This window comes from Bubalus kerabau, chromosome 17, assembly GCF_029407905.1.
Source record: "Bubalus kerabau isolate K-KA32 ecotype Philippines breed swamp buffalo chromosome 17, PCC_UOA_SB_1v2, whole genome shotgun sequence".
Taxonomy (NCBI): domain Eukaryota; kingdom Metazoa; phylum Chordata; class Mammalia; order Artiodactyla; family Bovidae; genus Bubalus; species Bubalus kerabau.
In genome coordinates, this window is record NC_073640.1 from 16272176 (window position 1) to 16480319 (window position 208144).

A 208144-nucleotide genomic window follows, 5' to 3' on the forward strand; every position below is an offset into this window, starting at 1 on the left:
GGAGCCGTTCGCACCAGCCGCTCTTGCTCCTGCCCCCTCCCTCCCCCTCCCCTCCCCTCCCCCGCCCTCCTCCCCTCCGGTCCTGTCTCCAGCGGGAGCGCGAGACGCTGGTCAGGCTCCGCGGCGCAGCTCGAAAATGAATAATCGCCCCCAATTGACTTGAATTCCTCCGAAGCCGACGCCGCGGCCGTCCGCCGCCCGGGATCTGTTCGCTGTGTTTTTTGCTTTCTCCATTCTTCCTTAAAAAAAAAAAAAAAAGCAAAACAAAACCAGCCAGCCAGCCAACCAAGACTCCGGTTTGTTGATCGCCTTTTTTTTTTTTTCACCGTTTGCGGGATTTGCAAACCGAGTTACATGCATGTCCAGTGGGGGCAGGTTTAATTTTGACGATGGAGGGTCCTACTGTGGAGGCTGGGAGGACGGCAAGGCGCACGGCCATGGCGTCTGCACCGGCCCCAAGGGCCAAGGCGAATACACCGGCTCGTGGAGCCACGGCTTCGAGGTACTGGGCGTCTACACCTGGCCCAGCGGCAACACGTACCAGGGCACTTGGGCGCAGGGCAAGCGCCACGGCATCGGCCTGGAGAGCAAGGGGAAGTGGGTGTACAAGGGCGAGTGGACGCACGGATTTAAGGGGCGCTACGGGGTGCGGGAGTGCACGGGCAACGGGGCCAAGTACGAAGGGACCTGGAGCAACGGGCTGCAGGACGGCTACGGCACGGAGACCTACTCCGATGGAGGTAGGTGCGCCCGGCGCGCGGGGGCTGGCGGAGGAGGGACCTTTTTCTCTCGCTTCTTCTGTTTTATCTCTGGGGAAGTCGAGCTTCTCCCTCCAGAGGGCCGTGGGCACCTGGGGCATTTCCTGGGGCTCCCTGGAGGCCACAGCGGCCTTGGCTACAGGTTGCCTCACTGCCTGGTGGGGGACAGCGCCCCTGTGCCAGCGGAAGGGTGTTGGGGGCTTTCTGGGAGCAGTGCCAGGCCCGGGAGCCTCGGAGCTGAGCCGGGTGTTAGTGCATCGTCCAAGAGCAGGCCGGAAAGGCCAGGCTGGGCCCGCGGCCTCCTCTGGGACCCAGCAAGGGCGCAGGGGGGCTGGGAGAGCCCCCCCCCCCACCTCTTGCTGGCCCAGCTCCCTGGGTGTCGGCCTCTGGGAGTCAGGCCCCTGCTCTGCTGCTTGTTTTTCCTGCGGTGCCTCCGGGCCTCTCTTAGTCCTGATCAGCCCAAGCCAATGGAGAGAGAGCGGCTGGGAGAGCTAGAGGCGGGGGACGCGCACCCAAACCGTCACAACAAGGCAATAAACTTCTAGGTGGTTGGACGCGGGGCTAGCGCTGTTGGAGCAGGCTGCTGGCGGGAGGGAGGCAGGGAGGCCCATCTGTTTAGCGTGAGCCCAGGAGTCTCGCCTTCAGCGGCTGAATCATTTTCACCGGTAGTTTAGGGATGCTCCGTGCCTTCATTCCAAGATGCCGCCACATTCCCGGCTGAGCCGGCGCCGGAAGCCAGCGTGCTGCCCGCCCTCCGCGGCTCTAAGATGGTTTCTGTTCAGGGAGCCCTGGCTGTCCCAGACACTCCAGTGTCCACTCTTCGGGGCATCTGAGAGGTGTGGGGCACTTCTGTTTCTGGAAGCCAGACCCCAAGCAAGCCTGCTCCCCAGAGGCCCCCTCCCCCATCTGGGAGCTTATCCTGATGAGTGGCTCCCTCTTGGCGGCTGGCTAATTTTTCAGGCTCAGATGCCTGGGAAAGGAGTGGGGACTGGAGGGGACTTGTGTGCTTCTGCTGGGCACAAGAGTCACAAACATATGTACGGTCCCCTGCTCGCTCTCTGAAGCTCCTGAAGCTTGTGCTAAACACCTGCTCCCCGGCCACATCCAGGAGTGTCAGAGGGCTGGAGAGTAATTATTATTTTGGCTTATGCAACTGAGAGGCAGGGTTCGTTATTCCTGCGAGGGGAGGAGGCGTGGGGGGCAGTTAATTATATAACGCTCCTGCCTGTCAGAGCCATGGCGCTCCGTCCCAGGCGGCCTCTTCTGCGCTGTTGTTGTTTTCCTGGAGTGGGTTGGAGAGTTTCCTTGACCCTGGGGTGCCCGGGCCAGGCCGAACAGACAGCCCTCCTTGGGTTCTAGGCCGTGGGCGTGTGTGTGTGTGTGTGTGTGTGTGTGTGTGTGCAGGCACGGCAAGGCCCAGGCAGCAGATGTGGGTGGCTGAGGTGGGCGGCCAAACAGCCTGGCGCTCCCAGCTGGGCACTTTGAGAGCCCAGGGCAGCCGTCACCCGCGGCTCTGGTCTGGCTGCTCTGCAGATCCGTCCCTCTGGAGGTTCTGCCAGCTGTGTCTGTGCTTGGAGACTGGAGCCTGGGAGGAGAGGGGCTGGGCCGGTCCCCCGTGGGACTCGGCAGGGTGTCTGCGAGGGAGGTCCAGCACCCTGGTCGGCCCCCCTTCCCCAGAGATCTTCAGTGGCCCATGGAATTCTAGCCTCTGTTCATCAGACACCTCCCGAGTGCCTACTATGAGCAGGTGCTCGGGACCCTGCTGGATGGAAATCTGTGCCCTCACGGAGCTTCCATTTTAGAGGGAAGGGTGGTGGTTTCCCAGGAGGAGAGGATCCGATTCTGTGGGGGCCACAGGTGTAGGATGGGCTGTGTTGTTGTGAGAAGCCCTGCTGTCATTGGGTGGACATCCTTGGGTCTCCGTCGGCTACCAACCAGCTCCACTGTGTCCACCCCCTAAAACACTTTCCTCCACATCATCTTGCTTGAGTCTCACAGGTTGCAGGGGAGGGAGTCATGTCCACCACCTACCGAGCCAGGGAGGCCCTGGAGCCCATGGGACAGGACCGAGCCCCCAACCTTTGGTGGCAGAGGCGAGGGTTTGAATCCCCAGTCTGTCCAGGGTGGGACCCCCCTTTCCTCACTCACATCCCATCACCTGTGTGCCAGCCGAGGCAGGCACAAGGATGCAGGGTGCCAGGCCAACTTGCTGCCTTTTGGTTGGCGACAAGGCAGCACAGAAAGTCGAACTGACCTTTGTGGCCTGGAATAATCAGGCCAGACATCTGGGGCTACTGGAACCCGGTCCCCACCCCTCACTAGGAAGGGGGTGGCTGTTGAGAATGTTTGCCCTCAAGCAGTGTGCGGGGCGAGCAGAGTTGACATGATGTTTCGTAATCCACCAGAACTGAGTGGTGGTCTCCACGCCTGCTCGCAAGTCAACTGGTGGGCAGCGTGGGTCATACTTGGAGAGGGCCAGCAGAGCCTTAACGAGCTCATGGTCCTGCCTCCAACCCTGCTTTCCTCTGCACTCGGGATGGGGATGTGGGGCAGGCAGCCGCCCAGCTCCCAGTGCTGACTTGGGGAAACGGCGATTTTCATGAATAATGCACCAACGGCAAATGTATTCTACATTTAGCTAGAATTGGTATGGAATCCATTTCAACTGGGGACACTTCTGCCAACTCCTCCTCCTCCAGGTTCATCCTCCCCCAGGCACAAGGCCGGCATTGCTCACTCAACCAAGCTGAGTGGCTTCCACTGTCTGTCGGGTGACCCTGAAGAGACGGTGAGGCCTGAGGGCACAAGGGTGTCAGGGGCACACACTGTAGGGTCGACACCCATTGAGCTTGAATCCCGGTTGTGCCTTTGCTCTTCTCTGTGACCTTGGGGTGAGTTACTTAATGTCTCTGAGCTTCTGTTTCTGAAGCCATACAAAGGGCCGATAGCAACGACTGTTAAATCGGTGGGGCTTAATTGAGGTGGTATACATGGCAGTGCCAGGAATAGAGTAAGCATTCATTATTATTTAGCACCGTTTTATTATTAGAGTTCACATGCAATGAATGTCACTTACAATGATCGTTATTAGAACCAAAAGCCAGATATGACGATAATGATCATGAAAATGTTAATAAACGGCCATGCTCAACACTTACTGTGTGCCGGACATGTGGCGAGTGTCTGCATGACCACAGCACTCAGTCCCTGTTCGTTTCCAGGCTTGGTTTTCTCCTTCTTCCCATTTCCCACTTTGGGAAGCAGAGGCTCAGAGGAGCCAGGTGACTTGACTGCTGCGCACTGGGCGGCACCTGGAATCACACTCAGGGTGGCGGTTCCCAAGCTCTTGCTTCTGTGTGGAACACCTCTCTCTGAACTCCCTTGTGCAAAGCCCCATGCTGGTTCTTCCTCTCCCTCCACACCCTCCTTCTCCTCTGGGTGCAGCAGAGTAGTTGCAGGCAGGTGCACATGGCCAGACACCCAACCCGGGCCCTCTTCTCCGCTTGATAGACCCCTGCTTTGCTGCACAGGTAAATATTTCCTGTCGGGTGCCATGTGCACAGGATCCCTCGGACCAAAAGTTACCCCCCGCAAATAAAACCCTCCCACAGCCCGAAAGATGTGAGTCATTGCACACACCCGGCCGCTCCCCCTCACATACAGATTTCGTTCACTGGCCCAGATCCCTCGGCCCACACGAATCACACACGCCCACAGTCAAAATTCAGACCCCCTGCGCCTGCGTGCGCGCACACAGTACACCTGTCACTGGAGACGGTTTCCACCCTGTCCCCCAAAACACAGCCACGTGCGCCCTCCAGCTCTGTTCGCTTGCCAGGTACTCCAGGTCCCCCCACCTCCGCTCCTCCCAAGAAGCGGCACTCCCTGTAAAGAGAGGGTGCCAGCCACAGAGCAGGGCTTGGGTACATATATGGGTCTGCGGCTTTGTTTCCACTTTAAATACACATTTAGGCAGTCAGTACCACCCCCCCCTCCTTTAAGTGGGGGAAACCCTCTATCAAAATAAATGACTGTTGGTGCTTGGAATATGTGAAAAGTGAACTTTTTTTTTTTAATCCAAATGCTTAATTTAGGAGGAAGCAGGTCCATGGACAGGAATATTGAGCCAGTAGGAAATCATTTCAGAAACAAAAGGCAATTGGAGATGAAAGTGCGTCTTCAGAGAGTCTTTCAGCCCCTTTGGGGAGGGAGAAGTCTCCTTGAGGTGAAAGGAGAAGGGAAAGCAAATAACTAGTTCTTTGTTGCCACTAATAGCTGAGAGAGGAGTGTTACTGAAAAGTCCCCTCACCCAGCACAGCCCTAGAGCAATTTGACGGGCTTTATATTAGGAAGCCTAACTGAGCTGGTGAAGATCAGCACCCTCCGAAAATAGCCATCCACTGGGTAGCTAGTGAGTGGCCCTCGCTGACGCTAACAGTTCATGCAACGAACCCGAGGACAGGGGACTGTGGGTCCATCTTCTGAGGATGCCTGTGGAGAGAGGAAGCCCCCGGGAAAAGGTGGTGATGGTGGCAAGAGGGCAGGGCCAGGAGTGTCTGCCATTTTTCCTCTTCTTCATCTTCCGCCAGGTCTCCACAACTCTAAAGACAGCTAGCTATCAACCCTGAGCTGATAAGTCTGTATAAAACACTCCTCAGGTCCTTCAATGTCAGTACGATATTAGATTTGTGAGCCCTGGAAGGACGGGTGATGTTTGAATTTTCTGCAGTGATTCGTCTCCTCTTGAATCAACTGCTCCCCAGATTGTAGTTTCCTGGCTTGGGAAAGGGCACGTGGTTGATGAAAGTGGTGTTATGTGGGGTCCTGGCTTTGCCAAACAGGCTGTGTGGACTAGCGCTAGGGGCCGGCTCGCCCGTTGTTCCGGAGACGGGAGCGGCCCATTCAGCACCATGGAGAGCGCTCCCCTGTTCTGCCTGAGCTGCTGGGAGACTGCCTTGCTCCGATTCCTTCCGGGCACTTCGTTCACTAAGACCTTGTCTACTGGCCAGTTGAATGCCTTCTCGGTGTCTCCTTGTGAGCCAAGGGGGCATTTCCCAGCTAGGGTGGGCAGGGTTGGAATGGGGTTCTTTAGTAGAACTCAGACACGACTGAGCGACTTCACTTTCACTTTTCGCTTTCATGCATTGGAGAAGGAAATGGCAACCCACTCCAGTGTTCTTGCCTGGAGAATCCCAGGGACGGGGAAGCCTGGAGGGCTGCTGTCTATGGGGTCGCACAGAGTCGGACACGACTGAAGCGACTTAGCAGCAGCAGCAGCAGCAGTAGAACTCATGCAAATCAAACCTGAGGTTTACTTCTGCCTTGGGGTGTGTGTGTTCAGTTCCCATTGGGTGTACAAGGATTACAAGTGCACACCAGGGGCTTCCCTGGCCATCCAGTGGCTAAGACTCTGACCTTCCACTGCAGAGAGTGTGGGTTCAATCCCTGGTCGGGGAACTAAGACCCTACATGCCACGTGGCACGGCCAAATAAAGAGAAAACGTGCACACACGGCAGCAAAGGAAGGATTTTGTCTGTTGCAGACAATGAAAGATGGTCTTGCCTCCGTTCTGTTTAAGTCAGCATCAATGGATTAGTCATCTGAAGCAATTCTGCCCAATCTGCATGTGGCCATTTGAATTTAAATTTGAATTAATTGCAATTAAATGAAATTTAGAAACTCAGTGCCTCTGCCATGCTAGCTGCATTCCACACACTTAAATGCTGCTTGTGACTTGAGGCCACCACCTTGGACAGTTCGGAGACAGAACATTTCTGTCATCACAGAAAGTCGTCTCATACAGCACCAGTGTGGAGCGTATGAGTCGTGCAGGAAGGGCTGTGTGTCCCATCACTAAAGTAGTGCCCACATACAGTGGTCACTCAGTAAATATGTGTGGGATGAATCCATTGGGCAAATGAAGCAGTATTTGGTAATTTCATTCCCTGTCATCATTTCAAACATCCATCCTGTTGCAAGAACTTAGAACTGGATGTAGACAGTTAAAGGGAAATTTAAAAACCCTCTAAAGCATCACTGTTAAAATTCCCTGAATGGTTTTGTTTTGTTATCAGCTCTGCTGTTGCTCATAGACCTGCCAGCATTTTACATGAGTAAGATGGATGGTGTTGAATACAGTGAATAATAGAGAAGATGTTCTAATGCTGTGAGGCAGTCATGGCCAGGAGACATTGTTGGAATACTGTCTAATGAACAGCATTCATTGTAAAGTGCTAGGCAAGGGACTTTGCTGGTGGTCCAGGAAAGCCTGGACCCTGGTTGGAGAAATAAGATCCCATGTGCCATGGGGCAAAGAAGCCCATGTGCTGCAACTACTGAGCTCATGCACTCTGGAGCCCATGTGCCACAACCAAAGAAGCCTGCATGGCACAACAGAGAGCCTGTGTGCTGCAACTGAGACCCAATGCAGCCAAATAAATAAATATTTTTTAAGTGCTAGGAAACACAAACAGAAAAATAAGTACCCTTTCATCTGTCCACTTTCTAATGGTCCCTTTTCCTCAGCTTGATTCGTTCAATAATTAAGCATTTACCAAGTTCCTACTATGCTCACAGCATAAAGACTGAAACCTCATTTTCAGTGGGTCCACCTGGCAGTATCTGCTGCGCCTGACTCTGTGTCTTTGTCCCTTTGGGCTGCTGCATCAGAAAACCATAGACCGGGTGGGGGGGATGGGGAGGTTATAAACAACAGCATTCATTTCTCATGCTTCTGGAGGCCGAGAAGTCCCAGATCAGGGCGCTGGCAGTTTCAGTGTTTGGTGAGGACCTTCTGGGTTGCAGACCACCGGCTTCTCTGTGTCCTCACATGGGGGGAGGACAGAAGAGTTCTGTGGGGTCTCCTTCATAAGGGCACCAATCCCATCATGGTGGGCCCCATCCTCTTGACCCCATCACCTCCCAAAGCCCGTACGGTTCTGGGGGGACACAAGCATAGTCCATAGCACTGTGTATACAGTACGTAGTTTTAAGTAATGTAGGCTGTTGGGAAAAAAATAAGCAAATAAAATCTAAAACACAAGAAACAGCATGACATGACTTTTACAGAAAAATATGTAGTCTGGGTACAAAACTATAATATGTAAAATAATTAGGAGTTTCTCATGCCAGACTTCAGGCATCTCAAAAGGAGATGCCACAGGTGAGGGTTCTGTGAAGGGAAGGGAGAGCCATGTCCGTCCTTAAGTGAGCCCCAGAGGCATCCTCGGAGGGGCACCTGGCCGAGTCTGAATGGCGGGGGGTAGTGTGGTCATTACACCAGGACTGAAGTTGCTGGCCTTGAAGGAGGCTTGTCCTCAGCATCGGTTTTCTCATCTCCATGACGAAAGTGTTTGTCACTTCAGTCTTGTCCGACTCTTTGTGATCCCATGGCCTGTAGCCTGCCAGGCTCCTCTGTCCTTGGGATTCTGTAGGCAAAAATACTGGAGTGGGCAGCCATTCCCTTCTCCAGGGGATCTTTCCGACCCAGAGATCAAACTCGGGTCTCCTGCATTGCAGGCAGATTCTCTGCCATTTGAGCTACCATAGCAATTTTTTCCATATGTGTCATCTCACAAATTCCCAGGAATGTCAAAGTTATTGATTCAGACACAGGGAGGGCTCCCTGGTGCTTTTGGAGACCTCCAGTTGGATCAAGGGTCAGTCCTGCTGTTGGTGCTGGCCTGTCAGTGTCTCTTACCCCAGGCCAGGGTGTCCTCCACCTGATTGTGTGTGAGTCACCCGGGAGGTGTGTTAAAATAGATTGCTGACCCCCTGTTAAAATAGGTTGCTGACCTCCTGGGTCTGAGAGGTACCCCCAGGAATTTACATTTCTTACAAGTTTCAGTTGATGCTAACGCTACTGGTCTGAGGACCCCACCTCTAGAACCACGGTGCTAGGCAGCCCTTCTCATCCCCAGCCACACAGTAGCTCCACCAAGGATGGTGTCCAGGGAGACTGTTAGAAATGCAGGCCTCCCATAGACCTGCAGGATCGGAATCCTCGTGCTTGCAAGATGCCCAGGAGGTTCACATGTGGGCAGCTCCATTCAAGTTCCTACCTTGGCTGCATGCAGAGTCATCTGGGCACTATGAAAATACGTGGTGCCTGGCCCCACCCAGAGATGCTGACGGGGTAATCTGGGTGTGGCCTGGGTATCTGAGTCCTTTTTCAAGCTGCCCAGATGATTCTTATGTGTGGTTTGGTCAATGGCCTTGCGTCCGGAGCAGCCTCAGCCACACGTTGGGATCACTAGGATGGTTTGAGGGAGGGACGTGTCTGGGCTCCATGCAGCACCTCTCCAGCCAGAATCTCGGACAGTGGCATCTGGCTTGGGTGTGTGACAAAGGAGGCAGGGCTGAGAGTCATTGCTCTGGACAGAGTGTTTTAAACTCCGGGTCACATGGCTCACGACAATGAAATAGACTAGCATTCCCCAGTACCACATCCATGAGGGTAAGTGATGTTTCACTTCTGCCCCGTCGCCAGCGGCCTCCTTCTCTGTGTCTCCCCTTTGTTTCTTGAAAGGATGCCTCTCATTAGATTTAGGGCTCAGCCAAAGTCCAGGATGATCTCATCTCAAGGACTTTATGTTCGCTGCATCTGCAGAGACCCTTTTTCTAAATAAGAGCACACAGGGGATGTCCCTGACGGTCCAGTGGCTAAGCCTCCATGCTTCCACTGCAGAGGGCATGGATTTGTGCCCTAGTTGGGGAACTGATATTCCACATGCCACCTGGCCCAGCCAAAAATAAATTAAGATGTTTAAATAAGGGCACATTCCCAGGTATCAGGGTTTAGGACTTGGACATCTCTTTTGGGGGACATTTTTCAACCCACTGCAACGTCATACCAGTTTTGGTTTTGAAAGAGCTCCAAGGCGAATACGTGCTAACTGGAATCCTGAAGCCAGGAGATTCCTTTGGAAGAAGGGTACTCACTGTCTTCACATCCACTTTGTTCCAGGGGCTGAGCTGTGCACTTACACAGGTGTTATTTCTTTTAGTCCTTTGCTGTTGTTCAGTTGCTAGCTCACGTCCGACTCTTTGCAGCCCCATGGACTGCAGCACGCCAGGCTTCCCTGTCCTTCACTGTCTCCCAGAGTTGCTCAAACTCATGTCGATTGAGTTGGTGATGCCATCCAATCATCTCATCCTCTGTCACCCCCTTGCCCTCCTTCTCTCAGTCTTTCCCAGCATCAGGGTCTTTTCCAGTGAGTTGGCTCTTCACATCAGGTGGCCAAATATTGGAGCTTCAGCTTCAGCATCATTCCTTCCAATGAATATTTGGGGTTGGTTTCCTTTAGGATTGACTTATTTGATCTCCTTGCGGTCCAAGGGACTCTCAACAGTCTTCTCTAGCACCACAGTTTGCAAGCATCAATTGTAGTCCTTAAATCAGTGGTTTCAGGTAAGGTGTGCATGCTCAGTTGCTTCAGTCACACCCGATTTTTTTCAACCCCATGAACTGTAGCCCGCCAGGCTCCTCTATCCATGGGATTCCCTCAGGCAGGGAATCCCAGATCTTCCTAACCCAAGGATCAAACCTGCGTCTCCTGTACTGAAGGTGGATTCTTTACCATTGAGCCACCAGGGAAGCCCTTGAGGTAAGGCATGGGGTCTCATTTAGGGGATGAGAAGGTGAAGTGTGCAGTTTCCGTGGCTTTAGAAGGTTGCGTGACTGTTGGGTGTTGGGCCCAGCTGGCCCAGAGCCGCCCACAGTCCCAAGCGATGGCATTCCCCAGTGGAGCCATCATGTCATCTCCTCTTCCTACAGCTGAGGAAGCTGGGGCCAGAGGAGCCCGCGTCTCACCGTGAAGCAGAGGCCAGAGAGGGTGACACCATCTTTTGAGCCTGGGCCTCCAGTGGGCCTTCGTCCACATTTGTAAACACGTGGGTTCTCCCAGGCCCCGAGAACTCTCGCCCTCTCCCAGGGGCAGGCAAGTCCTGTGACATTTTGTGGGCACCTCTGGGGGTTGCAGACTCCCTGAGGCTTCTCCGTAGACCCCAGATGAGAACCCCGCCATTCTCCATGGGTGTCCGTAGATTTCACAGCCAGTGGGAAGTGGACAGAGGACCTGCAGACTCCTACAGGTCTGAGTCCGAGGCATAGGGCAGGAATGGGCAGTGGGCTTCCCCTGCCACTCTGTCCCTCCTCCCTTCTCAGGATGCTCCACTCCAGAGGCCCACAGCCCGAGGCTTCTCCTGGAGGACTCCAGGGCCCACGCTTGCAGCCAGCCTCTGACACCCTGACCTTACTCCCACCCTGCTCCCCGCAGCTGCCTTCTGTCAGCTACCCTCACTCCCATGCCTGGTGAGTGTCTGGCCTTTTGAGCTGGGGGTGAGCCGGACTCCTTCTTCCTTTTTATAAAAATTTTGGCTGTGCTGGGTCTTCCCTGCCGCGTGTGGGCTCTTCATCGCAGTGCGGGCTCAGTAGTTGAGGCGCGCAGGCTTAGTTGCCCCTTAGCATGTAGGATCTTAGTTCCCCGACCAGGGATTGAACCCCGCATTGGAAGTGCGGATTCTGAACCACTGAGCCACCAGGGAAGTCCCTGCCCAGGCTTCTTCCCTGCGGTCCCCTTGTGAGATAAGCGTGACCCCTCCGTTTTACAGATGGGGGGTGGGCCAGAGGCTCAGGGAGGTAGGGGAGATGGGAAATGCTGAAACAGGGACTGAACTGCTTGTGGTCTGACCGGGGCCGCCTGGACAGGCTCCCAGAGGAGAGCGCAGGGGCCTGCAGTGGGGCTGCCTGATGCGGGTGGTCATGAGAACCGTGCTGAGAAGACCTGATCCCCACCCCAGCAGGTCTTGCATCCGGGCTGAGGACGGCTAATGGGGACAGGAGGCGTCTCTATGTGGGCTGGGCGGCACCTGCACTGTGGGAAGTCCTGGAGGGGTTTTCAGTGGGAGGGTTTCAGGGACTAAGGGGGCTTGGGGGGCCCTGCCAGGAGTGCCAGGTGAGACCCTACGTGGCCGGCCACTGTCACAAGCCACGCAGGCTTTCTCGGAGACTGGTTGTAGGAGGAAAGCCAGGGGGCATGAGCTGGGGCCCCACTGCCTACCTGGGGGTGTGCAGCCAATGCGTGTGCGTTTCAGGGCCCTGCCCCCAACCATTGGGTTGTTACTGGTGAGTTTGGAGACCTGGCTGCTCGTGGGTCACTCTGAGATAAAAAGCAGCAGTTGAAATGCACTTTGGTGAGGACAGTGAGGGTGGGCTGTGGCTTTGCAGGGGTGGCGCCCCCTCCCCCCCGCTGGCCCCTCGGTGCCCCCGGGCCCTCCCTGTGTACCCGTGCTTGTGCACTGGCTCCTGTGGCATCTTCTCTTCTTGCACTGGAAGCTCCAGAAGGGCAGAGGCCCATCTGTCGAGTTCCTGACTGTGACCCCCAGTCCAGCCACAGCGCCTGCAGCAGGGGGACCTCAGGGGACCATGGTTGGATGGTGAATGAATGACCCCTTAGCAGGGAGCTGGCAATGTGAGAGGGCAGCCCTGTGGAGAGCGAGAGAAGGTGCTGGTGGGGAGGACAGCATGTGCAAAGGCCGGAGGCAGGGCTTGGTCTGCAGCAGAGGGGGCAGAGGGGAACAGTGTCCGGGCTCAGCTTCCGGGCTGCGGGAAGGATGCTGGATTTTGTCCAGAGGCCAGGGAAGGGCTCTGAACGATTTAAGCAGGGCAGCATGCGATCTGGTGTTTGTGCTTTCATAATTAAATGTTTGTTTCCAGATAATTGTAGATTCACACGCACTTGTGAGAATGATACAGAGACATCCCCTGAACCCTCCACCACATGCCCCCAGCGGTAACATTTTGCAAAACTCTAGTACAGCGTTACAGTCCGAATGCCAGCCTGGGTACTGTCTCAGACAGAGTATCTCGTCACCACCCGGACCCTCTGTCCTCCTTTAGGGCCACATCCGTCCCTCCTCCCCGCCTCCCCCCGCACGGGTCTCCTCGGCCTCTGGGACCATAGACCTGCTCTCCATTTCTGTCATTTCTCATTTCAAGAATATTCTACAGATGGAGCCTTTGGGAGCTGCCTTTGTGCTCGCTGTGGTTCCCTGGAGACCATCCAGGCCATTGTTCGCACCAACAGCTGGTTCCTTTCGCTGCCCACCGTGCTCCTCCGTGAATGGAGAGGCGCCCTGTCCCTGTTGAGGGGCGTCTGGGGTGTTCCCACGGGGGGCTGCTATGAATAACACCGCTGCACTCGTCCACACAGAGGCTTTGTGCAAACCTAAGCCTCCATTTCTCTGGGATAAATGCCCAGGTGTGCGCTTGCTGGGCCGTGCAGCAGCTGTCTGGCTGTGTTTGGATGATCACTCTGGCTGCTGGGTGGGGAAGGAAAAGGGGGTCTAGAGAGGAAGCTGGGGGCTCCCAGGAGGGGTGCAGATGTCCAGGAGGGAGGGGATGATGGCCTGGGTCTAGGCGGGTACAGTGCATAGGGGAGAACCAGAGGCCTGAGAATTTGGAAGTGGGCAGAGCAGGGTGGTGGAGTGCAGACAGTGCCCAGGAACTGGGGGCTGAGGGGACCCCGGGGAGGAGTGGATGTGGGGTCGGAGGAGGACAGGGTGTGGTGAGGGTTGTGAGTCTGGGTCCCAGGGGACATGGTCCTGTGGGAGGTGATGCTGAAAGTCAGGGGAGGCATCTTCCCAGAGGGGCCCTAGGACTCAGAATTGGAGGAGGAGGAGGAGGAGGAGGAGGAGGAGGGTGGGGGGTGAAGACAGACCGAGGGGGCAGCAGGACAGAGGCGGGCCAGGGACTCGGTCCTCGCTTGTCCCGTCCACATGGCCAGCACTTTCCTCCATTAGGTCATCTGATCACTCCCACATAGTGTGCCCATTTACAGACCAGGAAAGCAGGGACAGGATAGAGTGACCTGCCCAAGTCATGAGGGAGAGCTGGATTCCAGAAGCCATGGAATCACAGAGCACAGGGCTGAGTTCAGACCACAGGCCACCGGTTACAAGCCTGCGCGGGCCTTCCTGAAGGTCCATGAGCTCAGGCGACGATTACCAAGCTCGCACCTGGTACCCACGGATGGTCCATGAATAAGCTGCCATTACTGCTGTTGTGGACCCTTCACAAACCCCAAGGGTGGATGGTAGCCCCCAGTCTGTGCTTCACACCCTCCCCTCTTATCCTATTATATCCCATAGGTGGTCCCAGGTCACGCCTGCGCCCTGAGAGAAGACAAGTCGTATTGTGTTTATTGAGATATAATTTACATAAAATCCACTTTTTTAAAGTGCATAATTCGGTGCTCTTTAGAGCGTTCACAAGGTTGTGAAGCTGTCACCACTCTGTCACTACCACCTAATTCTAGAACATTTTTATCACCCACAAAAGAAACCCTGTTCTGCATTAAGCAGTGACTCCCCACTGCCCCCCGCCCCCCAGCCCTTGACAAGCCCTGTTCTGCTGTCTGTGGACCTGCCTGTTCCGGACATCTCATGTGGATAGAATCCTACACTCTGCATGTGGTCTTCTGGGTTTGGCTTTTTTCACTCAGCACCCAGGTCCATCCACATGCCATGTATCAGAATTTCATTCCTTTTTTTTGGTTTAAAATTTTTTTTTTAATTTTATTTTTGGCTGTGCTGGGTCTTCATTGCTACGTGGGCTTTCCTCTAGTTGTGGTGAGCAGCGGCTACTCTCTAGTTGGGCTCCACGGGTTTCTCATTGGGATGGCTTCTCTCGTTGCAGAGCACGGGCTCTAGGCATGCGGGCTTCATTAGTCGCAGCCCATGGGCTCTAAAGCACGGGCTCAGCTGCACAGCGTGTGGGGTCAGGGATTAAACTCGCATCTCCTCCATTGGCAAGTGGATTCTTTACCACTGAGCCACCAGGGAAGCCGCTTCTTTCCTTTTTAAGACTGAATAGCAGTCTATATGGATAGATCTCGGTTTGTTTATCCATCCATCCGTCGATGGACGTTTGTATTGGTTCCACCCTTGGACTGCTGTGAATATTGCCACTGTGAACATTTGTGGACACAGTGTCATGTGGAAATGTTTTCCATTCTCTTGGGTAAATACCCACGAGTGGAACTGCGAGGTCTGATGGTAGCCGTGTTTCACCTTTTGAGGAGCTGGGGGACTCTTCCAAAGCAGCTGTGCGGTTTTGCAGTCCCATCCACAGGGGTCTGAGGGTTCCAATCCCTCCACATCCTCTCGAACACCTGTTACATCTGTCTTTTTGATTATGGCCATCCTGGTGGGTGTGAAGTGCTGTCTCACTGTGGTTTTGATTTGTGTTTCCCTAATAACCAGTGATGGTGAACATCTTTTCACGTGCTTCTTGGCCATTTGTGAGACTTCAGACAAATGAGGTCCAGATCCTTGCCCACTGTAAGATGGGGTTATTTATCTTTTTATTGTTCAGTTCTAAAGCTTTTTTTAATGTATTGTAGATACCACAGTGACTTAAACTGAAGCACCTGACTCTTAGCCACCCCCAGGGTGCCCACTGGCATGCTGCCGGCCCCTTGGGTGACAGATTCCTTGAAATACATTGTGGGTGCCTTTCTCTTGGCCCGAATACCTAGCACAGTGCCAGGCACACAGCAGGGGCTCAGTAAACATTGGGACCTCAGCGCACCAGCTAAGGGGCCAGGCAGTCCTGTCTACATCAGTGAGGTGGCTGTGATGGGTTGCATTTAGGCTCCGTGTTACCAGCCAACAGAGAATGGCAGTGGTGTCTGTGGGGAAGCGGGGACCCACTATTTGCTGAGCACTGACTATCCTGGGCAGTGAGCTAGGCCTGGGGGAGAGAGGGGTCCAAGAGCCCCAGGGCAGGGTGTGCGTTTGCACAGGCTGGGGACCTGTGTCAGCGAGTCCTGGACAGGACCGGCAGATGTCTGGGCATCTGGGAACACCTTCTAGGGCAGCGCTTTTCCAGAGACCTGAGAGTTTCAGGAGAGAGGCAGGTGTCGGAGGTGCACAAGGAGAAGATGTTTAATCACCCCCAGAGGCAGAGAGAACAAGGCAGCCCCGGGAAGTACGGGTGAGGGCTGGGGGACCAGTGTGGCTATGTCTGGCTGGGCACAACGGGCCGGCCTGGGGGCCAGACCCCCCGCCCGGTGCGTGGGGACCATGGCCTGATCCTTCTGTCTGCACAGAATCAACTCGATGGTCAGGAGAAACAAGCCAGGAGGTAACCCGCTGGGGCCCAAGGTCCTAGTCCACAGCCAGGCCGGATTCTCCCAGCATCCTGCACTGCCCAGACAGACTGGGGACCCGCGCATCCTGCGTGGGGGCCTGAGAGGCTGTGTCCATGGGCCCGGGCCCAAACGTGGAGGAAATGAATTGAGTCCCCGAGAGAATGCGGCAGAAATACAGCAGAAGTCAGGGTTTTCTCGGGGCTGGAGGCTGCCGTGTTAGTGACTGTATTAGTGGAGAGACAGGAGAGAGGAAGGGAGGAGAGCAGGGGAGAGAGACAGAAGGAAGCAGAGACAGAAAGGGCAGAGAGAGATGGAGGGCAGAGAGGCAGGGCTCGGGGGGGAAGAGCCAGGGAGTTGGGGGCGGGCTGTGGGGGCGGCGAGGGAGAATGAGCCCTTCCACCCCTCCAAGGGCACACATGTTATTTCTCAGTACCCCCTTGTTCAGAAGCCCAGCGCCCAGCCCCTCCCACGCACCTTCCCGTAAAGCCCCAGCAGCTGTCCCCTGAGGCCGGCTGTCTTGAAGCCCAGAGCAGCCTGAGCAGGGCCGGGGGTGATTGGGGGTGGGTGGTCTGTCCCACTGCCGGCGGCCAGGCTGCTCCCTTGTCCCAGGCAGGCACCTCTGCCTCAGTGTTCAGCCCTGCGCCCCCTTCTCTGGACAGTGAGGGGCCCTCGGTAGAACTGGGTCCCCATCCCCCAAGCAGCCCACGGCCTGGTCCCACTTGAGTTGCTGTCAGTTTGGTCCAAAGTCCTGGGGTGAAAACTCAGGGCCGCCTCACCCCCCTGTGGAGCAGAACCCCCCGACCTGGGGACACCCCCTCCTTCTGCCCGGAGCCGCTCCCTGGGCCATCCTGTAGGAGAACCCCAGGCCTGGACCCCTGCCCAGCAAGCTGCCTGAGGGTCATCGGGGGTGATTCTGAGCCTGGGCCAGTCAGGCTGCAGGGGGCAGCGCTGGGGGCTCCTGAGTCCTCCCAGCGCCCTTGCCTCTCGGGAAGGTCCCCAGACCCCTTGGGCGTTGAGTTGGAGGGGCGGTGGAGGTGGGGGGTCTACTGGCCCGTGGACACAGTGTGGGCCTCTCCTGCCCCTCCCTCTGCCCTTGGGGTCCACGGGGCAGGTTCAGGGTGGTGGTGCCATGTGTCCCGGGCCCAGGCCCAGCGTCCGGCAAGGTGGGCGTGTGAGCCTAGTCTTCAGCTCTCCGGCCGGCGGGCCTGGGTGTAACACTCTTCTAGGGTGTTTGCAGCCACCCACACTGGACGTGCCGTTTCCGGGGGTGACAGAGTCCCGGGTTTGGCGACCACCACCACAGTTTGCTGCTGTTGAAATAAGGATACAGTTTCTTCCCCCACAATCCCCAATTCCTCCCTCCCTTTGGGAGCCCACCGATCCTGGGGTGGGGGTTCCTGCCCCAGCAACCCCCACCTCGGGAGCAGATGTATGGCCTGAAATCAGAGAGCCCACCTCCGTGTCCTGTGGGAAGTCCTGACCGGAGCCTTCTCCACCCCGCTTGCTGCCAGGGCCTCTGGGTTTGGGGGTGTTCTGTGGGAGTTCAGGGCACAGCTTGGAAATACTCCTCAGCTGTGGGCCCCCCTGGGCTGCAGAGCAGGCTTTCTGGGAGTCTTCATCTGTGGGGGCCCCCATGGAACCCAGTAATCAGAGGGTTTTTTCCTGGCCTTGACAGGAAGTAGTCATGTCCCCACTGGGGTGGTCAGGGTAGCTGTGATGCCTGTCGGTGGTGATGGGGGGATGTGCAGACACCCCCAGGGCCCTCCCCAAGGCAGAGGAAGGGCAGGGCCAGCTCCCCCCCGGGGCCCACCCTGCTCAGACTGCAGAGGCTCTGTGGACCGAGGCTCTGTTTTTTATAGTTTGAGCTACAGTTCATACAACATACAGTTCCCCCACTTAAGGCGTGTGATCGCGTGACCTCTAGTATATTCGGAGTTGTGTAGCCATCGCCAGGCAATTTTAGAGCATTTTCATCACCTCAAAAAGAAGCCCTGTGCGCAGCAGACATCACCCCCGCTCATCCCCTAGCCCCCAGCAACCAGGAGTCTGCTCTCTGTCTCTGCAGATCTGTCCACCGTGGACACTTCATGGAGCTGGAACCCTGTGGTGTCTGGCTTCTTTCTCTCCCTGTACCCTTTGCGAGGTCCATCCATGTCAGAGCTTGACTACAGGCCACGTGGGTATTAAGACTGGGTAATATTCCAGCGTATGGAAGGACCACATTCAGTTTATCCAGTCGTCCAGTGAGGGAGCTCTGGGTTGTCTCACACAGTACTGCTGTGCGAACGTTCTTGTACAGGTTTGTGTGTCGACGTGTGTTTTATTCATTTCATCCTTGGGTATCAAGCCAGGAATGAAACTGCTGGGTCAGGCTGGACCTCTCCACTTAAGAGAAACTGCCAGACTGTTTTCCAGAGCGTCTGAACCCTTTTACATTTCAGCTTCTTTTTAAAAGAGTTTCCTGGAAGCTGAGACATCTTTACGAAGCCCCCCACCCCTCACCCAAACTTGGAAATCTGTTCCTGGACATGGTGAAGTCTGTGTTTGGAGAAAATCATTTCTTGAGCACACGGTCTGTGCCAAGCGTGGAGACCGCTCAGTGTCGCCCCCTGCAGGTGGCTGCACCCACGTTCCTCCCCGCCACCCCCCACCCCCGCTGCCCTGCTCTAGCTTTCTTCAGGGTGCAGTTCACCTAGTGTCTCTAAATCTGTCCCCCTAAATCTCAGGTCCATGAAGTTCTTTGTTGTCTATACCCTCAGCCCCTGGCACTCTGAAGATGTCTGGTGGTTATGGGTTGGGATAACCTGTCGTTTAGAGGAGGGGCTGTCCCCAAGCCACAGGAAGCCGGGGAGGGGACAGGGAGGGACCCTGGGGAGGCTCTCACACTGAGCGTGACCAGCAAGCCTGTTCTCCACGTTTGAGGGCTTTGGAAAAAGCCCTGCACACTAGGGCCCCAGCTGGCGGGGGTGTGGGAGCCCCTGCTTTTGGTGGTGGGCTTGGCTGTTCTCCTGTGATAATGGCTCAGAACTCAAGTCACATCTCAGAGGGATCTGACCTGCCTGAGCCCCAATCCTCCGTCCTTCCCCGGGTGCTCGGCCTGCAGCCTGGGCCCAGGCCGTGGTCCTGGGGTGTCTGGTGTGTGTGTGCAGCACTTGTCCCTGAGAAGAGCCGGCAGGGCTCCCCAGAAAGTGTGAAACAGAGGCTGCGGCCTGGGGTGAAGCTGGGAGCTTGACCCCTGGCAGCTCTTCAGCAAAATCTTGGTCCTCAAAACACGTAACAAAGAAAACAGTTATTGGTCCTGAAATAAGAATCACACGCCAGCTTTTTTGTTTGTTTGTTTTAATGGTTATTTATTTATTTGGCGGCTCTGAGTCTCAGTCATAGCACCATCTTTATTGCGGCATGTGGGATCTAGTTCCCTGACCAGGGATCGAACCCAGGCCCCTTGCATTGGGAACGTGGAGTTTTAGCCACTGGACCTCTAGGGAAGTCCCCCTTGAGTTTTTTAAAACCCACCTCCGCTCAGGCCTTGCCTCTGATCGCTGAATCAGCGTCTCTGGGTGGATGGGGCATCGGTCATTAGTTTAAGGTCCCGCAGGGGTTCTAACAGGACAACCCGGGTTCTTGACCTCAAGTGCTGAGAAACCCAGAGGGTGTTATAGCCCCGGTGGTCTGCCCACCCCCAGAGTTTCTGCTTTGAGGGGCCCAGGGGAGCCCGAGAATATGCATTTCATCAAGGTTGTGGATGCTGTTGGAGACCCCAGCCCAGAGCAGCCACGGCCACCACTGTCCTTCACAGCCCCCAAGTCCTCTGCCTGGTCACGTGCTAGACAGTCGTGGCTTCTGATGTGATGTACTTAATGCAGAACCTGCCACGCGCCATCGTGAGGCGCTTTGCAAGTGCAAACCCACTTTCTCCCCTTGGTGTCCCGCGAGGCGGACACTGTTGCTGTCACCGTCCACAGAAGGGGACACAGAGTCACAGCCGCGTCAGGCGTCTCAGGGCAGCTCTGGAGGTATTGAGTGTCGGTCTGGCTCCAGCTCCTCTCTCCTCCCCCCTTTTTTTAGCCTGAGGGGAAATAATTTTACCCCCATTTTGCAGATAGAGGCCCAGGTTGGGTCATCCTTGCAGGATCTGTGCTCAGACCTGCCTGACTTCTAGCCACTCTGGTGAAGGGCCCTCCCCGAGGAGGGGGCTCCCTTGCTTCCTCCTCCCACTCCTGCCCAATGGCCCCCGCTGCCACACCTCACAATTGCTTCCGTGAACCCCTCACTTCTAAGAGGCCAGCCCTGCCAGCCTCTGCAATTGAATCACGATATCCCCTGGGTGACCAGAGAGGGAGACATGGGCCCAGAAGGAGGCTTCCTGGGTGGCGGGATTAGGAGCCCTGCCTTCTATTCCTGTCTCCCCTGTACAGGCCCAGGGGGAGGGGCAGGAGAGGTGGGCAGGGGTGGTCCCTGCTCACTGAGGCCCGAGAGGAGGTGGGGCTACGGGAGGGATGCCCAGCTCTCCCCAGGCTGTGCCTTGAAACCGTTGCCCCTAGAGAGGAGGCTGACTTGACATGACTGGGTCAGAAGCAGCAGCTGCCACTGCTGAGCGAAGCCCGGGGCCCTCCCGCCACCCGGGGCCAGCCCCTTAGTGCCAGGCACAGAGCTGCATCCTACAGGGACCTCCTATGGGGTGAGTCGTCCTGCCACCCTGAATGAGGACCGCTGGGCCAGGGGGCCTGGTGTGGGGGGAGCTGGAGGCTGTGTACTTCGATGCAGACCGCTCTCAGAGTTTCCCGGTGGGCAGTGGAGAAAGGTCGCAGGCCTGAGAACCCGGCACATGTGGCAGGGGTCCTAAGCTGAGCTGCTTCCATCAGGACTCTGGGCAAGAGCCTTAACCTCATCACGCCTCAGTTTTTCTGTCTGTAAAATGGGCAGTGGCTCCCTGGGGCCCGCTGTGAGCACTCTGCAGGGAGGTCAGAAGCCCCGCCCTCCCCGGGAGGTCAGGGTGACTGACAGGCGAGCAGAGGGGCTCTCCCCAGGGAGTGCAGCCCAGAGGGAAGCAAGCTCAGGGAAGGGACCGCTGACTGGGGTCTACTGACCAGCCGCTCCTTAGACTCGCCCCAGAGGTGCACGCGTCAGCTGGCGGTGCCGGGGGTAGGCCGGCCCCTCTTCCCCACAGCCCCTTCCAGCTCTGGGGACAGCAGAGGAGGGAGGTTCAGATCTTCACCCCTGCCTGCTGAGCGGCCTCAGACAAGTCACCCCACCGCCCTGAGCTCCCTGATGTGATGGCAGGTCCTGGCCCTCCGTAGATGGTGAGAGCTCAGCAGATGTCAGCGGATGGTGTCCCTGGACGCTATGGCTGTGGTTCCCGACCTGAGTGCCCTGGAGGGTTTTCTTGGTGCCTCCAACTGAGAAGGCAGCCAGTGCAGGGAAGTTCAATAGAACCTTGACTTGACAGTGCTCAGCTGTAAAGAATCCCCCTGCGATGTAGGAGACCTGGGTTCGATCCCTGGGGTGGGAAGATCCCCTGGAGAAGGGAAGGCTACCCACTCCCATATTCTGGCCTGGAGAATTCCATGGACTGTATGGTCCATGGGGTCGCAAAGAGTCGGACACAACTGAGCCGACTTTCACTTCACTTAACAGTGTTCGTTTATCTGAAGTTAGACCCATCTCTTGTTTTTCTGATGTGGAAAAGACCTTCCATTTATTCGTAATCACCAAAACTTAAGCAACAAAGGTACTCTTGAGTTGGAGTGGAGGACACAATATGGTTCAGGCCCACAAAAGGCGCGGAGGTCTGAAGTATGTGTTGCAACGTGAAAGAAGCCAGTCTGAAAAGGCTTCATACTGAGTCCAACCCCATGACTTTCTGGAAAGGCAGAACTGTGGAGACAGTAAGAACTGAGCGGTGGCCAGGCGCTGGGGGAGGGAGGGTGAGCAGGCTGAGTGCAGAGGGCTTTTAGGGCAAGGAGACATCCTGCGTGTCTCGGTAACGGCGGATACATGTTGCATTTATCCAGAATCAGGGGATGGGCCACACCAGGGGTGAGGAGATGTGTCAGTACTGGCTCACTGGCTGTAATACATGCGCCACACTCGTGTGGGTCTCTACTTGCACTCGCTTTTCTGTAGACTTTATAGTTCAGTTCCGTTGCTCAGTTGCGTCTGACTTTTTGCGACCCCCTGCACTGCAGCACACCAGGCCTCCCTGTCCATCACCAACCCCCGGAGCTTGCTCAAACTCAGGTCCATCAAGTCAGTGATGCCATCCATCCTCTGCCATCCCCTCTTGACATTTAATCTTTTTTTAAGCTTTTTCTATTTTAATCCGTAAGAAATATCTTTATTCATCTTAAAAAAAAAAAAAACACTAAACCTTCCCAGGATGAGTGGATAAGGAGACCGTAAAAGATGAGTGGTGCGGAAGAAGCAATGCTGGTGTGAAGTCGGTCGAGTGGGCACGACCTAGAATGCCGGCTGAGGCTGGCTCTGAGCCTGGCCCTCCCCCAGCCTTTGAGGACCCTGCCCCCCACCGTGGAGGTGGGCCTCCCTGGGTGGCTCCCTGGTCCAAGGGCAGCCGCGCCTGAATCCCCTCCCCTCTGGGCAGCACGAGGGCCCATAATCGCTGGTCTCCACAGGCTCTGCTTTTGCTCTCAGCCCCTCGCAGCCTTGGGGTGGCTTCCTGGCTGGTGTCCTGTCCTCAGCGTGGGAATGGCCGTCACTGCACCCGATGCTCATGGCCTCTGAGGTCACTGACCTTTCCTGCCTCTCATCCGACATATCTGATGCCTTCTCAGGGAGTTTTGTCCCCTGCATCCCTCCAAGACCTCCGCTGACCTGCCGCCTGGGCTTCCTCTGTGACTTCCTCTACCCACCTGCTAAATACTGGGCTGCGCATCCTCCCGGTCAGCGTCCTCTGTGAGGAGCAGGGCTTAGCTCGACATCCAGGTTCACCTTTGGCCCCCACGAGACACAAATCCCGAGGCTTAGTTTCTGCAGCTGGGAAACAGGCATAAGGCCACTGTTGTGAGAATTTTCTCATCAAAGTCTCATCCCCCTTGAAACATTTAATCTTTGTCACGATGATGTGCCCAGAGTTTAAGATGTCAGTGGGCCCTACAAACAGTAGCACTTGGAACAAAATCAGCAGTATCCCGACCCCTACTGCTCCCCAGAGCTACAGCTTTAAACTCCTGTAGCCGTGTCTTCAGAGACCCACCTCCGAGTTTCTACATCTCTGCGCTGACTGCTTCCTTGGCTCATCGTCTCTTTTAGCTGTTAGGTATTGACTTCCTAAGGGGCTACAGTCCATTAGGTCGCAAAGAAATCAGACACAACTGAGCGACTGAACACGCACACACGGACTTCCTCAGAATCAGCATGGGACTCTTAGGTGAAGATTCTTAGTCTTGGGACTTGCCTGGTGGTCCAGTGGTTAAGAATCCACCTGCCAATGCTGGGGACATAGGTTCTATCCCTGATCCGGGAACTAAGATTCTACGTGCCTAGGGGCAGCTAGGTCCACGACCACAACTACTGAGCCCATGTGCCGCAACTACTGAAGCCTGCTTGCCCTAGAGCCCGTGCTGTGCAACAAGAGAAGCCCCCACGATCAGAAGCCACACCCCACAACTAGGGAAAGTCTATGTGCAGCAACAAAGAACCAGCATGGCCTATGTATATTTATGTGTATACTTGAGTCGGACTTAAATAAAAGCTTCTCAGTCTTTTAGAACCACGTTCCTCTTCCCTTTAACTGTTTCAGCGTGGTTACAATTCTGTTAAATTCGTTGTGAGTTGTCATTATTACAAGACTATTAAGCATTACTTATTCCTGGGACAAGCAATGCACTGATTCTGTATACACTCAAGTACTTCTCCTGTGCAGCATAAGTTAGTAACTGCCTCATTTTTCAAATGTGTGAAGTGAAAGTCGCTCAGTTGTGTCCAATTCTTTGCAACCCCATCGACTGTAGCCCACCAGGCTCCTCTGTCCTTGGAATTCTCCAGGCAAGAATATTGGAGTGGGTAGCCATTCCCTTCTCCAGCAGATCTTCCCAACCCAGGGATTGAACCCAGGTCTCCCACACTGCAGGTAGATTCTTTACCATCTAAGCCACCAGGGAAACTCAAGAATACTGGAATGGGTAGCCTATCCCTTTTCCAAGGGATCTTCCTGACCCAGGAGTCAAACCGGGGTCTGCTGCGTTACAGATGGATTCTTTACCAGCTGAGCTACTAGGGAAGCCCTGATTCCCCTGTCAGGGAATCAAACCCCTGTCTCCCACATGACAGGCGGGAATACTCACCACTATGCTGCTCATTTCTTTCCCCACCTTCCAAATGCTCAATAAAATACTACTCCATACAGCTTTTTGCCTGAACAAATCCACCAAATTCTTTACATATATACAGGATACACGCATTTCATATCTGTATATTTTCTTTCATTGCTTGCTATCAGTTACGTACAATTGACCCTTGGACAGTGTCAGGATGAGCAGTTCCGACCCTCCACGAATTTGAAAATCTGTGTATAATTGATAGTCAACCACAGTATCTGCAGTTCTGCATCTGGGGATTCAACCGCTGTAGCCTTTACCATTGGGAAAAAATCAATATAACTGGACCCTCCAACCCATGGTATTGTTGTGCGCATATATAAAATCGCTTCCCCTCATGTTTGTTGGGTCCCCCGTGCCCTCCCTCTTCTGTGGTTTGCTTCCTCGTTTTGGTGGAGTACATCCTGCAGTAGCTTCCTGAGAAAGGATGCATGGAAGATAGTTGTTGTGGTTTGATTACTTGATCGATTGGTTGTATATGTAGTTTTAGATTGAAAGTCATTTTTGTTCCGAGTTTGAGTGGGAGAAATTCCCCACCAACGTCTTGGTCTCGGTGTTGCTACAGAAAGGTCTCATGCCGTGCTCTCAGCCCTTTGTGTGAAGTCTCTTTTTCTTCTCTGGAAGCGCTTGGGGTCTTCCTTTGCTCACCGAGGTTCTGAAGTTTCACTGGGCTTGGCCTGTGTCTCTCTCCTTGGTCGTGCAGGGTGTCTTGAGCCCTTTCAGCCTGGACTCTCACATCCTTCAATTCTGGGACACTTTCCCATTTTACATATTTGGTAATTTTCCTTCCTTGCTTTCTGGAACTCCTAGTATATAGATTTGAAGCCATCTACATGACTCATGGATGGCTCTAAATTTCTTCTATCTCTCACTACTTTGCCTACTTCTTTTTGTTCTAGTTTCTGAAAGATTTCCTTGACTTTATCATCCAACTCACATCAAAATTTTTATTTTGGCCATTACACTTTTAATTTCCAGGAACTCTTTTTCTCTGATTTCCTTTTCCTTTTTTAAAAAATTGCATTTGATTCTCATTTTGAAGGTGCAGCATCTTATCTCTATGAGGATTTACTATTTGGTGTCCACACCCTGCATTCCCCATGATTCCCTCCAGTTTACCCCTAGGTGGGGCTCTTTCCTGCCCCCTCACCGTCAGGTGCCATAGGTGAGCATCCTTCCAGGATGGGGCCCTGGCCTGAGCACCCCCACCGCCCCCCATCTGCTGTGGGCTCCATGCCCTTCCCAGGAAGAACAGTCCCCGTCCCGCCCAGGGCTTGCTCTTGGAGGACACAGCATCTGGCTGGACTGACCTGTCTTGTCCCCAGACTGGTCCCTGAAACTATCACAACATTGACAGTTGAACACGTTGTGTCTGTGATGAACGTGTTGGAAGAACTTCAGTGGATGAGGCTGGGGAGGGGTAAGGAAATAAAAGTGTGTGAGAGGCGCGAGGGCTCTGGGAAGACCTGAATAAGTCAGCAAGAGCAGACTGTGCACAGTACCCAAGAGGCTGGCAAGCGGGGGTGAGGCCTGGATCTCCGCTGGCTGAGGGCCGTGGGGCAGAGCCAGCTTTTGAATTTGGACCCAGTGGTGTCCAGAACCAGACGGCGCCAGTGTCCATGGTGTGCCCAGAGCGACGGTCACAGTGGCGCTTGAGTGGGTCCCTGGGTACAGTGTTGGCCTTCCGGAAGGCTCGTCAGGAATGCAGGGGCTGTGGCCAGGAGCTCGGGGGATGTTGGACAGCCCCGCAAGCCTGAGACCTGCTGGTGTTCACACCCCATTGGCTTTTCTCTGCAGGCCTGGGTCACTCCAGTTGGCATCTCACAGGCCGCGTTTGGGAGGTTTGTTTCCTTACCTGAGGTCCACTGAGATCTGGTTCTGAGTTCTGGGTGGCGGGGGTCATCCCTCATCTTCATTGCAATGTGCAGAGTCCCTGAGTGGGTCACCTGTGTGCCACCCTACCCGCCCTGAGGTTACCGGCCCCCCCACCCCCAGATGCCCCCTGGATGATTCATCTTCATCTGGGTGTCTCCCTGTGAGGGGCAGACACAGGGCTTGCAGGGCCCCGGGTCGGGGTACAGAGTGCAAACAGAAAGTTGCCCCTGCCCTGGGGTCTGCGCCACCCAGACTGACCCTGCAGCATCGCAAGGGTGCCCATGCAGGGCCACAAGCGGTCTTCTCTCTGCACTGGGCTGGCTTCTGTCTCTCCACATGCAGGCTGCTTGGCATATAAAACAAAACGGTGGACTTAGTCTTTTTCAAGAACCGACCAGATTCAATGAAACAGCCATGGGGAACCAGGGGTTTGATTTCAACCCGTCCTCTACTGGCCCCAAACAAGAAAGGGAGATGGGAGGAGAAGAAAGGACCTGGCCCTGCGGGGGGCCAGCCCAGAGCCCCAGCTTTGGGAGAAGCTGGGTCCTGGCTGAAGGCCTGTCTTCTTTCTCCTGATCTGAACCAGCCTCGAAACTGGGCCCAGCTATCCCAGCAGGTCACAGCAGAGCTGATCAAGAGCGTAACATTGAAATTCATTTTTCTTACTGACGTCAGCTGTAAATTAAGAAATGTGTTCCGACTGGGAACAAAAGTGCAAATACAATAAAGCTGCACGCCCTGAGCAAGGAAGGCTCAGCTGCCCGCATCACACCGTGTGCAGGAGGCCACACCCGCGGCTCCATGTGTCTAGAGGATGGTTATGGTCGTCAACCCCATGTCACAGATGAATTAGGAGATCTGAGAGGTGGAGTGAGGTCCCCAGGTCTGGGGTAAGTGGAAAGCCCCGGCTCTGAACTCGGGGCTCCTGACTCCCGGTGCCCACACCCCAGGCTCCAGCACAGCTGGGCAGGCTGGCCCAGTAGGGCCCCAGCAACCACAGGCATTTGTTTCAAAGCCCCGACGCCCTCATTCTGCTTAAATCACCTAGAATATGACCAGTTCATCTTCTGTCTTGATATGTTTCTCACTGTGCATGCAAAGTTGCTTCAGTCGTGTCTAACTCTTTGCGACCCCGTGGACGGTAGCCCACTGGGCTCCTCTGTCCATGGTATTCTCTAGGCCAGAATACTGGAGTGGGTTGCCATGCCCTCCTCCAGGGGATCTTCCCAACCCAGGGATTGAACCAGCGTCTCTTATGTCTCCTGCATTGGCAGGAGGGGTTTTTACCCCTGGCACAACCTGGGAAGCCCATTTCTCACTGCTTCTGTTCATTTTTCTGCTACCAGTTATTACCATCTAATTCCAGACCGTCTTCATCACCCCAAAAGGAAACCCTGACCCCGATAGCCATCACTCTCGTCCTCCCTCCCCCAGCCCCTGGTGACCACCAACCTGCTATCTCCCTGGACAGTCCGTTGAGGCTGTGTATTTTAAAGCAGAGGTTGGCTGTGCGGAGCCTTCTCTTCAGCATTCGCTCCTGTCTGGGCACACCCTCTGCATACATCTCTGACCCTCTCCAGCCTCAGCTCACCTGTCCAGGGACCCCTGGAATCATGGAATTCAGGCATAGTATGCCGAGCAGCTTTTTTGCTGATGTGAAAACAGACTCACCTCTGCGGAGCTGCGTGGCTTGTGGAAAGCCAGGGCAGCAGGACCCGGGAGCTCAGAGTGGGAGGGAGGCTCGAATCCCCACCTGGGACCCTTGCTTTGCCTGCGCCGATGCTCAGAGCAAGCTGCATCTTGCCTTTGCCTCCGTGTATGCGATGGACTCCGCGTCCATGCCTGGAAGGTGGAACCATGCCCTCCAGCCTGTGGGGACGTCGTTCAGACTCCAAGATAGGCATAGGGAGGCTCGCTTCCCGACGCCTCCCTGTTATTACCCTTTTATCTGAGGGAGGGAGTGTGGGCAATCATTTTCTCAGGGATGGAAGTGGCCCGCACCTCACAGGATGCCAGGTGTGGCTTCCAGCCTGGTGCCCTCTGGACGAGGGTAGGCAGGACCTCACTGCATGCAGAGCCCTGGCAGGGGGAGGATGCGAACCCTGGGGTTGAATCCTGTCCCTCTTTGAGCCTCAGTTTCCTCACCTGCCAGGTAAAGTGCTGTTTATCCCTAAGGTTTTCTTCCTTAACCAACTTTTCTTTCATTTTGTAAACTTTTTGTTTTATATTGGAGTCTAGTTGATTTACATAGTCTGTGACAGTTTCAAGTGTACAGCAAAGGGATTCAGCTTTATGTATCCCTAAAGTTTTAATGACAGTGATGAACAATAGTTGCTGATTACTGAACGTTAACAACCTTTCCACACTTTACGTGGATTACTGCATTTAATCACACAGCCACCTTCCCTGTTTTACAGGTGAGGAAACTGAGGCATGGGAACTTAAAGCAGACATTCCCAAGGTCACAGATGCAGAAAGAATGGAGCTGGGAACTCGATCCCATGTCTGCCCCCCTCCTAACTCCTCCCTCTACCCCCATACCCACCTCCTCCACAAGGCTGGGTGTGCAGCCCCCATGTGTTCTCAGCTATATGCTCAGCCTGCCCTGAGGGGGTGCAGGGGTGCTGGTGGGGAGGTGGGCTGAGTCTCTTCATGCAAGGGCATCCTCAGCTTTGTGGAGGGCTGCCAGAGAAACCTGGGGTGACATCTTGGGAGACCCCAGCGGGGGCGGCTGGATTCAGCAAATAAACACATGGGACATTTAGTTAACCCTGAATTTCAGATCATCAGTCTGATCATTTCTAGCCTAAGTATGTCCCATGTAACATTCTCTAAAAATTACTTGTCCCTGTGGAATTCAGATTTAACTCGGGGCCCTGTGTTTTATCTGTCCCCAACCCACAAGTGGAAGTGGCAGGAAGCTGGGAGCCAGAGATCCCTGCAACAGCTGCTGGCTCCCAGCTTGAACTGGCCACAAGAAAGCCGCTGTCTGGCGGAAGGGTCTGGCCTTAAAGGGCCAGCTTCCCATAGCCACCCACCCAGGAGGGGAGGAGCCATCCAGGACCTAGAGGCTAGTCCAGCGTCCCTCTCACAACCCAGGATGCAAGTCCTGGCTCTCTGCCCCAGCATGGGCAGCTGTGGCCCGAGGCAGGAAAAGCTGTTAGTATTGGGGGGCTGGGAGGACGGAAGAAGGTGGGGAGCCCTGCCCTGCTGTGTGTGGAGTGTCATTTAATTCGCATAACTACCTAATGCAGGAGAAATGGAGACGCGTCCTGTTAAGAGTCACAAGGCCAATAAGCAGAGCAAGAATATGCGCCCAGTGCTGTGATGTTTTAGCTTGATTGTGGTAAGATATATAGATAACATAAAGCTTGCCACTTGAACCGTTTCTAAGTGCACAGCTCCGTGGCGTCAGTCACTCTTACAGTGTCGCACAGCCATCGCTTCTGTCTGTTTTCAGGACTACCGTCCCCCCCAAACAGTAACTCTGTACCCAATAAGCAGTAATTGCCCGTTCCCTGCCCCAGCCCCGGCCCCACCATCTACTTTCAGGCTGTCTGGTTTGACTCCTGGATATCTCCTGTGAGAGGAATCACATAGCGAGTATCCCTTGTGACATGTTTATTTCACCAAACATGGTATCCTCAGGGTTCATCCATGTTGTAGCAAATGGCAGGATGGCCTTCCTCTTGAAGGCTGCATGAACAATGTTTCATTGTTGAATGGACCACATCTTCTCTGGCTTTAGTGAGTAATGCTGCTGGGCTCGTGCAGGTATGAGTGTCTGAGTCTCCACTTTGGATTCTTTTGGAGACATCAGGTCTGCCAATTCTCATGCCTTCAGGTGTGGTGGTCTTCCCAACTCTTCTTGGATGCCTCCAGCAACGGAGAACTCACTACCTTACAGTCTCGTCAGTACCCAGTCTGTAGCATGGCTCTGTGTCCTTATATCTGTCACTCATGGGCCCCACGAGGCCAGTGTGGAGCCGCTCACCTGGGGTGTGCTTCTTCATCTCTCCCACACCCTTATGCCCATGTGCTTGAGGAGCTCTGTGGTTCACTCCTGACTGCATCAGACTCTTACCCCTCTCTCCCCCTCCCCGAGCCCTAAGAGAGCAGAATTCAGCTTCGAGAAACAGGAGGGAAGGGTCTTTAAAAATGACCACCTGTGAGTAACATGGAAACTTACTTTACATATGTAAAATAGATAGCCAAAGGAGAAATTGCTCTAAGGCTCAGGAAATTCAAAGGGGGCTCTGTATCAACCTAGAGGGGTAGGATGGGGAGGGAGATGAGAGGGAGGTTCAAAAGAAAGGGGATATATGTACACCTATGGGTGATTCATGTTGAGTTTTGACAGAAAACAGCAAAATTATGTAAAGCAATTCAGTTCAGTTCAGTTCAGTCGCTCAATCGTGTCCAACTCTTTTTGACCTCATGAATCGCAGCACACCAGGCCTCCCTGTCCATCACCATCTCCCAGAGTTCACTCAAACTCACGTCCATCGAGTCGGTGATGCCATCCAGCCACCTCATCCTCTCTCGTCCCCTTTTCCTCCTGCCCCCAATCCCTCCCAGCATCAGAGTCTTTTCTAATGAGTCAACTCTTCACATGAGGTGACCAAAGTACTGGAGTTTCAGCCTTAGCATCAGTCCTTCCAAAGAAATCCCAGGGCTGTCTCCTTTAGAATGGATTGGTTGGATCTCCTTGCAGTCCAAGGGACTCTCAAGAGTCTTCTCCAACACCACAGTTCAAAAGCATCAATTCTTAGGTGCTCAGCTTTCTTCACAGTCCAACTCTCACATCCATAGCAATTATCCTTTAATAAAAAGTAAACACATTTAAAAAAAAAAAAAAAGAATGGTATACTTTAGACAGCACACAAAAAAATGACCACCTGTGATAGAAATGGTCAAACGACCTGGGGGCTGACAGTCTGACTGCCTCAATGTAAACCTGGCCGAGTTGCCCCAGGACGGGGTGAACCGTGGCGGCCGCGTCACACCTCCCGCCGGCGAGCCTCACCCTCTCGTTTGTCTCCGCAGGGACCTACCAGGGCCAGTGGGTCGGCGGCATGCGCCAGGGCTACGGCGTGCGGCAGAGTGTCCCCTACGGCATGGCGGCGGTTATCCGCTCGCCCCTGAGGACCTCCATCAACTCCCTGCGCAGCGAGCACACCAATGGCGCAGCGCTCCACCCCGACGCCTCCCCCGCCGTGGCCGGCAGCCCCGCCGTGTCCCGCGGGGGCTTCGTGCTGGTGGCGCACAGCGACTCCGAGATCCTCAAGAGCAAGAAGAAGGGGCTGTTCCGGCGCTCGCTGCTGAGCGGGCTGAAGCTGCGCAAGTCGGAGTCCAAGAGCAGCCTGGCCAGCCAGCGCAGCAAGCAGAGCTCCTTCCGCAGCGAGGCCGGCATGAGCTCGGTCAGCTCCACGGCCAGCGACATCCACTCCACCATCAGCCTGGGCGAGGGCGAGGCCGAGCTGTCGGCCATCGAGGACGACATCGACGCCACCACCACCGAGACCTACGTGGGCGAGTGGAAGAGCGATAAGCGCTCGGGCTTCGGTGTGAGCCAGCGCTCAGACGGGCTCAAGTATGAGGGCGAGTGGGCGGGCAACCGGCGGCATGGCTATGGCTGCATGACCTTTCCCGACGGCACGAAGGAGGAGGGCAAGTACAAGCAGAACATCCTCGTGAGCGGCAAGCGCAAGAACCTCATCCCGCTGCGCGCCAGCAAGATCCGCGAGAAGGTGGACCGGGCGGTGGAGGCGGCCGAGCGGGCGGCCACCATCGCCAAGCAAAAGGCGGAGATCGCGGCCTCCAGGTAGGAGGGTGGGGGCTGCGTGATGGGGGGTGGGGCGCGGGGCGGTTCTGGGTCGCCGGACCTGGTCTGGTTGGTTGGGCTGCCTGGTTCGATGCCTACGTGTGTGTTTCTCAAACTATGCCCTGTGGAACCCTGGGGTTCCTCAGAGGTGGTGCAAGGAGATGGTTGGTCTGAGGAGGCTCCAGGTCTTACAACCTGCCCTCAAATGGAGCAAACCTCCCTTCCCCTCTCTTTCTTGTTTTATATGCTGGTGTTTGATGGAGAACGATGTTGCCCATTCTCTTAGGATGCATAGCACAGCTGCTGGCTGAGAGGAATGTGTGTGTCCCCACAGCCTCATTCCCAGGTGGGCATGGAGTGCCCGGTGCTGCAGGGATGTGGGAGGCAGGGGGTAGCTGTCCCGACCACCCCAGCCCGAAGCAGATTCTCCACAGGCCCTGGAGATGGCACCAAGTGAATGGGCGCTGGCCCAGGAGTCACTCGCAACTTGGTGCTGTTGGCCATCAGCTATTCTCAGTGGGACACGGGGCTCACTGTGTGGGTTCAGCAGGGTCCAGACTTGACTGTAGGTGGGCACTGTGTTGGCTATTGAGGTGGCTTTGTATTGGTGCAGGGGTGGGAACTTCAGAACTGGTAGAAGGGGTCCCTGGGTCCCCCCAGGAAGCACAGATGAAAGTGTGTGAGCCTGGATCTGCCTCACACTGCTGTGGGAGGCTGTGGACAGCAGAAACTGCCAGTCCCAGGTTGAAGGAAGCCACCCAGTTGAAAACCAGGGCCCCCGGGTGGCCACGCTCCTGGGTTCTCAGGAAACCATTCCTGACTTGAGTGTGTCAAGAGCTTCCTGCCATCTGTGTACTTTCCTGGGTCAGGGTAGGGCCCTGGGGTCAGCCCCGAGGGTCATGGGGCCTGGGACAGAGTCTGGGGCACTTTAGATGCCTCAGGCTGCCCAGACAGAAGGTGTCCAGGAGGTCAGACACTGAGTCTTTCTGGATGATTCTGAATTCCCGGCCAGGGCAGGCCTGGGATTATTCCAGGGAGACACCCAGCTCAGTTATGGCTCAGGCCTTCCCAACCTCATTGCTAATAAAACTTTAGCCCATTTGGTTCTGGTTTTCAGCGACCTTCCATCCATATTGGAAGAACAAAAAAAGGTGGCTGTGGTTTGTTGGCAGGATATCTGCCACTCACATCCAAGGTCTTAGAGGGGAACGAAACCCATTCCAAGAAGCCAAGGGGAAAAAGGAATTACTGCCTGAATGTCGGGGTCCAGCCCTGCTCTGTTCACCCCTCCAGTTCCCCCAGAAGTGTTCAACGATAAATAGGAGCAGCGTTTATCACTGCTCCTCTGGTATTTTACAATCAAATTTGGTTCCCTACTTATTTTTTCCTTTATGAATATATAACCCTTGCTCTACATAGAAAAACTGGATGATGGAACATGAAGGCAGGGAGCAGCCTAAGGCGGGTCTCATGCGTCACCCAGAGACCCTGCTGGTGTTGGGCATTTTTCTTTCCTTCCAATAGTTCATCTGTTTTTTACCTTTTGTGTTTGTTTGTCTTGTTGACCTTAGTGGATACAAAGCACTTTACAGGGCAGGGGGTCAGTGTCAGAGATTTAGGGGCTTGTGAGGCAGAAGCACAAAGGTTTCATGGACAGCATTCCCTGGAATTGGCTATCTTATTTTTGCTAATATTTATTTATCCGGCTGCTCCGGGTCTTGGTTGTAGTAACGGGATCTTCAGTCTTTGTTGCGGCTGCAGGATCTTTAGTTGTGGTGCGCGAACTCTTAGTTTTGGCATATGTAGGATCTAGTTCCCTGACCAGGGATTGAACCCGGGCCCCCTGCATTGGAAGTGTGGCGTCTTAGCCTCTGGACCACCAGGGAAGTTCTGATTTTATTTGAAAGTCTGTCACTTAGGTGAACCTCTTGGGACGGGGGACATGGGATGCAGGGCAGTTTTCTGACACACCCCCAGAACCTGGGGGTGCTGGTCTCTAAGAAGGAGTACATGGAGGTGGTGGTGTGGGCGGAGCTCAGAGCCAGCTCCCCGAGGACCCCTACCTGGACCCCCGTGCAGCTGCCTGCCTGCTGCAAAGGCCTGAGGGTGGCTCCGTGTATTGTATGCTGGCTCGCTGAACGTCCAGCCTGGCCCACCACTGCTGAGCAGCCTGGGGAGGGCGCTCACCCTCTCTGAGCCGGGTCCTTGTGGACAGATGGCATGGAGCAGCATGCAGTGCCCTCAGCGAGTGTGGGGCTTGGTTACCCTCCCAGGTGACCCCTGAACCAGGTCGGCCCCTCTCCTCGCGCCCCGGCCTTGCAGGGAGGTGGGTGTGAATGCACACCCTGAGACGTGGTCTCAGCCTGGCGGCCTCGTAGTGCCCTGGGCCACCATCAGGGGTGGGAAGGGACAGTGTCCTCGGTCCCCAGACACGGTGAGGATGAGCCTCCATTCCAGGCTGCAGCAGGAGCTGCACTTGCCTGCGTTTTCTCAATGGGCTTAGATTCAAAAAAAAAAGAGAGAAGCCAGAGGCTGCCGTCCTGGAGAGCGAAGCCAGTGGACGCCCTGGAGCCCTGAGGCCTGCCCTCCACCGGAGCGTGAAGGCAGCCGCGGCAGCCGCGTGGGGCCGCGGAGTGGCTGGCCCCGGGCGGGCTGTGGTCACCGTCACAGCCAGCAGCCGGCCTGGCGTCAGCGAGCCGCGTCCTCGGGCCTAGGACGGCGCAGTCGCTGAGCCGAGCCAGCCAGAAACGGTTGTGTGTGTGTGTCCTCTCTCCCAGTGCGGGGACCTCCCAGAGGGCGGCTGCCGTGAGGACGGGCATGGGCCTTCCTGGGGAGGGGGACGGCACGGAGCTTTGGGCCCCAGACGGGGTCCTGCTCCCTCTGTTTCAGGGTGAACCACACCCACCCTGGCTTCTAGGGCCAGGGCCGGGCCACATGGCTGAGATGGGGAGCTCGGGTTCCTCCTGAGCGCCGGGTCTGCAGGCTGGTCCCCATCATCGCTACCCGTCATGCAGGCTGGCATCACCAGGGACACACAGGCAGCCCGCCCAGAGATGCCAAGCTCCTCGATGGGGGTACCACCTGGGCTCCAGAGCCCTGCCCCAGCCCCCTCAGGATGTGTGTAAAATGCAGATGCCCCCCACCCCCCAGAGCTTCTGCCTCAGCAGATCCGGGTGGGGCTTGAGAACCTGCATTCCTGGGGAGCCCCTGGGATGCTGGTGCTGGCTGGGCCCCCAGAGGGGGAGCAGACATGCCTGCGGCTGAGGTGGGAGGTGGAGGAGCTTCCTGCCCAGTCAGGTAACGTGGAGCCGGGGCTGAGGGAAAGGTGTGCCAGGCCAGTCGGTCTGCAGAGATAGGCAGGCTCAGAGGCCCCGCTGGCCTACCCTGGGGACTTCTTCTCAGCAGTGTCTTGTCTGCACAGAAGCTGGTTCTGAAAGAATGAATGAAGATGCTCAGCCCCGCCCCTCCTCATTGTCAGGGACCTGGCCACCTCCTTCAGTTCTGAGACCTGGAATCAAGGCCGTGGCCACCGTGGGGCTAGGCCAGGTTCCCCAGGAGCCACAGCCACATCGTTCATCCCAGGAGGATCACGGGTCCCCTCTTGCTCCTGGGTGCCCGCAGACTCTCCAGGGCGAGAGGCGGACCCGCCGTGGTCCAGCAGGGCAGCATCCTCGGCAAAGCCCACAGGATAGAACTGCAAGTTCCCACAGGCTTGGTCTGTCTCTGGCCCGACCTCCCGGAGACGTGGTCAGTCCTGTGGGGCCTGGTGGGTCAGCTGGCTCCACTGGGGGAGGAGAGGTAAATTTCCCCCAAGGTCCTGGATTGTAGGGGTTACACCAGAGCCTGAATCTGATGAATGTGACAGCTCGCTGTCCTCACCCCGAGACCCTGCAGGGACCAGAGAGGGAGGGGCTGGGGGGTGGAACAGTCACTCCTGTCCCCGCCGCCTCTTCTTGGCCAGGCTGCCCTCTGGCGCTAAACCCGCAGCCTGGAGCGTGGGGCCAGCTCTGCTTCCTGGGAGTGACCGCTGTGCTCGGGGGTGAGAGGGGAGGAGGTGTGGGCGGGGCGGCCTCATGGTTTCAGGCTGCAGGGTCCCCACGGGGCAGGGGTGTGGGGGCAGGAGGTGCGCCAAGGCTGCTGGTGGTCGTGGTGGTCGGCAGGGCTATGGCCACAGGCCCGCGTGCTGCCCATCAGCTGATACCTCTGTCTCTTGATGCTTTGCTGAGTGAGCAGTCGTGGGTAGGTGGAGCTAGGAGGGACCTTGACCTGACGTTTAGGTGGGAGATGACAAGTTCCTGGCAGGGGGCAGCCATTCCTCCCTCCTGCACCCATGGGGGGCTGCATGCCACATCCTCGCGCCAGGCCGGCCGGCCCTTCTGAAGGACGGGGGTGGTCCCCGCCAGGGAGGTGGGAAAGCGGGCTCCAAGGGCAGCCTGGCTGAGAGTCAGGCCTCCGTGCCGGCAGGGCGGAGCCAGTCTCAGAGCCAGGCGGTGGGCCAGACAGTACTAGAACTCACATCTCGGCGCTGCCTGCTGCCCTGCGCCTGCTCTCAGCCCCTTCAGACCTGGACCCAGACTGGGGGCTCTGTGAATAGAGGGATGCTGGCTGCCTTCCGTGAAGTGCTCTCGAAATCCAGCCCTGCCCCTGGACAGGAGGGCTTCATGCGTGAAACCTCGGTGAGGTCTGCTCAGGGACAGGCGTCTACGTCCCCAGTCACCTTTTTATGTCGATCCTGGGCTGGCGTCTGTCTGGGCCCCGGGGAGACCTGTTTGCTTTAAGCTTTCTGCTGCGGCTTCTCTCTCTCTCTCTCTTTTTTTATTGCTGTGCGGGCTTCTCTCTAGTTGCCGCGAGCCGGGGCTGCTCTCTAGTTGCAGTGTGCAGGCTTCTCATTGCGGTGGCTTCTCTTGTTGCAGAGCACAGGTTCTAGGACGTACGGGCTTCAGAAGTTGTGGCTCCCGGGCTCTAGATCGCGGGCTCAATAGTTGTGGCTCACAGGCTTAGTTGCTCCACGACATGTATGATCTTCCCGGACCAGGGATCGAACCCATGTCTCCTGCTTCTGCAGGTAGATTCTTTACCACTGAGCCACCAGGGAAGCCCTGCTGTGGCTTCTCTGCTCCTGTCAGTTACGTGTCTTCAGCAGGTCATGCCCAAAGCCCTGGGGGCAGGGGGACAGTGCCTGAGCCCCATGTGGGTCAAGACAGGGAGGGCGCATTATCTGCAGGGGAGACTGCCTGGGGCTGTCTCACTGGGGCATCTTTCCATCCTAAAGAAAACAAAATATTTAAGGACCTGAAATCAGGGTGTAGGTTGTGGTTGATTATGGGTTTAAAATACGTTCATATCATTCCTTGTTAAAATGTTGTAAAAATACTAAAGCAATAAGGGAGATGGCTTCGCAGGTGGCGCTAGTGGTAAAGAATCTGCCTGCCAATGCAAGGGATGAGGGTTCAATCCCAGGGTCAGGAAGATCCCCTGGAGAAGGAAATGGCAGCCCACTCCAGTGTTCTTGCTGGGAGAATCCCAGGGATGGAGGAGCCTGGCGGGCTACAGTCCCTGGGGTTGTAAAGAGCTGGACACAGCTGAGTAATGGAGCACTCACACGATAAGGCAGACAGTATCGAGCAGCCATGTCCCACGTGGGCTGTCCGTCTCCTTAGAGGAAATCACAGTTTTTTCAACATGTGCACAGATAACTATATCACACCCACAGGATCCTGGGTCACGGTGAAGGAATTGTACTGTCGACTTGTTCTGTAGCTTGGTTCCCTTTTCCCATCACTTATGTCAGAGCCCTCTTTCCTTGTCAGGTTTTTGCCCTGGCATCTGCGTCATATTCTGTGTTATGGGTGCACCACCTCTGTCCAGCTGCTACATGTGTGCTAAGTCTCTTCAGTCGTGTCTGATTCTTTGCCACCCCAGGGACTGTAGCCCACCAGACTCCTCTGTCCATGGGAATCTCCAGGCAAGAATACTGGAGTGGGTTGCCACGCCCTCCCCCAGGGGATCTTCCCAACCCAGGGATCGGCCCCTCATCTCTTATGTCTCCTGCATTGGCAGGCAGTTCTTTACCATTAGCGCCGCCTGGGAAGCCTGGTCCAAGTCTGCATCCCATCCTGCAGTCTTACAAGGCAGCTAAGACTGTTCTTGTCTGCCTGGCTCCGCGGCTGGCACAGGTCTTTCCCACCACGACCCCCTAGAGCAAGTGTGCGTGGCTGAGTGACGTGTGCAAGGTGCTGCCTCATTGCCTGGCGCCAGGCTCCATCACCTTACCTTGGCTGGGAGGGAGGGCTGCAAGAGGAGGCGGTGGGGCGGCCTTGAGTGACTGCTCTGTCGTTGAGGCGTTTCTCCCTGCAGTTAGTCAGTAACAGCCCCCTGCCCCCCACCAAGAAGTCTACACCCTAACAATCCCTGGAACCTGCAGATGTGTGACCTTCCTAGGGAAAAGGGACTTGGCGGATGTGATTACATTCGGCGCTACTCAGGATTGCCTGGGTGGGTGCCCGGTGTCATCACAAGGGTCTTGGTTGGAGGGAGGCGAGAGGGCAGAGTAAGTGATGTTGCAAGTGGAGGTCAGGATGACGTGGCCACAAGCCAGGGGGTGCTGGTGCCTCCAGACGCTGGAAGAGGGGAGGAAATGGATCTCCCTGGAGCCTCCATTGGGAACCAGCCCCAGTTCAGCCTGTAAGACAGATTCGTTCTGGACTTCTGACTTCTGGAACCATAGGATAATAAATGTGTGCTGTTCTGGGTTGCTGCAAATCCGTAGGGAGCCCATGCGCCCCCAGCTCTGGCACTGGGTGGGCTGTGTCACCTGGTGTCCCCCTTCTAGAGGGGGCAGGCCCGGCCCCTTCCCGCCCCCGGCAGGAGACCTGCTCTGCAGCCATGCTTCCAGGCCCTGCGGAGATGGACTCTCGGTGAGGAGTACGTGCGGCTTCCTGCCTCCGGGGGAGGGCCGGCCACACGCCAGGAGAGGCCTTCTGGTGGGCGACAGCCATCTGTTCCGGCTCTGGCCTCCCAACATTAAAAAAAAAAAAAGAAGGAGCAGAAGAGGCTGGGGAGTGGGGTGCCAGGTCCTGGAAATGCCCGGGTCAGGGGCCAGCCTGAGGGCCCCCGGGGGTGCAAGGCCACAGAGCCCCCAGACCTGGCTCCACCCCAGAGACCCAGGAGCACTTGGCCTTGGGCCTGCGTGTCGCGTCTGTGAGCCACTTCCCGGGGCTGGAGGGTGTCGGCTTGGGGTGCCAGCCTGTGCCCACTCCTCTGTCACCTCCGGTCCTCGCGCGTGGGGTCGGGGATTCAGGCTGTCAGATGGGATTAGGATCGCTGCCCACTTTGCTCTGGGCCACTTGTCAGACAGACGCGCGGAGCTCTGACTCACCCACGGGCAGCTTTCCCACCTGGCATCAGAAGGTGCCTGGCGTGACCTGGGCCTGTGTTGGCCATGTCCAGGAGAGCCCTGGCCCAGGGTTCTGGGCTGGGGGGCTGTTGAACTCGCCCCTTCACAGAGAAGCCGTGGCCTTTTCCATGGCCCTGGAGGACGGGCCTCCCACGTGGCCTTGGTGACCTGTCCCCAGACTTGGTGGTGCAGGGATTTTTCATCCTAATCTAAACCCAAGCCCTTCTGTTACCGCCCGAGCCTGTTTCTTTCCCGTCGTTGAGGGAAATAGTAAACTGATCTGCTGTTAGTAGGTCTGTGGCCTCAGGCAAGGGACAGAAACTCCCTGGGTCTCCCATTTCAACCCTGTGAAATGGGTTGAAGAGGTGATGTGCCCAGTGGGGTTGTTGTGAAGAGTGACATGTCACCGGGAAAGATAGGACCGCAGCTGTCTTCCCTGTGATGTGTTAGAGCAGGCAAGAGGGGTGAGGGGGTGTAGAGGAGACTCCCCTGCCCTTGACCCCTTTACCCCTGGGCAGCCACGGAACCTCAGTCTCCCCACCCGAGTGCCTGCCTCCCTAGATGTGGAAACGACCATATCCACACTCGTCAGATCCGAGTTTAATTTGAGTTTAAACTGAGGAGTTTCATCAAACCAAAGTTCGCTTCAGTGCAGCCTGGAACAGGCAGGCATGTGTGTAGGTTACATGTTTGTTCCTCACCCCCGTGCCCTTGGCCCTGTGACTGTGGTCTGCCCCCTGGAGGCCTGGCCATGGGCTTTGCCTGGTCCACGGGACGGGCCTGGAGTGATGGAGGGCCCCGTCCCAGGCTGAGGCCCTGGGAAGCTCGCTGTGTTTCTGCTCACTCTCCTTGTACTTCTGCCATCGCCATGACAACACACCCTGGGAGCCCCCATCCCTGGGGGTGAGGGAGAGGGACACTTGGGGACACCTGGATGCATAAGCAAGAATAATGATTATTTTAAATGACCTCCTTTTGGGGATGGGGGATTGTTGAAAAGCGTTGTTTGGCATCGCTGACTGCTACGGCCCTCGTGGGTGGTCCTAGATAAAAGGATCACTGTGCTTATCTGCACACGGTGTGGGTGCGGCCACGCTAGACCATTAGTCCTCTGGGGGAACATTCCTGATCCTTTGTGTGAGTGTCCTGGGGCTGCCATATCAAAGTGCCACGAATGAGGTGGGCTTAAACAACGGGAATGTTCTCTCACAGTCCTGGAGCCAGAAGCCCACCGTCAGGCTGTGGGCAGCGTTACCGTCTCTCTGGATTCTCTGGGGGTGGGGGGGGGGGCGGTCCTTCCTGTCTCTGCCAGCTCCTGGGTGTCCAGGCATCCTTGTGGGGTGGCCACATCCCTCCAACCTCTGCTGGTGTCTGTCCTTCCTTCTTATGAGGACATGTCATTGGACTTAGGGCCGCCACCATCCAGTGTCACCTTATTACATCTGCAAAGACCCTGTTCCAAAGAAGGCCCCACGCTGAGATCCGCAGTGGATGTGAGCTTGGGGTCTGCACTCTGCATGGCTGTCCCACGGCCACGGCTCCTGCGGATATGAATGCCTTCTTCCACTGCCTCACTTTAACTTCTGTGATCACAGCTCCTGCCTCGGAGTCAGGCTGGCCTCCGGAGGGCTTGGAACAAAACTTACTACTCTCCTGGGGAGCTCTCTGCTTCCCTACAAAGTGTCTTTGGGTCTCAGGGTCTTATGTGCTCTGGGTCTTCGTGTCCCAAGCTCTGAGGGGCCACTTTAGCTTTCCCGTGCTTTTTCTAACCTTGAATGTCTTCCATGAGAATCTGCCTTATCCTCATTTAAGGGGTGTGTGTTTGAGCGGTGCAACTTGCAGATGGCTTGGGGAGATAGAAGAGGTTTCCTCGGTTACTGCTTGCTGACCACCCTGTTCTCACAATGCCCAGCCTCTGCTCTAATATGAGCTTCAGGCTTTGTCTGCCAACAGCACCCCCACCTACCCCTGCTGCCACCCCAGACTCTGCCCCAGGCTCCCCTCTGCCTCTCGAAAGATCCACTTATGGGCTCTGCCAGTGCGGAGGGGTCATCTTCTCCCAGCCTGTCTGGTATCCGGAGGAGTCATAAACCGTGTGAGCACTGAAGTTACAGATTTGGAAATTCCCTGGTGGTCCAGTGGTTAAGACCTCATGCTTCCACTGCAAGGAGACCCAGGTTTGATCCCTGCTTGGGGAACTAAGATCCCACATGCTGCATGACACAGGCCAAACAAGTTATGGATTCAGCCTTACCAGCAACAAGGCAGGAAGGAGAAACAGAAGCTGGGGAGAACAGAACATCCAGTGTGTAAGCACCTCTGAACTTACTGGTGTCTGCTGTTTAAAGACCTATATATTCTGCGCAGTAGAGCCGCTCAGTGTATATACTTTGGGGGATCTTGAAGAGTCATTGTGACCACTTGAAGTTTTCTCTAAACCTAAAGCCTTGTAGAATGTGACTCGGTTCCATTAATCAGGACTCTGTTGCAAGCAGTAGCATCATCATTCAAAGTAGCTCAAGCAGAGAGGCCCTGTGTTGGCTCCCAGTTGCTAGGTTGGCTTCAGGCACAGCTGGATCCAGGGATTCAGATAATGTCAGGGCTCTGTCATTCTCTCCCTTTCTTGGTTCTGCTTTCCTCTGTGTGTTGATTCCACTCTCTAGCAGGTTCTCTGTATGTGGTAGGAAAGGCCACCAGGTCTGCATTCACATACTCCTTAGAGTTCTCGGTCCTGGCGTGGAGGCGAGATGGTTTTCTCCCAGGGCCCATATAGTGATGGTCTGGAAAGGCTCAGCTTGGCTCTGCGGGAGTCACCCGCCTGCTAATTGCCCTTGACGATGGAATTCGCTGATTGGCCAGGCTGGGTCATGTGCCCACCTGAGATGTGAGGGGTGTGGTCAGAGGATGGACATCCTGACACCCCATCAGGAGTGCAGTGGAGGAGGGAAGGTCCCTGATGGGGGGCACTGGGCAAGCAAACCTCTGTCCAGCTCCGGAAGGGAGCACTCTCAGGTCATGTCCTCCCGTCCATGTGGAAGGTTAGAGGTGCCTCAGCCGCGCTTCTTCCCATGAAGACACATTCACATACCATCAGGTCACTCTTTAAAGTGCACGACTCAATGGTCTCTAGAGTGTTCAGAGTGGTGCAGCTGTCCTTGCTGCTTTCATAACATTTCCACCACCCCAAAAGAAACCTGTACCCCTTAGCAGCCTCCCCCAGCCCCTGGCAGCCACAGATCTAAATTCTTTCTGTTTGCCTGTTCAGGACAATACGTGGTGTGGCTTGTCTGGCTTCTTCATTCAGTGCAGTGTCATGCTGTCAACGTTCAGCCCCGCTGCAGCCTGTGTCTGAGCTTCATCCCTCTCCACCCGAGTGACAGCCCGCCGTGCGCATGGGTCTTGTGTTGTCGATCCCCTCCCCAGCTGATGAGCAGTTGGGTGGTCTCTGCTTCTGTCTGTTATGAATAGTGCCACTGTGAATGTTCGTGTAGGAATCTTCGGGTGGGTGTCCATTTTCCGTTCTCCTGGGTGGGTATCTGGGAGAGAAATTGCTGGGCCGAATGGCGATTCCGGGTTTAACGTTCAGAGGTGCTGCCCCGCTGTTTCCCACGGTCTGCTCCTCTGACTTCCCCATCAGCACTGGATCCCGTGTCTCGGCATCCTCCCTGACTTGTTCCCGTGCGTCTCTGATTCTAGCCACCCCCGTGGGTATGGAGTGGATTTCCTTGCATGGTAGTTTTTTTTTTTTAATATTTATTTTATTTGACTCTGCCAGACCTTAGTTGTGGCATGCAGGATCTTCAGTTGCAGCACATGGGATCTAGTTCCCTGACCAGGGATCGAAACCCCGGCCCCTTGCAATTGGAAGCATGGAGTCTTAGCCACTGGACCACCAGGGAAGTCCCTCCTTGTGGTTTCAGTTGACATTTCGAGCATCTTTCCCTGTGCTTGTTGGCCATCTGGGCATCTTCTTGGGAGATCTGTCGGCAGCTTGGGTTTTAGTGAATGTTCGTGTCTCTCCCCTGTGGGCTCTGTGTGTTGGTTGGAGGCACCCGCCCCGGGAGGCAGAGCTGCCCCGTGCTCTAGGGTGGGCCTCCCCGGGGTGGTGCCCGGGAGAGCTCTGGGCTGGGTTTGGCGGGCACCAAGGGAGGGACCTCCTCCCCAGCAGGGCTGTGCAGCTGTCTGCACTGACCCGCCTGACTCGGAGCCCTCGGCCACAGTGCTGTCCTGGGGGAGCAGGAGGGCCCTGCTGGGGACAGAACTGACTCGACTCTAGCTGTCACCAGGGAGACCCGGTCCCTCCAGCCCCGAGGCCCCGGTGAGCTCATCTTCCAGAGGGGTTACTGCAGAGCCCTCCCCGGATGGGGTCCCTCGGGGAAGAGACTGAAGCTGCCCAGGACCCTGACCCCTCCCCGAACCTCAGCTGCCACTGGGCTTCCAGGACCTTGCCGTGTCAGGAGTGCTGGCCACTCTCCCATCCCACCTTGGCTTCTCTGGCTTCTCTCCCTCGAGCTCCTAGCCCTGGCCTGGGCTTCTGGGCTTGGGGGGGGCGGCGGTGTAGGCAGTGGAGTTCCAGCTGTGAGCCTCAGGCCTCACTGCTGCCACCCACCGGTGAGGGGCTGCTGAGAGAGCGCGTACATCTGGGCAGTGGACAGACGGGCGCATCTGCAGCCGTAGGCTCAGCAGTCTGCTGTTCTCTGTCCCAGTGCTTCCAGGCCTCAGGATAAAGTCCACATCCCCGGCTGGACGGCTGCCCTTGTGTTCTGGCCCTCTGTCCCACACACCCACCCTGCCACCCTCTGGGCAGCCTCTTCTTTGCACATGTTGTTCCCTGTGCTCAGAATGCCTCAGCTCCACCAGCCAACTCCTGTGCACCCCTCAAGACCCAGTTCAGATATACCTTTCCGAACTCATCCCTGATTGAGGCAGGGATCAGCTGCTCCCTTTCTGTGATCCCAAAGCACTTTCTCTTCCCCTCTGCGTTGGTGTCTGTCTGGCGGTGCAGTTTTTGTCTGTTTGTTGGGTTGTGAGTTCCCTGAAGTTAGGACTGTTTCCTTCTCAGCACCCAGTAGGTACAGGAGTGAGAAAGGGAAGGAGGGGGCCTCTCTAATAAAGAGAAACATGTCTGAGTAGTAAGGGTTGGGGGCTGTAGGGTCAGGCCAGCCATGGTGGACTCTCGCGTGAGCCTTCACTGAGCCTTGGTTTCCCTGTCAGTATGTCAGGTGTGATGATAGACCCACTCTTTGGGGCAGTTGGGATGGACCAGGAGGACACTTGTAGAATGCTCAGCATGTCCCTGCCTCCAGGAAGCCCTCAGGAATTATATTTCCACCTTGGGATCTTCAGGGTGGTGGGAACTCACAAGAGGCTACCTAAACACTAACTCAGAAATCAGAAGGATTCTCCTGCCAGACTCTGGTCCTCTCGCTGCCCACAGACACTGTCCTTCAGGTTCTGGTCACCAGTCCACCGTCGTCTTGTGGAAGGGTGACCACACACATGGACTGGTCACCTGGCACCTCCCAACAAGGACTCAGAATAAATCCCTGCCCTGGTTTGGCTCCAGGAAAACATTGTCACTGCAGACAAGCTGCTGTTTGTTGCCAAGCACCCAAAGGGCGTGGCTACGCGGGCTCCCGTGGTCCACCGTGGACAAGGGTTGTGTGCCGCCATTTCCCTCGGGGGTCAGGGGTGGCACTCTGGGGCTAGAAGGAGCTGTGGCTCATGTCTCCAGCCTCGTCATGGCCCTGGTCTTCCTGCTTCAAAGTCTTGCTGGTGTGTATTCGGCAAGAGGTGGGGACCTCCATCAACAACAGCCCTGCCCGCCAACCCCCGTGAGCACAGAATCCCGCACACGAGGTGCAGAGCTGGCCTCAGGCCAGTGGCCACCTTGGCAATGTTGCCTCTCCTTGCTGAGCTGGTTTCTCTGTCTGTAGGACAGGATCATTTTCTGTTTTGGTTTTGATTTTCATTTCCTCTTTCCCCTCAACAATCATGACTATTCCCAGGAGTGGCAGTCAGAATACTTACTGCCGATCAGCACAGCATCAGCCGGCGTCCCTACCAGTACGTGGAGAACCGAGCACCTGTCTCCATCCGTGCCTCTGCCCGGCCCGCCTCCTGGGGAGTCGGGGTTAAATGAGGCGGGAGGCAAGTGCGCACAGCACAGGGCCCGAGCACACCTGGAATCTCGGCTGCTCCACTGCCGTCACGGCCCCGCCACTGCCCGGCCACCCTCTGCAAGCTGACCTGAGTGGGGCCGCCAAAGGCGGGGCCATGACAGTGGGGCTTGGATGAGTAGGTCTCTCCAGGGTTGCCAGCAACCCCCAGAGTTAACTCGTCAGTGCCCCGACCGTGAACTGGCCTCCCCGAGCTGGTCAGATGAGCGGGATGCCACTGGTCACGCTGAGGCCTCCGTGTCCCATCTTCACTGGCCCTCAGGGCAGCACAGGAGCCCATGTGCCTGCTTCACAACTGAGGAAACACAGCACCTTCCTCACCCTAACCCACTCCTGGCATCCTTGTCCCGCTCTTTCCCTGGTGTCTTAGACGTGTGACAAAATCTCGCAGACACAGGCCTTACACGAGTCGTGGTCTCTCCCAGGTCTGGAGTCTGCAGAGTTTGAGGTCAGGGTGCCCGTGGGGTCGGCTCTGGCCTCTCTCCCTGGGGGCAGGCAGCACCATCTCTGTGTCCTCACGTGGCATGTCCTCTGTGTATACGGAGAGCTCTCTTCCCCTTCTTATAAGGACACCAGTCCTGCTGGATGGGGACCCCACTTTTATGACCTCATTTATCCATAAGGACCTCCTATAAGTGCTCTCACCAAGTATAGTCACATTGCAGTGGTAGGGCTTCACATAAAAATTTCAGGGGGCACAAAACTCAGTCCACAGCACCTGGTGTATTAGGAAGGAGGCAGATTGACAAGACCTAAAATAACATCGGATTTAAGGTCTAATACAGGCTGTAACGTGGATGAACCCCGGGGATGTGGTGCTGAGTGACAGAAGCCAGACACAAAAGGACAAGTCCTGTCTGAGTCCATTCAAGTGAAATACCTAGAAAAGGAGAAAGGAGAGCAGAGGTTCCCAGGGCTGTGCAGGGGAGGGCAGAGAGTCCCTGGTACTGGTACTGGGATTCTGTTTGGGGCACTGGAAATGGGTTTGAAATAGATTGTGCTGATGGTCACACGACACTGTGGATGTCACCGCTGCTGCTGAATTGCACGCTCCAGAGGGTTAACTCCATATCGTTTGCCACAATAAGAAGCTCACAGCGGTGCAAAGGAGGTGCTTATGTCTTGCATGGAACATCCACACTGTCCCCTCCAAGGTGCACAGGACACTGAGCTCACACCCCATTGGCCAGAACGGAGTCACATGGCCACCCAGCTTCAAGGGAGGCTGGGAAATGTAGTCCTTATTCTGGGCAGCCATGCGCTGCTATGCAGGAGTGGGGCCAGGGTTCCTGGGTGGGCAGCAGCTGTTCCAGGCACACCTGGTCACAGGGCAGTCATTCTTGAGGACCTAGCTTCCACTCTTCTGTGCAGCCTCCCCTGAGCCCCAGGATTCGGGCACTGTGTTGCCCACATTAGGGAGGTGGAACCTGGCTTCCTCCACCCCACCTGCCCCAGACTCTTGCTCTTTGGGTGCAGGGCGCGCCTGTTTGTTGACTGACATCTCCAGGGCCAGGTGAGAACCTGGCACTGAGGAGATACTCAGCAAATACTTCACGAATAAGCAAGAGTGGGTGAAAGTCCCCTCCTGGGGGTCACAGCTATTCAACAGCGGGGCCATGATTTGAACCCCAAACGTGACATCTGGCTGGAGCGTTCTGTGTTTGCCGTTTGCCTTTTTCCCAAAAGCACTGGGACAGGGGTTCCATCTCTGTCTCCTTCTGCCCCTGTCTCTCCACTGTGGGTTCTGACACAGACCCTGGGCACAGGGAGGACAGTGAGAAGGGGAACTTGCCCTTGACCCCAAATGGTGGGCGCTGGTGGCAGTGAGGTGGGGTGCTGCAGGGCTGTGCTCCCTGTTTCCGCTGTGGGGAAGCTGGACAAGCTGCTGGGCGGCTTCTGGCAGAGTCTATGGGAGACTGAACCCCAACCTGGTGGGCGGGCAGCTGGGAGCCCTGCTGGCTGCCGGCCTGGAGTGCGGCGTCTGCCCCCCCGCAGCCCGGCTCCTGCCCTTTCTGACTGAACGTGCCCTTGTTAGCTGTCTGCCCGGCAGGAGACTTGACAGGCCCAGTAATTGCGTGAAGTAGCTGAACAAGGGCGCAATCACAGTCAGGGTGCCACCGTGGCCGTGACCTCGGTCATCACTGGCTCTGGAGGAGGCATCTGGCCAGCCAGGGGGCCCAGCCAAGGCCTGAGATGGCCTGCCCTGCGTCTGGGGCCTGGCGCTGGGCTGCATGAGGTGTGAGGCTCTGGGGTGAGCACCACCCCCTACCTTGTCTGATGGGCAGAAGCCACCTTGGGCTCTGGGTTGAGAAGGATTCTGAGGCCAAGTCTGGGCTCAATGGAAGGGCCTTGTTAGTAATCCAGACCTTCTGTCATGGGTTTGGGCAGGGGCTGGGAGGAACACCAGGAGGGGCTGTGGGAGCAGACCGGGGCTCCCACTTGTGGACATGAACCTCTCCAGAGTGAGCTTCTCACCCTCTCTGGCCCTTGGTGCCTGCAGCACTTTTTTTTTTTAATGTAACAAATTTTTGTAAAACATACATAACATGCTGTGCTTAGGTCACTTAGTCGTGTCCGACTCTCTGTGGCCCATGGACTGTAGTCTGCCGGGCTCCTCTGTCCATGGGATTTCCCAGGCAAGAACAATGGAGTGGGTTGCCATCTCCTACTCTAGGCGATCTTCCCGACCCAGGGATCGAACCCGCGTCTCTTGCATCTCCTGCGTTGGCAGACAGATTCTTGACCAGTAGCACCACCATATGTATGGGCTTCCCCGGTAGTGATAGTGGTAAAGAATCCACCTGCCAATGCAGGAGACGAAAGAGTTGGATCCCCAGTCCTTCCCCAGCCCCTTCCCAATCCCCTCTCCAGCCCCAGCCCCCTCCCCAGCTCCCAGCCACAGCCCTTCTACTCTCTGTGTGAGCCTGGTGGTTCTCGGAACCTCACGAAAGTGGAGTTGTACAGTTGCATCCAGCTTATTTTACTGAGCCTAAGGTCAGGGTACATCCACGTGGTGATGTGTGTCAGAATCCTCCTTTCTGACGCTGAATGATACTCCGCTGTGTGGATGGACCACGTTTTGTTTATCCACGAGTCTATTGATGGACATGTGGGTCACTTCACGTTTTGGCTGTTGTGAATAATCCTGGAGTGAATATGGGTGTGCAGATATCCTTTTGAGACCCTGTTTTCAGTTCTTTTGGGTCTATACCCACAAGGGGCAGGTGCCGACAGGCATTGTCTTCAGTGGGAGGTAAGGGGCTCACTGCGAGTGGTCAGACTAGACCCTTCTTTCCCAGGGAGTTCTCAGGGAACCCCACCCTGGACCGTGGGCCTGCCTGGAACCTCCTGTCTCACCTCAGGGGCTGGTCCAAGAAGCCAGGTCAGGGCTGGCAAAGGCTGTGGTCTCTCCCACCTGCTGGTCAGGGTAGAGACCCCTTCCTCCCTGGGCCTTGAGCTTGGGCCTTGCTGTGAGGTTGTGTCCATGATAATGACCGTAGGCTGATCCCTGACCGCTGTGGGAATGGTCTCCTGTGAGCCCCTGATGCTAAGCGCTCACCACGCCTTCCCCTGTGGCTCCAAGCTGGGGGCAGAGGGGACAGGACACAGGCTGGTCCACTCACCAGCCTCTGAAACTGTCCTCTACCTGCACCTGCCTGCCCGAGTCCTGTTTCCGCCGCGTCCCGCCCGGCCCAGCTCACCCCCGCGACCACATCCACACTCCTCCATTTCCTGAGGCTGTTCAGACAAAGCACTTTGTCTCTTGTCCAGAGTGTTCCGTCCCCAGTTGGCAGGTGGGTCATCGTGGCTCCGTCTTCGGCTTTGAGGTTAGATCTAACGGTCGGCCCTGAGCCCAGGCAGCCCGTGAACCACTACCCCCACACCTGCATGGAGAACCCAGTCCTGGCCCTGGGTGGTGACAGCTGGCTCCTGAGCCAGGCACCTCCATCTCAGGGCCTCGGAGCTAGAGTGGTGTGAGTCCTTGGCCTGCGAAGCTCCCCTCCATCAGTGTCAACATGCTTTTCTGTAAAGGATGAGACAGTAAATATTTTAGGCTTTGGTGGCCCTGAGCTCCCTGTCATAGAATCATCTCTTTTTTTTATTTCTTTTTAAAAATATTTATTTATTTTTATCTTATGTATTTGGCTGCACTGGGTTTGGGTTTCGGCACGTGGAATCTAGTTTCCTGACCAGGGATGGAACCCAGGCCTCCTCCGTCGGGAGCTTGGAGTGTTAGCACTGGACCTCCGTTTGTGGCTGTTCGGTTGCTCAGTCGTGTCTGACTCTTTCTGACCGCATGGACTGCAGTGTGCCAGGCTTCCCTGTCTTTCACCATCTTCCAGAGTTTGTTCAAACTCATGTCCATTGAGGCAGTGATTCCATCCAACCAGCTCATCCTCTGATGTCCCCTTCTCCCACCTTCAATCTTTCCCAGCATCAGGGTCTTTTCTAACGAGTCAGCTCTTCGCATCAGGTGGACAAAGTATTGGAGATTCAGCTTCAGCATCAGTCCTTCCAATGAATATTCAGGACTGATTTCCTTTAGGATGGACTGGTTGGATCCTCATGCAGTCCAAGGGAGTCTTAAGAGTCTTCTTCAACACCACAGTTCAAAAGCATCATTTTTTTTGGTGTTCAGCCTTCTTTATGATCCAACTCTCACATCCATACATGACTACTGGAAAAACCATAGCTTTGACTGTATGGATCTTTGTCGACAAAGTAACATCTCTGCTTTTTAATACACTGTCTAGGTTTGTCATAGCTTTTCTTCCAAGGAGCAAGCGAGGAAGTCATTTTTCCTAAAATCATGGAAAATGCAAAACCCACTCTCAGCTCCAGGCATCAGCTGGATTCAGCTGGTGGGCTGTGAGTGGCAGTGCCCTGCCCTAAGAGGGGCCTCTGACTCTGTCCACAAGTGCCACACCACCTTCTCACTCCACAGGCACTGGCCCACGAGGGGACTGTTCAGGCTCTGCCCGTCCTGCGTTGGGTGTTTCTTTTCTTTGGCTGTGCATCGGTGAGCGGAGCATGCTGGCCCCCATTTCCTCCAATGTTTGTTCCTTGTCCTCCCTCTGACTGCTCCAGGTCCTCTGCCTGCAGTGGCACTTCCTCCAGGAAGTCCTCCTGGTCTCCACCCAGACTCCCCACATTTGCTGCCTGAACGCCTGAGAGCTGGGCCTTGGCCGGGGCTGACCTGGCACTTGGGGGCAGCCTTGCTCTAGCACCATGCTGCATTCTCTGATGTGGACACCAGGATTTGGGGTCCCATTGAGCCCCACCCCTCCTACAGGTGTTTGGAGGTGAGGTGCCTGCTCATACCCTTTCTGGTCCATCTCAAATCCAGGCCCCACTGGTGGGACTTGGGTGGGGAGCTGGTGAGCACAGCTGAGCCTTCATCCTGCTTAATTTCATAGAGGAGGTGATAACTTCTCCCTTTCTGTTGTGTGAGGGCCGGGGGGTTTCATTTCACGAACAGTGACCTGTCAGGCTGGCCCTGCCCAGTATCCAGGGAGAGTCGGAAGAGCTGATGGAGGGGGCAAGGTCTTGTCCTTCCCTCCCTGGCAGTGACTGGGGCTCAATCTCTAAAGAGATCTTTCGTGGCCAGTGCTGAGCCCCTTGTGCCCTCAGATTACCGACTTAACAGCTAGACGCCAGTGCCATCTCCTCCCCTTCTTCCCCTGGGACCAGGCCTCCGAGCCCCCACCCCCTCGGGCCACCTCGCTGGGCGGGGTTCCTCCTGCCTGCTTCCAGCACTCGCGGGGGATCTGGCCTCCGGGGAGCTCCAGACTTTTTACAAACATCTCATTAATCCTCTGTGAGGTCCCGCGAGCTTAAGCCCGCGCAGCTCTGCCTTCGGAGAACTGATGATTAGTTATGAAATCTCCCCCAGCTTCTCCAGCTGGACGCAGAGCCTTGAGGTGCTGCTGGCGTCTACCGCCTCATGTCCCATAGGACGAGGGATGTCTGCAGTCCAGGGGGGGTCCACCCTGGGTCCTCCCGGGTGGAGTTGGCTGAAAGCCCCTGGTCCCCCCTGTACACCTGCAGGAAATGTCAGGTCAGTGAGTGGATTCCTGATCCAGGATGCTCACCTGCAGGGTGGGACTCCAAGCCCAGACCAGGTGTCTTGTTCCACCCACACCTGACTTGGGAGATGCTGAAAAAAAAAAAGGAGAGACTGGTTACTGTTAGACAGAAGCCTGTGCCCAGACTGGAGCTTCATCAGAGTGGGAGGAGCGGGCACCTGAGCTCAGCAGGCAGGATCTTACCCCCTGCCCCGTCTGTCACCCGAGGCAGCTTATCAACCTCCCCTGGACCACAGCGTCCTCCTCTGTAAAGCGGGGTGATCCTCACACCAGCCACTGGGATGGATGCCACATGGAAAGTGCAGGGCGTTGGGTTGCTGGGACCGGTAGGCCGGATGCCTGAGAGCTGCCAGCCCAGGGGAGGGGGGCAGGCTGGATGGCGCAGAGGGAGGAGGATTAATGACGTTCGTGGCAAGGCCAGCAGCTGATCCAGGGCACGACCCTGTGCCCGGCCCTGCAGGGGCCTTCGTGTGCTCACTCTGGCTGAGGAGCTTATGTTTAGGGGCTCTGGGGCTCAGAGAAGCTGGTGGAGACCTGGAGGACTTCCTGGAGGAAGTGCCACTGCAGGCAGAGGACCTGGAGCAGTTGGAGGGAGGACAAGGAACAAACATCGGAGGAAATGGGGGGCCAGCATCACACAGCAAGAATCCAGCTACATGTGGAGCCCAGCCCCGTGTCCAGGAGGCTGTGGGAGTTGTTCCTTTAGCTCTGCCTCCAGCACGGCTCCCTGGTGGCTCAGACGGTTAAGAATCCGCCTGCAATGCAGGAGACCTGGGTTTGATCCCTGGATGAGGAAGATCCCTTGGAGAAGAGAATGGCTACCAACTCCAGCATTCTTGCCTGGAGAATTCCGTGGACAGAGGAGCTTGGCGGGTTACAGTCCGTGGGGTCATAAAGATTTGGACACGACTGAGCGACTGACTTTTTCACCAGCATAGCTCAGCCCTTCCCGGACTGTGGGGACTTCCTACAGCAAGTCAGGGACTGAACGAGGCCCATCTCACCACTGGCAGCCAGTTCCTACAAGCCTGAGGCCCTGATCGAGCTCGCTGTCACCCTGCAGGAGCAAAAGCAGTGATGGGGTCGCCAGTGGCGGTTCCGAATGGGCACGGGTGGGTGATTGCTGCACCCACGGGGGCCCAGGTACAGGGACCTGGCAGAAAGTTGGCGCCACCTCTGAGCGGCCTTTGTCTCCACTCCTCATGGAACTGAGGCCTGGAGGAGGGACCCCACAGGTTCCACCCACAAGATCTCAGTGCAGGGCCGGCCCGCAGGCCTGGGCACACATGGCCCACCTGGCCTGGTTTTTGTTTATCAACCAGCCAGCAGCGCCCGTGGGTTCTGCTGTGTGAATGGCCAGGTGCTGGATCCGTGGGTGGACCCTGGACGAAGGCCCACCCCTCACCCACGGCGCCATCCCCCGACTGGCCATGCCATTCCACCCTCTGTTCCATCCGCTCATTCATCAGGAGAGTGTCTCCTGAGATACCTCTGTGCCCCAGACAGACGCCAGAGATGGGCACAGCCATTCTCAAGGGACTGGGATGGGGCAGGGTTGGGGAGCCAGTGTTCCTGGAGAATCACTCACCTGTACCATCCGTCCACCATCTGTCCAGTCCCCGGATGCCTGGTGGGGCCGGTCTGCCCCCCTGCCACTGTCCTTGGTACTTGGCAGGAAAAAGGAAGATGCTGCTCACGGAGCATCCGCGCTGAGGCAGGAACAGGATCTGGTCCCTGAGTGCCAAGGGGAAAGGGTGGGGGGGGGGGTGCAGGAAGGACTTCCCCACAGAAGTGACCTTGGTCAAGAGATCCCAGGGCCAGTGGGATCGGGTCCTGGCCCTCCTGGAGTCAGGACGCAGTCTTGCCATCACAGAGGGGGCTGTGGGGGTAAGCAGGGCACTGGGTGGGCTGTACGTAGAGTGGTCATCCGTGTCCCCGACCCAAAGGGCCCTGATGCTCAGCGTCACCATCTTGACATGCCTGATCCTTGGCATCTGTGTTAACTCTGTGCAGTTCGATGGGACAGCGCGTAGGTCTTGTCCTTTATCCCAGGGGCAAGTTTGCAGCTGCTTGCCCCCTGACCTCTCCGGGTTCTGCCTGCCCTTCCAGTCCCACAGTGTGGCCGGTGTTGTTGGCGAGGGGCCCATGTCCCGCCACTGCTTGCTGCTCCGTGGGGCCAGGGATGTCGGGCTGGGCACACAGGCCACGCTGAGCTGAGCCAGGTCACAGAAATTTGGCGGGCGACGGGGTGGGCCGCCTCAGCGTTCTTGGAGAGCCTTGGGGGCCAGAGTCCTGGGCCCAGTCCAGATGTGGACAGTCTGGTGCCTTGTGAAACTGAACACAGCTGAGTTATTTCAAGTTTCAAGCAGGAAGTAGGCAAACCAAAGAGGGCAGGGACCTGCTTCCTTTTAAACTGGTTTTTAAAAAAAAATTTTTTTTTTAAACTGTGTTTTAAGTGACTGTGGATTCCATGGGGCCTTACCCCGGTCCCCTTCCCTCTGTCCCACCCCTGCCCAGCCCCCTCCCTGGCCCCCACCCTGTCTGGGCACACAGACAACCCCTGGCAGATGCGGCCTGCCCGCTGGAAGGTAGTGCTGGCATCAGCCGTCTCCCCCTCGCTGGGTGGGAATATAGGCTACTCATGGGGCGGCAGCTCGCCTGCTATTCCTGGTGTGCGGGGGCTTGGGGTGCGGGGTGCGGGAGGAGAAGGGGGGTGCTCGCTCTAAACATAGACTGCAGCCTGGAGGGAGGTGGCGGGAAGGAGGGAGAGATGATGGTGGAAAAATCAACTCTTCAAGAGACGCGTTTCTAATGAGCCGCAGAGCCTGTGGGTTGCCATGGCAACTAGGGTGTGCCTCTCCCCACCTCCAGCCCCACCCCCACCCCCTTGATCATGGCCCTTCTCTCTGGGCTTGCCTAGCTCAGACCACAGGTGGGCTTGTCAATGCACCAGCAGCACCAGCAGGGCCCTACCTGCAGAGGCCTTGGTGTTCTCACCTGTGAAATGGGGAGAGGGGATGGTGCTGGCAGCCTTGACGTATCTTTACGAGCAGTCCCAAAATGAACAACAAACCCACCCTCACTGTTAATAACCAAAGTGCAGATTCAAACTTCAAGGGTATAATATTGTTTTACCTGTCAGCTTGGGAAGGAAAAAAAAGTGTCCCACTGAAATTGGAGATGCGGGAAATGGGCAGCCATGCTTCTGGAAATGGTTCCTGAAGGTGGATTGGTGTGTCAGTACCAACGGCACAAGGATGTCACTGGCCCTTGATTTGTAAAAAAAAAAAAAACAACCGAGAGTAGAGAGCAGCCTACCCATCTGTCCGTGGGGCAGGCCCCGTGTGTTTGGCTCAAAAACCACGAAAGAGAACGAGAAAGGCCTGCGTTTGCTGGTGTGGAACAATGTCCAAGACACAGTGGAAGGCGGACAACAGAAGAGGCGAGAGGCAGAACCAGGTCGGGGGCGGGGCTGGTGCCGGTGTCCAGACTTCCTAGCGTGGGAGCCTGTACAGGCTTCAGAAACAGTGTGGAAAACCATGGGGAACTCATTCGTCGAAATGTGTGTGACATGCGACAGGCAAAAGCAAGTCTCAGGAAATAGTACGTGGAGTGTGACCCCGGTTGTATTCAAACGAGCGTGCCTGTACATGTGGGTTTCCCCCGCTATCCAAAAGCAGAGCACATGTATGAACTCTCTCCCGAGCTGGAATGGTGTGAAGCAAAGAAGTAGGACTTCAGTCCGTGGGGTCACAAAGAGGTGGACACGACTGAGCGACTGAACTACAAGGACCTCGGGGCACATCTGGCTCTCAGATGCACAAGAAAGTCCAGGCAAAGCACAGGGGCTTCCCGGGCAGCTCAGTGGTAGAGAATCTGCCCACTGGTACAGGAGACACAGGATCGATCCCTGCTCCAGTAAGATCCCATGCGCCACGGAGCAACTAAGCCCGTGAGCCACAACTACTGAAGCCGACGTGCCTAGACCTGTGCTCCACCGCAGGAGAAGCCGTGGCGGTGAGAAGCCCTCCCACCCCAGCTCGAGAGTGGCCCCTGCTCGAGAGTGGCCCCTGCTCGCCGCAACTAGAGAAAAGCCCATGCAGCAAAGACCCAGCACAGCCAAAATAAATAAATAAATCCAATTATATTTTTTAAGAAAACCCCACAGATTCCGATGGAGGTCACGGTGCCGGCGGCTGATGCTGAGACCCTGGCTGTGGCTCCCTGGGAAGGGGCTTGGCCCCTCTCGCCGCACAGCCAGCCCTGAACTCTGTTTTCAGTTTTCCTCTCTTCTCATATGAATGATGGAAAACAGGGGTGAAGGTAGGTTTTTCCTAAAAACAAAGTGGCATAAAGTGAACTTTGGAGAAGCAAGGGGTCCCTTGATGTAGAAAGAGAGCTGGAAGGGCGTCGGCCAGAGTTAGCAGTAGTAACTATGGGGTGGGGCTGGGGGCGTCCCTGGTGGCTCAGGCACTAAGGAATCTATCTGCCTGTAGCGCAGGAGACTCGAGTTCCATCCCTGGGTCGGGAAGATCCCCTGGAGAAGGGAATGGCTACCCACTCCGGTATTCTTGCCTGAAGAATCTCATGGACAGAGGAGTCTGGTGGGCTACAGTCCATGGGGTCGCAAAGAGTCAGACACAACAGAGCCGCTGTCTACTCAGCACTGTGGAGCTGAGTAGATGGGGAGGGTGGAAGGGGAATTTACACTCATTCTCCACAGTTTTTATTTAAACCTTTTTAAAAAAAAAGAACTCACATTTCTATATATACACACATATGTGTGTGTGTGTGTGTGTGTGTGTATATATGTATATATTGTTTTTTTTTTTTTAAAGAGAGAGCATCCAGCCACAATAGCCGGGCACTGGAAGATTTTTAAACCTACATCTTCTGGGCTGGTCCCACTGCCCCACTATGAGGCAGACACCCACATCAGCCTCCCCAGCTTCTCCAGCACACGGCCTGCTCCCCTGCTCCGGGCCTTGGACCCCGCTGCCACTTCATCCCAGGACTGTTTGCCTGGCCAGCTCCTTCCTCTCAGGCTTTGGGGAGACCCGTGTCCACTCCAGAATACGGCCAGCGCACACTGCTCCGTGGTCGTGTCCAAACCAGCCTCCCCATCAGGCCACCCACTCCCTCAGGGCGGGTCCTCCCCCTGTGCTCGGAGTCCCTGGTGCCCCAACGTGTCCAGCGCGTGGCTGTCAGCCCACCTGGAGCGAGGGGACGAGCGAGCCCTGCTCTCCCAACAGGTGTCTGGCGGTGACGGGGCCCTGCCGTGGGAGGGCGTGTCTGTGTCTGGATTGAGTTTTATACCCTCCTCTCTGCCGTTTCCTCTTTCGATCCAGGAGGGTGGTTTTCTACAGTTTGGTGTATTTTTTTTTTATTTATTTATTTTTAATTGGAGGATAATTGCTTTACAGTATTGCATTGGTTTCTGCCATCCACAGAGTTTGCTGTATTTTCTAACTCAGAAAGGAACTGTCCAAAACAAAGGAAGTTCAGAAGTGGCCAGGCACCATGGAGAGCAGGAAGGGGGCTGCAGCGAGGCCCTGCCCCCGGTCTCCCACCCCCTCCGCTGCACCCAGTCAAACGCAGCCGCCCTTCCCCTGCCAGCGCCGGCCCTTCATTCCTCCCCAGAGAAATACTTCCATCAAACAACGGCTGCTGTGAGCCCGGGAACGGCCGTGAGCGCTAATGGCGTGAGATTTCTTAGTGGTGCTGAAAATGTAAGATCCGGTTTTGGTGGCACTTGCAGGAGTCTAAGCCTGAATATCATCGACTGCACCGTTAAATAGGAGAAGTCATTATGTCATAATTAGGATATGTAAATTACCCACAGTGCAAACCTCGTCTATGAAATACCCACTAAAAAGGAAAACTGAGCTGTGTGCCATCTACGCCCTGTCTCAGGAACCTTTACCGAGACCCCACAGGATCCTTGTTGCTGTACCTTTTTCAGTTGAGACCCAGAGAGGCATAATGTGCCCCAGATGGAGAAGGAGGTGGATGGAGCCTGGATGCCAACACTCACCCCCATCGCACCTTCTTGGGAGTTGATGAGGGTCCTGGGAAACCTGGGTTGCTCTCAGAGGGGCAAGTTGCGGGGGGTTCACTTTCTGGGAGTTATTTTGGCCTAAGATCAAAGGTTCCAGAGAAGTGGAGAATTAACACCCTATAGTGACTATAGGGCTATACTCATCTGTAGCATGGTGACTGCAGGCACAAAGTTAAAAGACGCTCCGTGGAAGAAAAGCTTTGAAAAACCTAGATAGCATATTAAAAAGCAGAGCCATTACTTTGCTGACAAAGGTCTGTATAGTCAGAGCTATGGTTTCTCCAGTAGTCATGTATGGATGTGAGAGTTGGACTATAAAGAAGGCTGAGTGTCATATAATTGATGCTTTCAAATTGTGGTGTCAGAGAAGATTCTTGAGAATCTCTTGGACAGCAAGGCAATCCAACTAGTCAATCCTAAAGGAAATCAATCCTGAATATTCATTGGAAGGACTGATGCTGAAGCTGAAGTTGCAATACTTCGGCCACGTGATGGGAAGAGCCAACTCATTGGAGAAGACCCTAATGCTGGGAAAGACTGAAGACAGGAGGAGAAGGAGGTGACAGAGGATGCGATGGTTGGATGGCATCACCAACTGGATGGACATGAGTTTGAACAAACTCCGGGAGATAGTGACGGACAGGGAAGCCTGGCGTGCTGCAGCCCATGGTGTCACAGAGGGTCGGACATGACTGAACAGTGGCAGCAGTACCTCGCAGTAGGTTCGATGGTGGACCCCAGAAGACTGATCCAGCTGGAGCCTTGGACCATGCCCTTATTGGGAAGAAGGGTTTTTGTAGATGTAATTAAAGATCTTGACATGGGATCATTCTGGCTTAGGGTGGCCCGAATCCAATGATGTCTTTATAAGAGGCAGACAAGGAGAGACACAGACACGGGAAGAGGCCACAGGAAGATGGAGGCAGAGACCAGTGCAGCCCCACGACAAGGACTGCCGGGGACCACCAGCCCTGCAGAACCGGGAGGGAGGCCTGGAACAGCTCTCCCAGGGCTTCGGGGTGTGGACTTCCGGCCTCTGGAACTGGGAGAGAATAGGTTTCTCTTTTAAGCCCCCAGTTGGTGGTCACTTGTTACTGCAGCCCCAGGATCTCCTACAGACCCCAAGGCTGCTCGCCGGGTGGGGTCTCAGCGTCAGACCCGTGACCTCAGGGCCTCCCCCGCCCCCTCTTGTCTCAGCGCTGGGGCCGGACATCCCTCTGTGCGGCATCTTGACCCCCGTCTGCTCTGTGCTTTGTGAGTCAGCCTCGCTGGACCTGCTGGTGCAGTGGACAGCAGTTCCTTCATCACTTTGAGTTCTCTTTTCTCTTCCTTTGAAGGTTTTTTTAATAGAAAAAAAAGAGGTGGAGGGGGAAGTGGGGAAATATGACAGGAGGAAGAGAGGCCAGCTGTCGCAGTTTGATCCAGAATGTCCCCTGGTTTTCTGGGCTGCTCATCTTAGACGCTCTAACTGGGTCTGACCAGATGAAAGACCCTTTTCAGGGCCTGAGGTGGGATTCAGGCAGTACAGACCCTTACCAATTTCCTGGCTTCAGTAGAAAATGCCATTAAAATAGCTGCAATAAGGGACTTGTTTTATTCTGGCTTGTTTTTTGTTTGTTTGCTTTTTTGGCTGCACTGAGTCGTAAATGTGCAGCATCTTCAGTTGCGGCATGTGGGACCTGGTTCCCCAGCCAGGAATTGAACCCAGGCCCCTCATACTGGGAGCGTAGAGTCTTAACCACTGCACCAGCAAGGAAGTCCCAGCTACTGTCCTTTTTTGACTTGAATCATCTTTGAAGATCCTGCCGGTCCCCTGCCTTACTTGTGTGGATGGACTGAGGCAGTGGACGGGGGCTCAAATGGCAGGTTTATTCCTTCCCAGTCCTGGAGGCCAGACGTCTGGCATCGAGGTCTGGGCAGGCTGGTTTGGGGGCGTCTCTCCCTGGCGTGTAGACCCTCCCCCCTCCCTGCGTCCTCACGTGGCCTTCCCTCTTTGTGTGTGTGCTGGTCTCTCTTCTTAAACCGGTCATCAGGGTTTAAGGGTTTAAACTGGATCAGGGCCACCCAAGTGACCTCATTTTAACTCGATGACCTCAGTAAAGACTCGAGGGTACCCGGGTTAGGGCTTCAGCGTGTGTATTTGGGGGAACACAAATCAGCACACACGTGTTCTCAATGTCTACAACATACGAGTATTCTCTGTAACACACCTGGCCGTGGGGGCTGAGAGCCACGCTTGCCCTAAGGGTGATGCTGGGTCTCCTTTGTCTCGGTTCTCTCCCCTGTGAACTGGGTCATGTGGGGATTTGATGTCCCCCCAACGGTGCTCACCACAGCCTGGCTCCTGGCTGGCACCGTCGGAGTCCCCATCGGGCAGCAGGCTCTGGTCGGCGCCTCTCCTAGTGAAAAAGCCTCCATTCTCCATTTTCTGCCCCATCTCTGCTGTCCTCTGTGGCCCGAAGGTGTGGACAGGGAGAGATGACATGAGGGCAGTCCTGAATGGGGAGCCAGCAAGCAGCTGATGGGGCCACATGAGGCCCTGGATGCGGCTTCTGTTCTGAGGGGTCAGGAGTCTGGTCCTCCCCTGGCCTATCCCACGCACCCTGGGCTCTGCACCACCCCTGCGGACCCCAAGCAAGCCTCTCCACCCCTGGGGCCCCAAGTCGTCTTGTCTGTGAGATGGGGGCTTTGCCGACCTCAGGGGTCCATGGGGCTGAAGGGAGGGTGGCCACAGCTTGCAGCGGCTTGAAGTGGGATCTGAGTTCCCTGACGGGGAATTGAACCCGAGCCCCGGAGGTGAGCGCACCGAATCCTAGCCACTAGACCACCAGAGACTGGCGGCTAGATGTGGGTCTCCAGGTCTTCTCTTCTTTGAAGAAAATGTTCAGCAAAGAGAAGGAAAATTTGTGAAACAGGTAGAATGTTTATTATAAGTAAAACATGAAGAAGGATATGTGGGCAGGCTCAGGGAGTCTTGCACTTTGGGAGATGGTTTAAATGCTCACACGGCGGGCAGTTTCCAGGTGTTCTCTGGCCAGTCATCTCGCATTGTCTGGCTTCGTGTCCATATTCGATCTGACCCAGGGCCCTCCCAGATACGTGCATCTTTTACCCAAGATGGATCTTGGGTAAAACCCAAGCGCGAGGGTTTTGGGAGGTTAGCGGGGCATATTATGGTCTGACACCCCTCCCTCCTCTGATCTCAGCACATGTGTAGTCTGGGAGATCTCCTTGACCTTGGGAATGAGAAATATGTGGCCTCCTTACCTTTACTCAAACAGGGCCCAGCTCCTCCCTTCCACCTTACCATTACCTTGAAGTGTCAGAAGGAGATGAAGCCCAGCTGCTCAGGGGCCTGACTGCCCCACCCTGTCTCCTGGCAGCACAGTGCGGGGGCCCCTCCGCTGTGTCTGCCCACTTGGGGCTCAGGGCTCAGCCACCTGCCTTTAGCCCAGTCGTCCTGGGGGAGCGTCCATGCCTGGGACTGCAGTCTCACCGGCGTACACACAGCCTTGCACATTTCCATCTATAGGGATGCACTGCTCCTTGGCTGGAAGCCCCTAGCAAGGACCTAACGATGAGAAGGCAAAGGGTTACTGCACTGTCCCTGCCTATGAAAGGAAGGCTTGTGCGCCTCCGTCTCCCCTCCTTTCTCCCCTCGACTCTGGCTTGCCTACCAGCCTCTCTTCAAGGGAACGAAGCCCTGGATTCTGCCCTTAGAGATGCCCACACTCCTCAGGCTGCGTGCAGGTGGGGACAGATACAGGTCTGGCTCTGCCCTCCTCCAGGCAGGGGGCGGCCTTGCTCACAACAGTTAGAAAGAAGAGATCCTGTGGCCGGGGTGGGGGCTGGCGGGGCTGGGGCTGGAGGGACAGTGGAGCACCTGCCCTTCCTCCGCCCCCTGTCCCCAGCCTGGCATCCCACCCACCAGGGTGGGCTGAGTGGTACCCCTGAGAAGTCACCTCCACCTGCAGACACCCTGGAGACCCAGCGCAGCCCTCTTTGGGGAACAGATCAACCAGAGTGAGGGTCTGGAGACGTAGTCATCCTAGATAGGGGTAGTCTGAGTCCAAGGACAGCGCCCTTACAGAGGTTGGGGGAGGGGATGCCGTACATGGAGAAGACAGCCCGTGAAGGCAGTCATGAAGGAACATGGATCGACCTCAGTTAAACCGTTATAAAACCAGAGGGACGAGGTGGTGGTGACGAGGTCAGGTGCCGTCTGCAGGGAGACCTGCTGGGAAGACAGTGTAAGGCCAGAGGGCAGGGGCTGTGGGGATGAGAGATGGACGTGGAGCTTGGTCATGACCTTGGGCAGTGAGGGCAGGGCCCCGGGTTGTCAGGTGAGCAGGGCCACGATCCTTCTTCCTTGGGCCCAAGAACACCTCTGGACCCATGGAGGAGCCCTTGGCACTGAGGACCTCGTGCTCAGCTTGGCCATCCCGGCTGGAATCACGTGTGGGTGGGCTCCAGAGGCTCCTGGGGGCCCTCAAGAAGGCCGTCAGGAGGAGGAGTGGGGTGGGTGGGAGCCCTAACACCTGGCTTCCGTTTGGCGCCTTCCCCCTGAAGGTGCTCAAGGCACATCTCCACCTCTGAAAGACGGTCCTTCACTGGCTGGAGAAGCGTGTGTACCTGTCCCGCCCTGAGCCCCAGAGCGCACCAGATCCCAGTGCCTCAGTCTCCTGACTGGTCAGTGAGGAGTGACCCACACACCGACCTCAGGGTCATCACAGGTGTGGAAGGAAACCAGCCAGCTTCCAGAGTCAACAGGGCCCACGACAGTGTGTAGAGGACCCCTGAACCCTGGGCATCCCCACATGCACACAGCAGGTGCTCAACAAGTGCTGAATTGAATCCGGGCATGAGAAGGTCAAGCCTGGACTTGGGGAGGGGGGCTGGCGGCCACGAGTGGGACCACACACCTCCTCCTGAGCAGACAGTGAGCTGGGCGGCCAGGGGCAGCCCTGGGGGTGGGCACGCCTCAGTCTGGGGTGTGGGAACGTTGAACCGGTTCACTGCGGTGTCAGCTGGGGGCAGAGGGTGGCTGCAGACAAGTTCAGGTTCCCAGGCCCGCCCAGACCTGCTGAGTCAGACACTTGGAGGGGCTTGGCCATTTGGGGTTTTATCACACACACCCCACCCTCAAATAAGGTGACATTTCCAGTTCCCAGATGGACAGAGCTTGAGGGGACCCAGGCAGGTCACTGCACACCCCACCCATCTATCCATCCGTCTGAAGCACCTATGGCCTTGTCTTGTGCAGCCCTGTGTCTGGGAGGTGGTGTCCCCCTGGTTGGTGGGAACACCCGGCCCTCCTCTCTGGGAGCTGGGGTGCAGGGGGCAGAGGTGCAGGGCACCAGGTGGAGCTGCCAGGGGATGGGGACCCAGCACTCCCCAGCCGGCTCACAGTGCCGGCCCGACCCCTGCTCAGCATCCCCAGCATGCAGGTCCCCATGGGGGCCGTCACCTCACTGCCAGCCGAGAGCCCTGCATGTCTCACTTCCGGGGAACCTTCGCGATGCATTGGGAGGTTTCTTCTCTATTAAATGCAGTTGCTTGATTTAATTTTACTTTAGGGTTGCTGCAGCGTGTTCTTTTTATATATGTGTGAACGTATATGTGTAAATATACGTATGATGTTGGGGGATTAATGTCCGTGTGTTTTTACTAAGCAAAGCTGCAGGAACCAGACCGCGGCCCCTCTGGGATGTCTCTCATCCCTCCCTCTCGGTGGGTGTGTGTGTGTGTGTGTGTGTGTTCCCGAGCAGGCGGGAACAGCGGGACCTCCTCCGGTCGAGGGGGTGTTCACCAAATAGACCATGAAGGGGGCTGGATATGGGGGTCGGGGCTCAGCCACACCCACCACGCTGGCTTTGAGGCCAGGCCAAGGTGGCCGTCTGAGGATGGGGACCCAGCTCCCGCCGTCCAGCCGGGCCTCCCAGGAGGGTGGGCAGGAGGTGCTTATTCTTAGTTCCATGGGCTCAGAATAAACAGGGAAACAGCCCATCATGCTGGGCCTGATGAAAGCTGGGCCTCCATCAGCCTCTTGGATGAGCGCGTCCCCAGAGCTGCTGTCGTGTCTGAGCCACGTCTCCCTTGGGACAGGGGATGGCACACGTGTGTTTACACAGGATGTGTGTGCAGAGATGCACTAGGTGACGCCTGTTGGCCTGACCGCTGAGGGGATTTGCACTGAGTTCTTCGAAGTGGGCGCTGATACAGCAAGGTTCACGCCATTCCTCTAATGACGGACCAGCAGCCCCACTAGTTCACAGCGCACAAACCCTCCTCGATGCCACATCCCCCATGGCCCGCAGTCTGGCCCTGCCTCTGCCCCAGGGACCTGCCCTGCCTGTGCTCCCCCGCGGTCCTGTTCCTGCCGCCCCATCCCTGGGCTCCAGCATCGGCATTTGTCACAGTGAGTGTGGGGACCTGCCGTTAGCGGGCGTCAGGGGTGCTCCCTGGAGGGGGGGGAGGGGTGTCGACGCGGAGTCACCAAACCTACTCGGACGCGCACTGTCCCCTCCGGGCCCACAGTGCTGGTCCCTGGGTCATTCCAGCCTTCCACTCTTAGTGCTGGACTCAGCCTGTGTGGCTCCCCATCCTGCATTGAGGAAGCCTGGAAGCCAAGACGCTTCCTCCAGGCCCAGAGCCCAGGCTGGCCACCTCTCTCCTGAGCCGAGGCTTTGATTCTGTCCGGCAAACCCCCTGAATGGGATCGATGCTGTTTCAAGCCTGCCTTGGGCCCTGGGGAGCTTAGAGTCCTTCCCCGGCCCTGGCCCTCCAGCACCCTCTCTGTGCTCAGCCCGCGTCCTTCCTTCTTCCTGACCCTAGAATACCCCACTGTCTGTTCATGCATCAGCCTGCTCAGCATGGAAAGAAGTTAGCAAGAGGCAAAGTCATAGATAGGGCTTCCCAGGGGGCACTAGTGGTAAAGAACCCACCTGACAATGTAGGAGACATAAGAGATTCGGGTTCCATCCCTGGATCAAGAAGATCCCCTGGAGGAGGGCCTGGTAACCCACTCTAGCGTTCTTGCCTGGAGAATCCCCATGGACAGAGGAGCCTGGTGGGCTACGGTCCATGGGGTTGCAAAGGGCCAGACATGACTGAAGCAACTTAGCACACGCGCACGAGCACACAATGCCATAGATAAGAAGCGGCTTATTAGAACAGGAAGCTTGTGAGGCTTACAGGTGGGTGGGCGAGAAGGTGGGCTACAGCTCTATAATCAAAGGAAAACTGGGGAGGAGAAAAAGACCACCTTCTTCCTCATTCTTGAGTAGGCGTCAGGCTTCCATCCTCAGCTTCTCCTCCAGGTTGGGCAGGGGAGTCTTCTTGTCCCTGCTTGGTCAATCCAGGACTGTTGTGAGGCATTGGAAATGAGCGAAAAGGTGGTAACATATGCTAAAAATGGGACATCATCCCAGGCTTCAGTATCATGTCGCCTTTTCCTTATAGCTTTAATGAACACGTCCTAGGAATCAGTAACTGCCTGAGTCCCCTGGGCAGGGAGCGGGTCTCATGCCACCACCGTTCTGCTGTTTTAAGGTATGTCTCCTGCTCCTATTGCATGGTGTTGGGGCTAAGCAAACCTGCTTTCTGGAGTGACGTGAACGTACAGGGTCTCCCACACTTTTTTCTTTGCTTCCAACCCCCAGTGGGAGTAACGATTTAATCACCTACCTTGTCCCTGGAACTCTTAGGGCTTCGAGGCACCCGCTCCGATGACAGGCACACCTGGAGACACACGAGCCCTGTCCCCACCCTCAGCCTCCTGGCCCTCCTGTTCTTGCAGCCTCCTCGCTTGAGGCGCTTCCACTGCTCGGCTCACAACCCGGACACGTTTACTTCTCAGGGTTCCATTGTCTGTGACAGGAGCACACTCACCCTGGGGGCCAGGCCCGTCCCGGCGTCACGTCTGAGGGCCTTCAGGAGGCTCAGCGTGGACGTCACCGGCTTGGGGGACACTCGTTAGCCAGGTGACGACCCCGGGTCCCCGGGAGTAGGGACAGCACAGGGTGGCGGCGGCGCTCCACTCAGACCCCAGGAGCAGCCCCGGGACTCACCCCACCGCTCCCCCCAGGAGGGGGTCACCGTGGAGACCCCAGGAGCAGCCCCGGGACTCGCCCGCCGCTCCCCCCGGGAGGGGGTCACCGTGGAGACCCCAGGAGCAGGCCCGGGACTCGCCCGCCGCTCCCCCTGGGAGGGGGTCACCGTCTCCACGCAGCGATGGGAGGGGCTGAACTGAGGCTCAGACCCCTGGTGCTGGGCTGGGGGTGCAGGTGGGAGTGACTACCCTGGGGAGGCGGCTGTTTGGGGCTGGTGCAAAGGTCCCGGCACTGAACAGGGGTGGTGGCTGCGTGGCCTGTGGACGTGCCGGACGCCCCTGCCCCACGACCTCCCAGGTGGCGCCCTTGTGACGTGCGTCTCCCTCGGTCAACTCAAACATGCATGAAACGCCCACAGCGGGCAACCCTGCTGACCACCAAGGGCTGGTGGGGAGGCTCTGGGGGAGATGGGGGTGACTGATAGAGGGAGCGGGGTCTTTGGGGGTGGGTAGAAGACCCTAAGATTGACTGCAGTGGCTGTAGTACAGCTCCACGAATGGACTAAAACCACGGAATTGTACTCCCCAGATGGCGAGTTATATAGTCACTATTCTATATATGAAAGTCAAAGTGAAGTCGCTCAGGCGTGTCCGACTCTCTGAGACCCCATGGACGGTAACCTACCAGGCTCTGCGGTCCATGGGATTTTCCAGGCAAGAAAACTGGAGTGGGCTGCCACTTCCTTCTCCAGGGGATCTTCCACACACACTATTACGTATATATTATATACAACACACTGTAACACTGTTACATAGATACACAGTATTTTATATATAATAGTGTGTGTATATATAATAGTTGTGTGTATATAATATATATACTATATATCCATGTATATATACACACACGTATATACACACACTAATGTATATATACACTATTTTCTTAATTTATTTTTTAATTGAAGGATAATTGGTTTACAGAATTTTATGGTTTTCTGTCAAACCTCAGCATCAATCAGCCATAGGTATACATATACCCCCAGCCTCTTGAACCTCCCTCCCATCTTCCTCCCCATCCCACCCCTCTGGGTTGATACAGAGCCCCTGTTTTAGTTTCCTGAGCCATACAGCAAATTCCCATTGGCTATCTATTTTAGATATGGTATACACGCTATTATATAGATACAAACACTATTATATGGATACACTATTATATATACTGACATTATTATATAGATACAATTTTATAGACACACACTATTATATAGACACAGTATTATAGACATGCACACTATTATAAACATATATACACAAACTATTATAGATACACACTATTATATACAATTATATATGCACCCTATTTTATATATACACATTTTTATATATACACCATTGTGTGTGTGTGTGTGTGTGTGTGTATGTATGGGATTCACTGGTGGCTCAGATGGTAAAGAGTCTGCCTGCAGTGCAGGAGACCCAGGTTCAATCCCTGGGTGGGGAAGATGCCCTGGAGGAGGAAATGGCAACCCACTCCAGTATTCTTGCCTGAAAAATCCCATGGCCGGAGGAGCCAGGTGGGCTACAGTCCATGGGGTCATACAGAGTCGCACATGACTGAGCAGCTTCACTTTCTTCACTTTCACTTAACTATATATATGTATACAGACACTATTATATATCCAAACTCACATAGACACACTATGATATAGACACACACTATTATAGATACACAGTATTATATACACACACACACTGTTACAGATACATACATATATATACACACATATATACACATGTACATATATTATACAGACACACACTGTTATATACATATTGTTGTTGTTTAGTCACTAAGTCATGTCCAACTCGTTTGTGACCCCAAGAATTGTAGCCAGCCAGGCTCCTCTAAGCATGGGATTTTCCAGGCAAGAATACTGGAGTAGGTTGCATTTCCTCCTCAAGGGGCTATTACCACCCAAGAGACTGAACCCACGTCTCCTGCATTGGCAGGCGGATCCTTTACCACTGAGCCACCAGGGAAGCCCTTTTATATATATACATATACTATTATATTTATACATACACACACACTATTATAGATGTACACACAATTATACATATTCGCACACTGTTATAGATACCCTATTACAGATACACATGCGATTTTATATATACACACTACAGTATATACATGCACACTATTATATACACACAATTATATATATACACACACACTATTAAATAATACACTAACATACAATATACACACACTAATGTGTATACACAGACACTGTTATATAGACACACACACTATATATAGACACATTATTATATACATGTGTGTGTGGATGTGTGCTCAGTCGTGTCCGACTCTTTTGTGACCCCATAGACTGTAGCCCACCAGGCTCCTCTGTCCATGGGATTCTCCAGCCAAGAATACTGCAGTGGGTTGCATTTCCTCCTCCAGGGGATCTTCTCAACCCAGGGATTGAACCTCATCTCTTGCGTCTCCTGCATTGGCAGGCAGATTCTTTACCACTGCTGCTGCTAAGTCACGTCAGTCATGTCCAACCCTGTGCGGCCCCATAGACGGAAGCCCACCAGGCTCCCCCCTATCCCTGGGATTCTCCAGGCAAGAACACTGGAGTGGGTTGCCATTTCCTTCTCCAATGCATGAAAGTGAAAAGTGAAAGTGAAGTCACTCAATCGTGTCCGACTCTTAGCGGCCCCATGGACTATAGCCTACTAGGCTCCTCCGTCCATGGGATTTTCCAGGCGAGAGTACTGGAGTGGGGTGCCATTGCCTTCTCCACTTTACCACTGCACTACTTATTATATATATACATACACACTATTACACACACACACATGCTATTATATATGAATACACAGAATTATATATACACACACCGATATATATATTCACACACTGTTCTATGTATATACACACTATTACATATATATTATATATATAATATATATATATATACACACACACACTCTGAGTTATATCTCAATAAAGTATTACTACAAAAGCCAGCCCCTGGCATATTCTGGAGAAGCTGCAGCATCAGCTGAGGCGAGCCCCGGCCCACGGGCAGGTTCCAAGGGAGCTGGCGTCCTGCCCCGACCACAGCCCTCTCAGCTATGGAAGCTTCCTGCCTTACAGGAACCAGGTCACACCGTCAGTCCAAGATGGTGTGAGTCTTGGACCGTCGGTCCAGTCCAGCGTGTGTGGGGCTGTGGGGCCTCATGGGGTCAGACAAAAACTGTGGGCCCCTGCTGAGGGGAAGGAGGAAGCAGGTGGAGCACTTCGAGTACGATTTCAGGGTGTCCTGGTCTCCAGGTCGGGGTTTCCATGAAGGGGTCGCTCACCGGGTCCCATGCGGCAGACAGACAGAGAAGGAGGGGGAGACGTGGAGGGGAGCTGGCTCACCCGATGGGACCCCCGCAGCCGGAAACCCTGCCTTGGTTCTTGCCCCTCTGTCCCCAGGGCTCTGGCCCCAAGATGGGCCTGGGTGGCCGGGGCCTCACAGTGGCCCTCGCCGGGTCTGACGTGACCCTGCCAGTTCTCAAAGTGAACACGGGCCTCGGCCAGCCGTGCCCTCATCAGGGCGGACGGGACAGCCCCTGAGGGCCACAGACATGCCCTGTGCCTTCAGGGGTGCAGGTGGGGGACACCCCGCGGGAGCCCGTGGGCTGCAGCCATGGCTCATCAACTGATGACAACCGATGAGCTCCGTGTTCGAAATTGGTCCCGCGTTACTGGCTCTGCCGCCCCCCAAGCTTCCTGCCCCTCGTCTGTCATGATGACAACCACGGGTTCCCCTAGGGATCGTCCACGGGGCGCTGCTTCTCCACTTCCACTCCGAGGGGCCCGGGCGGCAGCCACACTGAGGGACTCGGTCTTTCCCCGTTCGGAAACTGTGTGAAGGGAAGAATTTCCCCAACACTGCACTTTTACGGTTAATTCTGTCTTAGCGGCCGGCTTCCAGGTGAGACGGCGGGCTGGGGGGCAGGGGGAGCCTGGAGGCGGCTGCTCTGGGTCCTGCACTCCTGCTCACGTGATGACGTGCACACTCTCTGTGTATGTCACACCCTGTTTTTTTCTTGTAAACTCGTCCTGGTTAGCACAGGGGCATTCTGAAAAAAACAGAACCCTGTGGCTTACAAGGAGTGAGGGGTCTCCAGGTGGAACCCATGGAGCGGGTCCCATGGGCACTGAGGGGTGTGTGGCCAGGCTGCTCAGAGCACTCCGGGGGAGGGAGGAGGCCCCTTGGCGGGGCAGGCTGCAATCGTCTCAGGGGACTGGTGGTTGGGAAGCAGGCCCCTGAAGCCAGGACAGGAGGCAGGAACAAGTGGAACCCAGAGGCAGGTGAGACCCTCCATCTGGGTGACCCAGCCCTGCCCCCAGCGTGTCTCATGCGGACTCAGCTGGGGAGGGACAGGTCCGAGCGTTGGGCCGAAGGCTGTCCTTCTGGAAGTTTCTGGGCCGTACATCAAGCTCATTTGGAGTTGTGGCTCCCGCATCCACCCTGGGGTGTGAGGTCCCCACGCTGGGCCTGTGCCCCCACATGAGGGCAATGCCATCACCAAATCCGAGCGACTGCGGAGAACCATCACCCTGAGTGCTAAGGGAAGTCGGGCCTCACCTTCTCTCAGCGCCTGGAGACCATGGCTTCCACCCACGTTGGGAGGTTTTCTCAGACCCCCTAGGTGTGTCTCCTCCACGTCCACAGGGTTGGCAGCACCAGCCTGCGGAGGCACTGTGGTGGCCGGGACAGGGTCTGGGGGGAAGAAATGCTGGGCTGGGGGCCAGGGGCCAGCAAACCCATCCTGTCCTGTGACCTGGGAACAGGAGCTGCGCAGCTCTTGGCTCAGCACCCCTTCACACAGGGTGGGACAGAGGCTAAGCAGTCGCCTGGGGCAGGTCAGAGCTGGTGTGCAGGCAGGCCACACTCCTTGGGCCCTGGCACCCTCTCTATGCCAGGCTGGCGGGTCCTGCCCCTTCCTACTCCAGGCCGGCCACCTGGAGCATGGCCCACTCTGAGCGCTGGTGGCGGTGGCATCAGTTCAGTTCAGTTCAGTCGCTCAGTCATGTCTGGCTCTTTGCGACCCCGTGGACTGCAGCATGCCAGGCTGCCCTGTCCATCAGGGAATAGCCACCCCCAGAATCCCCGTCTCTGGTCAGGGCCACACTGAGCACCAGCCCACCCCTGGAGGCTGAGACGAGTCAGCCAGGGGTCTAGTCTGTGGCCAGGACCCGGGGAGGAGGAACACTCCTCAGGCAGGACTGGGCTCGTCCCAGGCCAGGTTCCACTCTCGAGTGTGGCCTGCCCTGTGCCCGCAGCGGCTGGAGGGCACCGAGGCCCTGGTGGGACTGTGTGGGTGAGTGAGGTGTCAGGCACCCTGTCCTGGCCCATCCTGGGCCCTCATTGCCCTCCCGTCTCCCCCACCCAGGACTTCCCACTCCCGGGCCAAGGCGGAGGCAGCCCTCACCGCGGCCCAGAAGGCCCAGGAGGAGGCGCGCATCGCCCGGATCACTGCCAAAGAGTTCTCCCCTTCCTTCCAGCACCGGGAAAATGGTGAGTCCGCGTGGCCAGGGTCCCTGGATGTCTCCCACGGGCTGTGCCCCAGAGCCCCCTGCCAGCCCACTGCATTCCTCCTGCCTGCCTGTCCCCCAAGACTCCGGTGTGCTCTGCACCCCCCAGGGCTGTTCTAAAACTCTGTCCCTGATCTGCCCGACCAGGTGGCTGCCCGCCACACAGAAACTGTGACCACTGAAGCCCCTAGCCTGCTCTTCAGTCCACATTTAAACATCAGCAGCCACACATGACCGAGCTGGTGGCCGAGCTGGTCAGTGAAGCTCGGAGACACTCAGGGGGTGTCCACCTGTGCTCTTGGAGCGGGGAGTGGATGAAAGGAGTTAGAAGCCCCTCAAGTCAGCCAGACCGGGGACCCTCCTCCCTCCTCGGGAGCAGGGGGGTGACTGGTCCAAGGGTCTGCCCAGGCCGAGGTCCTGGCAGCCCACCCGCCACCCTCCTCACGCAGCTCAGGATCACTCCTCTAGATGCACGTCTCCCAGAGCGACTGGACGGCTCTTGAGGTGCTGGGGTCGGATCTGTCCTGGGACTACCCTCTGGAGCTCTGCTCTCAGTCCTGCCTTCACAGCGGCCTGGAGAACCCCAGGACCCAAGATGGGGCAGGGGCAGTGGGACTGTCACTTAAACTCCACGTCCTGCCTTGCAGAGGGTCACCCAGCACAAGACGTTCTGTCCTCGGCAGGAATGCATGGGGGTGCAGCCTGGGGATGCAGTCTCGGGCCTCGGGTCACCTCTGCAGCTGGGGGCCACCCCATCATCCTGATCCGGTCACCCTCAAAAGTGTCCACAGATGGGGATGGGGGTCTCCTCGGGACTTTGAGAACACTGTCCTCCCACTTTCTCTGCCCACCCCCCCCCACCTGCTGGCAGGCAGTGAGTGCTGCCTGGCCCAATCCTGGTCCCCTCTGGGCCTGAGCACAGAACCCCCGAGTAACCTGCCCGCCGGCACCTGTCTCCTCCCTGCCACAGGGCTCGAGTACCAGCGGCCGAAGCATCAGCTTTCCAGCGACGACATCGAGGTGACCTCCACGGGGACGCCCCCGCAGCAGGAGAGCCCCGAGCTGTACCGCAAGGGCACCACCCCCTCGGACCTGACCCCCGACGACAGCCCCCTGCAGAGCTTCCCCGCCAGCCCCACGGCCACCCCACCCCCGGCCCCCGCCGCGAGGAACAAGATGGCCCACTTCTCCCGGCAGGTCTCGGTGGACGAGGAGCGGGGCGGGGACATCCAGATGCTGCTGGAGGGTAGGGGAGGGGACTACACCCGCAACAGCTGGGCCGAGGAGAAGGCCGGGGGCTCCCGCGGCGTCCGCAGCGGCGTCCTCCGCAGCGGCCAGCCGGCCGATGACTTCCGCACCCGGGGCGCGGGCCACAAGCAGTCCGGCAACCCCAAGCCCCGGGAGCGGCGGACGGAGTCCCCCACCACGTTCTCCTGGACTTCCCACCACCGGGCCGGCAACCCCGGCCCCGGGGGCCCCAAGCTGCTGGAGCTGGACGAGGAGAAGCTGAGCAACTACGAGATGGAGATGAAGCCCCTGCTGAGGATGGACTCGTACGCACAGGACGTGCACCCCCCGAAAAGACGCTACAGCAAGGGGGCCGCCGGTCGGGGCCCCGGGGAGGACCACCGCCCCGAGGACCGGGCCTTCGGGGCCCAGAGACTGCGGTCCAAGTCCCAGAACAAGGAGCACGCCAGGCCGGCCCCCTGCGCGGAGCCCGCAGTGCAGAGGCTGGAGAGCCTGAGGCTGGGGGACAGGGCGGAGCCGCGGCTGCTGCGCTGGGACTTGACCTTCTCCCCGCCCCAGAGGTCCTCGCCCGTAGCGCTGGAGTCTGACGATGAGAACGGGGACGAGCTCAAGGCCAGCACAGTGAGTGGGCACCAGCTGTCCGGAGCGGGGTCGGGGATGGGGGGTGGACGGCGAGAGCCCGACCCCGCCCATCCAGCTCTCAGGCCCCTCCCCCGCAGGAAGCCCACCTACGGGGATTCCCCATCTGCCTCTGACAGTTCCATGAGAGGGTTACTCCCCCGGGCCATCTTTCCAGCAAAAGCGCCTGGGTGGTTCTGAAAGCTCCCCCAAAAGAAATGGGCATCCTGGAACGCCCACCCCCAGACCTTACTCCAGCTTTCTCGGACCTCTCCCCCTGCTGTCCTCACCTTTAAGAAAAGTTCTGTGTCTTGGACGGAAACCCAGAGGCCAGACAGAGCAGGTGGGACACAGGCGTGTCCGCTCCTACGTGGGTGAGATGGATACAGTGCCTCAGGCCCCTGGGATCAGATACCCAGGGCGGGGCTGTGACCCAGTTTCCTCGGGCCTGTTGGGGGTGGGGCGCCTCCTGCTCAGCTGTGAAGTCCACGTGGTCTCCTGCATGCCCCCCGCGGAGGGCAGGCAGTTTGGAGGAGAGGACAGAGACCTGGGCCAGACTGAGCGCTGGGGCTCTTGCACCCCGGAGGGACCCCCCCCCCAGGTCCCTTGCTCCCCCCACCCCTGGCTCCCACCTGGAAGTAGACACTCCCTGCCTCCTCGACCTCATGGCGGCAGGCAGGACCCATGAAACTTCCAACCACGGCCCAGCGGCTGACAGATGCCCGGTGTGACCAGCCCTTAGGGCCCCTCGCAGAGTGCCCAGTCCCCAGCAGCCAGTGTGAGCCTGTGTCCGAGTGGAGGGCTGTCCTGAGACACGCCCGCCCTCTCTGAACCCAGGTGGTCCTCACGGACCAAGCGCCCAGCTCTCCTTCAGAAACGTGTGTGGTGTGTGTGCACACGCACGCGGTTAGTTTAGGAAGCCGAGCAATGGGCAGGGTGGGAGATGCAGGAAGGGCTTTATACTTAGCCCCCTGAACCGTGCTCCTGCTTTAAAACCTCTTAAAGCGCGTCTTGGGTGCTTTAAGACAAAGCTACTTACGGGAGCACCACCACTGCGGAACCCTTCCATGGAAGGGCTTCCCACGGAGACCTGGGGTGGCCAGGGCAGCCACTCTGTTTTTTCCTGTATAGCCCTGGGGCCTGCAGAGGGTTGAGGTCCAGGGAGGGAAGGGCTGGGGTCCGCGTGCCCTGGTGGGCTTCGTGTCCCAGGATTGCACAGGGGGCTCCCGGCGGCTGCACACCACAAGCCTGTGGAGAGGACTGGGAGAGCTCCGCCCTCCCTGGGTTGGGGCCACGCTTGGGTGGAGGGGCCGCTTCTGAAGCCTGGTTGTGCAGAGCTGGAGGCAGCGACACCGTAGGCCAGGGAGCGACTGTGTTCAGAGACCCGGGGCAGGAGAGGTGCGGGCCTGAAGGGCTTCAGAGTCCCGACTTGGACGCTCGTGGGAGCCTCTGACTGGTTCCTCAGCGATCCATGTCCGTCCCCCCCAGCCCCCTGGGAACCCCTAATTTGGCTCAGGAGGAGGGGAGCGGCCTCAGGCTCACCTCACCTTTTCTCCTTCTGTTCCAGGGCTCTGCGCCGATCCTGGTTGCCATGGTGATCTTGCTAAACATCGGAGTCGCCATTTTGTTTATTAACTTTTTCATCTGAGATTGTCACGTTCGCAAAAAACAGTTGGGGTACAAACGGGAGACGTTTCAAAGCGAAACAACAAAAGGGAAGGCTCGTCACTTGGACACCCAATGACAACTTCCGAGTCTTTTCACAGAACCACACGATTGGGTATTACTCACAGTTTGCCTTTTTTTCTGGGTAATGTTTTTTGGATTTTAGCCACAGTTCCTTGCTTGTATAACACTATGCTGTGTGGCATGGCAGAAGGAGGCCAGCACGCCGACCCTCCAGCTTGACGTGGAAAGAAAAGGGATCCCGGCAAGTCCACGGCAAAAAAAAAAAAAAAAAAAAAATCGTCGTCGTCATCACACTCCATCTGGGACGTGGAGGGGGCAGCCTGGGCAGAGGATGTGGTGGTCCAGCCGTGGGGGGCTGGGACGGGGTGGGGCGGGGGCCATCAGCTGGGGATGGGCCGCACACAGGGAGTCCAGTAACCCTGCGTTCCTGTTCTGGACGAGTGGGTGATAGGCGTGGGCATCCCCCTGGGCCTTGTTCCGTCTCAGACCTCTGCTGCACACGAGGAGCGGAGGCAGGCATCTGCCCTCTCTCCTGCCCGTGAAGCCATCACACCCCGGTCCCTGGCACTGCCCCACGGCCCTCCTCGCGAGGCCGCCTCCCCACACCGAGTCTTACAGCCAAGTCCTTATTTTTCTCACTGTCTCTCCCTCTCCCACCGACCCAGGCTCCCAGGGCTGCTGCGCAGTGGACTGGCACTGGACGCAGGAGAGGGGGAGCACTGTGGTTGGGGACGAGGGAGAGGCCTCGCGGGGACAGCCTGCCGTTGGGCCTGGGCCCCAGCACGTGGCATTTGTGCACTGCGGGCGCAAGATGACTGTCCAGGCTCCTGCCGAGGTCCACAGTCCTGGCTCCTGCCGAGGTCCACAGCCCGGTCGGCCCCCACGCCACGTGGTCCTCTCTGGCTGTCTCTGAGCCCGCAGTCTCCACATTCTCATCCTGTGCCTGCCTCCACTGCCCCGGCAGACACGCGTTTTCTTCCTAGATGCCTCACGCGCACTTGGAGGCTGGTCGGGTCCCAGGACAGGAATGTGGTCGCAACCCAGGGGGGCTTGACAGCTCCTGAGCAGTCATGACATATCCACCTCCAGAATATGCAACGTACTTGTTTCAGCCCCGCAAGACCAGGTTCTGGTGTGTCTGCCGCCAGCGCTGTCCACCGTCCAAACTAAACACCAAGGTCCCAGACCGTCTGGGTGCCCGCCTGGCGGGCCACGTGCGCGGATGCGTGTGTGGGGCCCGCACTCAGCCTGGGAAGGCCCAGGGCTTGTCGCCCGTGGGCTCTGCTTGCTCTGCTTCTGTTCAGCTGTCTCTCTGCTGCGTTTCGAGCAGATTTCTTTACTACACTGCACTGGATTGCTATATTTTTAACCAGAAATAAACTAAAGATTAGAGCATGTTCCAGTTAAATTCAGTTCTTTTTTTTTTTTTTTTTTCTGTTACAGACTCACCCCCTGTTCCTTTTCCCAGTTGGGTTGAGTTTGGGGGTCTTCTTCGGGGGAGTGGGGGACACAGGAGAGGGAGGGAGGATCTGCAGAAGATACATTTCTGATGCTGTTACATTCTAAAGGGATGTTCCATGTTTTTGTACATCTTTGGTTCTATTTTTTTTTTTTACTACCGCGTGGTTGCCGCAGCCCTGGAGAGAACCAAATAAACATGCCTGCTCCTCGCAGCTCCGCGCGTCGTCTGTGCTGGGTGTGTGTCCTGTGATTCCGTCCGCGACACTTGGTAAAGGTCAGAGACCTCTGGTACATTCCGGGCACTGCAGGACACAGATGGTACCCGTGCAGGCAGGTACCCGCACAGGTTTTCATTCACATGCAAACACCCTGAGCCGCGTGCAAAACAGGGGCAGCACAAACGCCCATCATTCGAGGCAGGGGTCTCACCGCAGGCAGGCTGGCATCCCATCCCGCGTCCGGCTGCCGGCAGCACCCCTGAAAAGCGGAGCAGCGCCCGCTTGAATGGCTGCCATTTCCCTGCACCCAGGGAATCCCAGGTGGGTTCCGCCAAGACCATCACACCCTGGGGCTGACGGGCTCCGCAAGCTAGTTTTTAACCAGTTTCCAGACTGTGGTCAAAGACCGGACTGCCCCGCAGGCCGGCCGGTCAACCTGTTGGCACCCCGGGTTTCCCAACAAGCACATCCACGGGCTCCCTCCGGGCCAGGCCGGCTGACCCGCCACTGCCGGACACGTCCCTGGTGGACACGCGGGACAGGGAAGAACAGGAGTGGTGGCAGCCCCAGTGGTGTGGAGCGCTGGCAGGCTTTAATTAACCCCAGAGCAGCCTCGCGAGAGGCATCTTGTCCCCTGACAGCTGCTTCTGAGCTCAAGTTGTGAAAACCAGGGCAGAGAAACCGAGAGACCTGGGCTGCTCGGCTGGGCTGTGGAGAACGGGGCGGGGCCGCCCCCACGCTGGGAGCTGGAGCTGCATCCAGACAACCGACAGGGAATATGGGGTCCGTGCAGAAGAGCTCGGTGTGGCTGCAGGAATGCAACTGTGGGCCCGCTTCCCTGCTGGACGCCCTCCGTGGGGGCTCTGTGGGAGCATAAGGGCACTCTCCACTTTCCCACCTTCAGGAAGCCCACGACTCCCTCGGGAAGTGTGCAGAGCGCAGGGCGGGTGCCCAGACTCCTGGACGGCCCGGTGAAAGTCCCCCAGTGTGCTGGCCTGTTCATCAAACGGCTCCCTTTTATTTCTAGAGTTCCACTTTGGACAGTAAGTCATATGGCCACCCCACTTAAAAACCCAAGAGAACATTCCCGAGAGCCCCAGGGAAAGGTCCAGGTAACAAGCCTGGGACATGACGGACTTGTTGAAGCCGACGAATGTTGGGGAGAGTGAAACGAGCTGCCTCTGTCTTTCGCCCTTTCTTAGTTTGGGTTTTCCTGACCCAGCAGCAGGACCGGGCCTGCGGGTCCCCCCAGGCCCCTGGGCGGACGCCATCTCCTCTGGGTGAAGCTCAGCTCACCCAAGGGCTCGCCTCCAGCTCTTCCTGCTTTTGTCTCGGAAACTTGACGTACAGTGCCTGCCACACATCATAACCCCTGTGCCCACGGCCACACGTGGCCAGCTCACGACACCCAGCTTATACTGTCCTGGTGTCATGAGTCTCATGGGGGACACGGGTTTTCTACCAGGCAGTTTGGTAAGAGGAGGACCCCATACAAGGGCGGAGTGACGGGCAGCCAGGCTGAGGCTGGCCGGTCTTGCTCTGCCCAGAGCTGCCCACATCAGGAACCCGGCAGGAAGCAAGACCAAGAAACCACAGGCCCCAGTTACCAACCATGTCTCTGACTCAGCCTGAAAGGAAGCAAGCGCAGCTGCCTTTGTCTCTGTAAAACCAGAGACAAAGCCGTGCTTGCACCGCGTGTCCATGAGCCCAGGAACACTACCTCTGGGACACAGACTGTGCCCCCACACTGGGGATGTGAAGGCGTGGGCACAGACTCACTGCGGTACTGGCCACCCAAGGGAGCAGCAGGACAGAGACAGCAAGGCCAGGCAGGGGAGACCAGAACAGGAGGACCCCATGAGGGCAAAGGAAGGAGGACACTGCACTGAACCTGCCCCATGAAGGGAAGCCCCTGTTCTGTACAGGAGAGCCCCAGCTCAATCCAGGCAAATCCCCTCTCCTTCTAGGAGAAACCCCTCTCCTTCAGGGGAAGCCCCTCTCCTTCAGGAGAAGCCCTTCTCCTCCAGGAGGACCATCACCTTCCAGGAGAATCCCCTCTCCTTCCAGGGGAAGCCCCTCTCCTCCAGGGGAAGCCCCTCTCGTCCAGGAGAACCCTCACCTTCCAGGAGAATCCCCTCTCCTTCCAGGGGAAGCCCTTCTCCTCCAGGAAAACCCTCACCTTCCAGGAGAACCACTCTCTTTCCAGGAGAAGACCCTCTCCTCCAGAACTCTCACCTTCCAGGAGAATCCCCTCTTCTTCCATGGGAAGCCCCTCTTTTGCCAGGGGAAGACCCTCACTTCCAGAGGAAGCCCCTCTTCTGGAGGAGAACTGTCACATTCCAGGAGAATCCCTTCTTCCAGGGGAATCACCTCTCCTACCAAGGGAAGCCCCTCTCCTCCAGGAGAATCCCCTCTGCTTCCAGGGGAAGGCCCATTCCTCCAGTAGAACCCTCACCTTCCAGGAGAATCCCCTCTCCTTCCAGGGCAAGCCCCTCTCCACCAGGGGAAGCCCCTCACCTGCAGGAAAACCCGCACCTTCCAAGAGAATCCCCTCTCCTTCCAAGGGAAGCCCCTCTCCGCCAGGAGAATACCCTCTCCTTCCAGGGGAAGCCCCTTTGCTGCCAGGAGAATCCCCTCACCTTCCAGGGGAAGCCCCTCCTCCAGGAGAATCCCCTCTCCTTCTAGGGGAAGCCCCTCTCCTTCCAGGAGAATCCCCTCACCTTCCAGGGGAAGCCCCTCTCCTTCCAGGGGAAGCCCCTCTCCTCCAGGAGAATCCCCTCTCCTTCCAGGGGAAGCCCTTCTTCTACAGGAGATCCCCTCTCCTTCCAGGGGAAGCCCCTCTGTTTCCAGAGGAAGCTCCTCTCCTCCAGGGGAAGCCCCTCTCCTCCAGGAGAATCCCCTCGGCTTCAAGGGGAAGCCCCTCTCCTACAGTAGAACCCCCACTATTCAGGAGAATCCCTTCTCCTACCAGGGGAAGTCCCTCACCTTCCAGGGGAAGCCCCTCTCCTCCAGGAGAATCCCCTCGGCTTCCAGGGGAAGCCCCTCTCCTCCAGGAGAATCCCCTCAGCTTCCAGGGGAAGCCCCTCTCCTACAGTAGAACCCCCATTTTCCAGGAGAATCCCTTCTCCTACCAGGGGAAGTTCCTCACCTTCCAGGGGAAGCCCGTCTCCTCCAGGAGAATCCCCTCTCCTTCCAGGGAAAGCCCCTCTCCTCCAGGAGAATCCCCTCTACTGCCAGGGGAAGACCCTTTCCTTGAGGAGAATCACCTCTCATTCCAGGGGAAGCCCCTCTCCTCCAGGAGAATCCCCTCTCCTTCCAGAGGAAGCCCCTCTCCTCCAGGAGAATCCCCTCTACTGCCAGGGGAAGACCCTTTCCTTGAGGAGAATCACCTCTCATTCCAGGGGAAGCCCCTCTCCTCCAGGAGAATCCCCTCTCCTTCCAGAGGAAGCCCCTCTCCTCCAGGAGAACCCTCACCTTCCAGGGAAGCCCCTCTGTTTCCAGAGGAAGCTTCCCTCCTCCAGGGGAATCCCATCTGCTTCCAGGGGAAGCCTCTCGCCTCCAGGCGAATCCCCTCTTTCCACGGGAAGCTCCTCTCCTCCAGGAGAATCCCATCTCTTTCCACGGGAATCCCTTCTCCTCCAGGAGAATCCCTTCTCCTCCAGGAGAATCCCCTCTGCTTCCAGGGGAAGCCCCTCTCCTCCCAGGGGAAGCCCCTCACCTCCCAGGGGAAGCCCATCTGCTTCCAGGAGAATCCCCTCTCCTTCCAGGAGAAGCCTCTCTCCTCCAGGAAAAGGCCCTCTCCTCTACGACAATCACCTCTGCTTCCAGGGGAAACCCCTCTCCTCCAGGAGACTCCCCTATCCTTGCACAGGAAGCCCCTCTCCTCCAGGAGAATCCCACATGCTTCCAGGGGAAGTGCCTCTCCTCCAGGAAAATCCCCTCTGCTTCCAGGGGAAGCCCCTCTGCTCCAGGGGAAGCCGCTCTCCTCCAGTAGAACCCTCACCTTCCAGGAGGATCCACTCTCCTACCAATAAAGCCCCTCACCTTCCAGGGGAAGCCCCTCTCCTCCAGGAGAATCCCCTCTGCTTCCAGGGGAAGCCCCTCTCCTCCAGGAGAATCCCCTATCCTTCCAGGGGAAGGCCTTATCCTCCAGGAAAATCCCCTCTGCTTCCAGGGGAAGCCCCTCTCCTCCAGGAGAATCCCCTATCCTTCCAGGGGAAGGCCTTATCCTCCAGGAAAATCCCCTCTGCTTCCAGCGGAAGCCCCTCTCCTCCAGGGGAAGTCCATCTCCTTCAAAGAGAATCCCCCCTCTCCTTCCAGGGGAAGTCCCTCTCCTTCCAGGGGAAGCCCCTCTCCTCCAGGAGAATCCCCTCTCCTTCCAGGGGAAGCCCCTCTCCTCCAGGAGAATTCCCTCTCCTCCAGGAAAATCCCCTCTGCTTCCAGCGGAAGCCCCTCTCCTCCAGGGGAAGTCCCTCTCCTTCAAAGAGAATCCCCCCTCTCCTTCCAGGGGAAGTCCCTCTCCTTCCAGGGGAAGCCCCTCTCCTCCAGGAGAATCCCCTCTCCTTCCAGGGGAAGCCCCTCTCCTCCAGGAGAATTCCCTCTCCTTCCAGGGGAAGCCCCTCTTTTTCCAGGAGAATCCCCTCACCTTCCAAGGGAAGCCCCTCACCTTCCAGGGGAAGCCCCTCTCCTTCCAGGGGAAGCCCCTCTCCTCCAGGAGAATTCCCTCTCCTTCCAGGGGAAGCCCCTCTCCTCCAGGAGAATCCCCTCTGCTTCCAGGGGAAGCCCCTCTCCTCCAGGAGAATCCCCTATCCTTCCAGGGGAAGGCCTTATCCTCCAGGAAAATCCCCTCTGCTTCCAGCGGAAGCCCCTCTCCTCCAGGGGAAGTCCCTCTCCTTCAAAGAGAATCCCCCTCTCCTTCCAGGGGAAGCCCCTCTCCTCCAGGAGAATCCCCTCTCCTTCCAGGGGAAGCCCCTCTCCTCCAGGAGAATCCCCTCTCCTTCCAGGGGAAGCCCCTCTCCTCCAGGAGAATTCCCTCACCTTCCAGGGGAAGCCCCTCTCCTTCCAGGGGAATCCCCTCTCCTCCACGAGAAGCCCCTCTCCTTCCAGGGGAAGCCCCTCTCCTTCCAGGGGAAGCCCGTCTGCTTCCAGTAGAATCCCCTCTCCTTCCAGGGGAATCCCCTCTCCTCCAGGAGAATCCCCTCTCCTCCATGGGAAGCCCCTCTCCTTCCAGGGGAAGACCCTCTCCTTCCAGGGGAAGCCCCTCTCCTCCAGGAAAATTCCCTCTCCTTCCAGGGGAAGCCCCTCTTTTTCCAGAATACCCTCACCTTCCAAGGGAAGCCCCTCACCTTCCAAGGGAAGCCCCTCTCCTTCCAGGAGAATCCCCTCTCCTTCCAGGGGAAGCCCCTCTCCTCCAGGGGAAGCCCCTCTCCTCCAGGAGAATCACCTCTCCTTCCAGGGGAAGCCCCTCTCCGTCCAGGAGAATCCCCTCTCCTTCCAGGGGAAGACCCTCTCCTTCCAGGGGAAGCCCCTCTCCTCCAGGAGAATTCCCTCTCCTTCCAGGGGAAGCCCCTCTCCTCCAGGAGAATCCCCTCTGCTTCCAGGGGAAGCCCCTCTCCTCCAGGAGAATCCCCTATCCTTCCAGGGGAAGGCCTTATCCTCCAGGAAAATCCCCTCTGCTTCTAGCGGAAGCCCCTCTCCTCCAGGGGAAGTCCCTCTCCTTCAAAGAGAATCCCCCTCTCCTTCCAGGGGAAGCCCCTCTCCTCCAGGAGAATCCCCTCTCCTTCCAGGGGAAGCCCCTCTCCTCCAGGAGAATCCCCTCTCCTCCAGGACAATCCCTCTCCTTCCAGGAGAATCCCCTCTCCTCCAGGACAATCCCTCCCCTTCCAGGGGAAGCCCCGCCCCTTCCAGGGGAATCCCCTCTCCTTCCAGGGGAATCCCCTCTCCTCCAGGACAATCCCCTCTCCTTCCAGGAGACTCCCCTCTCCTTCCAGGGGAAGCCCCTCTCCTTCCAGGAGAAGCCCCTCTCCTTCCAGGGGAATCCCCTCTCCTCCAGGAGAATCCCCTCTCCTCCAGGACAATCCCCTCTCCTTCCAGGGGAATCCCCTCTCCTCCAGGAGAATCCCCTCTCCTTCCAGGGGAAGCCCCTCCCCTTCCAGGGGAAGCCCCTCTCCTTCCAGGGGAATCCCCTCTCCTTCCAGGGGAATCCCCTCTCCTCCAGGACAATCCCCTCTCCTTCCAGGAGACTCCCCTCTCCTTCCAGGGGAAGCCCCTCTCCTTCCAGGAGAAGCCCCTCTCCTTCCAGGGGAATCCCCTCTCCTCCAGGAGAATCCCCTCTCCTCCAGGACAATCCCCTCTCCTTCCAGGGGAAGCCCCTCTCCTTCCAGGACAATCCCCTCTCCTTCCAGGACAATCCCCTCTCCTCCAGGACAATCCCCTCTCCTTCCAGGGGAATCCCCTCTCCTCCAGGAGAATCCCCTCTCCTCCAGGACAATCCCCTCTCCTTCCAGGGGAATTCCCTCTCCTTCCACGGGAAGCCCCTCTCCTCCAGGAGAATCCCCTCTGCTTCAAGAGAAGCTCCTCTCCTCCAGGAGAATCCCCCCTCTTTCCAGGGAAGCCCCTCTCCTTCCAGGAGAATCCCCTCTCCTTCCAGGAGAATCCCCTCCCCTTCCAGGGGAAGCCCCTCTCCTTCCAGGAGAATCCCCTCACCTTCCAGGGGAAGCCCCTCTCCATCCCAAGAACTACTCCATCCTGGGTAATTCTGTCTGTCCAGGAGAGCCTTCAATCTGTCTAGGGTGTCCCCCTTCATCCTAGGTTACCCACTCTGTCCAAGGGAGCCTCCTGTCACTCCAGCGGAGCCCCTTTTCTGTCCCAGGTACCCCCTCTCAGTCTAGGGGAGCCCCCACCCTATCCAAGGGAGCCCCATCTTTTCAGGGGAGACCCACCTCCATCCAGGGGAGTCCCGAGTCCCCTCTCCGTCCAGGGGCCCTGCACCCGTTCCAGGGAGCCCCTTCACGGGAGGACCGCTTCTCCATCCAGGGGCCCCTCTCCACCCAGGGAGTCCCCCCTGTCTAAGGGAGTCCCCTCACTGTCCAGGGCAGTTCCCCCTCAATCCAAGGGGAGATTCCTCTGTCCAGGGGCACCACCTCCCCACCCGGGGGCCCTGCTCCATCCAGGGGATCCCCTCTCCACCCTGGAGTGCCCCCACTCCGTCCAGGGGAGCCCTGTCTCCACCCTGGGGCATCCCCTCTCCACCCTGGGAAACACCACTCCATCCAGGGGAGCTCCCTCTTCACACAGGGGAGCCCCTCTCCACCCTGGGGAGGCCCCTCCCTGTCCTGGGTTGCTCCCTCTCCACCCAGAAGGGCCCCCCTCCGTCCTGGGGAGCCCCCACTCCATCCAGGGGAGATCCTCTCCATCCAGGAGGCCCCCACTCCGTCCTGGGGAGCCCCCCCTCCACCCTCTGAAGCCCCCTCTCCATCCTGAGGAGCCCCCCTCCATCCTGGGGAGCCCCCACTCCATCCAGGGCAGATCATCTCCATCCAGGGGGCCCCCACTCCATCCAGGGGAGCCCCCCTCCACCCAGGGAAGCCCCGACTCCACCCAGGCGAGTCCCCTCTCCACGCAGGGGAGCCCCGTCTCAGTCCTGGGGAGCCAGTGAGAGAAAGGGGTGGAGCCCATCCAAAGGTGGGGAGGGGAGGTGGGCTCACCAGCCAGCCAGCACAGCACGGAGCAGGCAGGAGGCCCATGGAGGGCCCAGGCAATGCTGACACGGCAGACACACCAGGAGACCCCAGGCCAGGCCCGACGGCACAGCAATCAGACCACCCACCGGCAGGCACTTTATTTTCCAAAGAACTAAGAAAATTGTACAGCAAGCGGTAGGGGGCTACCGGCACCTTTTAGACACGAATGAGACAGCTGACCGTGCAGTCAGGCAGAGCTGGACTCCTGCTCCTGCCAAGGGAAGCCCCGTGAGCCCCGCGTCCCACCCAGCACTGCACCGTGGACGCAGCTCACCCTCACCCTCACTCCGGCCCCGACCTGCCAGAGGCCCAGCCAGATGTGCAGCACAGAAGAGGGGCAGTGCCTCGGGCCAGGTCAGTTTATTTTAAGCCGCAGGGAACCGCGCCTCCCTCAGTCCATCTTCCAGCAGAGCCGTCGTAGAAGGCCTGGGCCAGGACCTGTGCGGCCCTCAGCACCCTCCCCTCCGGGGCGCCGGGCCCGACGCTGTCCCGCGCACACCTCAGCCAGTGCTGCTCCGTCCTGGGCAGGTAGTCTGCGAACAGCTCGCCAGGTGCCACTGAGGGGTGCTCCTCTGGTGGGGAAGGAGAGAGAAATATGTTCAGTGAGGAAGGGGCCCACGTCCTGCGGAGCGAGCGTGTGAGCACCCCACTTCCATGGAGGACTGCACGAGGAAAGAGCACAGGCCCCGCTCACAGCAAGTGCTCACACGCCCTCCGCACAGTGAGAAACACGCACGCCGGCTGCCTGCCTCGGGGGCACATCTACACAGCAAAGTGAAAGAAGTGAAACAAAGTGTTAGTGGCTCGGTCGTGTCCAGCTCTGTGTGACCCCGTGGTCTGTAGCCAACCAGGCTTCTCTGTCCAGGGGAGTCTCCAGGCAAGAATACTGGGGAGGGTTGCCATTTACTTCTCCAGGGAATCTTCCCGACCCAGCGATCGGACCCGGGTCCCCTGCATTGCAGGCAGATTCTTTACCATCTAAGCTACACAGCAAAGTAAGCTTTAACAAAAACTTAGTTAACTTTAAAATCTTGTTACCAAAAAAAGGAGGGGAGCTGTGAGTTCGAGGCAGCGGGCCCCTCCCCTGGCCCCAGGCTCCTCCCCTCCCCCTCCCCCCAGTGTCCCAGCACTCACCCCCGCCCTCCTCGCCGCTCTCCTCCTCCTCCTCCTCCTCGTCCTCCCCGCCACCTTCGGCACCCTCGGCCTCCTCGCTGTCCTCATCCGAGTCGGTCTCCTCCAGCCACTCCTGAGATTCTTGAGGCAAAGGGGAGAACCAGTGTCAGCGCGGCTGCCCCGAGGACGCCACCCTCTGCCTAAACACCGGGACGTGAGCGCGGGGCCCACCCGGCATGTCTGGGGCTCAAGGCCAACACCTCATCCCTGCCTCTCACAGCAGGGCTGGGCGGGGAGGCTGTGCTCCGAGACAGGAGGGTCTCTCAGCCACTCCAAGCCTCTCCCCAGACTGAAGATCTGAAGGTACTTCAGCCTCAGCTCAGGACTGAGCAGTGGCTTGCCTGTGGTATGACAGGGCGGTGGGGAGGAGGGTCCACTCCAGGCACACAGGGCCCCTTGGGGAGAACAGGCGTCCAGGCCACACTGCCTGGGGCGGGTCCGGGGCTCACGAGTGGTGTTGGGGTGAGCCCATGCCCTCCCCGGGCCTGCAGGCACTCTCTGTGGGCGCAGGGTGGACGGCGCTCCCCCTCACCTGGGTCTGTCTCTACCAAGATCGTCCACTCCTCCATCTTATGGAGGTCCAGGCAGTAGAGGTCACTGAGGGTCACCTGGCGGTCGCCGGCCTCAAACATGCCACCGTAGAGGTAGAGGCGCCCGTGCTTCACGGCCAGCATGGCATTGGAGCGGGGGCTGGGCTCCACCAGGGCGATACCTGCTTCCTCGGAGCCGTCGTCGTCATCCGACTCCAGCTGTCCCGCTGCTCCTGGGGCAGCGAGCACCTGTTTGATGGTGACCACGGTCCCGTCCTCTGAGACCACCTCCCTGACCACTTCCAGGGGCTCCTGGGCACTGGGCCCCTTCGCCACCTGCTTGTCGGCGCCCCCGGGCTCCGCCTTTCTGCCCCGCCTGCGCCTCCTCTTCTCCGCCTTGGGCCCCTGCGGATGGAGAGCGTGCAGCACAATGCGGGGAGCGCTCAGGTGTCAGAGGACCCCCGCGCCCGCCCTCGTCCCGGGCCACACCCCGCCAGGGTGACCTCTCGGAGAACCGAGCCACAGCACAGCACTCACGCCGTCCGACCCCCATCAGAGGCGCCAGGGCACTTTGTCCGGAGCCAGTCTTCCCCACGGGGTGGACCGCCCTCCTTTTTGGCCCTAGGGCTCTGTTTCTGAGGCCCCCGACCTGATGCAGCCCCAGGACAGCAGCCCGAGCCGCACTCCCAGCCTGTGCTGGCAGCAAGGGCAGGGGCGACCTGGTCCCCGCCTTCAGTGATGGTGAAGACGGTGACGATGGCACTACAGAGCTCCACAGACCCAGGGACAGGGGAGGTGTTGCAGGCCGGGGGCCCACGCTACCTTCAGCTGCCCTGCGAACCAGCGGTTCCTGACGGGGTCGTAGAAGTGCAGGTCGTTGAGGAAGTCCCCCTCCAGGCTTTCCTCCTCCTCCTCGTCACACACCCCTCCGAAGAGCAGCGTCTGGTGGTTTGGGGCCACAGCCACCGAGAATCCGGACCTCGGCGTGGGCTTGGCTCCAGAAGGGCTAATCCGTGTCCACGACCACTTGCCTGCCAAGGAGAGGAGGTAGGGACCCATGGACCTGCAGGAGGGCGCAGCCATGGTCTGTGCCTCCTGGGCCAGCCACCCCAGAGGTCGTGCGTCCTCGAGGGCCAGTCTACACAGAGGTCGCCCGTCCACACAGCCTCCGACATTCGCCTGGCGTACTGAGCAGGTGCTGTGAAGGCAGGGGTGAAGAGGAGGCCCGCCTACTGGCTCTGGGACCCCGCACACCACGCCCTGGGGCAGGCCAGCACTGCAGTCCTGCCCTCTGGGTGGGCACTGGGTTTGCCAATAATCCTCAAGAGGGGGTTGGGCGTGGTACGTGAGGGAGTCTCCCCAGCACATTTAGAGAAGGACAGGGATGTCTTTCTGTAATGAAGCGACCCACAGCAAGCATCCCCTGGAGGCGCGACCCCAGTTGCATGCACCAGCAGACCATAAGATCACTCATGATAACCAGCGTCTCAGTGTTTAAATAAGAGAAGACTGTCAGCGTGCCTCACATGAGGTCGGGGGGGGGGGGGGTGTGCTCCCCCAACTATGGAAGGGCTAGGGTTCCACTGCCTAGAACACAGTCCCCTTTCAAGTGCAGGCTCGCTGACGGGTGGAAGGGGCGCTACACTTTGGCTCCACGTCCCCATCACCTCTGCACCCGAGAAACACCTTGTACTGAAAGAACGTCACAGCAGGGAGGACGACAGGCCCCTGCCCAGCAGGCCTCTGGCCCCACAGAGACGCGCCTCCCAGGGCAGGGAGCGGCCCAGGGCCACACAGGCCCCGTGCCCTTAGGTCTCTCTTCCACCATTGGCACCACGCAAGCTAACCGCCTCCCCCGCAACCCCCACTTCTTTTTTTGAGAAAAGCCAGTATAAAGCACTGTTATAGCAATTAAAAAACCTAAACTGGTATGTAGTGCAGGGGATGGCTGTAGGGTGGGGAGGAGGCAGTGGTTTCTCTCACCAAATCACTAGTTTTTGAGCTTTAAAAAATGAACAGTGGGAAGACACCTAAGTGACTACCGAGAGAAGAAACGGATGAAACAAGATGCAATACATATACACAGTGGAATATGACTCAGTCATTAAAAGGAATGAAATAATGCCATTTACAGCAACACGGATGGACCCAGAGATGATCATACTGAGACAAATATCATATGATATCATTTACATGTGGAATCTAAAAAGAACAATACAAGTAAACTTACTCACAAAACAGAACAGACTCATAGACATAGAAAACAAATTCAGGATTACCAAAGGGGAAAGTGTGGAGGGATAGATTAGGAGTACGGGATTAACAGAGACACGTCACTGTGTGTAAAATCAACAGAGACCTACTGTGAGCACAAGACCTCATTCAGTATTTTACAACCTATAAGAAAAAACCGTCTGAAAAGCAACAGAGATACTTAGCTATAACTGAATCGCTCTGCTGAGTACATGAAACTACACAACACTGAACATTAACTATACTTCAATTAACAAGAAAGAACAGTGGTGACTTAACCCCACCATAAGCCTTCCAGGAGTCTACTTCCCACCACTGAGCAGGAGGAGTGAGAGATGACACAGGCACCGTGGATGGACCGACACCACCAGGGTTTTCAACTCTGCATCCTCGGTGCCCCGGAGGGGATGTGGGAGCTGTTGGCGAGGTGTCTGCAGGCCTGCCCGTGGGTGAGGGGGCACGTGTAGGGGCTGCCCACCAGCCCCAAACCCTCTGCCCACCTTCCCACCGACACACAGCCGCCCACGTGGCTTGTCCCTGGCACAGCGCACACACCTTCACTCCCATCCTCAGCCTTCAGCAGGAACATGTCAGAGTGCTGGGTGCCTCTGTCCACATCTTTCCTGACTCTCTGCAAAAGGAACAGGGAGCCGTGAGAACAAGTGCCACACCACGCCATGCACAGCCCCTCAAACTCGTGGTCCCAGTTCCTGTGGAGGCGACTCGGGAGCCTTCACTCAGATCAGCTTCAAAATCTGAAACACGACAAGTTCCCTCCAAGCCCATCCGCACAGACAAAGCCCTCTGCTAAGGGTTATACCTGTGACCGAGAGGCGAGCGCGGCTCGGGGTGGACGGGCTGGCGCGGGGACCTCTCCTGTCATCACACAGACACCCTCTGCCTTCACCCCACGTGCCCTCCATCCCTGTCACCTCTGAATATCAGGACTCAAGCTGTGGTCCAAGGACTGGATGAAACTGTGCAGACGCCGGCACAGCCGCTCAGAAGCTTCGCCAAGCTCTCAGCAGCACCGCCTGCCTCACACCAGGCCCACGGCCCGGGCAGACACGTGGCTCTCTAGAGCACACCCAGTGTGCACACTGCATCTCTCCGTCAGGGCACAGGCGTCTGGACGGCGACCTGGCAGATTGGCTCTCCTGGGGGCTCCAGCTGCTGGGGGCAGCAGCTTTTACTTCCAGGCCTTTGTCCTTCAAACTCCCGATTTTTAATAAACTCTTAACTTCAGAATATTTCTACGTTTACAGAAAACCTGAGCAGCTGGTACTGAAAGTTCCCATATGCCCTGCACCGTTCCCCTTCCTGTAATCCCCTGACTTCGTGGGTGTGTGTGGCACCATCAATGAGCCACACTTGAGCCCATGGCTCACTCACACTCCTGTTCTCCCCAACATCCTTCTCCTGTCCCAGAGCCCACCAGGCTGTCGTGGATCCTTAGGCCTCCTGGGCCATGAAGACTGCTCAGACTGGCTTGTTTCTGGTGACCCTGATGTTGAGGAGTGCTGGTTGTGTGTCCTGTAGAGCGCCCTCCACTGGGACCCGTCCGACACTGTTCTCATGACTGGACAGGCTGTGGGTTCCGGGTGGGGTCTCAGAGGGCAAGTGCCCCTCCATCCCACCCTACCAGGGGTGCGTGCTGTCACCGTGACCGCCACAGCAGACGTGGACCTGGGCCACCTGGCTGAGGTGTTCACCAGGTTTCTCCGAGGTCCAGTCACTGCCCCCACCCCAACTTTCCAGCCTGTCCTCGTGGGAGGAGCGTCCCTCTGTGCAGCCCCTCTAACGGGGGGTGGGGGTTGTGCCCCACCTCCTGGAAGGTGGAGGGTCTGCCTTGGGGTGGAACAGTGCACAGGGCGTCTGCCTCTCCTCCTCGTGTATGAATTTATTCAGTCACTGGCTTGTCATCTGGCTTGCACCCGTGCACCATTGGGTCTCCTCTGGGCTACAGTCTGACACCACCTGATTCACTCCGCTGCTCACATGCCTCCAGCTCTGCCCCTGGGGACCCTCTAGAGCGGGTTCCAGGCCCATGATGTACCCCACTGGTGCAGATTTCTTGAGTTTCCTGGGATCCAGCATCGTTCACACACTCCCTGCCCCAGTTCTGGAATTGGCCACTTCCCCGCAGAGCCCTGGGACTTCACTGGACAGTCCTTGAATCCCAGGTCTGGGTGCAAGGCCTTATCACTGGGCGGTATGGTTTTGTTCTCTCAGCCGAAGTGCACATAATTCGTCTTGTCTTGTTTACTAATGAGTATGTGTTGTGTTCACTGTAAAGGGAAAAGCTATTTTCCTTTCAGAAAACGAAACAATCCACCTTGCAAGACTGGACTGTGGCCTAAGCGTCCTAGAACCAAGGACGAGGCCAGGCCCCTGCCTCCTCTTTCATCCGTGGGGAAACTCACCGTCAGGCGGCCAGCCTCTGCGTGCCACAGTCCCCGCGAAGGACAGTCCTCCCGTCCTGCAGGCTGACCAGGAAGTGGCTGCCACTCCCAGGCCCACCCTCCAGGCCAATGCCCCCCACTCACGGGAACTAAGCCCACACCGAGGCCTCACCCACGGGGGCACACAGGGGAAGTCGGCGCCACAGGCAGGTCACTAGAAACCAGTTACAGCCGGCGCAGCCCTCCCCCTCGTCCCCCTACACCCGCGGTATCCATGGCATTGCTCCACCGACAGCAACCATCCTTCCTAGACCAGTGAGCGGAGCGGGTCTTGCTCACCGTCACGTGTAAATACGGCCCCTGTGGCCTGTGAGCCAGAGCCCCTCCCAAGCAGGCACTCTGCCCGCCGGGTCAATGGCTTCCACAGAGCGGCCGGGGTGCAAGGAGGCTGCAGCCGTCAGGGCTCCTCCTGGTGTGCAACGCCCCCATTCCACCCCCCGATCCTCACGGGGGTGACTGGAGGCCACCGTGCACTGGCCTCTCTCGTGGTGGCCTGTGCCGTCCTTCCCAGTGACGCCCAGCATGCTGGCACAACGCTCAGCCCTCCCACTGGAAGACACGGGCTGGGCATGACTCCCGGGGGCTGTGGCGCGTCCACCTGGGGTCTCGGCTGTTCTCAAGGGTGAGCGGACGTTGACTCCACAGAGTGGTGACTCGGGCGTGCACTTCACACACGATTCCTTCCTCTGCTCACACGGACACCTGAGAGACGTGCGCCAAGTGTGACAGCGCTAAGCCGTCACAGCACAACCGTCAGTGACCCCAGAGCCCAGGACGGCCTGTGCGCGTGCCCCCACGTCCTCCTGCCTGGACCACGAGCTCTGGACCATGTCCTGAGTCTCCTGCTGCCCCAGCCTCACACTCAGAGCCAGGCCCTTCAACTGTCAGCACGAGACAGCCCTGGCGGCTCCCAACTGTGGTGCGCCTGGTCCCGGCAGCGGGCGCGCTCTGGCACTCCAAGGCGGCACTGCAGCGGACCGGACTCCCGGCCACTCTGAGAAAGGACTCCCAACAGCGCTGGGGGAGGACTGGAGCGGGGGCATGGGGGCACCAAGCTGAGGGACACAGAGCTGCCAGGGAGGGGCCAAGGGCCCCCACGTCACTCCTGGCCTGAGCACTGAGACACAGCAGCAGCCTGACAGCAGAGCAGAAGGCCCGGTCAACACAGGGGACACCAGGGCAGGTCAAGGGCATGCTGGGCCGCCTCGCAGCAGGTGGACGAACAACCCTACTGTGTGTGCTGGGGCGCCCTCTGGACAGGCCAGGACGCACTGCCATAAACCTGCCAGGACTGCTTCCTGGCTCCATGTTCGGAAGAGTGAGGCACACGGTGCCTTCCTTCTCCGCCTGCCAGCACGACTGCCGGCCAGAGGCCGCCCTCAGCACCTTGGCAACAGAGGTCAGTCTTTATCACCACTTCACACTGGTTCTGCTGGACCGACAATGGCAGGGATTTTTCAGAACTGGGGTTGATGATGGCTGAGGTCCCCAGATGGACTGTTTGTGGAACACAGAAGCCACCAAGAGGTCTATCCCCATGAGCTAAGGGCTTGCTGGTACAGGCTGCCTCCCTGGATGCTGCCTAGCTCAACCAGACACCCCAGGCTGGGTGGTAAGGGCAGGAGGACCAACGCGCTGCTCCTGTGACGGGCGTCCCCACCCAGATGAACCACACCATCACACCCGCGTCTTTCATCAATTCTGGTAAACCCCCAAGAAGGCAAACAGACCAGCTTCTCATTCCATCCAATGCCAAGGCCTGGCATCAGTGGGCTCTGAATCGTGGTGCTAGGACTGCCCCCTGGCTGTCTGTGCAGCTGTAGAAGCAGCGGTGGGGAATGAGACCCTGTCTTGATTAAAGTGGGGTCAGCCTAAGGCGGCCTGCTGTTCATCATCCTGTTTGGCTCTGTGGAGCATCTGCTGTGATTAAGAGGCAGCCCTGGCCACAGCCCACGTCTCTCACGTCTAGATGAGGCCCGGGCAGATCACAACTACAGAAAACTGTCTGTTTTCCTTTCCAGAGCAAGGGCTGACCGCTGGCTTAGTGGGGGTGGGGCAGAGTGGAAGGAGGGGGGTGCACCTTGTGGGACACAGATGAGAACACAGCAAGGCTGTACAGAACCTCAGTGTGTTCACAGAGGAGCAGACCACGCACCTCTGTCCATGTCTCATCTAAACAACAGAAAAGACTCACGTTAAACTAACGTGCAATCTCATTTGAGGTTCTCGTCGTTGGCAAGACTGAAAGCACAGCAGACAGAAGCCCCCTGCGTCCTGCACGTCTTACCTGTTTTGAGTAGCCACCATAGATGATGATGCTGCCCTGAGGGGTGACGGTCATCTGGCAGCCCGACCGGGGTGTGGGCCCAGTCCCGGATGGGGACAGCTTGCTCCATGTAAAAGTGTCCAGGTTGAAGGCATACACATCATTGTAATAGATGTAATCTCTGTTGTAACACGGACAAAACAAAGAGGTGGCAACATGAAAACGTGAACTTCACTTAAAATAAAGGTGCCTTTCCTACACACTGTGCCTTCTGAGGCATTCCAAAAGGCACAGTGGCCCTGCTCACACCACGCTCCTGGGACTTCAGGGGCAAAAAACTCAAAACACAGATGGGGCCTTGAGAAGGAAGACGAATGGGGCAGGGTGGGTCTGCCCAAGTCACACACGGGGGAATGGTGCCCTGAAGGCAGGTCACAGGCAGCCGTGGGCAAGGGGCTCGGGTCAGAGTCACATGATGAGAGCTGGGCCTGCTTCTGCAGGAAGGACGCACGGACACGCGGAAAGAGCAAGCAGCTCCACCGTCAGACACGATTCCTGTCGCTCCTCCTGCACTCAGGCACCCTGTCTGGGGCCCTGCGCCCACAGGCAGGCCACTGTGGCCCTGGGAGACCCATCCACAGCAGGGCACTGGGAACGGGACGGGGGCACATGTGGACTCTCTGACTCGCTCCCACCACCAAATGCACCCTTCCGTGGGAGCAAGGCTTTCAGTAGGTGAACTAAGGAAGCCGGGGGCTCGGTTCTTAAAGTACTTCATCACATTCCACTGTTTTCTCAGATTTCACATGGCAGGTATCTAGCAAAAAAATTCTGCATGTAAGATAAATAAAAACTGCAACTGAGTTCTCAAGGTCGAACTAATTTGTTTGATACAGATGATGACCACACAGATTACTCTTCACAAAACTTTAAGTTTTTTTTGTACTCTTGAAACACTTCATAAACAGTCATTTTAACAATTATGAAGAATTCCACAACAGGGATAGCAGAGCAGTAAACCAAGCTCGGGGCCCTCCTGTGCGACTGCCCAAGCAATGTGCCCATGCCGTCAGCCCTTGCTTTAGAGATGGGCAGTGTCCTGCAAGTGTGTTCTAAGTGGCTCTTCCCAGAGAGCCCCCTCCTTACTGTACCAGGAAAAGAGGACCCTCCTGTTGGTACTGACCTTGTACTCTCATGGAAGCCACCAAAAAGGATTAACTGTCTCTTCCAGGCCACCATCCGATGTCCACTCCGGCCTGAAGGACCACCTGGTGATCTAAAATTGAAAATATACAAAAAATAGGTGCTTGGCAGGCAGAGGAGGAGGACGTGGAGCTCGTGAGCTCCCAAAAACACATCAAAGCACATCTACGAGTAGAACGACTCACACAGAACATCTACTAAACACCAGGGAGAAGACCTCAGACTTCCAAAAGCGCAAGAAAACCTCCACGTAACCAGGCAAGAGAAAGAAAAAGCAAACCAACTGAACGGATGTGAAAGGGGACCCACACCCATGGAGGGGCTGAGGAGCGGGAGAGGCTCTGCACCCGGGGCAGGCCCCTCACCGGCAGGGAGACCAGCCTGGACGTAGGAGGGGCTTTGAAGCCTCAGAGAAAAGCACGGGACCCCGTGAGCAGAAGGCACAACAGAGGGACCTGCACGGCCAGCAGGGACCGCCACCCTGCGCTCCCCAGCCTCAGACGCTTGTCCACAGGTGTGTGCGGGGGTCTCGTGCTTGATGCCTAGGCGTCAGAGGTCAGATCCAGGGGGAGGATCGGGCTTAGCTGCACCGATAGAGTCTGAAGAGGCTGGACTATGGCCACTGAGGGTGCACTGGGAAGAAGCCTGGGCCCGCCGGAGGCAAGGCACCATTGCTGGGGGCACACAAAGGAGGGGCAGGACCACCACAGAGCCCCCTCCCTTGCACACATACTCTCAGGGGACAGGACACACCTACATGAACTCCAAAGGCACACATGGGCCTCACAACAGCTAAGACACCCACGAGCAGGCTCCAAGTGCTGCCCCTGCCACATGATCCACGAGCAGGCCCCAAGCGCTGCTCCCACCACATGATCCACGAGCAGGCACCAGGCGCTGCCCCCACTGTATGAGGAGGACACAGTCCACCACTACCGCCAAGAGACCGCGAGCACGTGACAAGTGCTGCCCCCCAATCTGGAGGGCGCATGGGCAGCACTGGGCGCCAGTCACTGTCCTTGCCATCTCAGGAGCTCGCAGGCTGCCACCACTAAGAAACTCAGAAGCAGGCAGCAAGCACTGTCCCTACTGTCCCACAGGCCCATGGGCCCAGCGGCCGCCACCACTGCGGGGACCCACAAGCAGGCACTGATCACTGCCCCGTCATACCAGGGCGCATGGGCCACAACACCCGCACACCCCGTATCCAGGGAATAACAGGCAGCACACACGAGGAAAGGGGCAGCAAGCATCCAAGCCCGCACGTCGCAACAAAGACCAGGCGCAGCCCAATAAACACACGTTTTTTACAGAGTTTAACAGACAAGCAAGTTCAGTTCAGTTGCTCAGCCATGTCCAACTCTTTGCGACCCCACGGACTGCGGCACGCCAGGCCTCCCTGTCCATCACCAACTCCCAGAGCTTACTCAAATTCACGTCCATCGAGTCAGAGATTCCATCCAAAAGCTAAGGTAATTCAGCACCACCAAACCAGCTTTACGACAAATGTTAAAAGAACTTCTCTAAGCAGAAAAGACCGTGAACTAGAAACAAGAAAGTTATGAACAGAAAAGCTCATCAGTAAAGGCAAACACACGGTAAAGGTAGGAAAGACCCACACACAAATATGACACCAAACTCAGCAACCATGAGGAGAATTTAAGTGTAGGATATTAGAAGTGCATTTGAAATTAACACCAGCAACTTGAAACAATCTTGTACATATAGACATAGGCTGCTTTATCAAAGCCTCACAAGGGAGACTCCCTGGTGGCACAGTGGACAGGAATCCCCCTGCCAATGCAGAGACACAGGTTCGATCCCTGGTCTGGGAAGATCCCACGTGCCGCAGAGCAACTGAGCCCAGGTACTGCAACTACCGACACCCACGCACTCTGGAGCCCATGTGCTGCAATTACTGAGCCCACACACCGCAGCCGGAGAGTCCACACGCCACATCTAAGGTCCAAACCAGCCAAATACATGAACAATTGTTTAAAAAACTCACTCATGTAACAAATTGCCAGCCACAGGTGTTAGCTTCTGCAAAAATCCCCCAGTGCGTTAAATGACATATTAGAGTAGATGGGCTTAAGTGATATTTATACAACATCCCACCTGAAAGCAGCAGAATACACATTCCTCTCAAGTGCACGAAGAACATTCTCCAGGACAGATCACAAGCTGGGTCACAAAGCCAGCTGCAGTAATTTTAAGAAAACCTGAAATCATATCAAGCATCTTTTCAGACCATAACACTATGAGACAAAAACCAGTCATAAGAACTTTAAATAGCACAAACATGTGGAGGCAAATCAATGTTATTAAACAACCAATGTATCACTAAAGAATCAAAGAGTAAATTAAAAAAAAAAAAAAAAAAAAACCTAGAAACAAATCACAACAAAAACATGGCAACCCAAAACTGATGGACACAGCAAAAGCAGTTCTAAGAGGGAAGTTCACAGCAATACAATCTTATCTCAGGAAACAAGAAAAGTCTTGAACAAAAAAACCTAACCTTACACTGAAAGCAATGAGAGAAAGAAGTAGAAACAAAACCCAAAGTTAGCAAAAGGGGAAAGAAATCATAAAGAACAGAGCAGAGACAAATGTAATAAAAAGGAAAACAACAGAAAAGATTAATGAAACTAAAAGCTGATTCTTTGAAAAGATAAACAAAATTGATAAGCCTTTAGCCAGACTCACTAAAAAAAAAAAATGGGAGAGGGGTCAAATCAATAAAATTAGAAACGAAAAAGGAGAAGTTACATCTGACATCACGAAATATAAAGACTCACAAGAGACTACTACAAGCAACTATATGCCAATAAAATAAGACAACCTAGAAGAAATGGACAGATTCTTAGAAAGGTTCTAACTTTTCAAGACTGAACCAGGAAGAAGTAGAAAATATGAGCAGACCAATCACAAGTACCGAAATTGAAACTGCGACTTAAAAACTTCCAACAAACAATAGTCTAGGACCAGATGGCTTCACAGACAAATTTTACCAAACATTTGGAGAAGAGTTAACAACTTCTGAAACTATTCCAAAAAACCGGAGAAGAAACACTCCAAACTCATTCCATGGGGCCACCATCACTCTAATACCAAAATTAGACAAAGATACCATAAAAGAAAATTACAGGCCAATATCACTGATGAACATAGACACAAAAATTCTCAACACAATACTAGCAAACTAAATACAACAACATATTAAAAGGATCACACACCATAATCAAGTGGGATTTATCCCAAGAAGGCAAGGATTCTTCAACATTTGCAAATCAACCAGTGTGATACACTACATTAACAAACTGATGAATAAAAACCATATAATCCTCTCAACAGACACAGAAAAAGCTTTTGACAAAACACCCATTTATGACTAAAAGTCTTCAGAAAGTGGGCACAGAGGGAACCTAATTCAACATAATAAAAGCCATATATGACAAGCTCACAGCTAACATCATTCTCAATGGCGAAAAGCTAAAAGCATTTCCTCTAAAATCAGGTACAGAACAAGGATGTCCACTCTTGCCACTTTTATTCAACACAGTTTTGGAAGTCCTAGCCATGGTAATCAGAGGAGAAAAAGAAATGAAAAGGAATCCAAATTGGAAAAGAAGTAATTATCTGTCATTGTTTGCAGATGACCTGCAACTATATACAGGAAATCGTAAACATGATAACAGAAAACTATGAAAAAAAAAAAGACTACTAGAGCTCATCAATGAATTTGGTAAGGTTTTAGGATACAAAATTAATACATAAAAACCTGCTGCATTTCTATATACTACAATGAAAGATCAGAAAGAGAAATTAACAAAGCAATCCCATTTATTACATCAAAAAATAAATAAATAAAATACCTAGGAATAAATTTACCTAAGGAGACAAGAGACCTGTACTCAGAATAGAAGACGGAGATTAAAGAAACTGAAGATGAGGGGGAAGGGGAGGAATTGAAACTGACATAAACAGATGGCAAGACATACCACGTTCTTTGGAAGAATCAACGTTGTCAAAAAAGGATACTACCCAAGGCAATCTACAGATTTAGTGCAATCCCCATCAAATTATCAATGGCATTTTTCATAGAACTAAGATTTTTATAATTGTATGAAAACACAGAAGACCTCAAATAGCCAAAACAATCCCAAGAAAGAAAAACGGAGCTGGAGGAACCAGACCTCCTGACATCAGACTACACTACAAAGCTATGGTAACCAAAGCAGTGGGGTATTGGTGAAAGAATAAACAAGTAGGTCAGTGGAACAGAAAAGACAGCCCAGAAACAGATTTCCTAAGTACAGTCAACCAGGACTTCCCTTGTGCTCCAGTGGCTGAGTCAGCCTGCCATGGTTTCAGGGAAGACCATGCACGCCATGGGGCAACGACTAAACCCATGCGCCACACCTACTGAGCCCACGCGCAGCAACTGCTGACGCTCACTCGCCCTAGAGCCCGTGTCCTGCAGCAAGGCAAGCCGCTGCAACGAGAAGCCTGCGTGCCTGCGCACTGCAATGAAAAATGGTCCCCGCTCAATGCAATGAGAGAAAGCCTGCATGCAGCAAAGGACTCAGCACAGCCAAAACCTAATTAGTCAATTTTTTAAAAAGTACAGCCAACTGATCTTTGACAAAAGAGCAAAGGCAATACAATGGAGCAAAGACAGTCTCTTCAACAAATGGTGCTGGATCAACTGGACGCCCAAATGCAAAAGAATGAACCTGGACACAAACCTTACGTGTCCTTTTGCAAACCTTTTGCAAAAAATACTCAATATGGATCCCAGGCCTACATGTAAAATGACTGACAGACAAGCTGGCCTCCCAGGCTGCTCAGCAGTGAAGAATTCACCTGCCAACACAGGAGACGCAGGAGACATGGTTCAATCCCTGCGTAGGGAAGCTCCCCTGAAGGAAAAAACGGCAACCCACTCTACATTGCTGGCTGGAGAACCCCATGGACAGAGGAGCCTGGTGTGCTACAGTCTACGGGGTCGCAGCGAGTCGGACACGACTGAGTGACTGAGCACGCATGCAAGCTGGGCTGTATTAAAATTTAAAACTTAAGCTCTGCAAAAGATATATCAAGAGTCAGTCTGGAAGAAAATATTTGCAAAGAACACACCTGATAAAGGACCGTTATCCAAAATAAACAACCCTTAAAACTCAAGAGTAAGGAAACAAGTGACCCGATTTAAAAAGTGCTGACGTGGTCAAGCCAGGCCCATCTGCCAGGCTACCTCTGCTCACCCTGTTCTGCGCTGGTGCTATCTCCATCTGGCTCTCCCACCTACACAATCCAACCACCAAGTCCAGGCTACAAAGGATGGTTACAACCTGAGCCTCCCAGTCCAGCTCCTCTCTACAATTTCCACTTTTTTCTACAAAGCTTTCCCCCAAACCACGGGCCCTAAAAGATACAACAGAGACTCTCGAATGAGAAGCATGAGCTGCCCATCCCAGCATCTCCCCACCAGCAAATCTCAGATGAACAACTCATCACATGTGGCCATGAGGACCCCCAGGGTCCTTCCTTATTCCAATGTAGAACAAATCCCTTTCTCTCACCTTTCCTCAAACACCTCAGCATCCCAGTCTCTCTCTCCTAATGCCCAGTTTACTAACATCCCTTTCAACATGTCATTCAAACTGATCAATGTACTCAGCCATGGAAAGTCAACCAAAAACTATCTGTCCCTGTCAACTACATCCTGCTAATCCAATCTTTAAGCATCAGCCTTGGGGTAGCATCACCATATGCAGACAACGACCAGGATTTCAACTTACTAAATCCTTCTTCCCTTCTAGCAAGGGCAGTTCTTCCAAATGCAACCTACAAGGAAAACTCAGCCCCACTTCAATTTCATCCTGCTTGATGTGGTCCACAAAGATGATTCTGGAAGCTGATTTTGCCAACCAACTTATTTGCTTTCCCTCCTAGCTTTTTATCACCCACAAATTGAGTAAGCATGTTTTCTCAAGTAAATTCATGATAAAAAAACACCAGAAGGACAAGTTCAGAAGGAGGGGCTGTGCCAGGCCACGACATCACAGGTCCACGCCTGTACTCTCTGCAGAGAGGAAGCAGCACTGTCCTCGGAGCAGGCCGCAGGCCACAGGAGAAGCGGCCACACCACCGCCCCATGCCCCCGTACTGGGTGCCACGGTGACGAGCCCCAACATACAGCCACCTACACAACAGAGAAAGTGAATGAGAAGACCACCACCTTGCTGGGTGCGCAGCAGACTCCCTTTCTGAGAAACTTTCTGTTATAACACTTAACAAATACACAACCTGGGAAACAGGTTTTCATTCAAAAGCTGGTAGATTCGCTTCCAATTCTACTTCCGAAAAGGTACACAGGAGAGCCCAGATGCTCCCAGTGCTACTCTAGTAACTGTGACTGCAGAGGCCCAGCGACCTACAGAAACAGTGCCAGCAAGCCAAGCCCCGAGATGCCCCCCAGGGTGGCCAGGCCAGGTCTCCCGCCCAAGAATCTGAAGGGCATGTCATCCTTCCGTGGGCCAGGCACGGAGGACTCAATTAACTTTCCTGGCAGTAGCCAAGTACTGCTGTGTTTTGTAACCAAAATGGGAATTTTTTCCTATAAAAAGGCTCTATATACCCCATCAGAAAAATAAACTCACCCAAAAAAACCTGTTTATATTTCAATCTTCAACAGGCACTTTTCAACTGCCGTCACTCCTAAATATGGAGTCTTAAAAAATTCACATGTCCTGCTCAGCCAGATCTATAAGCAGCACGAAAATACATGTGTCCTGCCGTGGGAGGGAGAGCTTTCAGCACATCCGAGTTACGTGTGGTGCGGCGCTGTGGCAGGGCACGCTGCCACTCAGCATCACCCGGGCCCTTTCCAGCCCTCTGCTGCAGTGACATTTACAGAACAGGCACACACATCAAGTAACTCCACGGGCTTCGGATACAAACAGAGCGTTAGGCACTCAGTATGCAAATTCGTCCCCGAGTTATTTTAAACTTTACACCTTACAAAAGATATGCCATAGTACCACGCTGTTCCTGAGACATTTACTGAGCAGAGGAAAAATTTCTCTCGTAACCCCAGAGATTCAAGGCCACACAGGCTGAGCTGATGGGTAACTTGATCTAGCGGCCCATCCTCAGAAAAAGAAGGGACCTTTCTGCAAGACTGGTTCTGACGTGGCCGGAAGCCGGACTCAAACCACAGGCAACAGCATCTTCCCCATAAGCAAATAGGTACCTTCAGAATCTGGCCCTACTTTTCCAAGCACCACTCAAAAAACAGATTTGGGGAGTTATTAAGTATTTAATCACATTGCACAGAATAATTAGCAGCAGTTTCTAGAATCCAGGCAGCCTATCAGAGCTGTATCCTTCTTTTAACTATTACGATCAGTACCAAAACCACCATTCGTGGGGTGTTCATATAATAACAAACTACCACAGAGAAGTCTGTGCTCTGAGAGACAGATGCTCAGTAGCTCAGCAATGTCCTACTCTTTGCAACCCCATGGGCTATAGCCTGCCAGGTAGCTCTGTCCATGGAATGTTTCAGGCAAGAATACGGGAGCAGATTGCCACTTCTTCCTCCAGGAAAGACAGGAGACAGGACAGGCGGGTAAATGTCGACTCCTGCCTTTGCACGTCCACAGAGCACAGCCCACTCTTCTCCCCTACTTTCTGGAGGAAATGCAGCTGAGGATAGGGAGAGAGGCTGTATGCTACGAAAGTAAAAAGAGGATTCATAGGCAGACTCTTAAAATCAGGTCAGTTGTGCAGGCACCTACCACCGAAGGCAGAGACGGAAGGGACTCGCAAAACATCTGGTAAAGCTGGTCACGCTTGCCCAACGTAAATCGGGAGGCTGTGCTGACATTTAACCTCTGGTCTCCTCGACATCAGTAACACCAGGACTTTTCCTCTTGGTTTCAAACTGTCATGACGTCTATTAAACGTTGCTAGAATGGAGAGCGTGCATAAAGGAAGACAGCCAAGTCTCTAAAGGGGCTACTCGTAAACGTGCTACAGAAACACAGGTAGGGCAAACAGGAAGGACGAAGCGGACGTCTGGGAATCACCCTGCTTCCCAGGAGAAAAGCCTGCTTAAAAGCCAAGAAGGGACTTCCCTGGTGGTCCAGTGATTAAGACTACGCACTCCCAACACAGGGGCATGGCTTCAAACACTGGTCAGGGAACTAAGATCCCACACCATGTGGCGTGGCCCGAACAACAACGAAAACTATGACCCTCAAACGCTTCTCAGGACCATCAGGCTTAAGCCCACTCCCCGCCCCTATTCTCCATACACACTCTGGGGGACCAGCAGCACTGTGGTAAGGCCAAGGCTGTGAGTATCCCCCACGTGGACATCAAGGCACTAAAGGAATTCAACAGGAATAAGAAGCTGGACAAGAAGTATGATGTGGTTTTGGCTTCAGAGTCTGATCAAGTAGACCCCACAAATGTGGGGCCCAGGCCTGAAGAAAGCTGGCAGGTTCCCTTCCTTGCAGACCCACGATGAGGACACGGAGACCAAAGTGGATGAAGTGAAGCCCAGGATCAAGTTCCAGATGGAGATGGTGCTGGGTCTGGCAGTGGCTGCTGGCCCCATGGAGATGACAGACGAGGAGCTCGGGCACAATATCCACTTAGCTGTCAACTTCCTGGTGTCATTGCTCAAGAAAAACTGGCGGAAACGTCCAGGCTTCATACATTAAGAGCACTGTGGATCAGCCCCCGTGCCAGTACTCAGGCACAGCTCCATAAACGCTAATTCACAAGCTGAGAAAGGTTCTACAGACCCCAGTGCCGATATAACCCGTCTCTGCGGCCTTCACTATTGGGTAAACTTTTCTCACTCTCTCTTTCCCTCAAACTACACCCAGAAGAGTAAAAAACATTTCCTAGAAAACGAAACTTTTCTAGGGGTTCTAATACTTTTCTAGAGAGCGGGGCCAAATCCTGGAGTCTGGAGAAACTCAGTTCACAGTGAACTCCTCCTGCGCTTTTCCCAGGACTGGAGCCCACACCGTGTGGATTCCCCCAGGCTCAGCGATATTCCCCAGAAATAGCAAAACCAGCCTTCATTTTGGCCGAAGCTCCTTCCCTTTGCTTCTCGGTCACTAAGAAAAAATTACAGAGAAGCTGCCAGCAGTCACCCCTCTCCCCACCATGACCGTTATGTCAGCGTATTAATAATCAAGCCCAGTGACCAGCAGCAGCAGCTCCAAGACAAAGCCCACCCAGAGTAATCAGTCCACCGGCTTCTCTGCAGCTATGCTGGGCTTCGTCAATTAGGCCCTCATGTCCCTGCCACACAAGTGGGGAGGTGCTTCCATTTTGCAAGAAGTAATAAATTACAGAAGCCATATCCACACTCTTTTTCATTGTGAAGGATCTAAGAGGCATTTTACGTGAGTTTTCTTACAGGGCAGCAGACGTTTTTCACATCAGTGAACAGTGCCTAAGATAAGCATGAGACCCGCTGGTAGGCGAGGCCTCCAGCTGAGATCCAAGGCCGTCTGCATCAGGGTCACTGAGCAGCGGGGAGGGGTTGCTGTCAAATGCAGATTCCTGAGCCCATTTAAAAGCGGCTCTGGATCAGATGACGTCTGGAGGGAGGAGGGCAAGAACACACATTTTCAGAGCTCCCCAGGCATTGCAGTCCAAGAATCACCAACACAGGTGTCCGCTCGGCTCTGAGCCCTCCTCACAGGCTGACAAGTCTCCCAGCCACTCCACCACCAACTCGTGCTATTGAACCTCCTGAGTCCTATAGGACACCCCCTCTTAGTGCAGACGAGGCAGCCGCCCCGCGGTAGTGCCTGCTGCTGTGAAGCAAGGATGGAGCCTGAAAACATGTAGAAACAGCCCAGACAAGACCCCTGGGTGCTGCTCAGAGCTGTGCCCACAGTGCCACAGGAGAAGGCTCTAGGAACACACGCCCTCTGACTGAAAAGTCTACTTCTGGGCTAGTTTAAAGGTTACTGAATGACAAAAAATAAACCTAACTAAGACTCCTAAGAGCAGGTATGTGAAACGTTCCTGGGGTACGGCGTGGGAGGGGGGCCCTGAGGATTAGAAAGGTGTTAATTCTCCCTAGGTGCAATGTACAAACTGCAATCCAATCGAAATCCCATTAGAATGGTTAAGGACAGAACCTGAAAAATTGATCCTAAAGCTCTTATGAAAACAATGAGTGCATGGCAAAGTAATTTTTTAAGTAAATGAGAAAAACCTGGCTGTAACCATATAGCAATTAAAATGGAGTGCGATACTAGAACAGGTACAAACAGAAGATCTACGAGTCAGAAGAAAACTTGGAAACATCCAGACCTTTCTGGACCGTGTGTATACAAATGCACTTGTGTGTGCGTGTATGTGTGCACACATATGGGCCTGCAGCTCACTCTGGCCCACTCTGCAGGCACGTGTGTGTGCACATACACTCAGGCACGTGTTGCTCCGCATCTTCGTTTCTCGTGCATATACTATATTTCCATATATGCTTTCCTGTATGAAATGAAAAGCAGTATCTCTTTAGGGTCTGTTCCTAAAGGTGAATGGGGTGGATGGCAGGCGTGCAACAGGAAGCTGCCAGCGCTCTGGCCAGCATGACCTTGCTTGCCCCGCCCACCCCACCGGACTGCCCCAACCTGCTCTGGGAGCCCTCGAGGTTGCTGTCTCACATCCAGGAGCTTGCTGCTGACTGCTCGACAGAAAGTCTCTATTCTGGACACGAGCTCACTCTCCGCTGTACAGCTGCCATGACACCCCACTATCCTGGTGGCGTCATCCCCCCTGGAGAAGGCTTCCTCCTTACCATGCTCAGGCAGTCCCTCTCCTGTGGCTTCTGGGGTGTGGCTCACTGAGGACCCGTTCCTGAGACACCCGCCCCCTACCCATGGTGTCCGCAGACCCTGCAACAGCAAGAAAAGAGGCCACACGAGACACACTGTCCTGGCCATTTTATGGACCATGCTGGGCTGGGCGGCACGGGGGCTGCAGCCCAGCGCCATAACAAGGGGAATGGAGGCAAAGAGAGGAAGAGGTGAAGCCAGGGACACAGCCTCCATGCCCTGACTTCCACCCCGCAGGGACCAGGGCTCTGGTCAGTCACACAGCTGCGCCCTGCCACTGAGCTCTTCCTAGAGCTCAGCACAGCTCTGCCCCTCTGCTCATCTCCTAACTGAGAACCAGAGACCATGGCCCAGAAGGCAGGCTTGGAAAAAAATCCATCAGACAAAAAGACAAGAAATAAAGCACCTGACACTTTCCCTGCCACACCACTCTACCCAGGCTGGAACAGAGGCTGAGCTGTCTCTGCACTTCTGTATTAGCATGGAGCAGCCTCCACAGTATTTCTTACAGAATTCTCCGCCTTCAGTTACAATCAACAATGAAGTAAAGACCTGCTCAGCAGGAACAACTTCTGACTCAGGACGGAGGCTTCAAATGCTTTGCAAGCGTCACCGAGCTAACAGCAGCAGAGCACAGCTCGAGTGGGACACTCAGCTGGGGCTGGAGTCCGTGGCCACGGGGAGCCCTGCAAAGGGCAGTGACTGTACATCTCCAGTGCCTCCCTGCTTCCTTGGAACAAACACCTGTCACAGACCTGGCAAGGCTGAAGACCACGAGGCAACACGCGTCACACACAGCCTGGCAGGTCACCGCGGGACACGCCACCAGGTGCCGCCGCCATCACCATCAGGCCTGCACGACGTGCTTTCCCAGAGCCACGTGCCATGAGCTCCAAATGCTGGCAGGGGACAGGCGTGGGCCCAGGGGTTGGGCTCATCACCCAGCACCTCACCTGACTTGCTCCCAGGTCTTGGTGGCCAAATGCAGCACCCAGAGGTCCTTGTAGTGGTAAAACTGCTCTCCGTCAGGAGAGGCAAACTCCCCACCGAAGATCCACAGCTGCCCACCACCCTGGGGCACCACCACGGCCTGTTGAGAGAATGGTGATGGGTCAGGGCACAGCCAGACGGCTTTCGGTCCAACTGGAGACCTGTCCCTGGTCACTCGGTTCCAACCCCACACCCCAGCCTCAAAGGCCTGGCCCTCTGGTTCTGAAGGCCCAGGACTCACAGCTCGCACGGGACCACGCAGGACTGCCTGGGCCGACAGAGCCACAGTCACTGGAGGCCAGTGGGCAATGAGCCCCTCCCTGGAGAACTCCTCCCTGGAGGGCCCCCACCCGGGGAGGGCGTGGCTGGCGGAGACAGTCTCAACTTGGCTGCTTTTATGTGAATCACGTGAGGGGACAGACTTCACAGAAATCACTCCTGCCAGTACCCCAAAAATGTGGGGGTGCTGCCTAGTCAGTGAATGCCTGTAGGGGGCAGACGGAGAGCCACCCTGCCCCGGTGTCACCAGTCCCAGGGCTCTGGCAGCAGGGCAGGCCACAGGGCACATCTTCACACCAAGTGGCCAAGTAGCTCCTGGCCGGGGGCTCAGAAGCAGTGTCCAAGGCAGCAGGCACAGTGTGGCTGGGACAGGAGAAGTGGGCTGGGGCAGCCGAACGCCAGGCCCTCCCAAGCATTCTGGGTGAATGCCTCCTGCCCCAGCAAACCTCCATGGACAAGCACACACTGGGCGGTCAGACAGTGGTTCCCAGGACGCCGCCTCCAGGCACCCTGGGAGCACCCCAGGCTTTCACTGCACCACAGGCTGTCACTTAACTAAGCTTCATGCCGCGGAATTGTGGCTCCATCACCATGCTGCCCCTGCCCTGGACTAACTGGAGGGTCCCGGTGACACATGCAGGGTGATGTGGCCCCCCACGCCATTTCCACTCAGTTCTGTGCATCCTCTCAGCATTGACCTATCAGAAGACAAATCAACTTCCTGTGACTCTAAAACCCCAGTGATTGTAAGGAACTATTTCAAATCTTCAAACCAGACATGAAAATTAGCTTAGGCCCAAACGTAACACATTTTTCTGAGTTTAAAGAAGTTTGGGTGGTATATTCACGCATTGCGATACAATGTAGTTTTGAAATATCTTATTATAGAAGCTATTTAATGCCTGGGATAGCATTACAAACAATGCATCAACTGGGAAGAACAGTACAAAGAAAATACACACATATGCGCTCAGTTGTGTCCAACTCTTTGCAACCCCATCGACTGTAGCCTGCCGGGCTCCTCTGTCCATGGGATTCTCCAGGCAAGAATACAGGAGTGGGCTGCCATCTTCTCCTCCAGGGGATCTTCCCGATGAGGGAAGGAACCCACAGCTTTTGTGTCTCCTGCACTGCAGGCAAATTTTTTTACCACTGAGCCCCCTGGCCCACTTTGGAGTGATTAATTTATGTATTTGAAAAGAAAGCAATAAACTCCTTTACAAACACATGTTCACACACACATATACATACTCACAGTTGTTTTGAAGTAATGGTTTGAACGGACTGATGGCCAACGTTCCCTGGACCTAACAAAGGTTGAACACCGTCCAGTGGCCAAAGCAGGACAGCTCTGCTCCCAGGCCGAGGCAGGGCTTCCCCCACCAGTGTCTACCTTCCTACGTGTCACACAAGGCTGTACACTTCCCAGGCCATTCGGGTTTCTGTGTTGTTGTCTTCAATGGAATAAAATCATGTCCAGAAAACCTTAAGGTCACAACTCTCCCTCCAAAGGCCAAAAAAAAAAAAGGCACAATGGAGTCCAAAACAACACACAGACTCTGTGAGTGGATTCTGATGTCAGCCACATGCATCCACTTTGGGAAAGCCGAGTCCTAACAACTTGCCAGGCCACCAGGACCAAAGAAAACAGAACCCAGGGGACATAATAAAACATGGTAAATGGGTCCTTTTGTTGGTGCATCTCAGCCCTGGAAGTGCGCCTCGCGTGTAAAAGATGTCCAGTTCCCAGTGAGCAAGCCACCCCTGCTGCTCAGGTGGAAGGTGACAGAGCTGTGACTGAGCTGCAAGGAAATGCCTTCTGCAGCTCCCCTGGGCACTGTGGGCACAATTCCAATCACCCAGGAGTAGGCATTCTGTAAACACCGACTACTCACTGCTCATGCGCACACAAAGGCTGACGAGAACAGAGGTGACTCTTTATTTAAACCATAGGGAACTGTTTGTTCTACTGTTTGCAAGAACGCGTTTTGTTTCAAGTGAGTTGTTGCTTCAGGAAAAACAAACCATGAGATGAGTAAGAAGAGGTGAACTTCAGCTGCACCCAAACCCCTCCTCCCCCGCCCTTCAACTCTCAACAGTCCTGCTCAGTCCACCCAGACAGGAGCATCTGAACATTCTACCCAGGGAGGGTCCCGGGAGGGGAGCACCAGGAAGACCTGACGAGTGAGGTCCACGAGGCTGCTGGGCAACGTTCGGGGGCCTTGTGGCCTTTTCCTTTCTCTCACCAGCTGTATTAATTTTAGAAAATGGCATTAAATTTTCAAATTACATGCTAAAATAAACTTCACCCCCCAAGAATCTAGGATCTCAGAGAAATGACAGAATGATGGGTGCACATATAAGATTTCTCTTTCTACTCCTTCTGCCCGTGATTGATTAAAGAGAAGATAAAGAACGTGGCTTCTGTTATCACATTCATTAAACTAGTCCAAAATGAGGAAATTTTTACATCTCAAAATATAATGCAGTGGAATTTGAACTGTAATGATCTCTAGGCAAAAGACTTCACCCCCAATTTTCTGTTTCCCATAGTTCTGATTTGTTGGAAAATTCAGAGTAAATAGCAAGCCAACCTTACCTACAGGGATAAAATTAAGTCCCAGACTCAAGAAGTACTCACAAGATATGCATGTGAATCAGAGACTGCCCAAATGACTGAACCAAAATCTCAAAGACTCTTATGATACTAGTTCTTCAAGGACAGTTAATAACTAATTGAAACAGGTAAGAAAACACCACCAAAGAAGCCCCTCAGCCTGCATGCCTGGGGCCCGGGAACTGGCCGGGCATCGGGCGGGGGTACTTAAGAGTACTCCTGGACCAGGACAGGACTTGGTGCTTAGCCTGGAGGCCGGGGTGAACACGTTCTCAGAGCTGGAGTAGGCTCAGGTGAATGGACTCGAACTTATCAAGAGCCATTTACTAATTAAAACCCAGGCTTACTAAGATCTAGGTTCTAAATCAAAAGGCAGTGCACGCTTCTCTTCTAAAATATGAACCAGTCCAAATGGCTGCAAGCCTTGCTGTGCACGAGATGTCGATGCAGTTCAGGCAGGCAGGTCCCCCTTGTGGACCCAATTTCAAGTCAGGAGGCTACTTCTGAGCACTGAATCAGAAGGAGAACCACAGTGTGGAGGAATGTTTCAGTCACGCCCTGGGAGGCTGACACTGGAGAGGTTTCACTCTTTCAAACTACCTTTGAGCCCCAACACTGTTTCAATTACTTAGTTATAAGAATGAACAAGAGAACTTCTCTGGTGGTCCAGTGGGAGTCCGCCTGCCAATGCAAGGAACATGGGTTCTACTCCTGGTCTGGGAAGATCTCACATGACGCGGAGCAACTGAGGCTGTGCGCCACAACTACCAAGCCGCATGCCCTGGGGACTCTGCTCTGTGATGAGAGAGGCCACCGCAACGAGAATGCACCGCGACTAGAGAGCAGCCCTCGCTCTTCTCAACTAGAGAAAAGCCCACGTGGTAACGAAGACCCAGCACAGCCAATAGAAAAAACACATTCCAGGCGGAGACAGCAGAGTGAGGAGGTTGCCAGCTCGAAAGTCCGTCACGGAATCCTGCGTCAGGACCCCAGCATGAGAAGATGGGAGGCCGACGGTCACACAGACACGTACCTGGTGAGCACAGCGCCTCGGAGGTGGGTTAGGGATCTCCACTTTGGTCCAGCTGTCCTTCCTGATGTTGTAGACGTAGAGTTCGTTATAGAGAAAAGTCTGCAGGAAGGAAGAGGAACTTCGCGAATGATGCTTCCACACAAGCAACAGCAAGCAGAAGGTAGAGCTCAATCTCGAGCTCTCCCTGGGCAGTGCGCTTCCTCAGGCCAGTTCCCAGACCCTCCAGGATGGCGACAGAAAGACAAAGACCACCCCTGCACTGCCAGGCAGGGAAGTTGAGCTCAGGACTCTGGGACTATTTCATCTGTAGCTCTGAAACACAGGGCCACCTGGTCTGCTCCAAAATCAAACTTACAGTTTTCATGATGTTATCAATTGCTCTACTATGTTTCAGCACTTTGCCTATTCAAACACCTCTGGGAACTTATCACGAGGAAGGACAGCGGGGCGTGGCCCACCTCATGCAGGCAGGAAGAGCCGTGACCCTTAAGGGCCCGCAAGGACCCTGGTGGCTTGTCAAGGACCACACCCCAGGCCAGTCCTGCCGTGTGGAGGCAGGACACATGCCAGGGAGTTAAAGAACAATGGGAATTTGACATCAGTGCCTAAGAGGAATTTTCCTCTAAATGAGACTCAGGAAAATTTGAAGGGAAAGAATAAAATATATACTTTACTTTTTGGCCATTGAAATATTCACCTCCGAAAAGGATTAATTCATCTTTCTCAGGATGAGTGGAGAGGGAGGCATTTAACCTGCAAGAGACACAAGCGGCAGCTCAACACAAAATCAAACCACATGACGCCCAAACTGAGGGCCTGTCTCCCTCCCTCCACAGGCTGCACCCCAGGGACCAGCTTGTCCTGAACTTCTGGGAAAGAGGAGCCAGGCTGAGGACGGAAGCTGAGGCACCACCCTTAATGGCAGCCTCACCCTCAGGACACTGACACCCAGGCTAGCCTCCCAGGAGGGCCCAGCGCTTCTCACACAGCATCTGGCTAAACATCAACAGGCACAGGGGGCTCCTACTCCTGTGCCACTCTCCCCAGAGCCATCCTGCTTCACAGCTCTGTCCTCCTACATCACAATCTAACTGTCTTCAGAGGTCCACTATTCAAGCATTTCAATACACATCCCAGACTGCTTCCATGTGGAAAACGCAAACACCTTTCTGCTTACTTTCACACATGAGGACGAGGCAACAGCTCTGTAGGAGTTTTAAGTGAGCCCTGACATCTCAGCAGGAAGCACTGAAGGGTATGGCCACAGGGAGGGAAAACATTCTCTGTGCAGAAGCCCCTGGGGCAGTGTTCCCAAGATGTCCTCTACCACATTAATGCCAAACAATGCTTCTCAAAGGGAAAGGGAAAACTGTTTTTTTTGTTGTTGTTGTCAACTGGGGATTTATTATACACAGAGACATTCTATAGGCTGAGAAACTCTGTAGGCAAACCCTCAAGTCAAAACAGTGCACCCTGGTCTCCAATACAACCAAGCACCTTGCCCTCACACTCCCATTAAATTACCTCTGAGCAAAGACGTGGGGATATACACACTTAAACTTGGTGATTTTCATGGATTTTTCCTATAATTTGATGGTGTGGTAGGAAGTGAGACGGTACTGAGGTGACCCCTGAAAGGTCTGTGTCCCGGCAGATCTCAGCTCTAACACCTGCCCTTTTCCTTCAGGAGGCTGCCCAGTGACCTGGTGACCTAGGGCAGTGCCAAGGTTTCAAATTATACTGGAACATTACACCTGACTTTTAGAGCAACATACTTTAAGGCAAACGTCATCCCCCCGCAAAAAAAAAATCAACCCACATTCAAAGCGAGTTCCCTCAGGGGTCCTGCACAGGTAAAGCCTTCACGATCTCATGGATTTATCTGCTTCAACAATTCAGATGAACATGTCCACCTACCATATGTGACCCTTAGGCTTGACCCAAAGATACCATAACAAATAAAATGAAAATAAACCCTGACTCCCAGGGGAATTTATGAACTGAAGGACAGGAGGAACCTTTGGGAGCCTAGGGAAAGCCCCTGGTGTCCGCTCAGGAGTGAGCACACTGCTCCTGACCCTGAAAGGCAATGACCACATGCCGGGGGCAAGGTCGTGGGATTCAGGCCATGTCCTGCACCCCACTGAGGCAGAGGGGACACGCCACCACCTCCCTTTGTGATGTGCTGGGCCATGGCCTCCACTCAGGCCTGAAGGAAATGAAGCAAATCATTTCTCTGCTTAACAAGACAGCCCTGGATGCTCGGGAAGTTAGGCATTTCCCCTTCTCTGAAGGGCATGCATCTCCTCATCAGGGTCACTTGGCCTCCCTGGGCTCCTAGCTCGAGGAGCTCTGTGTCCTGGCCATGCTCTGCCTGGAGCAGGGATAAGAATGATGGAGCCCTGGGTCCTGCATCAAACCAGAGAAGTGCTGGCATTTGCTGAGGAGTCAAGAACAAAGGGATAAGGAGCCAAGGAAAAACCACAGCCTGCTCCTTCCTCCTCCTTCCACCGGGTCTGAAATCCTACAAACAGACACTGGAGCTCCTCATATAAACTACAAACCCATCTAAAATGGCTTACAGTTTTATGTTTAATGGTCACACTTTCCACGTGAGAACATAAAAGCGCTATGAATGAGCACAGTGAAAAGCATCGTGATTTTTTAACTTTTGTACCTCTGAGGAGCCTTTAAAAACCTCAGACACATAGAGAAGGAAATGGCAATCCACTCCAGTACTCTTGTGTGGGAAATCCCATGGACAGAGGAGCCTGGCAGGCTACAGTCCGTGGGGTCACAAAGGGTTGGACATGACTTAGCAACTAAACAACAACAACATTTATGTATGCATGCACAACTGAGGCACTTTGCTGTATGGCAGAAACACAACATTGCTAAAAAAAAAACTCTCAAACACAGATTGTCACCAGGTGGGGTTTCAAACCCGCATAACCTCCCTGATGAGCAGCAGGGCCGGCGGACCTCCTCTCCGTGTTTCCATGCAACAACAGAGCTGAACTGCCTCTGTCCCACCCGTCAGAGGCAGAGGTGAAAAAAGCGCCTTGTCTAGAAGGAGCTGATCTAGTGGGTTCTAATGATGGAAATGCCCAAGTGCCTGGTTACTTATGAAAACATGGTGCCTGTTTCAAGCAGCTTTCCAATTTCTACCAGAAAACTGTCAGAAGCTACCCTGTAGCTTGCTTACCGTGGGGAAGGTGGCGAGCAGGGTGTCTCCACAACCTGAGTCTTTCTGGCATCGAGAGTCTGGAAGTGGGCTATGAGGGCTTCCAGGTCCTCCTGCAGACAGACAAACAGTTACACATGGCCAAATGCCTGGGTCAGCTCTCCTCAGACCCCCCGACCTGACCAGAATTAGAACTGTTCCTTCCACTTAAAAGTCACAGAACCTGACACAGGCACAAACACTCAGCACCTGAGCTTCCGGCACACGGCACGCGCATCATCTCAGTCCAAACCCTCACTCCCCACACTCACCAAAGGCCTTCTTCTCAGACAAGCCCACCCAATTTCACGCCAACACCTTCAATCACCGCCAGAAACCGAAGCCCGGGCCACCACACCAGCCTGCTTTGTTGTCCACAGAGCAGGGTCTGACATTTCTAAGTTCATTTATCTAGTTTCCACCTTCTACCAACATAACAAAATGTAAGTTCCAAGTGACCCAGACATGCCTGTCTGCTTACTGACATGTGCCTGTACACTGCGGGGGGCTCGTCAACTACCAGCTGCAACCAACCTGTGTAAGAACATCTCCACTGTTACAACTACAGATTTAGAGGTTAAGGTGCATATTTCTGTACACGGCTGGGCAGTGCTGGAACTCAGACTTCCCATACCCAGTCCCTGCATTTACACTAGTGTCCCCCAGCCCACAGGGATGCTGACCCGTCTGTCACAGCAAAGTCTCCCACCTGCCTGTCAATGCTCATCCTAGCACCTGGCTCATGCTGACACCTGGCATCTGTCCCTCCATCGTTTCTCCCCACTTCACCTCATGCCAGCTCTCGCCCAGCTTCCACACTCTGCAGGGCCTAAAAGTCGGAGAGGCGTCCTTCCTGCACCTACAAATACTTCCAGGCCATTCTTCCTCCCTCGCCCACCTCATGTCTCACCCCACCTCCTCACTCTCCAGCTGCCCAGGCTCCCTCTTGGCTTCTTTCAGCAGAACATCACTTGCCCTGGGCTTGAACAGCCACCTGCAACCCCCCTCCCCACGGTACCCCCTTCATCTCCCGGAAGCAGCCGCTGTCTGGAACTGAGGGCTCCTGACTCTCAGGCATCTTTCTATATGCTTTCACTACCTGTTAACGTGTCTCTAAGCTCTGTACATTACTGTCTCAAGTTTTCCAATTCCATGTAAATGTCATCACACTGAATATTCCCTTGCAACTTGCTTCTTTGCTTTACCCTGCTGAAAGAGCGGCCTGATGCCCTGAGTCTGTTCGCTGTCTTGGTGGCAGTGCCACACGGCTTCTCCACCCATTCCACTGCTGCTGAACATCTGATTCAACTCCAAAACTCTACAAGCAATACTACCATGGCTGTTGGAGGACCTGTCTTTGCAGAGCTGGGGGTAATTTTTCCAAGCTAAATCTTTATGTGTGCAACTGCTATGTTGTATCTGCCATTCTTGTATGTACTGAAAATTTAAGACCCAACTGACTCTACCAATTTGCACCCTCACAAGAGTCCACAGAAACACCTGTCATCCTATTACTTCTGTGTAACAGCTGACCTGCTGACTCCAAGTCCCGAGTGCAAAACACGCTCCTTTAGGTACTAAAGACAAGTTACTGAACCACTGGCTCTTTCCAGGAAGGGACAGGTGAACAAGGGACTACTGGAACCTTGATGAACTCAGAGGTTCCAGTCCAGTGTCATTACCTTCTTTAAGGCAGAAGGGAAGACGGGCTCAAGGTGGGAGGAAGGCATGGTTGCGACAAGCAGGCCTGCAGGGAGAGCTGCTGTATCAGTCATGGCACTGATGCACGCTGGGCAAGGTCAGCAGGAAGCACTGAACACCCTGTCACTCGAGAACAGGAGCGACCATGATGTCTGTGGTTGGGAGCACGTCTGGTCGCCCCCTTTGTTAGAAGCATAGGCCGTGCTGTCTTCTCACAGAGACTTTGGGGTCTTTAGGGTCTTCCCAGGACAGAACAACCCCATCCCACCCCACCGCACACCCCCGCCATGTCCCCCGCCTGACTCTGGTCTGTAGAAAAACTTTAGCCTCCCAGGCCTTCTCAAGTTCCAAAGAATAAATTTAATCAGAAGAGTGGGAAATTGCAGAAAAAAGTCAAGCAAGACAAAATAAAAGTAACTTAGCCTTAAAGTCAGGACTTTTCTGACTTTAAGCTATGGACATTCTGAGCCATGTCCATTGAGCTGTTTTGCAGATACTGAAACCCCTACCAAGTGGAAGAAGTTAACTGCATGCTGCCCACAAGGATGGAGACTCCAGACCAGCTGAAATCAGAAGGTTGATGACGTTGATTCCCAACTACTTCACCATCACCCAAACAGAAGAATGTCCATGAGCCGATGCTGCGACAGCCCCCTTTGTCACCCTGTCTTTAAAAACCTTCCCTGCAAGCCCTTGGGGAGTGAGCTGCTGAGGCGGCAGAGCCCAGAAGATGCAGGTCGCCCAGATAGGGTGAAGAAATGGGGCTTCAGCAGGACTGTGCAGAAGGGAAGGAATCAATCTGTGTGACCGCCACCTGTGTGCAGATGTCACCAGGTATCTGAGACATGAGTTCTGTACTGAGCAGAACTCTAAGTTGTCCCTAAAGACCTCCAGCTTAGTCACCCACCCCAACCCCAGCTGAAAAATGACAGGAGATGGAGAGAGAAAAGAGCCCAACCTCATTATTTGATAGATGACGAAATAGACACATGAATGCCTTAGGAAGAAAAGGGACAGGGTATGTGGTCAATAGCTCTGGATGTGAGATGTCTGGTCAAATTTCAGCTCCCGGCCACCTCACAGCTGACCTGCGTAACCTGTTAGCTTCTGATTTCCTGATTGTCAGGTGGAGACGCCAAAGCTACCTAACTCAACTGGCTGTGAGAAAGCCCAGGGAGCACAAAGCCTGGAGGCAGCAAACACTCATTAACCATTATAAACTGTGCCGGGTTAGGGAGTCCCTGAGCAACAGTCAATTAGGAACAGAGCGCTCGCCTCTACGTTTAGCACTGAGTCATCTGCAGACCCTGCTAAAGACGTGGAAAGAGAAAGAGGGTAGGAGAGGAAGGAGGAAGGGAGGGAGAGGAAGGGAGAGACAGAGGGAGACAGGGACAGACACAGAGAAATACCCCTGGTCACCATCAACCGTTATGGAACTTCCCACAGTCCCACTCACTCCACCGGCGCTCACTGCTCAGGGCTGCCCTGAGGGTCACGTGCCCCGTTTAAAGCGGAGGACTGAGGCTTGCAGAGGTGCTCCGGATCAGCCCGGCCGCCGCCAGCGCCCCTCACAGGGGGGGCCCGGATACGCCCGCGACCCCGGACGAAATAAGCCTGCCCGCCCCCCGGGCCCTCACACCTCCTCCTTCCGCGAGCGCTTGGACACTTTCTTCTCCATCTTAGCGGCCGTCTTCTCCGCCCCGCGGCTCTTCTTCTCTTTCTTGCCCTTTTTGCCCATCGCGCTGGGTCCAAGAAGGCTTCTGAACCGCCTGTGAGACTCTAGTGGCTCGCGGCGCGCGGCGCGCAGCGCGCAGGAAATACGTGCTGGGGGCGCGCAGAGAGCGCGTCACTTCCGGTTCGCTTCGCGCCCGCTTCCGGGAGGGTGGTGGGGCTTGTGGTGGTTCCTGGGGCCGGCTGCTTCCGTAGTCCTTTCTGGTACGCCTATACAAACCGGCCTGGATCTTCGGGCTCCGGGTGGTTGTCCGCCTAGAAGCAGCGAGGCCGCGCCCCTTCCCCTTCCCCCTTCAGCTGTGCCGGGGACGCGGCGCCTGTCGCTCCGCCGTGTTTGTTCAGCAGTGCTGTGCCCCGTGCACAGTGGCCTAGTTGGCTTACTCAGTAGCACGAACCCTTGTGCAAGTTAAATGGTTGCTGTGGCTTCCTGCCCCGGAGAGACGGTCATGCTCTTAAAGGATTCGCAGACCCCGAGCGAAGGTGTAAAACGCGCTAGATACTGTTAGGGGCTGAGGATACTGTGCTCGGCAAGAAAAACAGCCCTGCCCACCCGCCTTCTAGGTGACTGTCCTCAAGTATACTGTGTGAGGGGACTTGCTTTCTCCATCATGGCGCAGGGCTAATGACCCCACTCCAAGAGCAGTCAGTTTCCAAGTCTGGAAAACCGAAACTGCCCGCTAGCTTTTGACTAAACGTAGTAAATGCGAAAAAACACGTATAGTACGTGGACTGCTAAGGTTTGGACAGAGCAGAGTGAAAATGCTTCTCATTGCTTAGAAGGCATAATTTCATGCTCAGAGTCAGGAAATAGAACAAATTAAGGACAAGGACAAGCAAACACTCAGCAAAGGGAAAGCATAAATGAGGAAATAATCTTTCCTGCTTTGTGAGTGAACCACCACAAGACTCAGCCTTAAAGAAATTGAGACAGGCTGGGACCTGAGACCCTTTCCTCAGTGCTTGCACCTGGACAAATTCCTCCTCCATAAACAAAATGCAAAGAAACTATAAGGATTAAAAACAACTGCATGCATACATGCACAGTTGGGGCAAATTATGAACAAGATACAAAAAGACAAAAACCCCAACTGCCACTTCTGAGAAGTCAGAAACAAAAGCATGGTTACTGTACATGATCCTTGCACACAGCACCACTAAGGGAGTGAGCAAGCCACCACCCTCCCCACCTCTGGACCAACCCTACCCTCAACTGTATAAGGGACCAGCTCACCTGCCCCATCCCCCGTCTGGGAGCAAGCAAGGGAACCCGCTACTTGGTTTCGCTCCCTCCTGCTGTAGCAGAAGTCCCAATAAAGCCTTGCTGAATTTCTTCTCTGGCCTCTTATCAATTTCTGTTGATTATGAGTGCTGTGCTAAGTCATTTCAGTTGTGTCCAACTCTGCAATCCCATGGACTGTAGCCCACCAACCTCTGATGTTCGTGAGATTCTCCAGGCAAGAATACTGGAGTGGGTTGCCAAAGAATCCAAGAATCCTGATAGGCAGCGAAATCAACTTAGATCCAATCAATTTATTAATCAGTGAGCAGCCAGGGAGGAGTGCTTTTTCAGCCAGCTCCAAGCCTTGTCCATAAACCTAGTCTTCAGGAAGGAAAATATAATTGGGGAACTATGAGGGCGGGGGTAGACTAGGATTCAGGCTGCTGCTGTCCCCAGCACTGATGGTAGGAGAATGGGAGGACATTCCAGATGCCAGAGAAAAGAACCAGCTAGCAGTCAGTCAGAAGGGAATGCAGAATTTCACAGGAACCTGGCCCCTGAGCCTGCAGACATAATTACCCTCAACGGTGAGCAACAAGGGGTCAAAGCCTCAATACTGCCTCTCAGAAATTGTTACATTCCCTCTAGTGCAATATGGCTAAGAACATACCCAATCCTTTTCTGAGAATTGGGTAATCTGGAGGCAATGCACTTGAAGCAAGATGGCCCTTCAGTCACAGCATGTCTGTTTGCAACACATTATAGTGGTCGCCTCTTCAGAGCTACCAAAGGGGGATCCTATTCCCTACTGAAGATTTGGAAGGATCTGGTAGATGCAGGATTTAATACTTAAATTATCTGAAAGAATCTTGAAGCTAAATTGGAAGGTTCTTGGAATTAATAGTGTCATGGTGATTTACGTGAGGTTGAAACTCTCATTACCAAAAAAGAAGGAGAAGAGAACATTTAAAATGAGATCAGAATCCAAAAATAGTAGAAAGATGAAGTACAGAGTCCTATTTTAGTGAAATTCACATTTTTGAAACTTTAATGAATAATCTTAAATCTAACCTATCATTAACATTTACAGCGTACCTTTCATGTAGTCAGGCGCCCTCTGCTGTCTTCAAGTTGAAATCCAGAAGAGGAAAAAAAGATTAACAAGGCGTCCAACTTCTAAGCATCCTTATCAGGAACAATCAGTATAACAGGATAGATGTTCCAAGTGTGCTACAGATGAAGTAGATCTCTGTACTTAACCACTTGGAAAGTGATCATATTAAACCTGCCCACCTACTGCATGGAACTCCTGAGAGAATCCAATGAAATAAAAGTTTTTCAAAAGCTTAGAGAAATAAAAAGCAAAATACAAATTTAAGAGATTCTGTGTGCTGCCAAGTGGGGTCACAATGGTTGTGGACTGACACACGATCATTTCATTTAACAGCATCCAGTGGTTACTACAACTTGGCGACGTTGTACCAGGACACATGAGATAACAAAACAGAAGACCCAGCCACCAGCTTCGAGGAGATTTTGTTCTAATGAGACAAGCTTGATGGCATTCCTCAAATACTTTGTGAAATCAAGCTGGGAATAAGGACAGAAGGAGGGGATAGGGGAGAAGGGGAAGAGGGAAGGGAAGGGAAGGAGTGACTTCAAAACCTTTGTTTCATATGTTTTGTCTGGTTTTCTAGACATTTGAGGGGAAAGGGTAAATCCAGACTCTTTGCTTCATCATGGGTGATAGCAAAATTTTCTCCTTTCTGGGATTCAAGTGTTTAATTTCCAAACATTTGGAGATCTCTTTGTTATTTATTTGTAATTCAATTCATTGATTTGAGAGCTCTTCATTTCCCTTTAATTCTATTTCAGCTGCATCCTACAAAATTTAATATTTGTGCTTTGATTTTCATTCCGCTCGAGATACTTCCTAATTCCCTTTTTGATTTCTTCTTTGGCCCTTGGGTTGCTTAGAAGTGTGTTAGTTTGTTTCCAGATATTTGGAGATGTTCTAAAGATCCTTCTGGAAAGTAATTTTCTTTTTCTCTAACCGCTTTTTATTTTACCTTCCTCTCTATTATCGTGCCGTTTCACTAAGATGTGTTTGTTTATTTCTTTTTATTCACCTTGCTTGGAAATGGCTGGTCCCCATGAAGCCATGCGTGGCAGGATTTCTCTGTCACGCTCCCTTCAGAAGATGCTGTTACTCCTTTCTCTTCTGGGGCTCCCTTCTCCTTTCCTTTGGCTTTCTTAACCTCTCTTCATTTCCCCCGTTTTCCCTCTGTGCTGCACTTCTGGATAATCCGTAGGGCTGGGATGTGGTCACAGTTTCTCAGGGACCTTGCCTTCCCACCCTGCTTGGCACTGGGGTGACCTCCCCAGTTGCTGGGGTTCTGGGGAGCTGGCTTACTTCTGCTGTGTCAGGATCTTCAGGGAATCTCTGTTCATCTGCAATGTATCTCCTCTCAGATCCACCCCCCTGCCCCCGAGGATTTGCCGAGCTCTCCTTGCACTTCAGGGCTTCCCTGGTGGTTCAGATGGTAAAGAATCTGCCTGCAATGTGGGAGACCTGTGTTCAATCCCTTTGTTGGGAAGATCCCCTGGAGGAGGGCAACCCACTCCAGTATTCTTGCCTGGAGAATCCCCATGGACAGAGGAGCCTGGTGGGCTACAGTCCCTGGGATTGCAAAAAGTCGGAACCACTGAGCAACTAACAACACTCCTTGCACTTGAAGCTTGTTGAACTGAAGTCAAGTGTGGCAATGCCTGCTCGTGCCCGGAAGAGACTCATCCCTGAGCCCAGCCTCTACCCAATTTTTTCATATGTACTTCTGGTTAGGTTCCCATTTGGTGATTCTGACTCCTTGTTAGCTTTCCAATGCCATTATGAAGACTCATTTCAACGTTTATCCATCATTTTCTAGTTTGAATAGGAGGACTGGTCCAAATAACCTAGTCTACCATACTACAGCACTGCTCAGTCTTTAAATGGTATTTTTCAGTGTGTCATTAATATATACCAAGTTTAAAATTTGGAAAATGCAGGCACGTATGATGAAGGAAACCCCAAAGTCACCCACAGTCTTCCTTCCACTCACAAGCATGCTTAGCATGGAGGCAATTTCCTGCTGACTGATACTAAGCAAAGATCTTAGCAAAGGCTCCCCTGGTGCTCCAGCAGTTAAGAATCCACCTGCCAATGCAGGGGACACAGGTTCAATCCCTGGTCTGGGAAGATTACATGTTGTGGGACAACTAAGCCCGTGTGTCACAGCTACTGAGCCCTCACTCTAGAGCCCACGCTCTGCAACAAGAGGAACCACCACGATGAGAAGCCTGCACAGACGCAACTAGAGGGCAGCCCCTGATCACTGCAACTAGAGAAAGCCTGCATGCAGCAATGAAAACCCAGCATCCAGCACAGCCAAAAATGAACAAATAATGCATTAATTTAGAAAGCAAAGCTCCATGTTGTAGTTTCACTCAGCTGCTTGGCTCTCAAGTGCAGGGCCCGCTTCATTCTTGCTTTTACCAGGCAATAGTGCAGGAAATGGACCAGAAGACAGAGCCATGTGGCTATGCTAAGTGCAGCATCACGACGAGTCCGGGAGCAAGCAGGGTGTGAGGAAGCTGAGGATCTTGCACGCTGCCCTGTGAGCCTGCAGCCGTGCATCTGTTTACCAGCCACTGTATCTCCTAAACCTACCCAGATGCAGCCTGAAGCCAGCTCCCCCAGACATGGGATTCGGAGGCACCAGCCTAGAGGACATGCGGTCTGTGAAACTGCACATCTGTTCCTAAGGTTAAATTTGTTTTTAAAAAGGTCAAACTCCTTGACCAAATAGTTGGCGATATTGGTGGTTTTTTGAGTTTTTAAATCCCTATAACATCACATGGTCTTCCCAGGTGGTTCAATGGTAAAGAATCCCACTGCCAATGCAGGAGATGTGGATTCGATCCCTGAGTCCCAGGAGAAGGAAATGACAACCCACTCTGGTATTCTTGCCTGGGAAATCCCATGGACAGAAGGAGCCTGGCGGACTACAGTCCGTGGGGTCACAAAAAGTCGGACACAACTTACTGTCAGCAACAACAATATCACCGTCACAACAATTCTGAGTCTCTGGCCCTTTAATCCTCCCTGACCCAGGAACCAGCTCAGCTTTCAAGCTTGACCATCTCACAGTCAACAACTTATGCTCAGGGTTCATAGCTGTAGCCCCTTAAGTTTCAGCTGCCAGGTTTGGAAAACAGATGGCATTCACTAACCCTCCTAATTCTCCAGAAGGACTGTTCTGAGTACCTTCTCCATCTGGGAGGAGGCCACTTTCTAAAACCCTTCGCGGAAACAAAGCTCAGAAACCCAAGTTGTGGATGCATCCTCCCGTCCTGGGCCACATTCGTGAATGATGCAATTAATAGAAAATATGTAAAATGCAACAAAGACAGCTTCTACATCAACACTTACCTGAGGGTTGGAATGTTTTTAGAGGCATTTAGAAACTGGTTAGGAGAATTGACTAAGTATTGCCTGGTATTTCAAAGGCGTGCCAGGAGTAATGCTCATGTTATCTGATTTCCGAGAAAATAAAGATTTTCCATTAACGCATTTCCTCAAACCGTATGAGCACACGTAAGAGCTTATTGCATCAGGCATCTGTGTACTGTCTCTTTCATACACTAGATGTCAGTCTCCGCAGGCTGTGTTTTACTCTTTGTATCCCCAGGACAAAAATGTTGCTGTCTGTGTTAAACGTTAATAAATTATGAATAAACAGTGAGTGAATAAAACTCCCCAAATGACAGTACAACTTAATGCAGAGAACGTTTGTCCAGCACGGTCAGAGTGAGGGTATGTTTCAGTTGGTTAAATATTTCAGAGTAACAACCTGTATATAGACCATTCGTTCCCCAAAGATGGAGAACCACACACATTTGAAATGAAAACTCAAGGGAGGTAAAAATGAAGATCAAGAAAGATCTATTAGAGAGGAATGTAGGGCTAGTGAGTAAAGGGGATGTAGGGCCCACTCCAGTACTCTTGCCTGGAAAATCCCATGGGCGGAGGAGCCTGGTAGGCTACAGTCCATGGGGTCGCTAAGAGTCGGACACGACTGAGCAACTTCACTTTCACTTTTCACTTTCATGCATTGGAGAAGGAAATGGTAACCCACTCCAGTGTTCTTGCCTGGAGAATCCCAGGGACGGGAGAGCCTGGTGGGCTGCGGTCTATGGGGTCGCACAGAGTCGGACACGACTGAAGCGACTTAGCAGCAGCAGCAGCAGCAGGGCCCTTTGAATAAGACGCCCATCCTACCCACCCTGTGAAGCAGCTTTGATGGCAAGCTTGATCCTCGCATTGCAAACTTTTAACTCTGCTCCTTAACATCCCCTCTAAGGGATCCGGGGTCAGCTCTCACTCCAATTCCTATCTCATCAGTTCAGTTCAGTTCAGTCGCTCAGTCATGTCCAACTCTTTCCAACCCCATGCACTGTAGCACACCAAGCTTCCCTGTCCATCACCAACTCCCACAGCTTAATCGAACTCATGTCCTTTGAGTTGGTGATGCCATCCAACCATCTCATCCTCTGTCATCCCCTTCTCCTCCTGCCTTCAATCTTTCCCAGAATCAGCATATTTTCTAATGAGTTGGCTGTTTGCATCAGATGGCCAAAGTATTGGAGTTTCAGCTTCAGCATCAGTCCTTCCAATGACTATTCAGGACTGATTTCCTTTGGGATGGACTGGTTGGACCTCCTTGCAGTCTAAGGGACTCTCAAGAGTCTTCTCCAACACCAACTCAATATTAAAGTATCAATTCTTCAGCACTCAGCTTTCTTTATAGTCCAACTCTCACATCCATACATGACTACTGGAAAAACCATAGCTTTGACTAGATGGACCTTTGTTGGCAAAGTAATGTCTGCTTTTTTATACCCTGTCTAGGTTTGTCATAGCTTTTCTTCCAAGGAGCGAACATCTTTTAATTTCATGGCTGCAGTCACCATCTGCAATGATTTTGGAGCCCAAGAAATAAAGTCTTTCACTGTTTCCATGTTTCCCCATCTATTTGCCATGAAATAATGGGACCAGATACCATGATCTTAGTTTTCTGAATGTTGAGTTTTAAGTCAACTTTTTCACTCTCCTCTTTCACATTCATCAAGAGACTCTTTAGTTCTTCTTCACTTTCTGCCATAAGGGTGGTGTCATCTTCATACTTGCTGTTTTTCCTTCCTCACTTCTGTTGACCGAAAGTAAAAGACACAACATAAAAGTTGTCAGTTAAGTTTTATTTCCAAAAACATGGAGTTTTTAAAGTACCCTTGACATCACTTCTCATATAAATGCTTTCTTCTTTGCAATCACCCTTTGTGTTTTTACAGTCTTTTAACTTTATTGAGGTTTTCAACAACTAAATCAAAAATTTCTTGGTAAATGTCACATTGCATTTGAAAATATCTGGGTTATTTTCACTTATTTTTTGATAATGATTTCTAACATAATTCCACAGTGATAATAGAAAGACTCTGTATGATTTCAACACCTGAGACCATGAAATTTTTGCACCTTGCTTTATGTCCCTGGATATGTTCCAGTGTCTCCTGGTCTATAGTCTGTAGGAATTTGAATAGAATTTGTATCTTGCTGTGTTGTGAAAACTGTGTAAATCTTAGTTATGTTGAATGGGCCCATAGTGCTTTTAAGGTCTCCTATATTCTACTTTTCTGTGTCTTCATTCGATCAATTTTGAGAGTTTGATATTCAAACTCCAACTAAAAATCTTAATTCACCTACTTAAAAAAATAATGGTAATATATAGTGGAACTACATGTAACTTTGTTCTGTCGTTCCCAAGTCTCCTGTAAATGTGTTAGCATACTTTCGTAATTTAAAAAATAAAAAGAAAGTTTTTTCGGAGACCTTCCTGAGGACTACACCTCTCTTCTCACAGGGCTCTGAGGAACTGCTCCAAAGAGATAAGGGAAGGGCCAAGATACATAAGCACTTGTTTTACTGGAAAAAACATGTAATCAAGCACACAAAGACTGCGGCTAATCACAAAGGACAGCCGCCTCAAGTTAATGGCTTTACTGTGCTTTTCTCTGTAGGAAAAGATGTGAGAATCTAGGATCACTGAAGGTTTTCCTTAGATATTTAACTCAACTGTCTGGGAGGCCTGCATCCACATCTTAGAGCACTTCCTGTTTTTCTCCACCTGATTCCCACCGGCCCCACCCAGCTCTGTTGGTGGGCTACTGCGAAAGGCTTGATCCCCATAGAACTGGAGTGGCGGGAGACTGTTTTTTTTTTTACTCTCCTTTCCTCCCTTTCTTCTCTCTTTTCCTTTCTTTCTCCACCCCCCTTCCTTCCTTAGTATTTTTTGCTCTGGCCTGAGAAGGAAGGCCTGGGGTGGGCAGAGGGGAACTCCACCTCGATGGGCCCTGCGAGCACTGCCGATGCTGAGAGTGAAAATATGTGTGTGTGCTAAGTTGCTTCAGTCGAGTCCCACTCTTTGAGACCCTGTGGGCCATAGCTCGTCAGGCTCCTCTGTACAAAGGATTCTCCAAGCAGGAATGCTGGAGTGGGTTGCCGTGACCTCCTCCAGGGAATCTTCCTGACCCAGGGATTGAACCTGCATCTCCTGCATTGGCTTGTGGATTCCACTGAGCCACCTGGGAAGCCCCCGTGGCTGAGTAAAAATGAAAAAAGTAGATTATTCGGGGAAATGGGTGTGAAGCAGGAAGGCAGGGGTGCAACCTTTGAAAGAATGAAAGAATGTTGAGTCTGAGGACACAACATAATCTGGTTAGAACCAATGGGTCCGAGTTGGTGGACAAGCTGACTTCCACTAGATCTCGAGCCTCATTATGTGCTCATTGTAACACACCAGTAAATGACACACCCACAGGCCCCGTGACAGTTCCAAAGCTGACTGTCAAAGACCAAAAAGTGGGTGGTGGCCCAATTCTTGGGAATCTCTGCCTCTTCTCCAAAATAGTTGGAATAATCCTCCCACTTATTGGCCTATGAAATTATTTATAAAAGTTAACAACACCATATTTGGAGGCCAATCTACAATGGCTCACACTCTTGTCTTGGAATGTGTTTCTCTCTAAATAAATCCACTCCTTACTTAAGACTTCGTCTCTCTCTGACTTCTTTCTCCAAGGAGACATCAAGAACCTGAGCATCATTAAGTCTTAAAACCAGGTGAATGATCTCGGAAGACAGTGGGATTTGGCCAGGTTCTGTTAGGGGGAGACACTGACTGAAACCTCCCACCCCAACAGGCACCATAATAACCATTTGCATGAGTTATTTTATGACAGGAAGTCCTGGTAAGAAACACAGAACTAATTCAGTTCAGTTCAGTTCAGTCGCTCAGTCGTGTCTGACTCTTTGCGACCCCATGAACTGTAGCATGCCAGGCCTCCCTGTCCATCACCAACTCCCGGAGTTCACCCAAACTCTTGTCCATCAAGTCGGTGATGCCATCCAGCCATCTCATCCTCTGTCGTCCCCTTCTCCTCCTGCCCGCAATCCCTCCCAGCATCAGAGTCTTTTCCAATGAGTCAACTCTTCGCATGAGGTGGCCAAAGTACTGGAGTTTCAGCTTTAGCATCATTCCTTCCAAAGAACACCCAGGACTGATCTCCTTTAGAATGGACTGGTTGGATCTCCTTGCAGTCCAAGGGACTATTAGCTACCACCAACCAAAAGAGTTCAGGAAAAGTCAAAAGGAGATGCCATGTGTCCAACCATCTCCCAGAATCCTTCTTGCTGGCGTCCATCTCAGCTGAGCAATGCGTGCACCACCAGGAAGGACCCTGAGTCAGAGTGATTGGCCAAAGAAAACCCAGAAACTACTCCTATCACCATAAAACCTGAGACTGTGAGCTATGTGGCAGAGCAGTTCTCCTGGGTTCCTTACCCTGCTACTTCCTGCCGGGCGTTCTTCCCAATAGTCTCTTGCTTTGTCAGCTCATGTGTCTCCTCGGACAATTCGTTTCCCAGTGTTAGACAAGGGCCCGCCCTCCAGCTCCAGAAGGGGTCCCCCTTCCTGCAACAGTTCGAGTCCCAGCCCCATGGGTTCAAGTCCCAGCCTGAGGAACATGGTTTCAGGTGGAGGCTGATCAAAGCAAAAGCCAGTGACATTGCTGTGAAGTTGTGCAAGGTCCCTGCGTTCCCCTGCCACCTGGACCCTCCCTCCAAAGCGGGACTCCACTCTAAGCCCTTGAATCCCACTGAAATGTCTGCCATCCCAGCCTCTCAAATAGCCTCTCTCCAGGATGCCACCATCAACTAATGGTTTTATAAATAATGCAGATGCTGTGCATCACATGTCATCAGGGAAACACAGGTTACAGCAGCTGGGAGACACCCCCACACACCGATCAGAATGCCCCAGACCCAGGACACTAACACCCAAGGCTGGTGAGGAGGTGTTACATATTTTTACATAAATAATGTTGGGGAAGACACTTTCCTCTACAACTTCTAGGTTCTTCTGGCTGGTCTATGAATCAGATTAATAGGAGAAAAATCAAAGTTTAATAACATATGTACATAGGCGAGATCCAGAAAAACTGCACAGCTCACCAAAATGGCCAAAACCCTCACCTTAAATACCATCTTCAGCTACAGATAGAATAGGATGATGAGTGGAGTGGTCTGGGTCATCGGAGGGGCAGAAGATAATTCACCTGGACTGTTTGCTGGGCCAGCAGAGACAATGGGACATGGAGTGGACTCTGATTGCAGGCCCCGCTGAGTCCCCTACGCCACCCAACCATATTCTCGGAGACATCTTTATTGACGGTCGTATTCTGGGAACAAGCCCTCTAAATCCTTTGGGCAGTTGGAGAAAGGTCAAAGTTTCTTCCTGAGGCTTTTAGGCCTTGATTGTCTTCAATTTGAAGTGATTTGCAGGTCAGAGACATTTTGGGTGGCAAATTTAGTTCCCCTACAGTAATGTATTTAAAAGAAAATACATAAAAAGAAAGCAAAAGTCGCTCAGTTGTGCCTGACTCTTTGAGACCCTGTGGACTGTATCCTGCCAGGCTCCTCGGTCCATGGGATTCTCCAGGCAGGAATACTGGAGTGGGTTGCCGTTTCCGTCTCCAGGGGATCCTCTCAACCCAGGGATCAAACCTGCATATCCTGCTTTTCAGGCAGATTCTTACCATCTGAGCCACCAGGGGGCCCAGTGTATTTAATGTTACAATCCATTCATCCGAAAAGAGAAGCAAACCTGGAGCAATGCTGTGAAGAAGTCAGGGCACAGTGGGTGGGGTCTCGAGAGCCAATGCCCACCTCCCAGAAGGTAGGTTTAGGGCGCTCTCTCTGGGACACAGACTTGAACCTGCACTCTTGAGCGTGTGGCACTAAGGCTCCTGGCATCACTATAACCCACCTGCCAACCAACTACTGTGCATTCGACACTAACAGTTGCTTCCTGGCTGGCAGGAGACCTCGTCTTCCTGGGATATCTCTGAGGTTCCCTGATAAAAAGACATGGAAACTTCTCTCCCAGCCTGGACCGGTGAGCAGGGACTACAGGCACACCACGAGGAAGTCAGCTCCACCCACAGGACACAGGGAAGTGTTCATACTGGTGTATGTTTAGTAACAGTAATAAGAGAACAAGCAAAAAGAGCGAAAGCCTGGTCACCAGACTTACCACGTTAAAAAGTACCAGGCACTGGCGGTCCAGTATTTAAGACTCTGAGCTTCCACTGCACGGGACATGGGTTCAATCCCTGGTCAGGGAACTAAGATCTCACATGCCCCATAGTGCGGGAAAAAAAAAAATTACCAGGTACGATGTGAAGCAGGCATCCTCTCCATGCCCCAACTCCTCCTTACTTCTGACCCTTGACAAGAGGAGGCATCGAAGTGTCTGCTGTCAGCATTTCTTGGGGATGATAATAATGACTTGGTGATGATATTCTTAAAAGCAGAAGAGGGTGTCTTATTTTGTCTGAGCACCAGACCACTTTGGTCCAAGGCTGGGCACCTCCTGGCCATCACAGAGCCAGAGACAACCAGACCTTCTCCTGGGCCGGGGAATGAAGGACAGGAGGTGGACAAAGACTGAGAGAGCTGGGCTCAGTGACAGCAGAAGGGGCCCCCTTAAGGTTGAGGAGCAGCCCTGTGGTCCCAGGGTGTCACCAGCTCCCACTGCTGGGAGCCAGGTCCTGGACCCTGCTGTGGACACAGTCCACACAGGTGAAAGGGGCCTGAGGGGTGAGCTCACCCCACAGCATATGCCCTCAGGACCCCCAGCCTGCAAAGGCACCCAGGGATAGGAAGGGCCTGAGGCTCCCGTGGGGCACACAGGCGGCCTGGAAGCTGGGAGGAGCATTCAGTTCAGTTCAGTCGCTCAGTCGTGTCCGACTCTTTGTGACCCCATGGACTGCAGCATGCCAGACTTCCCTGTCCATCACCAACCCCCAGAGCTTGCTTAAACTCATGTCCATTGAGTCAGTGATGCCATCCAACCATCTCATCCTCTGTCATCCCCTTCTCCTCCTGCCTTCAATCTTTCCCAACATCAGGGAAAGTTCTTCCCAACATCAGAGTCAGTTCTATGCATGAGGTGGCCAAAGTATTGGAGCTTCAGCATCAGTCCTTTCAGTGAATATTCAGGACTGATTTCCCTTAGGATGGACTGGTTGGATCTCCTTGCAGTCCAAGGAACTCTCAAGAGTCTTCTCCAACACCAACTCAATGTTAAAGCATCAATTCTTCAGCACTCAGCTTTCTTTATAGTCCAACTCTCACATCCATGCATGACTACTGGAAAAACCATAGCATTGACTAGATGGACCTTTGTTGGCAAAGTAATGTATCTGCTTTTTAATATGCTGTCTAGGTTGGTCATAACTTTTTTCCCAAGGAGCAAGAGTCTTTTAATTTCATGGCTGCAGTCAGCATCTGCAGTGATTTTGGAACCCAAGAAAAATAAAGCCTTTCACTGTTTCTGTTGTTTCCCCATTTGCCATGAAGTGATGCAATACAGGAATCTGCCACCAGAGGTCAGCCCTTCCCCACTGACGGCCTCTGGCCATCTGACAATGGCCTTGCATGATCCCCGCGTGGTATCAGGGAAGAACCTGCTGGAAAGCTCCCGGCATCAGAAACAGAAGCACCCGCAGCCTTCCATGGCTGGAACTGTTTCCCCGGTGGCCATCACACTGAAGGTGGCCGGTCCCCAGGCAGGCGGCCAAGAGGGACCAGACAGAAGGGGCTGGACTAGAGGTGGCTGGAAAAAGTGTCTTTTCAGAACTCACTTTCACCTCCCCAATGTGTTAGGAGAAGCGTAGGTTTTTTCTGACTGCACTGTGTGGATTGTGGGATCTTACTTCCTGGGCCAGGGCTCAAACCTAGGCCCCCAACATCAGCTTCGGCAGCTCAGGGTCCTAACCATTGGACTGCCTGGAATTCCCAGAAGGCGTGTTTTTAAGAGGGACTTCCATGCTGGCTTTGGGGTCATTTTACAGGGTGAACTGAGGTCAGACGGGCCTGCCAGCCTCCACACATATAGAACACAGGGGAAGGCCCGGCCCGAGCCCTGGGGCCCCAGGGGAGTGGAAAGATGGTGGAAAGAATTGTTTGTGATCCCTAGCGTCAGCAGCCCAGTGTCCTCAGGCGTCCATGGAAACCTGTAAATGATTGTTTGCTCAACTGTTCTGAAAACAGATAGGCACCGGAACAGTCCTCCCTGCTGCCGGTCAGGTGAGGAGAGCCCAACCTGGGCTGGATGGAGGCCAAATGCTCGTTCTTAAAATGTTAACCTTCATCTCCACCATCAAAGTGTGGAGAACAAGAGCCGACATGCCTCTCTGCTTCTGGGGCTCAAACCCACGCAGCTCTACCCATGGGGTCTAAGATGGGCTCCTGGCCCCGTCTCCTGCCCCCGTGCCCCCTGTCCCCCTGCCCTCCACCCTCCGCCCTGCACCTGCGCTCTACCTGCCCCACACTTATTGCTTTCACCTTTGGCCTCCTTTTTTTTTAAATCAGATACGCATTTTTTTTCTTTTGGAATACTTCTAGATTTACAAAAAAGTTGCAAAGATAGTTCTGAGTTTTTGTATGTTCATCTTCCAGGACATCGGTAAATCGGTAGAAATGGAGAAACCAACACGGGGACACAGGTATGTGACCATCAACTCAACTACAGACGCTGTTTGGATTCAGCTGGCTTCCCCATGAATGCCTGGTCCCGCTCAGGATCTCACGCAGGTCACGATGCTGCATTTAGAGGCCACTCACTTCTCAGGATGTGGTCTCTAAAGCACCCCGTGCCCATCAGATGCGCACCGCACACATCCCTGCCCCCCGCCTCCCCCCCTCCACCGCCATATCCCACCATTGCTGCTCTGGGGAGAAAACGCCCTTGAGTGAAAGTCCAGGTTGCCTCTGAAATGCCTCAGGGCTCCAGATGGAGAGCTGGACCTTGCTTTGCCTGGTCCCAGCAGTCCCCACGCTGGCCTTCCTCCATCCATCCCTCTGGGGTCCCCTTGGCCTCCTCTCAGCTCCCAGAGATGCAAAGATGAGGAGTTTTCCAGAACGGGAATAGTCTCGAGTCTTGGGTGGCATTAGGGATTAAAGCTTTTCTGAGAGTCCCAATGCTTGGAGGTCACTCCTGTGACTCTAGCCCTTTCTACCCTGCCCACCCCTGCAGAGTCTCCCCTGAATCCCACAGCTGGAGCGCTGACACAGGGCGTCATCTGAGACTCACTTGCATACATCAAGACAGGTCTGTACTCTAGAAAATGGGAGGGAATCTGTAAGTCTTGCTCAGGCTAAGTCTCCGGGTAACCCTGATGCTTTGGCCAGGGGATCAGAACAACTCCCGGGATAAGGGATACAGAAATCAAAACAACCCCACCAGGTGCCAAAGTGACTTGTCTCTCCCGCTCGTTCAGGGGCCACCAGCCGCAGGGCGCCGGAACGTTACCGATTGCATCCATTCAATCCTGACTTCATTGTGATTGTGAAACGAGGCCAAAGCCAGGGATGAGAGGAGCACTGCTTTTCTGAATCAGTGACCGCGGTGGAAGCCGCAGTGACCTCGCGGGGCCACGTCACTAACCGAGTCCCTGGCTCGGAGCCTCTTGGGTGGCTCAAACTTGGACAGACTGGACCGTGTCCTTCCTAGTCTTTCTGCGGTGGCCTCTGAACAGTATTGGGGTGGGAAAACCAAGACCCCTGCACACCTGGGATGGTGGGGCTTGGGGAGGCGATGAGGCTGAGAGGCTGTGTCCGGTGCCCACCCAGGGGCAGAGGCTCCACCTGTGAGCTCCATGCCCACAGCTGTCCCTCTCCTCCCTGCTCCTCCCCAGGCCCCAGACAGTTCATTCCGCACGGCTGCCCCCGCAGTCATCTTTCCATTTCCCTTCCCCCGTGCTGGCCCTGCAGAATACCCCTGGCTTTACTTTGTAAATCTGGGAACCTCCGGAAACAGCACAAAGAACTGCTGAGTCTGCAGCCAGGACCCGGGGTGCCAAGCCCCGGGCTGCAGGGTCCTCACCCGGGCAGATTCCGGACCCGGCAGAGGTCGGGAGCACAGTGACACCCGTGGCAGCTGCCAGCTCCTGCTCAGCTGTCCCCTGGCTCAGGGACCGTCCCTTCTCCTGGTTTCCTGTGGTTACCCCACTCTCACTTCCATCTACTCAAGACAATGAGACCCGACAAACCCTTTCCTACCATGTGGCAGTGAAGCAGAAATTACCCCCAAACCCGGGGGTGAATGGCCCAGGTGACACGTCCGTGTGGGCTCCCGATGGTGATGGGCGCAGGGCTGTGGGGCCCAAAGTTCCCCGTGGGGCAGGCTCAATGGGGCCTCTGGGAACATCTGACTGCTTAAAAAATGAAGGCTAGTTTTCTTTTCTTTGGCTGCATTTGCAGCATGTGGGATCTTAGTTCTCTGCTCAGGGATCAACTCCAGGCCCCCTGCACTGGGAATGCAGAGCAAAAGTCAACACACTACCATAGATAAAATAGATAACTAAAGGGACCTACTCTATATCACAAGGAGTTTTGTACTCAGTATTCTGTAATAACCTACAGGGAAAAGAATCTGAAAAAGAATCTATATATTCTAAAAAGCCAGCCTCTGTGGCTTGAGTGGCCTCATTTCCTCCAGGAGCTCACTAGGGGCCTCAAGGACCCCTGGGATGACAAAATTAGAATGTCCCATAATTAATTTGTCCCACAATCTTTGTTTCCTTTTCAGTTTTAAAAAACTTCTCTTTACCTTCTACTTCTCTTAGAGCATTATTTATTGTGTTTATTTACTCTTGCATTCCTTGTAATTTAGTCTTCACATAGGAAATGATTTTTTACTTTCTTTTTTCTTTTGGCCATGCAGCATCTTCATTTTCCAACCAGGGGCAGAACCTTGGCCCCTGCCTTGGAAGCAAGGAGTCCTATCCACTGTAGTGCCTGTCAGGGAAGTTTCTTTCCTGTTTTAAATTCTTTTCTTGAGTCTATCATTTCTGAGTTTTAAAAAATTGACTTACAATGGTGTTTTTCTCAGGCTTTGTATCATTGTGTGAAACTTTTTAGCTCAGAGACAGCGAGTTTCGGGTTTATCTCTTTTCAGATGCCTCCTTCTAAGTCTTCTGGTTCCTCCTCTGTAAGGAGTTCACTCTGCTACTTGTTCGGGTTTTTCTTGTAGTAACTTGTATATGGAATTTGACCTTGATACTTTTCTGTTGCTTCTTATGTGAATTTAATATTCATGAGTTTTAGCAGGAGGCCTGGTACAAAGGCTTTTCCTGTTTTGCAGACACCCTCCTGCTGTTGGCCTCATGTGCTTGTAACACACACACACACACACACACACACCCTCCCCTCCCCCTCATTTGTATCCATCACCCCTAAGGAGCTATGGTTCCTCAACTTCATTTCTAAAAGCCGGATGGATCTGTGGACCAGAGTGCGGTGTCAGGCGCTGCTCGCACTCTCTCCTCCTGTCCTGCACGGCCCACAAGTCTGCGTTCGGCGCTTTCCTTGATTCCAACCCAGGACTCAGGCCTGGGAGGCAAGAGGAACCAAGACCAGCAGGGGCGTGAAGCTGGAAAGAAGCAGCCTCTCAGACTTGTCCGGTCGGGTTGAGTGGGCCATTAATCCATTGGAACGAAAGCCCAGCATTCTTGGGTCCCTCCGGCTATTTCATTCTTTGGGAATTAACACATAGGATCATGCAAGTTTTAACAAACGAGGCCAGAAGAGGGGAGCGGGTCATGCCCCGAGCATCCGAGGCCGTGGTCCCTGGTGGAACACGAGGTCCCTGCATCCATGAGGCAGTCACGAGTCAGTTTCAAATGTCCACCCTGCGCCACAAAGGAGGCTTAACGAGGAGGCAGAAAATCACTGTGAGAAACCTGTCACGTGCTCACTGTGAGTGGGGAGTGCAGGTGAGCGGCTTCTGAGGGCAGACGCACACAGCAGCCCCCAGCCTCTCAGAGGCTACATGTGATCATTCCGGGTACCTTAGACCCTCTCCCATGGAAGCTTGCTCTTGGCTTCTTTGCTGGGCACCTTGGGGTCTCCAGATATCTACGTTGTTTTCCATTTCTCTGCAGAACCCAGAGAAGACTCGCCTCACTGGCCTTCCATCTGCTTGGCTGATGAGCACATCTCTTCAGCCGTAAGCAAAAATCCTGGAACAGTGCATTCTCCGGAGATAATCTTCTAACTCACTATAATTAACAAGCACGCCAGACTGTGTGAAGGTCCCTGGGCCTCAGGGTAGGCACAGCGAATGTGCTGGGACCTGGCCGTGGCTGCTTCCTGGGCTTGGCTGCCACTGGTCTCCAAGCATCACACCCTCTGGCTCCCCAAGGCTCTCCCACCCAGGAGGAACGGGCCACACTCTGCTGCCAAGATGTGGGTGTTATTTGTCTCGCGGTCACAGAGCTGAGCCAGGCCGTGGCACCCCACCAATAAATATTATCGTCCACTGCCTGTAGCCAAGACCAAGTTGGGATCTGAAAGTGGAGGTCAGAGGAGCAAGATTCCCAGATGGCACAGAGTTCGGGGGGGACAAGGGAGAAGCAGGCGCCTCCCTCCCTGGGTCATTGGTGAGAGTTGGCGGGAACGGCTTCTGCTGAAACGGCAGAATGAAAGTCCAGGGGCCGAGACTTGGGCCCCGGCGCCAACACTGCCCCTTCTGTTGTCCCCAACCAAGCCCAAGAGCCCTTTGTGTGTCTGAATAACTGGCCAAGGACCGGATGGCACACTGTGCCAAGACCGGCGACGGGCCGGCTTGAACTGGGCGGCCTCTGCTGGAATCCTTCGGCACTTTACAACATTTGGCGAGCATGGTCAGTGGGCTCCGGGCACTCAGAGGCCTAGGTGTTCACAGAACTCACAGCTGGTCCTCAGAGGGGGACGGACAGGAACAGGTGCACAGACCCACAGGTAACCTGGGGCAACGAGAAGTTGAATAAAGTAAACAGGTCAGCCCGGTAGGCAGGATGGGGTCTCCCGCGGGGCAGAGGCTGGAGGGGCCCTGCTGGGGTGACCAGGTCTCAGACACGCTGTGCCCTGAAAGGGGACTGGGGAAGAGGCAGGACAGCTTCCCACAGGGCAGTGGGCATGAGGAGGGGTTTGGACCAGGGCAGTACGCCAGGCTGTGACACAGAGGGACCTGCCACCTAGAGAAAGGTCACTCTGGCCACTGCGGAGCCACAGGAGTCTGGGGAGGTGGGTAGGGTGACCACAACCTGACCCAGGGGGACCTGTGGATGTGCGGCCTCACGTGGCAAAAGAAGCTCTGCAGGTGGGATAAACTGAGGCCCTTGAGGTGAGAAATGGCCCTGGATCATCTCAGGGCCCCGATGTCATCACGTGGATCTTTATCAGGGAGATGGGAGGTCAAGGTCAGAGGAGGAGAGGTGACAACAGAAGCAGAGGTCAGACATGGGGCCTCTAAAAGCTCGAGGAGAAGGTCCATTTTTAACCCTCCAGCTTCTGGTGGCCAGTAGGCCTTGACATCTGGGCTTGTAACTGTACCTTTCCAACCTCTGTCCAACTTCACATGGTCTTCTCCTCTCTGGGTCTCCATGTCTTCACATAAAGTCGCCAGTCACTGGATTTAGGGCCCACCGTCACCCAGCATGTGGCAGAATAGTGTCCCCCCCCCCAAAAAAAAACATGTCCAAGTCCTGACCCCAGAGACCTGGGAATGTGACCTTATTTGAAAACAGAGTCTTTGCAGATCTAATTAAGTTACGAACTCCAATGATGGATATCCTTAAAGAGGTGAAAGAGGCAAATTTGAGACACACAGATGCTGACTCTTCCAGTGACCATGTGAGCACAGAAGCAGATGTTGGAGTGATACAGCATAAGCCAGGAAACACCAGGAGCCCCAGGAGCTTGAAGAAACTGCAAGTGTTAGTCGCTCAGTCATGTCCGACTCTTCACGGCCCCATGGACTATAGCCTGCCAGGCTCCTCTGTCCCTGGAATTCTCCAGGCAAGAATACTGGAGTGGGTCGCCATGCCCTTCTCGAGGGGATCTTCCCAACCCAGGGATCGAACCTGGGTGTCCTGCATTGCAGACAGATTCTTTACCATCTTGAGCCACCAGGGTGAAAATGGAAGAAGCAGGAAAAGTTCGAGGATTAATCTTATTTATGTCAGCTTGACTGGGCCACAGCTTTGTGTTCCAACACAATTCTAAGTATTTCTCTGAGGGTGTCTTTGGATGAAAGTAACATGTAAATTTGTGCACTGAGTATGCAGATTACCTTCTGTAGTGTGGGTGGGCCTCATCTAATCTGTAAACGGCCTGAATAGAACAAAAAGGCCAACCTCTTCTGAGCAAGAGAGAGTTCTTCCTGCTCAGTGGCCTTGGAACTGGGACAACAGTTTTCCAGTGAACCTGGAGGAAGTGACTTGGTGCCTGTGGTGACCAGACCATAGCAGGTTGGTAGCTTCCATTTCCTGTCCTGGGACAGTCACTCCTGGACCCCAGAATTTCCCTGTAAGGCCTCTGACCACAGGGAGACCCTCAGGGTCTGGGCAGCCCCATGGAAAGGCTGCATGGAGAGAAAGATGTCCGTCCAGCCCCCAAAACTCTAGCCACACCAGCCCAGGACCAAGAAGCAGGAGATGATTCTAGACTCTAGGTCTACCTGCCCCGTGATTGCAGCTATGTGCCTGCTGAGCCCAACTGCCTGGAGCCAGGAGCCCTCATAACAAATTGTTTTAAGTTGTTAACCTTGGGGCTGATTTTGTAACCAAGCAGGGGCCTCTGGGGAGAGGCTTTCCCCTTTATCCTCTGCTTTAGCTCCTCTCTGAAGTACCTGTTGAATAGATAACAATATCTGATGCACATTTCCTGAGTTGTTTTGTAGACAGGAAAACCCCCCACCAAATGGAAGATGTAACTACTTGATGACCATGAGCACACAGCCCTAGGCTTCCTGGAGTCTAAGGACTGATAATGTTAACTTCTGTGATACTACCCTAATTACCTCACCACCAGCCGATCAGAGAATTTTGCACAAGCTGATCACAGACCCTGCGACCTGCCTCCTGGCTTTGCAAAAGGCTTTGCCTAAAACCCTTCAGAGAATTTGGGGCTTTTTAAGGCCCAAGCCACCTGTCTCCTTGCTTGGCCCTGCCATAAAGCTTTCTCTGCTTTAAACTCCCACGTTTCAGTAGGTTTGGCCTCCTCACCGTACATCGGGCACAGGAACTTGTGCTAACAATTTGTTCCACGGCGATAGTTAGAGCAAGTAAATGGCTTGGTGAGAACTTCAAGTCTTCCCCACTAGGGAGATGCTTTGGGCAGGGACAACCCCACGGGGAGGCTTGGCTCGTGAATGGCCTCTCTGACAGACACCCCGTCCTCTGCTGGAGGAAGTCCAGGCCAGGGTGCCTTTGTGCAGTGCACGAACTGTGGCACTGTACGTGGCAGCCCCGAGTGGGGGCCTCACCACACACAGAAGAAAGTGGGAACTGTTTCCACCAGTGTCCCTACCACTCCTCCACTGCGTCCATCACTCACTCATCACAGGGCCCCTCCCTCATCCTGGCCTGTTTTGGCTGCCAGGGAGCTTAGCCAAACATGGAGCCAGGGGAAGGTGCCAGTAGAGGCAGGCCTGGGTGCCAGGAGAGGGCGGAGGAGGTGTAGGGAAGGTGCCAGCAAGGCCACGGGGCCTGTGGGCCAGGACTTGACCCCTCCTCTCAGGCACAGGTCTGTAGTCTCTGCTTGTCCCAGCCTTGTCTAGCCCAAGGTGAGCCCTTTTGAAGTCTGTTGCTGAGGACAATTAACAGGCGCCCCAATCCAGAACCCAGCAGCACTCCCCCGGCCCGCACCCTCTCCTGAAGGGGAGTGTGCCTCCTGCTGCCCTCTTCCTGGCCTCCCTGGCCCCTGGTGTCGCAATCCAGTCTGTTGTCTGGGCCTGAGAAGATGGGTGCTGGCGCCTCTCTCTGCCCCTCCAGACCCTGACCCCGCTCCCCCACCCTCTGCAGACATCCCAGGGTGCCCTTGCCTTGGGCGGTCCTGGCTCCTGCCCTTGCTGGCCCTCATCTTGGAGGGTGACCCCTAGGCCACCCTCCGTGGGCACCGCCTGCCCTACCAAGCCCCTGCCAGTGGGGAGCTGAAGGGAGAACAACAGCTTCGAGCACAGGTGAGACACTCGTCCTCACTCTGACTCCAGAAAACCCTCAAGAGATGTGGAGTAAGGGGCCTCCACCAGGAGACGGTTGTCTGTATTCCACATCCTCGGGCCCGATGGGGGTTTGCAGGGCAGAAAGAGGAAACCTGCCCCCTTGTCCCTCCTCACCGGACGCCAACGCCTCATGGCTCACATCAGGGCCCCGCCTGACCTTGCCAGCCTCATCCGCCTGCCCGCTGCGGCAGCGGGGACCTGGGGCAGGAGACCCAGCCTCCCGAGTCCCACATCCTCCCGTGTAGTGACGGCAGCAGAGTGTAACTGATGCCCACCGCTCGGCGACAGAGGCTGTCCCCTGACCAGACCCTAGGCAGGTTCCTCTGAGCACATTTTCGACAAGGCCTCATCCCTGGGCATGCGCTCAGGGGCCGATTCTAGCAAGAAGTCTGCTTAGTCAGCTCAGCCAGCTTCCCCCACCTTGGTATCTGACCCCCTCAATATACAACCCAACCAACTCCTCCTCCCTCCCCTTCCCGGAGGAGGTCTCTGACGCCCTGGGCTGCCTCCAGCAGGAGGACACTTGGCCAGAGTCCCCTCCCCTCCCCCTTGTCCCCTCCCATGACTTTTCCATCCAGTGACCTCAGCTGTGACCCTCCCTTCCTGACACTGTTTTCCAGGCTGAACCCATTCTCTCTCCCTCTGCAAATCCCTCCCTATGCCCACTGTCTGGAGGGGCACCCCCCACAACCTTAGCACGTGTGATGAGTCATGCTTTCCTTGGTGACCAACCATGGTTCACTTTGGAGGAAAGGAAGGGAGTCAGAGTCCCTGGTGCCTCGAGCTGGAGGCAGCAGCCTCTCTCCCCACCTTCCTGGGAAACTCTGACTTCTGAGAGGGAGACTTCTGTGCTCGGGACACCAGAGCCCCTGCTGGGGGCCCCTCGGGAGACCTCCAAGAGGACCCATATGAGCCCACCTGGCCCGGGAATATGTATTCACGTCGGGTGGTGGGGAGTAGCTTCCACTCCTGGGGAGCCCCCTCCCTGCAGCCCGACCTCGAGGAGGGCAGCAGAGCCCAGGCCGAGGGCAGCCAGCCTCCAAAGAAGCCACAGCGGAGAAGCCCGAGGGCTGGGGTGATGTGGGCGTGGCACTGGACGCCAGAGCTGCAGGACCAGACCAGACAGGACTGGATAGGAGGTCTGCTGGGCAGAGCAGGGGAGGAGAGCTAGGGGTCTCCAGGCCGGCACACTCAGGATGGAGGGCGACGGCAGGTGGCAGTTTTGACTACCAACACCTGTGAGGGGCAGTGCTGTGGCACCTGGGAGGTGGAGACCGCATGCTACTCGACAGCCTACAGTGCACAGGACGCCCCCCTCAGACCCCCAAGTTCATGTGGAGGTCAGGAACCCCTGCCATTGCCACGTGCTCTTCATACAGGCAACCATGACACCAGGACATTCATGTGGTCAGCGCCCCCACCCTGGGCACAGCTAGGCAAAGGTGCCCTCGCTCTGCAGTCACCCTGCTCCCACATCTCGGAAGCCTCGCAGAGCCCAGGGTCTTGTAGTCCCTCCGAGAGTCCCCGGCGCTGCTGAAGCAGGGTTTCTGTCCCTCCTGGGGACCTGCCTCCTCCCTGACAGAGGGCATCTGGGGAGATGCTCCTGTGGTCACTGGGGTCTCCCCTCGCCCTCTGCGCCTGCACAGTTGCTCAGGGCTCCAGGAGGGGGCAGGCTCCTTCTGAGGGTCCCCCTCCCCCTCTCGCAGAATTCCAGCCTGCCCGCCGGCTCCCCACCGAGCAGAGCGCTGGGCGGCGCCACCTCCTGCTGGCTGTTTCTGAGACCGCTGCGGCAGCCTGCTCACACTTCCCACTTGAACGGCTGTTCTGGGAGGTGGTGCAATCCGAGAGCATCTTGCATCAGCCGCCAGCCTCTGCGGGAGGGGGAGGGGCGGGGAGCGTGCCCCTGGATTCACTGATGCCAGGAGACCAGTGTGCCCCTGGGGGCTTCTTTCTCAACAGAACGCGCTCCATCTTTTCTGCCCTGTCCAGCCCTTGTGTAACCAGAGACCAGGCTGCAATGGGCCAGCGCTGCAGCTTTGAACGGCTCCCAGGTGCCCACCTCCACCTGGTTCTGAGTCACCTCTCTGCACAGAAGGGCAGGGCAGGGCAGGGCAGGGCAGGGCAGGGCCGGGAGGATCTGGGAGCCAAGCCTGGTGTCTACATCTTGGTCTGATGCAATGAGGTCTTGGAGAGGGCAACTGTGTTAGAGCGCGGATGTGCAAACCAGGACGCAGGCACCACAGGGATGAAGAAGAGGCCTCTCTTGGGGAGCAGTTCTGATCAACCCCTGAAAGGCATGGGGGGAGGGCGATGCTTGGCAGTGCCTGGAGATACTTTTGGTTGTCACAGCTTGGGGGGGGGGCGGGGAGTTGTTACTGGCATCTAGTGGGTGCAGCTCAGAGATGCTGCTCAGTAGCCTACAATGCATATGGCACCCTCCCCCCATGCCCCACCAACCAGAGTGATTCAGCCCCAGATGTCCATAGCTAAGATGGAAATGCTGGCTCAGAGAAAGACAGCTATATTACAGCCAGTATTTACGTCTGTCCCTGGCACAGAAGAGGAAAGTGGTGGTGCCCACGCAGCTTAGTCTCCATCTCAGGCCTACCTGGATGACAGCGATCCATTCATTCCCCCTTCCCTCTGTCTCTCTCTGAGGCCTTTAACCTATAGGGCCCCTTTGTGATGTCAGCTGCAGGCAGACCCTAGGGAGCACATGTGTTTGGACCAGGGCACGTGTCACCCTATTCTAGGGGGTTCTCTGATGCAGTGGCCTTATGTGGGTTACTTCGTTCTCAGGGATGGTCTGTATACCAGCCAGGAGTTGAAATCTTATGTCTCCAGGAGCTGGAGACGGAAGAGAAAGGAGTTGACTGGGTGGGTGGACGTGATGGTTACACGCCCAGGTAGCTGCTGGGCTCACCAGCCAATTCAGTCCCTGGGGACGGAGACTCTGACATTGCTAGATCCTTGGGTGGGTGTTTTTTTTTGTTTGTTTTTTTTTAAGAAAAACAATTAGAAATTTTATTTTTTTTTAATGTGAAGTTTACTGATTTTTTAAAATCACAAATAAGGCTTTTCATTATTTAGCCTCTTACAGTACTCACATAACAGAAACTGACAAATCCATGCTGCTGTTTAGTCGCTAAGTCATGTCCGATTCTTTGCTACCCCATGGACTGTAGTCACCGAGCCCAGGAGAAAGGAGCAAGAGACTGACCCAGACTTGCCTGTGAGTGTCCAGGAGTCTCCGGCGGAGGCGTGGGTCGGGGTCACTGAGTGCAGCAGTGCATGCACCGGACCATATGAGGGAGGTGCCATTATCTTCATACCTCTACCATAGTTTGGTCTCAGGTCAAACAACGGGGAGGGAACACAGCCCCACCCATCAACAGAAAATTGGATTAAAGATCTACTGAGAATGTCCCTGCCCATCAGAACAAGACCCCACTGTTTCTCCCACAGTCAGTCTCTCCCATCAGGAAGCTTCCATAAGCCTCTTATCCTTCTCCATCAGAGGGCAGACAGAATGAAAACCACAATCACAGAAAACTAATCAAACTGATCACATGGCCCATAGCCTTGTCTAGCTCAATGAAACTATGAGCCGTTCCTTGTAGGGCCACCCAAGACAGAGGGGTCATGGTGGAGAGTTCTGACAAAATGTAGTCCACTGCAGAAGGGAATGGCAAACCACTTCAGTATTCTTGCCTTGAGAACCCCATGAACAACAGTATGAAAAGGCAAAAAGATAGGACACTGAAAGATGAACTCCCCAGGTCAGTAGGTGCCCAATATGCTACTGTAGAAGAGTGGAGAAATAACTCCAGAAAGAATGAAGAGGCGGAATCAAAGCAAAAACAACTCCCAGTTGTGGATGTGACTGGCAATGGAAGTAAAGTCCAATGCTGTAATATTGCATAGGAACCTGGAATGTTAGGTCCATGAATCAAGGTAAATTGGAAGTGGTCAAATAGGAGATGGCAAGAGTGAACATTGACATTTTAGGTATCAGTGAACTGAAGTGGACTGGAATGGGCAAATTTAACTCAGATGACCATTGCATTTACTACTGTGGGCAAGAATCCCTTAGAAGAAATGGAGTAGCCTTCATAGACAACAAAAAGTCCAAAATGCAGTTGCTGCTAAGTCACTTTAGTCGTGTCCGACTCTGTGCGACCCCATAGACGGCAGCTCACCAGGCTCCCCCTCCCTGGGATTCTCCAGGCAAGAACACTGGAGTGGGTTGCCATTTCCTTCTCCAATGCATGAAAGTGAAAAGTGAAAGTGAAGTCACTCAGTCGTGTCCGACTCTTAGCGACCCCATGGACTGCAGCCTACCAGGCTCCTCCATCCATGGGATTTTCCAGGCAAAAGTACTGGAGTGGGGTGCCATTGCCTTCTCCGATACTTGGGTGCAATCTCAAAAATGACAGAATGATCTCTGTTCATTTCCAAACCATTCAATATCACAGTAATCCAAGTCTATGCCCCAACCAGTAATGCTGAAGAAGCTGAAGTTGAATGGTTCTGTGAAGACCTACAAGACCTTCTAGAACTAACACCCAAAAAATGGTGCATTTGGGTGTTGGATGGATGGATGTCCTTTTCATTATAGGGGACTGGAATGCTAAAGTAGGAAGTCAAAAAATACCTGGAGAACAGGCAAATTTGGCCTTGGAGTACAGAATGAAGCAGGGCAAAGGCTAATGGAGTTTTGCCAAGAGAAGTCACTGGTCACAGCAAACACCCTCTTCCAACAACACAAGAGAAAACTCTACACACGGACATCACTAGATGGTCAACACCGAAATCAGATTGATTATATTTTTTGCAGCCAAAGATGGAGAAGCTCTATACAGTCAGCAAAAACAAGACCAGGAGCTAACTGGGGCTCAGATCATGAGCTCCTTATTGTCAAATTCACACTTAAGTTGAAGAAGGTAGGGAAAACCACTAGACGATTCAGGTATGACCTAAATCAAATCCCTTATGATTATACAGTGGAAGTGACAAATAGATTCAAGGGATTAGATCTGATAGACAGAGTGCCTGAAGAACTATGGACAGAGATTCATGACATTGTATAGGAGGCAGTGATCAAGACCATTCCCCCAAAAAAGAAACATGAAAAGGCAAAATGGTTGTCTGAGGAGGCCTTACAAATAGCTGAGAAAAGAAGAGAAGCTAAAGGCAAAGGAGAAAAGGAAAGATATACTCATTTGAATGCAGAGTTCCAAAGAATAGCAGAGTTGAGAGTTGGACTATAAAGAAAGCTGAGTGCCAAAGAATTGATGCTTTTGGACTGTAGTATTGGAGAAGACTCTTGAAAGTCCCTTGAACTGCAAGGAGATCAAACCAGTCAATCCTAAAGGAAATCAGTCCTGAATATTCATTGGAATGACTGATGCTGAAGCTGAAACTCCAATACTTTGGCCATCTGATGCAAACAGCTGACTCATTGGAAAAGACCCTGATGCTGGGAAAGATCGAAGGCAGGAGGAGAATGGGACGACAGAAGATGAGATGGTTGAATGGCATCACCAACTCAATGGACATGAATTTGAGCAAGCTGTGGGAGTTGGTGATGGACAGGGAAGCCTGGTGTGCTCGCAAAGAGTCAGACTTGACTGAGCAACTGAACTGAACTGAAAGAATAACAAGGAGAGATAAGAAAGCCTTCTTCAGTGGTCAATGCAAAGAAATTGAGGAAAACGACAGAATGGGAAAGACTAGAGATCTCTTCAAGAAAATTAGAGATACCAAGGGAACATTACATGCAAAGATGGGCACAATAAAGGACAGAAATGGAATGGACCTAACAGAAGCACACGATATTAAGAAGAGATGACAAGAATACACAGAAGAACAGTACAAAAAAGATCTTCATGACCCAGATAACCACAATGGTGTGGTCACTTACCTAGAGCCAAACATCCTGGAGTCTGAAGTCAAGTGGGCCTTAAGAAGCATCACTATGAACAAAACTAGTGGAGGTGAGGGAATTTCAGGTGAGTTATTTCAAATCCTAAAAGATGATGCTGTGAAAGTGCTGAACTCAATATGCCAGCAAATTTGGAAAACTCAGCAGTGGCCATAGGACTGGAAAAGATCAGTTTTCATTCCAATCCCAAAGAAAGGCAATACCAAAGAATGTTCAAACTACTGCACAATTGCAGTCATCTCACATGCCAAGAAAGTAATGCTCAAAATTCTCCAAGCCAGGCCTCAACAGTACATGAACCATAAACTTACAGATGTTCAAGCTGGATTTAGAAAAGGCAGAGGAACCAGAGATCAAATTGCCAACATTCCACTGGATCATCAAAAAAGCAAGAGAGTTCCAGAAAAACGTCTATTTCTGCTTTATTGACTATGTCAAAGCCTCTGACTGTGTGGATCACAAAAACTGTGGGAAATTCTGAAAGAGATGGGAATACCAGACCATCTTACCTGCCTCCTGAGAAATGTGTATGCAGGTCAAGAAGCAACAGTTAGAACTGGACATGGAACAACAGACTAGTTCCAAAGGAGGAGTACATTAAGGCTGTATATTGTTACCCTGCTTATTTAATTATATGCAGTTTAAATAACTTATTTAATATCGTGCAAAATGCCGGGCTGGATGAAGCACAAGCTGGAATCAAGATTGCTGGGAGAAATATCAATAACCTCAGATATGCAGATGACACCACCCTTATGGCAGAAAGCGAAGAAGAACTAAAGAGTCTCTTAATGAAAGTGAAAGAGGAGAGTGAAAAAGTTGCTTAAAACTCAACATTCAGAAAACTAAGATCATGGCATCCAGTCCCATCACTTCATGGCAAATAGATGGGAAAGCAATGGAAACAGTGAGAGACTTTATTTTCTTGGGCTCCAAAATCACTGCAGATGGTGACTGCAGCTGTGAAATTAAAAGACACTTGCTCCTTGGAAGAAAAGCAATGACCAACCTAGTTCAGTTCAGTTCAGTTCAGTCCCTCAGTCATATCCGACTCTTTGCGACCCCATGAATTGCAGCACACCAGGCCTCCCTGTCCATCACCATCTCCCGGAGTTGACCCAAACTCACGTCCATTGAGTCGGTGATGCCATCCAGCCATCTCATCCTCTGTCATCCCCTTCTCCTCCTGCCCCCAATCCCTCCCAGCATCAGAGTATTTTCCAATGAGTCAACTCTTCGCATGAGGTGGCCAAAGTATTGAAGTTTCAGCTTTAGCATCATTCCTTCCAAAGAACACCCAGGACTGATTTCCTTTAGAATAGACTGGTTGGATCTCCTTGCAATCCAAGGGACTCTCAAGAGTCTTCTCCAACACCACAGTTCAAAAGCATCAATTCTTCGGTGCTCAGCTTTCTTCACAGTCCAACTCTCACATCCATACATGACCACTGGAAAAACTATAGCCTTGACTAGAGGGACCTTTGTTGGCAAAGTAATGTCTCTGCTTTTGAATATGCTATCTGGGTTGGTCATAACTTTTCTTCCAAGGAGTAAGTGTCTTTTAATTTCATGGCTGCAATCATCATCTGCAGTGATTTTGGAGCCCCCAAAAATAAAGTCTGACACTGTTTCCACTGTTTCCCCATCTATTTACCATGAAGTGATGGGACCAGATGCCATGATCTTTGTTTTCTGAATGTTGAGCTTTAAGCCAACTTTTTCATTTCCACTTTCACTTTTATCAAGAAGCTTTTTAGTTCCTCTTCTCTTTCTGCCATAAGGGTGGTGTCATCTGCATATCTGAGGTTATTGACATTTCTCCTGGCAATCTTGATTCCAGCTTGTGCTTCTTCCAGCCCAGCATTTCTCATGATGTACTCTGCATAGAAGTTAAATAAGCAGGGTGACAATATACAGCCTTGACGTACTCCTTTTCCTATTTGGAACCAGCACTTTCACAGCATCATCTTTCAGGATTTAAAAAGCAGAGACATTACTTTGCCAGCAAAGGTCCATCTAGTCAAAGCTGTGTTTTTTCCAGTAGTCATGTATGGATGTGAGAGTTGGACTATAAAGGAAGCTGAGCACTGAAGAACTGATACTTTTGGACTGTGGTGTTGGAGAAGACTCTTGAGAGTCCCTTGGACTGCAAGGAGATCTAACCAGTCCATTGTAAAGGAAATCACTCCTGAATATTCATTGGAAGGACTGATGCTGAAGCTGAAACTCCAATCCTTTGGCCACCTGATGGGAAGAACTAACTCACTGGAAAAACCTTGATGCTAGGAAAGATTGAAGGCAGGAGGAGAAGGGGACAACAGAGGATGAGATTGTTGGATGGTATCACCAGTTGGTTACGGACCTGAGTTTGAGCAAGCTCTGGAAATTAGTGATTGACAGGGAAGCCTGGCGTGCTGCAGTGCATGGTGTTGCAAAGAGTCGGGTATGACTGAGTGACTGAACTGAACTGGACTGTAGTCTGTCAGGTTTGTCTGTCCTTGGGATTTCCCAGGCAAGAATACTGGAGTGGGTTGTCATTCCTTTTTCACCAATTTTTAAATATTAATGAGTATTATTTGAAAATACTATGTGCAGGGGAAAGTAGCCCGTGGTCCCCTATCAGCTGACCCTGTGCTGGTCAGGCAGGTCCCAGCACCCAAAGTGACCGTGGTGACCAAAGTGACTTCACCTGCTCAACTGAGAGCTGTTCCCATGTGGTCCAGGCAACAAGCTGTGAGGGACTCTATCACTCAGCTGCTGAAGGACACTCACTCCAGGGCTCGAGGCTGAGAACATGTGAGAAAGGGGTGGGAGGCAGGAGGGGACGAGACCCAGGATCTAGTCTATGGCTGTGAAACAGGAGGGAAGAGGATAGGGCACAACCTTTAAAAGAATGACATAGCTGTAGGACAGGACATAAACTGGTTAAAATCCTCTAGGACCAAGATGGTGTAAGATTGGACTTTCAGTGGACCTTGAGCCATCCAGACTTCCCTGGTGCCTCAGAAGGTAAAGCGGCTGCCTGCTATGCAGGAGACCTGGGTTCAAACCCTGGGTTGGCAAGATCTCTTGGAGAAGGCAGTGGCGACCCACTCCAGTATTCTCGCCTGGAAAATCCCATGGAGGGAGGAGCCTGGTAGGATACAGTCCATGGGGTCGCAAAGAGTCGGACAGGACTGAGCGACTTCACTTCTACTTTCACTTTGAGCCTCATTCTACACTCGTTGTAACACATCAGCATGAGCTAGGTGCCACACCCACTGGCACCCTGAAGTCTCCCTTCCCTGAGAGCCAGAGGGAGTCCGGGTCCTCTGAGCATGAACTGCTCATATTTCTTGCTCGGCTGCCTGATTTCTTGGGGTTTCCCAAACCCTGGTCATCCCACGACTCAATCAACCCCCTCACTTTCTCTTTAGCTGCTAGTCCTCTCAATATTTTTCTATAAATTGACTCACTTTCGAGCTTCCCTGGTGGCTAAGAGGGTAAAGCGTCTGCCTGCAATGCAGGAGACCCAGGTTCGATCCCTGGGTCGGGAAGATCCCCTGGAGAAGGAAACGGCAACCCACTCCAGTACTCTTGCCTGGAAAATCCCATGGACGGAGAAGCCTGGTGGGCTACAGTCCATGGGGTCGCAAAGAGTCGGACACGACTGAGCGACATCACTTATTTACTTAAAGGGAAAACCAGACATAAACAGAAGCTAACTGTAAAAATAACGTGAACCAAGCACCACCTTAGATTTGGAGGGGAATCAAATTTGTCCTGCAAATGTGTCTTTTTGGAATATTACTGTAAGCTGGTTATTTTCCAGGAAACAGCAGACATGGGGGGTGGGGTGGGGGGAATGCTGAAAAGCAAGTAAAAGTTAGCTTTGGTCAGAAACACTGACTTTTGTAAGAGAAATCTCCAGCTGTCAGGTGCCCACCGCCAGCCCCGCGTACGGAGAAGGAAAGAACTGTGTCTCTAGAATGTGTTATTGACGAGGAAGTCATGACCTAAATCTGCATCAGAGTCTGACCCTGGGCCACTGGGCTTTTCCTGCTAAGCTGCACACCTGACTATCCCCCTCTTTCAATATCCTCTTTTGGATCCTCTTTCAGAGTTTAAGCTGAAGACCTTCTTTAAGGTAATACTTTCATTTGAGTTTTCTCCCATTAGTCAGTTTCCTATCTGTTTTAATTCTTAGCCCGTACGCAAGAACCTAGAAACGTAGAGGAAAGCTTCCTCCTCAAACCACAGACGCTAGCAGGTTTGGCTGTTCGGCCAGAGAATCGGAACTCCAGATCTGCCAAAAAGGAGATTCACGAGTGTTGAAAGGCGTTCTAACTGGGGCTTTCTTGATGCCACTGGAGGGGCTGTGAAGGGGCGGATGAGGGCAGGGCACCTTTGGTGGGGTTGCCATGCCCCTGGCTACCTGGGTCAGCTGGCTGGCAGAGCCTGGGAACCAGGCCCCCTCCCCCTCCTAACTGGGAGCCTGAGGCCGGCAGCTCTGGGGAAGGTGGGGTGAGAGCTGGGCCAGAGCATCCAGTCAGAGCATGGAGAGGCAGGTGCACGTCACCTGCACCCCCAGGCATGTGCCCCAAAGAGATGAGAATGGGCGTCGGAATCACCACTGATCACGGCAAAGCAGAAACAACCCAGACGTCCGCCCACTGAGATGGTAATACTCCAGCCAAACAGCAGAATACCGCTCACCCATCAGAAGGAATAAGCACCGACGCAGCTGTGATGTGACAGACCCTTGACAACATCATGCTGAGTGAAGGAAGCCATCACGAAAGCCCACATGTCACGTGGTTGTGATAGCTTACGGTCAGATTCGTTATCTCCGAAGAAGATTTAACTTCGGGACCAGGCTTGATCCCTCAAGAGCTTTTGCATAGCAGAGTTTTATTAAAGTATGAACAGGGATCAGAAGAGGGGTGGAGAGTGCCCCCCTTGCTAGTGTTAGCAAGGGAGTTATATTACTTTTTTAAATTCGTTATTACAATAAATCAAAAGAATGTCTCAAGGTTGTAAAAATTTTACCAGACCCACTCCCATAACTTACATTTTAAGATAACAGGATTAGCCAGAAGGTTTTCAGGAAGGAGAAGCTGTCCTCAAGCAGGATACATTGTTGTTTTATAATCCTTAGCACAGAGTTTAAACTGAGTTGTTTGTTGTGTAATCACTGGTTCCCGCTTAAAGAAAAAAACGTTTTTGACTAAGACTAAGGAATGTAGAGAAAAAAAAAAAAGATGTTTGTCCTTTCCTCCTCCTTGAGGATTGCAGACCTCTTTCTCCCTGAAAGCCCCAGACCCCTTTCTCCTCCTCGGGGATCCCGGGCTTCTTATCAACCTGTGTAGGAATTGACTCTCTCAGTTCCACACGTGTGAAACATCCAGAAGCGGCAAGTCCAGAGCGACAGTGCAGGGACTGGGACGGAGGATGCGGGGTGACCACCAGTGGCTGCAGGGGCTCCTGCTGGGGTGACGGAAACGTTCTGCGACTACACAGAGCTGCTGGTTGTACAACACTGTGAAGGTACTGAATGCCACTGAGTGGCAATTTTTAAATGACTGATTTTACATTACACGAGTTATTCCTTTTTTTTTTTTTTTTTTTTGCTGCGCTGCACAGCTTGCAGGACATCCGTTTTTCAACCAGGGATGGAACCTGGGCCAGTGCAGTGAAAACACTCAGTCCTAACAGCTAGGCCACCAGGGAACTCCCTACAGCTCGATTTAAAAGTTTTTTAAAAACACATTTTTGAAAAGAAAGAAACTCGGGGAGAGAAGAGACAGAGGTGGCTTATGGCCTGAGACTGACGAGAAGCTCAGCGCAGTGGGCTCCCCCAAGCCCCCCAGGGCAAGGGCCATCATGCTCAGCCAATTGCTCTGGCCCCCAGAGGACATAAGGAATGGACACAACCAGGCGAGGAGGGGACCCTGAGGCCCAGGCCTGTGTTTGGCGGGGACCCCTCCTGCCTCCCCTGTGCAGCCCCTCCTCCATCCCCCAGGCCCCCCGGGACATTTTTGCTGCTTCTCCCCAGCCGCCGTCCGCCTCTGACCAGCGGCTCCTCGCCCGGCCACGTGGCCCACAGCGAGGAAACAAAGCGTGCCCAGTGTCCAGGCTGACAGAGATGTCCTGAGGCCACTGTCTCTCCGCAGAGACTCAGGGACACCCACACACAGGCCCGATCTTGGGAGGTGACAGCCGTCTGCCAGCTCATCTGAATGGTGGCGCCCACATAATCCTCCTGCCGGATGGGAGATTCCTCCCCATTGGAGAAACCTACCCACGTGGAAATGATGAGGTTGGGGTGCGGGGGGCTGGAGTCCAGTCAGGCCTGCAGGGCTACCCTGACCTGGAGCACCCCAGGGGAGTGGCCGGGACCACCTACACCAGACATGCCAGGAGCTGGTGACAAACACCTTGTTTGTCAGTAAGACGGTGACCCCCTAATTTACCTCTACCCGGAAACACCGGTGTGATCTGACTTGGAAACAGGGTCTCTGCAGATAGTCAGCTGAATTTAGATGAGTTCCAAACTGAGGTTAGGGTGGTCCGATGAGCAGTGTCCTTATATCTGAGGCGCATACACAGAGGAGATGACGTGTAATGATGGAGGCAGAGCCTGGAGGGAGGCGGCCACCACCCGAGGGACGCCTGGAGCCCCTAGGAGTTGGAAGAAGCAGGAGGGACCTTATCCAAAAGGCCTGTGGAGGGAGCCCAGCCCTGCGACCCTTTGATTTCAGACTCCTGGGCTGGAGGAAAGAGATTTCTGTTGTTCTAAAGCTCCCCAGCTCCGGGTCATCTGAGCCTAGGACACCAGGCCGGGGCAATATGTGGTCTCAGGGCCCAGATCCTTCCTAGGCCTCTGGGCTGATGCTGAGACCGGCTCCGGCCTCACCCACAGCTTCCCCCAGCCCGCCTCTCACATCTCCATGGGAGTGGCAGCCGCTGCACTGCGTGGCCACAGCCCGACATCCACGTGGTTCTGCCGCGTAGTGACTCACGGAGCTGGTTCTGAGAAGCACGGCTCACCATTAGGGCACTGCGGAGGCAGATGGAGCTCACCCGTATCCACACAGCCGTGACGACCGCCCAGAGCTTGGGACACTGAGGGCAGGCCACCCCTGCCTTGCCCCGAAAGCAGTCCCACAGGACAGCTAGGGTGCCCGTCCTTGTGTGGACCAGGGTCCGGGGAGGCACCCTCCAACCCAGGCAAAGCACAGCCCAGGGGGGCCTGGACGGGCAAACAGAGCCACAGGCTGGAGCCCGGCGGCCATGGAGGGAGGAGCGGCCACACCTGCTTGCACTCACCTCCTGCTGGAGCCAGAAGTGGTCAGTGCTCTCTTCTGACTCTGAGTCCTTAAAACAGCCAGGGCACCTGCGACCCCACTGCGGCTTGGCTGCCTGGAAGGTCCCTGGAGGGTCTTCTCTGAGCCTGGCCACAGCAAAGAGCTCACATTCCCTGATGGTCTGAGTCCTATGAGACGAAGCTGCCTGAAGGAGGAAAAGATTCTCCTCAATAAGGGGCACCTGGGCCCGGGGCAGACCCAGACTGACCAGGACACAGCGATGGACGTGACCTGATGGGGTCGTCATCCTCCGGGGACAATCCCCAGCCTCAGACCCAGGGCCTGGCTTCTGGTCACCGTAGAGCTCTGGTGCTGCTGAAGAAGGCTGGGCCCAGCTCCAGCGCTGGGTGTAAATTAGGAAACAGAGAAATTCTTCTTTAGTGGAAGTCTGTCGCATTCGAGTGCTTATTCCAGAAATAAAACTAGGAAAATGCCTGGAGAAGGGCGCTGGGCTCTGGGATGACAGGTGACCCAGTGGGGTTAGAAGTCAGTCTGAAAAGGCCTCGCTGAGCACGTGACTGGCCCTGGGAGGTGACAGGTGAGGGAGATTTAGGGCTGACTAAGGCTCCCAACTGAGCCTGGTCTGCATGCGCTGGCTGGGGCACCCAGGATACCGGGTGGGGCGACCTGGTGAGCAAGGGGAAGGCAGGGGGTGGGGCGGACCAGCAGGGTCTTATGGATTTGGGGGTCTGTGGAATGGTTATCCTAGCTGTGCGGTCCCACACCCTCTGGCCATTTCTTTCTGGGTCTGTAGTTCTGACTTAATGCTAATTAATTAACCTAATCAATGCTAATCCAGAAATGGAAGTGCGGGCTATCACAGCGTGTCGGGTCAGCCCTGGGAGGCAGCCCTCATGTTGGGGGCACACGGAGGCTGATAGGCAGGTATCTTAGTCAGAAGCCCATGGTAGCCCAGCTCTGCACCCCCTCCCTCCCACCCCTGGCCTCCTCCTCGCGCTCACTGTCCGGGGCAGTTACCCTATAGGGTGAGGGCACCCTATAGGGTAGGGAGGGCAGGGAGCAGAGACAGGAGGCCCCGCTGGTCTGTCTGCTTCACCCCTGGCTCCCCATTCGCCGTTGTTTGCATGGAGGGTTGTTTGCTCCGAAGTGCAAAGACTCCGGTCTAGATGGGGGTGTTGTCAAGTTTTCTGAGACCCCAGCTTCACCCCCACACCCTCCCGCCCCCACAATCATCTGGGTCGAGTTTCCAGGTGGACTTCCGCATAGACCAAGCTTGAAGATCTTCACATCAGGGTGCAGGGAGAGCCTGACGCTGGCAGTCCCATGGAACCTCCCATGGATTAAGATGACGCCCCACCCATTCATGTCCACAAAAGAGCCTCAGGCTGGGACGCTGTTTGGAAATAGGGACATTGCAGATGGAATTATAGTAGGGATCTCAAGATGACTTATCCTGGACTAGGATGGGCCCTAAATCCCATTAAAGAGTCCTTATAAGAGAAGGAGAAATGCACGCAGCCTCAGAGACACAGGGAGAGGCCACATGAGGATGGAGGTGGAGGTTGGATGGATGAAGAGGCAGGAAGGACCCTCCCTGGCATCTCAGGGGATCACTGCCCGGCCCACACCTTGACTGTGGACCTCGGACCCCTGGACTTCGACGGGATAGATTCCTGTTGTCAAAGCCTCTGGGTTGCACTAAGGGGAACACAGCCCCAGGACACTGGTTCAAAGGTGTGTCCCCAGCACGGACTTTCTGGGACGCCATCACACAGCGCAGCGTGTGGTCCAGGCATCTCTCGTCCAACATGGGGTTTGTGGAACTGCTGCACGTGGCTGTGGCTGGCCCCTCATCCTCACCACGGTTTACTACCCACACATGACCTCACCACAATCTCTCTCTTGACGGTTCACAGAACCCCAGGTAGTCCCCAGTGTGAGCTGCAGTGACTGGAACGTTCTCAAACATGCCCTGCACACATCTTGAAATCCGTGCTGGGTACACACCCAGAAGCGGATTTGTGAGTCATGGGCTCCAGCAAGCGCTGCCTCACATTTCCAAAGGATTGAACTCACTTATATCCCCTCCCAGGGATCCAGGGGAGAGTTGGCCAAATGGAATTTATGCCGCCTGCAGGATCCTGAAAACCAGTTAGAGACCTTGACTAAACTGGTCCTGATCCATGGGATCCAGGTGTTTAGTTTGTCTTGGCAGAATTAATGATTCTCCTCCTTGCCCTGGCCTGTGGGGCCCTGCACTCTGGGAGACAAGCATGAGGACATTGGCAGGAACACACTGCCGCGGGCCAGATCTCCAGAGTGGTCCCCAGCGCCTCGTGGTTGATAAGAGACGGAGATTTCCCTTTGGAAGGAGCCAGAGAAAGAAGCAGGATGGAGAGGAGGCCAGACCAGGAGGACAGACTTTCCAGCTCCAGAAATGGGTGGGAATGCTAGTAAAACTGTTCACCTCAGGTTGGGACTCGAACCCGGCCAACACCCTGCCTGGGGCTCTAACTCACGTGGCTGGGACTTGATCCAGCCAAAACCCATGGTCTTCCAACTGAGATCACAGACCTGGTTTCAGGACCTACTGAAACTCCGGTTCTTGGTGTCTCACCTCAGAAAGGATTCAGCGAGAGACAAACTGATAACTAAGAAGTGGATTTATTCAAAGAGAAACACTTCACAGAGTGTGGGCTGTCACAGAGGGCGACAGAGGATGAGATGGCTGGATGGCATCACCGACTCGATGGACGCGAGTTTGAGTGAACTCCAGGAGTTGGTGATGGACAGGGAGGCCTGGCGTGCTGCAGGACACAACTGAGCGACTGAACTGAACTGAACTGAGGAGACCCATGAGCTGACAAAGCAAGAGACCTTATTGGGAAGGGGCGCCTGGGCAGAGAGCAGTAGGGTAAGGGAACCCAGGAGAACTGCTCTGCCACGTGGCTCACAGTCTCGGGTTAAAGCCTGAGATGTGACGGATTCGTTTCTGGGTCGTCTTTGGCCAATCATTCTGATTCAGGGTCCTTCCTGGTGGCGCAAGCCTTGCTCAGCCAAGATGGATGCCAGCGAGGATTTTGGGAGGCGGTTGGACACGAGGTGTCACCTTTTGACCTTTTCTTAACTCTTCTGGTTGGTGGTGGCTTGTTAGTTCCTTGTTCCTTCCTAAAATAACTGTCGTAAATAACTCATGCAAATGGTTACGATGGTGCCTGGCCAGGGTGGGTGGTCCCAGTCAGTGTGTTTCCCCTATCAGCTCCACGTCCCACTGAGCTGCACTTGGTCACAGCTGAGGCCCCAGCTGACCCCACAGGAGCTCTGGGGCCGGGGAGGCTTTGGGCCTGTCCTGAAACTGAGCAGGGCCCCCTGGGGCTCCCAGGCACAGAGGGCCTTTCGTCGCGTTTCTTGTAGGCAAGCCTCTGGCCTCCATGACCTTTCCTGAGTTCCAAAGGGCAGGTTCCAACAGTTGCTAATCAAGGGAGAAGCAGCCAGGGAACCATGGAGATGAGGAGACCACCACCTGAGATGAGATCGAGGGCGTGCAGGCCCTGCCACACCCTAAGCTTGTCAGGGAGCCCACCTTTGTTATAAAACCCTCATCAAATTCTCCTGGGTCAGCACATATAGTTTTTTGGAGCAGGACCCCCCTGTGGTCCCCTTTGCCTGACAAAGCAATAAAGCTATCATTTTCTACTTCTCCCCAAATTCAGTCTCTGAGGTTTGATTCGGTTCTGTACAGAGGGGGCTGCAATTTCGGTAACAGCTGGGGACAACCAGGGACATGTCTACTTGTCATTGGATGCCGGGGTTAGCTCTGGGTGAGTGGTCCCCTAGGCCAAGGGCAAGTGGGGAGGCCCAGCTGAGAGCAATCAGCAGCCACCCCGGGAGGTGGGACACTTGCGGTCCTGGAGCACCAGGGAGGGATGCTTGTGGCAGCCTCTCCCGCGCTCCTCGGGTGCTGTGCCCTGTGTATGCGGGCCTCTTTCTCAGGCCACATCCAGAGCAGCAGCGGTTTCAGAACTCACACCGTGTCCCATGGAAGAAAACGGCCTCTTCCTGGCACTGTGCCGAGGCCCCCCGCACGTTTCCTGGGGGCTCCCCCAGCCACTGGCTGCTCCTGGAGCACGTGCTGGATGGGTCCGTCTGTCCCTGGAGTGGGCAGTGGGATCAGGGTCCTGGAGGGAAGGTGGATGCTACACTGACCTGGCCGCTTCCCTTAGCCCCCCCCTCCACACCCACCTTCCAGGTGGGAAAATCAAGGCTCAGGTGGAGGTAGGTGGCGTTGCTCAGGCTGTTGTAGCTGGAGGGCCACAACGCCACACGGACACGGCCAGCGCTCATGTCCTGGGGAAGCTCACAGGGCAGCTCACCCCCTTTCTCTGGTTTCCACCCATGCGTCCAGGAGCCCCCAGCTGCCCACGTTTTCTTAGCGACAAGTGAGGGAAAGAAATGCTAACAGGCAGCTCATGATATTCTGTGGACCTTGAGGTGCTGAGAGGCCTCAAGATCCCAGGGCCCAGAGAGGGTGGGCTCTGTGTGTGGGGGTGGGGGTGGGGCAAGAGGCATTTGCAGATGAGGAGGAGGAACAGGTGCAAAGCCCTAGGGGTCTCCCAGCTGCTGTGAGACCATGCTGGTGGGTGAGGTACAGGAGGGGCTGCTGCTGCTGCAAAGTCACTTCAGTCGTGTCCGACTCTGTGCGACCCCAGAGACGGCAGCCCACGAGGCTCTGCCGTCCCTGGGATCCTCCAGGCAAGAACACTGGAGTGGGTTGCCATTTCCTTCTCCAATGCATGAAAGTGAAAAGCGAAAGGGAAGTTGCTCAGTCGTGTCCGACTCTTAGCAACCCCATGGACTGCAGCCCTCCAGACTTCTCCATCCATGGGATTTTCCAGGCAAAAGTACTGGAGTGGGGTGCCATTGCGGTGGGTCAGCAAAGTCAGAAGGGCAGGTGCAGGGGCGGATGTGCAAGGCCCTGGGGGTGTTAATGGAGGCGGGTCTTTGTCTCAAATGCAATAGACCCTGAGTCACATCCAACTGAGGGGTGTGATCCTGGGGTCTGCAGGGCACATCAAAGACCCACGGCGAGATCCAGGTGACGGCCAGGGAGCTGAGCCTCTGCTGCACATTTAAAAACACGTACAGGGAAGCGTGTGAATGTTTCGTGCCCAGCAGGATAAATTTCCACCCGACTAGATCTAAACACAGAACAGTGCCAGCATCCCAGGGAGCCTGCTGAGTTTTTAAAAGCTAATTTGAAAGTACTGCTTTTGTGAATGTGTAAATCACCCGTGTGATCAAAAACTCCAGAGGTGCAAAGGGTGCAAGATGGGCGTCCTTCCCCAGGGACTCAAGGCCCTTCCTGCAGGCACCAGGGCAACGACTACTGCAAAATGGAGCACCGCCCCCCACCCCCCCAACAACTCCTTGCCACCGCCCACCCACGAAGACCCTCCATACTCAGGGAAATACACTTGAGATTCTTTTCTCCTTTTTTTTTGGTAAAAATGGAAGGTGCTGGAGAAGACTCTTGAGAGTCCCTTGGACTGCAAGGAGATTAAACCAGTCAATTCTGAAGGAAATCAACCCTGAATATTCCTTGGAAGGACTGATGCTATAGCTGAAGCTCCAATACTTTGGCCACCCGATGCGAAGAGTCGACTCACTGGAAAAGACCCTGATGCTGGGAAAGATTGAAGGCAGGAGGAGAAGTGGGTGACAGAGGATGAGACGGTTAGATAATAGTACTGAATCAATGGACATGAACTTGAGCAAACTCCAGGAGATAGTGAAGGACAGGGAAGCCCGGCGTGCTGCAGTCCATGGGGTTGTAACGAGTCAGACACGACTGAGCAACTGAACAGCCATATCCACCATTCCACACACTGCTTAGTGGTACACGCGGTTTATGAGGCAAGTCTTCATCTCTTTCTTCCTGTTTTCTTTGGTGATGGGTTTATTGAGACATAGCTCACACACTGAGCAAGTCCCCCGACAGTCTCCAGAGCATCTTCCAGGGTTGTGCAACTTCCACCACAGAACTGCCTCACCACCATGTTGGCCTCCACGGTCTCCATCCACCATGGGCTTCAGCCAGTTTCTTAAAAAAATTTTTTTTTATTTAAAACATTTATGTAATTGCAGGATAATTACTTTACAATATTGCGATTTTTTTTTGCCATATATCAATAGGAATCGACCACGGGTATACACGTGTCCCCTCCATCCTGAACCCGCCCCCCCGCCTTGAGGCAGTTTCTTTAGCCAGCTTCCTATTGCTCTGCCGGTGGTTTTAAGAGATCAGGCGGGCCTCAGCACCTGTTTCCTGCTCCCCTGCGGTGGGCAGACTTCAACCCTACATGCATACTCATCACCCTGGGAATCTTTGCAGCACCCGTTACTGGCCGAGGGGCTGTCTACCGCTGGAGGTGGCCCTGGTAACCGGGGGGGCTTGTGGGGGAACAGAGGTGGCAAGGCCAGGCTCACGTCCATGGCCCTCAGAAGGGTGTTGGGCAGCAGGAAGCAGTGGGAGCCGGCAGGGGTTGGGGGGAAGTGTGCCAGGTACCACAGGAGAAAACAGCCTGACTTCATTAAGATGGGGCTCAACTTCCTGGAGAACCCCCGCTGACAGCCCCTCCCCCGTGCTCTGGAACTGCCCCCCAAGACCAGAGGACACTTCCTGTTCCCCTGTGACGAGGCCACATGTGGCCCGGGGAGGGGTCGCTTGTCCTTCGCCCTCTGACCCAGGGGACGAACTGCTCATAACCAGACTCTGGTGACTCCCCTCCCTGCCCAGACCCCGAGCTGACACCGGCTCCTGAAACAGGCTGCCTGGGGAGGAACCTCCCCATGGCCCTCCTGGCTGCCCTCACCACACATCCACCCAGGCCCTCTCTGACCCCTTCCCCTCCCTATGGAGACCCTTGGCCTCCTCCCCTCTCTCCCCAACCCTGCCCCAAATGTGGGCCCATCCTTCAGTCAGGGACTCTCTGCAGTGACTGTCCAACATACCTCCTTCCTCAGGCCAGATCTGGCTCCTGTGTGTCAGCTCCCTCCCTGTGGGGTCCACAGCCCAGAAATAGAACAGGAGCAGCTCTTCTGGAACAGTAGGGGCTCAGCCCCCCATCCCTGGGGCTCCGTGAGACACAGGCAGGCTGTCCCATGGGACCACTGTCAGAGCCTGGAACACATCATGGCAGCTAGGGGAACGGACCGGGGTAGAGGTCAGGTCCAGGCGGCCTCCTGCTCCCCCAGCAACCACGACAGAGCGGCCGTGGCCACAGAGGAACCAGCCTCAGCGGCTGTATAGGCACATGAGATGGAACCTTCCCGGAGGTGAGGGGCGGCCCAGCCTGCAGTCTCGGCCCGGAGGCCCAGTCAGCCCTTAGGACCTTGCCCTGAACACATCCCTTTCCCAAGTTCAGGGGCCTGGGTAGGGCCCAGTGTGCCTGGGTGGCCACTACCTGCCCAGGCTTGGAAGGGCTGGGACCAGAGGTGGGCAGGGGCAGGCGCATGCCACTCTGGGCCCCGAGCCCTCCTTCTTGGAGAGGAAGTGGGTAAGAGCCCTTCTGGGGGACACGTGCCATCCTCCAGCCAGCCTGCAGAGGGCTACGAGGGAACCTTCCATGCCCATCTTAGATCCAGAGAGGATATGTTCTCCTCCGGGAAAATGGGTAGAGACGAGTTCTGTGAAGATCTGATCACCTGGGGCGCTGGTGTGATTTAAACTTAAGTGTTTTAGTTAATTACAGTTGAGTTCCTACTTGCAGGATTAAGTCACCCTTTGGCTAGAGGACAAAGATCTGGGTCTTGCCAGAGCTGGACCCCTAGAAGGGCAGGCAGCTTGGACCTGTGTGACATGGCCGTGCACAAGGAGGAATTTAGGAGCAGTTTCTGGCAGGAGGGCAAAGGTCCTGGGGCCACAAGGAACTGCTCGCCTGGGGCAGACTCCTAGGTACAGAGAGCCCCTTTGGGGGTGGGGGTATTCTCTCCAGGTCTTTGGCCCCCCTTCACCATCTCGGAGGCTGGGGAAGTCATGTGTTTAAGATGCACATAACTTGTCCCGAAGCAGGAGCACAAGGTGGGCACTGCTTCCTCCCCGGTAGCTCATGAAGGCTGGGTTTCCCAGCTCTCCCCCTGGGCCCCTCTCACTCTGCTTGGGATCCAGTTCTGTGTGCCTGGCCCCCATCCCCACAGCCAGGCGAGATCCCACACCCTCCTGGTGGTTTTGGCTAACCCCTGATGTTAGAGGCCCCTGTCTCGCTGCCCACACCCCCACCCTACCAGCCCCTTCCCAAAAATATGGGGACCACAAAGAGAGAGGTCTCCTGCAAGAGCCAGCACCCCTCCACCTTCTTCCCCTTCTCCAAAGAAACATCCTCTCTGTGCCTGGGTGCCCAGGGTTTGAGTGACACAGGCTGTTGGGTGAACATGCCTGGTTCTTCTCCCAGCCCCCAAGGGACATTTCTTTCCCCCCACAGAGGACCCAGATCCACCAGCTCTGCTCAGACCACACATGTGTTGGGCAACTTGCTTGGGCTGGTTGGAGACCCATCCTTTTTGTGTCCAGACCCGTTTCCATCAGCGGCTGTGGCAGGCACATGCTCTCCCCTCACTGCTGCTGTTGGGATGGACGGGGGACATTAATGCACGTGTCCACGTCTCACGGAGCTGATCTGGGACTTTGTCCAGCTGGGCCCCTGAAGCAGTTGAGGGGCTGCAGGATGGACAAGGCATGGGCAGCGGACCTGCTGAGGGCAACACCAGGGCCCAAGCCCAGGGGCTGGAACGAACACAGCCACAGAGGCCCCCAAGGCCCCACACCCCAGCAGACGGGGCTGGCTCAGCAGCTGCCATGGACAGGCTGTAGCAGCCCAGGGGCGCCCTTCCCATTCTGGCACACCTTCACCTGGCTGTGCAAGACCCTGCAAGAAATGGAGTTTGCCATCAACAAGTGAGGGCTGGCGTGGCTCTCGGCCCTGCTCCATCCTGAGGCTGTGTTGTGGAAGCTTGCCCTCCCCTCTGACCCCAAGCTGGCATGTGCCGACCCCCGCCTGGTGACTCCAAGGCCTGCAGGTGCCAGGAGGCCAAGCCCATCTGTTCTCCTCTTCTCGGCTTCAATGCCTCTCCCAAGAAGTGGCTCCAAGTTCCAGCTCAGTGCCCTTGCCTCCTTCCTGGCCTTGCTCACCTGCCTGTTAATGAGTGAATGAGCGAGCGCAGTGACTAAATGAGCCAGGCAAGGAGCTGTGTGATCACCACCCTCCTCCTGGAACTTCCCTCACCCAGAACTTGGCGCGGAAAAAAAGACAAAAAGACCGTCAGCAGTGCTTATAATTCCAATTCTTAAAAAACAAATTCCCCCAACAAAACACAAAACTCCCCATCCCAAAGCAGCTAAGAGTAACACATTAGCGTTAACAGCAGAGAAAGGCATTAAGTCACACGCGACATCGTGGCTGGCGGCTGACGCGGCCGGAACCCGAGGGGCGGCACAGCTGCTCATCGCCCCACAATAAATAAACACGGCGCCCTCCCATCAGGGAGATGTGAGGGTGAAGTGAAGCACAACGACTGGACAAACACACGCCTGTTATGCCAAAACCTGGCTTAAAAAAAAAATTAACCCACAAGCAGGAATGCTCAGCACACCTGTCAGTAGTGTGGTCTGGAGTGGAGTCGGCCCAGAAGGCCGACGCAGCAGAACCAGGGTGCCCGGACCCCCAGCCTGCCTTCACAGATGCTGGGGAGCCACACCCCTGGTCTTTCCGTATAAAGGGAGCTCAGGGGTGACAGTACCCCACCCCCTAGGCGCACATCCCAGGGAGGCCACCAAGCTCTGGACAGTCACCTGGCCCCTGTGCTCCGCCAGGTCACATTGAGAGCCGGTGGTGGACCACGAGGTAACCCAAGTGCCGCCTCCAGAGTCCCGCGGGAGGAGGCCGAAATCTGCCACGAGGCTGCTGGAGCCCCGTGGAGAGGCAGAGGGCAGTACCCCATGTACATCCAAGAAAACTGAGGCCCCAACAGTCTCACATCAGGCCTTTGGCTTCCTCGGTGACGTTCTGCCTCCAGACGCTGAGCCGGGCCCCCGACGTGTGGACCGTGGCCTAAAAGGATTCGCTTGGTGAGGAGATATCGGTGGATGCTGTGTTGGGAGCTGCAGGCTGGCAGGGTCTCCTGACCAGCATGGGGAAGAGGGCTGGACATCTGGCTGCCTCCACTTCAGCCTCAATGTCCATCCTGGGCCCCCCTAAGCTGCTCTCTCTGGGCCTATCGGACCACATGGGGCCCCAGAGCCCAGACTGGCTGGACTGGCCACGCAGAGGTCACGTGGCCCCTGGGAACCAGCAGCAGCTCAGCTCAGCCCCACCCTGGTGAGAAGATCAGGGGTCATAGGCCGAGGCAGGGCCTAGAGGGAGACTGACCGCGGGTAACACTGCTCCCCAAGTGGGCTCCGTGGAAGACAGAGAGCCCGCTCAGAAACACCAGACGAGCTTCTGGGCCTTGGCTGCCTCCCGGGGAGAACGCTATGGGAACTAAAACAACAAAAGCACAGCCTCTTGTTGGGGGCGGGGGGAGGCCGGGTGTGCCTGCTGGCCCCAGCAGGACTCAGGCGGCCTCCGGAGCAGGTGCAGCTGGGGAGCTGAGGCTGGGCGCCAGGGACAGGTGACGGGGGCGGGGCCAGGGGGCCTCGGCCAGGAGCTGGGAGCACCCCAGACAGCTGCCAGGGCTGTGACCCAGCCCTTGAGGCCTGGGGTGGGGGGGTGCAGCCTCATGGGACACAGATAAGAAGCCCCTGAGGGGTCGAGGGGTCTGCTTACAGATTTCAAGTGTGAGGGTTGGAAAGAGCTAGAGCTTGATTCCAAAACTGATGCAGAACAGGCCTGAGGCTGCACTGCCCACCATCTGCCACAGGAGCCAGCGGACTCCTCGGGCCTCTGCTCGGGCTGGCGTTCAGGGTGGGGTGTACAGACAGGACCTTGGAGATGTTCTGAGTGACAGGGTGTAGCCCCCCCACCCCCCGCCACAACTGCATGTACTGACGGGAGGCCCGGGGTGGCCCAGCTGCCCCTGACCTCTGCTTGGAGCCCCCTGCCCACAGCAGGTGCCAAGGCACCACTGTCCACCAGCTCGAAGGCCCTGCTTCTACAAGCCTCTAGGCCTTCTCTCTCTTCTCCGGGGGAGGGAGCTAGCGCAGGGCTTTAAGGCAACGAGACGTAAGCCCGGAGGTTAGTTTCACGAAAGTCACTTCATCTACAACAACGGAGAAACAGGGAGGCCAAGCACACGTGTCCAGGCCACTGTCCAGAATCTGGTGACAGGACCTGGCCCCTCGGAAGAACGCTGTGCTGCAGACAGCGTTTGGGGAGAAACTTTTCCACCCCATTTCTTAAAAAAATAATTGTCTTTGTAATATCAACCTGACGCGAGACTTAAGTTAAAAAAAAATAATACAAATAAACAAAGGTGAGAAGAAAGGAGGCCCGGTTTGGGAGGAAGCCTGCGGCCTCCTTGGTCTGATGTTCCTGCCTCCACGCTCGAGAGGTATCTGCGGACATCCACCTTCGGGGACTAAATTCGTACCAGGGTTCACCGTGGCCCGGCCGCCCCCTGGGGCAGGGACAGTGGGGGCCCCGGCAGAGCTGCCTCGATGGTAGGACCAAGTTGCTCTCTCAGGGTGGCCTCCTGGTTCTGGTCGCTTACGTCTCCTGGGGAACCACGTGCATGAGCTTCTGGCACAGGACCGTCGTGGAAACTGCCGGGAGGAGAGGGCATTACTCGGGTGCCCTGGCCTGGTGCCTGGGGGTCAGGACTGCACAGGACGTGGGCTCACCCAGCCCTAGTTGTCTGAGTCCCAAGGTTGTAAGAGAAGCCAGGAATTCACGTGTGGGCATCAGGCCCCAGGCCTCCTGCTGGGGGGGCATGGCCTGCTCCCCTGGCTCTCTGCTGGGACTATTACTGGAGGGTGGCGGGGGTGGTCAAGGATCCTAGCAAGGGAGGATCCTAGGAATGGAGGCAGCAAGTAAGCTGCCTCCACCCCTCACCCCAGTTCAGACCCCAGGACCCATAACGGGGTGATGGGCCCGGCTGCCCGCACGCCCACCACAGGCCTCAGAGGGGCTGAAGCAGGCGGATGTGTGTGCTATGGCCTGGGTGAACCCACAGACACTGCACAAGCATCACTAGGGGGGCGTTTCAGGATGGAGGGGCCCTGTGTGTGAGGCACAGCTCACATCATTTCACTGACGGACAGCACCCTGGGCCCCAGGCAGGTGGCCAGCAATTCTGGGACGGCTCCCTGGGGGTGTTTAAGCCCACCCAGGAGCCCGTTGCACTAACAGCGGTCTCGGCGCAGGTCCTGAACAGGCCTGTCAGCGAGTCCCGTGACCACTGTGAGGGATCCCGTTTTCTCCTCCCCTGCTTTTCTAGGTCAGCTGGCTGGCTTTAAGCTGGAGGCAGACGGTGGGGGTGGGGGGTGGGGGGGGGGCGGATTTTGTTACTTGGCAAGAGCAGCCTGGTTTTCTGGAATCCTTTGTTTTGAGATTAGGTGGTGCCAGGCTCAGCGTCTTATCCTGAAATACGTGGGCCAGGTCACCGCCAGACAGGCCCGGCTTAGCCACTGCGGGCCCCTCAGCCAGGACCTCGCACATCCTGATGCTGACCGCCCCCAACCCTGCCAGTGACCCAGGGTGGGGGGCACTGCCCACTGTGCTGCTCCTGGCCACTGGACTGAGGTCAGAGGGGCACAGCCAGGTGGGCGGAACAGACCCTCGGGGGACAGAGGAGGCCCAGCAGGCAGGGAGGGACTCACAGATGCTCTGGAGCAGCCACTTGGGCTTGTCTCTCCACCAGACCCCAAGGAAGTAGACGGGCAGGCCGCTGAGGATGATGGTGAAGCCAATGCCACACTCCACGGGGGTCTTCCAGAAGGAGACGGCAATCAGGAAGAGGCAGGCCAGGATGAAGAACACTGGGAGGGCCAGATGAACCTGCCGGTAGGGGGGGCTGCAGCTGACGCCAGGGAGCCTGGAGTCTCCTCCGTGTGTCTCCTCCCGTCCACACCTGCCACGACCCGGGCACCCCTGGAGCCCTCCCTCCGCCCCTGCTGGAGCTGGCCTTCCCTGGGGCCCACCCGGCCTCTCCCACAGACTCCCAGACAGCCCTCTGCCTGGCTGAGCCTTCTTGATCCAAAAGGGCCACCATACTGCCTGAGCAGCATTTCTGCTGTCTGCCAGGGCCTGAGGTTCCCCCAGGCTGGCCTCCCTGAGCCGCACCAGCCTCTTGAGAAATGGGACCCTGCTGCGTTCTCCATTTACCCAGCTCAGCACTGGGCAGCAGGCAGTAATTACCCAAAGACCAGCGGGAGCCAGCGGGTGAGCAGGAACAAGCAGGCTTCTCAAGGTCAGAGGAGGGTGGACTCCCAGGTTCCCACATCACAAGGAGGGAACCCTGCCCCCCACCCACGGTCGGCTGATGGGGGGTGACACCTCTGGGAAGACCATGGCTACCACTAACAAGCAAGATGTGCCTGCCTTCTCAGAGGGCCCTTGTGGACAGGCTGGACCACAGGTACACAGCCGCTGGGCAGAGAGCCCCACCCACACACAGCCAGGGGCCCAGGGACACTCGTCCCCCTCTGCAAACACTGTGCCTCTTGCCAGGCAGTCTGTCTACACACGGACTCCACCCTCTGTCTACACACTGGCAAGAGACCTGGGGAGAGCAAGGGTCCCATAAGGTCAGCCCAGACTGCCTACACCATGCCTGGCCTAACAGGGACAGCACCCCCCCAACAAGCAGGGAGCCAGGTGGACCAGGGCACTGAGGTCGCCCTGGCGCCCGGGGAACCTGTCCAAGGTAGGAAGGCCGGGCCTGGCCTCTGCAGGACTGCTAGGTGGGGAAGCAGGCAAGAGGCCTGTGTCAGCTGCAGAGGGGCTCCGCCTTCGATCCAACACCACTGTTGGGGGACAGAGCTAATGTGTTCGCCAGGGCCTTGGCAGGTGTGTGGCCCCCTTTGTGCAAAAAAACAGTTGCCCTTAGGGAGCTGCCCCCAGTACCAAGTGGAGGAAAGGGAGAGGCCCTCTCAGGCTAGGTGGACAGGGGGCAGACAGTCTGAATGGACCAATCGAGGACAAAGTCGGGGGACATGTCCTACGCTGCAGCCTGTCGCGGCACCCCCATCCTTGGTCACGCCAGCGCCCGCCCCTCCCCAGACAGCATGGCAATCCTCACTCTTCCCATCCCCTCGGCCAGGCAGCTCAGTGCTGCCCCAGGCTATTCAGTCCCCGTGCCCCGCACCCGCCTGGCATGGCAGCCTTCTTCTGCCCTTCTTCTTTTGGCAGAAGACAAGCTCTAGGAGAGCAGGGCTTTAGGGGGTTATTTGTGATCTTGAATGAACCCCAGCACCTGGAATCACACGCTTGGCTGTCAACAGTCATCGACCGAACTCAGTCCCTCGTCCAGATCAGAAGGTGTTCATGCACTGATCAAGGTGCCCTTGGGGAAGGCGCCCTGAGCCCTGGTCTGCGGAGGGGATAGCATGGACGCCCAGCCCTCACCTTGATGGGCCGCTCCAGCTCCGGTTTCTGGTAGCGAAGCCAGAGCATGCCAGCAATGGCCAGGGCCACGCAGAGCCAGTTGAAGAAGCTGAAGAAGTTGATGACGGAGAAGATGTCTTTGGAGAAGGCGTAGAGCAGGGTCATGATGCACTGCAAGCAGAGGGCAGGCCGTGAACCTCAGGATGAGCTGGGGGAGGGACTACTGCACGCATCCCTTCTTAGCGGAAGAAGTGGTCCGCACCACGCGAGGGCCCTCAGAGCAAAAGGGATGTGCTGATGGCAGGCGGCTAAGGTCCTGGGCTTCACGGAGGTGGCAGAGGCCATGTCTACCCTGGTCGGGAGGTTTGGCTTCAAGTGCCTCTATGCTGATTTCAGATTTTTTTTTTAACAACTACCGTGTATTAATTCTGGAGAAACAAAAAACTACCTTATGCTCTCTGGCATCCAGGGGCGCGTGTGATGAAGGGCACTACACTTGTGCTAACCTGTCTATGTCTCACCTCAGCCTCTGATCCCCAGCCTGGCTGACACCAGGTGGAACCAGCACAGGGGTCCCCAGACAGGGCATGCCCCCCCATCTCAAAGCCCCCAGTGATCCCCAAGGGACACGCCTGTCCTCCACCTGCCAGTGACCCCCTACTTGGAGGGCAGGGACTCACTGTGAACACCAGTGAGGGTACGGGCGTCAGCAGCCGCGGGTGGATCATGGAGAGGATGGAGGGCAGGTGGCCCTCCCGGGCCCCCACGAAGAACAGCCTGTGGACAAGGGGGCGGCGGTCAGCCTCGGCCAAGGGACCCAGGCAGGTGGGGGTAGAGGGGCCTGTGCCGTGGGCCTCGGTGTCCCTTGTGGACGGCTGCTGAGGGGTCCCATCAGCCCCGGCCCAGCAAGGTCCAGATGAACCCACGAGGGTCTGGATGGACAGGGTAGCTGTGTCACCTCTAGGCAGGGATGTGGGTTATTTCCAAGTCACGTGAACATCCTGACGGCTACATTGTTACTCAAAGTAACAAGAAAGAGAACCCTCAGAACTCACGTGAGGAAGCCGTGTGCAGTGTCAACCCATACCCTGTCCTGCTCTGGCCCCACGGGGCCCGCATGACAGAGCCACCCTGGCCGGGCTCACCTGGAGGACGTGAAGAGGGACCCGTTGACGGAGCCGAAGCAGGACAGGCCCACGAAGACGGGGATGATCCAGGACATGACGCCCAAGTGGTAGTTCCCGAAGTCCTGGATGGACATGGACCGTGAGCCCTGCCCCCGAGACACCCCCGCCCTGCAGTCCCTTCCTGAGACACCCCCGGCCCCAGAGTCCCCTTCCTCATCCACACGACCCTCCCTGAGGAGCTCCGTATTTATTCAGATGGTGGACCAGCCTCTGAGGTGGGGCTGGAGGTGTGTAATGGACTCAGCCCCTCAGCTCCAGCACCGCTGAACCAATCTAAAACCGTCCGGGTGGCCTGAGCACCAGCACCATTAAAGCCTCCTGTGGTCCCCATGCGCAGCCAGTACCCTGCACGCCTGGCGGGCCTGGCAAAGCACTGGCTCAACCCCGCCTGGTAGGAGGGTGATTTGCAAAGGAGGGGCCCGTTCTGCTCCTGTCTGAGCTTGGAGGGCAGGGCTGGCATCTTACCACGGCCACGGCCTCCGACGTGAGCATCTGCTCGGGGGTCAGTGTGGTGAAGTAGGCCAGGTTCGTCAGCACATACACCAGGGTGACGATCGGGAGCGAGATGATAATGGCCAGGGGCAGGTTTCTGAGGGGACCGGGCGGGCATGTCAACAAAACAAGGCCCAGCACGGGGCCAGCCGACCCCTCAGTGGCTGAGCCCACACCTCACTGCAGGGGGAGCGGCATGTGGCTGGAAGGCGGTGCATGGGGCAGGGCAGCTGTGCAGACATGGGCCAGCAACCCAGCCCGTATCTGTGAAGTGGGCTAGGAAGCCCTTTCTGTGGGAGTATGCTATTCAAGGTCACACAGCCCCCCGTGAGCCCAACCCCAGGGACCCTCCCTGCACTGCACTGGGCTGGGCCCAAGGATGGGCTCTTGGATACAGCCAGGCTTCTTCCTCCTCTCAGGTGAAAATGATGAAAACACACACCTCTGATCACACACATACCTGTAGGGATTAATCATCTCCTCTGTGACAAAATTCAAGTAATTCCTAGAATTCAGAGAGCAGACTTTTACTAGACATTCCTTTTGTCATTGGAACAAAAGAATGTAGGTCCCATGGGACCCTTCCCGGCTGCCCTGGGCGGGGAGAGGGGACCCCACAACCCCCAGGCCCCTACTGAGACGGCGATGGTCCTGCTCCTCCCCACATGCCCGGGCAGCAGCAGTCTCCGAAGGGTCAACAGTGTCCCTAGAGGTTTATCTGGGGGCCCCCTTCTTGGGGGCCAAGAAGAGCACCAGGGCTGCTATGGGGGCCCCTCTGTGCTTCCTTGGGATGTGAGGGGTCTCCTGTCTCTAGAATCACCACGAACAACCGAGATATGTGGGTTACTGGGCGCTCTGGGGCCTAGGAGTTCTAGAACCTACCATCCCCCGTAGGCAAAGAGGCCGCTGTACAGCGCCAGCACGATGTTTCCCACGTCCAGTTTGGTGCCTTCAAAGGAGGACTTGGGATCCAGATTGGCTACGTCACCTGGCAGAGGACAAGCAGACAGAAAGGAATTCTGGGTTAGACAGCATGGCACCGAGGTCAAGCCACAAGTTCCGGAATGTTCCTGGAGCAAAACATGGTAACAGACAAAAATGCGACAGATTAAATGCACCTGTGAGCCACCCGGGGCAGAGGGCGTGGGGGCCAAGGGAGCTCGGCTCTGCCCTGGGCGTGAGGAATGCAGCCCCCAGGGCCCTCCTCTGGACCCTCAGATGGGACTGGTGGCTCTGCAGACCTGTGCTGAGACTGGGTCTCAGCTGTGCTGAGCACCCCTACCTGTCTGTGCCTGGGGGATAGGACACCCCATGACGTGGCTCTGGGCCAGAGACCTGCTCTCCCCTTCAATGCCAGGAGCCCAGAGCTGTAAACCCAGGCTTCTCATGCCTGCCCCTGGACGCGGCAGACCCAAGGGGCTGTAGCTGGGGAAGGTGGGCTGCTCTTTAACCCAGATGGACATACTGGCTCTTGGACACAAGGGGGCTGGCTTCCCAGCTGACCATTTCTACCCCAAAGAGCCCCGGGTGTCCTGGACTTGTGGCCGCATGGTTCGACCTCTGTCCCACCATCACCTGGCACCTCTGGCTGTGACTCCTGTGTCCTAAAAGGACATGTGTCACTGGATTCAGGGCCCCAGCAAACCAGAGTGGCCTCAGCTCCATTCCTCCCTTTTCCTAAATAAGGCCAAATCCATATTTCATTAGACGTGTCACGGGGGCCCCCCCTCAACCTGGTACAATAGACATGAAACATGGGGGTCTCAGAAGGGTCCTTGGGTACCAGCATGGTGTCTGGCCTGCCTGTTCTGGACTATAACATCGGTGAAATGGCTCCTTAATACCCAGGGCTGGAAAGACTTGCTCCATAATGAGGCGCCAGCCTGACAGTGGGTGCTGACACAGTAGGGGGTCAGCCAGTCCCCATGGGGGGTCAGTTCCTGGCTCCCCAGCTCTAGGGGTGGCAGCGGCACTGATACACACCTCAGCGACCATCACCTTCATGGGAGAGGCTTGCAACAGAAGCAGAGGTGCTGAGGGGAGCAGAGCCAGTGTGCTGGGCACACGGGGCTGGAGGAGCTGAGCGTCAAATCAGGACAGGGACAGTCTCTCACCTACAGGTGAGGGTTTGAGAACAGCTGGCCCAGGTCCCCAGGGGCCAGGCTGAGACAGGACCCCAGGGCTGCCACATGGGTCCCTGTGGCCCACGGCCAGCAGGTCTGCAGGTCCCTCGGGGGATGGGGAGACGGAGGCTGCCACACCACCCCTGGGGCACGACAGGGAGACTCCCATGAACCCCTCCTTCCACCCACCCAACTGAAGCCTGCACTTCCTTCCAGGCAGCACCCATTTCCTCCAATAAGCTCCTTGGGGGAGAGATGGACCCTGAGTGCCTGTTTCTGGGTCCGCATGCCTGCACTCTGTCTGCCCTTCACCTCTAGCCTAAGCTGGGAGATGGACGGGGGATGCGTGAGGCCGCTTCTGCCCACCAGATGAGGCCATGATCTCATGATGAGCATGGGCTCGGAGGCAGCTGGCACCTCACCCAGCCCGCCACCCACATGTGATCCGAGTAGGATGCCTGGGTCCCGAGACTGCCCAGTCACAGGGTGATCAGCAGGGCCGGGGGTGGCGCAGAGAGCTGGACAGTGCACCTCAGCGCAGCACCCAGAGCCCGGCCAGTCCCCACGCAATGTTCTGGAATGTACATCCCTTTACATCTGTCCCACCATCAGGGATACAGAGGCTCAGGCCACCTGCCAGGGGCCCAGCTCTGGGGCCATGAGGCGCCTGCTGCTCTCAGAATTCTGCAGCTGCTCCCGAGAGCCCAGGGGAGCCCCTAGCGGCTCCACCGTGCCCGGTCTGCACAGATCCCGCACCCCCACATGCTTTGCTGCGGCTGCCACTGGCTTCTAGGGCATCAGAGGTCTTTGCCAACAAGGGCTCCTTCCAAGGAGCGAACCTGCCGTTCTCCTCAACCTGTCCCGCTTGCCCACCAGGACACGCCTCCTTGTCTCCTGCGGATTCACGGGCAGCTTCTTTGCACACAGGCTGCGAGACAGACCTCAGTGCATTGCTAGAACTGGCTCCCACCTGAGGCACAACCCTGAAGCGCTGACACTGCCTGCACGTGTGTGCACGTGGGTCCACACCCAGGAACACACACACGTGCACTTGTGGGCTGGAGACACCACTATGCAGAACAGCTTCTGTTTTTGCCAAGGATGAAATTCGAGGCTTGAAATAGAGGCTGGGTTTTCACGTAAGAACCATGGTTTTTAGCCCTGACGTCTGGAAGCTTCTGTTTTCATCAAGGGTTTACTCAGCTCTGTGGACAACAACCAGCCTGGTGTCCTTACATGAAAGCATCATCGCCCCGAGACAGTGGATGGAATTCCTGTCCCCAGAATTTCCTGGATGTACAGGGTGACTTGTAGCCTTGAAACCCCAAGAAAACAGCGGCTCTGCCTGAACTCAGACTGAACAATCTCACTGGGCTGCCCACGCCTCTGAAGGACAGGTGTGGCTGGGCCGTCCTGCGGGGAGCTCCCGGGTTGTCTGGGGTCTCATTTCCTGTCTACAAAGTGTCCAACTCCCCTGGAGCAAAGTGGAGCATCCCAGACCCCGCATCCCCCTGCCGTCACTCCTGGCACAGTGTCGGGGCTGGGGGGAGCTCCGCCGGGAATCTGGCAGCTTTGGGCTCCGACCCACTACTGCAAGCCCCTCTGGACTGCCCCCACCCCCCGTCACCTCCCTCCCGCCGAACTGCCCCAAGTGAACCCACACAGGCCCCCTCAGTGGAGCTCCTGGGTCTGTCCAGCCTCTGTCTGCTGGAGGGCCTCCCAGATCAGGCCTGCAGCTGCACCGGGCACCCAACCAAATGCTGTCCGAACGCTGCCCTCCTCTCCACAGGCGCCTTGGAGCAGGCGCCGGCTCTGCTGGCTCCACACGGCACTTGGCCGGGGCCCCCCAAGACAGGCACAGCTCAGGGGTAACTGTGAGGGGACAGTGGCCCCACCTGCCCATGCCATCCACACATCCCGTCGGGAATGGGGCCCTCAACGCAGCTCTGGAGAGCCAAGGGGGGCCACCCGCCTGTCTCCAGAACAGCAAAAAGCCGAGTGAGGCGGCCAGAGCCCCACGGGTGCGGGCAGCTGCCCGGTGCCAGCGGCCAGTGCAGGGAACAGACACGGGGGAGCCCTTCTGGGAGGGCAGACCCCAGACTCCACACAGTGGTCTCAGCCACCCACCAGCCCCGGCAAGCAGGGGACATGGTGCTGACCAGAGACACACCTGGGGCTGTCATACAGGGTAAGGGTGGGGGTGGGGGCCATCTGGTGGGCGAAAGCGAGTGCCGCTGGACAGGGCACGAGGAGGCTCCCCCAGCAGACACTGCCGGGCAGGATCCGCCCAAGAGCGATGGCAGGTGTCTGGGCCACGTGAGAGGGTTCCCACGGACCCCAAGCTGGAGTGCGAGTCTTGTTTAAACATAGAGCTCCAGGCACCAGACAGACGCGAGAGAGATGACTGTGCCGATCCCCCACCCCTGCCCACGACCATGGAGCGCCCCACTCTGGCTCTGTCCTCACAGGGCCCCCAGGCCCACGAGAGGCAGACAGGAAATTCACCAGGGCGGACAGGTGGGGAGGCCCTTTTGTGGGGCCCGGGGTGTGGGAACTCCAGCAGTTCAGTGGGGTCCCCTGGGCACCCCCTTCTCTGGGGCTTCTCTGCAGGCCTCACAGGGCCGCAGCAAGGTGAAAGCTAGCAGACAGCCACACACTGGCCCCCGGGCAGCTCTGGACACCAGGCAGGCCCGCCTGCCCGCCAGGATCCCTCTGAGAACAAGGGGGATTGGGAGGGGAGTGTTCACAAGGCCCCAGGGAGCCCATTTCAGGAAAAGCAGCCCAAACCCCTGCGTCATGCAGACAGGGCCGTGGGAACCAGCCAAGAGAGCCTGGGGGTGCAGGCGCCCCGCCCTCAGAGGGGCCGTGTGCGCACTGGAACGCGCCAGCCCCTCCGGATCAGAGGACAAAGGCTCGCCAAGGTCTCTGGGTCCCCCTGGGACTGGCCTGGCCTGTCACCCTCACCACGGCTGGGCCTGGGCCCGGGCATGGGAACCCGCAGCCAGTCTGGAGATGGCGGCTGGTGGAAAGCCAGAAAAATCCCAAAGCCTCAGGGTGACCAGGACCCGCCCCTCCTGCCACAGCCCCTAGAACCCCTCCCCGGATGGGAGGCCGACTGTGAGAAAGTCACCCCCTCAACCAGGGCGGGGGATGGTCCACTGTGCTGGAATCTTTCGCTTGGTCCCTCCGTAACTCTTGGGGTTCTACACAGTGGTTGTGTACGTGATGCCAGGTGCTGAACAGGGTACCCCCGACAGTTCATGTCCCCCCTGGAACCTCAGAACATGACGTGCTCTGATAAAGGGTCTCTGCAGATGTAATCAAGGCAAGGATCGCAAGGCGAGACGCCGTGGACTAGGGTGGGCCCCATTCCCCAAGTGTCCTTGTAAGACAGAGACGTGGGGGCCACGTGAGGATGGAGGCCATGTGATGTGGCCACGAACCTGGGAAGCACTAGGCAGGAAGGCTCCTCCTGTCAGCTTCAGAGGGAGCTCGGCCTGGACTGTGGACTGCCGGCCCAAGACTCTGAGACTGAAACTACAGTGTCTGAAGCCCTGTCCGTGTCCTGTGCTGCGGCCACCCCAGGACACTCTGCAAAGCGAGGGCTCAGACGCCGCAGTCTCCACTCTGCAACGCACAGGCATAGTTGGGACGTGAAACAGCCTGGCCGTGGACCCCGCCTCTCCATCACTGGGCCAGCAAGCAGGTCCTTGGCCGCAGGGCTGAGCTCTGCTGAAAGTCAGCTCTGCCCCCTGCTCCATCCACAGACCAGGCATCCCTGGTGGGGGGGGGGGGGGTGTTACTTCTGCAGTGGGCTTGTCAGGGGTCCTCTCTCCTGTTTCCCCACCCTGGGCTGGGCACCTGGGGTCCGGTGCCTGTTCTTTGGCTCTGCCTAAGGGGGTGGGGGGCGAGGACTGGACGGTTCCCACGGCCAGCCTATCTACTGTGTCATCCATCTTTTAAACTCCTGGAGGAGCTGCCGCTGGACATCAAGACTGGTGTGATGATTCAAAGGACCCTCTCCCTACTGCATGGGTAGGCAGATCCGCGAGCACCAACTGTGCCCACTGCACAGGCTGGGAGACCCCCGAGCACCCATAGCGCCCAGCACAGGGCTTTGCCCTGCTGCCGCCGGCCTGCTGCTGACCACCCAGGGCGGGGCTGAGTGGGGGCGGCAGGAAGACAGAGCCAGCTGCCAGGCCTTTGATTTCTTCTGGGCGGGCCTCACAAGCAAAGCATGTGAGCTGCGCTGGCAGACAGAAAGGTCTCAATTAAAAACCATCAAAGAGCACCCGAGGGGGTGAGCCGCCTGCATCCGTCCTCCCACCGCAGCTGTGGTGCCCTGCCTGCATGGGACCTGCTGCTCCGGGCATCAGACGGCCCACCAGGAGCCCGCCCTGTCTTCTGGGGCACGGGTGACTGGGGGAGGACGGAAGCCCAGCCTCGTGGCCCCAGTTAGCAGTCCTGTGTGGTCCTGACCCCTCTAAGACGGCCTGTCACGGGCACCCTGAGTCCTGCACTTGGGTGGCCGGGCCTAGGAGTATCCAAAACATCTCCCCCCGATTTTGAAGAGAGCAGCTCTGCTCACAGGCTGCCCGAGGCACCTGCCCACGACCCAGAGACAGGCCTGGGGCTGCTGCGGCCGCTTATCAGATGAGGATGCGAGGCTCTGGGAGGCACAGGGCTCTGCCTGGAGAGAACAGTCTGAGCCCCAGATCCTCCCGGGATGAGGGTCTCCTCCAGGCCCCACAGCTCCCCCTGCCCCCCAACCACCAGCAGAGCTGCTCAGGGCCTTCCCCACCACCTGCCGACACCGCCCTGGGGCAGGATGCAGGTGGGCTGACCCAAGGGAGCTTATGTCCCTGCACATGGTGACCATCCACAGTGGCCTCCACACCCAGGACTCCTGCTGGGCCCAGTGCCAGGTGAGCTCGCGGGAGCTGCTGTGGGGGGTGTGGGGCGGGGCTGCCTGGTCCCCTCCCATGACCTCCAGCAGGGGCACCCTTTATCTGCAGGGTGACCCCAGCCACCGCATCCACGCACCCACGAGGTCCCACCGTGTGTCCTCTGGGCAGGGCTGGGCTCTAGGGACCCGTCTTCTCTGTACCTCTCCCACCCTCCAATCCGGGAACAGCCTGACCTTGGGCTGAGGGCCTTGCAGGTGCTGTAGGTAAACAGCAAACAGATAAAAGCAAAAACACAAAAAGCTGCCCACGCTTCTCTTCTCGCTCAGCCCTGGTCATCAGGGCTCCACTCCCAACCTTGCCGCTGGGCCTGCTGCTCTCTGTGGCCTCCCCCGGCTGAGCCGTGCCCGCTGGGATCTGAGATAATCTCAGTCTCCCCTTTCCTGAAAAGGCTGGGAGTGGTCTTGAGGGCCCACACGCCCGATCCCCCCACCCCCACTCCCAGCAAGCCTCTCCCACACCTGCAATCTCAGTCCAGGACTGCAGAGTGGTCCCTGGACACACCAACCCTCTCTCCGGCCCTCAGAAAAGCCATCCTGGTCGGGGCTGACCCTCCCCAATCTGAGTTTCCTATTCATGGTCTGGTCCTGGGGAAGGAGGATGAGAAGGAGGGCAACACTGCCTGTGAGTCTCACGGCATCAAGGATGAGGCGACAGAGGCCTGGAACCAGACCTGCTGGCCCCACGCCCCAGCCCCTTCTGCAGCCCTGGGACCCCTGGGCTCCAGGCAGGCCGGTGGGGCCAGGCACTGGGTGAAGGACAGCAGAAACAATGCATGGGCCAGTCTGTGAGACACAGGTCTGCCCTCCAGATGCAGTGCGGCCTGCGGCCATCCGGGCACCATGGTGCTGAGCCCCACGTGAAGGGTCCTGGCCCTCCTGCCAACGTTCAGCTCGGGACCCTGGGGCAGCCACCGGAGCGGAGATCAGGTGGCTGTCATGGGGAAAGGGTGGTTTCCACAAAGTCCTCTAGAAGGGAGGGGACCATCTGGAGGAAAACCCGTAGACAGGAATTCTGCAGACGCTGCATTGCTTCCCAGGTTCAGAAAGGAATGGCTTCAGGGGGAGGATGTTTTCGACGGCAACAGAATTATAAACACGTTATGTATTCAAGCTGAACAAAAGCTCTTTGCTATCCCTGCTGAAATCTGTTTTCACAGAAGTCCAGTCCCCCTGCATTCCTCGTCAGTCTGCATCTTATCACACCAGCCAAGCGAATCTCCCTCAGCAAGTCCTCCTCCTTGGGAGACATGACACAGTTCCCAGCAGGACAGGCTGGTGGCACAGGAGGGGTTTCTTCTCCCACCTGTAGGTTCCCAACGTAAGCTCCAGACGGCAGGGAGTCCCCTCCACCCTGACCACCTCCCTCAGAGCCGTCACCCCCTTGACACCTGGAGCCTGGCCTGGCCAGCGTGCTCCAGACACAGTCTTGTCTTCAGGAAAATGCTGGGGCGTGAGATCCCAGGAAGCCAGGGGACACAGACTGGTCTCCCACCTCCTGCTCCCGACTCTATCAGCACCCAGATGCAGAGTGAGGCTCCAGGGTCCCTCCTTACACACGGGGCTGGGGTGGGGACAGCCCTGCGGGGCCACTGACCTGCGGCAGCTGAGCAGATGGCCAGCCCGGCCTACCATCCAGCTGTGCCTCTGTTCACCGAGACACCCTCCTTCAGAAACGGGATTGACTCCACCTGCCCCTGCCCCCCCCGGATAAGCTCTGTGGGCCACCTATCATGCCACGTGGGTGGCCATCGTGGGAGGGGTGGGGATGGTGGGCGGGCATCCACATGGCACCGGGGGCCCTGCAGAGGGCTGGGGGCACGTTCTCAAGTGGAAGACCCACCAGCACTGGCAACAACACCTCTTGGGCACACTCCTGACACGGCAGGTGCATCACCAAGCTCTCCCCTCGACCCCGCGTCACCACCACGCCCGCCCTGTGTGGACAGGGGACCGTGGTCTGCGTGGTGGCCCCATTTCTCCCCTTGCTCCAGGACTGACAACTAGCCGGTGACCACATTCACTGGGCCTACCTCAGCATCAGCGCTTCTCCTGGGACCACCCGACCCACTGACTCTAGTGAATCCCCTTAGCCAAGGGGGTGAATCTGGGGCCAGGTGTCCAGAGACAGCGCCCCCACCCTAGGCGCACTCACCCTTCCCGATCTGGATGAAGCCGAGCAGGATGATCAAGGCCAGCGCCAGCAGCTTGGCAGCGGCAAAGGCGTCCTGGACGCGGGTGGCGGCCTTCACGCTGTAACAGTTCACGGCCGTGAGTAGCACTGTGGAGACAGGGCAGCGAGTGAGTGCTGTGGAAACGCGGGCAGAGGGGCAGGCACTCCCCAGCCCCTTTCCTGGGTCTGACCATCTGGACTCTAGAAGGGAGGGAACCCCAGGCCACAGGCTGAGCACAGGTGCCCCCAGGCTGCCATAAGGGAAGGTTTCCTGATGGACAGATTTCAACCTCCCATGGGGAATCAAAACACCTCCACCCGCACCTGAGTCCCTCCAGGGGGCGCCCTTGAGAAGCACAAGCTGCCACAGTGGGGGTGGGGGGTGTGTGTGCACGCAGTCACTTTTCTGCTCCCACCTGACACTTCAGCACAATTTATCTGACACCCTAACCTCTCAAGGGGGGAACCCTCTCTTCAGAGGGTCCTCGTAGGATCCCCTGGGGACACAGAGGATGAGGCCTAAGCCTGACAAGTCGGCAAGGGGGAGGGTGCAGGGAGGGGCTGAAGGAGACGTACAGTTGGGGGTCCCAGTGGTTAGACCAGAGAACCAGCGCCAACTCTGCTGCTGGTGTCGAGGCAGGTACTGAAGACCCCACCCCAAGGCAGTCCCCGCGGTGGGGTGGAGATGTGGGGCGGGGGCACAGGGCAGGCAAGCTGGGCTCCACAAACTCAACAACACAGGCAGGCCCCACCTGGGACCCGGGGAGACCCCACACCTGAGCAGGGGCAGGGGCTGAGTGCTCAGGGGCCTGGCGAGCTGGCGTGAAGGCAGCCAACTCTGTAAACTCAAAAGCAAATAGAATGAGATGAAAAGGAAGGAAGGAACCAGCCCTGCCGGTGCCCTCCTCCACCACATCCCTTGTGGATGAGATGAAAACAAATGAACCAACCAGCCCCCAACACCCATGCCTTCTCTACTGCGTCCCCCGTGGAAACATGCCTGGCGTGATGGCCCTAGGGGTGGCTCTGCCTCATGCTGCTGCTGACACCAGCTGCCCAGGGGGGTGGCCAGGGCGCAGGTAGGGCCTTTTATGCTGGGCGGGCTGGCAGTCAAACATTAACCGGACAGCCTGGACCCATGGGAAGGACATCTGTCCACCACGCCCCGCACACAGCGCTTCTCTAGACAGAACCAACCTGGGCTGGCAGGTGCCACGTGGCTCCCTCCCCAGCTAAATTATTTACATGTACTTTTACAAAGTGAGAGAAAGGCCCCCAAAGAAATAAATCCACGCTAATTAACTAAATGAGACACAACAGTCCAGGTGGGTGAAAGACAGGAAATGGCCCCTTGAGCTCTGGTTAGGACCAGCCCCTACCCACAGCTTCTCTCTCGGAAATTAACTGATAGCGTAATACCACCCTCCCTGTCCTTTTCTCTTTGCTGCGCTGAGCCTGGCTCATGCAATGGCTGATCAGGACTGTCTGCCACACGCCAGAAAGTAGAGGTTAAAATCTGCCTTAAAACCAGTTGCCTTTGGCCCCTGCTCCTAAACTGAAACCTTCAGATGTCCCCACACCAGGCATGACAGTGGAGGGCTGTGACAAATGGACCCGGAGTGGCCCTCCCTCATGGGGACCCTGGCCGGGCCCCCAGGGCTCCCAGTTGGTGGTCCTGCACTTGTCAGAGGCTGGTGGTGGACAGCCGCCTCAGGGCGGTGGGGCCCATGTGAGGCCTTGAGAACGTGGGGGCAGAGTCCCCCCACGGCCCCAGAGGGGGCCCCCCAGGGCACCAAAGCTGTCTTCAGCGGCAGGAGCTGAGCCCTGGCTGGGAGAGGCTCAAGGCTCAGATGAAGGGGCCGACATGTGCAAGGGGCAAACAGCACCAGTGACCCTCAGCGTGTGGCTCGGGGGTGGACACACACTCAGTCCAGGCCCTCCAGGTCAGCCCCAACACAGCTGTCCTGTATTATGCACATCAGCACTGCCACTCCCAGCACAGAAGAGGAGCCAGAGGCTTAGAAAGGACCCCTGTTTTCCGTGACAGGGCCAGACCTGGGACTCTGGGGCCCCTCTGATACACATACCCCCACTGTGGGTGGGGAGAGGTGGAGCAGCAGGGAATTCCTTCTCCTGAGCATCCAGGATGGTGCAACCCACCATGTGGCTGGGACCCAGGGTGAGGGGCCCTGGGAGGGCAAGCCCAGGTGCCCTCCCACCAGTGGCCCGAGGAGCCTGGACAGAGCAGAGAGCGGGGAAGGGTTGGGGGAGGAGAGACCTTTCCAGGCAGTCCTATATTTCCTTAGGTGGAAAGGAAAAACCCTGAGGCTTTGGTTTCCGCATGCAGCAAGAGGCTGGAGGATTGCATCACTCCTCCATTCTCTCTCCAGGTCAGAAGCCGGAAGCCGGGAGGGGTGGGGGCGGGGCGGGGAAGAGGCGTGGCCAGAGCCACGGACGGGGAGCCGGCGCTCCCGCCCAGCAGCCCTCGCTGCTGTCATCTCTGCACACCTCAGCCCCTCAGCGGGTGTGGGGGTCTCCGCCCCAAGGGGAACGGGGGCTCCCCTCCCCACCCCACAGATGAGGTCTCTGAGGATCCAGGAAGGGGGTGTGCCTGGCCAAGCCCAGCCCCAGGGCCCCCCCTCAGGGGACCAGGGCCATGCCCGGCAGGCGTCCCAGCCCCCTGTGGACCCAGGAAAAGGGGTGTGGCTGGCCAAGCCCAGCCCCAGGGACCCCAGGGCTCCCTGGACCCTGAGCTTAGCTCTGTCTCAGACAGTGGAGGCTCTTTGGTGGGGAGGGAAATGGGCTGGATCCCAGGACAAAGGGGACTCGGTAACATTCCTTTCTTTTACAGAAAGAAGAATAAAAGCATAGAATGAGACGTTAATGTTCATTGACTTTGGCCGATGAGTAAACGCTTTACTACTCCCCATAATGTCCATTCTATATGGGGCTCCATCCCAGCCTTAGACAGCAGGGCTGGGAGGCCGTCTGGGAAGCTGGGTCGGCCTCTGGCTGCCCTGGCTTTAAGTCCATCACCTCAACAAGGCGCCTCAGCTCCACACTGCAGGATGGAGGGGTCATCCGGTAAAACTAGGGTCCCTGCTGTCATCACCATGGTTAGGGGCAGCTCCCACCTGTGCTTCAGGGCAGGGGCACAGTCTGCCCCAGGGCACCAGTAGGCAGGCACTGGCTGGAAGCCGGCTCCCTTGGGGTTCCCAGTGCTGACACCCCCCAGATAAACACCAGGCAACAGCTGGGGCCAGAAGATAGAGCCTGGTGGGCTTGGGAGAGGAGCGGCTGTGGGCTGTGGGCAGATGGCAGGGCAGGCGGGGCCTGGTGGCTGGTCCCACAGGCTTTCAGGACCAGGCCTGTCCTGGCCTTGTCTGGCTGTAACATGGCACCTTGCTGCCCTGCAGGGGCGCCCCAGTTCTACCTTGCAAGGGGGTCGGGGCCTCAGGTTTCCGCTAGAGGGCCAGCCACCTCCTGCAAAGTCACCATCCCCCCATAACGAACTCACAGACTTGCACCCATCCTCATGTCTGGGAGGGCAGGACATGCTGCGCAGTGAGGGAGGGACAACCCCCGGCAGGCCTGGTGGGCTACTCGCAACCCATGGCCCCCTGGACCACTGGTCACGCTTAGAGCCTGACCAGGAGTGCCAACTCCAGTTGCAACCTGGCCAACCAGGTGGCTTGAGTTCAGAGTCCTGTCTGCAGACTGTAAGCCACCCCCACCCCGCGATGCCGACTTGCAGGTAGAAGAAAGTATTCTGAGCGGGGTGAGCATACAAACGGGAGGCGTGCACCAGGGCATTTATCTATCTGAGCAGCACCCAAAGGCTCTGCCCAGCCTTGCCCAGCCTGACCGGTTATCTCACTCTCCAGGCCTATGGTCCACCTCCGATAACTCTTCACACACAGGCTGTCAGCTGTCAGCCACTGGGGGCAAGCCTCCCAGCCCCCAGCATATGCTGGACTTGAAACACAGCGGGGGCTGTTTTCACTTAAAAACAAAAACACACCAAAACCCATTTCCCTCTCTGACCGAGGGTAAAACCCTCATGAGCCTTATCAGGGCTGCCCTTGGATTCTGTGCATGCCAATAACAAAATAACAACCTTGACAGCTGGGGCAAAGTATAAGCATCCACTGTCTACACCCTACTCAGTACCCTCAGAGTCCCTCACCCTAACTGCCTCTGCTGGAGTTCAAACACACCAGGGCAAGGTTGTGGGCAGGCAACAGAACCATCCAGAACCACAGCATCTGGGGACTGGCTGCCCCCACTCATCAGAAAATTCAGCCACCGTCCCCATGTCTGTGAGGGGGCTGCAGCCATGGACCCTCCCTTGTCCCCAGGTCTGCAGGGACCATCTGCCCCCCACCCCCAAGAATGAAAGGATGAAGGGCCCATGGGCCAGAGCCTGGAACCTCACTATCAAGAAGCTGCCAGTGAGTCTCTTTGAAAGAGGTGCCTTCTTTTTAGGGTCCTTGATAAAAAAGGGGCAACACTTGAGGAAAAGACAGTCTGAGGCCCAGGAGTAACTGCCGACCCCACACAGGTGGGAGGGACTGAGATGCCAGGGAGATGAGCACCGTTTTATCAGAGCTTTGCTGGCAGGCCCCCAGCAGCACCCCAAGACAGCCCTCAGTGGGCTCTGAGATGGGAGAGGAAGTGGCTGGCAGGACACACGGGTTGCAGGAAGCCAGGCCAGCTGGTCTCCTGGGGCAGCAGCTGGTACCAGGCCAGAGAGCAGCAGGTGCTGACCACTGCGACCGCGGCCAGACGAGCCCCGGGCCCAGGCAGCCAGCCTGCCCATTGTCGGAGCCTCTACCCATCAAACAGGGTCACTCACTGGGCATCTGGACCCGAAGCCCTGGCCGCAGGTGGGCTAAGGTGGCTGGGAGAGTGGCTGGCAGTGGGGCTGACTGCTGAAAAGGCAGCGAGTCGCTCTGGGGTGTGTGTCCTGCCTTGACCCTATTGTCCAAATCCGCTCAGCATGCAGGGACCCAGGGTTCAGAGGGTACTCGGTGAACCAGGTCCTCCACTCTGGTCCCGGACTCCCTAACGTCCTCTGGGCTTGGGGCGAGCCCCCCATCCCAAGGCCCAGCCTCCATGGTGGCCTGCACCCCACACCCAGCATTTCTTCCCTTCCTGCCCTAACTCCCCCCACCCAATAACAGACTGGTCTCCCACTGAGTGTACCACCTCCCAGAGCATCTGACTGGGCAGGCCCGAGAACCCACCGTTTCTGACAGTTGAGGGGTGCTGTCCAGAGGACCCACACGGAGAACCAGCAGCTGACTTCATGACATGTAATTCCCCTTTACTGGCTCCAAGAGAGTGAATGCCCAGGACTCATCCGTACCCCAAACATCTGAGGAGGCTGGCCTCACTTCCAGATGCACTGGTGCGCGGAGCCTATGCAGGGCGACAGCTCGGCTCCAGGACCACCAACGATCCCACCACTGGCCACTCAAGATCGGAGCTTCCAGAGTCTGGAGAACTGAACGAAAATGAGGGAATTTCAGGGGCAGGGGCTGCTCAGATGGGACCCAGGGTTCCATCTAATTCCCATGTCCAATCTCTGCAGAGACAGGCCGTGGACGCAGGAACAGGCAAACACAAAACCTCAGTCCAGCTGGGACACAGCCCTTGTCGATCACTGATTTCTTATGAAAACAATTACTAATAGGCCAAGTCACATTTGAAAATGCGACCAGCCCTGGAACACGTGTTTCGTGTTTTCCATTTTTAACCTGGGCTGGGTGACACCCGGCCAGAGCTCCCCCACCCTTGCTCGGAGGCAGAAGTCTCAGCCAGCGTCTGAAACCGGGACTGACACTTCATTTCAAACACACAAGAAAGAGGCAGGTTCAGTCCAGTCTGAGATCTGCTGACACACAAACCCTGAAGTTAGCAGGAAACTCCAAAAATAGCCACATCTCATTTTATTGGGTTCTTCCAAAGCAGAGCCCTGCAGAATAAACAGAGGTTCCCAAAGGCCCCCCACAACCCCAAGAACACCCAGGAGCCACAGGAAGGAGCCCCTTCTAAGTTGGTCCTGATTTCTCACATGCTGTGTGATCTTGGGCTGGTGACTTACTGGGTCTGAGCCTCTGTATTTCCTCATCAGCTAACTGGGAATACTGCTGCAGGGAGCCTGCAAGTTATTAAACTGAGCGGTCATGGTCGAGTGAAGATGTGCTAAGGAGCCGAGGCTGTGCGTGCGGGTGTCTCCACAGTTAGTATCCATCCCCGGCTCGCACCTCCATGGTCTGGAAACCCCCAGCTCACTGCAAACCTGCTGCACCTGAGGCTGACGGGACCCCACGGCCCCCACTCCGAAACCTAGTTTGCTAGTTAGGGGAGGGGGGTGAGGACATCCAGGCCTCCTGAGTCCCACTCCTGTGCGGTGGCCCCTTGCCTGGGGTCGTCAGCCCCGGTGCCTGTGACAGGCTCCTACACTGTGCTACTGCAGACCTGGTCAGCCTGGGGGGCCTGGACGTCACACCTCCCAACCAGATGGTTCCAAGTGCAGTCAGGGTGGGGACCCATCAACTGGGCCAAGTCCTTAGGGCCCCACCACACACACACTGCTGACATCCCTGGAGGGGAGGGGACTCTGAAGCAGGCTGTCACGTTGGTGGGGGCCCTGGGGCAGGGGTCCTGAGCAGGATGTGGGGAAGCACGATGAAGTAGCCTGCCTTCCGCTGTGAACACCCCCATTCATGCGTGTCTGCCTCCCAGCGAGGCTGCCCCCGTCCCCAATCTGTTCCCCTGACTCAGCCTCAACACCCAGCAAGAGTCCTCACGTGGACCAAACAGGGCTGACTTCAGGGCCTGAGGACCCCGCACCAAAGTGCAGGCAGACAGCCCCTTGCCCACACGACCCGAGGACACTCCCCTGGTCCCCTGTGATGGGCCAGCCACCAACTCTGGAGGGACTCCCCCATTCATCCCCATAACCCAGGGAACGAATGCATGATTGTCAAGACTCTGGTGACCTTCCCTCCCTGCCCAGACCCCCTGAGCGGACAGCCCCTCCCTGTGCCCAGTGGGGTGGGAGCTCCTGGTCCTCTTGCCAGGCACACCTGCTCTGTCATTTCCTGCCTGGCCAGTCCTTCCGAAACTGGACCCCTGCTGAAATGGGTCAGAACTCACACACCCTCCGCAGGTACAACCTGCCCGCGCTGCTCTGCTCCAGGTTCTGAAACCCAGGACCAGAGAGGCCCAGCACCCAGCCCTAGGTTACACAGCCAGGGCCTCAGGAGCCTTTCGGCTGACAGGATGTCCTTGACGAGTACCAATTGAAGAAGACCCAGCCCTGTAGCCTGTGTCCCTGCTGAGGGCTGAATCCCGTACCGGCCTTGGGCAGAGACCTCGGTTCTGTACTGGCTACACTTGGGGTGACTCTCCTCTGGGTTGTCAGCCAGCAGCCAAGGTCAGGGTGACTCAGGGCGGATTGGGTTGCCTACAGCATGCTGGAGGCTTCTGAACAGGCAAATCCCCCGGGGGTGGGGTGGGTGGGGCCCAGAGAACTGCCCCTGCCTGGAGGCTGGTCTGGATGGGCCGGGTTGGGGTAGGATACACCTCCCTCTGGCACAGGAGGGTGTCAAGGCCACCCACCAGCCCACCCTCCCAAGCAAGAATTCAGGACTTCTCCAGGACTAAGGAAAGAGTTGGGTGGGGGCCTCCTACCAGGATGCAGACAGGACCCCAACCATGAGCCAAGAACCACCGCTGGATGGAGCAGTGGTCCCACTGTGGGGAAGGGAAGGGGCAAAACTGGGGGGTGAGGGGGGGTCAGGTGTGCTCTGGGAGCTCCCCTGGTCAATCCAGACCCAGCAGACCCAGAAAGGTCACACCAACTAGGGGTGTGGAGTCACGTATGCCCAGTCCCCGGCACCTCTCATGGAAGGAGAGGACAGGAACTGGAGGCCAGCATGGGCACAGGACAGGGCCCATGGCCACAAGGCAGCTGGAATCCATAGGGCAGCTGTTGGCCACCCTGCTCTGGAACGTCATTTGCAAGGGGAAGGTCTTGAGAGGAATATGGCGTTTTCCTAGACAGCTCCCTGTAAGGGGTCTGACTCCCCACAGTGGGGGAAGGTATGGGGTGAGGGGTGGAATATGGCGGGGAGTGCTTCCCAGGAAGTCCAGGACACAAACCTCAGATCCACTAGTGTTTGCCCCTGATGACCAGGCACTTGGACATGGTATCGGCCACTGTCCCAGACCCTGGCACCCTCCACCCTCACCACAGACACGGCCACGTCCCCACATGCCGGGTGACAGAGGCGGCTCAGGACGAGGACACCCCGTCTCCCTGGCTGTAAAGTTGGAGGGATGGCAGATCTCAAAGGCTGGGCGTTTCTGCCAAGATAGGGGCAGCGGTCCCGGGGGTCTGGGAACCTGCGATTGAGGGTTTGGGGTGGACATCTCTGGGCAGGGTCTGCATACTGTGAGGGATCATCAAGGGGCCCGTGACCCAGAGGCTTAAAAGGGTCAGAAATGCCGTCTCCCGCCTCCCTTGGGTCACGCGCTCTGTCGAGTACCCGCTGCGCCCCGTGACTGGGCCGGAGCGCTTTCATGTCTGGCCGGGAAAGTTGGATTTCAGGGCTAATTACCCGGCTGTCGTCTGCACTCAGCTCACAGCCTGCAATCCCAGGGTCGCCAGCTCCTTGGAAACACCCAGAAGCCTCTGCTTCGCGAGACGAGGGGCTTAGGCCGGGCAGCTGGCAGACATCCAGACAGCTTGTAGCGGGTGCGGATGGTGTGCCGGCCTTGCTGGGACAGGCCTGGTTTGAGGCCCAGGGACACGGTGGTGGACACGCCAGGAGGGTCTCTCATCGCCAGGAAGGGGGGACCACAATGGGAATCCTGGGGGAGAGGTGTGCTGCCACACAGCCCCTCTTCACGTCATGACCTCAACTGACCATCCTGCCCTGGAGCCAGCTAGCAACGGCTGCCCCAGTGCTGGGAGGGGCCGCCAGTGGGGTGGGCTGAAACGCCGCCAACCCCCACGCTAAAATGGGGTGCGAGGAATGGCTTCTAGCTCAAGACATCGAGGGCGAGAATGATCACGGCCATGGTGTGACCCTTTGTGTGGGGTGCCACGTGCATCAGATACATCATGGCAGAGTTCCCACAAACACCAGGAACCCGAGTCACAGATGCAGAAACAGGCTGGGTGGTTGCATGAATTTCTCTAAAACAGAACCCAAGTCTGTCCACATGTAGAATGCAGGCTCTTCACCTGCCACGAGTAGGAGATATCCCAGGTCATGGGTCCCCGAGGACAACAACTGAGGACCCCACCCCCACTCCACACAGGCTGCCCAGTGAGGCCAGCTCACCCTAGGGGAGCCTTGGCATCCCATCTGACCCCTGGGAGAAGGAGGGAAGCTGTGCTCTCCAGGCCCACTAAGGGCCACCAAGCTGAAGGGGATGTCGAGTCCCGTTCTTGGCCACCAGCAGACCTGCCAGGTTCCACCAGATGGGTGATAACTAGGGGGTTGTGGGAGAGGGCGAGGGGGAGGTTGGGCGACTCGAGGTCACCTTCTGTGTCCACAACTCAGACAACTTCTGAGTCTGGCCCGGAGAGATCCTCAGTCACTCACCTGAGTGACCTCTGCCACCCTGATAAAACCCAGGGTCACCTGAATCTCAGGTGCCATCAGTAAGTGCTGGATGATCCCTGCAAACCTAGACGCACAGCAGACTCCCGGGCTGTCACAGTGGACTCCTGGGCTGTCAGCAAAGAGTCACGGAGCTTGTGTCATTCACCTTCACGGAAAGACGGAAACCCCAGGGTCACACCATGGAAGGGCCCCACGCTGTCATTTCCACGTCAGACCTACAAGAAAAGGGACCTTCCCCCATTTATTTTGTCCGCAGGATCACTCTAAGCACCAGACCCAATGTGAGCCACCATATGTAGAGAGCAGCTGTCCTGGGGCATGCCTGGGGGCAGGAAAGGCAATCGGCAAAACTGTGGCTCCACAACATGCTGTTCATAGGGTGGGCCCCTGGGCCGTTCACCACGCATTGGCTCAGGCTGTGGGCTGCTGGGCTGGGGCACGTGGGCTTGCTGCCACAAGCGGGGGGCTCAGGGAGTGCGAACCTGGCATGTGTGCAATAATCAAACAACACTTAGAAACTGTGGCTTTTCATTGCCATCTCAGATGCGCCCAAGAGCAGACCCTTTCTTGGGTGGTTGTGACCTTCCTGCCAGCCTCGGACAAGCCCCCATCCCCCTCTATATGTGGCAGGCTCTAGACTAGCGCTCCCTCCTTCAGACAGCATATCCTTGTGTTACTGAAAATCTCCTTTTCACCAGAAAATACAACACACACACAACACACTCGCAAGGGTGGTTCAGAGGAAAAGAGCAGAGAATGGCCAATGGACACGTGAAGAACGTCATCCCAGCTCGCACGAGAAGGGGTGGAACTTATGTGACCCTCCTTGCCGCCCACAGGAGTCCTGGTGAGGGCTTATCCGCCACAGCCACTCCAGAATCCATCCCATGGCTTCACCTGCTTAAACCCAAAAGGTTGAGAAAGTGAGGGATCCACTTTCCAAGATCACAGAGGGGACCTTTAAGGCAGTGTTATGTCATCACATCCTGGGCCCAAACATTAGACCTAGCAACGATGAAAATCGGACAATGAAAATTCTACTGACAGAAAATCAACAAAGAGGGGCTTTTCCTCACTCGGCCCAAAGCATCGTCTGAGAAGCCCACTGGAAGCCACAGGTTCCCCTGCCCTCAGGCAAATCAACTATCTCTGTGACTGTTCCTAGATTTGGGCCAAAGGTTTTTATAAGCTGAGATGTTCATTGCTGAAATTCCCCTCAAAGGCAAGACATCCCCCTCCCCCGGCACGGCCGCTCTGTGGTCTCAGGTCTCCCTGGGACACCACTTCCCAGAGTATGCCTCTGAAAGCCCCCCACCCAACACACACACAGTGATGGTGCCCAGGCTCCAGAATTCCAACAGCGCCAGCGCGTACTGCTGGTCAAAGCTGCTCCAAGCGATGGCACAGCTCCCTGAGTCTTGGGACTTGGACAGAAACCAGCCCTGCTGGCCCCACACCTCTGTGCACCTCAAGGTTTAGGCAGAGCCTCAAATCAGGTGGCCGGACACTTCCACCCTGCACATCTCCCTAGATGTTTGCAGCCATAGACAAAGATACGAAAATCGTGTGGCTTTCAGTACAAAAATTTTTTCCTGAAATACCACCAGAAAACAACCCACCAACATACCAGGACCTCCTCCACCAACATCCTGGGACCTCCTCCACCAACATCTGGGCTGTGCCCAGTGTGTGTATTTCAGCACAGCTTGGGATCCCAAAGCCAGCACCCACCCTGCACACACTTAAGAATCAGTTAAGCACCCCTCTTTTAAGACTGGTTAGAGGATGCAAACTTCCATTGTCTACAAGAGCAACTCATTCATTACCCACGCACAATTTTACTATTATTGGTTTTGTATGAGTCAGCCCTTCCTGACTGAGCATGTTTGAACGACGTTTGTTGATTTTTTTTTTTTAAACTACGATCTCTCTCCACAAACAGTAAGGCTTGGGGAAGTCAAAAGACACAGAAACAGACAGGCTTCTCAGGCACTCCACGTGGGTGCCTCTCAAGAGGTAAGTAAGGGTCAGCTTAAGCATGGTTCCGGAAGGACCGAGTGGGAAGGCGCTACTGGCAAGGCTCAGGGCGGGGACCCTGCTGTGTGACTCACTGCGGAGTTCCCAAGGCGGTGTGGAAAGGAATGAATGAAACGCACGTGGTAATGGGGCCCTTGCCCTCAGTCTAGAACTCCGGGGTCGGACCGGGGACGGGGGCGGGGGGCGCGGGGTGTAAGGATAGTCCAGGAGTGCCGGGAGGGCCAAGGATGCGGCGACCACGGCTCGGCACACACCCCCTACTCCAACCCTCCCCGCGTCCGCCGGTGTCCCGGGGCCCGGTACTCAGTACTCACGCACGCAGAGGCACGCCACGAGCTTGGCGGCCTCCTCGGGGACAGGGCAGGTGGGGAAGACCGGCTTGAGCAGGTAGGTGGCGAAGACGAGCGCCACGATGTACTGCGAGGAGGGCCGGATGATGAGCAGCTCGATCCACAGCTTGAGGAAGGCGGGCAGCGAGCCGTACACCTCCAGCATGTAGGCGTAGTCGCCGCCCGACTTGGTAATGGTAGTCCCCAGCTCGGCGTAGCAGAGCGCGCCCACGATGGAGAACACGCCACACACGGCCCAAACCACCAGCGCCAGCCCGGGCGAGCCCGCCTCTTTGAGCACGCCGGTGGGCGTCACGAAGATGCCCGAGCCGATTATGGTCCCTACGATGATCGCCACGCCGTTCAGCAGCGTGATGTTGCGCTGCAGGGTCACCTCGCCCTCCGCGCCGTCCGCGCCCCGCGCCGCCAGCATCCGCTCCCGCGCCTGCCGTTCCTCCTCCTCGTTCGCCGGGAGGGTGGCCGCCGCCGCGCGCCGCTTGGGGCCTGAGCCCGCCATGCTGCCGCGCAGGGTCGGGCCGGGCAGGGCCGGGAAAGTCCGGACACCCGGCGCGCGCCGCCCACCGGAGAGAACCGGCTCTTCTACCGCGATCTTGGCGGTAGCTAGCAAACTCCACCATTTATACCGGGACGGTGGCCCCGCCCCCGACCCGCCCCATCGTTGACGCGCCTCGCCCTGGGGGTGTGGCCTCCGCCCCCGTTGAGAAGAACGGCTGCGATTCGGCTCACGCGAGTACGCAGTGACCTGCATGGATGGTGGTGACCACCCTGGCCCCACGTGGTCCCGGGAGTTCCGGCTCCGCCGCGCGCGCGCGCGCGGAGCACTGGGCTCCTCGCCCCCCTCACTAGTTCCGTGGTCATCGCCGCCCCTCTCCCGCGTGCACTGGGGACCCCCGCTGCTCGAGCGGAAGCGGGTGGGTTACAGCAGGGCCGACGATCTGGGGCCACCGCAGAGGATGAGTGGAATTTGGGGCGTCTTAGGGTCTCAGTCAGAGGAGGCAATGCCTGCCGCCCTGGAGGGCGCCCAAGGCCCGAGGTGGTAGGACCCCGCTTGGTCCGCTCATCCCGGGGACTTGCGGAATATATTAAGATGGTCAGAACCGCCTCTGGGGAGGGGGGGGGGAGGGGGAGGGGGGGGGGAAGAGGGGTGGCGAGCTCTCGAGATCTAGGCTGGGCCTAGGACCCTAAATCCCAGGGCTGAGGGAGCACGATCTCGCATCTGAGCTCATTCATTCCTGGGCTCGGAAATTCTCATTCTATCGCAGGGGGAACCCTTTGCCAATGAGCAGCGTTCAAGGGCTCATGGCTTAGAGGAGCAGCGACAAAGAATCTGGGAAAACCGGACTGCAGAAAGCTCGGTTACATTGACAGAATGGGGGTTTCCTGAAGGAGCCCGGTCTGCAGGGTGAAAGGGCCTTAGCCTTGAAGGACTCCAGAGGCACCTGGGTCGGAGGGCCAGCAGGTAACCAGTGCTCAGAGTCAGAAGGGGAAATGCAAGATGACCAGTCACTGCAGGCCTGCAAGCAGGAGTCAGACATGCTTGCTGATGAAATTGACGTGTGCACAGAGAAAGAATTTAGAATCCCATCCTGGGGATTTAGCCAAAGCATATCATTTGGACCTTCCACAGCCCGCCCCCCCCCCCCCCCCCCCCCCCCCCGCTGTCCCCAACAGGCCAGCCCTTCATGTGCAGTGTTCGAACCAAACACTTCCACAAGCCTTGGCAGCTGGAAGATCACACAGCACAAATATTAGCTTGCGAGATGTCTAAGTCAGTGACTTGGTGGAATCAGAAATAACCTCTCAGCTCTTGTTTTTCCCACTGTCCTTTTAGAGGGTGCTGCTTGGCAAAGACCAGACAACCAAAGCTAAGCAAACTTTCCGACCCTTTATCAGGCATGAGCCCTTGGTGTACAAAGTCTCATTTAATAGAGGAGCTGCTGATGTTACTGTAGATGAGGAAACAGTCTCAGCAGAACAACGGGACTTGTCTGACCAGTGCCCTGAACCTACGTGGTGCTCATTCTGTCGCCTCTCTTCTTGTGGTTTATTTATCACTAAATTTGTTTTACGAGGATGGCAGTTATTTGCAATGCTCTAAGGAGAGGTCCCGAGCTCCTCCACCCTGTACTCCCATAGCAGGCACCTCCTGGAGCACCTCCTGGAGCATCTCCTCCAGACATAGACAGGCAATCAATAATTGCTCATCAGAGTGTAAAATTAACAACCATGATAAGCCCAGGGCTCTAAGGAGCCAGAGCCAGGTGGAAGGAACCAGGCCACTCCACTACAGCTTTCCTAGGGTAAGAATTAACAAGGGAGATGGGAGGGGCGGGATATGCATGTGGACTTGTCGGTGTCTCCCGTGGGGGCTCCTGGGAACCTGCAGAAGACTTAATAGCTGGATGGTGACAACCGCCAGTGGTGTTTCCACCGTCTCGTGGCAGCTGTGCCACCATTGTCAGTTTCTACCTGGTTTTCATGTGAGACGGTACTAGATTTCCAAGGGTAAACTTGATTTGTCTGTGTGTGTGTACCTCAGACTTCCCTTACCAGAAATCTAGAACCTTGCTGCTAAGTCACTTCAGTCATGTTCGACTCTGTGTGACCCCATAGAAGACAGCCCACCAGGCTCCCCCATCCCTGGGATTCTCCAGGCAAGAACACTGGAGTGGGTTGCCATTTCCTTCTCCAATGCATGAAAGTGAAGTCGTTCAGTTGCGTCCAACTATTAGCGACCCCATGGACTGCGGCCTTCCAGGCTCCTCTGTCCATGGGATTTTCCAGGCAAGAGAACCTTAGCTGGTGGTAAAACTCACCTGCCACTGCAGGAGACACAGGAGACAGGCGACTTGGCATGCAGGATGCAAAAACCTTAGCTAACAGCACCATCTGGTGGACAGGAAAGCAACTTCTTGTCCCAGGCAGATTCAGTTCTGCTCACTCGGCAGTGCTCTTCAGTTGTTTTAGTCCCTCAGTGTCCAACTCTTTGCAATCCCATGGACTGAAGCCGTTCAGGCTCCTCTGTCCCTGGGATTTCCCAGGCAAGAATAATGCAGTGGGTTGCCATTTCCTTCTCCAAGGGATCTCCCAGACCCAGGGATCAAACCCGGGTCTCCTGTATTAGCAAGTGGGTTCTTTACCACGGAGTCAACCAGGGAAGCCCACTCTTTTCAGTGCTAGCCAGTAGTTTCTTAAAAGTTATGTCATTTATTCTCACAAGGATTGGTGGAGAATAACAGGCATTTCTACAGGGAGAGCTTGGGAGTTTCAGTCAAAAACCTTAAAACCGTGTGTCTCACCTGACCTGTAATTCCACTTGCAGAAATAGATCAAAGGTGGTAAGGATTGTGCTGAGTTTTGGCTACATGATTGTTTATTGTAGTTTTAAGAACGGAGTTGCCAACCATGGAAATAATCCAAAGTCCCTGGGGACTTGCTTTGGCAAATGTTGCTACATCCGTGTGGTGGGATCCAGCGTAGCTATTAAAAACCCGGAGGTACACCTCTAAGCACAAAGTGCTCTTGACGTACAGATGAGTGAAACAATGGAGTGCCGCGTTCCAGAGTCCTATCTGGTAGGCCCTGGGGGTGCTCTGGAGGAGCCCAGGTGCTTGCTGAGCTCTGGGAGAGCTGCCATGTTTGGAGGAACAAGCAGTTTGATTCTCGGCTGTGCGATGCAATCTGGGCCCAAGGTCGCTGCCTCTTCCGCGGAGGAGCCTTTCCCAGGGCCTCTTGGAACAGGGAGTGTTGGCCTTGGAGAAGCTGAGCCCAGCGGGGACCTATCCCCACACTTCAGTGGGAGGATCTGTGTCTCTGGGTCAGGGGTTGCACACTATGACCCCTTTGGGGAAGTCTCTCCTGTCTGGGGGCTTGGCGGCTCTGGGTCCAGCCTTGGGAGAGAAAAGCGTCACAGGAAGGGTAGGCTGGACGTTGGGCCAGTGTAGGAGGTGCCTTGAAGATTTTCTGCCGGCTCTCTGAACTCTCTCCTGTTATTTCCAAACCAGTGAATTTTCAGATTCCTCCTGGCTTCAGAAAATGGGGGGTGGGGGTAGGGAAGCGGGTGAAGGTGGATAAAGGCACAAGCTCCAGTTATGAGATGGATAAGTCCCGGGGAAGGTGGGGGGGCGTCTAATGTACAGCCTGACGACCATCGTTAATAATGCCGTACAGCATACTTGAAAGCTCCTCAGAGGGTAGATCTGAAAAGTTCTCATGACAATAAAAAGGGTGGAGCTATGTGAAGTGGTGGATGAGAACTGAACTTACTGTGGTCATCATGTTGCAAAATAAGCACATATCAAATCACTATGCTGTACATCTGAAACGCACACCAGGTTATATGTCAATAAAACTGGGGGCAAAGAAAACGCGAAGGCGACTTCACGGCAGCGGCAGAGACCATGGGCTTGAAGGTCAGACCGCCTGAGTCCCCACCTGGGTCCGCTGCATACCTGCTGAAGGAATTTGCGCAGACCTACCCCACTCTGGGCCTCATTTTCACTTTCTGTAAAATGAAAATTATAGTACCTACTGCAAATGAACTAATATATGTGAAGTGCTCAGATCAGAGTCTATCCCAAAGGAACAACTCAACCCCGGGTAGTAGTAGTAGAGCCTATAAAGTGGGTGGAAAAATCAAAGAAATTTATACCAAAATGGTAACAGCAGCCACCTTCAGATGGGGGGGAGGGGTGCACCTGCTATTTGACCTCTTCTTTCTCTTTCTCTGTTGTTCCTCAACTATCTACAGTGAAATATACTCTCTTTACATGGTGAATCTTGTTTAAGAGTTCAGTTTCGAATTCCCAACGTTGAAAGAAAATTTAGTCACAAGCACAGAAAGAGCTTTGTAGTTCAGCCTTCCTTTCCAAACCCAGCTGCACCCTTCTCTCCTGCCCTGGTTTGCGATCTTCCTCAGGGAACATACGAGTCTCTGTGAAGACGCCTTTCTGCCTGTCTGGCTTGGTCTCTGCCTATTTGTGGAGAGGGGCAAACTCTGAAATTTTTCACCTTGGGAAGGAAACAGTTGGGGAGAGCTGAATGGCCTGAAAAAAATCTTTAATCAGCAGAAGTGGAGTCAATGTCAAGTGGCATTCCAAGCAAAAGTCGTCAGGAGGTGCGTTTCACTGGAAGCAAAGCCTACTGTTTATTTTTTTTAGGGGCGGTGGTGCTGTGCCATGTGGCTTGCAGATCTTAGTTTCCTGACCAGGGATCGAACCCATGCCCCAGCAGTGAAAGCACCGAGTCTTAACCCCTGGACCACCAGGGAATCCCTAAAGCCTACTGTTTCTATGGATACATACAACCCACAAAAGAGACACTGAGAGTGAGTGACTTTCTGCGGCACCTACAGACCCTGGGCTCTGACAGGCAGGGCATCCCCAAGGTCTAAGAGGTGCCCGTGCCCCTGGGTTGCACTCAGGGTGCTCCTGCTTCAACAGCTGGTCCAGAATTGCACTTCCTCGCATGTGCAGATGGGCTGGTGGCCCAGGCTCCAGGGGATGCTCTGGGGTCGGGGGTGAGGGGTCAGCCTGAGCCTCGCCTTCCACATTTGCACCAGGGTCGGGGAAGTAATGGTGCTTCTTTCTCACGTTGTTTCAAGTTTAAGTGAGACACGGCGTGTACAGCCTCTCAGAAAGCGCAAGAGTTAGCAGCCTCCCTCTCTGACTAGGTTGACCTATATCATCCCTCTATCTCGCTGGAAGTGACCACAGATGGTGGCAAGGAGGCAGAAGGCTGGGATGCTGGTAAACGGATGGCTCTTTGCTTGCTGTTACAGTCTCAGACTTCTTACCACTCAAGATTTGTGGTTGTAATTCCTCTGCAGAATCCAAGGGTGATGGCCTGAGTATGCATACTCCTACTAGGGCCTGGATCATTAACTCACTCTTTTTCCTGGAAAAAATGTACCTGATAAGCCCTTCACTGATGTGGAAGCCACCCTGCCTTGTGCCGCTGCCCTGCTGTGTCTGTCCGCAGTCGTATGGGACTCACATTTGTGTCCTTTTCATGTTGCAAATGTCTTTTCCTCTTCAGGAAACTCGTTCTTAAAAGTCGTGCTTTGGTGGTGCTCCTCTGTTAGTTTTTCCATCTGCACTTGTGAACAGGGGACTGCCCTCATTAGTCTCAGAACTTCAGTTCTGTTTCCCCAACACATGTGTGGCATCTCCGTCACATTGACTGTTGAGCCCAAACCAGGACTTGAAGATGTTTTGTGTCATTTAATTATTGCATCAGCCATAGCTTGACCCCGATTGTGGCTGGAGGAATAAGACACTGGCTTATTATATGACACTGAGTGGTCAGCCAGGTTCAGACCCACCATGGGCCTTTGATCGTAGCTGTGATGCTGTGACCTCCCACTCACCCAACCAGACCACCTGCCCTCCAGGCTAGATTGATGAGTGTGACTTCTTTTGGCCACAAGTGGCTTTATTTTAGCTCTCCTTGGGGCTCCTGAAAGTTTCATTTCTCTCATTGGAAACCCCCCATTCTTGTGGAGGGCAGGCTTAGTGACTTTCCCCACACAGGCTTTCCAGCACCCTCCAGCTTCTCAGCAAGGTCACCCAATTTTCTGAAGTTCACAGGGTGGACATGGTGATTGTCTGTAATTCTGAGTGGAACCAAGGCCTGGGGATTTCTGAGTAACAGTAGAAGCAAAGCTGGAGACACTGAGGCTAGGTTTTCCATGGTGGTCTCCACTAAGTTAAAAAAAAGAAAAATCAGAGTTTGCCTGGCACCCAGGCTCTAGGCTTTGTGGCAGCCACTGTGGGGGCTGATTATGTGCTCAGAAGGCCGGCCCTACTTGTTGAGGGGTCTAGAGAAGCAATACTGTGGTGGCAAACAGGGCTTGAGAGTTCAGGACTGGCTGTCAGTGAATCGATGGATGGATGATGGGTAAATGCAGGCGGTCCATGCACGCAAGGGACTGTCCAGTTCAGCCATAAAAAGGAGTGAGGCGCTGACCTGCCACAATGTGGACGAATTGTGAAAACCCTCCGCTCAGGGCAATGGCTGGATGCCTGGGAGTGTCTGGTATCATTTACATGAAATGACAGAGGACGTTGAGGCTGGAGAGATACCAAGTACGTTGGTGGTACCTGGGGCGGGAGAGGGGGGTGGGTGTGAATGGCAGCAGGTTTGTGGTGATGAAACTTCTTGGAACCAGATGATGATGAAGGTTGCACAACAGTGTGAACACCTAAATGCCACCAAATTGTTCACTTTAAAATGGTTAATGGTTGACTTCATATTATGTGGGGGGTGTGTGTTTATGTGCTTAGTCGTGTCCAACTCTTTGATACTCCAGGGACTGTAGCCCACCAGGCTCCTCTGTCCATGGGATCCTCTGGGCCACAATACTGGACTGGGTTGCCATTTCCTTCTCCAGGGCTTCTTCCCAACCCAGGGATCGAACCTGTGTCTCTTGCGTCTCCTGCATTGCAAGCAGATTCTTTAACACTATACCACCTGGGAAGCCCATATTATGTGGATTTGTACCTGAAAAAACAAAAAAGCATGCAGGCCTACAGTCAGAAGCCCTGGGTTCAAACCCCGACTCTGTCTCATGGAGAGGCTAATGGAGCTTCGGGGTGGGGGGTGAGAAACGCAACTCAGCTTCCAGGATTCAGGGTCCCCCTCCACACAGGGTACAGCATCACCTCTGGCCTCTGCAGGGTGGGTGAGGTAGCAGGGTGAAGCCCCCATACCTGACAGAGCTGTGGCTGGTGGGCTGGTGTGAGGGTGAGACAGACAGTGACCTTCCGGGACCTAGGGACTGGCCAGCTAGGTTCCCCGACTCTGCCCTCGACCTTCCAGGCAGAGCTCAGCTGGACCCGGTGTCAGAGGAGACATGCGGCCCAACCACGGCCACCCCGTGATGAGCTCTGGCCCCTGGTCAGGCCTGGCCGCCCTCCGGGTCCTACCCCCACACCTCTGGGTTTGCGATGCAGAGTCCTCTTCCCAGGCTTTGCTCCAGGCACCTGGCTTGACCAGCAGAGGATTGGCCACTGGACTCTAGTCCGATTTCTTCACGCAGATCAAGTGCAGTCTACACTTCTGCTCCCCTCCTGCCCCGCCCTGGGGTGGGGGACTCTTCTGGGATGTGCTGCTGCCCTGCCCACTGTTACAGTTGAAGAGTGTCTCCCCCCAAACAGGGCACTGCAGTCCAACCCCAGAGCCTCAGAACCTGTCCTCCTCTGGACGTAGGGCCACTGCAGGTAGAACTAGTTAGGAGGAGGTCATCTCAGAGCAGGGTGACCCCTAACCCCGTACCACTGGTGTCCTCGTAAGAAACGGCCACATGACGAAGTACATTGGGTGCTGGTGGAGGCAGAGGCTGGGCGGATGCGGCCCCAAGCCAAGACCACCAGTGACACGGAGCCGGAAGAGGCAGGAAGGACCCTCCCCTTCAGGCTGCAGGGGGCTCGGCCCTGATGCTGGACTGCAGGCCTCCAGACCCTGAGAGGACAAACTTCAGGTGTTTAAAGCCTCTGGGTTGTGGCACACTGTCTCAGTGGCCCCAAACCACTGTGAGATGTTATAAAAGGTGGCACTCCTCCATGTGGGCCCCCTTGGGTCTCGCTGTTTCGTTAGTCTGTGCAGGCACAGGGAAGGCCCACCTGGCTGGCGCACTGTGTCCTCCGCCAGCCTCTCCCTCAACACCAACACCAGCTCTGTGGGCAGCCCAGCCTTTCTTGAGAGAGGGAGGGGACAGGGCCCAGAGCCGCAGCAGCTGGGGAAAGTGCCCTGGAGAACCAGCTTCTGCCTGGAAGGAAGGAGAGCAGGTGAGTTGCTGTCCTGCCGGGACCCCCACAGGGTCCTGTAGACACTGATGTGAGCCTGCAGGCCATCGGGACCCAGTGTCCCTTCCCTCCTCGGGCTGGCCACCTCAGGGACATCTGGAGGGAAGCGGCAAGGATGAGGTGGCCCACAGGGCTAAGCCAACTCCCCGTGGCCAGCTCGGGCAGGCAGGAAGGACTCTGGCGTGATCTGTCCTGGCCTGTCTGTGATTCCATCCTGAGTGGACACGATGATGGGAAGGACTCCAGTGTCTCTGTCGCTCACACTCATGTGACTGGACAGCTCCCTCGGGAGATCCCAGATGCCCCAGGATGAGACCCTCCTCCCTGCGTCCAATTGCCAAGCAGTCCATTTTGGGGGCATCACCCATGTTGCCCCAAAGCAGCTTGGGCTCCCGTGTGGCCCATGGGGCTGCCCTGCTAGTTGAGAGCTTGAGACTCTTCTTCAACTCAGTGTATGGCCCTTCTTTAGGTTTTGCCCCTTTTAGGTTCTAGAAAATGCGTGGGTAATGGAAAAACAAGACAGCTAAGACTAAAAGCACAGCTCTTGAAACTTAAAATGACCACAAAGGGACTGCCCTGGTGGGCCAGTGGTTAAGACTCCATGTTTCCACTGCAGGGGGCCCGGGGTTCGATCACTGGTTGGAGAACTAAGATACCGCATGCCACATGTGTGGCAGAAAGAAAGAAAACGAGCAAGAATTCAAGAGCTGCAGGGAGTGGGAGATTTGTAGCCTTGATCAGCTTTCTCCGTCACCTCCCAAGAGCTTCTCCACCCCGGCCTCCCAGTTCAGTTGAGGGCAACTCCATCCTCCAAGCTGTTTGCACCAAGGCCCTTGGCCTTACCCATTTTTTTTTTTTTATGATATTATTTATTTATTTTAATTTTTGATTGTGCTGGATCTTAATTGCTTGCAGGCTTCTCATTGCAGTGGCCTCTCTTGTTGGGGGCACGGACGGTAGTGCACAGGGTCGGTAGTTGTGGGGCACGGGCCTAGTTGCCCTGTGGCATGTGGGGTCTTCCCAGACCAGGGATAGAACCCATGTCCCTTTCATCGGCAGACGGCTTCTCATCCACTGGACCAGCAGGGAAGTCCCCTTGGCCTTATCTTTGATGCCCCGCTTTCTCTCGCACCCCCAGCTGGTAGGGCTGGAGATCACGACACACGTGTGTCCTGCACCTGGCACTTCTCACTCCCCCTTCAGGGGGCTTTCCACCTGCGGTTTGTCCGTCACCCAGTGTCTCCCCTCTTTGAGAAGCTGGGTGAGACGTGCATGTGCCCCGTAGCCATCCTCACGCCTCTCAGAGCAAAGCCCCCCACCCCTGCATGTGGCCCGTCTGGTCAGTCTCTGACCTCCTCTCCTGCCACTGTGACCCTCACGCACTGCATCTGCCGCTCCTGAACTTTCCAGAACCATCCTGGTATCACCCCCTCACCTCATGCAAATCTCTGCTCCATTGTCAGCTTCTCAGTGAAACCCACCCTGACCGGGTACCCGGCTTCCTGCCCATGGTGCTTTTCCCGGAGCCCTGGCCACCTGTCGCTTTGCTCCCGCCGGGCCTGCCCCACCCATCATCTCTGGACCGTCTCCCCTGCTGATGCAGACACCACGGGGGCCGGGGTCTCCGCTTGTCATCTCGTCACTCACATTCCCCGACTGTCTTGCCTCACTAATGGGTACACGTGGCCAGGGGGTGTTCGATAAACAGTGGTGTCAGACTGGAGTGGGGCTGTGTGTGTCATTACGAAACTGTGAAACAAGGCAGAGAACATGGCAAGTGGAGGCTGAGTGTCAGGCCTGTTTTTGATGTTCACACTTTTGATTTGTGTTTGTGTGTGTTCAGGGAGCTAGCGCACCTGGAGGGTGGCCCCCCTCTGGATTTCCAGAGTTCAGTAAAAAGCATCAGATGGTTTCGCTTTGCTTAAAAATAATTTCCCTATTTAAATTCCAGTAAAAGAAAACAAACTCACTGACTGAGGAAATTCTGACAGAATAATCTCAACACTGAAAAAATATACAGCTTTTATCTTCAATGCCGTGGTTGGTGAATGTATCTTAAGGATGGCGGAAACAGAAGACCTTTCTTTCCTGTTGACGCACGTTTGAACTTTTCCACAGACGTGGGAGCTGGGTGTTTCTACTGCAGAGCCCCCAAGGTGTGACCCAACCTGTGGGTCAGGGAACCTGAGTCAGGCTGTCTATCACGATGAAACTGCCGCAGACTGAGCCCGCACCACCCACGCTGTGCTGAGCAGGGCCGGGGTCCGGGCGGCTCTTGTGATCCTATTGCTTCTGGAGGGACCTGTGCTGTTTGTCCCCACGGTTTTCAGAGCTGCTCACCTGGGCTACCTGGCCCTTCCTCCCAGCTCCAGCACAGAGACTGAGGGGACAGCGCCACACATGCCAGGGCAGGGACGGCAGGGCGGAGCAGCGAAGGCAGGTTTCGGGAGCTTGAAGTTCAATTCTGCATTTCAGAAATGTCTGGGAGGATGTTGTTAACTCCTCTACACGATGCCTCCTGTTGTGAGGGCCGAGCAGTGTGGCTGCTCCCTGCTTCTCCATGGTGAACCAGGCACACTCCACGCCTGCCCCACACCTGTCCCATGTCTGCCCCACACCTGCCCCATGCCTCCCCCACACCTGCCCCATGCCTCCCCACACCTGCCCCACGTCAGCCCTACACCTGCCCCATGCCTCCCCCACACCTGCCGCATGCCTCCCACACCTGCCGCATGCCTCCCCACACCTGCCCCACATCTGCCCCACACCTGCCCCATGCCTCCCCATACCTGCCCCACATCTGCCCCACACCTGCCCCATGCCTCCCCACACCTGCCCCATGCCTCCCCACACCTGCCCGTCTGCCCCACACCTGCCCCATGCCTCCCCCACACCTGCCCCACACCTGCCCCATGCCTCCCCACACCTGTCCCATCCCTCCCCACACCTGCCCCACGCCTCCCCCACACCTGCCCCACGCCTCCCCCACACCTGCCCCATGCCTCCCCACACCTGCCCCATGCCTCCCCACACCTGCCCCACGTCTGCCCCACATCTGCCCCATGCCTCCCCCACACCTGCCCCATGCCTCCCCACACCTGCCCCACGCCTCCCCCACACCTGCCCCACGTCTGCCCCACACCTGTCCCATGTCTGCCCCACACCTGCCCCATGCCTCCCCACACCTGCCCCACGTCTGCCCCACACCTGCCCCATGCCTCCCCCACGCCTGCCCCACTCCTGCCCCATGTCTGCCCCACACCTGTCCTACACCTGCTTTATGCAGATTCCACACCTCCTTCACACCTGCTGCACTTTACTTACTTTCTCTGGACTTCTCAAGTTATAAGCACCAAATTCCCTGATTGGAGGTGAATTTCTGGTGATCTGAACTAGTCCATTCAAAAGGAGATCAGCCCTGGGATTTCTTTGGAAGGAATGATGCTGAAGCTGAAACTCCAGTACTTTGGCCACCTCATGCGAAGAGTTGACTCATTGGAAAAGACTCTGATGCTGGGAGGGATTGGGGGCAGGAGGGAAAGGGGACAACAGAGGATGAGATGGCTGGATGGCATCACCGACTCAATGGACGTGAGTTTGACTGAACTCCGTGAGATGGTAATGGACGGGGAGGCCTGGCGTGCTGCAATTCACGGGGTCACAAAGAGTCAGACACGACTGAGCGACTGAACTGAACTGAACTGAAACATCTAATACCTTCGCTTTCTTCCATCTACTCAGCTAACATGCCATGACGGCTAACTTCGGAAGGACAAAACTTTTGTCTGAGGACCCATGGCCTGTGGGCGACTTGTAAGCACCCGAGAATGTGTGATGCAGGTGAAGCATGCACGGGCGGGAGGCCCCCGGCTCTGAGGGCTGGGTGATGGAGGAGAACATCACAGGAGGGGAGTCTGGGAATGGAGAAAAGTTCAGGTGCAGAGCTGGAGGGCTAGGGTGTTCCCGGGATGGGGCAGCAGTCCAGGGTCGGGGCAGCGGGCACAGCTGATGGGGGGGCCGGCAGCACCTGGAGCCAGAGCACCTCGGGCAGTGTCCGCCCAGCGGGTATTCACTCAGCGCTGAGGGCAGGCAAGCAAGAACACCGCCTTCAGGAAAACAGCAGGGAACGAGGTGCCAGTGTGAGAACAGTGAGGGTACCAGGGTGCGGCTGGGGTGAGGAGGCAGGGATGCCGTGCTCTGGGTGAGGCTGAGGAGGAGAAGGGACTGACTGATGCCCAGACCCATGGACGGGGCATAGCAACCCCAGCTGGGTGGGGCTGCACCCCAGACCCACGGGAAGGGAGCTCGTGCTTCCTCCTAAGTTTAGCAGAAGCCGTGGTCCTGAACATGGAAGCAGGAGGAATGGTCAAGTTGCTGTTTCCCACCCAAGTCTCTGCCAAGAGAAGAGCGGGTGGTTGGGGAGATGCTGGACATGGCAAAGCCAGAGGGCTGGTGACATAATGCTGTCTGGAGACGGGGTGGCCGGGGTGCAGTGCGAACATGGAGAATGGAGGATGGGAGGCTCGGCAGGGAGGGCTGTACCACTGGGACCCACGGATGCCTGGCACGCGGGAGGAAGGGGTGGGGGTCCCGGGGGACCCTCCAGGCTGGCCCTAGTGCTGGGTGGACCGAGGGACGAGCCCCACAGAAGAGGAACCCCACTCTTGCTGGGGTACGGGGGGCACACCAGGCGCGGTCGGGAGCTCCAGGGAGCAGGTGTCCCGGGAGAGGAGGAGGGGCCGACATCAGGCAGGTGGGAGTGGGGCCTCCAGGGATGCTGTAGGGGGTGCTGCGTGGGAAGGGGCTGGACTCCCGGTTGGCACAGAATGGACAATGGAGGGGATGTGGGCAGGGTCCACATTTGTACTTTGATGAAATGAGAAAATAACATGAAAGCAAAGTGGGGAAGCTTTGAAGTTAAAGGCTGGCCCGGAATTCCAGGGCACAAAGCTCAGCCACAGTCACCTCACAGCGAGCAGTTCCCGCAGACCCAGTGGCCTCGGCCCCACCACTGCTCAGAACGGGGAGTGGCAGGACCCGTGTTTGTTTTCTGTACCGTGGCTTTGAGGGCTGAGACAGATGTCCTTCCTCCCCCATGTTTGTGGTTTCGCTCAACACGTCCGGGCTCTGTGTGGTTCCCAGGAGAATCTCAGAGTCCCAGGGCTAATGCCAGATTTTAAAAATAACCTACAAAGCAGAACACCTACCTGGAGACTAAGACTTCTGTGCGCAGAGGAAGGCCCGGTGTGGACATGAAAGAGGAGACGAAAGCACCCATCCGCTCTCCGGGCTCTTGTTGGGACAGGATGTCACCAAGGGGTGGGCGTTGTCCAGCTCAGGGCCCTGTGATCCTTTCTCCTCCAGTAAGGCCCCTCTGGACACCAGCCTTTCTCTGTCCTGAAGTCTCTGTGGGAACGGATGGCCTGTGGACTGTTGACACATGGCTGCTCTCTATCAACCCCAGCTCCCAACCCAAAGACCCCCTCCAATTACTGTGCTTCCTTCCACCATCCTGAGAACCCCACCCTCATAAGCTGCAGGCTGCCTGAACACGTGTCTTTGGGTCAGCGTTTCCATCAAGGCAGAACCGCAGGTCATTATACAATGAGATTGTTAAGTTCAGGGCTTCGGGTTTCTTCCATGAGGCTGTATCTCGCCTTCGGTTGCACACATCAGAGAGACAGGAGTGAAAGGCTGTGCCTGGCCCGACAGCAGCCTGCAATCCAGATGGGCTTCCTGCCGGTTCCATCGCCTCCTGCCTCCAACCTCTCCAGCAAGCCCAGCTTCCCCTTTAAAACCCGGGGGTGACCCCACAGAACTTTCACAGAGCTTCTTGTAACAAAAGTAAGTGGGCTGACCTCATCCCAGCCCACCCAACCCAGTTGCCTGGGCAGCTTTTTAAAAACATCATTCCTTAGACCCTGGGAACCACAAGCACCGGGGGTCAGGCCCGCTCCCCCACGTGGTTCTGACACGCAGCAGGGTCGAGGATGGCTGAATGCCATGAGAACGCCCAGCGCAGGCCAGGCTGGGAAGGCAGCCCGGCTGTGTCACTGTCATGGGTGGTGACAGCCCTGTTGTTGGACAAATGCCTTTGAATTATCGATTATAACTGAGTGGGGACGTCAGCTCAGAGGCTGGACAGAAACATGTCCTTTTTGATCTTGTTTCTTTCTTAGCATCTGTTTTGACTCTTCAAGCCAATCTGCTTTCACCAGCATCACCACTCAACTCGATCCTTGTAAGGCCACATTTGTTTTAAACCATCTTGTCTGAGAAGTTACCTGTGTCCTACTTCAGTAAACAGAGGCCACCTTTCCTGGTGGCGCTGGGTACCTGGTGGCAGTGACTCTGTGATGCCTGCATAGCTGAGGAAAGATGTGAGCAGAGGGCTGACTGCTCAGCTGCCACTGAGTGACCAATGTCTCTGCTCCATCCTTCTGCAGTCCCTGCACCCCGGCCCACATCCCAGCACTTCTGACCCTGCCCTGCACCACCTGCTTCTGAAAGAGCCTTGGAAACCTCAGCTCGAGGGGACAGCACAGTGTTTCCTGTAAATGGGATGCAACATACACCCCGAGGGCGTGTTTACAAATGCACAAACCTGTTCACACCAAGTCCAGCACGCTGGCCACAGGCCTCTCACATGTGATGTTTCAATTCTCATTGATTAAACCTATGTACAATTAAAATTCAGTCCCTTGGGACTTCCCTGGTGGTCCAGTGGTTAAGAATCTGCCTGCCAATGCAGGGAAACATGGGTTCGATCCCTGGCCTGGGAAGATCCCACATGCTATGGGGCAACTAAGCCCGTGTGCCACAACTATCGAGCCTGTGCTCTAGAGTCCGAGAGCCACAACAAGAGAAGCCACCACAAGAAGGCCGAATACCGCAAACGAGAGCAGCCCCGCTTGCCGCAGCTAGAGAAAAGCCCAAACACAGCAACGAAGACCCAGCACAGCCAAAAAAATCAGTCCTCAATCACACAGAACACATTCTAAGCACTCAATGGCTACGTGTATCCAAGGGTTTCCCTGGAGGATGGTAGAGTTCTGGAACACTCCACAATCAGAGAGTGTGTCCACATTCTGATCCCATGACCTGTGGACGTGTAGCCTTAACCAGCAGAGGGACTCTACGGGTATGATTGAGTTAAGCGTCTTTAGGCGGGAATGATCCTGGCATCTGGGTGGGCCCAGTGTCCCCACAAGGCCCTTACAAGAGGCGGGCAAGAGGACCCTGATCTGTGGAACTTGTTCTGGCGACCATAGGACACTCTCCTGATGGGCTAGAGACTCAAGAATGGCTACAATTTCCCAAAAGACAAAAAACAATTTGGAGTCCAAACGAAACTTTAAAATATCCCCTTCCCTCCTAGATACCGCGGGTCTGCAGCCTTGGAGTCACCCAACACCCAATGCTCTGCACCAGCCAAGGCAGCTGCACTCAAGCCTGTCACCAAAGCACCCAAACTGTCCTGTTTCGTGCTGAAAAGTGACCGCATCCCACATAAACTGGCGGTAAGCTTGCTCTGCTGCCTTTGCTCGGCACTGTCATTTGATGGGTGCTGACGAGCAGCTGCACTTTTTCAGGAAAAGTGTGTGTATAAGGAAGTTCAGGATTGTTTTCTCTGTATTGGGTGCCAGAACACGGAATAGCCCAGGGCCAGACTATAAATTGTTGACACTGTAGGAAGTTCTGTGATTGGGGAAAAACTCTGAACCTCCGCCAAAACAAACCACATCCATAATATAGGTTCTCCTTGATCTTGGAGATCATGGACTGTGATGAGTCTATTTATTCTTTACCTGCCCAGATGAAATGAAGGGTATCACTGCACCTTGCTAGGTGGATGAATGTTTGACTTCCTGTCTGGGTTGTTTTTCAGTGTTTACCTGAGAGTCAGGTAAAGCTGGAAGATGACACGATGAAGTTTTTTGTGGAGCTTCATCTCTACCAGAGGGGAATGTATGTGATGCTATGAAAAATAAAAATACCATTATCAGCTAGGATATCAGTCTCTCAGTCGTGGTAGGATATTATTCAGCCTTAAAAAGGGAGGAAATGCCCACACCTGCCACCATATAATGAATCTTGAGGACATGATGCTCAGTGAAATAAGCCAGACACAAAAAGACAAATATTGCATGATTCATGTTTGGTTCATATAGCGGTGACAATCTTGCCCACAGGGGACTTCCCTGGTGCTCCAGTGGCTCTGCTCCCAATGCAGGGGGCCCGGGTTCGAACCCTGGGCGGGGAACTAGACCCCATATGCCACAGCGAAGAGTTCACAGGCTGCGACCAAAGATCCCGTGTGCCACAACCAGGACCTGGCACAGGCAGATAAATCAGCAAATATCTTTTGAAAACCTTAGAGACAGAAAGTAGGACGACAGGTACCAGGGACTAGGGTGGGGTGCATGGGGAGTTAGTGTTTAGTGGGGACGGAGTTTCAGTTTAAGAAGGTGAGAAAGTTCCGGAGGCCGACGGTGGTGATGGCTACACCGCTGTGACCGCATCTCAGCCCACCGAGCCGCGCACTAAAGGGCGATTAGGATGGTAACGTTATGCTCTGGGCATTTTTCCGCATCTCAGCCCACCGAGCCGCGCGCTAAAGGGCGGTTAGGAAAGTAACGTTACGCTCTGGGCATTTTACCGCATCTCAGCCCACCGAGCCGCGCGCTAAAGGGCGGTTAGGAAAGTAACGTTACGCTCTGGGCATTTTACCGCATCTCAGCCCACTGAGCTGCGCGCTAAAGGGCGGTTAGGATCGTCACGTTATGCTCTGGGCATTTTTCCGCATCTCAGCCCACCGAGCCGCGCGCTAAAGGGCGGTTAGGAAAGTAACGTTATGCTCTGGGCATTTTACCGCATCTCAGCCCACCGAGCCGCGCGCTAAAGGGCGGTTAGGATCGTAACGTTATGCTCTGGGCATTTTACCGCATCTCAGCCCACCGAGCCGCGCGCTAAAGGGCGGTTAGGATCGTAACGTTATGCTCTGGGCATTTTACCGCATCTCAGCCCACCGAGCTGCGCACTAAAGGGCGGTTAGGATCGTAACGTTATGCTATGGGCATTTTACCACAGTTAAAAAAAAAACCCACGGTGAAAAATCATGACACACCCCGCAGAACAACCACAATTAAACGGCGACATGTCCCAAGTAAACACTTTGTCAAACTCCTTTTGGCTTTGAAGATGGGGGAGGGGCTGCCAGCCAAGGAAGCAGATGCCCCTGGAAGCTGGAAAACGGAGGAGGCGACTAGAGACTCTGGAGCAGCCAGCCCTGGCCTCCAGACTCTGACTCAGTAAGTTTCTGTTGTTTTATGTTTTAAGCTCATCCCCCCTCCCCTGCCCACCGGCGCAGTTTGTGACTATTATGGGCTGAATTGTGTCCCCTGCATTCACATGTTGAGGCCCTGAGTCCTCCCCCCTCCAGACCGCCAGCCCTTGGCAACAGAGAGCCCGGGACTAACGTCCCTTCTTCCCAATTCCAAGTTCCTGGTGTGTCAGTATCCTGGGGCTGCTGTGACCGATGATGTGGCTGGAGACGAAAAAGCTGTGGGTGCGGGGTCCGGGAGTTGGTGATGGACAAGGAGGCCTGGCGTGCTGCAATTCATGGGGTCGCAAAGAGTCAGATACGACTGAGCAACTGAACTGAACTGAACTTAGGAGGTACTTAAGCTTAAGTGAAGTCCTACAGGTGGGGTCCTAACTCGGTAGGGTTGGTGGCCTTATAAGAAGGGGAAGAGGGATTTCCCTGGTGGTTCAGCAGTTAAGACTCCACGCTCCCAATTCAAGGGGCCCGGGTTCGATCCCCAGTGAGGGAACTAGATCCCACATGCCGTAACTAAGGGTTCACATGCCACAACCAAAGATCCTGAGTGCCTCAGCTAAGACCTGGCACAGCCAAATAAATAAACAAAGAAAATAAATATTAAAAAAAGAATAAGGGGAAGAGAGAGAATTCTCTCTGTGTGCATATACCAAAACAAACAAACAAAAAAAACCCACACAAGGAC

General features: G+C 55.3%; 3 protein-coding genes, 1 long non-coding RNA gene and 1 pseudogene across 10 annotated transcripts; 2 read left to right on the forward strand and 3 right to left on the reverse strand.

Annotated features, from left to right (window-relative positions):
* The first annotated feature begins 358 nt into the window (after positions 1-358).
* JPH3 (junctophilin 3) lies at positions 359-75117 on the forward strand. Of its 2 annotated transcripts, XM_055551833.1 has the most exons (5): positions 359-740; positions 31169-31946; positions 71179-71303; positions 72291-73189; positions 74754-75117. In XM_055551833.1, the coding sequence occupies exons 1-5, from the start codon at positions 359-361 to the stop codon at positions 74832-74834; spliced, it is 2265 nt and encodes a 754-aa protein (XP_055407808.1). In that variant the 3' UTR covers positions 74835-75117. The 2 variants fall into 2 exon arrangements, with proteins under 2 accessions (XP_055407808.1, XP_055407809.1); XM_055551834.1 differs by lacking the exons at positions 31169-31946; positions 71179-71303; positions 72291-73189; positions 74754-75117 and adding an exon at positions 1304-1323.
* A 9239-nt stretch (positions 75118-84356) lies between these two features.
* On the reverse strand, positions 84357-116721 carry KLHDC4 (kelch domain containing 4). Of its 4 annotated transcripts, none has more exons than XM_055551987.1 (13): positions 116543-116667; positions 114885-115023; positions 113185-113276; positions 110677-110732; positions 109980-110078; positions 106014-106150; positions 94164-94256; positions 93002-93161; positions 88808-88883; positions 86822-87030; positions 86002-86404; positions 85431-85550; positions 84357-84868 (listed from the first exon to the last, which is right to left on the reverse strand). In XM_055551987.1, exons 7-13 carry the CDS (start codon positions 94217-94219, stop codon positions 84657-84659), a joined length of 1236 nt encoding a protein of 411 aa, XP_055407962.1. In that variant the 5' UTR covers positions 94220-94256; positions 106014-106150; positions 109980-110078; positions 110677-110732; positions 113185-113276; positions 114885-115023; positions 116543-116667; the 3' UTR covers positions 84357-84656. The 4 variants fall into 4 exon arrangements, with proteins under 4 accessions (XP_055407962.1, XP_055407960.1, XP_055407959.1 ...); XM_055551985.1 differs by having other exon boundaries at positions 110654-110732; XM_055551984.1 differs by lacking the exon at positions 114885-115023 and having other exon boundaries at positions 110654-110732; positions 116543-116721.
* On the forward strand, positions 102412-102967 carry LOC129632058 (60S ribosomal protein L10a-like; annotated as a pseudogene).
* Positions 103567-105996, reverse strand: LOC129631166 (uncharacterized). The gene is made up of 2 exons (XR_008703915.1): positions 105024-105996; positions 103567-104713 (listed from the first exon to the last, which is right to left on the reverse strand). It is a non-coding gene; the product is annotated as an uncharacterized LOC129631166 (long non-coding RNA).
* A 44400-nt stretch (positions 116722-161121) lies between the features above and the next one.
* Positions 161122-189923, reverse strand: SLC7A5 (solute carrier family 7 member 5). Of its 3 annotated transcripts, XR_008704074.1 has the most exons (12): positions 189280-189923; positions 182653-182790; positions 177267-177392; positions 168908-169013; positions 168486-168530; positions 167999-168122; positions 167492-167595; positions 167027-167123; positions 166368-166517; positions 164621-164798; positions 163393-163564; positions 161122-161915 (listed from the first exon to the last, which is right to left on the reverse strand). XR_008704074.1 is itself a non-coding variant. In XM_055552607.1 (11 exons), exons 1-11 carry the CDS (start codon positions 189809-189811, stop codon positions 163509-163511), a joined length of 1656 nt encoding a protein of 551 aa, XP_055408582.1. In that variant the 5' UTR covers positions 189812-189923; the 3' UTR covers positions 161122-163508. The 3 variants fall into 3 exon arrangements, 2 of the variants coding, with proteins under 2 accessions (XP_055408582.1, XP_055408584.1); XM_055552607.1 differs by having other exon boundaries at positions 161122-163564; XM_055552609.1 differs by lacking the exon at positions 182653-182790 and having other exon boundaries at positions 161122-163564; positions 189280-189919.
* Positions 189924-208144: the final 18221 nt, after the last annotated feature.

Coding starts and splice junctions, on each gene's coding strand:
- KLHDC4 (XM_055551984.1), bottom strand. CDS start 116,641: ATGGGCAAAAAGGGCAAGAAAGAGAAGAAGAGCCGCGGGGCGGAGAAG. Junction 110,733..113,184: donor TGCTCGCCACCTTCCCCACG/GTAAGCAAGCTA, acceptor TGTCTCTTGCAG/GTTAAATGCCTCCCTCTCCA. Junction 106,151..109,979: donor CGAGGCGCTGTGCTCACCAG/GTACGTGTCTGT, acceptor TTCTCTCAACAG/GCCGTGGTGGTGCCCCAGGG.
- SLC7A5 (XM_055552607.1), bottom strand. CDS start 189,811: ATGGCGGGCTCAGGCCCCAAGCGGCGCGCGGCGGCGGCCACCCTCCCG. Junction 177,393..182,652: donor AGCCTCCTCAGATGTTTGGG/GTACGGATGAGT, acceptor CTGTCTCCACAG/TGCTACTCACGGCCGTGAAC. Junction 167,596..167,998: donor CGTCGGAGGCCGTGGCCGTG/GTAAGATGCCAG, acceptor ATGTCCATCCAG/GACTTCGGGAACTACCACTT.
- JPH3 (XM_055551833.1), top strand. CDS start 359: ATGTCCAGTGGGGGCAGGTTTAATTTTGACGATGGAGGGTCCTACTGT. Junction 741..31,168: donor GGAGACCTACTCCGATGGAG/GTAGGTGCGCCC, acceptor TTGTCTCCGCAG/GGACCTACCAGGGCCAGTGG. Junction 31,947..71,178: donor GCGGAGATCGCGGCCTCCAG/GTAGGAGGGTGG, acceptor TCCCCCACCCAG/GACTTCCCACTCCCGGGCCA.